The sequence below is a fragment of the Acanthochromis polyacanthus genome, chromosome 18, assembly GCF_021347895.1.
Source record: "Acanthochromis polyacanthus isolate Apoly-LR-REF ecotype Palm Island chromosome 18, KAUST_Apoly_ChrSc, whole genome shotgun sequence".
Taxonomy (NCBI): domain Eukaryota; kingdom Metazoa; phylum Chordata; class Actinopteri; family Pomacentridae; genus Acanthochromis; species Acanthochromis polyacanthus.
Window position 1 is genome coordinate 33,968,336 of NC_067130.1, and position 213,487 is coordinate 34,181,822.

Sequence of the window (213,487 nt, forward strand, 5' to 3'; positions counted from 1 at the left end):
TCTGGTGTTGTGTTGTGTTGTGTTGTGAGTCTGTGTGTATCTGTGTGAGTCTGTGTGTGTGTGTGTGTGTGTCTGTGTGTGTGCACGGCTGCATATATTCATGCAAATGTGAGTAAAGCATGAGATTACGGCAAAAAAGCAGCAGAAATGAAGCTATTTACTTAAATGAACTCGACTGAGCTCCAGCAGCAAAAAGACATGGAGGAGGATGGAAACACAAGACACAGGTGAGACACACAACAGACACACAACAGACACAACAGACACACAACAGATACAACAGACATACAACAGACACAAAACAGACACACACAGACACACAACAGACACAACAGACACACAACAGACACAACAGACATACAACAGACACACAACAGACACAACAGACACACAACAGACACAACAGACACACAACAGACACAACAAACACAACACACACAACAGACACGCAACAGACACACAAGAGACACAACAGACACACAACAGATACAACAGACATACAACAGACACAAAACAGACACACACAGACACACAACAGACACAACAGACACACAACAGACACACAACAGACACAACAAACACAACACACACACAACACACACAACAGACACACAACAGACACAACAAACACAACACACACACAACACACACAACAGACACACAACAGACACAACAAACACAACAGACACACAACAGACACACAACAAACACAACAGACACACAACAGACACAACAGACATACAACAGACACACAACACACACAACAGACACACAACAGACACAGAAGACACAACACACACACAACACACACAACAGACACAACAGACACACAACACACACAACAGACACACAACAGACACAACAAACACAACACACACACAACAAACACAACAGACACACAACAGACACACAACACACACAACAGACACACAACAGACACAACAAACACAACACACACACAACACACACAACAGACACACAACAGACACAACAAACACAACAGACACACAACAGACACACAACACACACAACAGACACACAACAGACACAGAAGACACAACACACACACAACACACACAACAGACACAACAGACACACAACACACACAACAGACACGCAACAGACACACAACAGACATACAACAGACACACAACAGACACAACAGACACACTACAGACACAACAGACACAGAACAGACACAACAGACACACACAACAGACACACAACACACACAACAGACACAGGAGACACAACACACACACACACACAACACACAACAGACACACAAAACACACAACAGACACACAACAGACACAACAGACACAACAGCCAGAAAACAGACACACAACAGACATACAACAGACACACAACAGACACAACAGACCCACAACAGACACACTACATACACAACAGAGACACAACAGACACAACAGACATACAACACACACAACAGACACACAAAAGACATACAACAGACACACAACAAACATACAACAGACACACAACAGACACAACAGACCCACAACAGACACACAACAGACTCACAACAGACACACACAGACACACAACGAAACACAACAGACATACAGACACAACAGACACACCAGACACGCAACAGACACACACAGACACACAACAGACAAAAAAACAGACACAAAACAGACACACACAGACACACAACGAAACACAACAGACACACAACAGACACACACAGACACACAACAAACACAACAGACATACAACAGACACACAAAAGACACACAACAGCCAGAAAAGACACAACAGCCAAAAAACAGACACACAACAGACATATAACAGACACACAACAGACACAAAAGAAAAGCCAAAGCCAGACAGCATAGGATGGTGGTGTGTAGGATGACCCTGGTGGTGAAGAAGATGAAGAGGGCAAAGGCAGAGCAGAGGACCAAATGGTGGAAGCTGAAAAGGAAGAGTGTTGTATGACTTTCAGGAAAGAGTTGAGACAGGCTTTGGATGGTCAGGAGGTGCTTCCAGATGACTGGACAACTACAGCAAATGTGATCAGGGAGACAGGTCGGAGAGTACTTGGTGTGTCATCTGGAAGGAAAGGAGATAAGGAGACTTGGTGGTGGAATGAGGAGGTGCAGGAGTGGATCCAGAGAAAGAAGTTAGCTAAGAAGAAGTGGGACACTGAGAGGACTGAAGAGAGTAGACAGGAGTACAGGGAGATGCAGCGTAAGGTGAAAGTAGAGGTGGCAAAGGCCAAACAAGGGGCTTACGATGACTTGTATGCTAGGTTGGACAGTAAGGAGGGAGAGACTGATCTGTACAGGTTGGCAAGACAGAGAGACAGAGATGGGAAGGACATGCAGCAGGTTAGGGTGATAAAGGATAAGGATGGAAGTGTGTTGACAGGTGCCAATAGTGTGATGGGAAGATGGAAAGAGTACTTTGAAGAGTTGATGAATGAGGAAAATGAGAGAGAACGAAGAGTAGAAGAGGTGACTGTTGTGGACCAGGAAGTAGCAAAGATTAGTAAGGATGAAGTGAGGAGGGCATTGAAGAGGATGAAGAGTGGAAAGGCACTTGGTCCTGATGACATACCTGTGGAGGTATGGAAGTGTCTCGGAGAGGTAGCAGTAGAGTTTCTGACTGGGTTGTTCAACAGGATCTTAGACAGTGAGAAGATGCCCGAAGAATGGAGGAGAAGTGTGCTGGTGCCCATCTTTAAGAACAAGGGAGATGTGCAGAGTTGTGGCAACTACAGAGGAATAAAGCTGATGAGCCACACGATGAAGCTATGGGAAAGAGTAGTTGAAGCTAGACTAAGGGCAGAGGTGAACATCTGTGAGCAGCAGTATGGTTTCATGCCAAGAAAGAGTACAACAGATGCAATATTTGCTTTGAGGATGTTGATAGAGAAGTACAGAGAAGGTCAGAAGGAGCTGCATTGTGTCTTTGTAGATCTGGAGAAAGCTTCTGACAGGGTGCCCAGAGAGGAACTGTGGTTTTGTATGAGGAAGTCTGGAGTGGCAGAGAAGTATGTTAGAGTGGTGCAGGACATGTATGAGGACTGTAAGACAGTGGTGAGGTGTGCTGTAGGAGTGACAGAGGAGTTCAAGGTGGAGGTGGGAGTACATCAGGGATCAGCTCTGAGCCCCTTCTTGTTTGCTATGGTGATGGACAGGATGACAGATGAGGTTAGACAGGAGTCTCCATGGACTATGATGTTTGCAGAGGACATTGTGATCTGTAGTGAGAGCAGGGAACAGGTGGAGGAGAAGCTAGAGGCGTGGAGGTTTGCCCTGGAAAGGAGAGGAATGAAGGTTAGCCGCAGCAAGACGGAGTATCTGTGTGTGAATGAGAGGGACCCAAGTGGAAGAGTGAGGTTACAGGGAGAAGAGATCAAGAAGGTGGAGGATTTTAAGTACTTAGGGTCAACAGTCCACAGCAATGGAGAGTGTGGAAAAGAGGTGAAGAAGCGTGTACAGGCAGGCTGGAACGGCTGGAGAAAAGTGTCAGGTGTGATGTGTGATAGAAGAGTTTCAGCTAAAATGAAAGGAAAGGTTTACAAAACTGTGGTGAGACCAGCCATGTTGTTTGGTCTGGAGACAGTGTCCCTGAGGAAAAGACAGGAGGCAGAGCTGGAGGTAGCAGAACTGAAGATGCTGAGGTTCTCTTTGGGAGTGAGCAGGATGGATAGGATCAGGAATGAGTACATCAGAGGGACAGCACATGTTAGAGGCTTTGGAGATAAAGTCAGAGACGCCAGACTGAGATGGTTCAGACATGTCCAGAGGAGAGAGAGTGAATATATTGGTAGAAGGATGCTGAGTTTCCCACTGCCAGGCAGGAGGCCTAGAGGAAGACCAAAGAGGAGGTTTATGGATGTGGTTAAAGAGGACATGAAGGTAGTTGGTGTGAGAGAAGAGGATGCAGAAGACAGGGTTAGATGGAGGCAACTGATCGCTGTGGCGACCCCTGAAGGGAAAAGCCGAAAGGAAAAGAAGAAGATGTGGGCGTTGTGACTCTTTTTGGTCATTTTGTGTGTCTTTGTGAGTCTGTCAGGTGTTCTGTGGTGCTGCAGCTCCTTCAGTCTGACTGCGTGTGTGTCTGTTTGCCTCTTTGTGTGTCTTTTGTGTAACTTGTTGTGTGTCTCTAACAGTCTCCCTTCAGCAGGTCCTCGGGTTCAGAGGCCTCACTAACCCTCCATCACCAGTTCAGACAGACACACAACACAGACAGACACACAACTCCACAGGACCCTGACTGCTCCACACCTTCACCCACAGGCCCTCCAGTGTTTCCTGATCATTACTGATGTAACTTCAGGCCTTATCCAGACACACAACAGACACACAACACTTTGTGTTCTTCTGCCTCAGTGTGTCGTTGTGTTTCTGCATGTGTGAGAACGCAACGTGATGAAAATGTGTGGCACCCAGGACAAGAACACAACACAACCAACAAGGCACAGAAAACAACAAGAAAATACAGCAGGATTAACACAGAGACACACAAAACAACTACAGAGACACACAAAACAATCACAGAGACACACAAAACAACCACAAAAAGAAACAACACAACCACAGAGACACACAAAACAACAGGAAAAATACAGCAGATCAACACAGAGAGACACAAAATGACAAAATACACACAAAACAACCACAGAGACACAAAACAACCACAAAGAGACACAAAATGACCACAGTCAAACACAAAATTACTATAAAGACACACTGTGTCCATAAAACCATAAAACCAACAATAAGAGACAAGTAAACAACTATGATGGGATGAAAGAACACAAAGATGCAAAACACCCAGAGCAGCCTGAGCTCCACCAGCACAACGAGACACACACACACACACACACACACACACACACACACACACACACACACACACACACACACACATCAAGGAAACACAGACTGAGCACGCTCAGTAGAGTCTAAGAGTCATTTTAGGGCAGAGAGAGTTTTACTGTCGGTGGTTTAGCTAAAAGACATGTCAGAACTCCTTTACCTCCTCTGATACCACACACACACACACACACACACACACACACCACACATACACACACACACACACACACACACACACACACACACACACACACACACGGACACACTCTCCGTCCAGCGTCGACCTCCAGGCTGTAATCAGGGAAACGTTTCGAGCAAATTTGTTGTGTAACGTCGCCCTGAGAGGAGGCTGAGTAATGAACAACAGACAACAACTGCTCATTGTGTCGTTGTGTGTTGTTGTTTACAGCTAGATTTAAGAAGACAAAGTGTGTCTCAGCGCCAGAAGTCGTGTTGATCTGCTGGTTCATGTGTCATGCGGTGTGCTTCTGCACACGTTAAAGTCTCACGTGTGAACTACACAACATGAGGACACAACAGCAGCACTTTGTGTTTGACCAACAACACAACACAACAGTGGAGGAAGCATTCAGACGCTTTACTTCAGTTAAAGGAATGACACAGCGAAGTAAAAATACTCCAACACGAGTACAAGTAAAAGTAAAAGTACAAAACAGAAAACTGCAGTTAAAGAGTAAAATCCTGGTTTAGTCCATGTGAAAAATACACAAAAAATATTAAAAAGAGACACACAATTATTCAAAAAGACCAAAACAACCATGAAGAGACACAAAATTTACCACAAAGAGACAAAAACTTAACTATAGAGACAGAAAATGATCATAAATATGCACAAAAAACACACAAAACAACAACAACATGAAAATCAGTAACTACAAAACAACACAAACGACAAAAAAGACACAAACAACCACAGAGAAACAATACAACCCAACGAGATGCAAAACGACCACAAAGACACAAAAAGACCACAAAGACACACAAAGTAGATGTGTAGCTGCAGAAACAACACAACAGGAACTGAAATACTCTGGTAAAGTACCTGCAGATAAACTCACAACTGACAGACACACAAACACTGAATCCTAACCTTTGGAGGCTATCACAGATCTACAACACAACACCCAGTAACACACACACAGACACACACTAACACAGTCCTGGATCTGATGAGAGCAGATCTCAGTTTCAGCTCTGTATTACTTTCTTGTCCTCAGGCCCAATCGGACACAAGCTGCTGATAAACTGGCTCTGATATCACACACCACACACACACCACACACACACAACACACACCACACACACACACACACACACACACACACACACACACACACACACACACACACACACACACTGAGCAGCCTCTTCTTAGAACTGATTTTGTGCTGCAGGATTTAAGAGGGGTTATAGTTACTGTTACATCCATCCACCATCCATCCAACATCCACCATCCATCCATCCATCCATCCATCCATCCATCTATCCATCATCCATCCATCCATCTATCCATCATCGACCATCCATCCACCATCCACCATCCATGCCATCATCATCCAACATCCATCCATCCATTCCACCATCCATCCATCCATCCATCCATCTATCCATCATCCATCCATCCATCTATCCATCATCGACCATCCATCCACCATCCACCATCCATCCATCCATCATCCAACATCCATCCATCCATCCATCATCCATCCATCCATCTATCCATTATCCATCCATCCATCCATCATCCATCCATCCATCCATCCATCCATCATCCATCATCCACCATCCACCATTCCATCCACCATTCATCCATCCATCCATCCATCCATCCATCCATCCATCATCCATCCATCCATCCATCATCTATCCATCCATCCATCCATCCATTCATCATCCATCCATCCATCCATCCATCCATCCATCATCCATCATCCACCATCCATCCACCATCATCCATCCATCCATCCATCCATCATCCATCCATCCATCCATCCATCATCTATCCATCCCATCCATCCATTCATCATCCATCCATCATCCATCCATCCATCCATCCATCCATCCATCCATCATCCATCATCCACCATCCATCCACCATCCATTCATCCACATCCATCCACCATCCATCCAACCATCCATCCATCCATCTATCATCCATCCATTCATCCATCCATCGGGTTGTGGAGGCAGCAGATGAAGCAGGTCATTCCAGATGTTCCTCCTCCCAGCAACACTTTCAGCTCTTCATGGGGGGAATCCTGAGGCATTCCCAGGCCAGATGAGATATATAATCCCTCCAGAGGGTTCTGGGTCTACCCTGGGGTCTCCTCCCAGAGAGGACGTGTTCAGAAAACCTCCAAAGGAATTCTCCCTGGAGGATCTGAATCAGATGTCCAAACCACTTCCACTGGTTCCTTCAGAGGTGAAGGATCAGCAGATCTACTCTGAGCGCCCCTCCAGATGTCTGATCTTCTCCTCTTATCTCTAAGGCTGAGCCCAGACATCCTCGGCGACCTCTACCACGGATATGGATGAGAGTCCCCGAGTCTTCAGGCTCTGCCTCCTCCACAGAGGACTTGTTTACTGGGTTCAGGAGTTCCTCAAAGTTCTCTTTCCATCGTCCAACAATGTCTCTAGTACGGGTCCAACAGTTCTCCTTCTGACTGTAAACAGCCTGAGCAAAGCCCTGCTTCCCTTCCTGAGGCATCGAACAGCTTGGTAGCCTCCTCCAGGATGCAGGAGAAACTCTCTTGGAGGTGGGAGTTGAAAACCTCACAGACAGGGTCCTCCACCAGATGTTCCCAGTTCACCCTCACTACAGGTTTGGATTTACCAGGTCTGTCCCTCAGATCCACCTCACCTCCAGGTGGTGATCAGCTGACATCTCTGCTCCTCTCTTTAACCGAGTGTCCGAGACAAACAGCTGCAGGTCTAATGAACGACTATGAAGTCCATCTTCGACCTTTGGTCTAAGGTGTTCTGGTACCAGGTAACCTTATGAGAACCTTCTGCTCCAACATGGTGTTTCTTATGACCAGTCTATGACTACCTTTTCTCTCTTTTTATTGAAATATTAACGAACAACTATAACTAGAATCAAGGGCGTCAGTTTGTTTTTAAAAGTGGGGGGGATGGAGACCACAGCACTTTGAGAAAATGTCGAAGAACGGCGGCAAAATGCCAGAAGCTGGGCTTGAACTCACAACCACCAAACCAAAGGCGGAGGCTCAACCTGTAGAGCTATCGGTACACATAGGTAGAGGGGTCTGTGGGCCGCTATAGTACTAATTCTCCCGGGCCGAAATTTTGCCCCTGCACGCCTCTGGTCGGAGCTTCCACTTGGCACGGGTGCAAATTTAGCATCTGCACGTTTTTTTTTACCCTCACGAAGGTGTGCTGCATGTCTGTGCAACTCTTGGCCGAGTGCGGATGGTGCGTTCAGGAGCGTCGGAATTTTCTATACTACTGAAAATAACTGGGTTTGCAACGGCTTACATGTGAAGAATTTGAATGTGTTGGAGACAAATGACCCCTGACAAAAAGTGGGGGGGACACGTCCCCACCGTCCCCCCCTAAACTGACGCCTATGACTAGAACAGAAGTCCAACAGCAAAACACCATTCAGGTTCGGATCAGGCTGTTCCTTCCAACCACCTCCTCCAGGTTTCTCCATCGTTGCTTATGTGAGCATTGAAGTCCTCCAGAAGAACTATGGAGTCTCCAGGTGGTCCTCTTCCAGGAACCACCCAGAGACTCCAAGAAGGCCGAATCCTCTGAGCTGCTGTTGGTGCAGAAGAACAGACAACAGTCAGAGTTTGTCCTCAGAGAGGAGACCCTTGCATTGTTACTGTTATAGTTACTGTTATTTATTATTTCTGTTACTGTCGTGACTGTGGTTACTGTTATTACTATTATAGTTACTGTTATTATTATTATTACTGCTGTTCTCTCTTCTTGTCTTGTTCTCATTTAAAGTTCTTTTTCATTCACTTCATTTTTATTTTGTGTCTAGTTTGTGGTTCTGTAATAGTTTTGTATCCAGCGGTTTTCCATTCTTGGTTTTTCCTCTTTGTGTGTATTGTTTTATATATAGTTTCATTTTTTAGAAGCAGTTGACATAGAAACAGAACAGACAGCTCATAGATCATCAGTGGAACAGCAGACAGGGTCCCTGTCCTGATATAATGTGTGAGTTTCTGCTGTTTCAGCGCTGTCGTCCTCAAACTATTTACAGTCGTGTTCGCTGTGGGGTCTCTGCAGGGAGCCGGAGATCCAGCAGGGAGTAAAACAAACTACCTGCAGACACATAAATGAGGTATCGAATGTGAGGACGGAGTCACCAGTCGGCCCTCAGAGAGCAGCAGCAGCCGAACAGCAGCCGAGCATCGTGGAGAGATGGAGGCTGCAGGAGGTAGTAATTGGACAACATGATAGAAAGCTGCTGGAGGTTCTGGATGATGGAGCACATGATGTCTGTTAGCTGTTCTAATGTCCTCACACAGAGCTTCATCACAGACCATCAGCTCACCACAGGGAACATTCAGTAAATACATCTCATCTGTGCTTAAAATCCAGCATGAAGACACAAACAGCATTCAGACGTCTGTGAACACCACTTATTGTTTCCTACCAGAGAGTTCAACATTCAGTCAATAAAACACCACCTGGAACTACAAAAATATAAACTAAACAAGAAAGTCAGACACAAAACCGAAGAAAGGAGCCAAACTTAACAGAGAGACCAACACGAATAAAAAGTAAAAAACACAAACGAGACGCAAAAATCAACAGAAAATGACCAAAACTAGATGTACAACAACAGAAAGTAGACACTAAACGTCACACAAAACAGCTGAAATGAGACATGAAATTACAAACACAAGATGGAAAACACAAGCAGAACAGAATCTGAAGATGTTCTAAAGTAAGGAGTCTATTTAAATGTTCTTCTAAAGGTGGATCTGTGAGGAACAGCTCAGTTATAATGAATGTGTCTGATGGTATAAAAAGGTTTTTTATTTGCTATTAGAGGATTCAGTCTGGTGATTTTAAAAGGAAACTGATGGGAAATGATTCCTCCGGAGACGGAAGAACAGGAACACTGTGTTCCACATTATTACGCGTGACATTTGAGTAAAACAAACATCCCATTTCTGGTGTTTCACTGAGTGTTTCTCAGATCGCTTATAGATCATCAGTCTCAGAGAGGAGGGCTGGTTCTTTCTGTGATTTTAATCAATGACAATCTCCACTAGAACCCCACAGAGCGACAGACGACTACCAGAACCCCCAGAACAGCCAGAACCCTAAGTGACAACTAGAACCACCTACAAAACAGTAGCGCCTTATTTTAGACCATATTAACGATCATTAGAACCTCCTAAAAAGCCTAAAAAGACTTATTTTTGGAACTTTATAATTTAATAAGGGACCTCTTGAACCCCTTTAAGGATATCTAGAACATATACTACTACTACTACATACACCACTTAAGCACTTCTTTTTCAAGAGAGAACAATTGAAGGGACCCGTACAACTTCTTCCAGGAGCACTAGAACCTCGTAAAGGACCTCAGCTGCCACTTAACCCCAATAGGGACCTCTAGAACCTCAAAATTACCAATAGAACCACTTAAAATACTTGTTTTGAACAGGGAACAATGTAAAGCACCTGCAGAACTTCAGCCAGGACCTCTAGAACCCTGTAAAGGGTCTCAGTTACCCCTCAACCAACAAACGGACCTCTAGAACCTCTTCATTACCAAGAGAGCCCCTTAAAATATGTCTGGAACAACTTAAAATACTTTATTTTCAACAGTGAACAATTCAAAGGACCCACAGAACTTCAACCGAGACTTCTAGAACCCAATAATGGACCAATTTTACCACTTGCCACCTTAAAAGACATGTAGAACATCTTCAAAGACCACTGGAACCTCCTGAACGTTTTCTTTATGAACTGTAAACAACCCCCCAAAAAGCTTTATAATTTCATATGTGACCTGTAGAACCTCTTAAATTACATCTAGAACATTTTCACTGATCACTGGAACCACTTAAATACTTTTTTTTAATCAGTCAGTCCTTCCAGGATTTCGTGGGCGTTTTTCGTGATTGTTGCGGCTGAAAATGCCTGAATTCGCGGAGTTTTCCTAAAAAAATTGCAATAAAAGTTGCGATGTTTTTTAGCTTATTTGTTGTGATGAAATTGCGGGAGACAGTGACAGTTGCTAAAACACTGCCTTTGTCCAGCTTCTAGAACATGTTTCAATGCTGTAATTGACAATATTTATTCTGAAATTGATTATTTTGCGTTCCAACCCATTTCCACAAAAGCTGACACACCACGGTGGGACATTAGCAGCAGCCAGAATACTGCGTTTAATATGACGTGGTTGGTAGATTTAAGGCACAAAATGATCATTTACTCTTGAATGAATCATATTCAGACATATCTGTCAGTGGCTTAAAAAGTTAATTTCACTTCCTGGCACACGTGTTCACACACACACGCTCACGGCTTGTCACGTCAACTAACAAGAACAGCACTGAGAGAGGCACAGTCCTCCACCACGACACGTTCTGCATGTTAAAGTACCAAATCACGTGATCTAAACATGTAGGGGGCGACGGGAATTGAAGGGACTCAGAAACACCCCCACAGTTTAATCAGTTGTTCCTTGTATCATTTCGATACGTCACAGTGGTAGATTTGTTTGTAGGATCACAGTCATGTGATCGTCAGCAGGGCCGCTGAGGTAGCGTTCACATTGTTGCCATGGTTACCGTGCTGCTATCAGACGCCGGCGCTACCTCAATGGGAAATCCTTAACAAATTCGTGGATCCAAACTTTGAGCCGTATCACTGCTGAAGTCTAATCATTTGGTCCTTGTGTCATTTCTGACCGACCCTGAAAACTTCATTTAAATCTCTGAGTCTGTTTTCTGAGTGATGTTAGTAACAGAGGAAGGATTCACAGGCGCTGATCGTCACATAACTCCACGTGTTCTTTGGTGGAATAAATAATATAATTTACCTCATTCTTTCAGTGCTCTAATGCAGTGGTCCCCAACCCCGGACCGTGGACCGGTACGGTTCGTGGGTCAATTGGTACCGGGCCGCACAGAAAAAATCCATACTTACAATATTTCCGTATTATTTATTATCTGATTCTGAACGATGTTTTATTTTTTTTAATTAAAATTAATTCTCTCCTCCACATCTGTCTGATGTACTGATGTACTTTTTTCACATTTCATCAGTGAAATGATATTTGCTTTCCTGCCTGTCAGCCTGCCAGTGAGTGAGTGAGTGAGCGTGGAGCGCCTCTGTACTGATTTGTGAATGAATGAATTCACGTTCCGGGGTTCGGCTCAAACTCCGCCTCTCAGAGCGTGTTTCCAAAGGAACCATTCAACGTGAATGATAAATACACTGGTCTGTGATGCGCTCAAGCTAGGCAAGATCAAAAACCCGGACATTTGAAGGACTTTATAAACGCCGACCGGACAGGCCGGACAGCGTCTCAAAAGAGGACATGTCCGGGCAAAAGAGGACGTATGGTCACCCGAGCCCAGGGGTCGGCAACCCGCGGCTCCGGAGCCGCAATGCGGCTCTTTCAGCCCTCTGTTGTGGCTCCCTGTAACTTTGAAAAAATACATTATTCTGCCTTTCAGGCGCGTTTCAATGCATTTTAATATAGAGAAATTTTATTGTGAAATTACCGCTCTTACTTTGACGTGTCACTCCACCGGATGTGCTGTGCCTGTGACATGAGAGCGCAAAGCTGATGCAGAGAGACAACACGGAGCTTCCAATTCCCACACGTTTCATGCCTTATTTTTGTTTTACTCCTGGAGAAGCAACACCTGTAGTTTCACATCGTTTTGTACTCAAGAATGGCAAGCCTGTATATTAAAGCTCCACTCCAAGAAAGACACGTCTGTCTTTGAGTCAAAAGTACTCATGATAGGGTAATACACGTTACTCACAAGAACACGGCTCGATGTCACATCCAGGCAGCAGGTCAGAGAGTCAGAGGAGTGTCGTCTTGGAAAATAGGTCAGCGACTTACCGGAGAAAAGTTATTAGATAAATAGATAAATAGATTTTACAAGTTAAATAGACATTCGCAAATATTGAGTTCCAGCTAACATTACGTAACATATGAGGTCCAGGAGCAAAAATGACATTAACCAAGTAAGATAAATATTAGTGGAAGGACACAATTAAAAAATGAATCTATCTAATTAGAGGCTTTGTAATTAATTAATCATGACTGATTAACAAGGGCATAGAGGTTAAAAAAAAAAGCGATAAATGCAGTGTTGTCTTCATTTTAAATGCCAAAAGGATTTTGCGGCTCCCGGTGTTTTCTTTTCTGTGTGAAACGGGTGGAAATGGCTCTTTGAGTGTTAAAGGTTGCCGACCCCTGCCCTAGCCGGTGGTATCATTTTATATTGCATTTATCCGCCACACCTTAAAAGCCGGTCTGTGAATATATTGTCTGACATTAAACCGGTCCGTGGCGCAAGAAAGGTTGGGGACCACTGCTCTCACGGATCTGGATGCAACAGTTTCCATCATGGTGATTTATGTGGTCTGTTGTCTGATCATTTCAGACATTCTAATATATTTCGTGTACCAATCGATGATTTTTCTTTTTTTGTATTCCACCACAATATTGCACGGGTGTAAAACAGTTTAGCTCCGCTTTGGTGAAGAACATCAGTGAATTAATTGTTTATCACGGTCTTCAGCAGTAATCTTTGTTGGTAAACGAGAGACATTAGTATCGCACATGTCTGCATCTTCAAACCATAAACAGGAAGTGAATTCGGTGACGTGCGTGCATTAGGTTTGCACTGGGAGCTGCTATGATTGGTGGAACTCATGGGAGGCGGGCCAAAATTGCGGGAAAGTTGCGGTGATTGGACAAAATTGCAAGGCTGCGCAAAATTTGCGGAGATTGGTTGATTTCGCGTGAATTGGCATGATCGCAAACATCGCGAATTCCTGGAGGGACTGAACAGTGAACAAATCAAAGGACCTGTAGAACTTCCTCTAAGAGCTTTACAACCCCATAAAGGACCTAAGTTATCATTTTTCCCTATAAGTGATATCTAAAACATCTTCAGTGACCACTAGAACCTCCTAAATGGCTACTATTTGAATACTTACCAAATTAAATAGAACCTTTAAAATTTCATAAAGGAATTTCTATTGGAACCTCCTCAGTTACCAGTAGAACCCCTTAAAACTCTCTAGAACTGTTCAAAATGCTTCTTTTTGAACAATGAACAATTGAAAGAATCTGCAAAACTTTAACCAAGAACTCTAGAACCCCATAAAGGACCTAAGTTACCACTTTCCCCCTTAAATTACATCTAAAACGTCTTCAATGAGGACTAGAACCTAGAACAGGACCTCTAGAACACCTTAAAAGGCACACAGTGTCCTCACTGACAGGGAGAACTTGTTTTACTCCAATTATTTTAATGTTGCAGTACAGTATGATGTCAGATGAAATGATTGTAAAACCAAATGTTTTCAGAGATAAGAGGAAACTGAGGTTCCACTGAGTTGGAACGTTTCTGAGCCGCTGCCAGGCCGGTTCCCTGAGCTTTCTGTTTGTCTGCCTGGTTTTCGTGTCATTTTAAAGCTCCCTCCTGTTCCGTCGTCCTGCCTCGTACCTTCGGATCTCTCTGAACTGAACTCGTGAAACATGCAGCAGCTTTGTTGAAGACAAACCAGACGACACTAAACGAGAACGTCTTAGAACAGAACAGCAGATCTTCCTCAGTAAACAATGATCCACCGACTGGAAACTGAAACGGTGTGAAAACTGTCACGGATGATGAAGCACAAACAGCGAGCTGTCAGCAGAACCTCAGGGAGGAAACTCTTCATACTGATGATGTGACGATAATAAATATTTATGCAGCTGTGGAAGGCTTCCTGTTCTCCTGAGAACACCATGTTTAGAAGAACCGATCTGTCATTTAACAAACGGAAGGCTCAGTTTGGACGGCTTGAGTCACGTCTTTGGAAGCAGAAAACAAACATTTAACAGACTGATCTGAGAAGAACAATAATAACATCAATGAATCGGAGTATTACCCTAAACTGGAACCTTTATTTTATATTTACAGTTCCACACATGCTGCAGGCCTCTGTAAGGGAGCTTTTACTTTCTTTCTGTTTAAAGAACATCCCGAAGAACCAATATAACCTCTGGAATGACTAGTAGAACCTCCTCAGTGAGCACTACAACACCTAGCAGAGCATTCATCATGAACTGGACATGAAGAACGTCATAAATCAATTCTGATCTATGAAACCATTTAAACCTCAGTAGAACCTCCCACATGACAGGTTAAATTTATTTATTTATTTATTTAGGATGGAACAGTGCATATTAATCAACATGAGTCCAACAAAGTCCACATGTAAATATGCCAGAGTTAGCCAGAGTGGCTAATTTTCATCTGTAGTCCCAGGGCAGGTTGATGTTACAAGATTAAAACAAGGCCACACAACATCTTCTTGGACAGCCAACATCATAGTGGAGTCTAGAAACCACTCGCTGTCCCCGAGAACCTCCTAACAGAAAGAGAACCTCCTCAGTGATCATTCTAGAGCTCTACAGAACATCTAGAACCTCCTTAATGACCAGTGGAACCATTTGGAAATGGCTACTTGAATATATTAAATATATGAAACAAGTTTAGGACCTCTCCACTGACCATTAGAACGTCTGCCTCTATAATCACTAGAACCTTTAGAACCATCGACAGCCTCCTCATTGAAAAACTGCCCCTCCTCAGTGACCTCTAGAACGTCCTGAAATGACCGATGGCTTCCTTTAACACCAGTGAGGAACAAAATCACCACAAGAACCTCCCTAGAGGGATAGAAGAGCCCTTGTTTCGAACATTAAACTTAATAAACAACTTCTACAACTTGATAAGGGACCTTGAGAACCCACTGAAGCACCTAAAACCCAGAACCTACCTCTTAAATGAAGAGTAGAACCTTCTTCATGACTAATAGCACCTCATCATAGAGCACTACAACACTGAACGTTCATAAATGACTTAGAACTTACTTAATGACCAACCGAACATATCAAAAACTCAAAAAAAGAACCCGTAGAACTTCATAAGAGTCCTCTAAAGCACAACTAGAACCTCTAAATCACCTCTACAATTGTCTAAAGGTGTTTTATACGACCTCTAGAACATCACAAGGTAGAAACAACTTACACTAGAACCTCCAAAGGATCTCCAAACTTCTCAATGACCTCTAAAGCTACTGACACACTTCTAGGACACCCTAAAGAACGTCTAAGATGTCCTAATTGACCAAGAATCTGATCAAATACCACTATAGCACTGAAACCTTCCAAAGGAAAGTAGAGGGTTAGTTTAGAACATTAAACATGTCAAAGGATCTTCTGCATGACCTTTAGAACGTGCTATAAGACCTAGAACTTAGAACTTCCCTCTTTCATGACCAGTAGAACCTCCTTTATTCCAAACAGCAGCTCCACAGTGAACATGAGAATCTCCTAATAGACCCTACAGCCTGTGTTTAAAACAATGAAGTCCATTAATGACCTAGAACCTCCTCAGTGACCGTTAGAACCTCCCAGGAACCAGCCGTTTAAGCTGTTCTTTATTAAACCCATTCGCTGTTCTTCTAGGTTTGTATAAGCAACCGTTGTTCTTTGTAAGTTTTAAACAGGTCACATCAGGATGTCCATGTTCTCGCCACAAGGGAACTAAATTAGTTTCTTGTTTGTTGTGTACCAAAGACAGTCTGGTTCTAAAGGGCCTGCAGAGTTCTGAGGTTTGTGATGTAGCCAGAAGCCTGCTGAGCCTCACATGTGACAAATGAATGTTAAAAATTCAGCCTGAAATAACTGAGAAGCAGGAGGCAGAACATAATTGGTTAGATGCCTTATTTTAGCGGTTCAGACTGAATAAGAATAATGCTTCTGCTGGCTCCTGACTGGGGTTTTAATTAGTTATGAGTCAGACATTAGGCTAATAAATTTAGTCCTGTCAGTCCTGGTTGATCCACCTGATCAGAGACCTTCAGGCTCAGAACCAGAATAAGAACCCAAATATAAAGCAGCTAATGAGGCCACTAATGCAGAGGAACTTTGAACTAAATCAGAGTAATTTGTCACGCTGGCAGCAACGTCCAAGGCTACATGCTAACATGCTAACAGGCTCAGCATGTATAATTACACCGTCTTAGCTCAGTGTGCTAGCATGCTAACACTTGCTAACGGCTGATGGATTGATTCAGTTTGGCTTCATTCTGTGATAAATAACAGTCACAGGTCACCATGTTCAACATGCTCATCATAAAAACCATCAATGAACCCAACAACCTTCAAAAACACAAGAACATCATCAGACCTCTCCAGTGAGTACAAAGACCTCCTGACAGGACCTAGAACCTCTTCAGTGACCAATAAAACCTCTTAAATTGCCCTTATAGCATCTCCAGTGAACCTAAAAACCTCTAGTATCACCTTGCACACTTTGAACCCTCAACAATGAACTGTAGAACCTCATAAAAGACCTTGAAACCTCATCAGTGCCCTCTAGAACCTTCACACCTACATAAACCTTTGAAAACTTTTCAAGGAGCACTAAAACCCCTACGACTCCTTGAGCTTCCAGACTGAGAACCCTTCTCAATAACCTCTAGAACTTCAGAAAGAAACGAAGACCCACTATGGTAGTTCCTAGATTTTCCCAACAGAACAGTCCTCAATAACCTTTACAACACTTAAAGGAACCTTGAACCCTCATCAGTGATCCCTAAAATGTTCGTTTGTGTCCAGAACTTTTTTTTAGACCTTTTGAGGGAGCACTAAAGCCCTTGAAGGACACCATAGAACCTCTTTCAGTGACCATTAAAACCTCTAGAATCACGTAACAAACTTAGAGCTCTCCTCTATGAGCTGTGAAACCTCTTAAAAGACCTTGAACCCTCGCCAATGACCCCTACAACCTTTATAAATACCTAGAACTTTTTCTGACCTTTATAGGGAGCACTGAACCCACCTGAAAGACCTCTAGGGCATCCCAAAGAACCTAGAATCCACTAAGATAACTTCCAGAACCTCAAGAAAACCTTGAACCCTCGTCAATGACCCCTACGACCTTTATAGGTATCTAGAACTATTTCAGACCTTTTCAGGGAGTACTGCCTCTGCCTGAAGGACCTCTAGGGCATTCCAAAGAACCTAGAACCCTCTACGATCACTTCTAGAACCTTATAAAAGACCTTGAACTGATCTGACTCTGAAGTAAACACCCTAAAAACACTCATTGTTTGGTCCTCGAACATCAGGCACTTTTGTAAACTTCCATAAATAACTCCGTCTCTGCGGTGCTCCAGGTTTAAATGTTCCTTTAGAACCGTTTGGTGGCAGCAGATGTAGCGTAACCATCAGATCTGCAGGTGTGGGAGGTAAAAGACCCCGAACTGTTAATGTGAGAGCAGAAATGTGGGCGGCATGAAGGTAAAACTGAGGTTCATCTGAATCGCCCCGACAGAGCACAGCTGGTTCTGTCGGTGGGCGGAAAACAAAACATAAAATCACAGAATAACGGGAGTTTTCTGCCTTTTAAACGTCAGTTCTCTCTTTTCAACTGTTCTATTTAAACAGCATTAATGGAATTATCCCTTTGATTAGTTTCCTGGTGAGGTCGGATCGAAAACTGGTAGACTTAATTTTAGATTGCAGCAGCTGAGGTGCTGAAATGATGTGATTAGCAGACAGTTTGAGCTTTATTTTGACGTGACGAGGCTTTTCTTTCCTCTGGAGGAGAGTTTGTGCTGCTTTTTTAAACGCTGCAGTCTTTTTTCAGTCTCTGCTGGAAGCTTCACGGAACAACAAGCTGCTTTAAAACACTCCAATGGACTTGATTCAGAAGCCAAAATGACCAGAACGGCCTCACCCCGCCAAAATAAATGACCTGGAGCCGCTGCAGAGTTCACCTGTTGAGCGTCAGTCTGACCAGGTGAGCTGCAGAATCACACCTGACGGGTCGGAGCCAAAGAAAAAACACAAAACAGAGCAGTATAAAATATAATAAAATATAAACGAGATAAAGTATTAAGAAAAATGAAAATACAAAAAATAACCGAGACAAATACCGATTTAAAAATAAATCATAAAAATGCATAAAATTGATCAAATTAAAACATTTAAATTAAATTTTAAAAATAAATACATTTTGATTCTTTCAAAAGTCATAAAAACACAAGAAAATAAAAGTAAATAAAATTACATTCAAATAAAATAATCAAAAATAGATAAAAATATTTAAAAACAATGCACAAAAATACAATAATAATAATCATAAACAAATTAAATTAGATTTTAAAAAATAAAGCAGAAATTAACAGAAAGTACATAAGATATTAAAATAAAATAATCAAATAAATAAAATTGTATTTATTAACAAAAGCATAAATAAAATGAAATAAAATATTGTGAATACATGATTCTTAAAAAGGCATGAAACAGAAAGTAGATAAAATTATACTAAAATAAAGTGATCTAAATAGATTTTTAAAAATCTAAAAAACTAATTTCAGACAATTTTGGGTCATTTGAAAGTCATTTTTAGACTCATATTGAATAATTCTTCACTAATTTTGGGTCTTCTTTGATAGTTTTTGTGTCTTTGTGGGTTTAAAATGTGCATTTTTAGTCATTTTATGGCTTCAAGGTCATTTTGTGTCTCTTTGTGGTCGTTTTGTGTCTCTTTGTGGTTATTCTGTGTCTCTGTGGTTGTTTTGTGACTCTGTAGTTGTTTTGTGTCTCTTTGTGGCTGTTTTGTGTCTCTTTGTGGCTGTTTTGTGTCTCTTTGTGGTCGTCTTGTGTCTCTTTGTGGTCGTTTTGTGTCTCTTTGTGGTTGTTTTGTGTCTCTTTGTGGTGGTTTTGTGTCTCTTTGTGGTCGTCTTGTGTCTCTTTGTGGTCGTCTTGTGTGTCTTTGTGGTCGTCTTGTGTCTCTTTGTGGTGGTTTTGTGTCTCTTTGTGGCTGTTTTGTGACTCTTTGTGGTGGTTTTGTGTCTCTGTGGTCTTTTTGTGTCTCTTTGTGGTTATTCTGTGTCTCTTTGTGGCTGTTTTGTGTCTCTTTGTGGTCGTCTTGTGTCTCTTTGTTGTTGTTTTGTGTCTCTTTGTGGTGGTTTTGTGTCTCTTTGTGGTCGTCTTGTGTCTCTTTGTGGTCGTTTTGTGTCTCTTTGTTGTTGTTTTGTGTCTCTTTGTGGTGGTTTTGTGTCTCTTTGTGGCTGTTTTGTGTCTCTTTGTGGTTGTTTTGTGTCTCTTTGTGGCTGTTTTGTGTCTCTTTGTGGTTATTTTGTGTCTCTTTGTGGTTGTTTTGTGACTCTTTGTGGTTGTTTTGTGTCTCTTTGTGGCTGTTTTGTGACTCTTTGTGGTGGTTTTGTGTCTCTTTGTGGTTATTTTGTGTCTCTTTGTGGTGGTTTTATGTCTCTTTGTGGCTGTTTTGTGACTCTTTGTGTTGGTTTTGTGTCTCTTTGTGGTTATTTTGTGTCTCTTTGTGGTGGTTTTATGTCTCTTTGTGGCTGTTTTGTGACTCTTTGTGGTAGTTTTGTGACTCTTTGTGGCTGTTTTGTGTCTCTTTGTGGTGGTTTTGTGTCTCTTTGTGGCTGTTTTGTGTCTCTTTGTGGTGGTTATGTGTCTCTTTGTGGCTGTTTTGTGTCTCTTTGTGGTGGTTTTGTGTCTCTTTGTGGCTGTTTTGTGTCTCTTTGTGGTGGTTATGTGTCTCTTTGTGGCTGTTTTGTGTCTCTTTGTGGCTGTTTTGTGTCTCTTTGTGGTGGTTATGTGTCTCTTTGTGGCTGTTTTGTGTCTCTTTGTGGTGGTTTTGTGTCTCTTTGTGGCTGTTTTGTGTCTCTTTGTGGTGGTTATGTGTCTCTTTGAGGCTGTTTTGTGTCTCTTTGTGGTGGTTTTGTGTCTCTTTGTGGCTGTTTTGTGTCTCTTTGTGGTTATTTTGTGTCTCTTTGTGGTTGTTTTGTGTCTCTTTGTGGTCGTCTTGTGTGTCTTTGTGGTTGTTCTTTTCTCTCATTTTCCATCTTTTTTCTGAGAACATCAGCAGCAGATCATTCTTCTGATCGATCGTCTCTCTGAACTTCAATCTTCTTCACCTGATGGAGAGTCCATGAAACACCTGAGACCTCCGAGACTCCGCCCCCTCCTCCTCTGCATCCAATCAGGACTCGGCCTCCTTCGTGTTTATTCTGCAGCGGCTTTCATCTTCATCCTTCATCATCTTCATCACATGAAGAAAAATACGGCGACTTTCATCTCTGAGCTTCATCTGCTGTCTGAGTCCAGTTTATTTATGAAACACACACACACACACACACACACACACACACACACACACACACACACACACACACACACACACACACACACACACACACACACAGGTGAAGATCATCATCTGTATTTGTAGCGTGACGTAAACACACTGTCAGGGTTTCTGTGTGTGTGTGTTGAACACTGATGCTCTGCTGCCCCCTGCAGGTCAACACCTGTCGCAGCTCAGCGTCTCCTTCAGACAAAAAAAAAGCAAAAATAATGAAAATTATCAAAATGAAAGTCAGAATTCTGACATAGAAATCAAAATTGAGATTTAAGAGTAAATATTATGGTGCACTGTCAAATTACGAAATAAAAAAATCTTAATTATGAGATCAGAAGTTGTAATTTACACAAAAATCTCAATTTTAAGATAAAAAGAATAAATATTCTGACATTAAACATCAAATTTTAGAGTTTAAAAGCTTTAAATAAACGATAATAAAATCTATTTTATGACATACAAGTCCAAATTACGACATAAAATATTTAAATTCTGAGACAAAAATTCACATTTATGAGACAGAAATCCAAGATTATGCTCATATTCCTCACAATAATTATAATAATGATTATTTTTACATTATTGAGTAAAAAGTCAGAACAACGAGATGAAATGAGTCTTAAGTATGAGACAAAAAGTTGGAACTGAGACAGAAATCTAAATTACGAGATAAAAAGAATAAATATTCAGACATAAAATGTCAAAATTAACAGATAAAACCTTTACAAAAGGAATAATAAATCCTATTTATGAGATAAAATATTTAAGTTATGAGATGAAAATTCACAGTTATGGGGCAGAAATCCAAGATTATGATCTGATTCCTCAAAATAATGAGATTAAAATGTTAAATTATTGAAAAACGTAATAAGACGGATAAATAATTTAGACGTTTTATCTCAAAATTTGGTCTTTTATCTGATAGATGTGATTTATTGTCCCTTATGCAGCGTTTTAACTCTTAGTTTTGCCATTTTAGGAAATATTTATTCTTTTTATCTTATAATTTAGATTTCTGCCTCAGTTCCAAGTTTTTATCTACTGATTAAGATTTTAATTAAGACCAAAATCAAAACTTTAAGATGGAATTTCATTTTGACAAAAAAATGCCAAAATTAGGAGATTAGGAAAAATCATAGCTATGAACTGAAAAATTGGAATTTTTAGACAGAAATTTGATATTAAAGGCAGAAATTATGAACCTCAAAACTATGTGATAATAACTTTATTTTTATTAAATAAAAATTCACAAGATAAAGTGAACAAAAACACTAAAAAGAGATTTTAAAAATACTGAATAGAAACACAGAACGACCACAAACACCTCAAACACACAAAAATGAAAATAAACTAACACAATATGACCACAAAGAGACACAAAACAACAACAAAAACACACAAAACGACCACAAAGACACGCAAAATGACCACAAACAGACTGTATGTCAACTGGTCCTGTTCCTGGTAGAACCATGACGTTCTCCTCAGATCAGTGGTTGTTTGCTGCCCTCTAGTGTCCACAGCAGGAAGTGCACCAGCTTCAGGAACAGGAAACATCCAGCTCTGTTCAGAACTTTACAGAACAAGTTCGAGTTAACAAGAGCACAGTTAGAAACAAGAACTAAAGGCAGCACAGAGAAATACTTAGATCTGTTTGTGGTTGTTTTGTGTCTTTTTTAGACATTTTGTGTTTTTTTGGTCTTTTTATGTCTGTTTTTGGGCATTTTGTATGTTTTCTTTAGTCGTTTGTGTCTTTTTTTAGTAACTTAGTGTCTTTTTAAAGTCATTTTGTGTCTTTTTAAAATAGTTTGGTGTCTTTTTTAGCTATTTTATGCCTGTTTCAGTCATTTTGTGTCTTTTAAAAATAGTTTTGTGTCTCTTTATGGTCAGATTGTGTTTCTCTGTGGTTGTTTCTGTCTAGTTGAGGTCATTCTGTGTCTCTTTTTTTAAAAAACACAAATGAAGGAATGAATAAATATGTAGATATAAAAACATAAAAACAAAAGAAAAGTGGAATTAAAGCAGCTGAGATTAGTTTGCAGTCACAGGATTTGGATGAAGGAACACACAGATATTTTCCTTTAAGGACGATCAAATTTGACCAAACTGTAGTTCTGATTAAACTCAGATCTCCCAAAACAAAACATTTAATAAGAACTATTTCTGAATGCAGTTATTGTTTAATTTAGACTCATTTAGTTTTGGTTTTAGGTGCAGAAAGAGAAACAGAAGTGGTGCTATTACATGGAATAAAGTAATGATAATAATAATAATAATAATAATAATAACAATAATTGTAGAAAATAAGCATTTTTGGACTGTGCTGAAGAAGAAATTCTATAATCTTAAATAATGTGCGTTTTTGTCGTGTTTTATTGTTGTATTGTTATAATGTTTTTTGTATTCTTATAGAATAGAATAGAATAGAATAGAATAGAATAGAATAGAATAGAATAGAATCACTTTATTCATCCCCAAAGGGAAATTCAGTTCTCAGGGTTCTTATCTGTTTAATTCTGAACTGAAGAGCCTGACTGCTGATGGCAAGAAAGATTTCCTGAATCTTTCAGTCCTGCAGCGCAGGGAAAACATTTCATACACACACACACACACACACACACACACACACACACACACACACACACACACACACACACATATATATATATATATATATATGTATATATAATTATAATGCTATTTTGTATATTTATGAAGTGTTCTTTATTTTTCTGTTGTGTTCCAGTCAGTCCTGTGCTGTTGTTGTTTTATATGGTTCTCATAATGTTGTGTTCTTTTTTAAATTATTTTATATTTTTATCATTATTTACATTTTTATTAGCGGCCCGGATGTCCCCTCCTGTCCTCACAGTGTTATATTTTATATAATTATATTGTATATTTATATAGTGTCTTATAAGGATGCATTACATTTTTTATTATTATATATTATTATATGAGTGTGTTGTATTGCTTTATAATGTTGTGTTATATTTTATTATTATTTTATATATTTTTTAATATTTTATTATTATTGTTATTGTCCTCTCCTGCCTTCCCAGTGTTATTTTTTATTACTATTTTATATTTTATTTATTATTATTATTGTGCCCTCGTGTCCTCCCAGTGTTTTATTTTTTGTTGTATATTTATATATGTTATTATTATTTTATATTTTATTATTGTTTTGTTTTCCCTCCTGCCCTCCCAGTGTTTTATCTTTATTATTATTTTATATTTTGTTATTTTTATATTATTTTATATTTTTCCCCTTGTCCTCCCAGTGTTTTATTTTTATTCTTATTTTATAGTTTATTTTTATTATTTTATATTTTATTATTATTATTATTATTATATATATATTTGTCCCCTCCTTCCCTCTGGGTGTTTCTTTTGTAATTATTATTTTATATTGTATTATTATTTTATGTTATTTTAATATTATTTTATCATCATCATCATCATCATTATTATTATTTTATATTTTTCCCCTCCTGCTGTCCCCTCGGTCTCCAGCGGCGGCGCTGTTCCTCCTCCATCCATAAGCGGGGGAGTGAGAGGTGCATGAAATGGAGAAAAATGGCGGATCATGTGCAGGTAAGCGGAGGTTTCATGTTTTTCTAGCCGACACTTCATCCCAGAGCCCGGCCGAGGGGCCCAACGCGGATTCTGGTGCTCTGTTCCGGTCAGGGATGCGGCGAGCGGCCGCTGGGTGCAGGCGGCGGCCGGGAGGCGGCTGTCCGTGGTAAAAGAAAGGATGTGGCCGCCTGTGTTGACTTGTGGCCTGCTGTCAGTGCTCGGCTCCGGGCTACAGTTAGCGGCGTTAGCTGCCCGGAGCCCCAGACTCCAAAACAAAGCCGCTGAACCGGGGCTCGGAGCCGGTCTGGACCCGGGTTTCCGTGCCGGCTGGAGGCTCGTCCCCACCGGGATAAAGGCGGGTTTATTTGGTGTGTTTTGATTGAGTAAACAATAAAACAGAAATGGTGTCCGCGACCCAATAGCTGTCAGGCTAACTGTCAGTTGGCGCCAGGCAGCTCCGGGTCCACACGGAGGTCCTCCCGGTGACCGAGAACCGGACTCGTGCTGCGGGGCTTTGTGTGCTCTCAGGCGGTGTTTGTTGTCCGCTGCCCGGCTGAGCAGCACGGAGCCGCCGTCGCTGGCAGGCTAGGCTAACGTTAGCCTCAGCCAGACTTCTCCCGCCCGAGTCCGTTTGAAAACATGACCGGGTCTGTTTAACTGTTTGTCGGTGAAATGGGCTCCGTGCCCACCGCGGCTAACTGCACGCCGCACAGCGGGAGCACCGGAGCCGGAACACCGGAGATTTTAACACCTGTGTCGGTGATGCGTGGAGCCGAGCGGCGCTGTTTTGTTTAGCTAGCTGCTAGCTTAGCCGCTCCGTGATGTGATCCGGACACATGCTGGACCCTCACAGAGGACGGGGTCCGGCTGAAACTGCGGGTTCTGTTGTGGTCCCCCCCTCTGGTCCTCCATCATGGTCTGAGGAGGACCGGGGTGGTTCCAGAACCGGTACCGGGGCTAGCAGTGGTTGTGTAGCCGGTAATGCGGCAGCTAGCAGGAAGCATTAGCATGACTTCATCCAGCAGAGCGGCGTGTTTTCACTGTTTTTCTCAGGTTCTCACCACGTTTTCAGCATCTTACAGGAATAAATACAAATATTGTCCATTTGAAGCTTCTCAGAATTAAACATTTATTACTTTTTATGATTTATCTCATTGTATAAACTGCTTATTTTTAAATTATTACTTAAAATCCTGCACAGATGCACTGATACTGGCTGTATCCCTGCTCTGTTTTTATCAGACCATTCTGCAGCAAAAGATTTTAGTTTATTTATGAAACATGAAAAGACATTAATAATTGACTTTCACTATGAGGGATCAGTAAGACTAGTGGCTTTATTCTAACCACAGCAGAGCAGATACCAGTGAGTTTTTACTAGTTTAATGTGTTTTCAAGCATGTTTTTAGTCTTTTTCTCGTTAAAAATGACAAATATTCTGCAATGGTAGCTTTGTAGAATTGAAGATTAATTTCTTTTATATAATTTATTTAGTTATATTTGTAAATCATTGCAAACATGTACTGCAACTGTGGTTTTAGTTCAGTTCTGGTCTTATGTAGTCAGATCATTCCGCACACAGTTTAATTTTAGTTATTAAAATAATAAAAACAACAACAATGGAGCATTTAAGATGTGTCACTTTATTCTAACGTCCCAACAAAAGCAGTACAGAGGCTCAAAGCTCCTTTTAAAATAGTATTTTTATTAAAATAATTTATTTTTGGTCCTGAACAAATTTTCGGTCTTCATCCAGTATAAATGTCAAATATTCTCTTGTTAAAGCGTCTCAAATTTGTGGATTTTCATTTTTCCCCCGACGTATTTAATCGTTTAAATGGAATATTTAAATATTTTTTTGGACAGTTTAGTGGACAAAACAAGACCTTTAAGGTCAAAAACAGCTGATATATCAGATATTTAACTAATATGTGTGCATATAAAACAGAACATAAAGGATGTTGGGGATCGTTTAGAAATCTGTTGTCACATCTGCAGTTTGTCCAGCAGAGCAGCTCCATTGTTTTCAGTCAGCTGACTGCAGCACATGCAGCAGAGCAGACGGTGGTTCGGAGTCAAACGGTGTCTTCAGTCGTAAAACTAGCTGTGAAATATATTCCTGGAAAGTTATTTCAGTTAATCTGACAGTTTTTCATAGTTTTTGGACAGTTTAAGATCTTGTCAGCGCATGCAGCAGAGCAGACGGTGGTTCGGAGTCGAACGGTGTCGGTCGGCTCCAATTTAAAGACATCATGTTGGACTCTTGGAAACTTTTTCATAGTTTTTCTGATCGTTAATGAGTTTAGTTTTAGTTATTGTTTTCTTTGTTTTTGTTGTTTTGAGTCTCGTTTGTGCTGTTTTCAGTCTCATTTTTGTTGTTTTGTGTCTCGTTTTTGTCAGTTTGCATCTTGATTTTGTTGTTTTCTTTGTCATTTTTGTTGTTTTCTTTGTCATTTTTGTTGTTTTGTGTCTCATTTTTGTCAGTTTGCATCTTGTTTTTGTTGTTTTCTTTGTCATTTTTGTTGTTTTGAATCTTGTTTTTGTTGTTTTGTGTCTCGTTTTTGTCGCTTTGTGTCTCGTTTTTGTCGCTTTGTGTCTCGTTTTTGTCGCTTTGTGTCTCGTTTTTGTCGCTTTGTGTCTCGTTTTTGTCGCTTTGTGTCTCGTTTTTGTCAGTTTGCATCTTGTTTTTGTTGTTTTCTTTGTCATTTTTGTTGTTTTGAATCTTTTTTTTGTTGTTTTGTGTCTCGTTTTTGTCAGTTTGCATCTTGTTTTTGTTGTTTTCTTTGTCATTTTTGTTGTTTTGAATCTCGTTTTTGTTGTTTTGTGTCTCGTTTTTGCTGCTTTGCATTTTGTTTTTGTTGTTTTGAGTCTCGTTTCCTGTCAGTTTGTGTCTCATTTTTCTGGTTTTGTGTCTAATGTTTGTCATTTTGTGTTTAATTACATGAGTCTAAGTTGTGGAACCAGTGAACCAGGGTCAGACAGAATCACATCCAGATATCTGATGTTCTCTAACATCTCAATATTAAAGGATCAGACTAATAAATTAATGCTGAAACCATCAGTCAGTGGATTTATGCTGGAAGATAATTCTGATTATTGGGAACATTTTCAGGTTCCAGCTTCATAAATGTGATGATTTTGGCTCCAAAGAGGAATAAAATCCCTGCAGGAAATGTTGTCCAGATGCCCGATAAGTAGAAACTCTACTTCTTATTTCAAATGTAATCCTTATTTTCTACCTTTTAAAAGCGTCCTGGAGGGTTTGTCTGTTTCTCTGTGGATGCTAGCAGGTTAGCCTGGATGCTAACGGCAGCGCTGAGCGTCGCTGACTTTGACTTTCTCTGGAACTCGTCCAAACGGCTTCATCATATCGCTCAGCTAGATCGTGATCTGATTGGAAAACACTCCTCAGTGAAGGTTTTTAAAATGTATTCCACTTTTAAACTCACGTCACACATCGAAGGACGTCTGCAGCTCAAAGACGAAACAGAAAAAACTTGCAGATCATCGCATCCAACCCAACATTAGTTCCTTATTTCAGCCTGAAATGTAAATAAAACCGCTCATAAATTATTAAAAGTTGTTCTGGGTCACATTTCTGTTCATTAATCGACAGTTTCTGCTCGACTTTTTAAATAACTGAACCTCATGTAAAGGACTATAACTGGCCTATCACATTTATCGCTGCATTTATTTCTACTATTTTCATTTATTAATGCACTAATCATTATTTGTATTTGTTCATTAATTCTTAAATTACAAAAATTGTGCATTTTTTTTGCATTGAGAACCTCCGACAACTCAAATATTTTCAGTTTAAAGTCAAACGACAGATTAACAAACAAGTTAAAACCACCACGTTTGTTATTTTAGCCTGAAAACAGCTAATTAATTATTAAGCTTCACGTTCAGACATTTGTCAGTCAACTCAATTAACTGTAACTAATCAGCTTTTTTCTAAATTAACTTGTATTAGTTTGAGCTCTGAAATGTCAGAAAATTTGGATTTTCAGTTTTTTAAACTAGGAAATATTCACATTTAAGAAGCAGTTTTTGTCGCTTTGCGTCTCGTTTTTGTCGCTTTACGTCTCGTTTTTGTGGCTCTGTGTCTCGTTTTTGTGGCTCTGTGTCTCGTTTTTGTGGCTCTGTCTCGATTTTGTGGCTTTGTGTCTCGTTTTTGTCGCTTTGCGTCTCGTTGGTGTCGCTTTGCGTCTCGTTTTTGTCGCTTTGCGTCTCGTTGGTGTCGCTTTGCGTCTCGTTGGTGTCGCTTTGCGTCTCGTTTTTGTCGCTTTGCGTCTCGTTTTTGTCGCTTTGCGTCTCGTTGGTGTCGCTGTGCGTCTCGTTTTTGTCGCTGTGCGTCTCGTTTTTGTCGCTTTGCGTCTCGTTTTTGTCGCTTTGCGTCTCGTTTTTGTCGCTTTGCGTCTTGTTTTTGTTTCTTTGCGTCTCGTTTTTGTGGTTTTGTGTCTCGTTGTCGCTTTGCATCTCGTTTTTGTCGCTTTGTCTCGTTTTTGTTTCTTTGCGTCTCGTTTTTGTTGTTTTGTGTCTCGTCTTTGTTGCTTTGTGTCTCGTTTTTGTTGTTTTGTGTCTCGTTTTTGTCGCTTTGTGTCTCGTTTTTGTCGCTTTGTGTCTCGTTTTTGTCGCTTTGTGTCTCGTTTTTGTGGTTTTGTGTCTCGTTTTTGTGGTTTTGTGTCTCGTTTTTGTCGCTTTGTGTCTCGTTTTTGTCGCTTTGTGTCTCGTTTTTGTCGCTTTGTGTCTCGTTTTTGTCGCTTTGTGTCTCGTTTTTGTCAGTTTGCATCTTGTTTTTGTTGTTTTCTTTGTCATTTTTGTTGTTTTGAATCTTTTTTTGTTGTTTTGTGTCTCGTTTTTGTCAGTTTGCATCTTGTTTTTGTTGTTTTCTTTGTCATTTTGTTGTTTTGAATCTCGTTTTGTTGTTTTGTGTCTCGTTTTTGCTGCTTTGCATTTTGTTTTTGTTGTTTTGAGTCTCGTTTCCTGTCAGTTTGTGTCTCATTTTTCTGGTTTTGTGTCTAATGTTTGTCATTTTGTGTTTAATTACATGAGTCTAAGTTGTGGAACCAGTGAACCAGGGTCAGACAGAATCACATCCAGATATCTGATGTTCTCTAACATCTCAATATTAAAGGATCAGACTAATAAATTAATGCTGAAACCATCAGTCAGTGGATTTATGCTGGAAGATAATTCTGATTATTGGGAACATTTTCAGGTTCCAGCTTCATAAATGTGATGATTTTGGCTCCAAAGAGGAATAAAATCCCTGCAGGAAATGTTGTCCAGATGCCCGATAAGTAGAAACTCTACTTCTTATTTCAAATGTAATCCTTATTTTCTACCTTTTAAAAGCGTCCTGGAGGGTTTGTCTGTTTCTCTGTGGATGCTAGCAGGTTAGCCTGGATGCTAACGGCAGCGCTGAGCGTCGCTGACTTTGACTTTCTCTGGAACTCGTCCAAACGGCTTCATCATATCGCTCAGCTAGATCGTGATCTGATTGGAAAACACTCCTCAGTGAAGGTTTTTAAAATGTATTCCACTTTTAAACTCACGTCACACATCGAAGGACGTCTGCAGCTCAAAGACGAAACAGAAAAAACTTGCAGATCATCGCATCCAACCCAACATTAGTTCCTTATTTCAGCCTGAAATGTAAATAAAACCGCTCATAAATTATTAAAAGTTGTTCTGGGTCACATTTCTGTTCATTAATCGACAGTTTCTGCTCGACTTTTTAAATAACTGAACCTCATGTAAAGGACTATAACTGGCCTATCACATTTATCGCTGCATTTATTTCTACTATTTTCATTTATTAATGCACTAATCATTATTTGTATTTGTTCATTAATTCTTAAATTACAAAAATTGTGCATTTTTTTTGCATTGAGAACCTCCGACAACTCAAATATTTTCAGTTTAAAGTCAAACGACAGATTAACAAACAAGTTAAAACCACCACGTTTGTTATTTTAGCCTGAAAACAGCTAATTAATTATTAAGCTTCACGTTCAGACATTTGTCAGTCAACTCAATTAACTGTAACTAATCAGCTTTTTTCTAAATTAACTTGTATTAGTTTGAGCTCTGAAATGTCAGAAAATTTGGATTTTCAGTTTTTAAACTAGGAAATATTCACATTTAAGAAGCAGTTTTTGTCGCTTTGCGTCTCGTTTTTGTCGCTTTACGTCTCGTTTTTGTGGCTCTGTGTCTCGTTTTTGTGGCTCTGTGTCTCGTTTTTGTGGCTCTGTCTCGATTTTGTGGCTTTGTGTCTCGTTTTTGTCGCTTTGCGTCTCGTTGGTGTCGCTTTGCGTCTCGTTTTTGTCGCTTTGCGTCTCGTTTTTGTCGCTTTGCGTCTCGTTTTTGTCGCTTTGCGTCTCGTTGGTGTCGCTGTGCGTCTCGTTTTTGTCGCTGTGCGTCTCGTTTTTGTCGCTGTGCGTCTCGTTTTTGTCGCTTTGCGTCTCGTTTTTGTCGCTTTGCGTCTTGTTTTTGTTTCTTTGCGTCTCGTTTTTGTGGTTTTGTGTCTCGTTGTCGCTTTGCATCTCGTTTTTGTCGCTTTGTCTCGTTTTTGTTTCTTTGCGTCTCGTTTTTGTTGTTTTGTGTCTCGTCTTTGTTGCTTTGTGTCTCGTTTTGTCGCTTTGTGTCTCGTTTTTGTCGCTTTGTGTCTCGTTTTTGTCGCTTTGTGTCTCGTTTTTGTCGTTTTGTGTCTCGTTTTTGTCGCTGTGCGTCTCGTTTTTGTCGCTGTGCGTCTCGTTTTTGTCGCTTTGCGTCTCGTTTTTGTCGCTTTGCGTCTTGTTTTTGTTTCTTTGCGTCTCGTTTTTGTGGTTTTGTGTCTCGTTGTCGCTTTGCATCTCGTTTTTGTCGCTTTGTCTCGTTTTTGTTTCTTTGCGTCTCGTTTTTGTTGTTTTCTTTGTCATTTTTGTTGTTTTGAATCTCGTTTTTGTTGTTTTGTGTCTCGTTTTTGTCGCTTTGTGTCTCGTTTTTGTCGCCTCGTTTTTGTCGTTTTGTGTCTCGTTTTTGTCGTTTTGTGTCTCGTTTTTGTCGTTTTGTGTCTCGTTTTTGTCGCTTTGTGTCTCGTTTTTGTCGCTTTGTGTCTCGTTTTTGTCGCTTTGTGTCTCGTTTTTGTCGCTTTGTGTCTCGTTTTTGTTGCTTTGTGTCTCGTTTTTGTCGCTTTGTCTCGTTTTGTTGCTTTGTGTCTCATTTTTGTTGCTTTGTGTCTTGTTTTTGTCGCTTTGTCTCGTTTTTGTTGCTTTGTGTCTCGTTTTTGTCGTTTTGTGTCTCGCTGTTGTCGCTTTGTCTCGTTGTTGTCGCTTTGTCTCGTTTTTGTTGTTTTGTGTCTCGTCTTTGTTGCTTTGTGTCTCGTTTTTGTCGCTTTGTCTCGTTTTTGTTGCTTTGTGTCTCGTTTTTGTCGCTTTGCGTCTCGTTTTTGTTTCTTTGCGTCTCGTTTTTGTGGTTTTGTGTCTCGTTGTCGCTTTGCATCTCGTTTTTGTCGCTTTGTCTCGTTTTTGTTTCTTTGCGTCTCGTTTTTGTTGTTTTGTGTCTCGTCTTTGTTGCTTTGTGTCTCGTTTTTGTTGTTTTGTGTCTCGTTTTTGTCGCTTTGTGTCTCGTTTTTGTCGCTTTGTGTCTCGTTTTTGTCGCTTTGTGTCTCGTTTTGTCGTTTTGTGTCTCGTTTTTGTCGCTTTGTGTCTCGTTTTTGTCGCTTTGTGTCTCGTTTTTGTCGCTTTGTGTCTCGTTTTTGTTGCTTTGTGTCTTGTTTTTGTCGCTTTGTCTCGTTTTTGTTGCTTTGTGTCTCATTTTTGTTGCTTTGTGTCTTGTTTTTGTCGCTTTGTCTCGTTTTTGTTGCTTTGTGTCTCATTTTTGTTGCTTTGTGTCTTGTTTTTGTCGCTTTGTCTCGTTTTTGTTGCTTTGTGTCTCGTTTTTGTCACTTTGTCTCGTTTTTGTTGCTTTGTGTCTCGTTGTTGTCGTTTTGTGTCTCGTTGTTGTCGCTTTGTGTCTCGTTTTTGTTGCTTTGCTTTGTTTTTGTTTTATCACCTGCAGAATCCAGATCAACCTGAATGAAATCAAACATCTGCGTGTTGTCTTCTGTCAGACTGATAAAAATAGAGGTGGTTGGATGTAAAATTAGAATCCAGCTGCTTCTCGTTGTCTCCGGACTTCGAGACATAAACATTTCCAGATAGGAGCAGCGGGTTTTAAATCTGTTCACAGAGCGTGGATTTAATCCCAGCACCACCGATAATCTGCAATAAAGTCAGGAAACAATCAGTAAAGATATTTGGTTATCGGGTAAAACCCAGGAAACGTTTTCATTTTGGAGGAGCTGGAACCAGAAAACTGTGATGTTTTCACTGAAGAAATTCTTAAAAAGACATCAGAATAGTAGTGGAATAATTCAATCTTATAGGAGTTTGTTTGTATTTCTGAGAATTATTCAATACAACAAAAACACCAAACTACCACAAAAAGACACAAAATAACCACTAAGAGATGCTAAATCGTTACATAAAGATGCAAAATCGCAACAAAAACACCAAATTACCATAAAAAAGATGAGAAATCACCGTAAAAGGCAGAAACTACCACATAAAAAGACAGGAAATTATTACAAAAAACTACAAAATCGGCTCAAAGAAAGGCAGAATTACCACATAAAGACACAAAATCCCCACAAAATTCGTCATTAATTGGGGCCAAATATCAGGAGCCCAAAAACTGTGATTCTGGCCAGCCCAAACTGCCACAAAAAGACGCTAAATCATCGTAAAAACACAAAACTACCACATAGAAATTACCACAAAAAGTTAAAAAATGACCACGAAAGATGCAAAATTCCTACAGAAGGGCATAAATCAAACCAAAGTCACATCAAAAACACAAAGTTACCACAAAAGGCTGCTAAACCGCCTCAAGCACCCAGAGATGAACCCGCTATTCTGATTAACTGGGACCGAAAATCAGAACCCAGAAAATGTTGTTGCTGATCTTCACCATAAAAACAACCAAATATAACCAGATAAAATAACACAGCTCTGCATAGTCACATTGTAATATACAGTATTTATCTCTGTAGATGTGTATAAATATACGAATGCATGTTGGTTTGTCTGTAAACTTTTGTTGTCCTCTGCAGTGGGGCTGTTTGAAGCTAACATTTCAGAGACGTCTGCTGTACTCTGTACAGTTAAAACAGTCATAATTCTAAATGCCTCTCATTGAGGATTCACCTTATTTTCTATTCATTCGTGTGTTTTTGGAGTTGTTTGTCATGTGTCAGTGCTTTTAATTAATTTCATATTTGGCTTTATAAACTACCTCCCCCTCTGACACTGAGGCTGTTTCTTTGTTACGCATAAAACACCAGAAGATAAACTCAGTTCTTTGCAGATAAACCAGCCATAGTTCTGCTAAACCTTTTCCTGAACGGTGCATTTATTGCTTTAGCTGTGATTTAACGTATCTGATCATGACAGTGGAATAGCCTCTGTAAACTATCACAGGAGAGTTTACTGTGATTTACTTTTGTTTGAGGAAATGCACCGTTTATTTCTACTAAAACTAAATGAACATTTAAAGTACTGTTGTTTGCTGTTCTAGTCAGCCAGAACTACTGAAATCTTAGTTTTTTTTCATCTCTGCAGATGTTTTTATTCTCCTGGCTGCACAAACTGCTGATTATCGTCAGATTATATTAAATATAAAAATATCGTGCGTCTCTACTGTAGTAGTTTTGAAACTTTTACATCATTTTGTGGTTGCATTGTTTGACGTTTATGCTTTTGTGGTTGTTTTTTATACCATTCTGATCGTTTCATGTTGTTTAGAGGCTGCTTCATGCAATATTTGGTCGTTGTATCCTTAAATGGTAGTTTTGTGTCTCATTTTATTGTTTTGCGTCATTTTGGGGTCTTTTTGTGTGACATTTTGGTCATTTTACGTGCTTTTGTGGTTGTTCTGCGTCCCATTTTGGTTGTTTTTAATCATTTTGTGTCATCTTGTGGTCGTTGTGACATTTTGGCTGTTTTACATCATTTTTGGAGTTGTATTATTTGATATTTTGGTCCTTGTATATCTTTTAATGGTGGTTTTCTGTCTCATTTTATTTATTTTACGTCATTTTGGGGTAGTTTTGCATCCCATTTTTGCTTGTTTACATGATTTTGGGTTTGTTTTGTTTGATATTTTGGTCATTTTATATCATTTTGTGGAGGTTCTGTGAAACATTCTGGTCGTTTTACGCCATTTTGTGGTTTTATTGTGTGAAATTCTTGTCATTGTGTATCCTTTTATGGGGGTTTTGTGTCTCATTTTATCAATTTTTCATGATTATAATGACATTTTGATCTTTTTGTGTGACATTTCAGTCGCTTTATATCCTTTTATGGTAGTTTTGTGTCTCATTTTATGAGTTTTACGTCATTTTGTGGTTGCGTTGTTGGACATTTTGGTCATTTTCCACCTTCTTGTGGTTGTTTTGCTGTTTTAGCTTCAAAGGCTAACCGTGCTAGCGTAGCGTCACTAACAGCAACCGTTGCCATGGTAAAATGTTCTGGGTGGAACCAGACGTGTCCATAAAGAGAACCGAGCAGAAGGGTTCCCTCCTCTGGGGGTTCTGAATGAGGACTTTCTGAAAGAACTCCCATGATGCACCGGGGGGTCGTACCTGCTGCAGACAGGTGTGAACAGTGAACGCAGAGCAGCTCTGACCTCGCTGTTCCTCCGTTTTATCTTTCTTCCGTCTCACTGTGACTGTGCATGACTCAGCAGTTCTGGAGCTGAGTCATGAATGGAGCCATGAAGTCGGTCAGAGAAGCGTCTGTCTGCTCTGGATCCGTCCTCATGATCACAAACTCAAACATCGGTTGTTCTTTAGGGCCTGAACGCTCCTGGTTCTGCTGATGGTTGTGTAGATGGTTGTGAGGGTTGTGTAGATGGTTGTGTAGATGGTTGTGAGGGTTGTGTAGATGGTTGTGAGGGTTGTGTAGATAGTTGTGAGGGTTGTGTAGGTTCTGTAGATGGTTGTGAGGGTTGTGTAGATGGTTGTGAGGGTTGTGTAGGTTCTGTAGATGGTTGTGAGGGTTGTGTAGATGGTTGTGTAAATGGTTGTGCTGGTCATTGTGCTGAGTGTCGTGTACGTTTTGTGTGTCTGCATGCTGCTGATAAGCCTCCCTGTGCTGCTATCTAGGGCCTTGCCCAGCTGGAGATCCTGTGTAAGCAGCTGTATGAGACCACCGACACCGCCGTCCGACACCAGGCCGAGAAAGCTCTGGTGGAGTTCACCAACAGCCCCGACTGCCTCAGCAAGTGTCAGCTGCTGCTGGAGAGAGGCAGCGTGAGTAACACCTGGACATATACCCTGATGTATACCTGTAAATACACCTGCAAATGTAACTGCAGTACACAGTCATTGCCATAAAGGACTTAAATAGTGTCCAAAAGGACTCAAAACTTGTCCAGAAATGTTTGGAATTTGTCCTTATGGCTCAAAATCTGTCAAAAAATTATGGGAAAATTGTTCCAAATCAGTCAGAACGTGTCCAAGATTCCTTGAAACAAGTCCAAGATTATCACAAATTTATCCAAAAAGGCTAGAAATGACTTGAATTTGTCCAAATGACCCAAAACTTGTCCAAGACTACTACAGATCTGTCCAAAATAACGCATCCAAGATGATCCAAAATGGCTTAAAACTCGTCCAACATGACTAAAAATGACTCGAAACATGTCCGAGATTACTACAGACTTGTCCAAAATGACTTGAATTTGTCAAACATGACTACAAATGACCTATAACTTGTCAAAAATTGTTCAGAAATTGTCCAAGTTACTAAAAATTTGATCTGAAACATACAGTACCTTCAGTACAACACCTGGAAACACCTTACAGTACAAAGTACTCAAATAGTGTCAAAAGACCTAAAATTTGTCCAAAATGACTCAAAATTTTCCAAAACTACTAAGAATGACTGAAAAATTGTCTAAATATAATTTGTATTTGTCCAAAAGGACTTGAAACCTTTCAAAAATTACTGGAAAATTATTCCAACTGACTCAAAGCTTGTCCAAGATTATCACATATTTGTCCAGAATGACTTTAACTCGTCCAATACGACCCAGAAAGACTTCAAACTTGTTAGAAATTACTAAAACTATCTGAACATGTGTCAGAAATCACTCAAAACTTGTCCTAAATTCCCTGAAACGTGTCTAGGTTTACTACAGATGGCCTATAAACTAAGCTGATGTGTTTTCTCTCCTCAGTCTTCGTATTCTCAGCTGCTTGCAGCCACATGTTTATCTAAACTGGTTTCTCGGACCAGCAACCCTCTGCCCCTGGAGCAACGCATCGACATCCGTGAGTAGACCTTCTGATTGATGGAAAATTAAAATCATCTTTTCTCTAGAAGCTTCAGGTCCATTATTTGGATTTTTTTATGCACAAATTGTCATCAGACCACTGATGAGGACCCAAAATGACGTGAACCTCATCCTCATGACCCAAAATGACGTGAACCTCATCCTCACGACCCAAAATGACGTGAACCTCATCCTCACGACCCAAAATGACGTGAACCTCATCCTCACGACCCAAAATGACGTGAACCTCATCCGTACGACCCAAAATGACGTGAACCTCATCCTCACGACCCAAAATGACGTGAACCTCATCCGTACGACCCAAAATGACGTGAACCTCATCCTCACGACCCAAAATGACGTGAACCTCATCCTCACGACCCAAAATGACGTGAACCTCATCCTCACGACCCAAAATGACGTGAACCTCATCCTCACGACCCAAAATGACGTGAACCTCATCCTCACGACCCAAAATGACGTGAACCTCATCCTCACGACCCAAAATGACGTAAACCTCATCCGTACGACCCAAAATGACGTGAACCTCATCCGTACGACCCAAAATGACGTGAACCTCATCCTCACGACCCAAAATGACGTGAACCTCATCCGTACGACCCAAAATGACGTGAACCTCATCCTCACGACCCAAAATGACGTGAACCTCATCCGTACGACCCAAAATGACGTGAACCTCATCCTCACGACCCAAAATGACGTGAACCTCATCCGTACGACCCAAAATGACGTGAACCTCATCCGTACGACCCAAAATGACGTGAACCTCATCCATACGACCCAAAATGACGTGAACCTCATCCTCACGACCCAAAATGACGTGAACCTCATCCGTACGACCCAAAATGACGTGAACCTCATCCGTACGATCCAAAATGACGCGAACCTCATCCGTACGACCCAAAATGACGCGAACCTCATCCGTACGACCCAAAATGACGTGAACCTCATCCGTACGATCCAAAATGACGCGAACCTCATCCGTACGACCCAAAATGACGCGAACCTCATCCGTACGACCCAAAATGACGCGAACCTCATCCGTACGACCCAAAATGACGCGAACCTCATCCTCACGACCCAAAATGACGCGAACCTCATCCTCACGACCCAAAATGACGCGAACCTCATCCTCACGACCCAAAATGACGCGATCCTCATCCTCACGACCCAAAATGACGCGAACCTCATCCTCACGACCCAAAATGACGCGAACCTCATCCTCACGACCCAAAATGACGCGAACCTCATCCTCACGACCCAAAATGACGCGAACCTCATCCTCACGACCCAAAATGACGCGAACCTCATCCTCACGACCCAAAATGACGCGAACCTCATCCTCACGACCCAAAATGACGCGAACCTCATCCTCACGACCCAAAATGACGTGAACCTCATCCGTACGACCCAAATGACGATCCAAGACCAAACAAAATGACTTCAAACTCGTCCGAGACGTCCCAGAATGACTCAAACCTCTCTCGTAACGTCTCCCGTCGGTGTTTTTGTCGGTCCAGGGAACTATGTGCTGAATTATTTGGCGACGCGGCCGAAGCTGGCGGCGTTCGTGACTCAGGCTCTGATCCAGCTCTACGCCAGAATCACCAAACTGGGCTGGTTCGACTGTCAGAAGGACGACTACGTCTTCAGAAACGTCATCGCAGACGTGACCAGATTTCTGCAGGTGAGTTCAGCCTCAGAGCAAACACCTGAATATGAGCTATCTGCTGGTCATGGAGAACATGCAGCTTACTGAAAAAGCATCAGGACTTGGAATAAAATCATCACATCTTAGTTTAGTTTAGTTAGAGCAGAAGGACACTGAACAACAAGGATCAGTCTGAAGGCTTTCCAGTGTGACCATTCAGTTGCCTCACATGTGCATTTCATTGGTCAGACTATATTTAAAAGTGAGTTCCTTTTTCTTTTTCAATCACAGAAATAGCACAATTTATCAAGCAGAGACTGCAATAAATAACAAACGTTTCTTGAACTAATCCAGATGTCCAAAATTAGGCCAAAATGGTTTCCTTTTTAAGACATCAGAATAAAAAGGAAGCTCGTCCAAAGGGAGTTAAAATTAGTACAAAAATGACTCAAAAACTGTCCAGTGTCTTGAAACTTCTCTAAAATGACTTCAGATTAATCCAGAATGCCTTAAAACTTGAATGTAACGACGTCACATTAGTCCAAAATGGAAAAATGTCCAGAAAGGATTGAAATCTGTCAAAAATGGCCCAAAACTGACTTAAAGCTTGCTTCAAAACTACTTGAAACTTCTGTAAAATGTCTGGAAACCTGTTCAGAATAACTCAGTTTGTGTCCAAAATGACCATATTTAGTTCTAAAAGACGAGAGCAAAATTGATGCCAAGTTAGTGCAAAGCAACTTGAAACTTGTCCAAAGTGATGCCATACTTGTCCAAAAATGATTTAAAGTCTGTCCAAGATTACTTCAGTTTTGTCCAAAATGACTTAAAACTCATCAAAGATGATTTAAAAGAACTAAAAATGGCATAAAGTGTGTCAGAAATGATTCAAAACTTGTCCATAAAGTCCAAAGCAGCTTGAACCATGTCCAAAATGATGCCATGCTTGTGCAAAAAGGATACTTCAGATTTGTCCAAAATGACTTAAAACACGTCCGTTGTGTCTCCAGGACAGCGTTGAGCATTGCATCATCGGAGTCACCATCCTGTCCCAGCTGACCAATGAGATCAACCAGGTGAGTCACATGACCTCCACCTGCAGAGACTGGATCTGGTTTCTGAAGGTTTGCTTTTTACCGAAGACCTGAACTTTCTGTTTCTGTTAATATCCAGACTTTTCTTCACTTTGGTAGATACATATAGACTTTTTTTAGGTTTTTACATTAATCCTCAGATCTTCTCTGTATTAATATTCTTTTTTTTTACACTCTGTTTCATTAATAGCTACATTTTTGGCTTTTTATTTGCAATAAAATCCAGATTTTTGACACTTTATTGTGTAAATATTCATTTTTTTCCCTCTCTATTTGTATTAAGTATAAAAGTTTTTGACACTTTTAGGTGTTTGTTTTGTACTTTTTTGTGTTCAGGTTTTTTACTCTTTGTTTACAATCATTTACAAACTTTTGAGGCTATACTTGTGTTAATGTTTTTAGGTTTTTGACAATTTCTTATTTGTACCCAGGATTTTTTTTTTTGCATTAATCTCCAAATTATTTTACACTTCTCTACATAAATATTCATTTCTTACACTCTGTTTGATTATTATCTAAAGTTTTGGCTTTTATTTGCACAAAAATCCATATTTTTGACACCTTTGGGTGTTAATATCTAGCTGCCTTCCTAGTTTAGTATTATCATTGTTATTATTATTATTATTTGTTTTGTTTTAGTTTTTGTGTTATCCAGGACTTTGACACATCTTTGCATTAATATCCTTTTTATTATTACTCTCTTTTATTAATATCCAGGTTTTGAACACTTGTTTTGCATTACACAGGTTTATGAAGCTTCTGATTTTTGAAATTATTTTTGTCTATTTTTTTTTACCTTTTATTATTGCAGTTATTTTAAACATCTGTGCTTTAGTATTTACATATTTTCCATTCAAACTTAAGTTTTCAACTCTGTATTTGCAATAATGTGCAGGTTTCTGACACTTTATTGTGTTTATATTCAGGTTTTTGGTCCAAGAAGTCAAAATGGAGCCCCTCTTCTCTATGTGTTGATTTAAAAGTGTTTAACGTCTTTTTTTTGTCTCCTCAGGCCGACACGACGCATCCTCTGACCAAACATAGGAAGATAGCTTCATCATTCAGAGATTCCTCCCTCTTCGACATCTTCACGCTTTCCTGCAACCTCCTCAAACAGGTTTGTTCCATCAGGACGCCCAGAAACATTCAGTCCTGAACTTTAACGATCTGTTTTTGTTCATTTTACTGGATTTACTGCACAGATTAAAGATAGAAGCTTCATCTCTGTAGGACGTGTAAATCAGCCTTCAGTCTGATACTCAGCCTCTAGAGTTCACTTCACATCATCTCACTTAATTTGAAATTAAAACTAGTTCTGCTTTCATCAAAAGCCATCAAAAAGGACTTCAAACATGTCCAGAACTATTTGAAACTTCTTTAGAACAGCTCTAGACCTGTTCAGAATAACCAAACATTTATTCAGAATGACTCAAAACTCGCCCAAAATGACGCAGTCAGTCCAAAACGACCTTAAAATCTGTCAAAAATGACAAACCTGTCCAAAAGTCATTCAAAATCTCCCCCCAAAATGACCCAAATTAGTCCAAAACAACCTTAAAAGGATCCAAAATGTCTTGAAAGTTTCCAGAAAAACCTTAAAATGAATCCAAAATGACTTTAAAATTGCTCAAAATGTCTTGAAACTTTCTGAAATTGGATCTATCTTTTCAAAAACTATTCAGAAACAATGTACTTATTAAAAATCACTTAAAACTTGTAGAACTACTTCAAATGTCTCCAAAAATGATTTCTAATCTGCCCAAAAAAAACTAAATTTGTCCAAATTTATTACGGTAAAGTGTTTTCCAAAAATGATCTGAAATCATCAGAATGACCCAAATTAGTCCAAAACGACTTTAAAATGACCCCAAATGTCTTGAAAGTTTCCAGAAAAACTAAAAATTCATGCAAAATTTGTCCAAAGCAGCCTGAAAATTAACTACAATGTCTTGAAAGTTTCCAGAAAAACTTCAAAATTAATCCAGAACGGCTTAAAAATTGCCCAGAATGATGCAAAATGTCTTAACTTTTCCAAAATTTCACCACCCTTGTCCAAAAACTGTCCAAAATGACCCACTCTGATCAAAAATGACTTTAAATTTGTAAAACTACCTCAAATGTCTTCAAAAGTTATTTCTAATCTGCCCAAAAAAAAAACAATTTGATCAAAATTTTGAAAATGTTTTCCAAAAATGAACTGAAATCTCATCAAAACTAGACAAGCCCTCAGTAGATGGCAGAACCACGCCATCTACTGGCTGCCACTGTGCAGCCCCTACCGTCACACATGTAGCTTTCAATTTTGATCATCCTACATATATCCCTTCCTACTTGATCTGCTGACCTCTAACTCCACAACTGAGCAGGGGACCTTAGACTGATCTTCAGTGCAGAGTTTGATTATCCTGACTTCAGCACTTGCAGAGATATCTGACCGGACACACACACACACACACACACACACACACACACACACACACACACACACACACACACACACACACACACACACACACACACACACACACCCACCCACATACATACTTACCCAGCCAGATACCGAAGCGAATGCAGTAACCCTGCTGACGTACATCAGGTGTGGTTAATGATCCAAATTTGTCCAAAACAACCTTAAAATTGTCCAGAATGTCTTGAAAGTTTCTAGAAAAACTCAAAATTCGATATTTGTCTTGCTAACAGAAGTTTAATATAACCAGTGTGTTGTTAAACTCATAATTAAGTGTCATGAACCTCGTGTTTAGATGCTAAAGATGGAGTTCTACCACCTATTCTATGTTCTCTTGTTTTCTTTCCAGGCTTCGGGGAAGAACCTGAACCTGAATGATGAGTCTCAGCATGGCCTCCTCATGCAGCTCCTCAAGCTCAGCTACAATTGCCTCAACTACGACTTTATAGGAACTTCCACAGACGAGTCGTCAGACGACCTCTGCACCGTACAGATCCCAACGTCATGGAGATCAGGTAGGACTTCAGGGAATGTTCTCAGTGAGACTAAACTCAAAGACTGGAAGCAGGAAAGGAGAACGCCCCCTGTAGAGAGTTCTAGAGGAGACCTACCGACAACTGGAGAAAGTTCTAGAGCAGACCTACCGACAACTGGAGAAAGTTCTAGATTAGACCTACCGACAACTGACGAAAGTTCTAGAGGAGACCTACCGACAACTGGAGAAAGTTCTAGAGTAGACCTACCGACAACTGGAGAAAGTTCTAGATTAGACCTACCGACAACTGGAGAAAGTTCTAGAGTAGACCTACCGACAACTGGAGAAAGTTCTAGATTAGACCTACCGACAACTGGAGAAAGTTCTAGAGTAGACCTACCGACAACTGGAGAAAGTTCTAGAGTAGACCTACCGACAACTGGAGAAAGTTCTAGAGCAGACCTACCGACAACTGGAGAAAGTTCTAGAGCAGACCTACCGACAACTGGAGAAAGTTCTAGAGCAGACCTACCGACAACTGGAGAAAGTTCTAGAGCAGACCTACCGACAACTGGAGAAAGTTCTAGATTAGACCTACCGACAACTGACGAAAGTTCTAGAGCAGACCTACCGACAACTGGAGAAAGTTCTAGAGTAGACCTACCGACAACTGGAGAAAGTTCTAGAGCAGACCTACCGACAACTAGAGAAAGTTCTAGAGTAGACCTACTGACAACTGGAGAAAGTTCTAGATTAGACCTACTGACAACTGGAGAAAGTTCTAGAGTAGACCTACCTACTACTCTAGAATTTTCTACAGGGTCGTTCTCCTCTATGGACTCAAGGAACTCTGGAAATATTCCCAGTATGAAAGTAGAACTCTGATCATTGATAAACGTACTGGAGATGAAGAACCAGATGTTCTGAGGAGGTCGTGAAGGAACTTTTTTGTGCTGAATTTGAGTTTTTGTTGCAATTTCACCTGTTTAATTGTAGTTTTGGTTCTTTTAGTGGTAATTTTGGTACTCTTAATGGTCGTTTTGGTACTCTCAGTTGTAGTTCTGACACTTTTAGTGGTGGTTTTGATACTTGTGGTGATTTTGAGTGTTTTCTCCTGGAATATTTGAACCTTCCAGGATAGTTTTGTGTCTTTTTGCGGTACCCTTGCTGCTTTTGCAGTGATTTTCCGTGCTTTTGCTGGCACATTTGAACGATTCGGGATAATTTTGACTCTTCTTGGGGTAATTTTACAAGTTTTTTGTTCCAAATTTGAGATTTTGTCACAATTCCACCTGTTTTATGATAGCTTTTGTACTTTTAGTGGTAGATTTGGTACTTTTTGTGGTGATTTTCATGTTTTTCCTGGCATATTTGAACCTTTCAAGGTAGTTTTGGCTGTTTTTGGAGTAATTTTGTGTCTTTTTGTGGTAATTCTGGCCGTTTTTTGTGGTGACTTTGTATATTTTTGTTTGCCAAATTTGAATTCTTGTCGCAATTTCACCTCTATGATGGTAGTTTTGGTCCTTTTCATGGTAAATTTGGCCGTTTTTGTGGTAATTTTCCAGCTTTTTTTAGTTACTGTAGTTGCAGTACTTTAAGTCTTTATTTTCTCTCCTGCAGCGTTCCTTGATTCCTCCACCCTGCAGCTGTTTTTCAATCTCTATCATTCCATCCCGCCGTCCCTCTCCCCCTTGGTAAGTCGCCGTAGATATGAGGAATAACCCCTGAAGGTGAACCCGTGGCTGTAGGTCTGACTGTTGCTCTACCTGTCCAGGTGTTGTCATGTCTAGTCCAGATCGCCTCCGTCAGAAGGTCTCTGTTCAACAACGCAGAGCGAGCAAAGTTCCTGTCTCACCTGGTGGACGGAGTCAAGAGGATACTAGCGAACCCTCAGGTAACCCATTATTCAGACAGGTTCACCTGGAAGTTTTACAGCATAAACTATAGATATTTATAAAGATATCAGTCACACCTGTACGTCACAGAACACCTGTATATCACAGACCATCTGCATATCACCTGCATAACACCTGTATCTTCCTGGTACATGCCAGAACACCTGTCTCTCACCTGTGTTCCTGCTGCGTTCGCGTCTCACTCTGAGCGTGGTATTTTCCAGTGTTTGCCGGATCCTAATAACTACCACGAGTTCTGCCGCCTGCTGGCGAGGCTGAAGAGTAACTACCAGCTGGGGGAGCTGGTGAAGGTGGAGAACTACCCCGAGGTCATCCGTCTCATAGCAAACTTCACCGTCACCAGTCTGCAGGTAGGGGGCGCCGAGCGTCACCCACCAAAACACCTGAGTCACATGATTAAAAACTGGAACAACTAGAAATGGTCCTAAAATCAGCCAGAAGTTCAGCATCTTTGATAAGTTAAATAAGAAGTTAAATCTCAGCGTTCAAGGTGAGATAAAGGTTCAACTTTAGTGTTTTACAGAAAATACTGTTAAATTAAAGCACCAAAAAACACAAAGCTGTCCACATAAAATAAAAATAATGAATAAAAACAAGGCTGACTCCGAGAAAATCATCGAACGTGTTGATTTTTCTGTAATTATTTCTAATTATTTGTAGATTATTTGTGACAATTTGATTAAATTAAAAATATATTTAGTTACATATTTCTGCATTTTTTATTTAAAAATATTTAAACAACTAGAATTAGTTATTTTCTGTAATTATTCACGCTGTAGGTTGGTAACCTTCATGTTTAATTAGTTAGGTTCTGTTATTATTTTTAGATTCTTTTTTACATTTAATTTGATTTAAAAGAGATGATTAATAAAATATTTATTACAGAAATACAATATTATGAATATTAAATTATTATTCCATGTTCCAGCACTGGGAGTTTGCCCCCAACAGCGTTCACTACCTGCTGAGTCTGTGGCAGCGTCTGGCGGCGTCGGTTCCCTACGTTAAAGCCACCGAGCCTCACCTGCTGGAGACCTACACACCTGAGGTGACCAAGGCCTACATCACGTCACGGCTGGAGTCGGTGCACGTCATCCTCAGGTGAAGAAACGCTAAAACTACCAGGCCGCTGCTCGCTGGGCGCTAATGCTCCGCTAAAGACTAAGCTGTGGTCCTCTTGATAAACCTGTTGTTGCTCCACAGAGACGGGTTAGAAGACCCACTGGACGATGCCGGCCTGGTGCAGCAGCAGCTGGACCAGCTGTCCACCATCGGCAGGTGTGAATACGAGAAGACGTGCGCTCTGCTGGTGCAGCTCTTCGACCAGGCGGCTCAAACCTACCAGGAGCTGCTGCAGTCGACCAACTCCAGCGCCGCCGACGTCACGGTGCAGGAAGGTAGGAAGCAGCGACACGCCGAGCGTCAGACCGATTCAGACCGCAGAGGTCCACAAAACAACCACAAAGAGACACAAAACAACCACAGAGGTCTAACTGTTCTCCCTGCAGGTCGGCTAACGTGGCTGGTCTACATCATCGGGGCTGTGATCGGGGGACGAGTGTCGTTCGCCAGCACAGACGAGCAGGACGCCATGGACGGAGAGTTAGTCTGTCGGTGAGAACGGATCTCAGAATGAAAAAACTCATTTAATGAACTTTAATAGAGGATTGATGAAGTTAAACATTCAGATATGGAGCTAAAATGTCACAAATGTCCTTTCAAATAATAATATTTGATGCTGGTTAACATGTTTATGATTCTAAAAAGTTTCAACCCAGTCAGAGCTGGTGGATTCACATCCTGCTGGTTGTTTTTGTTTTTGTTTACAGGGTGCTCCAGTTGATGAACCTGACCGACTCCCGGCTGGCCCAGGCCGGTAACGAGCGGCTGGAGCTGGCCATGCTCAGCTTCTTCGAGCAGTTCAGGAAGATCTACATCGGAGACCAGGTGCAGAAATCATCAAAGGTAAGGCTCACACCTGTAGGGACAGGCTCCGCCCCCCTGCAGGTTACTGGTTCCAGCAGGTTACTGGTCCGGTGTTTTACTGTTGTTGATTTTCTTCTCTTTGTTCATAAACTGCCAGACGTCCAGATAAGTGGTTTAGTTCCTCCTCCATCTGTAGTTACAGCGTCTAATCCAGGAAGTGTTGGTCTGTAGATAGAAGCAGAGCAGAAAGCATCCAGAAACCTTCCTACCGGAGTTCATGAAGACTAAATGTGTTACCAAAGAACCACAAAAACCATCCAAAACGACTACAGTGTGTCAAAAAATGACCAAAACAAGATCTGAAATGTGGCACAAAACAATTACAAGATGTAAAACAACCAAAATGTCAGCTCTACGGTGGTCTATCTACAGACCTCATATGGTCCATCAGATTTATGGTGGTCTATCTACAGACCTCCTATAGTCCATCAGATCTATGGTGGTCTAGCTACAGACCTCCTATAGTCCATCAAATCTATGGTGGTCTAGCTACAGACCTATAGTCCATCAGATCTATGGTGGTCTATCTACAGACCGCCTAGAGTCCATCAGATCTATGGTGGTCTAGCTACAGACCTCCTATAGTCCATCAGATCTATGGTGGTCTAGCTACAGACCTCCTATAGTCCATCAGATTTATGGTGGGCTATCTACAGACCTCCTATGCTCCATCAGATTTATGGTGGTCTAGCTACAGACCTCCTATGCTCCATCAGATCTATGGTGGTCTATCTACAGACCTCCTATAGTCCATCAGATCTATGGTGGTCTATCTACAGACCTCCTATAGTCCATCAGATCTATGGTGGTCTATCTACAGACCTCCTATAGTCCATCAGATCTATGGTGGTCTATCTACAGACCTCCTATGCTCCATCAGATCTATGGTGGTCTATCTACAGACCTCCTATAGTCCATCAGATCTATGGTGGTCTATCTACAGACCACCTATAGTCCATCAGATCTATGGTGGTCTATCTACAGACCTCCTATAGTCCATCAGATCTATGGTGGTCTATCTACAGACCACCTATAGTCCATCAGATCTATGGTGGTCTATCTACAGACCTCCTATGCTCCATCAGATCTATGGTGGTCTATCTACAGACCACCTATAGTCCATCAGATCTATGGTGGTCTATCTACAGACCACCTATAGTCCATCAGATCTATGGTGGTCTATCTACAGACCTCCTATGCTCCATCAGATCTATGGTGGTCTATCTACAGACCTCCTATAGTCCATCAGATCTATGGTGGGCTATCTACAGACCTCCTATAGTCCATCAGATCTACGGTGGTCTATCTACAGACCTCCTATAGTCCATCAGATCTGTGGTGGTCTATCTACAGACCTCCTATAGTCCATCAGATCTGTGGTGGTCTATCTACATACCTCCTATAGTCCATCAGATCTATGGTGGTCTATCTACAGACCGCCTAGAGTCCATCAGATCTACGGTGGTCTATCTACAGACCTCCTAAAGTCCATCAGATCTATGGTGGTCTATCTACAGACCTCCTAGAGTCCATCAGATCTATGGTGGTCTATCTACAGGCCTCCTAGAGTCCATCAGATCTATGGTGGTCTATCTACAGACCTCCTATGGTCCATCAGATCTGTGGTGGTCTATCTACAGACCTCATATGGTCCATCAGATCTGTGGTGGTCTATCTACAGACCTCATATGGTCCATCAGATCTATGGTGGTCTATCTACAGACCTCCTAGAGTCCATCAGATCTATGGTGGTCTATCTACAGACCTCCTATGGTCCATCAGATCTGTGGTGGTCTATCTACAGACCTCCTATAGTCCATCAGATTTATGGTGGTCTATCTACAGACCTCCTATGGTCCATCAGATCTATGGTGGTCTATCTACAGACCTCCTAGAGTCCATCAGATCTATGGTGGTCTATCTACAGACCTCCTATGGTCCATCAGATCTGTGGTGGTCTATCTACAGACCTCATATGGTCCATCAGATCTGTGGTGGTCTATCTACAGACCCCCATGGTTTCTGCTGGTGACCTCCTGACAGCAGAACAAGCTTTAGGTTTCCTGTTTGACTCAACAACATGAGAAAACCTCGTGGAAATGAAGAAACTATTGAATTTCTGTCACCTGCAGAAACCATGACTTTTTTACTTTTTAAGATCCGTGTTGCTGCAGAAGGTTTTCAAGTTTAGTGGTTTGGTTTGTTTCCCTTCTTAGAAATTTCCTTCATCTATCCATCCATCCATCCATCTTCTTCCGCTTCATCCGAGGTCGGGTCGCGGGGGCAGCTCTCTCAGCAGTGATGTCCAGACCTCCCGATCCACGCACACCTCCTCCAAACTGTCTGGGGGGATCCCGAGGCGTTCCCAGGCCAGCCGAGAGACATAGTCCCTCCAGCGTGTCCTAGGTCTTCCCCGGGGTCTCCTCCCAGTGGGACGTGCCTGGAACACCTCCCGAGGGAGGCGTCCAGGGGGCATCCGAAACAGATGCCCAAGCCACCTAAGCTGGCTCCTCTCAATGCGGAGTAGCAGCGGGTCTACTCCGAGCTCCTCCCGGGTGACCGAGCTCCTCACCCTATCTCTAAGGGAGCGCCCAGCCACCCTGCGGAGGAAACTCATTTCGGCCGCTTGTATCCGCGATCTTGTCCTTTCGGTCATGATCCAATTTTCATGACCATAGGTGAGGGTGGGAACGTAGATCGACCGGTAAATCGAGAGCTTTGCCTTCTGACTCAGCTCCTTCTTCCCCACAACAGTCCGATACAACGCCCGCATCACTGCAGACGCTGCACCGATCCGTCTGTCAATCTCTCGCTCCATCCGCCCCCCACTCGTGAACAAGACCCCGAGATACCTGAACTCCTCCACTTGGGGGAGGGACACCCCACCGACCTGAAGGGGGCAAAGTACCTTTTTCCGGTCGAGAACCATGGCCTCGGATTTGGAGGAGCTGATCCCCATCCCGGCCGCTTCACACTCGGCTGCGAACCGCCCCAGTGCGCACTGAAGGTCCTGATTCGATGAAGCCAACAGGACAACGTCATCTGCAAACAGCAGAGACGAGATCCTGTGGTTCCCGAACCGGACTCCTTCCGGCCCCTGACTGCGCCTAGAAATTCTGTCCATAAAGATAACGAACAGAACCGGAGACAAAGGGCAGCCCTGGCGGAGACCGACGCGCACCGGGAACAGGTCCGACTTACTGCCGGCTATACGGACCAAACTCCTACTGTGGTCATACAGGGATCGGACCGCCCTTAACAAAGGGCCCCGAACCCCATATTCCCCCAGAACCCTCCACAAGACACCCCGAGGGACACGGTCAAACGCCTTCTCCAAGTCCACAAAACACATGTGGACTGGTTGGGCGAACTCCCATGAACCCTCGAGGATCTGCTGGAGGGTATAGAGCTGGTCCAGTGTTCCGCGACCAGGACGAAAACCACACTGCTCCTCCTGGATCCGAGGTTCGACTATCGGCCGGATTCTCCTCTCCAGTACCCTGGAATAGACTTTACCAGGGAGGCTGAGAAGTGTGATTCCCCTATAGTTGGAACACACCCTCCGGTCCCCCTTCTTATACAGAGGGACCACCGCCCCGGTCTGCCAGTCCAGAGGTACCGTCCCCGACCGCCACGCGATGCTGCAGAGACGTGTCAACCAGGACAGTCCCACAACATCCAGAGACTTCAGATACTCAGGACGGATCTCATCCACCCCCGGAGCCTTGCCACCGGGTAGCTTGTGAACCACCTCAGTGACTTCAGCCTGGGTGATGGGCGAGTCTCCCCCGGCATCATCAGTCTCTGCTTCCTCTCCGGAAGACGTGACGGCGGGATTGAGGAGATCCTCGAAGTATTCCTTCCACCGTCCAACAACGTCCCCAGTCGAGGTCAACAGCTCCCCACCCGCACTGTAAACAGTACTGGTGAGGTACTGCTTCCCCCTCCTGAGGCGCCGGACGGTTTGCCAGAATTTCTTCGAGGCCGACCGATAGTCCTCCTCCATGGCCTCTCCGAACTCCTCCCAGACCCGAGTTTTTGCCTCTACGACCGCCCGGGCTGCAGCACGCTTAGCCTGCCGGTACCCTTCAGTTGCCTCAGGAGTCCTGCAGGCCAACATGGCCCGGTAGGATTCCTTCTTCAGCTTGACGGCATCCCTTACCTCCGATGTCCACCACCGGGTTCGGGGATTGCCGCCACGACAGGCACCAGAGACCTTGCGGCCACAGCTCCGAGCGGCCGCATCGACAATGGAGTAGGAGAACAAAGTCCACTCAGACTCTATATCTCCCACCTCCCTCGGGATCTGTGAGAAGCTCTCCCGGAGGTGGGAGTTAAAGTCACTCCTAACAGAGGGTTCCGCCAGCCGTTCCCAACAGACCCTCACGATACGCTTGGGCCTGCCAGGTCTAACCAGCTTCTTCCCCTGTAGGCGGATCCAGCTCACCACCAGGTAGTGATCGGTCGACAGCTCCGCCCCTCTCTTCACCCGAGTGTCCGAGACACGCGACCGGAGGTCAGAAGACACGACTACAAAGTCGATCATCGACCTCCGGCCTAGGGTGTCCTGGTGCCACGTGCACTTATGGACACCCCTGTGCTCGAACATGGTGTTCATGATGGACAAACTGTGACTCGCACAGAAGTCCAACAATTGAGCACCACTCGGGTTCAGATCGGGGGGGCCGTTCTTACCAATCACCCCCCTCCAGGTCTCACTGTCGTTGCCCACGTGGGCGTTGAAGTCCCCCAGCAGGACAATGGAGTCCCCGGTCGGAGCACTATCCAGCACCTTTCCCAGGGACTCCAAGAAGGCCGCATACCCCCCACTAGTGTTCGGGCCGTAGGCCACGACTACGGTGAGGAGCCTGTCCCCAACCCGAAGGCGTAGGGACGCGACCCTCTCGTCCACCGGGGTAAACTCCAACACGAGGCGACTAAGCTGGGGGGCAATAAGCAGTGCCACCCCAGCCTGCCGCCTCACCCCGCGGGGAACTCCAGAATAATGGAGCGCCCAACCCCTTTCCAGAGGGGCGGTTCCAGAGCCCAAGCCGTGCGTGGAGGTGAGGCCGACTATATCTAGTCGGTAGCGCTCAACCTCCCGCACCAGCTCAGGCTCCTTCCCCGCCAGTTTGGTGACGTTCCACGTCCCCACAGTAAGTGGTCGTGAACGCGGGCCGGGCCGCCGAGGCACCCCGCCTCGACCGCCGCCCTGTCCACTTTGCACCCGACCCCTACGGAACCCTCTGTGAGTGGTGAGCCCACAGGAGGGCGGACCCACGTCGTCCTTTCGGGCTAAGCCCGGCCGGGTCCCGTGAGCGGAGACCCGACCACCAGGCGCTTGCATACGAGCCCCAACCCCAGGCCTGGCTCCAGGGTGGGGCCCCGGCTGCGCCATACCGGGCGGCGTCACGGTCCTTATGTTTTTAACTGCCATACGGGTCATTAAGTTTTACGGGGGCTAAGCCCCCAACCCTCCTCCTTTATCCGGGCTTGGGACCGGCATCGGCAGGACACCTGCCGGTACCTGCCGGTGGCGGAGTTCCTTCATCTTCTTCCTTCATCTAAATCAGCAAAAACATCACAATGGCAAGCAGACATTTAACAATAAAGATCTCCACAACCTCAACATCACCAAGAACAGAGACAAATAAATGTGATTTGTCAAACCAGACAAAACAGAATGCACCTAAATTAACATTTTCCTTCACATTCTGGTTGTTTTTATCATTGTGTGATTGTTTCGTCATTTCAGGTCTTGTTTCAGTTGTTCTACTTCTTGTAGTTGTGTTTTGTCTTTTTGTGGTGTTTTTTTGACACCTTTTGGTCATTTGGATCGTTTCTGTGGTTCTTTTGGGTCATATTTAGTCTTCGTACGTGTTTTTGTGATCGTTTCATCACATTTTGGTGATTTTACATCTTGTAACTGTTTTGTGCCACATTTCAGATGTTGTTTTGGTTGTTTTACGTCTTTTGTGGTCGTTTTTTGGCACATTTAGTCGTTTTGGATGGTTTTTGTGGTTCTTTTGTGTCATATTTTGGGCATTTTGACGCATTTGGGTCGTTTCATGTCTTTTGGTAGTCATGGTTTTATGGGCATTTTGCGTCACATTTCGGTTGTTTTCGTCATTTTGTTGTCGTCACATTTGGTTGTTTTGGATGGTTTCTGTGTTTTCTTTTTGTCATATTTTGGTCTTCGTTTGTCTTTTGTGGTTGTTTTGTCTTTTGTTGTTTTGGTTGGTTTTTGTGGTTCTTTTGTGTTGTGGTCATTTTGCCATGTTTCAGTTGTTTTGTAGTTGTTTCTTCTTGAGGTTGCTTTGTGGTTGTTTGTGTTTTTTGTGGTCATTTTGCATGTTTTTGTGGACGTTTTGTGTCACATTTTTGGTTAAATCATTTTATGCCACTTGTTTTGGTCGATTTACGTCTTTTTGTGGTTGTCTTTTGTGGTGTTTTTTTTTTTTTTTTTTTACAATTTTGGTTGTTTTGGATAGTTTCTGTGGTTCTTTTGTGTCATATTTTGGTAATTTTGTCACATTTGGGTTGTCTTACATCTTTTTGTAGTTGCGTTTGATCTTTTTGTGATCATTTTGCGTGTTTTTATGGATGTTTTGTGTCACATTTTGGTCGTTTCACATGTTTGTGTGGCCATTTCATCTTAAGTTTCTTTGTTTTTGTCATATTTAATCTATTTTGCGTAGTTTTTTGGTTGCTTTGTCACATTTCGTTCTATGTTTTGTTTTGTGACACATTTTGATAATGTTTTACAGAATCTGATGCAAACACTTTCATTTAAATAAATTAATTTTATTATTAAATATCCAATTTTTAAGCTTAGGTTTAGTTAAATATTAATACTAAATATTAACGGTATGTCCAGAGACTGTCAGTTAGATGTAAATGTGCTGGTTTTTACAGTTTCTGGCTGATAATTGTGTTAAAATCTTGTTTTGAAATAAGGTTTTTTTTTTGTGCTTTAAACCCTAAATAAATGTCAAACGGCTTTAAGATTCTTTATTTTGTTTCTTGTCGCTCCAGAAGTGAAACATCGACGCTCTGACATGCAGCATCTGGAGATAAAAGCTCTGTGATTTGTGTGAATTCATGTCGTTTTTTGTGTGTTTTTTTTTTCTTCCAGCTTTATCGACGACTATCAGAAGTTCTGGGTTTGAATGACGAGACGATGGTACTGAGCGTCTTTATAGGGAAAATGTGAGTAAATTAAACCATTCATTCTTAAATGTTTGTTTTAAGTTTTACCCAACATTTAAATTATAATAATGTAAATGAACTCTTATGCTTCAGTCGTCGTGATAAATATGAAGTTAAACTGATCTTTTAAAGCTGATTAGTTTTTGTGTCATTTTTTTCTCTCATTTTGGAAAATTTTTGAGTCATTCTTGACAAATTTGGAATTATTTATAGCAGTTTAAAGTTTTAAGATGTTTGGACAAGTTTTGAGTTTGTGGTCAAGTTTGGACTCATTTTAGAATAATGTGGAAAATGGAAAAACTTTTTTTAACAATTTTGAATGCATTTGTTTGTTTTATATATTACACAATAAACTAAAAATACTTCTACAAGTTTGGTCTCATTTTAGACTAATTTTGAAAATGGAATTTTTTGGGGGGAAATTTCAAAAATTTATGTTCTATATATCTAATTGAATACAGAATTTTTTTAATATTATGCAATGAAATTAAAATAATTTGAAGATGTTTGGACAACTTTTGGACCCATTTAATATCATTTTATAGATGTTTAGAATTATTTAGAACATTTTAAAATCTTTTATTTATCATTTTCAATATTATTTTATATTTTTGTTTATACATTTAATAAACGTTTTTATATTATCATTTTATTATATAATACAATAAAAGTAATTCTACAAGTTTGGACTCATATCATTTCAGAGGCGTTTAGATTCATTTTAGACTCATTTTGAAAATTTTAAAATCCTTTTTGTACAATATTAAATATTGTTTTTGTTCTATATTTTGTTTATAAATTAATGCAGTTTTTTAAAAATGTATTATACAATTAAATTAACCCTTTACGCTTCAGTGCGTCGTAGGTGTACCGCCGGCGGTACACCTACTAATTTGCATAGGAATTTCAAGAATGTCCGACGGCTGCAAACGCGATTATACAAACACTATACGCCGATGGAAAGCTTAGATTCTCATGAATCCGCCGGTATAAACCACTTTCAGATGTGATTACCACAGCGGGTGAGAAAAACACATTTGTCCGACAAAAACGAATATCCATCCATCCGTTCTCTATACACGGCTTCAACGCACACAGCGCGACTCACATTTCCGGGTTCATTATTACACACAAAAAAAAGATTCCACAAAAAACGGCCATAATCCAACCTTTTACATCCAGATGACACAAGCCAGTAAACTATTTTGTCCAAAACATGTCCTGAAGTCGGTATAAAATCCACGAATCAGTCGTTTTCAAGGAAATGCACCTCGCGATGTGCGTCCAATATTCCCCGTATTTTTCGTAATTTTTTTTATTTAAAAATAGAATTTTAGCGATTTTTTTTGTACTGAAAACGGCTGGAATTGACTGAAGCTTAAAGGGTTAAAATAATTATATAAGTTTGGACTCATTTTACGTATTTTTTACAACACTTTGGACACATTTAGAACTGCCTAAAATATATTTTTATATTATACAAATTTTTGCTTTTCATTTTACTAAAAAAAAATTTCAATTAGAATTTTTTTCAAAATAAAATGTTCTGATGTGTATTTATTACATCATGATCTTTTGTTCACTGTATATTTTCCATTTTTGATGAACATTTTTTAAATAATATTTGTAAAATAATGTATTTATTTGTATGAAATATTTAATATGTTTAATTTAATATTAATTAGCTTTCAGTCTCTGGTCTTCATCAGTGGGCGGTGTTTGCCGTCACCATGGAGACTCCTCAGTCACAGGAACCAGTAGGGAACTCGTCGCCCATATTTGGGCATAAATGTGAAGTTCCTTACTGCAGTCGTGTGATGTGTTCCATCTCCATGGTGACAGACTCAGCTTCAGCTGTTATTTACCGAACAAAGTTTCAGGTGAATTTCAGTAAAATCTGAGAGAAAAAACGTCCTCAAACTCTTAATAAACGGTGGATGCAGCTCCAGAGCGCCACCATGTGTTGGTTTTAATCTCTTCTGTGTTTCAGCATCACAAACTTGAAGTACTGGGGCCAGTGTGAACCAATCACCTCGAAGACACTCCAGCTGCTCAACGATCTGTCGCTAGGATATCCTTTATTACCTACAGCTAGTTAAACCTCACTTAGATAAATCAGCTTAATGTTTAACTACAGTTAGATAAATCAGTCTAGCTACAGCTAGATAAACCTCTGGAACATTGAGTTAATGTTTATTTACAGTTATTCCAATTTTTTTAATGGAAAACAAGCACAATTCTAGACTGTTATTTGACACGGTTTCCAAACTCACCCAAGACCACCAAGTTACTAGCAGCTCTGATCTGTCTGCCCATGATTTTCTGTTGTACTTTAATGACAAGGTAGAGGACATCAGAACTAAAATTCCTCAGTCTGTAACTGACAAAGTTGAGGGCTTAGTTACTTTTCCTGTCTATGGTGGCATTGGTTTCCTGAATTTTGAGCCTGTTTCTTTAGAAAGCCTCACCAAGGTTGTCATGGCGGCTCTGTGTACAACCTGTTCTCTTGATCCTCTGCCAGCGTGGGTTATTAAAGAACTTTGGTCCACATTAGGCCCGTATGTGTTATATATCCTCAATATGTCGCTTTCCACTGGAGTTTCCCCAACTTGTTTTAAATGTGCAATTGTTAAACCCTTATTGAAGAAACCTGGCCTGGACGCTGACTCCCTGACTAATTATAGGCCTGTGTCAAACCTGTCCTTTTTGTCAAAAGTTTTTGAGAATGTGGTTTCAACTCAGCTATTGAAATATCTGTCATCAAATAATCTTTTTGAGCCTCTTCAGTCAGCTTTTAGGGCAAATCATTCCACAGAAACAGCGCTGACTAAAGTGGTGAATGATCTCCTTCTAGCTGCTGACTCAAAGGCATCATCTGATCTGTTGTTGTTGGATCTCAGCTCAGCTTTTGATACGGTGGATCACGGCATCTTACTGGACAGACTGGAGAATTATTTCGGCATCTCAGGCCAGGTGCTGAAATGGCTGAGGTCTTACCTGTCAGAGAGATCTCACAGTGTTTTCTTTAACAACGTGCTCTCTGAGTCCTGTGCTGTTAGGCATGGAGTACCGCAGGGGTCTGTACTAGGACCCCTGTTGTTTTCTCTTTATCTGACACCTTTGGGTCAAATTTTGCGCTCCTTTGGGATTTCCTTTTCATTGCTATGCAGATGACCTACAACTATGCATGTCCTTGGTCCCTCAAAGTGTTTTTGACACTGATAAACTCCAGGTCTGTCTCTCAGCTGTTAGGAGCTGGCTATCAATGAATTTCCTGCTCCTGAATTCTGCCAAGACTGAAATGATGGTGATTGGACCTGAAAGAGTTAATCCTCTGCTTGATGACTTTACTCTGTCTTTGGATGACTGTGCTATTCATTGTAAAGACAGAGTTAAGAATCTTGGTGTACTCTTTGATAAAACCCTCTCATTTAAATTCCATATTAAAGAGGTGACCAGCTTGGCCTTTTTCCACCTCAGAAATATCTCTAAAGTCAGACCAGTTCTGTCATTTCAGGATGCTGAGGTCCTAATTCATGCTTTTGTTTCCTCACGGTTGGACTATTGCAATGTCATTTTATCAGGTCTGCCAATGAAGAGCCTTCATGGTCTGCAGATGGTCCAGAACCAGCAGCTCGCGTTCTGACCAGAACGAGTAAATACGAGCATGTTGCTCTAGTGTTGGTCTCTCTGCACTGGCTACCTGTTCATGTTAGAGCAGACTTTAAGGTGCTGCTACTAACCTATAAAATTGTTAATGGAATTGCCCCATCTTATTTATCCAGCCCGCTCTATGTCTCCGCTCGGGTTCTCCGTTCTCAGGGGACTGGACTTTTGAATATCCCAAAAGTCTGTAAAAAGACGGTGGGGGAACGGGCTTTTTCTTTCCGGGCTCCTACATTGTGGAACAGTCTGCCTGCTGAAATCAGGCAGGCATCGTCCATTAATGTATTTAAAACTAAGCTGAACCTCTTTTCTTTTGTATATGAATCTTAAATTATTTGTTTTTATTGATGTCTTTTTTATTGTTCTGTTTTTATTGTTTTTATTTCTGTGTACAGCACTTTGACGGAAAGCGCTTTGTAAAGTTATTATTAGTTAGATAAATCAGCTTAACGTTTATTTAAAGTTAGATAAATCAGCTTAACGTTTTTGTTTATAGATGAAATTATTTTGAAGGTTCAGGTGTTTCCTCCTTGACTTCCTGTTTACGTACAGCAGTGTGAGGAAGCTGGTGAAGCTCAGCGCCGTTCAGTTCATGTTGAACAACCACACGGTGAGTTCATTCATATTATGGGATGTTAAACAGTGCAGGAAACAAGACGAACGCAAAACATATTTTGTGTTTATGTGGTCGTTTTGCATAAAATTATGGTCATTTAACTTTTCTTTTGAAGTTTTGCAGCAGAGCGCTACCAGGCCATTTTACGCCTTTTTGTGGTCATTTTATATAAAATTTTGGTCGTTTTATACCTTTTGTTTTCGTTTTATATAAAATTTTGGTCATTTTACACCTTTTCTGTAAGATTTTGGCCGTTTTACGCCTTTCTGTCATTTTGTGTAAAATTTGGTCATTTTACACCTTTTGTGGTCGTTTTATATAAAATTTTGTCATTTTAGGTCATTTTGTAGGCATGTTGGATAAAAATTTGGTAATTTTAATTTTTCACCTTTTTGTAGTCCTTTTTGCTTGAAATTTTGGTCGTATTGTGCTTTTTTTGTGGTTATTTTGCATAAAAATTTGGTGGTTTTATGCCTTTTTAGTGGTCATTTTTTGTAAAAACTTTAGTTTTGCACCTTTTTTATGGTAATTTTGTGTGACATTGTGGTTGTTTACCGTTTTTGCATCAGATTTCGGTCATTTTACACCTTTTTGTGGTTATTTTATGTAATATTTTGGTCGTTACGTATTTTTTGTGTTCGTTTTGAATCACGGTTTGTATCTTTATATTGATTTTTTTTAAATTTACCAGTAGTTAGAAACATTTTTTTTTAACATTTTGCTTGTTTTAACTCATTCTGTGACCGCAAACATCACAAAACGAGACAAATGTGATGACACACAGCAAATTTCTTGCGTTACTTCTGGCTGTTTAGAGACGTTTTATTTGTATTTTGATGTATGAACTGTGAGTTATTTACTTCCTGCTAACACATCGTACAAACATCTTCACAGCTTCACCTATGAAACGCAGTTTGTGTGTTAAATGTTGTCTAGAGTGGGTTTAGAACACAGTTAAGCATGTTGTGAGTCTTTTTGTTGCTGTTTTGAGAATAGAGCGAACACTTCTCCTTCCTGGGCATCAACAACCAGTCGAACCTCAGCGACATGAGGTGTCGGACCACCTTCTACACGGCTCTGGGGCGCCTCCTCATGGTGGACTTGGGTAAGGCTCCTCAGGTTCTGTTGCTTCTGAAGGTTCTCCGCCGAGTTCTGCAGGTTCTAACGAATGTTCTGTGTTCAGGCGAAGACGAGGACCAGTTTGAACAGTTTATGCTGCCGCTGACAGCGGCGTTTGAAGCCGTCGCTCAGATGTTGAGTACGAACACGTTCAACGAGCAGGAGGCCAAGGTGGGTCTGGATCCATTTAACAAACACGTAGAGGTCGTTTACGTGTTTTAACGAACACGTAGAGGTCGTTTACGTGTTTTAACGAACACGTAGAGGTCGTTTACGTGTTTTAACGAACTCGTAGAGGTCGTTTACGTGTTTTAACGAACTCGTAGAGGTCGTTTACGTGTTTTAAGGAACTCGTAGAGGTCGTTTACGTGTTTTAACGAACTCGTAGAGGTCGTTTACGTGTTTTAACGAACACGTAGAGGTCGTTTACGTGTTTTAACGAACTCGTAGAGGTCGTTTACGTGTTTTAACGAACACGTAGAGGTCGTTTACGTGTTTTAACGAACACGTAGAGGTCGTTTACGTGTTTTAACGAACTCGTAGAGGTCGTTTACGTGTTTTAAGGAACTCGTAGAGGTCGTTTACGTGTTTTAAGGAACTCGTAGAGGTCGTTTACGTGTTTTAACGAACTCGTAGAGGTCGTTTACGTGTTTTAACGAACACGTAGAGGTCGTTTACGTGTTTTAAGGAACTCGTAGAGGTCGTTTACGTGTTTTAAGGAACTCGTAGAGGTCGTTTACGTGTTTTAACGAACTCGTAGAGGTCGTTTACGTGTTTTAACGAACTCGTAGAGGTCGTTTACGTGTTTTAAGGAACTCGTAGAGGTCGTTTACGTGTTTTAAGGAACTCGTAGAGGTCGTTTACGTGTTTTAACGAACTCGTAGAGGTCGTTTACGTGTTTTAACGAACTCGTAGAGGTCGTTTACGTGTTTTAACGAACACGCAGGGATCAGTAATTTTTTTTGTGGTCATTTTTTTTATAAAATTGTGATTGAGGCTTTTTGTGGTTGTTTCGTGTAAAATTTTAATCATTTTACTCCTTTTTATGGTCGTTTTACTTAAGATTTAGTCTGTATATATATGTATATATGTGTGTGTGTGTTTATATATATTTATGTGTGTGTGTGTGTGTATATTTGTGTGTATGTGTTTCCTCAGTCAGCCAAAATGAATTCATAATAAAATATAACTGCCTTTATTAACAAATACTAATCATCAAAATGACTTGGAACTAAAACTGTCATTCTTTTTATTTTATTTAAAAACATATTTTTTAAGGTCATCTTGTGTTCCTTCAGGGTTTGTGTCCAACGTTTTTTACATTTAAATAATTCTGTAGACATTTCATTCTTCCTGCTTCTTTAATGAGCTCTGTGTAAACTTGTGAATTTATTTTGAAGGATTTCTGTCTAACTTCCTCTTCCTGTCTCTTGCAGAGGACTCTGGTGGGTCTGGTCCGGGACCTTCGAGGAATCGCGTTCGCCTTCAACGCCAAGACGAGCTTCATGATGCTGTTCGACTGGATGTATCCTGACGACCAATCAGATTGTCTGTTGAGTGACTGATTATTGATGATTGATTATCGGTCCTTAACCCGAACCCTACAGATATCCGGCCTACATGCCCATCCTGCAGCGGGCCATCGAGCTCTGGTACCACGACCCAGCATGCACCACGCCAGTCCTCAAGCTCATGGCCGAGCTCGTCCACAACAGGTAAGAAACACCTGAACAGGTGTTTCGGTCGTTTTTTGCTCTTTTATGGTCGTTTTGCATAAAATTTTGGTAATTTTACAATTTATTTATGGTAATTTTGTGTAAAATTTGGGTCATTGTCTCCCTTTTAGTGATCATTTCTTGTAAAATTTTGGTTGTTTTAAACCTTTTTATGGTAATTTTTCATAAATTGGAAAATTTTGGTCGTTCAATGCTTTTTTTTTTTGTGGTCATTTCTTGTAAAATTTAGTGTTTTTCACCTTTATGTGGTCATTTTGCGTAAAATTTTGGTCATTTAACATTTTTAATGTGGTTTTGTGTCACATTTGGGTCATTGTACACCTTTTTTTGTCATTTTAAATAAAATGTTTGTTTTTATGCCTTTTTGTGGTAATTTTAGGCCTTTTTGTGGTCGTTTTGAGTAAGATTTTGGTTGTTTTATACCTTTTTGTGGTCATTTCTTTCTAAAATTTGGGACATTTTTCACTTTTTTGTGGTCATGTGTAACATTTCGGACGTTCAGCATTTTTATGTGGTTTTGCGTCACATTTCGGTCATTTTGCACTTTTTTGTTGTAAATTTACATAAAATATTGGTCCTTTTATGCCTTTTGTGGTCGTTTCATGACTATTTGTGGTCATTTTGCATACAATTTTGGTAATTTTACAATTTCTTTATGGTAAATTTGCATAACATTTGGGTCGTTTTACACCTTTTTGTGGTAATTTTGCATAAAATTTTATGTTAGAGGCCTTTTTGTTTTTTTAAATTTTGTTGGTTTTCTGCCTTTCTGTGTTCATTTTTTATAAAAATTTTGGTTTCTTTATGTTTTTTTGTGTTAGCATAAAATTTTGGTTTGGCAGTTTTTTGTGTTTGCTTTAAATCACGTTTTATTTTTCATGTTTCTCCTTTTTTTTACCTCACTGTTGGTTCATTTTAGCTCACTTTTTTGTTTAACTTGTGTCTCTTCTGGGTTTTCTTTGGTGTTTCTTCAGATCTCAGAGGCTTCAGTTCGACGTTTCGTCACCAAACGGCATCCTGCTGTTCAGGGAAACCAGCAAGATGATCACCACCTACGGTACGTAAACACTGGACTTCTTCGTGAGTTTTATAGTCTTTGGATGCGGCGTTTAAACTCCCAGAATGCTGTAAACGGATTCTCTGGTGTCTCCAGGGAACCGGATCCTGACGCTGGGCGAGGTTCCTAAGGACCAGGTCTACGGGGTGAAGCTGAAGGGCGTCAGTGTCTGCTTTGCCATGCTGAAGGCGGTGCTCAGCGGAAACTACGTCAACTTCGGTGTCTTCCGTCTCTACGGAGATGATGCTCTGGACAACGCCCTGCAGACCTTCATCAAGCTGCTGCTGTCCATCCCCCACAGCGACCTGCTGGTAGGAACAGACAGGTTTACGTCAGGAGAAGGTTCTAGATGATTCAGTCAGCAGCTAACACTCTAGATCAGAATACTACAGGCATTTTACAGCTTTTTGAGGTTGTTTTCCGTCACATTTTTGTCATTTTACGTCTTTTTGTTTGCGTTTTTCATCAGATTTTGATCGTTTCACATCTTTTTGTGGTTGTTTAACGTCACATTGTAGTCATTTTGCTTCTCGTGGCTGTTTGCTTCACATTTTAGTCACTTTGTCTTTGTGGTTGTTTTCTGACAAATTTTTGTTGTTTTACATCTTTTTGTTTGTTTTGCGTCACGTTTTATCATTTTCCGTTTCACTTTTTATTATGTTTTGGCTGTTTAACAGATTTTTAGGGATTCATGCTATATTTTGGTAATTTTTATGGTAGTTTTTCCATCGTATTTTGTTTATGTATTTTTGTAGTTGTTTTGCATAAGATTTTGTTCATTTTTCACCTTTCTGTGGTCCTTGCTTCACGTTTTTGTTGTATGTGTTTTTGTGGTTGTTGGGTGCCCCATTTTGGACATTTTAAAGGTTTTTGTGGACTTTTGCTTCATTTTTTTTTTGCTTAGCAACATTTAGTGGTTGCCCATTGTCACATTTTGGTTGTTGTACAGATTTTTTTTTTGTTTTCTATGATATTTTGGTCAGTTTTTGTGGTCAGTTTGCATCACGTTTTCGTCCTTTTAAATCTTTTTGTGGCTGTTTTGATTCATATTTTTGTTGTTTTACTTGATTTTGTGGTTGTTTGGAACCCCATTTTGGTCATTTTACTATTTTTTCTAGTCTTTCGCTTCACATTTTTATCACTTAACTTTCTATGGTTGCTATTTTAGTCATGTTTTGGTTGTTTTACATCTTTTTATGGTTGTTTCACTTCACTTTTTGGCCATTTTACATCACAGTTTGGTCTACTGATTTTGTCGCTCTTCCCTTCACATCATCTCCAGACAGATGTGTCTTTCAGACTAGCTGGCAGGTTTTTGGGTTCAGAGGATTGGTCAGATGGTGTTTGGTCTGGATGGGGTTTTGGTGTTTTGAAGCAGTCGTAGATGAACTTACTGACCTCGTCGTTTCGTTTCTCCAGGACTATCCGAAGCTCAGCCAGTCGTTTTACTCATTGCTGGAGGTTCTGACGCAGGATCACATGAACTTCATTGCCAGTCTGGAGCCTCACGTCGTCATGTACATCCTGTCGTCGATATCAGAAGGGCTCACGGCGCTCGGTAGGGCTCCCAGTGGTCTGTGTTGAACATCAGTGTTTGTGTTGCTGCTGCCTCTTCATGTGTGTTTGTGTTGTAGATACGATGGTGTGCACCGGCTGCTGCTCCAGTTTGGACCACATCGTCACCTACCTGTTCAAGCAGCTGTCACGTTCCACCAAGAAACGTCCGACTCCGATGGCGACAGACGACCGGTTCCTGCACATCATGCAGCAGCATCCAGAGATGATCCAACAGGTCAGAGAGACGGTCAATAAAAACCTGCTGCAGGTTTACCTTTTACTGCTGTCTGACACTGAACCGTGGTCCATTTAACTGCAGACAGAAATGTACAACAAACAAACTGAAAACAGAAGTAATGTCAACTCATCATTCAGCATTCAGACAGTTGGTTCCAGAAGTCATTAATGGATGATCTGAGGTCAGTGATTGGAGGATAAAGATTCCTCTGGAAGGTCCAGTCTCTGGTGCATCAGAACTCCTGGATAGAACTACACCATGAAGACTGAAGAACCAAGAAACTCTGAAAAAAGGTTGTTGAAAAGCATCAGTCAGGACGATACAAGAACATTTCTGAGTTCCTGAAGATCTCCTGGAGTCCAGTTAAATCCATCATTAAGAAACGGAAGAAGATGGTACATGAATAAATCTGACTAGAACAAGATGTCCTCAAGACCTGAGAGACTAGAGAGGGAGGCCACCAAGACTCTGACTCCTCTGAAGAAGAGACTAGAGAGGGAGGCCACCAAGACTCTGACTCCTCTGAAGAAGAGACTAGAGAGGGAGGCCACCAAGACTCTGACTCCTCTGAAGGAGTTCCATCTTCAGACTGTTCATCCAACAACTGTTTTTTGTTCTTCACCAGTCAAAGCTTTATGGAGAGAAAGAGAAAGACTCTGATGGAAAAAGCTCCAATTAAATCTGGACTAGAGTTCACCAGAAGACATGTGGAGACTCTGAAGACACCTGGAAGAAGGTTCTTTGGTCTGAGGAGACCAGGATGTCCAGACTAGATGATATGTTTGGTGGACACCAAACACTGAATATCATCACAAACACACCATCCCCACTGTGAAGCACGGTGGTGGCAGCATCATGATGTTCCTCAGCTCCTGGACTCTTGTAGAGGCTGAGGGTATAAATGAAAGCAGTCAGCTGGAACACGGTTCCTCTGACGTTCTTCTTTTGTGGTTCTTCTCTGATATTCTCTAAACCTGTGGTTCTTCTCTGACGTTCTCTAAACCTGTGGTTCTTCTCCAGATGTTGTCCACCGTGTTGAACATCATCATCTTCGAGGACTGTCGGAACCAGTGGTCGATGTCTCGGCCTCTTCTAGGCCTCATCCTGCTCAATGAGAAGGTAAATGCTGATCGTAGACTGGCCTTACGTCGCCTTTAGAATCTCCGTGTGCATTCTAACACGTATGTTGGTTGTCTGCAGTATTTCGCTGATCTGAGGAACAGCATCGTCAACAGTCAGCCTCCAGAGAAGCAGCAAGCCATGCACTTATGTTTCGAGAACTTGATGGAGGGAATTGAAAGAAATCTACTAACTAAGAACCGGGACAGGTGGGTACCTCCTCGTTTTTATTGGTTTCTGTTTGTGGTTCTTTGGAAGGACTAGAAAACTGCTTCACAGGTGTTTATTTAGACATGAGACACAATAAATTACCATCAGATTACCTGAAACCGTGTCCAAAGTCACACGTTAAGTAAATCTGACATCAGAATCTCTTATCTGACTCTAACTAGTGTCTGGTCTCTGAGCTGTAACTGATGGAGACTAGAAGCTTCTCTGCAGTGACCAATCAGCATCTACTGGGTAGAAATCTGTAACCTGTAGTCTCTGAAATGATTCAAACATCGTGAAAAATGTCTTAGAAGTTCTCCAAACTATTGTCCATTAAACAGACAGGCTCAGACGGGTACTGCAGCTGATTTGTCGTCCACAGTGACTCCAACCTTTTCCAAAATCAGGAAAAAAGCACTTAAAACTTATTAAAAATGACTAAAACCATTCAGACTTTTTACATAACAATCTAAAAATTTTCTGAATGACCAAAACACTTCAGCTCCACCTGGTGGAAGAACCAGGTACTACAGCTGATCTACAATACATTTACTTTTCCCTCATCGTCCAAAATTACTCCGAACTTTTTAAAAATTAGGCAAATTGATAAAAATCTATGGAAAACTACTCAAACTTTTTACAGAATGACTTTAAAAGTTTTTCAAATGAGACAGACTTACTCATTTGAGGCTCCACCTGGTGGAACAACCAGGAACTACAGCTGATCTACAGTACATTTACTGACATGCACGACCTTCTTCTTTTTCCTTGCGGTCCAAAATGACTCCATGCTTTTCCAAAGTTAGGTAAAAACTACTTCAGACCTCTTCAAAATGATTCAAAGTTTTTACATGATTTAAAAGTTTTCCAAATGGCACAAACCAACCCAATAGGTCCACCTAGTGGAAGGACCAAGTACTACATCTCATCTACAATAGATTCACTGGCATGAACGACCTACATCTTTCCCTCATGATCCAGTTTCACCAAAGCTACCGAAACTTGTTTGGAACTATTAAAATACTCCACAAAACGTCTGAAACCTTTTTTTTAAATGACTGAAACATTCTCATTAAACAATAAGATACACCACCTGGCGGAACAAACAGGTACTACAACTGATCTGCAATAGGTTTACTGACATGAGCGACTTTCTTCTTCTCCCTCATGGTCCGAAATGACTCTAAACTTTTCTAAAATTAGACAAAATGTACCTCAGATTTCTTCAAAATGACAAAAACCTGTCCAAAATTATTCCAACATGATTTAAAAGTTTCCTAAATGACACAAACTCACCTACTTGAGCCTCCACCTGGTGGAAAAACCAGATATTACAGCCGATCTACAATAGATTTATTGGCCTGAACGACCTTCTTCTTTTAAAAATTCGCTAAAGTTACTAAAACGTCTCTGAGACGATGAAAATACTCCGAAATATATCTGGAAAGTTTTTTTGTTTTTTTTTAAATGACTCAAACATTCTCATTAAACATTAAGGTGCTCCACTTGGTGGAACAAACAGGTACTACAGCTGATCTACAATAGATTTTCTAAGATGCACGACCTCCTTCTTTTCCCTTGTGGTCCCAAATGATCTCTTCAAAGTATTCAAACTTTTTCCAACATGATTTAAAAGTTTCCCAAATGACACAAACGCGCAGTTAAGGCTCCACCTGGGGGAAGAACCAGGTACTACATCTGATCTATGACACATTTACTGACATGAACAACCTTCTTCATGTCCTGCCTTATTGGTTCATATATTTTTAATTTGTAAAGTTATTAATGGAAATGAATCATTAACGTGTCTCTGTGTGTTGTGCTGTGTGTCTGTATGTTGCGTGTCTGTATGTTGCGTGTCCAGGTTCACTCAGAACCTGTCCGTGTTCAGGCGTGAGGTCAACGACAGCATGAAGAACTCCACATACGGCGTCAACAGCAACGACATGATGAGCTGACATTCCACTGGGCAGAGCCCCGCCTCCCTTCCTCTCTCCCCCAGCCCCCTCCCCCTCCCCCCTCTGCATCCGCCTCCCCCCCTCCCCCTCGGGCCCGGATGCCCGGGGTCACGCCCCTCCGCCTGGCCCCGCCTCCTTTTTGATATGAGCATATATAAATATATACAGATCTATTTTAAAGCCTGGGGGGAGGGGTCGCATGGCTCCGCCCCCTGATGGGACGGAGGGAGGGAGGGATTGCCGTGACGACGGGATGAGCGCCGGTAACCGTAGTAACCCGCTTCTGCCTGCCTTGTATAGAAACACACAGAAAAACCCAAGTGTACATTTTTTTTGGTAACATTTTGAACAATGTTTATAACGATCGAATTTCAACACAACGGAGGAAAAAACAAACAAACAAACAAACAAAAAAGCGTGTGACTGAGCTTTTTACCGAGTAGTGAGTTAGTGCAGCTGTCTGTCTGAGAGACGATGGGGAGGACAGGGGACGTTTCCCTCCGCTTGAAGTGATGTAAATAAACCTGCAGGGGGCGGGGCCACACAGGGATGGAGCCAGAGAGGGGCGGGGCATCCGGCTGTCAGCTGACGAGTCGAGAAAAGAGACGAAACCACCGAGTGTCCTGAAGCAGCAGACCAGGACGACAATAACAATGATAACAACATTAATAATAATGGTAATAAAATAACAATATTATTAATTTGATAATAATTAGTGCTCTAGCGGTTAATTAACACAAAATTAGTATTTTATTAACAGTAATAATGTTGATTATTTTAATTAGAGCTCCAACAGTTTGTTCATTAATGGATCATTAAATTCATCTGCAACACATTTATTATTATTAATAGTAATAATAGTAACAATAATAATAATCAGAACTCCAACAGTTTTAGTTCATTTATTGTGAATTCAGTAAATCATTAAAATTGTTCAGTTGTTGTTGTTATTATTAAGCACATTATTATTTTTCTTTTAAAAATTGATTAAAACAATTATAAGCAATTTAATTTATTCATTTCTTTATTTTTGGAAAAAATTTATTTCATTAAATTATTTTCTGTTTTTTTTCAGGACACTAAACTAAAAACACTGAAAAATCTGATCAGTTCAAAGAATCTGCAGTTGCAGCTTTTATATAATAATGGTAATGATAGCAAAAAATAAATAATGGTAGTAATAAAATACTTTATTATTATTATTCAATAATAGTAATTATTGTTTTTCAATAATAATTATTATTATTTTATTTAATCATAATAATTTATCAGAATTTGTCATTATTATTATTTGATGAATTTCAATTCTTTTGTTTCCAGATTTTCTTTTTTGCTGCTTTTCTTTTTTGACACTAAATTAAAAATAAAAACACTGAATAGATCCGATTCAACAGAATGCTCAGCTGTAGCTCTGAATATTATGATCAATATTATTAATGATATCACGTTAGGTTTTTAGTTTATTTTCTACTTCGACACTGATCTGAACGTCACCGGGTTTTAAACTGTTAAATAAATTCATCATAAAACCAGTGAAACGATAAAAGTAAAGTTTTCTGATATTTAGACAAAAAAATTTCAAACAATCCTCAGTTACAGCCGTTATGATTATTACTTATTGTTGTTGTTATTGGAGCTGCAGCGGTTTTCAATCAGAATATTAATCATCATCATTTCAAACAAGCTCTTTTGTTATTTTTACGAAAAAATCTGAAATTATTTCATCAACACCTGAAGAAAACGAGCATTTTTCAGCTTTTCCCTGATTAGAGCATTTTTCTGCTTTTTTAACCTGAACGTCTGAAACCTTCTAAAGCCACGTTTGTCTGTTTCCCAGTTTGGAGTTTTGGACAGAAAATTTATCATTCAAATAATTATAACAGTCAAAAAAATCTGATGAATTTAATGAGTTCAGGATGAAACCAGCAGGAAACATAAACCTATTTCTGATTGGTCAAAGACTCTCAGATTTAACGTTTTTCTTCAGACTGAATGTGGATGGAAGGCGTTTGTCCTCAAACTTCATCCTTCAGACGGGTTTAAAGTGGCAGTCAGAGCTGTTACGGCAGAACAAACGGAAATATAGCAGAAGAAGCAGCTCCTCATTCTAAGCTCTCGTTCCACATGAAGTTCTGCTTCAGTTTATTAAAATAAAAGGGAAGCAGCGACGTGAAGCCGACAGGAAAACATCAGAAATATTTCATCTGCTGAAGCTTAAATCTGGAATCAGTAAATCTGAACTCTTTATTTTATCCTCTCAGGCTGAAACTTTATAACCAAATTATGAAAAACAACAACAAATGTTTGCAGATTGAAGCTTCTGAACAGAAAATTGACTGATTTTCTTCATGATTTTTTATTTTAAGCTGAATATTTGTTTTATTCAGTCGATCAAAACGCTTCTGCTCAACCGTGAATTTATTAACAGAGTAATAAAAAACTAATAAAAGTGTTCAGTACCAGATCTGCGGGGATTATTTACTGCTTATTGATCTGTTAATCAATCAATCAATTAGCTGTTTGGTCTGCAGACGTCACAAAACAAATTAAGAAATAATCAGCAGATTTTTAAAACAAACAAATAAAATAGTTTCATTAAAATCAGATTTAAACTAAAGATGCAATTAAGTTCTGATTTATCTTTTTCAATCAATAACCGGTTGTCTCATCATCTGCAGACGGTAATGAGACCAGTTTCATCTGCTGCTGAGGTTTTATTTTCTGACTCCGTTACGTTTCCATTGACTTCAGACAATCAAAAACTTCTGTTTGAGATGTTTTCAGTTTGTAGAAACTCCATGGAGAAGCTCTTGTCTGAATGTTTGACCTGCAGAGGAACTCAGATTTATCAGAAAAATATTTTTCAGGAGTTTCTCCTGTTGGAGCAACACTCTAAATGTCTGATCTACAGAGGAACGTAAGGTCCATCACAGAGGCTCTGGTTCCTCCTGAACAACCTGAAGTCTTTTTGATCATTTTGAAGTTCTTCTGCAGGTCAGCTATAAAGACTGTAGGATGTTTGAGGTGTTTCCCCTGAAGAACCTGTAGTCTTTATATTTGAGTTGCAGAGGAATTTAAAGTTTATCACAGAAACCTCAGGAGACTCTGTGTTCCTCCTGAAGAAGCTGCAGTCTGAATATGTGATCTGCAGAGGAACTTAGAGTTTATCATAAAGATTTCAGGAGGCTTGTGGTGTTTCCCTCGTAAGAGCTGTAGGCTTAACATTTGGCTTACAGAGGAACTTAGAGTGCATCAGAGACTTCACGGGGCTCTTCTTTGTCCAGCAGAAGCTGCAGTCTTTAGGATTAACTTAAAGTTCATCTGCAGATCTAATATAAAGACTTCTGGTATTTCTACTGAAAATGACAGTTTTAATTACAGACTAACTTAAAAATTATCATCAAAACTTAAGAAGGCACTCAGTGTTTGTCCTATAGGAGCTGTAGACTTTACATTTGAGCTGCAGAGGAAAAGTTTAGCATGTAAGCTTAAGGAGACTCAGTGTTTCTCCTGAACAAACTGTAGTTAGAATATTTGACTTCTAGAGGAATTTAAAGTCCATCACAAACGCTCTGGTTTGTCCTGTAGAAGCTGTAGTCTTCAGGATTAACTTTAAGTTCATCTGCAGATCAAATACAAAGACTTCCTGGGTTTCAGCTGTAATTAAAATTACATACTTTTAATTACAGATAAACTTAAAATTTATCATAAAAATTAAAAAAGTGTTTCTCCTACTTTCTATCTGAGCTGCAGAGGAACTTAAAGTCCATCTCAGAGGTTTCAGGAAGCTCGTGGTGTTTCTGATTTTGGAATCACCACAAACAGCGACGGGATTGAACGCCCCTCCAGAGCTCCGCCCACCTGCCCCAAAGCTCTGCCCCTCTCCTCGAAGTGAAACCCGACACCGCGGCGTCCTGCAGGCGTCGCCCGCTGCTTGTCGAACGTGTAAGCAACATGGTCGCGGCTACATTTTCCCCTCTGGTAGGCCGGGTGCAGTTTCCACCATTTTGTTTACACTGTGGACTCGCCGGAACCGGACTTTTCCCCGCCGGGTCCTGCGGCCGAGTCCGACTGGCGTGTGCGTTGTTGTTTGTTTGTGTGTGTTTGTGTGTTGCCTGGTGTGTGCGTATGTGGCGTCTCATGGTGCTGCGACGGCTTGAAACCGCGACGGAGCTCAAACGACCGACGAAACTTTAGCGCCGCTCAAGACATCGGAGCTCCTCTGAAGGATCCAGTTTAGTTTGAAGAACCGGGTAGAAGTCAGAACGGTGTAAAAAGAGAAGCGGGAGTGGATCAATTAGCAACTTGTGTTACTCTCTACGATGTTGCTGCTAACTGTTTGTGACAACTAGCTCATCTCTAACCATGTCAGCACTCACGGATGTTATTGAGTTCCTACTTTTGGTTTGTGTCCCTGATGTGAATGTGTTGGGTCCATAGAGTGAATAGCTGTTTGAGTTGTTTGGATGTCTGCTACATATAGTGTAAGCATTGTGACTGCAAATAAACCTCATTGATTTTTACCGCCATGCTTCAGCGCCTGTTTCTTACAGAGAATCTACAAAATAAGTCATTTACAGAGAATATTCAAAACAGAACTGAAGAGAAATAAGAATTAAAGGGTTATGAAATTTTGAGTGACGACAACGATATTATTGAAACTTAAATTTAAAAATGTTATACAACTTTACCAGACTAAATATTAAGGTTAAAATCCTCCAGAGGTATCGAAGTATTAATAATTACACACATTTACCTGATTAAACATTAAAGTTAAATTTAAAAGTTGAGTTCCTACAATGGACATTTTTCCACATTTACCTTCTTGATTTAAATATATTAATGTCGAAAATATTAATTATGCAAATTCACTTGACTAAATAGTAAGGTTGAAATTCTATAATATGATTTATCATATAAACTTTGACAATAAGTATAAATATGACTTGAATCCCTATAATGTTCATTCTTATCCTTGATTCCTATTGGCTAATAGTTTTAGCCAACCATTTATTTGCCACTCTCCATTAGCTATTTGTTAGTTTTAGCGCTGTTACCTCATTTATTGGTTTTAGCTAACCATTTATCCATTACTCACAGCGAGATACTATATTGCCAAAAGTATTGGCTCACCCATCCAAATAATCAGAATCAGGTGTTCCAATCACTTCCATGGCCACAGCTGTATAAAATCAATCACCTGTGCATGCAGACTGCTTTTACGAACATTATTCCAGCGTGGAACTGTGATAGGATGCCACCTGTGCTACAAGTCCAGTGGTGACATTTCCTCGCTCCTAAATATTCCACGGTCAACTGTCAGCTGTATTATAAGAAAGTGGAAGTGTGTAGGAACGACAGCAGCTCAGCCACCAAGTGGTCGACCACGTAAACCGATGGAGCGGGTCAGAGGATGCTGAGGCTCATAGTGCCAAGAGGTGGACAACTTTCTGCAGAGTCAGTGGATACAGACCTTCAAACTTGATGTGGTCTTCAGATTAGCTCAAGAACAGAGCTTCAGCAGAGAGCTTCATGGAATGGGTTTCCATGGCCGAGCAGCTGCATCCAAGCCGTACATCACCAAGTGCAATGCAAAGCCTGGGATGCAGTGGTGTAAAGCACACCGTCACTGGACTCTAGAGCAGTGGAGACGCCTTCTCTGGAGTGACCAATCACGCTTCTCCATCTGGCAATCTGATGGACCAGTCTGGGTTTGGCGGTTGCCAGGAGAACCATACTTGTCGGACTTCATTGTGCCAAGTGTAAAGTTTGGTGGAGGGGGGATCATGGTGTGGGCTTGTTCTTCAGGAGCTGGGCTTGGCCCCTTAGTTCCAGTGAAAGGAACTCTGAATGCTTCAGCATACCAAGACATTCTGGACAATTCCATGATCCCAACTTTGTGGGAACAGTTTGGAGCTGGCCCCTTCCTCTTCCAACATGACTGTGCACAAAGCAAGGTCCATAAAGACATGGATGACAGAGTCTGCTGTGGATGAACTGGACTGGCCTGCACAGAGTCCTGACCTCAGCCCGATAGAACACCTTTAGGATGAATTAGAGCAGAGACTGAGAGCCAGGCCTTCTGGTCCAACATCAGTGTGTGACCTCACAAATGAGCTTCGTGAAGGTCAAAAATCCCCATAAACACACTCCTAAACCTTGTGGACAGCCTTCCCAGAAGAGTTGAAGCTGTTCTGGCTGCAAAGGGTGGACCGACGTCATATTGAACCCTCTGGATTAGGAATGGGATGTCACTGACGTTCATATGCGAGTCAAGGCAGGTGAGTGAATACTTTTGGAAATGTAGTGTATTTATATTTCAGCTACACTCCTTTCATTAGCTGTTAGTTTTAGCTAATCATATTCCCATTATCCCCCATTAAATGTTAATTACTATCACCTAACCATTAAATATTTTTAGCTAACACTTAATCCATTAGCTATTGTTTGTTGTAGCAGTTATTTTCTGCTAACCACTTATCCATAACTTCTCATTAGGTAATGGTTTTAGCCAAGCTTTAAGTAATTTATGTTTTAGATACGTCCGTTTCATTAGCTGTTAGTTTTAGCTAACATAACGAAGAGTTATTGTTAATTACTGTCAGCTAACCATTAATACGTTAGCTAGCTTTCTGTTACTGTTGGCTGTTTTTAGTTTTAGCGGTTACTTCATTTATTGTTTTTAGCTGAACATTTATCCATTATTGACGTCAAGCTGTAAGTAATTCATATTTTTTACCCACATTCCTTCCATTAGCTGTTAATTAGTTTTAGGTAATCATTCATTTTTCTCCATTAGCAGTGTATTGGTTTTATCTGTCTACATTACTTACAGCAAGCTTTTTATACGTTCTAGGCTAGCCAATGTTTTAGCTACATTATTTTACTAGTTTAAGCTAGCTATGTATCAGTTGCGCTAAATTATCTTTTAGTTTCAGCTAACCATTAGTTCTAGCTTAATCGCTTAATCCTCTACTCTGTTAGCTTTTGTTGTTGTTGTAGCTGTTATTTTCTGTTAGCTATTTATTATAGTATCCACTAACCACTTGTCCATTACTTTACATTAGCTAATAATTTTAGCCAGCTATTTCTTTTCTAATCACCGTGCGCGATTTGTTAGTATTATCGCTGTTACTTCATTTATTGGTTTATGGTTAACCATTTATCCATTACAGCGAGCTATTTATACGTTTTAGCTACACTCCTTCCATTAGCTGTTAGTTTTAGCTATTCATTCTTCTCCATTTATTTATTGGTTTTAGCTAACCATTTATCCATTACAGCGAGCTATTTATACATTTTAGCTACACTCCTTCCATTAGCTGTTAGTTTTAACTAATCATATATCCATTACACTCCATTAAATGTTAATTACTGTCATCTAACCATTACATTTTGTTAGCTAGCACTTAGTTACTCTGCATTAGCTATTTTTCTTTTTGTTACTTTCTCAGCAGACCACATATCTATTAACTTCCATTAGCTAATAGTTTTAGTTTGTTAATTCTACGCTGTTAGCTATTTGTTAGGTTTAGCTAACCATTTATCCATTACTGACAGCTAGCTATTTATACATTTTAGCTACACTCCTTCCATTAGCTGTTAGTTTTAGCCAATCATTTATTCATTACGCTCCATTAAATATTAGTTTTAGCGACATTACTTCCTCTTAGCTACATTTAACTATTTAATAAGATCTTCAGTTTAAAGGACTTCCTGGAAGTCGTATCCATGAACTCAAAAGATTCTTCCCAGAAAGTTCCGGCTTCAGTTGGACAACTCGAATGTTCAGTCTTAAACTTTTGTCTTTTATTAGTTTCCTCATTACAGACGAACAAATGCAACGTCAGAAAACAAACGAGCGCTGACGATTGGCACCATAAAACTTTACAGTAAATAAAAAAGAAGCAAAGGCGGCATGAAGAGTCCAAACAAGGTTCTGAGCTTCAGGGAAGAACCGACACAAACACCGATGGAAGCTCCAAAACGTTTTCTACAGAGTTAAACCCTCAGGAGACTCTTGTGATGCTGGATGGTTCCTCACTGGTTCTCAGATGGTTCCTCAGCAGTTCTTAGTGGTCCTGGCTGGTTTCTGTGGAGACGAGCTCTTGGATCGGTTGGACATGTACACCGTGTTGTTGAGTCCTTCTCTGTTTCTGGCGATCTCGATGGCGAAGAACTGGATTCTGGTGGCTGAAGACAGAAACTGTTGATGATTTTTGGTTCTTGCTCTCTAAAAACGTGGAAACAACAGAAAAGAAACTCACCGAAGACGGTGTTGTCCTCCACGTAGTCTTTCTCACAGTCCAGACGCAGCAGAGTGCCGAAGTTGAAGTCCTCCACCAGGCCTTCGAACTGGTTGCAGAACGGACGCCACCTCTGACAACAGACAGGAGATGTTCAGAAACATGGACTGTAAACCGGGGTTTGTTCTGGTTCTGGTTCTAGATCTGGATCTAACCAACCTCTTTGGCTGTGTCGGACTTCAGTTGGTCGTGCGTCAGAACCTTCACGTCCAGATCTTCGAAAGACTCTCTGAAGGTCGAGTAGATTTTGTCGTCGAGTTTTGTCAGTTTCAGGAACTTCGGGTCGACGGAGGAGATGAGCTGAAACAGAACCGGGTCGAGTTTAAACGTTTTAACCAATCAGAACACAGCAAATCCAGATTATTAATCAGCAGTTTTAGAAACGTCTTCAGAAGCTTCAACATTTTTAGTTTACAGTGAAATCTGACAGAAAATCTCAATTGATCTGAAAAGAAAATCTGAAATATAAAGAAACCCTCTCTACTGTCACTAGTTCGTTTGTTTTTGTCAAATATTGGTTAAAAACAAACTGAGTCAGCTTTCATTATTTTTATGTCTTGGTTTCTAAATTTGACTTATTTTTACAAAAAATTTCATCTTCAGATTTTAACATTTGATCCCATAATTTAATTTTTTCCCTCATAGTTTGACTTTATCTCAAAAACATAATTAACTTTTTTCACATTAATTTTTATTTATTTATTTATATAATATCTCAATTTTAAACTCATCTTGAAATCTGACTATTTTGTCCCATGATGTTGGTTTTAAACAGAAAAGCTTTTTTAAATCTCTAAATTTAAACTTTTCTCTTCATTTATAAATAATAAAAACCTCACAGAGGTTCTGATCAAACTGCTGCTTTTGAGTCTCAAAATTCAGATCATTTTTTGTCATAATTTGAATCAAAAAACTAACTTTACTTTTTAAATTTTGACATTTTGTACAAAAATCATCTTGACATTTTCACATTTGATCCCATAATTTAATTTTTTTTCTCAAAAGTTTGGACTTTATCTCAAAATCATACTGTACATTTTTAAATGTACTGATTCTGTTTTATTTCTATAAAATCTCACTTTTAACTTTTCTCCCAGAATATTTAGCAGTTTTTACTTTTTTAATCTCAAAATCTAATTTTAATGTAACTTACTATTTAAATCATAATTGTTCTTTTTTTCATTTTTTAGACATTTGATCTGATATTAATACCAGTCAAAATAAAAATAGTTAATATACATATGAAAATAATAATAAAATATTATCACTTATTCAGACTTTCTGATCATTCAGATTTTTTGTCAGATTTTAATTAAGTTTAACTGATGCAGATTTCTATTAAATAATAATAAAGTAAATAAACATTCAGTGAAAGTAAAACTATAAGCAGCTGATTTACATGTGATTAATGATTGACATTCAGCTGAAATTAACGTTTAAACTTTAAATTATTGGTACTTAATGAAGCTGAATTTATAACAGGGCTGAAATAATTCATCAATCAGATTATTCAATTATTCTGATAATCAATAATCAGTTTGAGTCATTTTTAATAAAGACTCTGTCAGTTCTGATTTAAATGTGAAGATTTAATTCATAGATTTTCTGTTTCTTTCCTCCTTTATGACAGAAAACTCTTATTGTACACCAAACAGCTGATTGATTGATTGATTGATTGATTGACTGACATAGAAAGTGATCAGTACTGCAGATAATGGGTATGTAGACTCACGTTGAAGTAAACCTCAGCGTGGTTGTACGCCTTCATCGCCCACATCGCCTCCAGCCGCGGCTGAAACAAAAACACAACAGTCAGAATAAAACCTTTAAATACGGATCAATAATCTGCATATTCTGGTAGTGATCAGTGCTAAATTAATACTTACTGATAAATACTACAGACATGTTTTTATTAGTGTTCTAATTCTTAGAATTATTAATGTAGTTGTGTAGAAATTAGGGCTGCAGCGAACGAAGCCTCGACGAATCGTCTGAGAACTAAACGTCATCAAAAGCTGAAGTGAGCGCACAATGCGACAGGAATGAGCGGAGCGTGGAACACGGACGGACATCGCGCATGTATTATGTATGCACGATGCAGAATGACGTATCGTGATTTTATTTGAATGGGACAGTGCATATTAATGAACATCCAGTAATGTAAATACGCCAGATTTAGCTCAAGGCTAATTTCCATCTGTTGTCCCATATGTCGATTAGTCGACACGTCGTTAGTTGCAGCCCTACCAGAAATAAAATAAACTTACATCATTTCCGTACGCTTCAGCAGGAAGAGAGAGAGCGTTAGCAGCCGCCGCCGCTCCTTCAACGCCCTGACAACACAACACACACCATTACACAACTATACACACTAGTATATACACATAAACAACCATTACACAACTATACACACTAGTATATACACATAAACAACCATTACACAACTATACACACTAGTATATACACATAAACAACCATTACACAACTATACACACTAGTATATACACATAAACAACCATTACACAACTATACACACTAGTATATACACATAAACAACCATTACACAACTATACATGGGGCGGCATGGCTCAGTGGGTCGAGTGGCCGTCTTGTAACTGGAAGGTTTCTGGTTTGATCCTCGGCCCGTCGTGTTCATGTCGAGGTGTCCCTGAGTAAGACCCCTCACTGAATGTGACGTATCGTGTCGCTTTGGATAAAAGCGTTATATAAATACAACCATTTACACACTAATATAAATACAACCATAAATCTGTTTTCTTTCATTACACACACATATAAAATGTCATTTTGGGTTTTTTTTGGCAGAGTTGTCTTAAAATGAGTGTTTTCATTTTTTCTAAAATTGTTTCTCTCATAATTTTGACTTGAAGTCGACATCTGAACGTTTTATTTCCCTATTTTTTTATCTCGGTTTTTACTTTCTCTAAAATCTACATTTTTATTTTTCTGACTATTTTGTCACGATTGTTTTTGAAATATCAGAAATTTCACTTTATCTCTAAATTTTAGTTTTCTCTCTCACAAATCTCACGTTTAATCTCAGAAATCTGCATTTTTACTTTGATATTTTACTGAAATAAATCAGGAGGGCCGAGGAACCCGATGTCTGATAATCACTCAGGTCAGTGATGGAAATCTTCTTTCTTGTTTATTTCAGGTTTCCTCTGTTTGTTTATTTCGTTTTTTCCTGTTTATTTATTCTGACACCAGAAAGCTTCAGCTCTTCCAGTCAGAAACACATTTACTGAGGAAATCTGTCTTTTCAGGATCTATTTTTAATTTGAGAAACTAAATCAAACGTTTCTGAGACTCTGGATCTATTTTTTAGCAGATTTGTGTCTGTCAGCGTGTGAACAGAAGAAATTCAACATGTGACTGAATCCATCCGCAGCACTGAGCTAAAGGAGCTAACAGCGGCTAACAGCTACACCCAGAGATATTAGATTCTCTAAACTGACGGTTCATCCGCCTCTGATCTTCTCTGAACTCCTGAGACTCGGTTTAAAGACACAAACAGCTGATTTGTGCCTTAAACTGTTTCCGGTTCTACACGTGTTTTCCTCTCAGCTAGCCTTAGCATTAACACTGTTTGCTAACCGTGGAGCCGCTTCATTAAATCGTTTATTTTTCCGCTTCCTTTGTGTCTCGGGTTAATTGTAGCCTTTGAAGCGGCTCTCGGCGTAAACTCAGACACACGGTGAGTGAAAATAAACATGTTTGTAGCTTAATTCCTACCAGAGCAGCCAAAGCCTCTTCAGCCATTTTACCCTCAACAAAGATCGTCTATAAGTAAGACGTATCACTACAGCGGTGTGCGCATGCGTGATGTAGTCCTAGCTTTTTTTTATTTTTTTTGCGACAGAAATAATTCAATGAAGACTTTACAGATAATGTGGCCAAGCTAACGAGGAGCTAACAGAGAAAATAATAGTATTTGAAACTTCATTTGTCTTAAAATTTGAGAAATCAGAATAACCTAATTATCATAATTAATGTTTCGGAGTTGTTGTTTTTTTCATGCAGACAAACTGTAGATGAACTAAACTTATGTTAGCTCTTTTTAAAATGAGCTCAGAGTTTAAACAACGGCAGAATTTTAAAAGCTCTATCGGCAGTGATGTGATTTTATAAAAATATTTTCCACCGAGGAGTGAAGCATCTCACATTTTTAGATCTCTGTGCTCAACTTTGACTTCGCGTGACGTCGTGAATTTTAAAGGACCCTGTCAGTCTGATAGATCACATGAAATGATCAGAAATTCATTTTTATAGACCTTCAATCTGAGTTGATCTTACAGACGTTTTTAGCCTCTGTTTCTTTTTCTTCACTGTGGTTCGTTTTCCAATCTAAAGTCTTGTAGCTCTGAGGAATCAGAACAATATGAAAAAGGAGAGAGAAATAAAAGATGTGACTCAGAAGGATGGAAGCCAGAAAAACAAAATAGATATGTGAGTCAAGGCAGGTGAGCAAATACTTTTGGCAGTATAGCCTATCTTTGTGACTAAACTGAGAGAAAAAGTGAAAAACTGTCTGATTCCTGCATCATGAATGTAAATCTTTTTGGTTTTTATGACAGTAAACTGAATATATTTGGGTTTGACATTTTATAAACCAAAACAAGAAATGAATTAGTGGAGAAAACAATCAACAGATTAATGGACAAAGAAAATGTGTTTTCCATCATATATGACTGAATTCCTCCAACATTACAGGATACATACAGTTTAAATTCATTTTATTTATAGAACACTAATTACAGGTCAAACTGTCTCAAGACGATTTATTTTTATATTTTTATATTTTTGTCATTTAAAATATGACAAAGTAAGAAATTTAAACCTCTTGACTAATTTAATTTATTATTTGGTTTTTAACAGACTAATGGACAATTAAAATAACTTTCTGCACTAAAACTAATAACATGAGGTCAAATAGAAGGAACAGTTTTAAATCCTGCAGTCCCACGACGACAAGAATAAAGTTTGTGAACAAAAACTAAATCTGCTGCTGGATTCCATTAAAGTCCTAATAAATGATAGTAAAGTGTGATACTAAAGGTTTGTGGTGCTAAAAATGTCAAAGTAAAGATCTCAAGTTGAACATGTGGATGGAGGCTGATAAAAGTTGACCTTCCTTCATTTCTCTGGAGCTCCATGGATTTTAGGGATGCTGCTTAAAGACCTGGGGCCTCATTTATAAAGCTTGCTTATGCACAAAACAGGATAGAAAGTGGCGTAAATCACAACCTTTGCGTAGAAAGTGGCGTACGCTGTGTTCGTTGTGATTTCTGAAAACAAACTTGGCGTGAGAATGTACGCACCGGTGCACCAGCTTTGATGCTTGTTTAAGCACATTTTGGAGACAGAGGGAACGGCAGTGATGGAGGGTGAAGTGGTGAACTGAAACCAGATTGATCTCAAACCTTTATTGTTATCACATATTAGACTTGTAGAGCCTGATAATCATAAACCCTCATTGTTGTAGATGTTCATATAGTGCGTCATTCGGCCTACGACTGTATTTGCAGAACTATGTTCATATATCAACAGGAGCGGATTGAACGTTATTTCATTGGGTCATTTAACCGAAGGGCCGGTCCACATCTGGGCCGGTGCGGTGATCTTTATTAAATAGTTTTGTTTACTGATCACCTGGCGCCCGTACAGCTCATCGGGGAAAGCAGAAGACCCATTTACAGGCCTGGTCTCCGACGCAGCGGGCCGGGTTCGATTCCTGCCCGCGGTACTTTCATGCATGTCTTCCCCCTTCTCTTCTCCCCATTTCCTGTCACTCTTCACTGCAACTATCACAGTAAAAAGGCAAGAAAAAGTAAATTACTTTGTTTATTTATCCATATGCGGCCGAATGGGATGAGCGTCCAACCATTAATCAGCCCTGTACAGGCACACAGGCTTCACACCACAACCACGCTCAGTGTGGGGAAAAGACTGCAGGGGGCGCTGCGTGAAATGCCGTGGATCAGCAGCTTATTTATATACAGATACATTCATGAGTTACTTTGCATTGACCATTCATGGTAAAATGTGGGCGGAATGTGAGGTGGATCCACCTGTGCAATCTTCCAGCTGGTGTGTGATTATAAAGGGGAAATTGCATGCAGCTGTGCTTACGCACAGTTTTATAAATCGGGGCGAAGGGCATACGCCCATTTCGGATTGTCGGTGTACGCAAACTTTAGTATGGATCCTACACAATGTTTTATAAATGAGGCTCCTGCTCTTCCAGTCGTCTTCCTTCTAGTCGCTGTAAAAAGTCACTCCATCCTCGCCGACTTCAACACCTCTTCATGACAACATGTTCCTCTGACCTGGTGGAAACTCCAGAAACTCGGGAAAACCAGTCAAGACTCGGATTTTCGAAAACTGGTCAGGCGTGGGAAGGTGTGGTGGGCGGTGGGGGAGTAGAGGGGGGCAGTGGGGGGAGGTGATGGGGTAGAGGGGGGGGAGGGTGCCACCCACCTCCCCGCCTACTCTCCGCTCTGACTCTACCCATGTGGTCACTTTATTAGGAACAGAAACTACGATGTCAAAGGGATGATGAGTTTATTTCTTTTGTCTGATCTGTAGCTCAGTGAGTTCAGGGTTTGTCTATGGAGCTGAATGTTGCTGGTTCAAGACAAGGCTCTTCTTAAATTTTCTGAAAAACTGAGACAAACGGCAAAGAAGGAAAAACACCAGTGGTGGGTCTTGAACCTGGTACCTTCCACTTGGTAGTCTCTCTTCTTACCTCCTGAGCTACTCACTCAGATACTAATACTTCTTTTTTTTGCGCATTTATCATCGATTTTTTGTCGTTTTTCCAGTTTGTTTTAACTCGAGTCTTGACTCGACTATTTTTCTCAGGAGGTTGGACTTCAGCCTTTGTGCTGGAGGGTTGAACCCTCAGTTCCAAGACGTTCCAAAGCCTCCACACCTCCACACCTCCCGAGTCCTTTATCTGTTTTTGCTCTTTTTCATCGTTTTATCGTCTCTTCTGTTTAATTTGATCTTCTAAAGTCAAACTGGTGTCTTTTCAAATGTTCTAAGACATGTTTTAAGACGTGTTTTCAACATGTTGTAAAAACATGCCATATGATGAAATAATGTGAAGAAGGCCGTGAAAAACACTATAGAGCAGTTTTCTTTGAAATAAATCATCATGAATTTTGTCCAAAAAATCGCCATAGTATACGATGTCAAAAAAATGACATTTTTTCAACATGTCATAAAAACATGCCATATGATGAAATAATGTGAAGAAGGCCGTGAAAAATGCTATAGAGCAGTTTTCTTTGAAAAATAAATCATCATGAATTTTGTCCAAAAAAAAAACGCCATAGTATAGTATGTTGAAAAAAATGTGATTTTTTCAACATGTGGTAAAAACATGCCATATGATGAAAGAATGTAAAGAAGGCCGTGAAAAACACTATAGAGCAGTTTTCCTTAAAAAACAAAATCATTATGAATTTTGTCCAAAAACAACGCCATAGAATAGTATGTCGAAAAAAAATGCGATTTTTTCAACATGTCTTAAAAACATGCCATATGATGAAATAATGTAAAGCAGGCCATGAAAGGCGCCTGTATAGCTCAACAGGTTAAGCAGGTGACCCATGTACAAGAGCTAGTCTCCGTTGCAGTGGCCTAGGTTTGATTCCTGCTCGTGGCTGTTTGCTGCATGTCTTCCACACACTCTTCCTTCCCTCCGTTTCTTGTCTATCTTCACTGCCACTGTCTAATAAAGCCGGAAAAGGATAATAATAAAACATTTTTTTTCAAAGTAGGCTGTGAAAAAAGCTATAGAGCAGTTTTCTTTGAAAGAAATTATCATGAATTTTGTCCAAAAAAACGCCATAGTATACTATGACGTCATAATTGGGTCAAAAGTAATGCGCATGTAACTCTCTCTCTCGTGCGAAACACGTGCAATGTCTCCGTGCGTGCGGAGCCATTGCTACGCAGAGTGTTTTTTGCGCCTGTGGAGACTTTTTTCTGCTCGCGCGGGGTACGTGTTTCGCACGAGAGAGAGAGAGTTACATGGGCGTGACTTTTCACTCAATTATGACGTCATAGTATAGTATGTCGAAAAAAAATGCCATTTTTTCAACATGTTGTAAAAACATGCCATATGATGAAATAATGTAAAGTAGGCCCTGAAAAACACTATAGAGCAGTTTTGTTTTTGTTTTTTTAAATCATCCTGAATTTTGTCTGGATTGTCCTGGACAGCCAATAGGAACACAGCTTACTGGAAGTCCAGAGGGCTGGCTTAGTGAAGGACATTTAGTTTAAAGTTGAAGCAGAAAGTTAACAGAGAAAGTTGAAAACCACCTTCTGATCCCTGAAATCTCTGAGTTTTCACACAAAGAACACCTGAACATGTCAAATTGGTTCCATAGTAGAACCTTCACTGTAAAAACATCATAGTATGGTGTGTTGATCAAAAAACATTACAACCGGCTGTTTAGGAGCGACACAAAAACAGGACAAACGCTGGTTTTCAGGGGGTTGAAAGAGTAAGTTTAGAACAACACAACATGTGAGCAGAAAAATCACAAAGTCTGTCTTTAGTTCAGCTGAAAATATGAGTTTTTCTTTTTTACTGACCAAACTTTTCAGGAAGTAGATGAAGAATAACTAAAGCTCTCATGTAGAAGTCCAACTTCTTTTGGATCCTTGTAGAGTTTAATCTTAGAGTTTGTAAAGCTGTTCAGTTTTTAGACTCACATGGATTGTTTTGACATTTAATAACCGAGTCCTGAAGTAAAATGACAGCTGTGGATTTGAAGTTGGTGAAGATGGCTTTAAGCAGTACGATGTCATCACTGCTCTGGACATGGACCCATGATGAGGAGGATCTACGCGTGGCTGGAGAACCCGGTGAAGTTTGAGAAGTCTCATGGCGTTAATAACACCCTGGACACAGAGATGGTCCTGAAGGAGGAGGAGGAGACTCACATCCTCACTGTGGAGGTCTTCCTGCTTCACACCTACAGGCCTTTGATGGACGTGCTAAACCAGCGTTACTTTATTTCCATCCCATATGAAGAATGCAGAAAGAGGAGGAGCTCTAGGAAGTCCACGGTACCAGACCCCCCCGGCCTGTTCTATGTCCACGTCTGGACCATGGACCTGCAACACAGAACATCTGCTCACTGTGGAAGATTACTGAGAGCAGCTTTTAGTCATTTCTATGCAGAACACTATGATGTTTGCTGAGCTGTGAACTATTAAATGACTGAAGAATATGGAGTATTGTTCCTGTTTATTATTGTTCTCAGGTTTACTGTTAAATGTACAGAGTGCTGCTTAATGTATTTTATTGTATTTAAAATTACTGCACAGAACATTTCAGATTATTTTAGCACAGATAAAGGTACAGATTGTTGTTGTTCACTGTGTATTGGGTAGAACTCATTTTGATTCAGACTGATTAGCATACAGAACCCTGTGATGTTTATGGTTTACAGCTGAGAACTAGCTGCTAAAAGTACAGAATATTATTTCTTATTTTAGGTGTGATAATTGTCAGTAAACATTCTAAGAAGTGGAAACTAACAGGGTTGTATACAGAGCTGTTCTTGTTCAATATTTGTCTCTTAATTGCTCTCAGCATTCTGTGGTTGAGCTAACAGTTTTACATAACAGACAGATGCTGCAGCTGATGATGCTGGAATTCACAGAAACAAGGAAACAAGTCCATCAGAATTTAATGTTAACAGTCCAAAATCAAAAGCTCATTTACAGCTTTCCTACTGGGTTAAAGAGACAAAAACATGAAAATACTTTGGAAAAGCCAGAGCAGCTTTCATTTTTTATTACAAATTTTCGGTGCCCCCCCTCTAAAGTTAATCTGGATCCAGCCCTGTCTTTGGAGGACAACAAACTTCTGCACCCCCCCCCCCCCCCCCCCCCCCAATCATACATATATATGTGTGTGTGTGTGTTTTCTGCTGTACTTTATGTTTTTGCTGTATTTTACTGGAATATTTTTCATTTTCAGTGCCTTTTTTGGTATATTTTATGTTTTTGGGGTATTTTCCTGCTACATTTTCTATTTATATTATATTTTCTGCTGTCTTTTACATTTTAGTGTGTTTTTCTGCTATATTTTCTATTTTCAGTCTATTTTGCTGCTGTATTTTATGTTTTTAGTCTATTTTCTGCTGTATTTTATGTTTTCAGTGTATTTTTCTGCGATATTTTATGTTTTTACTGTATTTTTATGCTATATTTTCTATTTTTTGTGTATTTTTCTGCTGTATTTTCTATTTTCAGTCTATTTTGCTGCTATATTTTATGTTTTCAGCCTATTTTTCTGCTGTATTTTATGTTTTCAGTGTATTTTGCTGCTATATTTTATGTTTTTACTGTATTTTTATGCTATATTTTCTATTTTTTGTGTATTTTGCTGCTGTATTTTATGTTTTCAGTCTATTTTCTGCTGTATTTCCTCCTCCTGCAGCAGGACGCAGCTCTTTACGCGCAGCGGCGTCACGGTGTTTCCGTCCCGCCCAGTGGAGCTCCTCTCCTCGGGCCGCTGATCCTCCAGACCAGCCTCCTCCTCCTCCTCCTCCTCTTCCTCCTCCTCCTTGTCTTCCTCCTCTCCGTCCTCCTCCTGTCCGGGTCACAGCAGCCCTCGGCCGCGCTCGGAAGGCGGCTCCTCCTCTCTGGATGCTCCGGAGCTGCGGTTCGTCCTGCGCCGTTTGGAGGTAAGAATTTAATCCTGATGGAGGAAAATCCTCCGCCGTGTTTCCGCCGTGTCGCTGCAGACATCCTCCTCCTCCCTCATCCTCCTCTTCCTCATCCTCCTCTTCCTCATCCTCCTCTTCCTCATCCTCCTCATGACCGAAGCTCGGAGGCTCCAGAACCGTCGAAGAATCGGATAATTTGACAGATAAACGATCAGAGGAGCTCGTGGTTGTGGCTGTGGTTTGTGGGGGTTCAGAGCTGGTGTGGGGCCTCCTCAGCATCACTTCATCCTCATGATGCTCAACAACAACAACGTGTTTATCAGGAGACTCCATCCGGCTCTGAGATGACAGGAAAGATCAGGAAATAGAGAAAAGCCGCTCCAGGATTTAGTCTTTAAACGTGATGTGGTTCAGCTGTCTGTAGCAGCAGACAGGCTCATTTACTGCCTTTAAACACCGAGAAAAACGGCAAATATCCACATTTAAGGAGCACAAACCTGCAAATATCTGATGTTTTCCAGACTGCAGGTTCCAGATGTTTCCTCTGAGGGTCAGTTTGGTTCATATTTACTGGATTAAGTTCATTAAATAACAGAAAATAATGAATGTTTGTTACCGTTGGATGTTTTATTAACCACAAACCCTCAGAATATTCAGATTACCGTCAAGAATTACCAACAGAACCAGGAAATATTCAGTGTTTTAAAGGCTAATATGTGGATTTAAGCTGGAATTGTTTGGTTGACCGACTTCTAAATGACTCGCTGGAACAGACAAATGCATACATACATACATATTATATATAATATATTTTAAAGGCGACAGCTCAGAGATATTCTCGTCTTTGGCCAGTCTGATGATATTTCATTCATTAAATCGAGATTTGTAATTTTAGTTTCTCGGCTCCTTGAAGTTTTTATTTGCTGTTAATGACTGCAAATGTTTTTATGACTGAATCCTGTAACGTTTAAAAGAAGAATAGCTGCAAAGAGACACAAAGCTAACACAAAAAGACACAAAGCTAACACAAAAGACACAAAGCTAACACAAAAAGACACAAAACGACCACAGAAAGACACAAAACAACTACAAAGAGACGCAAAACGACCACAAAACGACACCAAACGTCCACATTACTTTGGCTGATGTCGTAGATTTCGTCTCCTCAGAATAAAATCACAGAAATGTTGGATTCTAGTTTTAGGTGAAGTGACGCTGCAGATTTGTTCCATCCGTTGGGAGGCGTCTGGATTTCAAACGTCCTGCAGCTGTCATGTTCCGGTAGAGACTTAAACCACAGACAGACGTGGGCTCATGAATATTTAGTCAATCTGATGAATGTTTACATCATTAATCTGTAAAACGTGAAATGATGTCAGAAACATGTTCAGGTTAGACACAGATAAAGGCTGGATCTATGGGATGAATGAAGCTGTGTGTGTGTGTGTGTGTGTGTGTGTGTGTGTGTGTGTGTGTGTGTGTGTGTGTGTGTGTGTGTGTGTGTGTGTGGTTCTTCGTCCAGCCGTCTGAAGTGTGTTTGGATGGATGTGGTTGGACTAATGGACACTGAGCTCAGCAGCTAAAAGCTCTCAGAGATAAGAGCGGCTCCACAGAGACTCTCACACAGTAATCGAGTACTTTTACTCACCAGCGTCATGTACTCAGTCAGAAATACTGCACTTTTTACTGCTGCTTCAAACCCGTGATGAGTTTAAACCAACAAATACGAACATAAAGACACACAACAACTACAGAGAGCCAGAAAACCACCAAAAAGACACAAAAACAGGCAACAAAAGACCACAAAGGCACACAAAACTAACCAGAAACACAGGACAGCTACAAAGAGACACAAAACGACCAAAACAACACAAGTCAGTACAAATTTATGTAAAATGACCACAAAAACACACAAAACAGCACAAAAGGCACAAATTAGCCTCAAAGACACATCAAATGACCACAAAATAATCACAAAAAGACAAAAACAATAGCAAAGAGATGGAAAATAATCACAAAATGACACAACGCAACTACAAGAACACAAAAAATGACAACAAAGGGATGAAAAAGACTCCATAAAGAAGTGAAAACTACCACAGATATACACAAAACAACCACAAAGAGACACAAAACAACCACTAAGAGGCACAAAACGACCACAAAGAGACACAAAACGACCACAAAGAGACACAAAACAACCACAAAGAGACACAAAACAACCACTAAGAGGCACAAAACGACCACAAAGAGACACAAAACAACCACTAAGAGGCACAAAACGACCACAAAGAGACACAAAACAACCACTAAGAGGCACAAAACAACCACTAAGAGGCACAAAACAACCACTAAGAGACACAAAACAACCACTAAGAGGCACAAAACAACCACTAAGAGGCACAAAACGACCACAAAGAGGCACAAAACAACCACTAAGAGGCACAAAACGACCACAAAGAGGCACAAAACAACCACTAAGAGGCACAAAACGACCACAAAGAGGCACAAAACAACCACAAAGAGGCACAAAACGACCACAAAGAGGCACAAAACGACCACTAAGAGGCACAAAACAACCACAAAGAGGCACAAAACGACCACTAAGAGGCACAAAACGACCACAAAGAGGCACAAAACGACCACAAAGAGGCACAAAACAACCACTAAGAGGCACAAAACGACCACTAAGAGGCACAAAACGACCACAAAGAGGCACAAAACGACCACTAAGAGGCACAAAACGACCACAAAGAGGCACAAAACGACCACTAAGAGGCACAAAACGACCACTAAGAGGCACAAAACGACCACAAAGAGACACAAAACGACCACAAAGAGACACAAAACGACCACAAAGAGACACAAAACGACCACTAAGAGGCACAAAACGACCACAAAGAGACACAAAACGACCACTAAGAGGCACAAAACGACCACTAAGAGGCACAAAACGACCACAAAGAGACACAAAACGACCACAAAGAGACACAAAACGACCACAAAGAGACACAAAACAACCACTAAGAGGCACAAAACGACCACAAAGAGGCACAAAACGACCACTAAGAGGCACAAACAACCACAAAGAGACACAAAACAACCACTAAGAGGCACAAAACAACCACTAAGAGGCACAAAACAACCACTAAGAGGCACAAAACAACCACAAAGAGACACAAACAACCACTAAGAGACACAAAACAACCACAAAGAGACACAAAACAACCACTAAGAGGCACAAAACGACCACAAAGAGACACAAAACAACCACTAAGAGGCACAAAACAACCACAAAGAGACACAAAACAACCACAAAGAGACACAAAACAACCACTAAGAGGCACAAAACGACCACTAAGAGGCACAAAACGACCACAAAGAGGCACAAAACGACCACAAAGAGACACAAAACAACCACAAAGAGACACAAAACGACCACAAAGAGACACAAAACAACCACAAAGAGACACAAAACAACCACTAAGAGGCACAAAACGACCACAAAGAGACACAAAACAACCACTAAGAGGCACAAAACAACCACTAAGAGGCACAAAACAACCACAAAGAGACACAAAACAACCACTAAGAGGCACAAAACAACCACTAAGAGGCACAAAACAACCACTAAGAGGCACAAAACAACCACTAAGAGGCACAAAACAACCACAAAGAGACACAAAACAACCACAAAGAGGCACAAAACGACCACAAAGAGACACAAAACAACCACTAAGAGGCACAAAACAACCACTAAGAGGCACAAAACAACCACAAAGAGACACAAAACAACCACTAAGAGGCACAAAACAACCACAAAGAGACACAAAACAACCACAGCATTTGTACTTTTACTGGAGGTTTTATGTGTTGAAGCTGCTCCTCAGTCATATTTGTACTTGTTCTTCACAGTACTTGTACTTGTTCTTCACAGTACTTGTACTTGTTCTTTACAGTACTTGTACTCGTACTGCAGGTTTTCTGTGGGTTCCGTTGAGGACAAACATCAGTAAAAGGCTCATTTCTGGACCAGATTTTTGAATTAATCCAGTTTCTTTAGTCAGTGTTTTTTATCCACATCAAACCAGATCCAGATGAAACCAGAGACCTGAGCCAGTTCTGGTCTGGACTAGATCATCATAACCACGGTTTTAAATGTGTTAAACCATTCATATCTCTGATGAAAGACAACAAATGATTGGGTTTAGTTTCAGTTTTAGCTGCAGCAGCAGGAGGAGGAGGAGCAGGTTACCACGGCAGCGGTTGAGGAGCGGCGGGGCGTCGCCTCGACTGCTGCAGCTGATAAACAGGAGGAGGATGGAGATGAAAGGCGTCCAGAGGATATCCTCCCCCAGCAGACGTGTTGTTCACTTCCAGCCTCCTTCAGGGACCAGCGGACCTCTGGATCGATGGTCTGAAAGCTGCTCCGAGTCACAGCGAGACGTTTGGACAGAGGCTGGAATTAACAGAGGAAAATAACTAGAGAACGAGTTAACGGGCTGAAAAACACAACAAACAACATCAGAAATACACAACAAAATGAGAATAAAATGACCAATAAAACACATACAACAACGAGAGACAAGAATAATCTAGAGACTAAAATAGCCTAAAAAAGAAAACTTCAAAGAGACTAAAACAACCAGTAACACACAGAAAACAACCAAGAGGACACACAAAACGAGTACAGAGAGACAAAAATGACCACAAACTTTAAAATACAATCACAATAAGACACAAAACAACCCCAAAGAGACACAAAACGACCACAAAGAGACACAAAACGAACACAAAGAAACACAAAATGACCACAAAGAGACACAAAATGACCACAAAGAGACACAAAACAACCACAAAGAGACACAAAACGAACACAAAGAAACACAAAATGACCACAAAGAGGCACAAAATGACCACAAAGAGACACAAAACGACCACAAAGACACATAAAACAACCACAGAGACACAAATGACCACAAAGAGACACAAAACAACCACAGACACACAAAATGACCACAAAGAGACACAAAACGACCACAAAGAGACACAAAACGACCACAAAGAGACACAAAACGTACACAAAGAAACACAAAATGACCACAAAGAGACACAAAATGACCACAAAGAGACACAAAACAACCACAAAGAGACACAAAACGACCACAAAGACACATAAAACAACCACAGAGACACAAATGACCACAAAGAGACACAAAACAACCACAGAGACACAAAATGACCACAAAGAGACACAAAGCGACCACAGACACACAAAATGACCACAAAGAGACACAAAATGACCACAAAGAGACACAAAACGACCACAAAGAGACACAAAACGAACACAAAGAAACACAAAATGACCACAAAGAGACACAAAATGACCACAAAGAGACACAAACAACCACAAAGAGACACAAAACGAACACAAAGAAACACAAAGCGACCACAGACACACAAAGTGACCACAAAGAAACACAAAGTGACCACAAAGAGACACAAAACAACCACAAAGAGACACAAAACAACTGCAAAGAGACACAAAACGAACACAAAGAAACACAAAGCGACCACAGACACACAAAGTGACCACAAAGAAACACAAAACAACCACAGACACACAAAACGAACACAAAGAAACACAAAGCGACCACAGACACACAAAGTGACCACAAAGAAACACAAAACGACCACAGAGAGACACAAACAACCACAGACACACAAAACGAACACAAAGAAACACAAAGCGACCACAGACACACAAAGTGACCACAAAGAAACACAAAGTGACCACAAAGAAACACAAAGTGACCACAAAGAACACAAAGTGACCACAAAGAGACACAAAGCGACCACAAACAGACACAAAACAACCACAGACACACAAAACAAACACAAAGAAACACAAAATGACCACAAAGAGACACAAAACCACCACAAAGAGACACAAAACGACCACAAAGAGACACAAAGCGACCACAAAGAGACACAAATGACCACAAGAAACACAAAACAACCACAGACACACAAAGTGACCACAAAGAAACACAAAATGACCACAAAGAGACAGCGGTGTAAAAACAGTCCTGCTTCTTTAAATGTCTGCTGCAGAAACATGGAGCTTCAGGGTTTTATTTCCTCTGATGAGTCATTCAGATCCAGATAACCGATAATACTGTATAACACAGAGTACTGTGTACTATATACTGCTGTGTACTAGTACGTGTACTGTGTACTATATACTGCTGTGTACTAGTACGTGTACTGTGCACTAATCGGTGTGTTCTGGTCTCTGCAGCTGGTTCTGAGCAGACAGGACGACAGGTTCTCTACAGACATGCAGAAGGTAATCATCCTGTTCTATAGATTTATAAGAGACTGATCAGTTCAACCTCATGGAATCGAGATTATACCAGAGTGTTTGTTCTAGTTATCACAGATCTATGGGATCCAGTTTAAAACAGAATAACAGCTGCAGATAATCAGACACTTAGAATCCAGTTTTAGTACTGAGGGGAGACATTTCAGCTTTAGTATCTGAGTTTCACTACACAATTAATATTACAGATATTAATAATCCTGTTCCACTGTGTCTTCTAGATCGTTATTCATCGTTTATGTGGTCGTTTTGTGTCTCTTTGTGGTCGTTTTGTGTCTCTATGGTTGTTTTGTGTTGTTTTGTGTCTCTATGGTTGTTTTGTGTCTCTATGGTTGTTTTGTGTTGTTTTGTGTCTCTTTGTGGTTGTTTTGTGTCTCTCTGGTTGTTTTGTGTTGTTTTGTGTCTCTTTGTGGCGGTTTTGTGTCTCTTTGTGGTTGTTTTGTGTCTCTGTGGTTGTTTTGTGTCTCTGTGGTTGTTTGTGTCTCTTTGTGGTTGTTTTGTGTCTCTATGGTTGTTTTGTGTCTCTTTGTGGTCGTTTTGTGTCTCTGTGGTCATTTTGTGTCTCTGTGGTTGTTTGTGTCTCTTTGTGGTTGTTTTGTGTTGTTTTGTGTCTCTTTGTGGTTGTTTTGTGTCTCTGTGGTTGTTTTGTGTTGTTTGTGTCTCTTTGTGGTTGTTTTGTGTCTCTTTGTGGTTGTTTTGTGTCTCTGTGGTTGTTTTGTGTTGTTTTGTGTCTCTTTGTGGTTGTTTTGTGTTGTTTTGTGTCTCTGTGGTTGTTTTGTGTCTCTATGGTTGTTTTGTGTTGTTTTGTGTCTCTTTGTGGTTGTTTTGTGTCTCTTTGTGGTTGTTTTGTGTCTCTATGGTTGTTTTGTGTTGTTTTGTGTCTCTGTGTGGTTGTTTTGTGTCTCTCTGGTTGTTTTGTGTCTCTGTGTGGTTGTTTTGTGTCTCTCTGGTTGTTTTGTGTCTCTTTGTGTTAGTAGTGTGTCTCTGTGTTGCTTCATGTGGTCAAATGTTCCAGAACTTCATCTTAATGCTGCTCTAAGATGTCAATCAGCTGCAGATTTCCACAGAGTTAATTACAGATGTCTATAATGAGAAACACATGAATGTTCAATCATTTGTCCTGAAGATCTGAGATGTTCAGTTTTAAGTTTGTAAATATCCAGTCTGAGTATTAAATACTAAAGCTCTTCCCTCACTAATATTTTAGACTTTATTCCGACTTGACACCATATTTACAGAAAGAGCTGCTATCATATATGACAGCCTGTGAGAGGCTTTAAATTAACTTAGATTTGTTTTGTGTTGGGGCTGCACAGTGACGTAGTGGTTAGCACTGTCACCTTGCAGCAAGAAGATCCCCGGTTCAAATCCCGGCCTGGGATCTTTCTGCATGGAGTTTGCATGTTCTCCCTGTGCATGCGTGGGTTTTCTCCGGGTACTCCGGCTTCCTCCCACAGTCCAAAACATGCTGAGGTTAACTGGTTACTCTAAATTGTCCGTAGGTGTGAATGTGAGTGTGATTGTGTGTCTGTATATGTAGCCCTGTGACAGACTGGTGACCTGTCCAGGGTGTCCCCTGCCTTCACCTGAGTCAGCTGGGATAGACTCCAGCACCCCCATGACCCTTGTGAGGATGAAGCGGTGTATAGAGGATGGATGGATGTTTTGTGTTTTGCGTGATACAGAAGTAATATTTGTTCCAAACTACAGAGACTGAAACCCTAAACTGATCCAGATGTTTGTTCTGTGGTCAGATGAATTTATTTTTAAAGAGTTAAATGAACACATTAGAGTTTATATTCTCCACATTAACCATTAAATCCCTCTCTGGGTGTTCAGGTGGAGGGTCGGCTCACTCCGGTCAACCTGCCCTCCTCCAGGGGTCCCAGCACCCCGGGGTCTCCAGCCACCGGCATCACGGTAAAATACTACAGCTACGTACATTTACTCTGAAATGTTAGTACTTCTACTCACTGGAGTGGTTCTGGTGTCCAGGCCCGGGTCAACGACCAGCTGGTGGGCTACAGGGACCTGGCAGCGCTGCCCCGAGATAAAGCCATCCTCCAGGTGGAGAGACCCGACCTGATGACCTACCAGCCTCACCTGAGCTTCTCCCCCTGGACCCGCCCCGCAGAGAGGTACATAAATAATAGACAAACACACATATACTGGTACACAAATACACAAACACAGATACACAGACACCGGTTCCAGGTACATCAACACAAACACGTGTTACAGCTATACAGGCTGTATGTACACAAACACACATTTGAATTATTCAAGTAGTATTTTATGTGAAGATGCTAACATTACACAGTTTCCCTTTAATATTTACAGTATTTTGGTTTAATTTTATGTAGTTTTAGGTTTGGACAAATACAAACCAAAAATCACCCCAAAAAAAATCAGCAAATTATTGACGAAAACTGTTTAATCTGGTTGCTGCGTTCTGCCCCAAAACAAGAGTTTCAGCTCGCTAACCAAAAAGCTACAGCTAGCTTTAGCTAAGCCAAAGCTAAAATGGAAAAGGGTTAGGGTTAAAACCGATTTTTCCCTTAAAAAAAACCTTTTATTTCAGCTCACGTAATGAGCCCTTATCTAGATTTAGTGACACTAGAGAAAAAATGATAACAGTTAAACTAGTTTTAATCAAAGCTAATGCTAAATTAGCAGAGTAGCAGTAACTGAGAGCTTCTGGCTCCAGTGAATCTCATTTAATTCATATGTTTAAATTACTAAATGATGGATTCATTTAGTTTTTAGACACAGAGCACCGTCTACCACAGAAACACAGACTAGTTTTACAAAAGTAACACAGCAGACAGTGAAGCTAGTGAAATAGCCACAGATAGCAGTTGTTCAGCTAAAGCTAAATGTGCTACCAGATACTCTGTAGATGCTGTCTATGACTAGTTTACTCAATTTTAAGAAAAATCTTTGTCATTCAGTTTTACATAACTAAATGAAGCATCAACTAAATCTCGTCATGATGGAAGAAAAATAAAACGAGCCACACTAGTCCTGCTCAGAGCTAATGCTAACTTATCTAAGCAGCAGCTTCAGACTCCAGAAAAAAATTAGCATTATTTGAGGTTTAATTAACCCTAAGTCACTTTATTTAAATATAGTAAACTAGGATTTCTTTTTTTATCCAGAGAGCAGCACTCTGTGTAGTCATGATGGAGGAAAATAAAAACAGCTAAATTAGCTCTGCTAATAGCTAACTAGCTTAGCAACTGACAACTTGTGACTTTGGCAGAATTCTTGTGATTTAATAAAGTTTAGTTAACCGAAAGTCACATATTAAAATATTTAACTGTGACTTTATTAAGTATAAACACTGAATGCATGACTGCATCACCAATAAACTGTAAAATACAATAAATAATCAAAATAAAGGGAATTTTCTCAAGTATACAAGTTAAAAATGATCAGAAAACTGATTTTACGCACAGTGTGTCTGCGTTTTTGAAGCAGATTACATAAAATGTTAGTTGTGTAATAATCAGGATCGGCCTCGTTGTGATGCAGAAGAATGATTTTTAGAGTTAATAATTGTGTTTCTCTGCAGCGTTCTCTGTCTCCTCCATCCACATCTCCAACCATGTCTCCTGAGGTAAGAACTGCATTAAAGGGCTTTAATGCCAAACCACTGAAGCTAATTGTTTTGTCTTGATGGTAATAGAAAGCGTGGATTTAGTGGTCAGTAGATGAACTCTGATGAACCGACAGAATCATGACCTGAAATTACTGAGGGTTCGGGCAGCAGTTTGACTCATGTTCTTCGGGTTCTAATGAAGTTCTTCGGTTTGAATCGCTGCTTTGTTTTGTCTCGGCATTAAAAATGTGACATTTCTCAGTTTGCCTGCAGCTTCAGAGAACAGAAGAGTCTCAGTTTAAAGCTCCAGCTGCTGTTCTGCTGCTGTGAAGGAAAAATAAAACAACTTTCATTCTGTCAGCACATGTTCTACCTTCATTCATCATTAAAACACTTTAAAAACACTTTTCACAGTAATAGATCTAACCTCTGTAAAACAGATACATGTAGAAATGCTGCACACTTTATGTCACCTGATAAATCCAGTTTAAGTCTCATTTCTTCTGGTTACTTTGCTAAAACAGAATCCAGGAGTTAAAAACCTGCAGCAGAGTTTTTAATCTGCTGCTTGTTGTGTCTGTTGTTGGTCAGTTTTCTTACTTCCTCCTCCACTACATTTAGATTTATTCTCTGATAGAAGAACCTTTAGACTACAGCTCATAGTTCCAGATCAAACCAGCAGTTTCCAACCTTCACGTCTTCGTCTGAACAGTTTACCTGCAGCTTGGCTTTATTTCCAGGTGAAGGGACGTCGAGCAGAAAGTGAGAGTGGATCTCCTGGAGGATCAACGCTGCAGCTCCACGCTGAACGCAAGATCAGCACCAGCCTGCAGCACTTCCACCGACCTGGTAGCCCTAAAGCTGACCTAACCTCACTTCACCTAAACCTGATCTAACCTACCGCAACTTAAACTAAAGCTGACCTAACCTAGTCTAACTTAACCTAAACCTAACCTGAATCTAACCTAAGCTAACTTTAATCAAACCTAGCATAACCTAACCGAACCTCCATTAAACCTAACCTAAGCTAACTTAACCTAACCTAACCTAACCTAACCCAAATGCAACATAATCCAAACCTAGAACTAATCTATCCTAACTTAAATTTAACCTAACCTATCCTATTCTGTGCTTTCTAACTTAAATCTGGCCTAACCTTAACATATCCTAATCTAACCCAACTTAAACGTCACTGAAGTATTTTTTCCTCTTACGGTAAAATGTTGAAACATCCAAATAATCAGTGAATTCTGAGTATTGAGTCGTAATCAGCTTATTTTATGGTTCTTGATGTTGATCTGCAGGAGATTTGAGGTTCTCTGACGATTGAAAACATCTGTGGATGTAAAATTCAGAAACAAATACATAAATACTGAGAAGAAAGTTGATTACTGTCAGAAATATCTCCAGATTTCAGAGGACTAATTAATAATCTAACTAAAGGTTTTTTGTGTTTCAGACAATGGGACCAACATCTACCGGAAACCTCCCATCTATAGACAGGGTGAGCTGCTGCTGGTCTGTTTAACCTTTAATTCTGGGTTTTATTCTGCTGCTGGTCTGTTTAATCTTTATTTCTGGGTTTTATTCTGCTGCTGGTCTGTTTAACCTTTAATTCTGGGTTTTATTCTGCTGCTGGTCTGTTTAACCTTTAATTCTGGGTTTTATTCTGCTGCTGGTCTGTTTAACCTTTAATTCTGGGTTTTATTCTGCTGCTGGTCTGTTTAACCTTTAATTCTGGGTTTTATTCTGCTGTTGGTCTGTTTTATCTTTAATTCTGGGTTTTATTCTGCTGCTGGTCTGTTTTATCTTTAATTCTGGGTTTTATTCTGCTGCTGGTCTGTTTAACCTTTAATTCTGGGTTTTATTCTGCTGCTGGTCTGTTTAATCTTTATTTCTGGGTTTTATTCGTGTCGTTTCCGTGGCTACAGATGTTGGGAAACACCTGGAGGGCAGTGGAGTCATTCGCTCGGCCAAGTTTCCAGCAGCTCAGCCTCCAGACCCAAACCAGCCCTCCAAGATCGAGACCGAGTACTGGCCCTGCCCGCCGTCGCTGGCCGCCATGGGTACGTCATGACGTCACAGCGTGATGTCACAGCGTGATGTCACACTTTAAACACTTCTCTGAGTGCAGGCGCTTTAACTGAAACAATGAAACTTCACAGAGATCGAATGGAGGAAGAAGAAGCTGCAGGAGGAAGACGAGTTCGAAGATCTGACAGAAGAAGCCAAAACACTGCAGGAGCAGGAGCTGGAGAAGGTTCATACTGGTTCATACTGGTTTATAGACTTTATACTGGTTCTAACATGGACTGGACTGGAGTGGACTGGTTTTGAACCTGGTTTCAGACTGGTTTCAGACTGGTTTCAGACTGGTTTTAGACTGGTTTCAGACTGGTTTCAGACTGGTTTCAGACTGGTTTCAGACTGGTTTCAGACTGGTTTTAGACTGGTTTCAGACTGGTTTCAGACTGGTTTCAGACTGGTTTCAGACTGGTTTTAGACTAGTTTCAGACTGGTTTCAGACTGGTTTCAGACTGGTTTTAGACTAGTTTCAGACTGGTTTCAGACTGGTTTCAGACTGGTTTTAGACTAGTTTCAGACTGGTTTCAGACTGGTTTTAGATTAGTTTCAGACTAGTTTCAGACTGGTTTCAGACTGGTTTTAGACTAGTTTCAGACTGGTTTCAGACTGGTTTCAGACTGGTTTTAGATTAGTTTCAGACTGGTTTCAGACTGGTTTTAGATTAGTTTCAGACTGGTTTTAGACTAGTTTCAGACTGGTTTTAGACTAGTTTCAGACTGGTTTTAGACTAGTTTCAGACTGGTTTCAGACTGGTTTTAGATTAGTTTCAGACTGGTTTCAGACTGGTTTCAGACTGGTTTTAGACTAGTTTCAGACTGGTTTCAGACTGGTTTCAGACTGGTTTTAGACTAGTTTCAGACTGGTTTCAGACTGGTTTCAGACTGGTTTTAGACTGGTTTTAGATTAGTTTCAGACTGGTTTCAGACTGGTTTTAGATTAGTTTCAGACTAGTTTTAGATTAGTTTCAGACTGGTTTCAGACTGGTTTCAGACTGGTTTTAGATTAGTTTCAGACTGGTTTTAGACTAGTTTCAGACTGGTTTTAGACTAGTTTCAGACTGGTTTCAGACTGGTTTTAGATTAGTTTCAGACTAGTTTCAGACTGGTTTCAGACTGGTTTTAGACTAGTTTCAGACTGGTTTCAGACTGGTTTCAGACTGGTTTTAGATTAGTTTCAGACTAGTTTCAGACTGGTTTCAGACTGGTTTTAGATTAGTTTCAGACTGGTTTTAGACTAGTTTCAGACTGGTTTTAGACTAGTTTCAGACTGGTTTCAGACTGGTTTTAGATTAGTTTCAGACTAGTTTCAGACTGGTTTCAGACTGGTTTTAGACTAGTTTCAGACTGGTTTCAGACTGGTTTCAGACTGGTTTTAGATTAGTTTCAGACTAGTTTCAGACTGGTTTCAGACTGGTTTCAGACTGGTTTTAGATTAGTTTCAGACTGGTTTTAGACTAGTTTCAGACTGGTTTTAGACTAGTTTCAGACTGGTTTCAGACTGGTTTTAGATTAGTTTCAGACTAGTTTCAGACTAGTTTCAGACTGGTTTCAGACTGGTTTTAGATTAGTTTCAGACTGGTTTTAGACTAGTTTCAGACTGGTTTTAGACTAGTTTCAGACTGGTTTCAGACTGGTTTTAGATTAGTTTCAGACTGGTTTCAGACTGGTTTCAGACTGGTTTTAGATTAGTTTCAGACTAGTTTTAGATTAGTTTCAGACTGGTTTCAGACTGGTTTCAGACTGGTTTTAGATTAGTTTCAGACTGGTTTTAGACTAGTTTCAGACTGGTTTTAGACTAGTTTCAGACTGGTTTCAGACTGGTTTTAGATTAGTTTCAGACTGGTTTCAGACTAGTTTCAGACTGGTTTTAGATTAGTTTCAGACTGGTTTCAGACTGGTTTTAGATTAGTTTCAGACTAGTTTCAGACTAGTTTCAGACTGGTTTCAGACTGGTTTTAGATTAGTTTCAGACTGGTTTTAGACTAGTTTCAGACTGGTTTTAGACTAGTTTCAGACTGGTTTCAGACTGGTTTTAGATTAGTTTCAGACTGGTTTCAGACTGGTTTCAGACTGGTTTTAGATTAGTTTCAGACTAGTTTTAGATTAGTTTCAGACTGGTTTCAGACTGGTTTCAGACTGGTTTTAGATTAGTTTCAGACTGGTTTTAGACTAGTTTCAGACTGGTTTTAGACTAGTTTCAGACTGGTTTTAGACTAGTTTCAGACTGGTTTCAGACTGGTTTTAGATTAGTTTCAGACTGGTTTCAGACTAGTTTCAGACTGGTTTTAGACTAGTTTCAGACTGGTTTTAGACTGGTTTTAGACTAGTTTCAGACTGGTTTTAGACTAGTTTCAGACTGGTTTTAGACTAGTTTCAGATTAGTTTTGAACCTTTTTCAGAGCTGTTTAAAGCAGCATGACGATGGACCTTTCCTACTTTTGGAGCTGGACTTAAACTGCTCCTCAGGTGTAAAACCGTCACCTGGTGTCTACATGTAAATAAAACCTTCCTGATGACATCACTGAGGCCGTGAAAGACGAGCTGTGATTGGTGGACGTTATTTCAGGTTTGTTCTCACCTGTGTTCTGTCTGATCCAGATCAAGTCCAACCTGGGCCGACTGATCCTGAAGGAGGAGAAGGAGAAAGGAGTCCAGTTCAGGAGGAAGACCCAGTCCCTGCCAGACAGAACGCACATGCACGGAAGTAAGCTCACCTGCTCACCTGTTTACCTGTTCACCTGTTTACCTGTACACCTGTTTACCTGTTTACCTGTTCACCTCCTCACCTGTTTACCTGTTTACCTGTTTACCTGTTCACCTCCTCACCTGTTTACCTGTTTACCTGTTTACCTGTTTACCTGTTTACCTGCTCACCTGTTTACCTGTTTACCTGTTCACCCCATAATGTTGCTGTAAATCGGTAAATGAGACGTTTTTCTGTCGTGTTTTTGGGTGACTTCAGCTCTGTTCCTTTACTTCAGTCTTTGATGAGCTTTTTTTTTTTCTTTCTGTCTTCTGATCTGGAGGTTTGTCGGCGAATGCGTCCAAATCTCCGTCACGCTCCGGTCTGACCAGAGTGAGTTCATGTCGGAGGAAACTCCCCTTTAAAGCTTCTTCAACCAGAACTGAGGCAGAAACAAGCAGCGACGACGTCTGAACTCACATTTGAACTAGATTCATGTAAACTGAGTCCAAATGAGCTGCCGAGCTGCCACTAAACTACTGTGTTGTTGTTTTGTGTTCAGATGCAGTCAGCAGAGTTTTCCACAGACAGAGAAAAAAACCAACCAGGTGAGATCCTCACTGTTTTACACTGAGGGGGTTTTCCACTGCAGGACTGAAGCTGAAAAGAGGCCGTTTGTGGTCATTCTCTGTGAGGTTCCAACATGAACAGTGGTTAAACATGACTGATCTTCTTCTTTTTGTTTTGCAGCTGCCCAGGTGAGTCTGTTTCTGTTTCTACCTCCAGTTTAACCTGAATCAGCTCCTTCATCCATCCTGGAAATGAAAAGAGCTGATTAAGGCTCCTAAACATGCTAACAGCCTTAGCTTTAGCTGTGATCCAGGAATAAACCAGCAGGAACTCCTGGACGGAACCTTCAAACCTTAAAGCAGCTTCAGAGACTTGATGTGTTTCTGTCCCCACTGACAGCGTCTGTCCTTACAGTAGTAGTAGGGTTCTTTCAGTACGACGGGGGAAAACGATGATTTATAGAAAATCAGTTTGTTTCCCTCAGTGTCTACCAGGTGGAGAGGTTAGTCTGAGCCGCTTTAAACTGGTCTGAACTCTGTTTTTAGACTCGTGTTCAACCTGGTTTTAGACCAATTTTCCATCTGGTTTCACACTGGTTTGGACTTGTTCTTAGACCTAGTTTTAGACTAGTATTGAGCTGGTCTTGGACTGGTCTTGGACATGACTTTGAACTTATTGTAGACGGTTTTAGGACTTGCTGTCAGACTGGTTCTGACCCTAGCTGCAGACCCGGGTTTGTCCTGGTTTTCAACTGCTTTTAGACAAGTTTTAGATTTGGTTTTAGATTGTAGACTGGTTTGGTTAGAGTTAGCCTGGTTTTGTCCTGCTTTAGACTGGATTTTGATTTTATATTTTGGATTCGGTTTTAGATTTGATTTTAAACTTATTGTAGACTGACTCTAGACCTGCTGTTAGACTGTTCTAAACTTAATTGGAGACCTGGGTTTGTCCTGGTTTCAGACATGTTTCAGACTGTTTTTAGACCTGCTTTTGTCCTGGTCTGTTGTGACTCTGGAGCTGAAGAATTTAAAGTTTCCTCAGAGACACTAATTAGAAACAGAATGAATCAGAACTATCCTTAAATAAATGTAATGTATTTTATATATATTTTATTAAATATGTGTAGGTCTTTATGCTCTTCATGTTCTCTGGTTCTTATTATCTTTATTATCTTTAGATCTGAGTGTTTTCCTGTGTTTCTGTAGAACGGAGAATCTCGACGGGAGCGAATGGATCGAGGAAACTCTCTGCCGAGTATTCTGGAGCAGAAGGTCAGAGAAGATTAACGATAAAACTACATTTAACTAATAAACAGAACTACATTTCGCTAACTAATTAATAAAACTGCATTTAACCAGCAGACCATATAAAACATTAAATTCCCCAACAGGACGTTTAATGATCACTTTTATTTCCTGATTCCAGCGTCTCAAACATCACGATCTGCTGCTTTAGTTGTTAATAATTAGCTTTATGAGAATATATGAGCAGCAGAGGACAGTTTACTGAGTACTTTAAGTACTTTTACTGCAGTAAAGTCCTGAATACACTGACTGAAGTGCTGTGTTTCCTCAGATTTATCCCTATGAAGCTCTGATAGTGACACACAGGGGGCGCTGCAAGCTGCCACCTGGAGTCGACCGAACCCGGCTAGAGGTTCGTAAAGATCAGCAGGTTTATCAGTTATTTAGTCTCGTTTAAAGGGTTTAGTCCAGGTATAAAGGTTTTACTCTAGTTTGAATGGTTTAGTCCAATGTAAAGGTTTTAGTCCGAGTTTAAAGGTTTTAGTCCGAGTTTAAAGGTTTTAGTCCGAGTTTAAAGGGTTTAGTCCGAGTTTAAAGGGTTTAGTTTAAATGTTTTAGTCCAGTTTAAATGTTTTAGTTTAAAGGATTAAGTCCAGTTTAAATGTTTTAGTTTAAAAGATTAAGTCCAGTTTAAAGGCTTTAATCCCAGTTTAAAGGGTTCTTGAGGTAAAACTGCTCTAAGTCTCAGTTTATCTTGTTTTTAGGTTGTTTAGTCCTAGTTTAGTTTTCTCTGAGGTAAAACTGGTTTTAGGTCCAGTTTAGCTTAGCTCAGGCTTAGCTAAACGTCTGGTTGACCTTCTTCTTCTTCGTTGGTCTCCTCAGAGGCACCTGTCTCCGGAGGACTTCCTGCAGGTGTTCGGGATGCCGATGGCCGAGTTCGACCGCCTGTCGCTATGGAGACGAAACGAGCTGAAGAAGAAGGCGTCGCTTTTCTAACGGGACCGAAGCTCGTCCTGAAAAATACTTGACGAAAGGAGCAAAGACAGGAAGTGACATCAGATATCATGTCATCCATCAACTAACCAATCACGGATCGGACGGAGCGTTTCCTGAAGGCGGGTCTTGATTAACCCTTTACTGACTAACCTGAGCGACGCACTGACACTCATAGCACCTGTGCCGCACTTATAACCACCACTGCTTGCTAATTAGCGTTAGCCTCCATCATCCTCATCTTCATCAGACATTTAGCTTTTAGTTTCAGTTAAACCTCCAGACGTGGCATCATGATGGGATCAGAAGGTTCCTCTGAGCTTAACTCAGGTTTTCTGAAGCTGGTTCACCTTTAGCCCGGTCGCCATGGTAACCGAGGCTACAACGCTAACCGACCACCAACATGTATGGGTAGTGATAATAGCTGAGTTTAGCCTGAAAGACGTTCTGCAGAACAAAGGTTTCAGTCTCCATAAGACCCAGAAGTTCCTTCAGTGGAAAACTCCAACAGATTCCTGAAGCTTCGATCAAAAAGTTCCAGGACTGAGGCTAAAAAATGTTAAATTTGTCCGTCAGAGTCTTTGTGCTGCTCTGCTCCCAGAGACAAGAACAAGACTATGGACACAACATCACAACTACAACACAATAAACAAGTACCAAGAAAAACATGGCTTCAAAGATGCAAAACACAACCACAAAGAGACACAAATGGTCACAAAGAGACACAAAAAAGACTCAAAGAGACAAAAATGAACACAAAGAGACACAAAACAGCCACAAAAAGACATAAAACAACCACAAATTCACCACAGGGACAGAGCTCCTGTTGAAGACACTCAGAGGAATTTCAGCTGGAAGAAGAACTTTTAGGAAGATAAATCAGGGAGGCAGGGCGACGGTTGAAAACTAAAAAACGAGGCGTTTGGTGAATCAGAGCAGCTGCATGTAGAGACGTTATTGATCAACTCTTAACTGATGAATTAGCTTATGAAATGGAAATATATTCACCAATCAGATGGAGGACGGTCGATGTACACGTCAGTAAACGTAGATCAGCTGTAGTTCCTGCTTGTTCCACCAGGGGGAGCTTTTAACCGTCTGTCAGCTGTTTAACCGTCAAACGGGCACCAAGACAAAGATTTCTGTTCCAGTTAATGACGTCAAACATCCACAGAATGGATTAAAACGTACAAAGCTCTCAGGGCGGATCGGACCAAAATAAATAAAAATAGACGGAGTTTTACTAACATGGAGAGGAAAGCTAAACGTAGAGTTAAAATAAATAGAATGAATTAAATAGAAGCATGATGGATGTATCTGAATGTAAATTAGGATTATTAGAGGAAAGTTGTTGTTTAGTCGAGCTAACGTGAATATTTAGTTTTTAGATTTTTATCGGCTTTGGAATGATTTTAATTATTTCAACGACTTGTAAAATCACATTTCAGAAAATAAGACTGAACTTTTTAGACATTTTCAGACTCTGATTATTAAATATTTAGAATAATTTAATTAAAATAATAATAATTCAATATTTTACCAAATAGTGTTTGATGTTTCCTTTTTAATTATTTACCTATTATTTTTAGACTTATTTTTTATTTAACATTTTTAGAATAATTATTAATACATTTAGAGTGATTTAATATTATAATAATAATAATAATTTCATAATAATTTACCAAATTGTCTTTGACACTTTCTTTTGAATAATTTCTCTATTATTTTTCTGACTTTTTTAATAATTATTTTCTGACTCTCTGCTAATTTATTTTGGTGTAGAATTTTTCTTAAATTTTCCTTGTAGTTTATTCATAATTTTTGGACATTTTATTATTATTTAATAATATTTTACCAAAGAGTTTTTGACGATTTCTTTTAGAATATTTCTCTGTTTTTTTTTTAACTTATTTACCTTATTTTTAATTTTTATGTTCAGCTTCTCTGTTGTTTATTTTGATATTTTATTTTTTTAAAGTTTATTAATAATTTTTTAGGACATATTAAAAATGTTTTATTAATACTTTTAGGATATTTACTTCATATTTTCCACACATTTGATTATTACCATTTATTTTTATGACATTACGTTTGTTTAATTAATCCTTTCAGGACATTTTTCTGATATTTTATTCATTTTTTTAAATGTTATTATTGTGTCGTTTTGTTTTACTTTTTATTGTCGTGACTAAAATAATTCAGAAAAATAAACTAATAAAAATACTTAAATATTTACATTCCAGTGACGTCAGGAGGGAAAAAAGTGACGTTTTCCTCCTGAAGTCTCAGAGTTTAGGAGATAAATTTCATAAAAATGCCAATAAAAATAAAGCAGAACTATGTAGACTTTTTATTGTTTTATTAGAAGAGAATAACTTTTCCTGCTGGTTGTAGTTCCCTCTGTGCTCCAGCAGAGGGCGCCGTCAGCTCCTCTATCAGCCGCAGATCAGAGAAAATGGAGGAATAAAGAGCAGAATTAAAGAGCAGAAGAAGAACGAAGCATCATGATGAAACTCTGATCCTCGTCTGGAGGTTTGAACTCCAACAGCTGATTGTAGTTTTCTATTTATCGTGCTTTTTTAGCTTTTATTTATGACGATTGTATTTTTACTGCCACAAGTGTCACATTTGTTGCTGTAATGTTTGGAAACCTTGTTTGTTGTAAAGTTTTTATTTATTTTAACGAGCACCGCTGCTGGTTTTCTGGCTTTTTAAAGGTTCTTCTGGAAACATCTTCATCCCTCCAGACATTAAAAGAATAAAACTCAGAAACTTCACGTCTGCTGAGCTTCATTCAATAAGTCTGATCGATTTCTGTTCATCAGCCGCAGGATTTTCACCAACAACAACCTGAGATCCAGCAAACAGAAAAAGACGAAACACGACTGAAAGTAACACAACTTAAAGAGACAAAAACAGGACAAACATGAAGACAAAAAGAAAGACAAAAAATGACAAAATAATTGAAAAACAAACACAAAGACTAAAGAGAGGCAAACAAAAATGACAACAAAAAGGGACAATAAATGACGATAGAGACAAAAACACAACTTCAGACAATAAAGAAATAAGGACAAAGGTAGTGTCTACAGATACGGACCCGTACCCGTAGCCTGTGGCCTACGGATACGGCACTTTCCCTTACCATAAATATTAATGAGACGGCTGATGAACGCGCTTTGTGATTGCCTGTAGCATCAACCAAGGACAAAAATGACCACAAACACAAAACAACCAGAGACACAAAACGACCACAAAGAGACACAAAACGACCACAAAGAGACACAAACAGCAAAAAGACACAAAACAACCACAAAGACACAAAACAACCACAAAGAGACACAAAATGACAACAGAGACACAAAACGACCACAAAGAGAAACAAACTGAATTTAAACAAAAATACGACTATTTCTGTCTCTAACTCTGTGGTTTGTTTTCGTTCTTCATCTAAAAGTTTTTATCTCCTGATATCTGTTCTGTTTAATCTCGTCTGTCTGGATCTTTACGTCTTTCTCAGTTTTCCTCTCTCTCTAGATCTCGTTTGAAACGTCTGTCTTCATTTTCCTGCCATCCTTCAATCTTTCATTTTAAAATGTAGATTTTAGAGCCCAGCTGTCCAACAAAGACGTCTACCCTCCAGTTCTACAGAACCTCTGAGCAGCAGGTGGATTCGGATGCTCCTGATTCTGTTTCCAGCTGCTGCTCTCAGGCTGAACGCCTCCGCCGTTAACCGCCGTTAACCTTTGCTGCTCCGTCCTCAGACGTTCAGGTGGAGATGTGGAGGTTTGTGTTGCTAGGAGACGTCAACGTTCAATGCCAGTCGCACAAAGATGCAGCTCCCACGCCGGCCTCTGATTGGCTGCCACCCGGCCACTCGTCCCTGAGCGCTGAAAGCAACCAGACACACAAACGCACCACGACCGACAACTACAGACACACAACCATCATAGGGAGACTAACACACGACTTTAAGGACAAAAACACAACGAAGAGACAAAAATCTGACAATGAAGGCAGAGACAACTATGAGGAAAAAAACACAACTACAAAGAGACACAAAACAACAAGAGATACACAAAAACAACCACCAAGACGCAGAGACACAAAACAACCACAGAGACATGAAACAGCCACAAAGAGACACAAAACAACAAAAGACACACAAAAACAACCAAGACACAAACACAAAGAGACATGAAAAAGTCAGACACAAAATGACAGACGCAAGAAACAACCACGAACAGACAAAAAAGAGACAAAATGACAGACACAAAACAATCACAAAGAGACAAAGAGATATAAAACAACAACAAAGAGACACAAAACAACAGAGACATACAACAGCCACAAAGAGACACAAAATGACAGACACAAAAAATCACAAAGACAAAACGACAAAGAGACACAAAAGAACAAGAGAGACACAAAACAACCAGAGACACAAAACCAGCACAAAGAGACACAAAACAACCACAGAGACACAAAACCAGCACAAAGAGACACAAAACCAGCACAAAGAGACACAAAACAACCACAAAGAGACACAAAACAACCACAGAGACGTGTCATTTTCCTGTTTTTTATTGAATGGAGTGAAACATCTACATAAATGAGGCCTCGCATTACATGAAACTCGACAAAAAAAGTTTTCTTCTCAGATTTTTAGCCGTTGAAGCAGAAAAACGTTGATTTGAATCCTCTTTAGACAGTCGCTGTACATTCTGTAGATATGTTCTGAGGAACGAGGCCCAGCACACTCCACCCGCCCAGCACCGCCCCGCACACAATCAAGCCCACCCAGGTCCTCACACACCTGGAACACACCTGGAGCTCCGCCCACAGGATTATTCCACTTTATTAAGACTTATTTTAACGTTTCAGTCAAACGAGGCGGCAAAATCGAACAAAAAACTCCAAAAAACAAGATTACCATCAGATTTTATTCTGAAATAACTTCCTGTTTTTCTCCTGAAATTTAAATGTGAAGCTTTGGATCTCAAAGTCAGAAATTATTTTCTGAGTTTAAATTATTGGTAATATTTTTAGAGATTTTCTTTCTTTTCATTTCCAGACATTTGTTGAGATTTTTTTTTGCGATTTTAAAAAATATTATTTTTCTCTGATTTTTTTTTGGACATTGGACACTTTTTTAAAAAGATCTTTCTCACATATTATTATTATTATTATTTTGCTTTTTAATTCTGGATTCTTATGAGATTTTATTAATATTTTCACACAATTACTTTATTATTTACAGACATGATATTTTTTGGACAGTTATTTGAGATTTCTCTGAGATTTTAGTAATATTTTGTCGGCATTAAAAGACTTCATTTCATTTATTATAATTTAATTTTAATATTCCAATGTGCTTTTCAGAGATTTTTTTGAGAATTTTCAGAGATTTAAAAAAAAATTCATTTTCTAAGTGATTTTTTGGACATTTTAAGATCCTCCTCAAATTGTATTTATTATTATTATTATTGTTATAGTTATTACCTTTTAATTCTCGATTTTTCAGAGATTTTAATAATATTTTGTCAACAAGAAGAAAAGATTTAACAGCCATATTTTGCAATATTTTTCAGATTTTAATCCCCAAAATTATTTTCAAAGCCTTTTCGTTTTAGACATTTTTTTGACATTTACTTGGATATTTTTTATTAATTTCATTTCTGAATTTCTATTTTTTAAATGAATTTTCTGGACATGTTTTAAAGACATTTTAAATGTCAGATTGTCCAGATGTTCCGTTGATTTTTATCAGCTTTATTCACATTTTTCACACATTTTAATCAGATTTTTCAGAAACTGTTTGAGGTTTTGTTGATGAATTTCACAAGGTTTCGCAAAAACTGAAATAATATGAAATAATTTTTCTCTGATGCTTTACTGTTTTTCAGACATTTTGTTCATATTTAGTTTTTTCTGAGATTTTATTTAGATTTTTCTGATATTTTCTTCATCTGTTGAATTATTTCACCGAGGAGAAGAAAAAAGTTTTTTTTTGCTGAACACAGAAGGTTTGATTAATTTATCTTTGATTTATGATTAATAATTAATAACAATAACACGATCGGTGACTTTCTTTGAATAATAAACGTCTTTAATTTCGTCTTTTTCCAGTTATTCTGCATTAAATCTGAACTCCGCTCCGTTTTAAAGCTCTTCTGGAGCTTTCAGGAGGAGCTTCTTCAGCGCACGAAGAGTCAAAGCATGAAACAGCTGATTTTAAACGCAATAACAACAACAACAGTAATAAAGAGTTAATAAAGCAGAATGAGCCTGTAGCTGGGCTGTTCCCGTCTCCCCCCTCCTCTGTCCCCGGCTGTTCCCCCCTCCTCCCCCCTCTGATTCTCCTCTAAAGCTAAAGATGTAAAAAAACAAAAATCACATGAAAAGAGGAACAATTAAAATATACAGTTATAGAAATTCAATACTTCGCTCAGCGGAGCTCAGTCACACTATTGTTGGCATAAGAAAGGATGTGTGTGTGTGTGTGTGTGTGTGTGTGTGTGTGTGTGTGTGTGTGTGTGTGTGTGTGTGTGTGTGTGTAGTATTGTGTGTATTTGTGCTAATGTGTGTGTGTGTGACCTGTAACACTTGTGTTACTGTGTGTTATTATGGGTGTTATGTGTGTAAATGTGTGTTTTTGTCTGTTATTGTGTTTGTTTGTGTGTAAATTTGTGTGTGTCTGCGGGCACGAACACAGCGTTTGAATGAGCGTCGCCTCCTCCCCCCGACCAAAACAAACAAACAAACAAACAAAGATGGCCGCCCGGAGGCCAGCAGCCTCCTGATTGGACGAGGACTCGGCGAGTCTGGAGCTTCCTGATTGGACGAGGACTCGGCTGTTCAGTCTCGTTGACGATGATGAAATAAATAAGCGATGAGAGCCGCTGGACTGAACCTCCCCTACGGGGGGAGGAGGAGGGGGAGGACGGCGAGGAGGCGGGGCTTAGGCCTGATTGGTTCCGTTCTTGTCGGGCGGCAGGTTGTTGATGGTCGGGGGCGGAGCCTCGTGCTGCTTGCTGTCGCGGCGTGGCGGCATCCTCTCGTTGATCCGGTCCAGACCTCGGGCCTCCTCAAAGCTCTGGATCTTATGCTGAGGGTTGAAGCCTTGGATCGCTGAAACCAGAACCAGAACCGGGTCAAGGACCAGAACCACAAACTAGAAGTGGGTCAGAACGTCTGGTTCTGGTTCTACAACATTCAAACTTAAGAGTCACTAAAAACTGTTTTATTGTTTTTTTGGGAATTTTTTTAAATCCAGAATAGTTTTTTTGCATTTTATTAATATGTAAATATTCCATTTTTTTTTTTTTTTACAAATTTTACATTTTATTGATAAACATTTTTTTTTGCAAATTTTACATTTTATTGATAGCTTTTTTGTTTTTACAAATTTATTTAACATTTTATTGATAACTATTATTTTATTGATCATTTTTCTACAAAACATTTATTTATTTTTAACATTTAAGTTTAATTTTTCAAAATTGTTTCTCACAATTTATTATTATTTTAAGGATATTTTATGATTATTTTTCTGACATTTTACTCACATTGTTATAATATTTCATGACAATTTTAATCAAAATTATATTTCTAACTTTCACAGACTGTATTCGTATTTCCTGACATTTATAAATTTTACACAGAATATCATAATACTAATTTAGTATACTGTTTTCTCACATTTTATTGACAACTTCTTGATATTTCTTGGCATTTGAATTTTTAGTTATTTTTAAACAGTATTTCTCTATATGAATCGCTTTCATTATTTTTATCTGATATTTTATTAATATTTTTCATAAATATCTTCATATAAATCTAACATAAATATCAATATTTTTAGTTTAATATTTGTCTAATTTCTGTAGTTTCAAACGTCTGTAAATGAATTCTGTTGTATTTTCTGACGTAAATCACAGCAAACACTGAATGTTGGACCAGAAGAGAAACTTACCGCCGACAGGACGAGGACAGCAGGAAGACAAAGAAACATTCATTACAGATTACCGTCCATTAAATATTTCATCTAATAACGCTTAAAAACCACAGAACATTAAATAAAATAACTCTGCTGCAACCTTAGAATCATCACAGCAGCAAAAAACTAAAATCTACGTTAAATTGAACCCTCTGAACCTCCTGATTCTCCACAACCGGGACTAAAACATTCAGAGTTCTAGGTTGAACTGCAGGCAGTGTTTCACAGAGACAGAGGAAAATAAAGGAAATAAATGCAGCAGAACAGAAAATCGTTGGAGAGCCATTCAGCATAGAGAAACATCTTTCAATAGATGATGAGCAGAGCAGAGAGAAAACATGGAGATAGAAAAGAAAATCTACAAGATGAGGAGACGAGACAGGAAGAGAAAATAGAGACAGAAAAAGAGGAAAATGAGAAACAAAACCAAAAAACAAGACAAAACAAAAATGAGACGCAAAAGACGAGGCTACAGTGGGTAAAAACGAGGCTACAGTGGGTAAAAACGAGGCTACAGTGAGTAAAAACGAGGCTACAGTGGGTAAAACAGTGAGTAAAAATTAGTTTACAGTGAGTAAAAACGAGGCTACAGTGGGTAAAAACGAGGCTACAGTGAGTAAAAATTAGTTTACAGTGAGTAAAAACGAGGCTACAGTGGGTAAAAACGAGGCTACAGTGGGTAAAAACGAGGCTACAGTGAGTAAAAACAGTGAGTAAAAATTAGTTTACAGTGAGTAAAAACGAGGCTACAGTGGGTAAAAACGAGGCTACAGTGAGTAAAAACAGTGAGTAAAAATTAGTTTACAGTGAGTAAAACGAGGCTACAGTGGGTAAAAACGAGGCTACAGTGAGTAAAAATTAGGTTACAGTGAGTAAAAACGAGGCTACAGTGGGTAAAAACGAGGCTACAGTGAGTAAAAACGAGGTTACAGTGAGTAAAAACGAGGCTACAGTGAGCAAAAACGAGGCTACAGTGAGTAAAAATTAGGTTACAGTGAGTAAAAACGAGGCTACAGTGGGTAAAAACGAGGCTACAGTGAGTAAAAACGAGGTTACAGTGAGTAAAAACGAGGCTACAGTGAGTAAAAACAGTGAGTAAAAATTAGGTTACAGTGAGTAAAAACGAGGTTACAGTGGGTAAAAACGAAGCTACAGGGAGTAAAAACGAGGCTACAGTGGGTAAAAATGAGGCTACAGTGAGTAAAAATATGACTACAGTGAGTAAAAATGAGGTTACAGTGAGTAAAAACGAGATTACAGTGGGTAAAAATGAGGCTACAGTGAGTAAAAATATGACTACAGTGAGTAAAAACGAGGTTACAGTGAGTAAAAACGAGATTACAGTGAGTAAAAACGAGATTACAGTGAGTAAAAATGAGGCTACAGTGAGTAAAAACAAGGTTACAGTGAGTAAAAATGAAGTTACAGTGAGTAAAAATGAAGTTACAGTGAGTAAAAATGAGGTTACAGTGGGTAGAAATGAGGCTACAGTGAGTAAAGATGAGGTTATAGTGAGTAAAAATGAGGCTGCAGTGAGTTAAAATGAGGCTACAGTGAGTAAACATGAGGTTACAGTGAGTAAAAACGAGGTTACAGTGGGTAAAAACGAGATTACAGTGGGTAAAAATGAGGCTACAGTGAGTAAAAACAGTGAGTAAAAATTAGTTTACAGTGAGTAAAAACGAGGCTACAGTGGGTAAAAACGAGGCTACAGTGAGTAAAAACAGTGAGTAAAAATTAGGTTACAGTGAGTAAAAACGAGGCTACAGTGGGTAAAAACGAGGCTACAGTGAGTAAAAACGAGGCTACAGTGAGTAAAAACGAGGTTACAGTGAGTAAAAACGAGGCTACAGTGAGTAAAAACAGTGAGTAAAAATTAGGTTACAGTGAGTAAAAACGAGGTTAGAGTGGGTAAAAACGAAGCTACAGGGAGTAAAAACGAGGCTACAGTGGGTAAAAATGAGGCTACAGTGAGTAAAATAAGGTTACAGTGAGTAAAAATGAGGCTACAGTGAGTAAAAACAAGGTTACAGTGAGTAAAAATGAAGTTACAGTGAGTAAAAATGAAGTTACAGTGAGTAAAAATGAGGTTACAGTGGGTAGAAATGAGGCTACAGTGAGTAAAGATGAGGTTATAGTGAGTAAAAATGAGGCTGCAGTGAGTTAAAATGAGGCTACAGTGAGTAAACATGAGGTTACAGTGAGTAAAAACGAGGTTACAGTGGGTAAAAACGAGGCTACAGTGAGTAAAAACGAGGCTACAGTGAGTAAAATCGAGGCTACAGTGAGTAAAAATGAAGCTACAATGGGTAAAATGAGATTACAGTGGATAAAAAGGAAGTTAGTGAGTAAAAACGAGGCTACAGTGGGTAAAAATGAGGCTACAGTGAGTAAAAATGAGGCTAGAGAGTAAAAATGAGGCTAGAGAGTAAAAATGAGGCTACAGTGAGTAAAAATGTGACTACAGTGAGTAAAAACGAGGTTACAGTGAGTAAAAATGAGATTACAGTGAGTAAAAATAAGGTTACAGTGAGTAAAAATGAGGCTACAGTGAGTAAAAACGAGGTTACAGTGAGTAAAAATGAGGTTACAGTGGGTAGAAATGAGGATACAGTGAGTAAAGATGAGGTTACAGTGAGTAAAATGAGGCTGCAGAGAGCAAAAACGAGGCTACAGTGAGTAGAAATGAGGCTACAGTGAGTAAAAATGAGGTAACTGAGTAAATATGAGGTTACAGTGAGTAAAAATGAGGCTACAGTGAGTAAAAATGCGACAGGAGAAGCTTGCGGGTTCAGAGGGTTACAGTGTTTCAGGTTAAAGACAAACAGAGAAGATGAATCGTTACCTCGTGCTTCTTCTGCCTCTACGGTGGCTGTGTAAGCGTGAGTAGCAGTGGCATGCCCAGAACAATGGAGAGAGAGTGGCGTTATTGATCATTCAGTTATTATCAATCAGTCTGTTAACATCCCCCACAACCACCCAGAACCCCCTCCAGAACCTCCTCCAGAACCCCCCACCCTCCATCTGAGCTCAGGTTAGAAAACGATTCACATCAACATCCACAGGTTCATGTTAGAAACCAGGAGAGACCACTGCTGCCCCAAAAACACAGAGTACTGCAGAGAAAACACAAGAGTACTGCAGAAAACACACAGTACTGCAGAGAAAACAGTATTGCTGAGGAATCTTAAAAAATTAAAGGTTTAATTCCTTCTAAATCCTGCTAAGAAAACAGGGTTAAATGCACTGAGGACTATTTAAGAGTAAAAATATGTAAACTGTCAGAAATTTATATATAGATATATCCTTATATTAAAGTAAGAAATCCCAGTTACAACATAAAGCCATCCACCATTCACTTTCTGAAGATGAAGCAGATCATTCCAGATGTTCCTCCCACCAACACTTCCAGCTCTTCCTGGGGGATCCCAAGGTGTTCCCAGGCCAGATGAGATGCATAATCCCTCCAGAGGGTTCTGGTTCTACCCCGGGGTCTCCTCCCTGGAGGACATGTTCAGAAAACTGGGTCGTCCAATGATCAAAGGGTCGGCGGTTCGATTCCCTAGTCATGTGCTGTTGTGTCCTTGGGCAAGACACTTTACCCGCCTTGCCTCCAGTGCTGCTCTCACACTGGTGTGTGAATGTGTATGAATGTTGGTGGTGGTCAGAGGGGCCGTAGGCGTGGATTGGCAGCCACGCTTCCATCAGTCTGCCCCAGGGCAGCTGTGGCTACAAATGTAGCTTACCACCACCAGAGTGAGAATATGTGAATGAATGAATAATGGATCCATTGTGAAGCGCTTTGAGTGCCTAGAAAAGCGCTATATAAATCTAATCCATTATTATTATTATTATGTCCAAACCATCTCCACTGGTTCCTTCAGAGGTAAAGGATCAGCAGCTCTACTCTGAGCTCCCTCCATCCCTCCCTCATGCTCCATTTTCCATCACTTATGAACAAGATCCTGAGATGAACTCCTTCACTTGGAGAAGCAACTCTCTCCAACCCAGAGGAACCAATCCACTGTTTCCATCAGAGAACCATGACCTCAGACTTGGAGGTTCTGATCTTCATCTCCACCACTTCACACTCGGCTTCAAACCGCTCCAGTGTTGCTGAAGGTCTGAGGAACCAACAGAACCACATCATCTGCAAAAAGCAGAGATCCTGAGGTCCCCAAACCAGACGCCCTCCTCACCCCGGCTGATCCTTGAGATCCATGAAGACCACAACCAGGATCATAGACCAGGAACAGCCCTGGAGGAGTCCAACACCCACTGGAAACCAGTCTGACTTTGTGCTGAGTATGAGGACACTGCTCTCACTTTGGTTCCGCAGGGACTGAACGGGTCATATCAGTGATCCTGGTACCCCATAATCCCTCAGTACCCCTCAGAGGTCCTCAGAGGTCACAGTCGTAGACCTTCTCCAGATCCACAAAGAACATGTAGACCGGCAGGTCCAACTCCCATGACCCCCTCAGCAGCTCCACCAGAGTAAAGATCTGATCCACCGTTCCACGACCAGGACAGAATCCTCATTGTTCCTCCTGAATCTGAGGTTCTACAATCAGTCAGAGCCTTCCTTCCAGCACCCAGAGGAAACTTTGCTGAGGAGGCTGAGAAGTGTGATACCCTGATAGCTGGAACTCACTCTTAAAGATGAGAACCACCACCCCGGTCTGCTGCTCCACAGGTACTGATGTCCATCTGACATTGTAGAGACGTGTCAGCCAAGACAGTCCAACAATGTCCAGAGCCTTCAGCATCTCAGGGAGGATCTCATCCACACCTGGCGCCACCAAGGAGCTTCTTAACTACTTCAGCAACCTCTGCCACGGATATGGATGAAGGTTCCCTGAGTCTTCAGACTCTGCCTCCTCCACAGAGGACGTGTTCACCGGGATCAGGAGTTCGTCAAAGTTCTCTTTCCACCGTCCAACAATGTCCACAGTATGGGTCAACAGTTCTCCACCTGACTGTAAACAGCCTGAGCAAATCCCTGCCTCCCCTTCCTGAGGCGTCAAACGGTTTGCCAGATCTTCCTTGAGGTCAACCAAAAGTCCTTCTCCATAGCCTCTACGAACTCCTCCCACACCTGAATTTTTGCTTCCATGACTGCCACAGCTGCTGCTCTTTTGGCCAACCGGTACCTGTCAGGTAGACCCCCGAGGCAGCCAGGCCCTAAAGTCCTCCTCCTTCAGCCTGACAGCTTCCCTCACTGCTGGTATAAACTAGCAGGATTTTGAGTTTCCACCATGACAGACACCAGCGACCTTCAGACCACAGCTCCTAACAGCTGCTTCTACAATGGAGGCTTTGAACATGGACCACTCAGACTCCATGTCTTCAACCTCCCCCAGGGTGCAGGAGAAACTGTTCTGGAGGTGGGAGTTGAAAACCTCGCAGACAGTGTCCTCCACTAGATGTTCCCAGTTCACCCTCACTACAGGTTTGGGTTTACCAGGTCTGTCCATCAGTCTGCATCGTTACCCATGTGAGCGTTGAAGTCCTCCAGTAGAACTATGGAGTCTCCAGGTGGTCCTCCTTCCAGGAACCACCCAGAGACTCCAAGAAGGCCGAATGCTCTGAACTGCTGTTGGTGCAGAAGAACAGACAACAGTCAGAGTTTATCCTCAGAGAGGAGACCCTCTGGTTCTCCAGGAGAACTCCAACAAAGCAGCGCTCACCCAGGGCAACTCCAGAAAAGGAGAGTCCAAACCCTCTCCAGGATTCTGGTTCCAGAACCCTTGCTGTGGGTGGAGGTGAGCCCAACTATATCCAGCCGGGATCGCTCCACCTCCACCAGCTCAGGCTCCTTTCGTTCCAGTGAGGTGATGTTCCACCAGAGTTGGTCTATGCCACCAGGGGGCGGTGCGTCTAGACGCCTGCTCCTGTCCACTGCCCGGTGAGTACAGCACCTGACCCCGGTTTCCGGCCCTCTAGGTGGTAGACCCACCGTGCAGAGACCCCGTGTTTCTGTATCTGACCCCACAGGACTCCAAGGCTGGGCCACCAGGAGCTCTCTGGTGAACTCCTCCAATACCTGGCTCCAGGAAGAGGCCCTGGTTTCCCTGATCCGGGCGAGGTGGCAGCTTTCCTTGTTTTTGTTGTCATCAGGGTTTTCTGAATCTTTGTCCGGTCTCTCCCCTAGGACCAATCTGCCTTAGGAGACCTACCAGGATCATAAGGACACTCAAACTCCTCCACCGCGGTAAGGAGGCGATTCATCGATAAAGCTTCTGTTTATTTTTATCTTTCTGAGAAAGTAATGTGTTTCTGCAACTTGTTCTTCAGAATAAAACCTGCAGATAAAAGTCGCTGCAGATGTTTAATAAACGATTACATTTGGTGACTGCAGATGTTTTGGGGCAGCAGGTCGTCTCTGTGGTTAACCTCCTCCTGACTGGTTAGTGCAGGTTAGTCAGTGACTAGTTAGAGACTAGTAAGCCGTTAACTCACCGCTCTGAAGAGTCTGACGGCCTCCAGATAAAACTCCCAGAGGAAGAGTTCCAGTCGGGGTGAGACCTTTCAGCTGCAGCACGCTCTCATTCTCCTCCCTGGACAGACAAACAAACAAAGAAACAAAGAAACAAACAAAGGTCATTTAGAGCATATAAACTGCATTCTAAAACAACCAAACTCCCAGTAAAGGCGTTTCTGCTGTCAGATGAAAATATTTTAAAGCATATATATTTTAAAAAGTTTGATTTTTCATAAAGTTAGAAAAATATCTGAAAAAGTATAATATAACAAACTACAACATGAAATGAGAGAAAATCTCTAGAAATTCGGAATAAAATGTTAAAACAATAATGAAGTATTTAAAAAAAAAGCAAATTTAAAAAACTGTCAGAAAAGTAATAAAATAAAAACTAATAAAAATTTTATTCAAAAATAACAGAAAAAGGTTAATGCCAAAACTGTCATAAAATATCTTTAAAAATATGAATAAAATCTAGGAACATAGGAAAAAAATGAAATGACAAAATTAATCAAATTTCCAGACATTCTAAATAAAACGTCAAAATAATTATTTAATGTTTTTTAAAAATTAGCTAAATTAAAAAACAGCAAAGAACAATTTTTAAAAATCTAAAATTTTAAATATGAAAAATATTAAATTTCATAACTTTAATAAAACTTCTGAAAATAATAATAATTGTAAGAATACAGGAAAAATTAAGAAAATTATAATCATATTTTCTGACATTATCAATGAAATGTAAAAACAAGAATGAAATATTTAAAAATATTTGTGAATAGTTTTTAAAAAATAGTTGAAAAGTGTAATGACAAACTATAATAAATAACCATTTACAAAAAATAGAAAAATATTAAATGCCAAAATTATAAAAAAAGTGTCTTTAAAATATTAATAAAATGTAAGAATATAGGAAAAAATTAATATGACAAAATTATGATAAAATGTCCATAAATTATTCATAAAATTTTAAAATAACAATGGAATGGTTGAAAAATATCAGCAAATTTGAAAATAAAATGTCTGAAAAGTGGAATGGCAAAAAAAAAAAAAGAAAGAAGCATTTTAAAAAATAACAGAAAAGTATTAAATGCAAACTATTAATAAAATATAAGAAAAAAGGAAAAAAAGAAAATGACTCAATTATAATCACATTTCCTGAAATTACTAATAAAATATCAGAATAATGAAATGTTTTAAAATATTTGCACATTAAATAATGTCTGTAATGTGAAATGACAAATAAAATGTCTTCAAAATAATAACAAAAATTTAAATTAAAAAAGTTCAGAAATTAAGAAAATGCCAAAAATAATAAGTGTATTAAAATATTAGCAAAACATTTAACAAATACATAGATAAAAACGATATGAAAAAATAGAATATAAAAAGGTCAAAACTAGAATAAATATTGTCTTTTTAAATGTCAAAATGATAATAAAATATCTTTTAATACAAATAAAATAGAAATAAAAAGTGAAATATCTAAAAATAATAATAAAATGCCAAAATTATAATAAAATGTCTCACAAATGAAATGTAAAGAAATCTTTAAAATTTAAAATTCTGATTAAATGGTAAAAATGCCAGTAAAATAATAATTTCTCTGAAACACACCAAAATTCATGTCCTGCAGCTAAAATACTGATTTTGAAAACATCATCTGACAGCAAATTAATCACTTTTTGGATCCAGAATTAGTATTTCGTTTGTAAAACTGACTGAACAGTGAAATAATTAAATTTAGAGAGGACAGAAACGTGTTCCTGCTGGACTTTATTAAATCTAAAAAAAAAAATCACATGAAACTCTTCAGACATTGTGGAAATACTCCGGATATTTCTGGCTGTTTGGATTCTGTTTATTCTGCTGCTTCTTATTTATTCTAATAAATAAGAGACGTGTGATGAAACAGGAACTAAATCGACCAATCAGACGCCCCGCTGAGACGGAGATAACGAGATTGTAATGAGCCCTAAAATAACTCAGGAACATTCCCCGTTTCAGGACAAATTATTGTGACACACTTCCTCTGGATTAAAGGAGGACAAATGGAAAGAAAGGAAAAGTCATTAGCCTTAAAGAAAAGTGGAGCAAAGAAGTCGAACAGAACTCTTCCTGTCCAATAACCTCGTTAATCACACGTCTGTCTGCAGCCAATTCAAACCAAAAAGCCTGAAAATACGCAGAAATCACACAGAAAAGATTTAAAACAGATTTAATTTAACGTCCTCTTCATGTCCCAGTAATAAACTGATGATTGGATATGAAGGAAATGTTCCAAATTATTACTAAAATATTCAGAAATGTCTCAGAAATATTCAGAAAAAATATTATCTAAAAAATAATTCTAAAATTAATCAAAATATTTGGAATAAAAAATATAATAAAATGTAAGCAAAATCAGCAAATTGTCAGTAAACTACTAAAATATAAAAATGTCTAATATAATGACAAAAAATCTAACAACATGAATAAAATATACATTTAAAATAATAATAATAAAATATTCACAAATTACAAAATGTAATCAAGATCAGTAAATTGTCAGGAAAGTAATAATAAAATACAGAGTTATAATGTAAACACAACTCTAAAAATAGCAATTAAAAAATAATAAAATGTTTAAAAAATTACAAATAATGTTTTTAAAGATCAGTATAAATTGTCAGTAAACTAATAAAAAAATTTAAAAAAATAAAATAAAATGTAAATTTAAAAAAGTCAAAAATAACTAAATGTCTTAAAATGATCAATAAAATATCAGCAAGACCAGTACATTGTCAGTAAAGTACTAAAAAATAATACAGAAAATGTAGAACAATTTAATGTGACACCAAACTGAGGAATATTTTAAAATTTGAAATAAATAAAATAAACAAATTACATCCAAAAATGATGAATAAAATGTGATCATGACCAGTAAATGTTCAGTAAAACTACAAAAAACATCAAAATTGTTTATTGTAACACAGCCCTTAAAATAATAATAAAATGTAAATTTAAAAAAAAATAACAGGAATAATTAAAAGTCCAAAAATGATGAATAAAATGACAACGTAATAATAATATGCCTAGAAATATTATTATGAAAGAAAAGATAAAAACATAAATAATATTGGTACAATGTGAAAAAAATGAAAATGAAATGCCAAAATATTAATAACATGTCTGAAACTTTTAATAAGTGAAATGGGCCCACCTCAGCACAGAGAAGACTCGAGCCATCTTTCCAATCGCTCTGATCTTATTTCTGATCACCTCCTTCCTGACGGCCGGAGCTCCACCTGGAAAACCAACAAAACACACAGAAAGATGAATACACTGAGCAGAAATAAACAACAAACACACATATCAACTGTTGTGTGTAAAAATCAACAAGTCATTAAATTTTGTCAACGAGTTGTGTTAAAAATGCAAACAAATTAAATAGTAATTTTCAAACGATCATTTGAGCTTCAGTTATAAACTGATGAATATTCATCAGAATGTTGTGTACAGATTGTGTTTGCCAATAAGTTTGTTTACAAATAAGCATAAAACAAACAAATAGAAAGACAAACTGTGGAAAGTCAATAATAAAAGCACACAAATAAAGAAATTATATTTACAGATTAATAATACATGGCAAATATTACTTCATAACATATAACCAGCATTAACTAGTATATAACAGCAATAACTAGTATATAACAGCAATAACTAGTATATAACAGCAATAACTAGTATATAACCAGCATTAACTAGTATATAACAGCAATAACTAGTATATAACAGCATTAACTAGTATATAACAGCAATAACTAGTATATAACAGCAATAACTAGTATATAACAGCAATAACTAGTATATAACCAGCATTAACTAGTATATAACCAGCATTAACTAGTATATAACAGCATTAACTAGTATATAACCAGCATTAACTAGTATATAACCAGCATTAACTAGTATATAACCAGCATTAACTAGTATATAACCAGCATTAACTAGTATATAACCAGCATTAACTAGTATATAACAGCAATAACTAGTATATAACCAGCAGTAACTAGTATATAACCAGCATTATCTAGTACATAACCAGCATTAACTAGTATATAACCAGCAGTATCTAGTATATAATCAGCATTAACTAGTCTATAACCAGCATTAACTAGTATATAACCAGCATATGACAGATACATAACTAGTATTAAAAAATTAACTAGTACATAACCAGTATATAACCAGTTCTAACTAGAAGATAACCAGCATTAACTAGTAGATCGCCAGCATTATATAGTATATAACCAGCAGTATCTATTAGATAACCAGTATAAACTAGTATATAACCAGCATTAACAGCATATGACAGATACATAACTAGTATTAAAAAATTAACTAGTACATAATCAGTATATAACCAGTAGAAACTAGTAGATAACAGTATTAACTAGTATATAACCAGTTGTAACTAGTAGATAACAGTATTAACTAGTATATAACAGCATTAACTAGTATATAACAGCATTAACTAGTCTATAACCAGCATTAACTAGTATATAACCAGCATTAACCAGCATATGACAGATACATAACTAGTAATAAAAAATTAACTACTATATAACCAGTAGCTCTGTGTTTAACCGTCTGTGACTCGCTTTAACACTTTGAAGGTTTCACTTCTTCAGGCTTGAAATCATCATCTATACAGGGGGCGGAGCCTATCCCAACTGATTGTTCACCTGGACAGGTAACAGCCTATCAGGTTCACCTGGACAGGTAACAGCTTATCACAGGGCTACACCTACAGAAAATTTAGAATCGCCAGTTAACCTCAGCATGTTTCTGGACTGTGGGAGGAAGCAGGAGAACCTGGAGAACCCAGCAGGGAGAACATGGAGCCTCCATACAGAAAGACCAGAACCAGAACCGGTGATCTTCCATCTGTGAGGCGACAGAACTAAACACCATGCCACTGAGACTGTAAAAGTAGTTTATATATTCAGTTCTCTGCTGTCAAATATTAAACTATAAATTAAATTGTGATCATAAATTGCGATGAGTGTTTCTTCCTGTTTGGTTTCTCCTCGTCACACGAACATTATTATTAGTAGTAGTATTTATTTATTTATTTATTTATGTATTTTATTAAACCAGCTGCTGACTGAAGCTCCTTCCAGATGTTGGGGACTACTTTCAGCAGCGGATGGATCTACATGTGTATGTTTGTGTTTCTGCTGTTTAAAACCCTTCTGAAAACCTGGTGCATTGATACCTGGTGTGTTACCATGGCAACCTGCTGCAGGTGAATGGAATGAATGAAGAGAAACCTTGAGAGAAGTGGAAGAGAGTCAGAGATGCATATGGTTATATACTGCTAAATACTGTTATATACGGTTTATACTGGTTACATACTGTTTATGTTTACACTGGTTACATACTGTTGCATACTGTTATACACTGGGTATAGTGGTTTACATTGTTCATATATTTTTTATTACCAGTTATATATTAGCTAACACAATTTTTTACACGTAAAATTCAGATTGTGTAAAAAACATTTCCGAGCTCAAAAGATTAAATTCTTTTCTACTTTTTAACGAATAATCTTTATATCGATATTCAGAATTTTAAGAAGTTTAGCAATCAAACACTGAACTGTAAACACGGCTAAAACTCTAATTCGCTCAAATAAACTGTAGAAAATGTAATTATTTTAGACTAAAAGTCATTAACTTGGGTGCAGTTTGGTTATTGTGAGCTTTTAATGTTCCCCTATTTTATAAAATGAAGGCATTTACAAATAGAATAGTAATTTGTGAACAAGCATTTATAATTTTCTAGCCTTAAATGATTAAATCTTGTGTATGAATTACAAATATACGTACATGAGTTCATAATTTGCGTCCTCACTTTAGAGTTTTATGCAATTGCATCATTTGTACTCACAATTTATTAATTTTCTTCCATATTTAACACATTTGCGTACAAATATGAGCTTAAATGATTAAATCTTATGTATAAATTATTAATATATACACACATTGGTTATTAGTTTCTCTCTAAACATTTAATGTCAGACCGTCAGAGATGTGAACAGGTTGTTTTTTACCTGCTGAGAGGAATTCTGTGGATTTCTACAAACTTATGAGGCATCAAAAAGCTCCACACTTTTATTATCAGTAAAAGCTGTGACCTTAACTCCTCTGACGGTTCCTGCGTGGGTTTGCTTTCATTCTGCGAAATAAAACAGCTTTTATCGCCACCAACCTGCTCAAGGACCTTGATTCTGAGAATAAAAACCACTCAGAGACAGAATGTGTGAAGTTTCATGAGTCCAACAACAGGAAGAGCTTCAGAGATCAGAGGAACCGCGTGATGAAACCTCAGGCGTCAAACGGACGACTTTCACAGCTCAGACAGGACGCTAACACTAACGCTAACAGGTCTGCTCACCTTCACAGGTGTCGTCGCCTTCAGACATCAGCTCGTCATCAGAGCAGATGTTCAGCACGTTCACCAGCATCTCCGTCACTATGGAAACAGCAGCAGGTTACACAGGTGGAAACTAACAGGTAAACTCAGTCTGAAGGAGAGACAAGAGAGTCGTCAGCGTATCGCAGAACATCTGCAGCAATTAACTCACGGAGAGGATTTACCAAAGCTCTCCTCGAGGAAGTTTGGACTTTTTTAACTCATTTTAGACAAATTTCAAACCGTTTTGACAAATTTGGTTCGATTTCTAATAAAGTTTGAGTAATTTTGGACAAATTTTGAGCGATTTGGGCCAAATTTTAAGTAATTTTACTCAACTTCTAAATATTTGGGACAAATTTGGAACAAATTTTGAAGAAATTGGGACATTTTGATCAATATTTGAGAAATTCTGGACAAATTTCAGGTGATTTGGGGCAAATTTTAAGCAACTTTGCAAAACTTCTAAATCATTACAGATAAATTTAGAATACATTTGGACATTTTGATCAATTTTTGCGAACTTCTGAGCAATTTTGGACAACTTTGAAAAACGTCTGGACAAATCGTGAGTCATACAGGATAAAAATTCAGCAATCTTAGGCATATTTTTAAATTTTTGGGACAAATGTTGGCAGATTTTTGAGAAATTTTGAAAACTTTTGAGTGATTGTGGACAAATTTTAAGCAATTTTGTGTAACTTCTAAATAATTTTTTTAGAAGTTTTGAGTTGTTTTGAACAACTTTGAAACACTTTTGGAAAAATCCTGAGTCATTTCAGGGTTTTTTTTGCCATTTTAGACATTTTTGATTAATTCTGAACTAATTTCTAATAATTTTGAGTCATTTTTTGAGAAATTTTGGACAACTCTGAAATATTTTTGGACAAATCTTGAGTATTTAGGACACATTTTTAGGATTTTAGACATTCTGATGAATTCTGAACAAATTTTCAATCATTTTGAACAAACTGAGTCATTTTTGGGAAATTTTAGTGATTTTGGACAAATTCTGAACAATTTTGGACAACTTTTGAGTCACTTTGGAAAAACTTTGACAGATTTTGGCTGAATTTCAATTTATTTGGGAGAACATCTGAATACTTCTGGACAAGTCGTGGAGCTCTTTTCTATCATCTGCATCCGTGGTGTGGAGGCTGAAGTTAAACACAAGTTCTCAGGTATCTCCACTGAAACTTTACGTTTATGTTTTCATCCACAGACATCTAAATAGAGGATTTATTGATATTAATCCCCTTTAATCGCCTTTCTCGCCTACGAAGGGCAGCGACCAGATGAACATGTCTGATCTAACCATCTAAACAGAGGATTTAACAACATTTATCTCCAGTCCAGGTGCGTCTGTCCTCACCTTTCTCGCCTACGAAGGGCAGCGACCAGGTGAAGACGTCCATGAAGTTGGGCAGCCAGTAGGGATGGGGGGAACAGTTGAACTGCCGGATGTTCATCACATTATTCTCGTATTTCAGCACCGCCGCTGACGACAGAACAAACACACATTATCATCTTCTGCCTCCTGTTGCCACGGCGCCCGGCCGTCCTACCTGTTGCCATGGTTTCCCTCTTCCCCCGTCCTACCTTTGTTGTTGTACACGTCCAGGTAGTTGGGGGCAGAGAAGATGGTGATTAGAGAGGGGAAGCCTGTCGTCTGACTTTTCCTGTACATTCGATACCTGACGGAGACACACGATCAGCTATTGGTTATTGATTACTGACTATCGGTTATTGAACACATTTAACGTCTAACAGCATCATCTCTGAGCAGCTCCAGGACTTTAAATGTAAATATCACAGAACTACGCTTTTATAAAACACAGATTTATGGAATATTTGAACTAGAAACAGAAATTAAAGCTCAGGGAGTTTTTCTAGAGAACAGCAGAGATGAGAGAATCTGGAGCATCACCAGTAATCAGATTACTTAAATTATTAAACAGTTTCACTACATGAGAAATACAGGAAACGCAAAGATTTCAGACCATTTTAAACTCATATCAATGATATTTTTGAAACATTCTGCAAATCTTAGGTCATTTTAAATACATTTTAGCTCTTGCTAGAAATATTTGGAGTCATTTCGGGCAATTTTTAACTTTTGCTAATGTTTTGTCCACATGTGATGTAGTTTTGGACAAATCTGGAGTTGTGGTGGACAATTTAAACTCCTACTGGAAATATTCTGAGTTGTTTTGGGCAAACTTTAGGTCATTTTAGACAATTTTTAAGTACTTTTGGAAAGTTTGTCACTCATGTTAGAAATATTTTTTGGACAATTTGACCTTGTTTTGGCCAAATTTCAATAATTTTGGGCACATTCTTGAGTTATTGGAACAATTAACTTGTTTTGGACAAATCTCAGGTCATTTAAAACACATTCCCAATCTTGTTGGAAATAAGAGACTACGTCATTATGGACAAATTTTAATTCACATTAAAATTATTTTGAACTGTTTTGGACAAATTTCTGAGTCATACTGGAGAATTTCATCTTGTTCTGGAGGACTTTAGGTCATTTTGGACCATTTTGATCTTTCTTTTATTCATACGATGCTTTGGTTCAGTCTGAATGACATTTTAAATCTCTGGTCTAGAACCTTCAGGTCCTGAGAATCAGTGATGTGATTATTATTGTCTGTTTCTCCTCTGAGGTGTGATTTTGTGTTCATCAGTGAAGCTCTTCTACTCTGTTGACATTTGGGCGAGATTTCAGAGCTGCTCTCATTTTAGTCTGAGTTTAAACACCAGATTGACCAGTTTGGATGGATTTACTGCAGAACCTCATTTCTTCTGCTGCATTTCCTCTAGAACCTCATATTTCCTGTAATATTCTCCTAGAACCTCATATTTTCTTTAAAATCCCTCTAGAACTTCATATTTTCTCCTATATTTCCTTTAAACCAGAGTGTCCAACATGAGGCCCGTGGTCCAAAAGTGGTCCTCCAGAGGGTCCAATCCGGTCCTCAAAGTGGAAAAATTACAGAGAAGACATTAACTGCAGATTGTAAATTAGTAAAAGTATAAATTTAAAATCATTTCTAGACCATGACAAGTTGTTTGGATCAGAAATTAAAATACTAGATGGTTCTTTGTTCTTTTGTCATTTTGTGTCTTATTTTTGTTGGTTTTTTATCGTTTTTTGTCTGATTTTCATCTCATGTTGTTGCTTTGTTTTCTTTTTGTCTCACTTCTGTTTTTTGTCTTATTTCTGTCACTTTGTGTTTTGTGTGCTGTTCTTGTTTTTTGTCATTTGTCAATTTTTTTCGTCTCTATTTTGCTTTGTTTCGTGTTCAAGGTTTTTATCGTTTTGTGTCTCATTTGTGCAATATTTTGTCTTTTTTGCCCGACTCATCGTTTGTCTCATGTTTGTGTTTCCTTTTAGTCTCGCTTGTGTTTTTGTCTTATTTTTTTCATTTTGTTTTGCTTTGTTGTTTTGTGTGCTGTTTTTACATTTTTTGTCTCATTTTTTCCGTTTATCCATTTTTTGTTGCTTTGTAACTTGTTTGTCTAGTTTTTTGTCTCTTTTTGTGTTTGTCTCATTTTTTCAACGTTTTGTGTCTCATTTTCTCAATTTTTGTCTTGTTTTTGTTGGCTTGTTGTCCTTTTTTATCTGACTTTTGTTGTTTTGATCATACAGTAAAAGCTGGTCCGGTCCACTGGAGATCAAACTGGGCTGAATGTGGAACCTGGACTAAAATGAGTTCGACACCCCTGCTCTGGAATCACATATTTCCTGGAAAATTCCTTCTAGAACCTCATGTTCTGCTATATTTTCTCTAGGACCTCCTGTTTACTGTTCTATTCCCTCTAGAACCTCCTGTTTTTGGTTCTATCCCTCTAGAACCTCCTGTTTCCTGCTATATTTACTGTTCTATCCCCTCTAGAACCTCCTGTTTCCTGTTCTATTCCCTCTAGAACCTCCTGTTTCTGGTTCTATCCACTCTAGAACCTCCTGTTTCCTGCTATATTTACTGTTCTATCCCCTCTAGAACCTCCTGTTTTTGGTTCTATCCCTCTAGAACCTCCTGTTTCCTACTCTATCCCCTCTAGAACCTCCTGTTTCCTGCTATATTTACTGTTCTATTCCCTCTAGAACCTTCTGTTTTTGGTTCTATCCCTCTAGAATCTCCTGTTTCATGCTCTATCCCCTCTAGAACCTCCTGTTTCCTGCAATATTTACTGTTTTATTCCCTCTAGAACCTCCTGTTTCCTGCTCTATTCCCTCTAGAACCTCCTGTTTCCTGCTATATTTACTGTTCTATCCCCTCTAGAACCTCCTGTTTTTGGTTCTATCCCTCTAGAACCTCCTGTTTCCTGCTCTGTCCCCTCTAGAACCTCCTGTTTCTGGTTCTATCCCATCTAGAACCTCCTGTTTCCTGCTCTATCCCATCTAGAACCTCCTGTTTCATGCTCTATCCCCTCTAGAACCTCCTGTTTCATGCTCTATCCCCTCTAGAACCTCCTGTTTCTGGTGCTATCCCCTCTAGAACCTCCTGTTTCTGGTCCTGTCCCCTCTAGAACCTCCTGTTTCTGGTTCTATCCCCTCTAGAACCTCCTGTTTCATGCTCTATCCCCTCTAGAACCTCCTGTTTCATGCTCTATCCCCTCTAGAACCTCCTGTTTCTGGTCCTACCCCCTCTAGAACCTCCTGTTTCTGGTTCTATCCCCTCTAGAACCTCCTGTTTCTGGTCCTGTCCCCTCTAGAACCTCCTGTTTCTGGTTCTATCCCCTCTAGAACCTCCTGTTTCATGCTCTATCCCCTCTAGAACCTCCTGTTTCATGCTCTATCCCCTCTAGAACCTCCTGTTTCTGGTCCTGTCCCCTCTAGAACCTCCTGTTTCTGGTTCTATCCCCTCTAGAACCTCCTGTTTCTGGTTCTATCCCCTCTAGAACCTCCTGTTTCATGCTCTATCCCCTCTAGAACCTCCTGTTTCATGCTCTATCCCCTCTAGAACCTCCTGTTTCATGCTCTATCCCCTCTAGAACCTCCTGTTTCTGGTCCTATCCCCTCTAGAACCTCCTGTTTCTGGTTCTATCCCCTCTAGAACCTCCTGTTCCAGACTCACCCTGCGTCCTGGGCTTCGTGGGCTCGTATTACCGACAGCAGGTTGTTGTTCATCAGGAAGTCGCAGACCGCCGGATAGCTGGAAGAAAAAAACAACATGTGGGTTACCACGGCGACCCGCCTCATCAGAACCGGATCCAGTCGGACCGCCGTCCTCCCACCGCTCGGCTGTCGCTGCGCCGCCTCCTCCTGGGTCGCCATGGCAACCAAGGAGGCAGCTGAAGCTCAAGTATGACAGGAGATGCTAACGGCGCTAAAATTAGGGATTAATTACGGTCGGAGAACTAACGAGGAGGAGGATCTGTCTGAAACACCGACTCCGTTCACTGAACCAGAACACCAAACCCATCTACTGGAAGACCTGATGTCAACCAGAACCGCTGGACTAAAACTACAAGACTTCATCTGTGGAAACATTGAACCTCCAACTGCCAGTTTATCCTGGAGACAAAAACTAAGAACCAAAAAACATGAAAAACTAAAATAACTGAAATAAATTCACGGTTTTCTCCGCTTTGTGTCAGAGTTTGGACATTTTTTAGTTTAGATTTTAGCAAAACAAATTAAAAACTAAGTTTATCAGAAGTTGAGGACTTGTTTTCATTAGTTTTTGTCACGAATTATATAAATGATTTTTTTGTGGGAAATAGAGCAGAAATGACCTTTACTGTCAGAAAATTCTGCATAAAAGCACCATAAATCTGAATAAACTCAACTTCTTCCACTGTTTATGTCAGAGTTTGGACATCTTTTGGTTTAGATTTTAGCAAAAACAAACTTTCATTTGTAGAAATTTAACACATTTTTCACCATTTACTGTCATTTTATACTGCAGATAAAAATGCAAACATATGATCAGTTCTTCATAAAGTCATGAACACCAACGACTGTATGAATCATTTTAGAACGTTCTACCTGTAGAACCTTCCTACCTGTAGAAGTAGGAGCATCCTCGGACGCTGTTGTGGCAAAAATGTTCCTGGGTCTTCTCAGAGCCGTAGTCTTCTCCTGGATCCGACCACAGCAGGTCACACATCGGACCGAAGGCTGGAGGTTCTTTGAACCGGTCCAGCTGCAGGAGAACACCGACAGAATGTTTAGAACATGATAAAGAACTATAAAAACCCAGGTAGAACCGTTAGAACATGATAAAGAACTATAAAAACACAGGTTAGTTATAGAGCTGTTCAGAGAGGCATGTTGAAAACATGTTTATGCGTGTTAAAGGCGTGTTTAAGGTGTGTTTAAGGCATGTTCCAGGCTTGCGTATGGCATGACACATGTTTTAGGCGTGTTTTAGGCATGTTTAAGGCGTGTCTGAGGCGTTACCTTGCGGATGTCGTCCAGGCAGGTGACCTCAGGGCTCAGGCCTCCATGAACACAGAGGAACTGCTGGTTGAGGAGAGCAGCCAGAGGAAGGCAGTCAAAGGCCTCCATACAGGCATCATAGACCCGCTCAGAGTACTTTATTTTACCTGGAACAACAATGATACACCGTCTGTAGTACTAATACACAGTTTGTAGTACTGATACACAGCCTGTAGTACTGATACACAGTCTGTAGTACTGATACACAGCCTGTAGTACTGATACACAGCCTGTAGTGCTGATACACAGTCTGTAGTGCTGACACACAGCCTGTAGTGCTAATACTCAGCCTGCAGCGCTAATACTCAGCCTGCAGCGCTAATACTCAGCCTGCAGCGCTAATACTCAGCCTGTAGCGCTAACACACCCTGCAGCGCTAACACTCAGCCTTTAGCGCTACACAGCCTGCAGCGCTAACACTCAGCCTGCAGCGCTAACACTCAGCCTGCAGCGCTAACACTCAGCCTGCAGCGCTAACACTCAGCCTGTAGTGCTAATACTCAGTCTGTAGTACTAATACACAGCCTGCAGCGCTAACACTCAGCCTGCAGCGCTAATACTCAGCCTGCAGCGCTAATACTCAGCCTGCAGCGCTAACACACAGCCTGCAGCGCTAACACTCAGCCTGTAGCGCTAACACTCAGCCTGTAGCGCTAACACTCAGCCTGTAGTACTAATACACAGCCTGCAGCGCAAACACTCAGCCTGTAGTACTAATACACAGCCTGTAGCGCTAACACTCAGCCTGCAGCGCTAATACTCAGCCTGCAGCGCTAACACTCAGCCTGCAGCGCTAACACTCAGCCTGCAGCGCTAACACTCAGCCTGCAGCGCTAACACTCAGCCTGCAGCGCTAACACTCAGCCTGCAGCGCTAATACACAGCCTGTAGCGCTAATACTCAGCCTGCAGTGCTAACACACAGTCTGTAGTGCTAACACTCAGCCTGCAGCGCTAATACTCAGCCTGCAGTGCTAATACTCAGCCTGCAGCGCTAATACACAGCCTGCAGCGCTAATACTCAGCCTGCAGTGCTAATACTCAGCCTGCAGCGCTAATACTCAGCCTGCAGCGCTAATACTCAGCCTGCAGCGCTAATACACAGCCTGTAGCGCTAACACTCAGCCTGCAGCGCTAACACTCAGCCTGCAGCGCTAACACTCAGCCTGCAGCGCTAATACACAGCCTACAGCGCTAATACACAGCCTGCAGCGCTAATACTCAGCCTGCAGCGCTAATACTCAGCCTGCAGCGCTAATATTCAGCCTGCAGCGCTAATACACAGCCTGTAGCACTAACACTCAGCCTGCAGCGCTAACACTCAGCCTGCAGCGCTAACACTCAGCCTGCAGCGCTAATACTCAGCCTGCAGCGCTAATATTCAGCCTGCAGCGCTAATACACAGCCTGTAGCACTAACACTCAGCCTGCAGCGCTAACACTCAGCCTGCAGCGCTAACACTCAGCCTGCAGCGCTAACACTCAGCCTGCAGCGCTAACACTCAGCCTGCAGCGCTAACACTCAGCCTGCAGCGCTAACACTCAGCCTGCAGCGCTAACACTCAGCCTGCAGCGCTAACACTCAGCCTGCAGCGCTAACACTCAGCCTGCAGCGCTAATACTCAGCCTGCAGCGCTAATACTCAGCCTGCAGCGCTAATACACAGCCTGTAGCGCTAACACTCAGCCTGCAGCGCTAACACTCAGCCTGCAGCGCTAATACACAGCCTGCAGCGCTAATACACAGCCTGCAGCGCTAATACTCAGCCTGCAGCGCTAATACTCAGCCTGCAGTGCTAACACTCAGCCTGCAGCGCTAACACTCAGCCTGTAGTACTAATACACAGCCCTGCAGCGCTAACACTCAGCCTGTAGTACTAATACACAGCCTGTAGCGCTAACACTCAGCCTGCAGTGCTAATACTCAGCCTGCAGCGCTAATACACAGCCTGTAGCGCTAACACTCAGCCTGCAGCGCTAACACTCAGCCTGCAGCGCTAACACTCAGCCTGCAGCGCTAACATTCAGCCTGCAGCGCTAACACTCAGCCTGCAGCGCTAATACTCAGCCTACAGCGCTAATACACAGCCTGCAGCGCTAATACTCAGCCTGCAGCGCTAATACTCAGCCTGCAGCGCTAATATTCAGCCTGCAGCGCTAATACACAGCCTGTAGCGCTAACACTCAGCCTGTAGCGCTAACACTCAGCCTGCAGCGCTAACACTCAGCCTGCAGCGCTAATACTCAGCCTGCAGCGCTAAAACACAGCCTGCAGCGCTAACACTCAGCCTGTAGCGCTAACACTCAGCCTGTAGTACTAATACACAGCCTGCAGCGCTAACACTCAGCCTGTAGTACTAATACACAGCCTGTAGCGCTAACACTCAGCCTGCAGTACTAATACACAGCCTGCAGTGCTAATACTCAGCCTGCAGCGCTAATACTCAGCCTGCAGCGCTAATACTCAGCCTGTAGCGCTAATACTCAGTCTGTAGTGCTAACACTCAGCCTGCAGCGCTAACACTCAGCCTGCAGCGCTAACACTCAGCCTGCAGCGCTAATACACAGCCTGCAGCGCTAATACTCAGCCTGCAGTGCTAATACTCAGCCTGCAGTGCTAATACTCAGCCTGCAGTGCTAATACTCAGCCTGCAGCGCTAATACACAGCCTGTAGCGCTAACACTCAGCCTGCAGCGCTAACACTCAGCCTGCAGCGCTAATACTCAGCCTACAGCGCTAATACACAGCCTGCAGCGCTAATACTCAGCCTGCAGCGCTAATACTCAGCCTGCAGCGCTAATACTCAGCCTGCAGTGCTAACACTCAGCCTGTAGCGCTAACACTCAGCCTGTAGTACTAATACACAGCCTGCAGCGCTAACACTCAGCCTGTAGTACTAATACACAGCCTGTAGCGCTAACACTCAGCCTGCAGTGCTAATACTCAGCCTGCAGCGCTAATACACAGCCTGCAGCGCTAACACTCAGCCTGCAGCGCTAACACTCAGCCTGCAGCGCTAACACTCAGCCTGCAGCGCTAATACACAGCCTGCAGCGCTAATACTCAGCCTGCAGCGCTAATACTCAGCCTGCAGCGCTAATACTCAGCCTGCAGTGCTAATACTCAGCCTGCAGCGCTAATACACAGCCTGTAGTGCTAACACTCAGCCTGTAGCGCTAACACTCAGCCTGCAGCGCTAATACTCAGCCTGCAGTGCTAATACTCAGCCTGCAGCGCTAATACACAGCCTGCAGCGCTAATACACAGCCTGCAGTGCTAATACTCAGCCTGCAGTGCTAATACTCAGCCTGCAGCGCTAATACACAGCCTGTAGTGCTAACACTCAGCTTGTAGTGCTAACACTCAGCCTGTAGTGCTAACACTCAGCCTGCAGCGCTAACACTCAGCCTGTAGTGCTAATACTCAGCCTGTAGTGCTAACACACAGCCTGCAGCGCTAACACACAGCCTGCAGCGCTAACACACAGCCTGCAGCGCTAATACTCAGCCTGCAGCGCTAATACTCAGCCTGCAGCGCTAATACTCAGCCTGCAGCGCTAATACACAGCCTGTAGTGCTAACACTCAGCCTGTAGTGCTAACACTCAGCCTGCAGCGCTAACACTCAGCCTGTAGTACTAATACACAGCCTGTAGTGCTAACACTCAGCCTGTAGTGCTAACACTCAGCCTGCAGCGCTAACACTCAGCCTGTAGTACTAATACACAGCCTGCAGCGCTAACACTCAGCCTGCAGCGCTAATACTCAGCCTGCAGCGCTAATACTCAGCCTGCAGCGCTAATACTCAGCCTGCAGTACTAATACACAGCCTGCAGTACTAATACTCAGCCTGCAGTACTAATACACAGCCTGTAGTACTAATACACAGCCTGTAGTGCTAACACACAGCCTGCAGCGCTAACACTCAGCCTGCAGCGCTAATACTCAGCCTGCAGCGCTAATACTCAGCCTGCAGCGCTAATACTCAGCCTGCAGTACTAATACACAGCCTGCAGTACTAATACTCAGCCTGCAGTACTAATACACAGCCTGTAGTACTAATACACAGCCTGTAGTGCTAACACTCAGCCTGCAGCGCTAACACTCAGCGGTCAGGGTTAGCTTACACTCCTGTTTGAAGGTGAAGTACTCTGTGAGATGTCGGCACTCGTGGTTGCCTCTGAGCAGGAACAAGGTGTTGGGATGGTTGATCTTCAGTGCCCACAGGTAGAGTACACACTGTACAACACAACACAGGAACAATGTTAGAAATACACAGAAAATACACAGTTTATCTGAGGGTACTTCCTGACTAAATTCAGTTCAGTGTTGGCTCTTTTAGCTTCACTTTTGGTCTCCTCCACCTCCTTTTGGAAAAGTTTTGAGTCATTTATGATAAATTTTAAGACGCTTTGGACCATTTTTTGAGTCATAATGGACTTTTTTCCCCACAGTTCAGATGGTAACAGTTAGAATATTTACTCTTGTTGCTGTTTTGACACAACAGAATTATTCATTTAGAGTTTGCTCCTTTTAGCTCCGTTTTTGGTCTCCACCTAATTTCGGACACATCTGGAGACATCTTGACCAAATTGTAGGTCACTTTTGACATCTTTTATTGGTCATTTTTGAACATTTTCTGACAGTGACAGCAGAAACTACTAATATTTCACGCTGTTATACAACAACATCAGTGTTTATGTGGAGTCGTGTTCATTTCCCAGTGATTCTAAGTCCACTGTTTGCTCCATTTCTGGTCTCCTCCACCTCACTGTGGAAAAGTCTGACTCATTTTGAATACATTTAAAGACATTTTGGACCATTTTGTGAGTCAACGTGGACATTTTTTCACAGTACAGACAATAACAGCTGAAACTACTTGCTCTCTTTTCGCTCCACTTTTGGTCTCCTCCAATGTTTCAGGTAATTTTTAGACATTTTTCTGGTAGTTTTGAGTTCTTTTGAACCAAATTTGAGTAATCTTGGACAAGTTCTGAATAATTTGTACAACTGTCGAGTGATGCTGGACAGGTTTTAAGACATTTGGATGAATTGTGAGTCACAAATATGGAAACAAATGAAAAAACTGTAAATAGATGAATATCGATGGTATCTGTGGACACTTGAAAACATGTTGGACGTGTTGATTCCAGCTTCTGTGGGTCATTTTAGACTAATCAGAGTCATCTTTTACAGGTTGTAGGTCAGTTTGGAGATATTTAGAGTTCTTTTGAACAGATTTTGAGCAATCTTGGATCCATATTTGGGAGAATTTTCAAGTCTTTGCATAATTGTTGAGTCATTTTTGACAAGTTTGAAGTCTTTTGGAAGGATTTTGAGTCATCTTGAACAGGGTCTAATTAATTTTAGACAAATGTTCAGACATTTTTAACAAATTCTGAGTCACTTTTGGACAAGTTTTGAATTCTTTTGAACAGATTTTGAGTAATCTTGGACACGTTGGGTAGATTTGGAGTCATTTGGGACAAATTTTCAAGTCATTTTGTCTAATGTTGAGTCATTTTAGACACGTTTTAAGCTATTTGGACAGATTTTGAGTCATCTTGAACAGGTTCGAGGTAAATCTGGATACATTTTGAGACATTTTAGCAAATTTCTGGTCATTCTGAAAAAAGTTTTGAATTCTTTTGAACCATTTTGAGTAAATACTGGACAAGTTCTGAGTCAATTTGGGAGAATTGTCAAATAATTTGCACAACTTGCTGAGTCATCCTGGACAGGTTTTAAGACATTTGGACGAATTCTGAGTCACAAATATGGAAACAAATAAACATCGATAGTATCTGTGGGACACTTGAAAACCTGTTGATTCCAGCTTTTGTGGCTCATTTTAGACAAATCTGAGTCATCTTCTATAGGTTGCAGGTCACTTTGGGTACATTTTGAGTTCTTTTGAACAGATTTTGAGCAATATTGGACACGGATTTGGGAGAATTTTCAGGTCTTTGCATAATTGTTGAGTCATACTGGATAAATTCTGATTTTAGTTGCTCTTTGTTGCCTCATGTTTCATCAGTGTGAGCTGTGAAGGGTCCAGAGCCACGTTTGCTCCCTCAGTTTTGTCCTGAAGGCTGAAGCTGCGGCCTGTCAGACTAAACTGAGGGCATTCACTTCCTAAACCAGTAAGCAGCACAGATTACATTGGAAGCTGCTGCTCTCATATCTGTTTTCAGGTCAGCGTACACGGGCAGGTCTGACAGATTAATTATTTAATCACGCAGGGATTTAGTCGATGTGATTATTGATCGCAGCGAGCCGAAGCCTGCAGCCCTGAAAGCTCTGCAGCGTCAGAATGAGAGAAAAGGATCGGAGCAAACAGCAAACGGCGGCTTTTACTTCTAAACACACCTGCTGTTGCTTTCAGCTGCCAGTCAGCCTCTCAGACCACCTGGTTCATCTGATTCTGCTCTTTTCTGAAGGCGCCCACTAAGATCAGACCAGCTGTTCACCAACTGATCACACAGAACAACGGCCTGAGCGCTGTGTGTTCTGCAGGCAGGGTTGTGTAACGCTGCTGCTGTTTGTCGAGCTGATAGAGTGAAGCTTTGTGTCACTCAGATGTCTCATGATCATCACAGAGAGACGTTTGGTATCAGAGATGTGACTCCAGATCAGTTAGAAAACACAGAAACAACCGCAAACAGACAAAAAAACCAACACAAAGAGACAAAACAACCACAAAGAGACACAAAATCAACACAAAGAGAAACTAAATTACCATAAAGAGACACAAAATCAACACAAAGAGACTCAAAAAACCTAAGAGACACAAACAACCTCAAAAAGACACAAAATAACCACAAAGAGACACAAACCAAAAACAAAGAGACACAAAACAACCACAAAGAGATACAAAAAACCCAAGAGACACAAACAACCGCAAAAAAGACACAAAACTACCACAAAGAGACGCAAAACGACCACAAAGAGACAACAAAACAACCACAAAGAGATGCAAAATCACCACAAAGAGACACAAAACAACCTCAAAGAGACACAAAACAACCTCAAAGAGACACAAAACAATCACAAAGAGACACAAAACGACCACAAAGAGAACTTCTGAGTCTGAAACTGGACCAAAGATCTCTGATGGAGCTTCAACATGTTCAGTAATTCATAGAAACGTCCACTGACCACAGCAGCAGCCAATAGAAACGTCCCACTGACCACAGCAGCAGCCAATAGAAACGTTCGCAGCAGCAGAGACTTCCTGCCAGTCGTCCGTCACATTGTTTGTAAATGGGACACAGCTAGAGGCAACAACGAGGAGCGTGCACGTATGTTACCACGTCTAATGTATGTGTGTGTGTGTGTGTGTGCGTGAGAGCGTGCACGTGGAACCAGCAGCGTGCACGTGGAGCCAGCAGCGTGCTTCTCATTTCCTACGACTATTTAAAGATGCTGGACTGTGAAGCTCCAAATGTCAAATCAGTGTTTTTACAGGTCAACAAGTTTCTGAGGAGCGACAACCAGACACACAGCAGACACAAGACAGACACACAACAGACACCAGCGCTCGATTTAGACGGTCGCCAGGTCGCCGCGAGCGCTGGGAATGATAGGAGGTTGATGACATCACACAAAGTGGCTGCCTCCATGAAGAAAACATGATAGTCGGTTCAGCTCGATCGAGCGCTCGATTTGGACGGTCACCAGGTCGCCATTTGGGACTAAAAATGTCGGCAAATGGCGACCTGGCGACCGTCCAAATCTGTGGTCGCCAGGTCGCCATTTGCGACGTTTTTAGTCCCAAATGGTGACAGTCTAAATCGAACGCTGGACACACACAGTTCATCTGCACCCGACTGCTGTGATATAACTCAGTTTATAGACCCACATCATGGTTTTAACTGCACAGACCTGCAGAGTTACTGGTTAAAAGACAAAAAAAGCCCCAAAAACACACAAAATCATTTTAAAAATACATAAAACAACACAGTGGACATCCTCAGAGACACTAAATTACGAAAAAAAAGACACTGAATTACTCTACAATGACCACAGAGACACAAAAATACATGCAAAATGTCCACAACCACACATTAAATGAACAAAAACACAGAAAACGACAAGAAATTACCATAAAAAGTGACAAAATTAAGAACAGAGACACAAAACAACCACAGAGAAACACAACCACAAAGAGACGCAAAACAACAACAGAGAAACACAAAAAAAACACAAAGAGACACAAAACAACCAGAAAGAGACATAAAACAACCACAGAGAGACACAACAACCACAAAGAGACGCAAAACAACAACAGAGAAACACAAAAAAACCACAAAGACACAAAACAACCAGAAAGAGACACAAACACAACAGAGAACACAAAACAATCAGAAAGAGACACAAAACAACAGAGAAACACAAAACAACCACAAAGACGCAAAATAACCACAGAAACACAAAACAACCACAAAGAGACACAAAACGACCACAAAGAGACACAAACAACCACAAAGAGACACACAACAACCACAAAGAGACGCAAAATAACAACAGAGAACACAAAAAAAAACACAAAGAGACACAAAACAACCAGAAAGAGACACAAAACGACCACAAAGAGACACAAAACGACCACAAAGAGACACAAAACAACCACAAAGAGACACAAAACAACCACAAAGAGACACAAAACAACCACAAAGAGACACACAACAACAACAGAGAAACACAAAAAAAACACAAAGAGACACAAAACAACCAGAAAGAGACACAAAACGACCACAAAGAGACACAAAACGACCACAAGAGACACAAAACGACCACAAAGAGACACACAACAACCACAAAGAGACGCAAAACACAACAGAGAAACACAAAAAAAAACACAAAGAGACACAAAACAACCAGAAAGAGACACAAAACAAACCACAAGACACACAACAACCACAACGAGACGCCAAAACAACAACAGAGAAACACAAAAAACCACAAAGACACAAAACAACCAGAAAGAGACACAAAACAACAACAGAGAAACACAAAACACCACAAAGACGCAAAATAACCACAGAAACACAAAACAACCACAAGAGACACAAAACGACCACAAAGAGAACACAATGACCACAAAGAGACACAAAACAACCAGAAAGAGACGCAAAACAACACAAGAGACACAAAACACCACAAAGAGACACAAACAAACCAGAAGAGACGCAAAACAACCACAAAGAGACACAAAACGACCACAAAGAGACACAAAACAATCACAAAGAGACACAAAACGACCACAAAAGACACAAAACGACCACAAAGAGACACAAAAGGACCACAAAGAGACACAAACAACCAAAAGCAAAAGAGACGAAACACAAAACAACCACAAAGAGACACAAAACGACCACAAAGAGACACAAAAGGACCACAAAGAGACGCAAAACAACCACAAAGAGAGACACTAAACGACCACAAAGAGACACAAAACGACACAAAGAGACACAAAACAATCACAAAGAGACACAAACGACCACAAAGAGACACAAAACGACCACAAAGAGACACAAAAAAAAAAAAAAAAAAAAACAAAAAAAAAAAAAAAAAAAAAAAAAAAAAAAAAAAAAAAAAAAAAAAAAAAAAAAAAAAAAAAAAAAAAAAAAAAAAAAAAAAAAAAAAAAAAAAAAAAAAAAAAAAAAAAAAAAAAAAAAAAAAAAAAAAAAAAAAAAAAAAAAAAAAAAAAAAAAAAAAAAAAAAAAAAAAAAAAAAAAAAAAAAAAAAAAAAAAAAAAAAAAAAAAAAAATAAAAAAAAAAAAACAAAAAAAAAAAAACCAAAGAGACACAAAACGACCACAAAGAGACACAAAAGGACCACAAAGAGACGCAAAACAACCACAAAGAGACACAAAAGGACCACAAAGAGACGCAAAACAACCACAAAGAGACACAAAAGGACCACAAAGAGACGCAAAACAACCACAAAGAGACACTAAACGACCACAAAGAGACACAAAACGACCACAAAGAGACACAAAACAACCAGAAAGAGACGCAAAACAACAAACAGAGAAACACAAAATTACCACAAAGAGACACAAAACGATCACAAAGAGACACAAAACAACCACAAAGAGACACAAAAGGACCACAAAGAGACACAAAAGGACCACAAAGAGACACAAAAGGACCACAAAGAGACACACAACAAACCAGAAAGAGATGCAAAACAACAACAGAGAAATACAAAACAACCACAAAGAGACACAAAACAACAAAATGCTTGAATTTCTTCCCCCGTCTCCACCAGGTTAACAATGATGACAGACTACTATTATTGTGTTGATTTTTTTCACAGGACCAGCTGGTTGTAGTGGGTCGGTGTTGTTCAGATCGTAACCCCGGCAGACACACAACCCCCCCGGCAGACACACACAGACCCACCTCGATGCTGAAGTAGCCTCGGTCACGTAGTCGCCCCAGGAACAGATACCTGGTGGAGCTGGAGAACCTCCAACCTCAAACAGCTTCATCAGGTCGAAGAACTGACCGTGGACGTCACCACACACTGCAGACACACACACACACACAGATCAGCTGGAAAACGATGACAAGTTGAGGATGTCAGAACTGAAGCTGAAGGGAAACGGATCTGATCAGATTATTATTATTAATTAGTAACAGAGAAAAGAGATCAACTGTGTCAACAAGCAAACTACTCCAAGATGGAAAAGAACTGACACTTGTTTTACAGATAAACAATCATTTTGGAATAATCACCAAAGGAAATTAATTACACGTCAACTCCACAAAAAGAAACAAAAATAATAAATTAAAATGTAAAAAAATCTGAACAATGTCAAGTTAATAATTTACTGTATTAACTGTGTTTAAAACTGAAAAAATCCCCACTGTTTCACAGATATTAGCCTTTTTAACAGAAGAACTACAGAAGAATACTGGTTTAACCCTCCTGTTGTCCTCATTTACAGGCCTCAAAAAAATATTGTCTCCTTGTATGAAAAAAAAAAATCAGAAAAAATTCCCCAAATTTGTGAAATTTGCAAACCTTCAGGAAGAAAATTCCAATAATTCCATCGGTTTCTTTTAAAGGTTTTATTTAAAAATAAATCCCCCAAATTTGGCAAAAAAAATTCTTGTAAATATTTTCAAAAAATGAGGAAAATCTTCCAAAAAAATCCTAAAATATCTAAAGTGATTCCATTTATATCAGTAAAAGTTCTAATATTTTCTTTAAGAACATTTACAAATGTTCTGGATTTTGGTGATTTTATTCTGAATGTTCTTAAAAAAAACTAACATTTTTTGCACTAAAAAATGTTTCAAAGATTCCCAAAAATGTTGAAAACGTGGACATCAGAAGTTTCACTGTTGAAATCTATTTTTTCCCACATTTTCAAACTTTAAAACGGGTCACTTTGACCTACAAGACGTTCAGCCAGTGTTAATATCAGACTGGAGCACATTTTACAGATATTGTGGTTAGTTCAAAGATTTTTACATTTTTAAACGTTCTTTTTGGCATCTCCACTTCAGATTTTAACTGATTTATTCATTTATTTACAGTTGTAACGAGCAGACAAGGAGGGAACAATTTAATCTGTTTTACTTCCACCTCTATCAGCGCAGCGATGAATGAATATTTCATCTTTTTGTGGTTCTATCCTGTAAAGTGTGGATGAATCTGAGCCCAGGTTTGTTCTTCACTGTACATTAAAACTACTTCTGTTTTCATGACTAGTTCACCTGTGGGTGAGTTTTTCATTAACCTGAAAACCATCCGAGCTGATGAGGTCAGGTCAGAGCCAATCACTGCCTCCAGGTGTGGGAGCCTCCAGGTGTGTTCCTACCTGTGATGGGAGCCTCCACCTCCAGCATACACTTCTCCTGCCTCAGGATTCCAGCTCCCTCGTTGATGATCCTCAGAGCCGCCTCCTCCTCCAGACGCCCCTCCTTCACCAGGTGGGCCTTCAGGACCTCCACGCTGGGCCTCCCGTCCACGTACAGGTCCTTCACCGAGAGCCGAGTCCCAGGAGGTAGGGCACCGCTGAGGAGGACGAGGATCCCGGTTAGATACCCACAAACCACTGATAAGCTCTGATGAACTGATGAACTCTGACCCACTCAATGATGAACCCTCTGATAAACGCAGATCTCAGGATGATGAAACTGTTCATCACAGAGACAAAGATGACGTCTTTAAAAACACTTTAGTATTCACCCACCAGTCAGAGATAAATTCAACTATTATCATCATTCATCAGTTTGAAAACCGGATAAACTGGAGTCATTTAGCCGTCAACAGTTTAGATGGTTTGATCAGTTCAGAATCTATAAACCTGAACAATACTAACGAACATCTTAGGTCTGACTTTCAGCTTCTTCCATCAGCGTCGTTTCTTTCTACCACCATCGACCTGCTGAGTGACGATGGAAACCAGCAGGAACCACAACTGTGACTAGTGCTTACATCTGCTGGTCTATCTCCTCAGACTTTAAGTGAACAGTTTTCACATCTCTCAAGCATCAAGGTGAAGGCTTTTTAGTTTTTCTGAGCTGTGATGTTTCCATGGTTACTGAGGTTTGGTTTGAAGGACAGAATTATTAGAAACGCTTTGAAACAGAAAACGTCCTCAGCGAGGACACAAAAAACTGATCCTAGTTCAGATTCTGCAGACGAACGGATTCAGAGAAAGGTTGTTTGACATATTTTTGTGGTGGTTTGTGTCATTTTGTGTCTATTTTTGGTCATTTAGCATATTTTGTGTTGTTTTGTGTACATTTTCTATTGTTTTCTATCTTCTTTGGTCATTTAGCATACTTTTGTGGTTGTTCTGTGTATCTTTTTTATGTTTTGTGTCTCCTTTTGGTGGTTTTGTGGTTGTTTGTGTCATACTGTAGTCCTTTTGCGTCTCTTTTTGGTGTTTTGTGTCTCTTTTTTGGTGGTTTTGCATATTTTGTGGTTGTTTGTGTATCTTTTTATTGTTTGTGTCTCCTTTTGGTGGTTTGTGTCTTTTTGGTGGTTTTGTGGTGTTTTTTGTCATACTGTAGTCCTTTGTGTCTCTTTTTGGTGGTTTTGCATATTTTGTGTTGTTTTGTGTATCTTTTTTATTGTTTGTGTCTCCTTTTGGTGGTTTTGTGTCTTTTTGGTGGTTTTGTGGTGTTTTGTGTCATACTGTAGTCCTTTTGTGTCTCTTTTTGGTGGCTTTGTGTCTCTTTTTGGTGGTTTGCATATTTTGTGGTAGTTTTGTGTCTGTAACCCCACAAAGTGAACATACTCTGAGATCTACTGCAGGTATCATCACAAAGCTCTCTGTAAAGTACTAAACTGCAGAAAAACGAGCCCTGTGAACTGAAGCTTCCCTAAAACCAAGTCTCTGCAGCTCAAACTGATCATTTCATCTCTAACTTAAATCTGCAGCTGTAATTTACGTGTTGACTGAATGTTGGATAAGTCTAACGTGTAAATCATTTCAGGTTGACTTCCTTCAGGGTGTTTCTCAGTGATTTACAGGAGAAATTCAGCTGCTGGCGGCGTGTCTAGGCTTGACCCGAACACAAAGACCGACTGTTTGGCCTCCGGAGGAAACTCAGCCGAGGCTCAGATTCACCAGAAGTCGATTAAAACGCTGCCGAATCCACGACACGCCCTGTGTTCAACCAGACGCTCTGATCAGGACGAATGTGACCTGCAGGAAACGTTTCAGAGCGAAGCTTCTTTACCTGAATAGTTTCAGGTTTAAAGTTAGAATTAGAGTCGATACTGAAAGACACAAGGAATTCTAAAACCTCAGCTCTAATCAACACTGATCAATAAAATACGTCCAAGTATTGATTCAGGATCCACAGATATACAGGAATCATTATAGAGTCACAGAAACAAGCCTGGAGGTGTTTTCTGATGCAGTAAAAACAAAGATAGAGACAACACAACAAGATGAAGAATCACACTAAATCACTACAAAAAGACACAAATCACCAGAAAAAGGACCAATTCACCCAAAAAAGAAGAAAAATCTCAACAAAAAGCACAAAATTACTACAAAGAGACGGATTTACCGCTAATAAGGCAGAAACTCACCATAAAGACAAAGTAACCATAAAAAGATCCAAACTCTACCACAAAAGACGCAACATTAGCATGACACAAAATCACCATTTAAAGATATAAAAATCACCAGTTAGACGTAGAATCACCATTTAAAGACGTATAATCACAATTAAAGATATAAAATCACTATTTAAAGATGTACATCACCATTTAAAGACATAAAATCATCACTAAAGAACTGTGAGTTCAGAGGAATGAGTAAACACCAGATCCTGAATCCAGTGACTTGATGAGAAATGACAGAAACTTTCTGTTTCTATCTTTCAGATTGGAAGTCAGTCTCTGTGTTTCTGTCTCTGGTCTACTTTAACCAAACCAGGTCGCTCCATCCGGCCAATCACAGCGCCTCTTACTGAACTGGTTCATCGGCTCACTAACCACAGGAAGTGGGTATTTAAATAGAGATGAGGTTTGTCCCTGCAGGCCACCGTACAGCTGCCAGACAGGCAAATGGAAGACAAGGGGTTCTGGTGGCAGCAGAAACAAACATCTGGTCCAACGCCTTTGAATACTCTAGCTATTATAGAGAGTAAACCTCATTAAATATTAGAGATAAACCTCACTAAATATTAGAGAATAAACCTCATTAAATATTAGAGAATGAACCTCATTAAATATTAGAGAATGAACCTCATTAAATATTAGAGAATGAACCCTCATTATATACTCTAGTTATTATAGAGAGTAAACCTCATTAAATATTAGAGAAATAAACCTCATTAAATATTAGAGAATAAACCTCATTAAATATTAGAGAATAAACCTCATTAAATATTAGAGAATAAACCTCATTAAATATTAGAGAATGAACCTCATTAAATATTAGAGAATGAACCTCATTAATATTAGAGAATGAACCTCATTATATACTCTAGTTATTATAGAGAGTAAACCTCATTAAATAGAGAGTAAACCTCATTAAATAGAGAGTAAACCTCATTAAATAGAGAATAAACCTCATTAAATACTCTCTTATCAGAGGATAAGAAGAAATGTGTCCTCCAAAGTGACTAAATAATACAAATTAATCAACAGTTCTTCAAAATAAGAGCTTTTCTGTGTTTTGTGGTTGTTTTCTGTCTTCTAGCTGTAATTTGTTGTCCCTGTGTTCATTTGTGTCTTTTTTTGTGGTTTTGCGTCACTTCCTGGTCATTTTGTGTCTTTTTTTGTGGTTTTGCGTCACTTCCTGGTCATTTTGGTCTTTTTTTGTGGTTTTGCGTCACTTCCTGGTCCTTTTGTGTCTTTTTTGTGGTTTTGCGTCACTTCCTGGTCATTTTGGTTCTTTTTGTGGTTTTGCGTCACTTCCTGGTCCTTTTGTGTCTTTTTGTGGTTTTGCGTCACTTCCTGGTCATTTTGGTTCTTTTTGTGGTTTTGCGTCACTTCCTGTCCTTTTGTGTCTTTTTTGTGGTTTGCGTCACTTCCTGGTTATTTTGGTTCTTTTTGTGGTTTTGCGTCACTTCCTGGTCATTTTGGTTCTTTTTGTGGTTTTGCGTCACTTCCTGGTCCTTTTGTGTCTTTTTTTGTGGTTTTGCGTCACTTCCTGGTCATTTTGGGTCTTTTACTTGTGGTTTTGCGTCACTTCCTGGTCATTTTGGGTCTTTTACTTGTGGTTTTGCGTCACTTCCTGGTCATTTGGTTCTTTTTGTGGTTTTGCGTCACTTCCTGGTCATTTGTGTCTTTTTTGTGGTTTTGCATCACTTCTTGGTCGTTTTGGGTTTTTTGTGGTTTTTGCATCACTTCCTGGTCCTTTTGTGTCTTTTTTGTGGTTTTGCATCACTTCCTGGTCCTTTTGTGTCTTTTTTTGTGGTTTTGCGTCACTTCCTGGTCATTTGGGTCTTTTTTTGTGGTTTTGCGTCACTTCCTGGTCCTTTTGTGTCTTTTTTTGTGGTTTTGCATCACTTCCTGGTCATTCTGGTTCTTTTTGTGGTTTGCGTCACTTCCTGGTCCTTTTGTGTCTTTTTTGTGGTTTTGCGTCACTTCCTGGTCATTTTGTGTCTTTTTTTGTGGTTTTGCGTCACTTCCTGGTCATTTGGGTCTTTTTGTGGTTTTGCGTCACTTCCTGGTCCTTTTGTGTCTTTTTTGTGGTTTTGCGTCACTTCCTGGTCATTTTGGTTCTTTTTGTGGTTTTGCGTCACTTCCTGGTCCTTTGTGTCTTTTTTTGTGGTTTTGCGTCACTTCCTGGTCATTTTGGTTCTTTTTGTGGTTTTGCGTCACTTCCTGGTCTTTGTGTCTTTTTTTGTGGTTTTGCGTCACTTCCTGGTCATTTTGGTTCTTTTTGTGGTTTTGCGTCACTTCCTGGTCATTTTGGTTCTTTTTGTGGTTTTGCGTCACTTCCTGGTCCTTTTGTGTCTTTTTGTGGTTTTGCGTCACTTCCTGGTCATTTGTGTCTTTTTGTGGTTTGCGTCACTTCCTGGTCCTTTTGTGTCTTTTTTTGTGGTTTTGCGTCACTTCCTGGTCATTTTGTGTCTTTTTTTGTGGTTTTGCGTCACTTCCTGGTCCTTTTGTGTCTTTTTTGTGGTTTGCGTCACTTCCTGGTCATTTTGGTTCTTTTGTGGTTTTGCGTCACTTCCTGGTCCTTTTGTGTCTTTTTTTGTGGTTTTGCGTCACTTCCTGGTCATTTTGGGTCTTTACTTGTGGTTTTGCGTCACTTCCTGGTCCTTTTGTGTCTTTTTTGTGTTTTGCGTCACTTCCTGGTCATTTTGGTTCTTTTTGTGGTTTTGCGTCACTTCCTGGTCCTTTTGTGTCTTTTTTGTGGTTTTGCGTCACTTCCTGGTCATTTTGGGTCTTTTTACTTGTGGTTTTGCGTCACTTCCTGGTCATTTTGGGTCTTTTACTTGTGGTTTTGCGTCACTTCCTGGTCCTTTTGTGTCTTTTTTTGTGGTTTTGCGTCACTTCCTGGTCATTTTGGTTCTTTTTGTGGTTTTGCGTCACTTCCTGGTCATTTTGTGTCTTTTTTTGTGGTCTGCCTTCACTTCACTGGTCCTGGTTGGGTCTTTTACTGGTGGTATTTGCGTCACCTTCCTGGTCCTTTGTGTTCTTTTTTTTTGTGGTTTGCGTCACTTCCTGGTCATTGGGTCTTGGTTGTGGTTTTGCGTCACTTCCTGGTCATTTTGGTTCTTTTTGTGGTTTGCGTCACTTCCTGGTCATTTTGGTTCTTTTGTGGTTTTGCGTCACTTCCTGGTCCTTTGTGTCTTTTTTGTGGTTTTGCGTCACTTCCTGGTCATTTTGGTTCTTTTTGTGGTTTTGCGTCACTTCCTGGTCCTTTTGTGCCTTTTTTTGTGGTTTTGCGTCACTTCCTGGTCATTTTGTGTCTTTTTTGTGGTTTGCGTCACTTCCTGGTCATTTGGTTCTTTTGGGTTTTGCGTCACTTCCTGTCCTTGTGTGTCTTTTTTTGTGGTTTTGCGTCCACTTCCTGGTCATTTGTGTCTTTTTTGTGGGTTTGCCGTCACTTCCTGGTCCTTTGTGTCTTTTTTTGTGGTTTTTGCGTCACTTCCTGGTCATTTTGGTTCTTTTTGTGTTTTGCGTCACTTCCTGGTCCTTTTGTGTCTTTTTTTGTGTTTGCGTCACTTCCTGGTCATTTGGTTCTTTTTGTGGTTTTGCGTCCTTCCTGGTCCTTTGTGTCTTTTTTGTGGTTTTGCGTCACTTCCTGGTCATTTTGGGTCTTTACTTGTGGTTTTGCGTCACTTCCTGGTCCTTTGTGTCTTTTTTTGTGTGTTTGCGTCACTCCTGGTCATTTTGGTTCTTTTTGTGTTTTGCATCACTTCCTGGTCCTTTGTGTCTTTTTTGTGGTTTTGCGTCACTTCCTGGTCCTTTTGTGTCTTTTTTGTGGTTTTGCGTCACTCCTGGTCATTTGGGTCTTTACTTGTGGTTTTGCGTCACTTCCTGGTCCTTTGTGTCTTTTTTTGGTTTTGCGTCACTTCCTGGTCATTTTGGTTCTTTTGTGGTTTTGCGTCACTTCCTGGTCCTTTTGTGTTCTTTTTTTGTGGTTTTTGCGTCACTTCCTGGTCATTTGTCTTTTACTTGTGGTTTGCGTCACTTCCTGGTCCTTTGTGTCTTTTTTGTGGTTTGCGTCACTTCCTGGTCATTTTGGTTCTTTTTGTGGTTTTGCGTCACTTCCTGGTCCCTTTTGTGTCTTTATTTTGTGGTTTTGCGTCACTTCCTGGTCATTTGGGTCTTTTTGACTTGTGGTTTTGCCGTCACTTCCTGGTCCTTTGTGTCTGTTTTTGTGGTTTTGCGTCACTTCCTGGTCATTTTGGTCTTTTTGTGGTTTTGCGTCACTTCCTGTCCTTTTGTGTCTTTTTTGTGGTTTGCGTCACTTCCTGGTCATTTTGTGTCTTTTACTTGTGGTTTTGCGTCACTTCCTGGTCATTTTGGGTCTTTTACTTGTGGTTTTGCGTTCACTTCCTGGTCATTTTGGGTCTTTTTCTGTGGTTTTGCCATCACTTCTTGGTTGTTTTGGGGTCTTTTTTGTGGTTTTTGCATCACTTCCTGGTCATTTTGTGTCTTTTTTGTGGTTTTGCATCACTTCCTGGTCATTTTGGTTCTTTTTTGTGGTTTTGCGTCACTTCCTGGTCATTTTGGTGTCTTTTTTGTGTTTTGCATCACTCTTGGTCGTTTGGGTCTTTTTTGTGGTTTTGCATCACTTCCTGGTCCTTTGTGTCTTTTTTTGTGGTTTTGCATCACTTCCTGGTCATTCTGGTTCTTTTTGTGGTTTTGCGTCACGTCCTGTTCATTTTGTGTCTTTTTTTCTGTGGTTTTGCGTCACTTCCTGGTCATTTTGGGTCTTTTACTTGTGGTTTTGCGTCACTTCCTGTTCATTTTGTGTCTTTTTTTCCTGTGGTTTTGCATCACTTCAATCTTTGTATTTCTGCCATAATTTTTTGTGTTCTGTGGAAATTCTGCATTTCTTTAAGGTTGCATTTAGTCTTTTTCAGGTTTTTTGTCTCTTCAAAGTTGCTTTGTGTCTTTTGCTGTACGTGTTTGTCCCTGTGCTCATTCTGCATCTCTCTCAGGTCATTTTGCGTCTGTTTTTGGTGGTTTTGTGGTCATGTTTTGTCTTTTGTAGAATTTTTGTATCTCTCTGTGATCATTTTGCATCCTATTGCGCAAATATTTCATCTCTCTGTGGCTGTTTTGTGTCATTTTAGTCGATTTTCTGTCTCTTTAAGGTTGTTTTGTGTATTTTTGCTGTAACTTTTTGTCCCTGTGGTGATTCTGAATTTCTCTGGGGTCATTTTGCATCTCTTTTTAGTGGTTTTGTGTTTCTTTGTGACCATTTCTTGTCTTCCTGTCAATCATTTCTGTGTCTTTGTGATAATTTTGCATCTCTGACATCTTTTTGTGTCTGTGTAACATAAGTTTGTGTCCCCTTCAGGTCATTTTTCGTTTCTCTGCAGTCAATTTGTGTCTCTGTGATAATTTTGTGTCTCTTTGTCGTTGTTCTGTGTGTTTTTTCTCTTGGCAGCCATTTTTGCGTTTTTTAAACCTAAATGTTGTATTTTTGATGACAATGAGCCGAACAGCTGGAAACCATCAGAAACCATCCATTTATCGCTGCAGGTCTGTTTAAAGCACAAATATGGACTCATTCCACGTTTTATCTCTCTGGAAGCCTCCAACTACACTTCACCTTCATTATTGATCAGTTCCTGCACTAATCGATCAGAAAATGATAAAAATGTGGATCAGAGTTTCCTCCAACGTCTCATTTAGTCCAAAGATCTTCAGTTTAGAAGAAGGAAACCAGAAAATACTCACATTGAAGATGCTCAAATCACACAATTTGAACAAATTTAGTTGAAAAATGACTCAAATATTAAAATAGTTTGTGATGATGGGTTAGCTAAAATCAGGACTTTTGGTTGATTTTTATCTGAGTTTGAGCAAAACAACAAAAACAAAATCACAACCAAAAGACGCAAAACTACCAGAAAAAGATGAAAAGTGGCAGCACAAGCAAACTAAATGACTCCAAAAATGGTACAAATCCCCACAACACACAACTACTATAAAACAAGGAAATTTACCACAAAGAGATGCAAAATCACCAAAAAAAACACAACTGAAAGAATTTGACTGGATCTGTAACCGATAGGTAATTGCAATGTATCCATTTATTTTCTCAATATTTCAAAATAAATTTGTCAAAAAAAAGAAAGAATTTGAAAATCCCAACAGAAACACAAAATTACTATGAAAAGAGGCAAATTAACCACAAAAGAAATCAAATTAAAAACTGTAAAATCTAAAAAAAATATATATATTTTTTTCAATTTAAATAAGCTAAAGCGCATAATTTCTACAGTTAAACTCGATAAAAGATTGAAGCACTGTTTATAAAAATACTGATTTCTGATGTCAGTGTTACTGCAAATTTTAAAAAAGGCAAATTAATATTTTAAAAAATAAGTTTTTACTGGATATTATCTGGAATTTAACAAAACTGGAAAAATCGGTAAAATATTAAAAATATTAAATTTTTTAAAAATATTTAACATTTTTCAATAATTAATCCAGATAATTTTTCTTTCTGTCAAATATCTGATTGAAATATAATAAAAATGGTGAATTTCACTGTAAAATATTGTAAAGGATGAAAACTATTTGAAAAAAGTACAGATTTTAACCACTTTTTAAACCTTTTTTGGTGATTAACGTGTAAATTTACATGTTTCTGTCCTGTATTTGATATTTTATGTAATTTAATAAAACAGAGAAAAATGTGTTAAATAATAGGATTTTTTTTTTAAATACTGTAAAAGAAACTGCAAATTTTTTTTTTTTTTTAATATTTTTGGTCCAGTGGAGGACACAGCTCCACCGTGGGGCCCACACAGGGTCCCAGCACGGAGCTCCACCGTGGGCCCACAGCAGGACACTGAAGCTGCTCCTTTAATCATGAATGAGGACAGAATCATTACACAAAACCGGCCCAACGATTCCATTACATCTGTAACTAAGCTAAGAGGACACACACACACGGACACACACACACGGACACACAGACACACACTGAGCGGTTCTACAGGATGCTGCAGCTCTAAATCAAACTGACTGAACTCTACAACTTGTGAGTGTAATTTAAAACTAAATCAGTTTGTTTCAGTTAAAAGCAACTAAAAGCCACATTCTAACAGCTGGAATCTGTTTTTTGCTTTAAACGGATGAAATAACGAATCAGTTTTCAGCATAAACAATATTTAGTTGCTGCTCTAGCTTCTGCTCCAATCTAAAATTATTTAAATAGAAATGGGACCAAGGCGGTGATCTGAAGTGTTTCTGTGTCATGTGGTTCAGAAAGGTCAAAAACAGTCTGATAAATAAAAACTGACCTCAAAAGACAAAAAAACAACAAGAAAGAGATGAAAACAAGCAAAAAATAACACAAATAACCAGAGAGACACAAAACCACCACAAAGAGACACAAAACAACCACAAAGAGACACAAACAACCACAAAGAGACACAAAACAACCACAACAGAAACAAATCACCAAAAGCTAAACAACCACAAGCAGACGCACAATGACAACAAAGAGACACAAACAGACTGGACTGATAGTAACGATAAACTGATAGCAGCTGCAGCGTTAATGTGAGTTAATCCTGATTTATTTAGTATTTATTATTCTTAAACTGTCACTAACATTAATAAACTAACTAAACATTATTTATTACTAATTAAACGTGTGTTAGGGGCTGCACAGTGGTCTAGTGGTTAGCATTTGGCCTTGCAGCTAGAAGATCCCGGTTCGAATCCTGGCCTGGGCCTGGATCTTTCTGCATGGAGTTTGCATGTTCTCCCTGAGCATGCGTGGGTTTTCTCCAGGTACTTCCGGCTTCCTCCCACAGTCCAAAAATAATGCTGAGGTTAATTGGTTACTCTAAATTGTCTGTAGGTGTGAATGTGAGTGTGATTTGTGTCTGTATATGTAGCCCTGTGACAGACTGGTGACCTGTCCAGGGTGTCCCTGCCTTCACCCGAGTCAGCTGGGATAGACTCCAGCACCCCCCCATGACCCTAGTGAGGATAAAGAGGTGGATAGAGAATGGATGGATGGAATGATGCATGGATGGATGGATGGATGGGATGGATGGATGGATGCATGGAATGGGATGCATGAGTGGATGGATGGGATGCATGATGGATGGATGGATGGATGGGCATGATGCATGATGGATTGGATGGATGCATGGATGGATGCTGATGGATGGATGGAATGGATGCAGTGGATTGATGGATGGATGGATGGGATGGATGGATGATGGATGGATGGATTGATGGATGGATGGATAAACATGTGTTAAAGGATATGTGTGTGTCTAACAGGAAGCTCTGGATCAGATCAATCAGATCATTGATCAGTTAATTGATCAGAGGATCACAAATAACGGCTCAAACTGATCCAACAGGCAGATTTAACAGCCAATCAGCTTTAAGCCCTAATCCTGCCTAATGCTGTCAGCCATCAGACGCCTCCGACACTGACAGACAACCTGAAGACACACAACCCGCCGCAGACACACAACCTGCCGCAGACAACACACCTGCTGCAGACACACAACCTGCAGCTAAAACTTCCACAGAAAATTTAGACCCTCCAGAAAAACGTGGACAAAAATCCTTGATTATGCAAATAAATACGCGGGGGTTTTATGCCGTTTATGTGGGAAATTGTGGAAAGTTGCAAAGTATGCAAATAGTTGTGAAATATGCAAAAAATATGCGCGATCACCTGCTTGCCTGGCCACGGAGTGATGTGTCCTCCTAATCAGACACTGGGACTGCTGTGGGGGTTACTGGACTGACAGCCTGTGCTCTGGGAGGGGGAGAAGCTCACAGCAGCACCTGCTGCTTGTTGAAACAGTAACTGGCAGAATGATCTGAGTTTTTCTATCAGAGTCTCCAAAACGGCAAGAAAAAGTCGCTAGATTTTGTCGCCAGTCGCTTTCAACAAAAAAAGTTGCTAGGACGCTTTAGAAAGTCGCTAGATTTTAGCGAGAAAAGTCGCTAAGTTGGCAACACTGGCGCCGCGCTCCACATCAGCTCGTGCTTCTAGTGTGTGTGTGAATGAAACTGATGACGTCAGGCCCGGGCGTCACATAAAAACTCACAACTCCATTTATATCGGTTATAGTTTTCCTCATTTATGCGGGGAATTGTGAAATCAAGCGGGACCCACATATTTTCTGTTTTTTTCGTGGAAATGTGAGATTCTTGTGGGAATTATGCGCTGTTTTGCGGTGATTTATGGCGGCCTTTTGGGGAAAAATTGACCCCGCATAATCAGCGGCATATTTTGGTGATTAATGCGGGAATTCATGCGATCGGATAATCGCGTTTTTCTGGAGGGTCTAAAAATTGAGCCTCCAGCAGCTTGAATGTGAGAATTTTCAGATTTTTCTACTAAACAGGAAGTGTGTTGGTTTTCTGTCAGACCTTCTGAAGGTTCTTCTGGACCTCAGATCATTTCCGTTTCAATAAACCTTTATTCTGTGACTCCAGAGTCGGTTCCCTCTGGTTCATTCTGACTGATCATTAAAGCACAAACATTTCTGTTCCTGCTGCTGTCAGACCTGACTTCTACAGCAGATTAGTACAATCAATAATCAATCAATCAACAGAGGTCAATTATTACATTAGAAAGGAATTTAAAGTCTAAACTCGGACTGCAGCGCCATTAAATGAGAACATTTTCTGGTTTAATATCTATAGATTTACTCTAAAAAAAATACCAGAAATTTCCCCCGTTTTACTGCAGAACGACTGTAAATGAGCACAAATATTATTTACAGCATTAACAGAAACATTATGACTGTGAAGGACTGAAAATGATAAATTTATACCAAGTTAGTTTATGCAACTACCACAAAAAGATGCAAAACTACTACAGAAAGACACAAAACAACCACAAACTAAATACAAAATGCAGACATCACAAAAAATCTATAAAAACTACTTCAAGAAGACACAAAGTACAACAAAGAGACACCAAGTATCACAGGAAATTAAACTAGTGAAAAAGACACAAAACTACCACTTCAGTGTTCGGTAGGATATGTAATAAAGTCACAGAAAGATAAATATTAATTTCACACAATGACAGTAAACACATGAACCAAAACTGGAAATAAAGTCCAAAAATCTTTAATATCAGACTGTAAAATGATTGAAATCCACTAAAAGTAGAATTATTTTGTTGTTATTTTCACTGTTTCCTAATATTTGAACGTTATTTTCATCCTTCTTTTCCCCAGAATGCTTTATTTAGTGTCTGACTGAATATTTATTGATCATATTTGGGACTTTTCCACACCTTTTGTGGCCTTTTAGACCCAAACATGTGACTGATTGGAGCAGATCACAGTGATTCTCTGGACCTTCTGAGGGCTTTTATTTGAGCTGAAGGAAAGCAGATGTGATTCTCCACACGCTAATAACGAACTCATTTCTTCTTGATTTTACATCCATTAAACCAGCTAAAACCTGACAAACATCCCATATACATCTGGATCGATTTTACTGTTATTTTCTGATTCGTCCAGTTCTGATTTCACACATTTGATGTTTTACAGCCTCACTGTAAAAATATTGAACATGAAATGAAACACTAATGTTCAATAAGATTGGATAAAAACGGAGCAGTTTACCGTCACACACTGAAAAACTAAAACGTTACTAAACAGGTCTGGTTCATTTGGACCATATTCACAGTTTACATTTATTTTTGTTAATTTTTTATTTATTTCATTTCCATGATTTACTGGACGTTGTGAGTAATTTTACAAATAAGAGATATCTGTGAAATAACGGTAAAAGTCATTATTTACCATTTTTCAATCCTTAACACTCATATTAATAATATACAAACTATATAACAGCAATATTTGGATTTTTTGGGTGGTGGTTTTTTGCTGATTTTCAAACAGTATATATTTTTTAATTTTATGGCCAGTTTTATAAAAAAAATTCTCTATTATTTTACTAGACGTCAGTCTGTAAAATAACAATTAATTAGTTATGATTTTTAGATTTTTTTAAAATATAAAATTCAAATAAAAGCAATATTGATATAATTTGTTTTTTATGTTCTGTAATTTACATTCAAATGTCGTGGAAAAAACACAAACAATTTTATTTATTTAGATTTTTATTTGTTCAATTATTTTTCTTAAAGTCAATTTCTTCTGTTAGTTTACAGGATGTCATTTATAATTTAATAAAACTGGAAAATTCTGTAAAATTCTAATAATTATTTCCCATTTAAAATTAATAATAAATAAAATACACATTATAAATAAAGCAGTATTTATATATTTTTATAGTTGTTTGCTGATTTAAATACAGTAAACTGCAAATTTTAAAATGTGAAAACAATTTCCATTTATTAAAATACAACTTTTTACTGTTATTTCAGTTTTGTCCTTTTTTTCCATTTCTTTTATTTTTTTATTTCTATATTATTTTAATTTAACAAAGGCTGAAACAATCTGTAAAATAATTAAAATAATGATTTACCATTTTTTAAATCTGTAATATCATTTTTCTTTTAAATAACAGCAAATCATAGAAAATCTTTTTTTAAATAAAGCTGTGATTTTGAAGTAAAAAATTAATGATCATTTATTAAATACCGATTTATGAATGTATACACTGCGTTTTGTTTTACAATGTAAATTAATATTTTTGCTGTTATTTTACTAGATATTGTCAGAAAAATAACAGAAAAATAGTAATATTTTCTAAAAACTCTGTCGGCTTAATAGTGTAACGGTGAGCTGCCAGTCGCTGGATTAGTTCTCTTCTGATGTTTAACAGCAGCAGAATGCTCTAATTATGAATATTATCTACTGTTCTGCGTTAGATTAAATCTGTGGAGCCGTTTAAAGGCTCAGCCACACAAATTGGGATTAAAGGAAACCTAAAAAACATGTTTTCACATGATTCCATCTGGAAATAACTCCTTAAATCTGAAGAAATTGTCGGTTAGAGCCGAACAGAGAACAACAGAATCACATTTCAGATCCAGCAAAGTGGACATGGAGCAAAACATGAAGAGTTCTGGGTTTTTTAAGATCCAACATGAGAAATAATAAACTTCCTGATGAAGATTTTCACATCAGATGATCTAACTGTGCAGTTAATTCTGACATTCAGGAATATTCTGCTTCTAAACCGTTTGAAATCAGATTAATGGAGTTTATTTATTGCATTCATCTGTAAATGTGAATTATTATCCATATTTACAGATATTTCCTCCTGAAAGAGCTTTGTCTCCAATCTGCCCTTCAGCTTCTCTTACAAACGTTTTATACCCAAACAGAATCCGAAGGTTTTTTATCATTCAGTCTGATTTATCCCTCAAACATGAGGAAATAGAGTTTTATCCAGCTGTTAACGACATCTTTCTGCTCTGTCACAGCGGATGAACAGAGAAACCATCGACTCCGATGAATCAGGGACAAAAATCTGAATTTCTGAGGCTGGATTTGATGTTTCTGTTTTCATAAATGAATACAAACGACAACATTTTAGAAGCTTTTCACAAAACTAACAATATAAAACTGTCAGTAAACAGCTGGAGAGGTTTAATGCTGATATCTGCTGGTTAGAATAATGTTCCCATTTAAATACACTCATTTATTTTACATTTTTCCTTCTCTCATACATAATCTGACAAACTGTCCTGTTTTATTCTACAATTGCAGGTTTTTCTTCATTTATTAGCCTCATTTATACACATTTAATCCCTAAAACAAACAGAAAGTTGCTGTTTTTTATGGCTGCTGACAGAGTTTAGTGATAAATGGAGCAATAAGAATCTTTACTGTGTTCCTGAAGGAAAATAAAATTAATAAGAGCTTTAAAAGAAATTATTCCTAATTAGCAGATTTTAAGTTAAACTGTCATAAAACTGTTAATGAATACAATGGTGTAGAGGAGGGTGAGGTCTAACGGTGGTAATAACTAACTACAGGACTCTATTACTCTGTTTAGTAACTTTACTCTAGTATTCCATCTCCGCTCTCCGCGGGTTGAGCAGTACTTTGTGTCCGGAGCAGCAGCCCTCTGTCCGGGCGTCGCGCTGCTCCATAGCCGTTAGTCTCAGCGGACCTCCGGCTGTCCGGACAGCTGAGCTAAGGGCCAACTGATTAGCTTATTGATTATTAGCTGATTGATTATCTTCTGATTGATCCCCGCTCAGCCACAGACAGCCGGACTAAACGACCTGTTAGCGGGGCTCGACACCCAGCCGCTCCGCTACAGCCGTTAGCCGCCGTCAGGACTTCCTGAGCGGGCAGCTCGGAAGACGGAGCCGCTACGTACCTTTGACGGGTCGTTCCACGGTGGAGAGTTTGTTCTGCTCTTTGGCCGACATCCTCCGTCCGTCCGTCTGGCTGCGGGCCGCGAAACGAGCTAAAATCCGAACTAAACCGCCACTAATTCCGGACCCGCTAGCTAGCTAGCTGCTAGCCGCGCTAGCAGTGGAGCGTCTCGGAGCGGCAGCGCTTCAGTCCGCGGACGGAGCGACCGAGCCGGGCCGGGCTGGGAGCAGCCTGCCGGGGGAGGAGCAGGGAGGGAGGGGGTCTTCACCGAGGATCCGGGCTGTTCCTCCCCGCTCCGCTCCGCGGTGCCCTGAAGCCGAGCCGCCGTCACCGAGGGTCGGAGGTCCAGGAAGCGGCCCGGGCAGCGCCGATGTGAGGCTTCAGCAGCAACAGCGAGCAGCGCCGCAGATCATATCCGACTTTATCCCCTTATTCTCGGACGCCCTGCATCGGTTACAGGCCGCTGCGCTCCGCTTTCCTCTGTCGTGATCCGATGAGTCTCCAGACCGCTGTCGGATTACAATAATCCGCCGCAAGCGGATTTCCTACAAACATGGCTCAGCGCAGGGGGCTGCTGGGTAACGTAGTCCTGGATAGGAGGGGAGGAGGGGGCGGAGCCTGGGAGACACGATGGACACACGAGTACACAATATACACACAATATACACAATATATACACAATATATACATACTATGTACATACAATATACACAATATATACACAATATATACACACTATATACACAAGTATACACAATATAGACACTATGTACACACTAGTACACGCCCCATCCTCTGTTAAAAACTGTATTTGTGTGTTTTTAACTTTCAGGAAGTTAAAGTTTGAATCTCTAAACGAGGCTTCTTGTTTCTATAAATCTTAATCAGAATAAATGTCCAGAACAGATTAAAATAATAAAAATTAAAATCACAGAAACAGAACCGACCCAGAGCCAGTCTGGACCTGAAACCTACTGATATCTGTGTACTTTATATTTACTATAATACAGAGTTGTACTGCCTTGTATTCAAAGGACGGGTACTGGAATCCTGTTCTGTAAATAGCAGTAAGTGTTTTCTATGATCAGCTTTGTAGAGAGGAAAATAAAGAAACATGTGACAGCACAACAACAACAACAACAATAATAATAATCATAATAGTATAATGAACCTCAGAGGGAGACTTTAGTTGGATTCTTCTGATGATGAACTTGTTTGGTTCTGAGTTTAAACTTTTTTCTGATTCAGAATAAATCTGCAGCAGATCCTGAAAGCACATGGAGGCAGTCTGCAGCGCCACCATGTGGACCCACACTGAACTACAATTCATAAACTTTATCCATGTTCCTCTGGAGAAACTTCACAGAAACATCAGATCTGTTTCATCCTCAGTGTCTGATGAAGATCTGAACATCTGGACTCAACACTTCCATCAGTTTTCTTCATTATGTGGCCATTTTCTGTCCATTTCCAGTAATTTAATCTCTGCTTCTGGTCATTTAATGTCTTATAAAGAGATTTTTTGTCTTTTCGGTCTTTGTAAAGTCGTTCATCTTCATTCAGTCACTTCTGGACTCAGTTTAATAAAGATTTAAGTCATTTAATTAAAGAAAAAACACAAAAAATAAAAGTCTGAATTCTCAGGTGGGACAGTTTGAAGTAAAACAAAACAAGATTCAACATTTCACAGATGATTCATTAATTCTTGCAAAATATCTAATATAATATAATATAATATAATAATATAATAATTAGAATAAAACCATCATTGACAATCATAGAATTGGTTCACATATTTTCTGGTTTTGGTTCCAGATTCTGTGGTTTGATCTTTGTGGTTGTTTGTGTCTCTTTGTGGTTTTTGTCTTGTTAGTAGAATATTCTTACTGATGGTGTGGTTCTAAATGAAGCATGTCATTTTTCTATCTGCTGTGTGAATAAACAGAATAAAGTTCTACTGAGGTTCAGTTTAAAAAGTGATTTCAGTGAAACATTAAACTAACAATAAACCATTAAACCAATGCTAAACCATTTAACCAACATTTCACCAACATTAAACCATTTAAGCAACGTTAAACCAACGTTAAACCACTAAACCAACAGTAAACCAGCGTTAACCCAACATGTGACCTGGAGGTGAACTCTGACTCCAGCCTCATCTGTCTGGCATTAAACTGAAATAGAAACTCTGATCTGATCCCAGCAGCAGTTGTTCCTCCAGAGAACCACACTTTAACCACCATGTTGTCCATGTAAGGGGAACTGGAGGCTCCTACTCAGGCCCCTGGAGGCCCCTGGAGAACCCTGGAGACCCCTCCTGGTTCATCATCATCAGACAGCTGCTGTATTTAAAGAGTCAGACCAAACCTGCAGAGCTTCAGGAGGAACCAGAAGCTCAGATGGTAGGTTCTATAAGTTTTAGAAGTTTGTGTCTCTTTCAGGTTGATTTTATTCTTTTCTTGGCTTATTTGAGATCTTTTCATATTTATTTCATGTTTTATTAACTGACGTTAGTTTCTGATAAAACATGAACCCGATGATAAAATAACTGGAGAGTTTTTGTCTTCAGGCGAGCAGGAAGACCAAGAAGAAGGAGGGAGGAGCTAAACGAGCTCAGAGAGCTTCATCCAACGTCTTCTCCATGGTTTGAGCAAACGCAGATCCAAGAATTCAAAGAGGTAAAAAAAAACTGAATCTGAAAACTAAATCTGGAGATTTATCCAAGAAAAATGGACCAGAACCTCCTCAGAACATCTGGTTCTTCATCTCCAGTAACTTCATCAATGATCAGAGTTCTACCTTCATACTGGGAAAATTTCCAGAGTTCCAGGTCCTTGAAGTCCAGAGAGGAGAACGTCTCCTGGAGAAAGTTCTAGAGTAGACCTACCGACAGCTGGACAGGTGTCAGTAGGTCTGCTCTAGAACTTTCTCCAGTTGTCAGTAGGTCTACTCTAGAACTTTCTCCAGTTGTCGGTAGGTCTGCTCTAGAACTTTCTCCAGTTGTCGGTAGGTCTACTCTAGAACTTTCTCCAGTTGTCGGTAGGTCTACTCTAGAACTTTCTCCAGTTGTCGGTAGGTCTACTCTAGAACTTTCTCCAGTTGTCGGTAGGTCTGCTCTAGAACTTTCTCCAGTTGTCGGTAGGTCTACTCTAGAACTTTCTCCAGTTGTCGGTAGGTCTGCTCTAGAACTTTCTCCAGTTGTCGGTAGGTCTGCTCTAGAACTTTCTCCAGGAGACAGGGACTTCAAGGACAAGATGTTCTGAGGAGGTTCTGGAGGAGGTTCTTCAGGTTTAGTTGGTTCCATATTAACCGCCTGGTTGTTTCTTCAGGCCTTCACTCTGATCGATCAGAACCGTGATGGATTCATTGACCAGGAGGACCTGAAGGACACGTACGCCCTCTCTGGGTCTGTAGATGAACCTGGTCTGAGAGCAGCTGGACCTTCTGACCTCCATGTTCTGCTCTAAAGTCCTGTTCTGTTGGTTCAGGGAAGCTGAACGTGAAGGACAGAGAGCTGGAGGAGATGCTGAAGGAAGCCAGTGGACCCATCAACTTCACCATGTTCCTCAACCTGTTTGGAGAGAAGCTTCACGGTGAGGATTTAGATGAACGGTGTAGAACTTCAGAGAGCTTCAGCAGAGGTTCAGAACGTCAACCTGCTGAACGTGTTCTAAATGTTTACGGTAAAAACATCAGATCTTCAGGTCTCTGCTTCTCATCTCCAGAGATCTATAGACATGTTTTCTGTCACGTTTTGTTGTTTGTGTCTAGTTTTTGGCCATTTTGAGTTGATTTTTTTTGTTTTGTGTCTCGCTTTCATCGTTTGTGTTTCATTTCTGTCATTTGAAATCAATTTTTTGTCATTCTGTGTCTTGTTTTGTAATTTTACGTTTCTCTGAAATGTTTGTGTGTGATTTTTGTCACTTTATGTCTTCTTGTTGTTTTGTGTCTCATTTCTGTCCACTTGTGTCATATTTTTGTCATGTGGGGTCTAGGTTTTGTGGTTTTGTGCCTCTGTGCTTTGTTTATGTTGCTTTGTAAACTTTTATATTTCTTGTTTTGTGTCACATTTGTGTCCATTAGTGTCTTGTTTTTGTTGTTTGGGGTTTAGTTTTGTCATTTTGTGCTTCATTTATGTTGCCTTGTGTCTTGTTTTGTCATAATTTATGTCATTGTGTATATGTATGCTGTTTCATCTTGTCTTTGTCATTCTCGGTTTAGTTTTGTGGTTTGTATCTCATGTATCTCATTTTGTGTTTTGTTTCTGTAGTTTTGTCTCATTTTGTTGTTTTGTGTCGCTTCCATACTTGGACTGTCAGAAAGTTAAAACCTCCCTGATTCTGTTTTATTGTTTTCTGTCTGATATATGAATCTTTCTAACAAACCCTTTAACTCCACCGGCTGGTTTTTCTGTCCAGAGTTTAAGGAGTCAGAGCGACGGACGTTTAAAACCTGCTCTGCTGTTTTCTTCTCTGCAGGAACCGACCCAGAGGAAACCATCCTGAACGCCTTCAAGATGTTCGACCCTGAAGCTAAAGGCTCCATCCACAAAGACGAGTGAGTCTTTAACAAAACAGAACGTCTTTATTGCAGCTGTTATTAAATATTAAAGCTGCTGTTTTCAGGTTACAGAATCTACTGATGACTCAAGCCGACAAGTTCACAGCCGAGGAGGTAAAAACGAGTTCACTTTAAAACCCGCTTCAGCTAACTCAGCTCTGGTTCCAGTTTAACTGCTAGAAGTTAAAAAAAAAAGTCCAAAACAGAGAATAAAATCAGTTTAATGAGATTATTTCTAATTCAGATCAGCTGTTTGGAGGATTTATTAGAGTCAAAGAGTTTTTCCTGAATCTGACTCAGTGTTTGAGCTTTGTTCTCATTTTGCAGTTTAATGTCTCATTTGTGTAGTTTTGTGTTGTGCTGTTGTCTTTTTCTGTTGTGTTTGTTGCTTTGTGTTTTATTGATGTTGTTTCTCCCGTCCAGTTCTTTTCCTCGTTAATTCACTTTGTCCGGCTGCAGGTGAAGCAGATGTTTGCGTCGTCCAACATCGACGCTGCAGGAAACCTGGACTATAAATCTCTGTGCTACATCATCACACATGGAGAGGAGGAGTAGGGTTTACTGCAGGCAGTGTGCTGCAGTTTATTTAGAGGGAAATAAAGAACTCCTCTGCTCTGTCTGCTTTTATTACAGCTGTCGGCCTGGAAATGCAATAAAAAAAAATACAAATCACTGCAGGATTTGTGTGTAAAACATTTATTATTTAGGAGGATTTCTGTCAAAACATTTCAAATATTTCTTCATTTTCAGGGAAACTTTTATTCTTTAACAAAGTTCTGGTGTCAAAAAGGAAAATCTGTTTTCTGATGTTCTGAGCTCAAAGCAACCAAATTAAACTGAGAGTAATGAACCTTTAAAACTAGAAATACTTGGAAAATGTAGTGTTTGGGTGTAATAAACCTTTAAAATTGCAAACACATGAACACAAAATTGTATTTTTTGAGTAAACTAAACCTTTAAAATTACAAATATGTGGACAGGAAGCAGTATTTGTGTTTAATAACCCTCATAACTATAAGTACCTGATAGAAATGAGTATTTTGGGTAGAATAATCCTTAAAACTAGAAATACTTGGAAGACGTAGCATTTGGGTGAAAAAACTTTTATAACTTCAAATACATGGACTTAAAGGAGTATTTTGGGTGGAATGAACCCTTGAAACTGTACATACTTGGACAGGAAGTAGTATTTCAGCTGGAATAAACCTTTAAAACCGTAAGTAGTTGGACATTAAACTAGTATTTTGGTCAGACTAAACCTATAAAACTGTAAACTGTAGACGTTCATCTTCTCCAGCAGGCGGCGCTGTTGTAGAACTTAAAGATCCTGAAGCTGCTGCAGAACCAGAACACTGGTTTGTTGTCATGGTAACAGAACTTCTGTCCATCAGTCTGATCGTTTTAAACCAGAACCAGAACCAGAACATCCGTTGAATTCTGACGATATGAAAACATTAAACAGACATCTGGAAACCTTCAGGCAGCAGCAAGAAGTTCAAAAACTGATCCAGAAACTCTTCAGAACCGGAACTAGCACCAGGACCAGAATCTGAACCAGGACCAGAACCACTCGGTCGGGTCTGAAGTCTGAAGTGTTCCAGGTTTAGGTTTAACTTTATTTCTAGTTTTGCTGCACAGACGACTGTAGAACCAGAATTTATCTCAAATATTCCAGATTTTGGACTTCAGTTTATTTAGTCCTCGTGTTGCTGAACAGATATTTATAGAACCAGACTGCATTTAAAATATTCCAGATTTTAGACTGTAATTTACTCAGTTCTCATGGGTCTGTACAGATATTTACAGCATAAAATTTAATTCTAAATAGTTTGAAATATGCAATTTAAGACTTGATTTTATTTCATCCTAGTGTCGCAGACTTCTATAGAACCAGACTGCATTCAATATATTTCAGATTTTAGAATTGGTTTTATTCAGCTAGTGTCGCTACAGACTTCAAAAGACCAGAATCATTAAAAATATTCCAGATTTTAGATGTTATTTTATTCCATTTTCATGTGGTTGCACAAACTTCTAAAGTACCAGACTTCATTCAAAATATCCTCAATTTTAGACTTGATTTTATTTAGTTCTTGCAGGATTGCACAGACGCTTATAGAACCAGACTTCATTCAGAATATTCTTAATTTTAGGTTTGATTTTATTTAATTATTGTGAGTCTGCACAGGCCTCTATGGAGCCAGAATGTATTTAAAACACTCCAGATTTCAGACTTTACTTTGTGTTTCTGTACTTATCTCCAGAGCACCAGACTCCATTTAAAACATCCTTAATTCTAAGTTGTTTCTAACATATTTTAAGCTTAAATCGACCTGAGTGTTGTTGAATCCAGAACGTTTCCTGGAAATAAAACATACATGAACCTGAGGACCAACCAGCAGCTCGTCTCCACCTGCAGGATGTCAGAGACACGTCAGAGACACGTCGGGGACACGTCAGAGACACGTCAGAGACACGTCGGGGACACGTCAGAGACACGTCAGAGACACGTCAGAGACACGTCGGGGACACGTCAGAGACACGTCAGAGACACGCCGCCGCCTGGACGTCCAGAAAGACGAAGAAGTTCAGAGAGAATCCTGGAAGCTGCAGGTGATCAGAGGGAGGAAGACGAGTTCCTCTGAGGTCTGGGAGGGTTTCATCATCCAACATCTGGAGGAGACGACCGTTGAGCTTCACAGACCTGGAGATAAACAGAAAGACAGACACTAGTAGAGGAGCACAGATAGACATTAGAGCACAGATAAACAGTCAGACATTAACAGAGGAGCAAAGATAAACAGTCAGACAGCAGTAGAAGAACACAGATCCACGGCACTATCAGCAGATCTGTTGATTATTATCTGTTGGTTAAATGTCTGAAAAATGCCCAAAACATGGAACACTCCTTGGTGCAAATGTGATGCTCAAAATGTAAAAAAAATACTGAAAAAAATAAACTCATCTATAAATATTCACAAAATGTGTCATTAAATGTTTAAAAAATCTTAACGTAATAATAATAAAGTTAGCAAAATAAATTCTTTCCGAGATTTTAACAAACCAGAAGAAGACGTGAATTGAAGTCGGTTTAATTTCACTTCTGGACGTTAATTTATCAGATGAAATAAATTATGGAGTTTAAGCTGCAGATTATTTAAAGAGAAATAATCTTTATTCATAAAATTATAATTTCAGACAAACACAACGAGCCTCAGAGTGTCCTGGTCAACAGATTAATGGATTATTTTAATCTGTTCTGCTTCAAATAAAGTTTAGTTTGAGTTACATTTAGGGATCCTTTCACAATAAAAGCTGCTTGTGATTCTGGTCACAGAGAATTTAATAAACTCTTCCTGCTGATCTGAGGTTCTGAGGAGAACCAGGAGCTGATCTGATCTGAGGTTCTGAGGAGAACCAGGAGCTGATCTGAGGTTCTGAGGAGAACCAGGAGCTGATCTGAGGTTCTGAGGAGAACCAGGAGCTGCTCTGAGGTTCTGAGGAGGACCAGGAGCTGATCTGAGGTTCTGAGGAGAACCAGGAGCTGCTCTGAGGTTCTGAGGAGAACCAGGAGCTGATCTGAGGTTCTGAGGAGAACCAGGAGCTGCTCTGAGGTTCTGAGGAGGACCAGGAGCTGATCTGAGGTTCTGAGGAGAACCAGGAGCTGATCTGAGGTTCTGAGGAGAACCAGGAGCTGATCTGAGGTTCTGAGGAGAACCAGGAGCTGATCTGAGGTTCTGAGGAGAACCAGTAGCTGCTCTGAGGTTCTGAGGAGGACCAGGATTCATCACCTGGAGTTGAGCTGGTCGGACTGCAGGATGAAAGCGTCCAGAGAGGAGCTGCTGAGGAGCGACGGGACGGAAATCCTGAATGAGTTCTGGTTCAGGTTCATGGAGATCAGAGTGACGGATCCACGGCTGTAGCTGCACACAGGAAGTACAACCACAGTATTTATTTAAACTTTTAAACTTTATTTAAACTTATTGAGTCATTTTTGAGTCTCAATGTGGTAATTCTGCTTTTACTGTGGTGATGTCAACTCGTATTAAATTTATGTTTCTGTTGTGATGCTTCATATTTTTATAGTAATTTCACCTCACTTTGTCATGACTTTGTGTTTTTCTGGGAATTTATTAGCTTTTGTGGTAATTTTGTGTGTTTTTGTGATAATTATTGTTTATTACTTGATGGATGGATGGATGGATGGATGGATGGATGGATGGATGAAGGATGGATGGATGATGGATGGATGGATGATGGATGGATGGATGGATAGATGGATGGATGGATGGATGATGAATGGATGGATGAAATGACTAGTGTTTTCATGGTTCTAGAGGGTTGATAGTTCTGCTGGTTCTGTGGTTCTGGATGGGTTCTGCTGGGGTTCTTACCTCTTCTCGTTGCTGCAGTGCAGATACGTTCTCACTCTTTTGCTCTGAGCAGAACTAGAACGCTTCCGGACCTTCAGAACCTCTGGACCGACCAGCCTCTTGTAGAGCAGCGACAGCCAGTAGTCCTGGAAGAACAGAAGGTTCTGGTCAGGGTTCTGCTCAGGGTTCTGCTCAGTCAGACGCTCTCCTGGAGGTCAACTCTTACAGGTAGAGGGTCCAGGTTCTCGTCCAGCAGGTGGTAGCTCCCAGAACCCACCAGAACCTGCCTCATCACCACATCCAGACCCAGAGTGGCTCCCAGACCCAGTTTATCCAACCACCTGCAGCAGGAGAACATCTGCTAGGTTCTAGAGAGAATGTCCACCAGGTTATTTAGACTAAACACAGAACATCTGTCAGGTTCTGGAGGTCCACCAGGTCAGACAGTTATTTAAACTGAAAACATTAAAATCAGTCAATCTGGTTTTCTGTGGTTCTTTTATAAGTAAAACTTCCAGATGTCACAAACATGTTTAATAAAAATAGGTTAAACATTTATGTGGTGACGCCTGGAGTCTCTATGAAATGGATGTTTTGCATCTTTTTGCAGCAATTTCATGGTTTTTTTTGCAGTTTTGTGTCTTTTTGTGGTGATTTTCCAGCCCTTTTAGTTATTTTAGTGTCAGTTTTGATCAGAATTCAGATGTTCCTCCTCCTAAATGTCCTGGTTCCGTCTGCTGGACTGATGAAGTTCTGAGGCTCAGAAATGATGGGAAAAGTCCATTAAAAAGTGATAAATCTGGACCCACCTCTATGGATTTCAAGGACCTGGAATGTTCTCAGTGAGACTAAACTTAAAGACTGGAAGCAGGAAAGGAGAACATCCCCTGGAGAAAGTTCTAGAGTAGACCTACCGACAACTGGAGTAAGTTCTAGAGCAGACCTAGACCTACTCTAGAACTTTCTCCAGTTGTCGGTAGGTCTACTCTAGAACTTTCTCCAGGAGACGTTCTCCTCTCTGGACTTCAAGGACCTGGAACTCTGGAAATATTCCCAGTATGAAGGTAGAACTTTGATCATTGATAAAGTTACTGGAGATGAAGAACCAGACGGTCTGAGGAGGTCAGGAAGGAACTTTAGTCCTATTTAGTGGATCGTTTTGTGCTGAATTTGAGTTTTTGTTGAATTTCACCTGTATTATAATAGTTTTGGTCCTTTTCATGGTAAATTTGGTTGTTTTTGTGATGATTTTCCATGTTTTTTTCTGGCATATTTGAACCTTTCAGGATAATTTTGGCCCAGTTTGGGTTGATTTTGTGTCTTTTTTTGGTAATTGTGGCCATTGTAAAGTTACTGGAGATGAAGAATCAGGAGGTTCCAACAGATTTAAATACTGAAGTATCTCAGTGTCATTTCATTCTGACTCACATGAATCCGGCTACGAAGGTGTCCGACAGCCCTACAGCTCCTCCTCCGTACGCTGAACTCGTCTCTCCGAGCCAAACCGGCTTCGTCGGAGATAAAAGCTTCACTTTCTGGAGCAGAGAAACAAACAGGAGGCTGCTGAGAAACCTGAACTCATTACATAAAATCCTGAAGGTCCAGCGTGGTGTTACCTCCATCACTTCGTTGGTCTTTAAGGTTAGAGTGTCCAGAACCTCCGGATCCAGGAAGTCCTCCAGAGACGTGGCTCTGCCATTCACATAGTAACTAAAAACAGGGTCAGGGTTCATGAGTTCATCTAGAAAAGTTCACATAGTAACTAAAAACAGGGTCAGGGTTCATGAGTTCATCTAGAAAAGTTCACATAGTAACTAAAAACAGGGTCAGGGTTCATGAGTTTATCTAGAAATGTTCACATAACTAAAAACAGGGTCAGGGTTCATGAGTTTATCTAGAAATGTTCACATAATAACTAAAAACAGGGTCAGGGTTCATAAGTTTATCTAGAAAAGTTCACAGCGATGCTTTAATAAAAGATAAAGTCTCTAGTAGAAACTGAACCAGGTGTTCCTCAGGGCTCTGCTGTTGATCCTCCTGACTTTACATACATTTACTTAATAAACCAACAGCTGATACTTTATTTGCAGATGATCTAAGTATTTATATGGATAAATTAAGAAGTAATTTAACTGACATCTTGGGTTCTAAACTAAATCACATGTCAAAGATAAAGAATATACTGAAAATATGGACCAGCGTTGCAGCTGACGGGGAATAATTTGGCTTTAAAAAGAATCAAACAATGAGTCACTTCTTAAAATAATTCTTTCATAAACTCATCTTTTCAGGTTTTTAACGTCATTTGTTGGTGCGGAAAGTAAAAATGAAACCAGTTTGAAACTGAAAAACTAAATGATTTTGTGAACATCAGACTTCCTCTGTTTTCTAAACAAATATTATCAAATAAAATCACAGGAATACGTATTAATTCACATGTTAACTGTAAAAAAAACGACAAGATAAAACTCTAAATAATGTCCACATTTAAAATCTGTAGTTTTACAAAAAATGTTATTTTATAACATGTGATTGTAAATTAAATCATTTTTATGGTATCAAATTCAGAAAAAATTGAATATTTACTGTTATTTGAAAGAAAAATAATGTAAATAAATAATTAAAAAATGGTAAATACGTTCTATTAAAACTGTTTTAGATGTTTTCCTTGTTTTGTTAAATTACAGATAATAAGAAATGAAAATCACAGAAAAATTTAAATTTAGAGTTTAAGGGTAAGAAAAATTAAAATAGAAAAGAATTCAAATTAAAATAAATACAAAAAACAGGCTAAAATTTGTAAAAAATAAAATAAAATAAAATAAAAAGTCCACATTAAAAATCTGTATTTTCACAAAAAACATTTATTTTAAAATGTGTGACTGTATACTGCTGTTATTTTTATTGTATTTAAATCGGCAAAAATATTGAATTATTTTAATTATTTCAAAGAAAAACTACGCATATTAAGGATTTAAAAATGGTAAAGGATTTTTTTTGTAAACGGTTGTTTTACAGTAAGTAAGTTTAAGTTTTAATTTATCAGTAAAATAAAAAAACTGGTAAAAAAAAAATAAAGTTCACATCAAGAATCTGCATTTTAATAAATGTGAGCATAAAGTTACACTTTTACTGGATTTAAATCAGTTTATAATCTGATTGTTTAGCAGATATTTTCACCGTTTTTCTGTTTTGAACACAACAGTATTTGATTATTTTTAATATTTTTGCAATCAGATTTTTACAGTTTTTTAAAAAATCATTGTTTTTACACTTCAGGTTTTAAATAGTTTAAAATGTCTCCCTAAAAATATTTTTAAAAATCTAATAAAATGTTTAGATTTTTTTCTCTCATAGCATCAGATAAAAAAAATAATTGAAAATAACAAAAAAATATAAAATGATTGAAAAGATAAAATATAAGATGGCATATAGAATATCATTTAATCACTTTAGAATCTGGTTTAACAATATAATATTTTTTCCATTCTTTCTCAGATTTTTAATTGTTTTTCCAGTGCAGAGTTTCTGAAAATTTGTAAACGAATCCTCAATTTCTAAGAAAATAAATGTTCATAAAATCCTCTTTTAGTTCATTTATGGTTGTGATTTGAACAGAAACTTTTCTCCTGTATGTCTGTGTGAATATTCTGTCATGTATGAAGCGTGTGGATTTGAACACGTGATGCGTGTTAATGAACTCACTGGTGCCAGGTGACGGCGTCCACGGCTTCGGCTCCGGTCTGCAGGAAGCTTCAGGAGGAAATAATCAGAAACATCAGGTCTCCATTAGCGCCGTTAGCTTAGCATCATGAGACTCTAAGTGAGTTATGGAACATCAGCTGATCCTCATCAGAAGCTCTAAGCAGCTCTCACCCCTCCAGGATGTCGGTCCGGTGGTCCCTCGGCTGGCCCACGTCGGGTCCAAACAGCCCGGCGTCCCGGTAGAACCCGGACCGGGACATCAGCTCCCTCAGATGGAGGAAGTCCAGACCCAGCTGGTGTCCGTCCACTCGGATCCCGGCCTTCTTCTCAAAGCTGTTCGGCTCTGGAGACACAAAAACTCTGTTTCAGTCTGAGTCAGCAGAGCAGAGGAAGCAGACAGGAAGTAGAAACCAGAAACCAGAAACCACGACGTTCAGACTGAAGCTCCACTGAAACCAGAACCAGAAGATCCTCCATGACTTTCAGAAGCTCTGACGTCCGTGAAACACACAAAGTTCCTCAAACTCACTTTAGTTCCACATTCAGCAGCAAAACCAGAACAGAAAAACCTCTAAAGAACCTTTAAATCCTGAACAGGTCCAGCAATAAAACCTTAAAAGAACCTTTAAATCACAAAATAAAAACAGACCAAAAAAAAACAAGACAGAAAATGACCAAAAAAAGGAATCAAACTTTAGTCTCAGCTCTCTGGAACTGATCAAAACAACGTCTGGATATTAAGAAAAAAAAAGTTTTTACTCTTTTATTTGTAGACATTTTCTTTCTTTTTTTATAATTGATTCACATTTTAACTGAATTATTAAAATATGTATAAAGATAAATTATCCACATTTTATTCTTTCTGATCATTATCAGGTTATTTTATGTTTTCACACGTTTCTGAATATTTTACAGCTACTGACATTTAAAAACACTCCTGTGATGTTTTATTGATGAATCTGTTTCCTGTCGACAGATTCTTTATTAATAACATCTTTAATTATAATTATTATTAACAGACATAATTCTAAAGCTGCTCAAAGGTCAGAAACAGAAAACGCTGTTTCAGGAAACTCATTTTCTGTCCACACTGAGTTCTGCTTCTGTGTTTGTGGTTCTGTGTTTGTGGTTCTACTGGTACCGTTCCCGAGCTCCCAGTTCATCTGGTACCGTCTGGACCGACAGTACTCGATGAGGGTTTCTGCGTTGCTGCTGTTCCAGACGTTCTCAGAAGTTCTGAGCAAAGCGTTCAAACCGAAGATCAGATCGAAGCCGCAGCAGCTGCTGAAGGAGTTCAGGAGGTCCACCGTCACCTCTGGAAGGAGAAGCAGCTTCTGGAAGTAAACCTGGTAGGACACACCTGGAATACACCTGTGATCTCCCTGTGATCCACCTGTGATCTACCTGTGATCTACCTGTCATCGACCTGTGATTTACCTGTGATTTACCTGTGATCTGCCTGTGATCTGCCTGTGATCTGCCTGTGATCTGCCTGTGATTTAAATGTGATCTACCTGTAATCTACCTGTAATCTACCTGTAATCTACCTGTAATCTACCTGTGATTTACCTGTGATCTGCCTGTGATCTGCCTGTGATTTAAATGTGATCTACCTGTAATCTACCTGTGATTTACCTGTGATCTGCCTGTGATTGACCTGTGATTTAAATGTGATCTACCTGTGATCTACCTGTGATCTACCTGTAGTCTACCTGTGATCTACCTGTGATCTGCCTGTGATCTGCCTGTGATCTGCCTGTGATTTACCTGTGATCTACCTGTGATCTGCCTGTGATCTACCTGTGATCTAAATGTGATCTACCTGTGATCTGCCTGTGATCTACCTGTGATTTAAATGTGATCTACCTGTGATCTACCTGTAGTCTACCTGTGATCTGCCTGTGATCTACCTGTAATCTACCTGTGATCTACCTGTGATCTGCCTGTGATCTACCTGTGATCTAAATGTGATCTGCCTGTGATCTACCTGTGATCTACCTGTGATCTACCTGTAGTCTACCTGTGATCTGCCTGTGATCTACCTGTAGTCTACCTGTGATCTACCTGTGATCTGCCTGTAATCTACCTGTAATCTACCTGTGATCTACCTGTGATCTGCCTGTGATCTACCTGTGATCTAAATGTGATCTACCTGTGATCTACCTGTGATCTGCCTGTGATCTACCTGTGATCTAAATGTGATCTACCTGTAATCTACCTGTAGTCTACCTGTAGTCTACCTGTGATCTACCTGTGATCTGCCTGTGATCTACCTGTGATCTGCCTGTGATCTACCTGTGATCTAAATGTGATCTGCCTGTGATCTACCTGTGATCTGCCTGTGATCTACCTGTGATCTAAATGTGATCTACCTGTGATCTACCTGTGATCTGCCTGTGATCTACCTGTGATCTAAATGTGATCTACCTGTGATCTACCTGTGATCTGCCTGTGATCTACCTGTGATCTAAATGTGATCTACCTGTGATCTACCTGTGATCTGCCTGTGATCTACCTGTGATCTAAATGTGATCTACCTGTAATCTACCTGTAGTCTACCTGTAGTCTACCTGTGATCTACCTGTGATCTGCCTGTGATCTACCTGTGATCTACCTGTGATCTGCCTGTGATCTACCTGTGAGCTACCTGTGATCTGCCTGTGATCTACCTGTGATCTGCCTGTGATCTACCTGTGATCTACCTGTGATCTGCCTGTGATCTACCTGTGATCTAAATGTGATCTACCTGTAATCTACCTGTAGTCTACCTGTAGTCTACCTGTGATCTACCTGTGATCTGCCTGTGATCTACCTGTGATCTACCTGTGATCTGCCTGTGATCTACCTGTGATCTGCCTGTGATCTACCTGTGATCTACCTGTGATCTACCTGTGATCTACCTGTGATCTGCCTGTGATCTACCTGTGATCTGCCTGTGATCTACCTGTGATCTGCCTGTGATCCTCCACCTGTAACTCACCTGTGAAGCTGGTCTTCTTGAACTTCCTCTTCAGGTCTTCTTTGATCAGAATCTGCTGCTGCAGCGTCCAGTTCTTCTTCAGCTGATCTTCAACCCACCAGGGAAGCAGCTGCTGACAGGACTCACCTGGAGGACAGATATTAATATTAGTAACTAATAAATATTAATAATATACAGGACTCACCTGGAGGACGAATATTATTAATATTAACATTAATATTAATATGCTCACTTGTACCTTAAAAATAATCAAGTAGTTGACAGAATAATAAAATGCTACAAAATATATTTAAAAACATCATCAAAACAATCTGAAAAATATTTTAAAACGCCGAATTAAAGTCAGAAAATTATTTTTAAAAGTCCAAAAAATATGAATAATATTTTCCCATAAAAATATAATAATAATAATAATTTAAAAAATATTAGATTTTTTTAATGTCTGAAAAAAGAATACCACACCAGTAGAAACATGTCCCAAAAGTTTTAATAAAATTTCCACCAAAATTCACAAAAGAATCAATAAAAATCTGAAAATGTGGAAAAATTCAATAAAAACTAGAAAAAAGTCAGAAATTCCTGGATCAGTGTCAGTACTAGTACGACTACCTGGGTTCTCAGTATTACTCCTAGTATTACTAGTACTACTCCTAGTACTACTCCTACCTGTGTTCTTTGTGTTCTTCAGGTTCCGTTTCCTCCTGTGAGGTTTAAACTTCATAAAATCTTGTCTGGTTCCACCGAAGCGAAGAAACGAAGGACTGAGAGCTGAAGACAAAGTTCTGACCTTAGAGGAGCTGCAAGGAGAACAAGAAAGAAAAATGCACTTTAAAACAATATTAATAAACACATTTAATACATTACTGTTAATATTAATAAATATGTTAATACATTATTATTATTATTAATGTTAATAAACACATTTAATATGTTACTGTTAATATTAATAAATATGTTAATACATTAATAATAATAAAAACATTAAATAAATCTACAGATTAATAAACATTCAGAATAAAAAATCTGCACTCAGACACATAATTATAATAATAACAGTTATTGATATTATCATCATCATTATTATGATCAGATATATTTAATAATAACAATCATTATTATCATTATTATTGATAACAATAATGATGTGAAATCTTCTCCGTGTTTCTGCAGATAAATCATCTGGATCAGATTTTATTTTCTCAGATCTTTGATTTTTATTTTCATAGTTTTGTATTTTCATTTTGTAAATTAATTAAAAAATAAATAAGGAATGCAACTTTCAGCTCATATTTGTCACATTTTCAATCATCACCAAATCAAAATTCTGATTTTATTTTACTCACATTTCTAATTAATTAATCTGACTGTAGATTAACATCAGAAGTTAAACTTTAATCAGATCTTCTGTCTTTCAGTTTCAGTTCTTAATGAACCTTCGAACATTTTGAAGTTTTATTTCACAGTTTTGACTCCAAAGTTCAGTTTTCAGGTTCACATTTTAGTCTGAACTCAGACTCCGGTTCTAGATCATCATCGGGTCTCACATGGTTTAAATGTTGACTGAATGAGACTCTGGATGAGACTTTAATCCGACCAGAACCAGAACCCTGTCCAGGACCGGGTCCGGGTCCTGGTTCCGACCCACCTGAGCAGCGCCATGAAGCTCTCCTCTGCCGCCAGACTGGCATCGATGGTGACGGACAGGAAGCGAGGATCCACCCGGCGGAGCACCGCGGACAGATCCGGCTCCAGGACCAGGTCCGGGTCCGTGACCTGGTCCTGGACAAGGTTCTGGTCCGGCTCCAGCGCCCAGCCTCCATCCGGGCCGGTTCTGGTTCCGTGAGTCCGCAGAGAGATCAGAGAGAGAAGCAGCAGAAAGTTCATGTCGGCAGAGAGACAGGAAACGACCTGGAACCGCCCCGTCCCTCCCCGGTCCTGATCCGGGACCGCCCCGTCCCTCCCCGGTACATTGGACCCGATCCAGGACCGCCCAGTCCGGGACCAGACCAGACTACCAGACCAGGACCGAACCAGGACCCTCAAAGACCCGGATCCTCTAGAACCCTCCTAAGATTTTAGTTTCATTTTGTTCAGAAAATAAAAATAATCAAACTCAGTGACAGCAGGATGATCAGGAACAGGAAGGATCAATAAATAGAGTTATTATTATTATTAATAATAATACCACCACAGGAAAATAATAAAATATTATTGAATTATTACAAGAAAAATAAAATGTCACACAAAATATTGTTATAATGTCACAGAAATTATTAATAAAATGTTCTAGAATATATTAAATATCCTGGAAATTATGGTCAAAATATCTAAAAACATATTATTAAAATCTCTCTAAAATATTATAAAATAATTCTAGAATATAATATAAAAAATGTCCAAAATAATTATTCAAATGTCTTCAAAATATTGTTCATGTTCATCAACGATTTCAACAGAAATAAAATGTTCATAAAAATATTCCAACATGCATCTGAGAAATATATTAATAAAATATTTAAGCTAACATAATAAATGTCTCATAATTAGTCCAATAATAAAATGTTCCTAAAAAATCAATAATTCTAAAATATTGATAATAATCCAAAATGTCTCACAAAATATTTATAAAATGTTCCATCAATGAATAAATGCCCTAAAACTGTGAATCTTAGTCCAAGAGATTCTACAGTTTGTGAATATTAAAAAAATATTCACAAACTGTCCCTAATAAATCTGTTCTAAAACAATTATTTAACTCTCCTGGAATATAATAACGTCCCACGTTTCACCAAACCGTTATTAAAATAGGACCAGTCATTAAAATGTCAGAAATAATACCACAAATATTTAATAAATGATCCAAATATGAATAATTAAACACCACGGAAAATTTTAATGCCAAACAAAATAATAATAAAATATTTCTGAAATATAAATGGTCCTAAAAAGTATTAAACTAAGTTATAAAATAGATGAAAAATAATAAATAAAACGCCTTCAGAATATTAAAATTTCACAGAAATTTTAAAATAAAATGTTCAAAATATATTAAAATTTTACCAGAAGATATGAATTTAATATTACTATTATATTAATAATATTAATAATTAAACACCTCAGAAAATATTATCCTTAAAATGAGAAAATATATGCAAATGTTTTACAAGAAAATATTATAGCAATTAAAAGAATATTAAAACGAATCATAACAATTTAAGAAAAAATAATCAATAAAATATTCTAAATAATTTCCCAGAAGATATGAAGTAAATAAATCTATAATAATAATATACCTCAGTAAAAAAAAAATATTCCCCAAATAATAAAAAAGACAAATTAACATTATCAAGAAAATGTTATATTAATAAAACATTGTGAGAACATTAAAAATAAATAAAAATGCAAGAAAAGTATTAAAATGTTCTTTTTAAAAAGTATAATTGAGAATTATTAATAAAATGTCCCAGAAGCATTAATGTGTCGCCCATAAATGAATAAAACAAACATTTAAACAGTTTAAATATCTACAAAATAAATCAAATGACACATAATAATATTTAAAAATATTTAATAAAGTATCAACAAAATGTTCATAAAATGTCCTCTAAAAATATTCATATTTAAAATGTTTTTTTTAGGGTCCGAGCACCGAGGGTGCGAAGGACAGGCGGTGCCAGGGCACCGACTGTCCAAGGCACCAGCGGTGCCAAGGACCCTATTGAAACCCTAGGGTTTATTATTATTATTATTATTATTATTATTATTATTATTATTTTTTTTTTCTCCCGTAAAGTAAATTGGCTTTTTGGCGGCCTTATCATACTCCAAAACGCGTGAAATTTGGCATGCACATCAGGACTGGCGAAAAATTTGATATTTTATGGGAGTTGCGCATGTGCGTGGCAAAATGGCTCTATAGCGCCACCTGCAAACTTGAAAAAGTAGTCATTAGGCCAACTGCCACAATGTTTCATGTACAGCTACAATATTTGGTGGGCATATGCAGAACATCTGGACACACCAAAAAGTCAATTACAGCCACGCCCTAAACCCAACAGGAAGTCGGCCACCTTCAATTTGCTGTAAATTTTTCAAACTTAATCGCTCCTCGGGAAATGACTTGCCTTTTTGGCGGCCTTATCATGAACCAAAACGCGTGAAATTTGGCGTGCACATCAGGACTGGCGAAAAATTTGATATTTTATGGGAGTTGCGCATATGTGTGAAAAAATGGCTCTATAGCGCCACCTGCAAAATTGAAACAGTGGTCATTAGGCCAACTTCCACAATGTTTTATTTACAGCTACAATATTTGGTGGGCATATGCACCACATCAGGACATACCAAAAAGTCAATCACAGCCACACCCTAAACCCAACAGGAAGTCGGCCATCTTGAATTTGCTGTACATTTGTCAAAATTTATAGCTCCTAGTGGATAAGTCTGAGAGAACTGAAATTTGGCCAGTACATGCACCAGACCTTTCTGATGAAAAGTTATCAAAAACTCAACCAGAAGCCAAAAGGTGTGGCCATGGCGGAGCCTCAAACAACTGATCGTTCGCCATGAAACAGGAAGTGGTGTCTAATTCTTCTCAACATGCTCCAATCTGCCTGAAACTTTACATGTATGATGACAGTCCTGTCCTGATGTCATCCACATAGGGATATTCATTGACAGTCATAGCGCCACCTTGTGGTTTCAGGAAATAGACATCTTTTACACTTTCATGCCCTATTGTTACCCAGTTGATCATATTCACTTCAAATGCAGTGACAACAGCCTAAACACATTGATGATGCATCCCAGTGAAAATGGTGACTTGTCATCAAAGGGCGTGTCTGTGGCGGCCAAACCAATTTCGATGTTTCGCCATGAAAATTTAACGATTCATATCTCAGCTGAACAACATCCTATCTGCCTCAGACTTCACATGCTGGATACCAGGTCCAGTCTGAACACATCCACACTCGTAAATTTTGAAAAAGTCATAGCGCCACCTGTTGGTAATAGTAAGTTTAAGGCCTTATATTTTCAGGTACAATGGCCCCAAACTTGGTGATATCATGCTGGAAATTGGTCAGTCGAGTCTTCACCTCTTGACAATCACACACTGTGAAGGGTGTGACATTTCATGTAACGCTGTTGCCGTAGCAACCAAATATCGCCATGAAAAACAAAGCCCTTTCTGATAGGTTAGGAATACTCCAATGCTCACAAAAATTACCACACACATCACCATTGACCCAAGGAACAACACTGTATGCATCTCGGCACTGCACATGCTATAGCGCCCCCTACAGTATTTTTAACAAACAGCCCCCCCAGCACGTTTCACCTACATCCATGAAATTTGGGAGGCTTATAGAGCACATCAGGACGCACAAAAAAGCCTCTTGGAGCCATGTCCTAAACCCAACAGGAAGTCGGCCATCTTGGATTAATTGTGAGATTTTTGATGATTTTTCTCATTTTTGAGAGTTAATACCTCCTAGGGGATAATTCCAGGAGACCTGAAATTTTGTCAGTCCACACAGCAGGACTTGGTTTGGAAAAGTTATCAAAAGTTTAACCAGAAGCCAAATGGCGTGGCCATGGCGACCATCAGCGTTTTGATGCTTCGCCATGAAACATCAACTGCTGTATAACTCTCCTCTGCATGCTCCAATCTGCCTCAAACTTTCCATGTGTGATCACAATCCAATCCTGATCACATCTACAGGCCAACAGACACTCTCAGTCGCAGCGCCACCTGATGGAGGGACAGTAAATGCTGTATAACTGGCCTCTACATGATCAAATCAGCCTGAAACTTTTCATGAGTGATCAGAGTCCAACCCTCATCACATCCACTGTGTGAAATACACTCTGAGTTACAGCGCCACCTGGTGGTGGATGGGCAGGAAATGCTGTATAACTGCTCTGAACATGCTACAGTCTGGCTGAAATTTTAAATGTATGATTGGACTCTGGTCCAGATGCGATTCAGAGGCCGACATACACTCTCAGTCACAGCGCCACCTGGTGGACGTGCGTGGATTCACGACCAGCGTGGATGCGAGGACCCGTCCATCGCTGCTTGCAGCTTTAATATTTATCTTAAAATGTCTGAGGAAATATTGAATAAAATATTCAGCAAATATGTTTAAAAAAATATGAATTAAATGCCAAAGAAATCATAAAAATGTCCCAAAAAATGAAACAAATGAAACCAAAGACTGTGAATCTGAGCCCTTTGTGTGCTTGTTGTGAGTCTTTGTTGTGTTTTCTAACTGCAGTGTTCCATCAGTGTGAATAAAAACCTGCAGGAAAACAAACGTTCTGACATTTAATCATAAAAAGACGTTCCTTTAATGAGTCATACTTCAGCAGACGTTCTTCTACATTATTTAATGAGGACCAGAGGAATAAAAGCAGCAGAAGAAGAAAACCTCTGAGGGGTTTAGACATGAGGAAGGTCTGAAGGTTTGCTCAGGAGCTCGTCCACCTCCTCCTGGAGAGCTGCAGCTTTTTCATTCAGCAGCATCTGGACACAAAACACACAACCTGATCAACACAACTCACACATAAATACACAAACACAAAGCAGCAGCACTGTTCACCTTCAGATAGAGACACAACGTGATTAAATAGACACAAAACAGACACAAAGAGACACAAAACGACGACAAAGAGACACAAAACAGACACAAAGAGACACAAAAGAGACACAAAGAGACACAAAACAGACACAAAGAGACACAAAACGACGACAGAGACACAAAACACCCACAAAGAGACACAAAACAGACACAAAGAGACACAAAACAGACACAAAGAGACACAAAACGACGACAAAGAGACACAAAACAGACACAAAGAGACACAAAACGACGACAAAGAGACACAAAACACCCACAAAGAGACACAAAACAGACACAAAGAGACACAAAACAGACACAAAGAGACACAAAACGACGACAAAGAGACACAAAACAGACACAAAGAGACACAAAACAGACACAAAGAGACACAAAACAGACACAAAGAGACACAAAACGATGACAAAGAGACACAAAACACCCACAAAGAGACACAAAACAGACACAAAGAGACACAAAACAGACACAAAGAGACACAAAACAGACACAAAGAGACACAAAACGACGACAAAGAGACACAAAACAGACACAAAGAGACACAAAACGACGACAAAGAGACACAAAACAGACACAAAGAGACACAAAACAGACACAAAGAGACACAAAACGACGACAAAGAGACACAAAACACCCACAAAGAGACACAAAACAGACACAAAGAGACACAAAACAGACACAAAGAGACACAAAACGACGACAAAGAGACACAAAACAGACACAAAGAGACACAAAACGACGACAAAGAGACACAAAACACCCACAAAGAGACACAAAACAGACACAAAGAGACACAAAACAGACACAAAGAGACACAAAACGACGACAAAGAGACACAAAACAGACACAAAGAGACACAAAACGACGACAAAGAGACACAAAACAGACACAAAGAGAGACAAAACGACCACAGAGACACAAAATGTCCCCAAAACAGGAGGAGGCCATGATACTACCACCACCATGCTTCACCGATGACTCGCCTTAGCAGAAGCTACAATCTGATTGGCCTGTTTCCTGGACAGGTGTTCTATGGTTCTGGTTAGAACTGAAACGTCAGCGTTGGCCAGGTGGGTCAGAGTCCTGTAGCCGGCGTTATACAGCTGCTTCGCCCTGGACTGGAAACAGGCGGGAAATAAAGGGAAAACAGGCGGGAAATAAAGGGAAAACAGGCGGGAAAGTGAGTGAAACCTTTATCAAGATGTATAGAAAAAAAAACAAGAATTAACAACTTTTCTTTCTTTTTCTTCTTTTCATCAGTGATGGGTTCATTTTTAGTAAAATATTACACATTAGGTGACAAATTTAAGAATTATGGCCAACTTTAAAGGGATTGTTGACAATCTTTGTCTTATTTCAGACAGATTTGGAGCAACTTCTGACATTTTAAAGTCATTTAGGATGAGGGTTAACTAATGTTTGCCAATATCATATTTTGGAACAATTTCAAGTAATTCTGGACAATCCTTTTAAACAGGTTTGAGGTGAAAACATCTAAAAACTGGAACCTTGTCTGGTCCACCTTTAACCCATCAGGTTCTACTGATGTTAGAGCCTCAACAGGTGGAGAAATGTGGACCAGAGGCTGGATTTTAGTAGAAACATGAATGTTTTTCTGTGGAAATAATCAGCAGAAAAAAGTCAATATTCTCTGACAAAGATCAGCGACACAGAACAGATTTATTTAAACCAAAAACACTTGAGAAAAAAATGTCCTTTTAGACTAAAACAAAGCAGTAACTCATTAATAATTCAAATCAAATGATGTGAAAACAGACGTCAGAGGATTAAATAAATCACATTATCTGTTCTCCAGAATTAATTCAGCTGTTTGACTGATAAACACCATCCTGTATTTAATTATTTGTTATTTGGGACCAAAAACTACATTTTGTAAAATATTCTGGATGAATTATGAGAATTTTATGTTTTCAGACCTAGAAAAAAAACAACCTGTGAAGCTATTTTAAAGGTTTATTATCTCCATAAATAAAACTAGCAGTAATAAATTAGAACAGACAGAAGAGTTTCATCAGAACAGAATCCCTGGATGGATCCAACAGAGGACAGTTTAATTATTAGACTTTAAAATGGAACAAAGGAGCAAAACATCCAGGCTGGTCCAGCGTCTCCATAAAGTTCCTGTCAGTGTTTATCTATGGATGGATCCATGTTTCTACTAAAATCCAGCCTCTGGTCCACATTTCTCTAACATCAGTAGAACCTGATGGATTCTGTCTAAACTGACCCACTAGCGACTGAAGGACCTATCTGTGGGTTCCAGAGGTTCCATCACTGACCTCCATGACTCCAGCCACCTCCATCAGAGGAATAAGTTCAGCCTTCACACAGTAACTGAGCCTCCTGGTCAGCTCCGTCAGCAGAGCTCTGAACGGCCACAGCTCCTCCAGCTCCTAAAGAGAACCAACAGAGAACCAACATTTAGATCAGGAGAGTCAAACTCATCTTTGTTCAGGTTCCACATCCAGTCCAGTCTGATCTCCAGTAGAACCAGTAGAACCACAGCATGATAACCTGTGAATAACCACAACTCCCAATGGTTGCTTTGTTTTAGTGCACAAATGTTCACATTTAAGGAATTATCTGAACAACCTGGAATTTATGAAGGAAAATAAATTGATCCTCAGTTTATCATTTCCACATTACAACTTTCAGATCAGAGTGTCTACAAAGAAACACAACATTTAGTCACCTGGAACTTTAGGATCTGGAAATGAATCATATGGTATTTTACTTTAAAAATGTCAAAAAAACAACAAAAACAAGGCAAAATGTTAAAAAAATGAGACACAAAACGACAAAAGCGAGATCAAAATGACAAAAATGAGACAAAAGGCACGAAACAAAACAAAAAAGAGACAAAAAATTAGACAAACAAGTTACAAAGCAACAAAAAAATAGAAAGACAAAAATGACAAGAACGTAAAACCAAATGACAAAAACGACACAAAACAATAAACAAAGCAAAACACAAAATGACAAAAATGAGAAAAAAATGACAAAATCCCAAAAAAATAGACAAACGGCACAAGCAAGACCAAAAAATACAAAACAACAATGAGAACCAAAAGACAAAAACATGAGACAAACGATAAAAGTCAGACAAAAAAGACAATTAACAAAAACAAGAGAGAATATCACAAAAATGACAGAAGAACAAAGAACAGTCTAGTATTTTACTTTCTGATCAAACAACTTGTCATGGTCTAGAAATGATTTTAAATTCATAGTTTTACTAATTTACAATCTGCAGTTAATGTCTTCTCTGGAGTTTTTACACTTTGAGGGCCGGATTGGACCCTCTGGAGGACCGCTTTTGGTCCACGGGCCTCATGTTGGACCCTCTGGAGGACCGCTTTTGGACCACGGGCCTCATGTTGGATCCTCTGGAGGACCGCTTTTGGTCCACGGGCCTCATGTTGGACCCTCTGGAGGACCGCTTTTGGTCCACGGGCCTCATGTTGGACCCTCTGGAGGACCGCTTTTGGACCACGGGCCTCATGTTGGACCCTCTGGAGGACCGCTTTTGGACCACGGGCCTCATGTTGACCCTCTGGAGGACCGCTTTTGGTCCACGGGCCTCATGTTGGATCCTCTGGAGGACCGCTTTTGGTCCACGGGCCTCATGTTGGACCCTCTGGAGGACCGCTTTTGGACCACGGGCCTCATGTTGGACCCTCTGGAGGACCACTTTTGGTCCACGGGCCTCATGTTGGACCCTCTGGAGGACCGCTTTTGGTCCACAGGCCTCATGTTGGACCCTCTAGTTCAGACCTTCACACTGTGGATTCCTGGAGACGTTTTTCAAACTAAAACACATGAAGTCGACTGAACAAAGCATGACAGAGTTCAGCTTCCTTCCCTGCAGCAGAAACGTTGAACATCTGTCACAGTTCCAGATGTTTTTTTGCCCTTACAGCTGATTCATCACGTTCCTGGTCTCCACTAGAACCTGCTGAGCTGCTTTAAGGAACACAAACATGTTATTTATGACTGCAGCTCCTCCCCAGGCTGCTCTGACTGGTCGACCACAGCCAGGTAACCAGGTCAGGAGGAAGCTAGCAGGTAGGTATGCTGACGTGATGCTGTAGATGATTAACAGAAGAAAGCTTTCAGCAGGTGGAGTTCCTCTGAAGTCTGCAGACCTGTGAGGATCTAAAAGAGCAGCTGTAAACCACAGAGCAGGAGAGGAGGAAGTGAAAAGCAGAAGCAGCTCAGATTCCTTCCTTTATGATGTGTCTGCGGCTAACGCTAACTCTGAACTCCACCACAGACTACAGAGAGCTCCAGGACCTGACAGCCGGCCACAATCACTGAGAAATGATCAGAAAAAGGCAGAAATGGAGGAAAACACACTCAGAATGTTTACTAAATGACTCTAAACCTGCTCAGAATGATTTAAACATTCTCCAAAATGACTCAAGCTGATCTTTGCAGATGTTTTATGTGAACAAACAGCAGCTTTATGAAACACTGAAGTAAAGGAGGAACCAGAAAGGAGAATATGCAGTAATTCATGTGGTTATTGAGCCTTAATGGGTCGTATAAGTGAAGCCTCTGACCCAAAACCACCCAAAGTAACAGAAACAGAACTCCAGACTCATTTAAATCTGTCCAGAATGATTCAAACATCGTCCACAATAACGAAGAAACGTCTAAAATGATTTCAAATCTGTCCAAAAACAATTTAATATTTGTCTACAATCACTCAAAATGTGCCCAAAATGACTCGTAATCATGATTTAGAGCAAATACAGCAAGACAAGGTCCAAGCTTTTACATATCTGGACTTAAAATTTGTCCAAAATTAGTCAAAATTTACCAAAACAGGATAAAGATTGTTCAGAATCTCTCAAATTCATTCAAAATTCACATAAATTGCAGATTAAAATGACTCAAAAGTGATCTAAAATGACAATAATGAATAATTTTACATATATTGTAGTCCAAAATAACAACAAAATGTCCAGAATTCTTTAAAACTTGTAAAAAAAACACCTTGAAATTTGTCTACATTAACTGAAAAAAATGTCCACATTTGTCCAAAATTAGATAAAGATTGTTCAGATCCCCACAAATTAAAATGAATCTAAAATGCCAACAATGAATAATTCTATCAATCCTTCAGACTGACTTCAGAGATGCAGCAGATCTTCTAGAAACTGAAGGAGGAACTTCAGATTAGACTCTGTTTCCATTCAGGGATCAATAACCCGATCAGTACCTGTGTGATGATCAATAACCTGATTGATTGGATCAGTACCAGTGTGATGATCAATAACCTGATTGATTGGATCAGTACCAGTGTGATGATCAATAACCTGATTGATTGGATCAGTACCTGGGTGATGATCAATAACCTGATTGATTGGATCAGTACCTGTGTGATGATCAATAACCTGATTGATTGGATCAGTACCTGGGTGAAGAGCAGCACGGTGCTGCAGAACGCTGATGAGGAGCTGAGCAGCGTCTGAACGAAGCCTCGGTTCAGACGGAACCTTTCAGAGACGCTCCACAGGTCGGCCTCCTTCAGAACCCAGAACAGAACCAGAGCCAGGTACATGCGGGTCACCACGGTCTGGTCTACGCTCTGGAACACAACCAGGATTTATTAGAACCAGAACAGAACCAGAGCCAGGTACATGCGGGTCACCACGGTCTGGTCTACGCTCTGGAACACAACCAGGATTTATTAGAACCAGAACAGAACCAGAGCCAGGTACATGCGGGTCACCACGGTCTGGTCTACGCTCTGGAACACAACCAGGATTTATTAGAACCAGAACAGAACCAGAGCCAGGTACATGCGGGTCACCACGGTCTGGTCTACGCTCTGGAACACAACCAGGATTTATTAGAACCAGAACAGAACCAGAGCCAGGTACATGCGGGTCACCACGGTCTGGTCTACGCTCTGGAGCACAACCAGGATTTATTAGAACCAGAACAGAACCAGAGCCAGGTACATGCGGGTCACCACGGTCTGGTCTACGCTCTGGAGCACAACCAGGATTTATTAGAACCAGAACAGAACCAGAGCCAGGTACATGCGGGTCACCACGGTCTGGTCTACGCTCTGGAACACAACCAGGATTTATTAGAACCAGAACAGAACCAGAGCCAGGTACATGCGGGTCACCACGGTCTGGTCTACGCTCTGGAGCACAACCAGGATTTATTAGAACCAGAACAGAACCAGAGCCAGGTACATGCGGGTCACCACGGTCTGGTCTACGCTCTGGAACACAACCAGGATTTATTAGAACCAGAACAGAACCAGAGCCAGGTACATGCGGGTCACCACGGTCTGGTCTACGCTCTGGAACACAACCAGGATTTATTAGAACCAGAACAGAACCAGAGCCAGGTACATGCGGGTCACCACGGTCTGGTCTACGCTCTGGAACACAACCAGGATTTATTAGAACCAGAACAGAACCAGAGCCAGGTACATGCGGGTCACCACGGTCTGGTCTACGCTCTGGAACACAACCAGACTCTGTTAATATTAATGAATGTCAATGAATCCACAGAGGAATAAACCAGAACAAACTAGTGCTGCTGATTGTCCTGAATGTAAAACTACTGATTATTCACTGAGGTCTGCAGCTTTGTGTCTCATTTTTGTATTTTCCGTCTTGTTTTCCTCATTTTGTGTCTCATATTTCTTGTTTTGCGTCACTTGGCATCTCATTTTTGTTATTTTCAGTCTCATTTTTGTTGTTTTTTTCTGGTTTTGTGTCATTTTGTGTCTCATATTTCTTGTTTTTTGTGACTTTGCATCTTGTTTTTATTGTCTTGTGCCTCATTTATCCCACTTTGTGTCTCAGTTTTGTATTTTTATCCTTTGTTATCATGATTTACTGATTTTGTGACTCACATTTCTTGTTTTGCATCACGGTGTTTCATTTATCTTGTTTTGTGTCATTTTGTGCCTTATTTTGGTTGTTTTATCTTGTTTTTGTGTATTGATTTTCTCATTGTGTGTCTCATATTTCTTGCTTCGTGTGACTTTGTGTCTTGTGTTCAGTCTCGTTTTTGTCGTTTTGTATTGTTTTTATTGATGTGTCTCATTTAGGTTATCTTGTGCCTCACTTATCTTGTTTTGTCTCATTCGCTGTCTTGTGTTTCTAATTTTTTGTGTCTCCTGTTTCTGGTGTCGTGTGTCTTTGTGTCCTGTTTTTATCATTTTCAGTCTCGTTTTTTTGTCATTTTGTGTCTCATATTAGTCGCTTTGTATTGTTTTTGTTGATTTTTGAATTGATTTTTTCATTTTGTGTCCTTTTGTCTTGTTTCTGTCTCATTTTTGTATTTTCAAGTGTTTTCTTGGGACGTTTTTCTCATTTTCTGCCTCATATTTCAGTTTTCTGTGCCTCTGCGTCTCGTTTTTGTCTTGTTTTGTGTCATTTTGTGTCTCCTACTTTCTGCTTCTGTGTGCCTCTGCGTCTCGTTTCAGTCGTTTTGTGTCCAGGTGATGTTCCTGCAGGTGTTTCTCTGCAGCTCTTTACCTTTTTCACCGTCTGTCCTGCAGCTTTTCTCGCCACGAAGCTCTCTGGGACTCCGACTGCGGCCGACATCTTCTGCTCTGCAGCCGACAGCAGCGTGAACTGCATCAGAAACACACCTGGTCAGAACACACCTGGGGGGCGGGGCTAGGGGCGGCGGCAGCTCGTACCTGTCTGAAGTAAACCATCCAGTCGGGTCTGCACTGAGGAACCAGGTCGTACGGAGTGACCAGGTAGACCAGGTGGAGGAAGCTGTTCAGCAGGAGACCCTCCAGACCTTCGGACAGATCTTTGTAGAGAACGTTGCTGAGGGTCAGATCCACCGAGCCTGAAGACACACGGACACGTCCTCCGTTAGTTAGTGAGGATGAAACTCATCCTGCAGCGCCCCCTGCTGGGTCACAACCACAACTGAACTCTAGCACAGGAGAATCTAACAGACCTCCAAAATCACCCTTAAATTTATCAAATTACCACAAAACAGGTGAAATTGTAACAAAAACTCAAATTCGGCACAAAAACATGCAAAATAAGCACATAAACGGCCAAAATTAAAACAAAAACACCCGACCGCTACTCCTCATCGGCTCTGATATGCCTCACCTTCTTACTCCAACACAGCCAGTGAAAGTAGGCCCAGCTGGTGGTCCCATGGCCATATGCACGAGGCTAGGTTGGTCCCTGCAAGGCCCTTCTGACATCATGCCAATCCCTTCCCACCAGACATCCTGTCTGCGCATTGCCACTGAGGCATCATATACTGAGCTTCTCAGGAATGTGGAACGTCTTTGGCACATTGACACGCTGCCATATGTCAGTGAGAAAGCTGCATCGCGTTCTAAGCAAGACCAGCAAGCACTCACTCTCCTGCAGACAACATCTGAACGTGTTACTGTCGACGGTATCCAGCGCTACGCGACCCCTCTGTTGCGGCGTCAACCAGCTGTCACCCTCTGTACTTCGTCAGATGCTGTGATGCCTAACCTACGCAGTACTGAACGCAGGTTGGACAGAGACACTGTTCGGGCTGCATCATATTGCAAAGAGATGGATACGCTTGTCCAGTCTGGCTATGTTGCAGAGATTTCTCCAGCGGAAGCAGCGAAGTCCACCGAGTCGTGGTATGTACCCCATCATATGGTGCACCACAATGGAAAGGACAGAGTAGTCTTCAACTGCTCCTTCTCATTCAACGGCCAGTCCCTGAATGGCCAACTCCTGCCGGGCCCTACATTAGGTCCAACCATGATAGGAGTCCTGATGCGGTTCAGATGTCACGCTGTGGCCATCAGTGGGGATATTAAGTCGATGTTCCACCAGATCCGCTTACTGCCCAGCGACAAACCCCTTCTACGGTTCCTGTGGCGGGACATGCAGAAGACGTCTGTACCACGCATCTTCCAATGGGAGGTCTTACCATTCGGTACTAAGTGCAGCCCCTGCTGCGCAGTCTACGCCCTGCAGCAGCATGTCCGGGACCATGAACCACCAGACTCACCGCTGATGCAAGTGATCGAGCACTCGTTTTGCCTCCATAGTGTGAACAACGTCCAGGATGCTAAAGCCCTGATCAACAATCTGCGACTACTTCTAAGCAAGGGAGGTTTCGAGATCCGGCAATGGGCTAGTAACATGCCTGCAGTAGTCGCACACCTACCTCCTGAAGCACAGTCATCTAGCAGTGAGCTGTGGCTATCCAAAGCCAGTGACAACCTCAATGAGTCCACACTTGGACTATGCTGGGATTGTTTGACCGACACCCTCAGTTACAAGCACCGCTATGCTGAATCTTTAGTTGCCACGCTTCGTAATGTCTACAGTGTTCTTGCCAAGCTCTACGACCCTTTGGGCTACATTGTGCCATTCACCACAAGATGTAAAGTGCTCATCCAAGACATGTGGAAGTCCAACATTGGCTGGGATGACAAGATCCATCCTGCAGATCTGTTGGACAAATGGTTAGACTGGGTGCAAGAGATTCCCAATCTGCAACATCTCAAACTGCCACGTCCCTATGCACCAGCCACAGTCGACCCTACCAAAGCCATCCGTCGTATTCATATCTTCTGTGACGCCTCAGAGCGCGCCTACGGGTCAGTCGCTTACATGCAGATGACAGATGACAGTCAACACGTCTTTGTGTCCTTCGTGTTTGCCAGATCAAGAGTCGCTCCCCGTAAGCAGCTGTCCATCCCACGTCTCGAGCTCAGTGCTGCTTTTACAGGAGCACAGCTGGCTAGAGTAATCGAGACGGAGCTTGCCGTACCACCAGAGCACATAACTCTTTGGTCAGACTCCACAACCGTGCTTCACTGGATTAAGTCAGAATCTTGTCGATACAAGGTATTCGTGGGGACACGTGTAGCAGAAATCCAGAATCTGACGAATCCTGATCAATGGCGGTATGTCGACTCCCTGAGTAATCCAGCTGATGATATTACCCGCGGACTCACTCTGCAGGAGATAATACAGAATCATCGCTGGAACAAAGGTCCACATTTCCTCTACCTGTCTGAGAATGAGTGGCCCACCATGCCTTCGTCTGCCATCGAACCTGACACCACAGAGTTGAAGAAATCTGCTTTTGTGGGAGCAGTTGCTAGCACCTCTCCTTCACCATTTCCTGATCCTACCAAGTTTTCGACCTGGAAAGAGCTTCTTCAAGAGACAGCTGGCTCCCTTCACGGGGCGGCCGGTGCCGATATTACTACAGCCAATGATTTCCTGCAAGCAGAAAAGCTTATGTTACAAAAGGCTCAAGAGGACTGCTTTGCAAAGGAATTGAGAGCTCTCAAGGCCGGACGTGTTCTACCACCAGACAGTCGAATTACATCATTGTCTCCTGCATATGAAGAATCCACAGGTCTCCTCAGAGTTGGTGGCAGGTTGCGGCATGCAGAAGGCCTGGACCTTGATACAATCCACCCTGTTATTCTCGACCCAAGCCACCCTGTGACGAAGCTCATCATTGGAGACATTGATGAGTTACTACTGCACCCTGGGCCAGAACGAGTTCTTGCTGAGCTGAGACGCAGGTTTTGGATCATCAGAGGTAGAGAAGCTATTCGGAAGCATCAGCATTCATGTCTGGAGTGTCGACGATGGAGAGCGAAACCCGACATACCTAAAATGGCTGATTATCCACCGTCTCGCCTACGACTCCATAAGCCACCGTTTTATTCAACCGGAGTTGATTGCTTTGGGCCCTTTCAAGTGAGGATTGGTCGCCGCACTGAAAAACGATGGGGCATCGTCTACAAATGCATGACAACTCGCTCGGTGCACCTGGAGCTGCTAGAAAGCCTTGACACGGATGCTTTCCTGCTGTCACTGAGGAGGTTCATGTCTCGGCGTGGCAAACCCTTTGAACTCCTCATGGACAATGGTACCAACTTTGTCGGTGGAGAGAGGGAGCTACGGGAAGCATTCGCTGCGATGGCACCTGAGTTGAGGGAACAACTTGCTGAACACCAGATCTCCTTCCGTTTCAATCCTCCGAGTGCCCCACACTTTGGAGGGACATGGGAAAGGGAGGTGAAATCGATCAAATCAGCTCTTCGCGTCGTCCTCAAAGACCAAACTGTTCCTGAGCCTGTTCTGATGACGACCCTGGTGGAAGTTGAAGGAATAATAAATGCGAAACCACTAGGCTACTTGTCTTCAGATGCTTCTGATCCAGATCCGGTTACGCCGAACCTCCTCCTTATGGGCCGACGTGACTCATCGCTTCCCCAAGCGATCTACAACCCCAGTGACCTTGGACGTAGGCGTTGGAGGCACAGCCAGGCCATTGCTGATCGGTTCTGGTCATCCTTCATCCGTCACTATCTACCAGGCCTGCAAGAGGTGCAGCAAATGGAGGAAGGATGGTAAAGCATTAGCCCTTGGTGACGTTGTTTTAGTCGTGGATCCCCAACTTCCCCGAGCGTCATGGCCTGTAGGACGAATCATAGCAACTCATCCTGGAGCAGATGGACGCGTTCGAACCGCCAGCGTCCAAGTGAAGAATCGCACTTATGTTCGTCCAGTTGCCCGACTCATCCTGCTCCCAGCCCTTGAGGACAAGGACGAGGAAGAGGCCACCAAATAGACTTTCTTCATTCTTTCAACTGCCATAAGGACAGTTGGGGGCGGCCTTGTCTGAAAGACTATTTAGTAGAGTGCTGAAAGTTACGAGGTGAGCTTGAACGCATCATCACGTGAACGGCACAGGGGCAGGATCCAGCGTGCTGCTCAGTGACTGACGCGAGGAGGAAAGCAGACACGGATGACAGGCCAAAGGGACTTCTTTTTTCATTGTTTCCTTGCTTTGTGTGCGTTCATGATACCCAAGTAAGTTTTGTATTGCTTCTACGTGTTTTCAAGTTGTATTGGTATCAGACAGTTTGTTAACTTGAGTTAAGTTTCTGTTTTGACCATGTGACCAATTAAGCAATTCCAATGCTCTAGACTCCATTTGTGTGCCATTTTAACCATGTGGATGCATAGTTGTGCACTATTTTATGTTGTTAATAGGTTGTCTGCACTATTAATATGCTACAGCCTTATGTGCACATATTGGAGCAGGATATTAAAGGGTAACTACTGTAGGTAGATTTATTGCATTAATATTGATACATCTAGATGGCTTCTGAGGTGTCATTGTGTATAATGAACATAGACATAACATTTTTGTTTATTACTTTAATTGTTATTCTACATCATGCTAATTATACATATATTTGTTTTTCTCTGTTTTAGACCACACCCACACACATACACTACTACACACATGACTGTAAGGTGCCTGATGATTACCTGCTGCCCCAAATAAAGTGTTGGAAGGATTCTCTGGCCGGAATCTTCTGTAGTGCTTCTACCCCATACGAACCACTAATCCATACTTTACAATCACCCCAAAAACAGCAAAAACTACAGCGAAAGGTTCAAATATGCCAGAACAACGCCCAAAACCACCACTAAAAGGACCAAAATGACCATAAACAGGGGAAAATGTGGTAAAAACTCAAATTCGGCCCCAAAACAAATAAACCAAATAGGACTGAAGTACCTTCCTGACCTCCTCAGAACATCTGGGTCTTCATCTCCAGTAACTTCACAGGTGTCGGTAAGTGTACTCTAGAACTTTGTCCCAGAATTATTTAAATTTGCCCAAAGATCTTCTCAAAAATTACTCAGTATTTCCCCAAATCATTCAAAAAATGTTCAAGTGGACCTGAAATTTTGTCCAGAATGATTGAATTCAGATGATCTTCAGACTGAGACACCTGGATGGATTTAAACTGATCTGGTGTCAGTTTCTACCAGAACTCAGATGTTTCTCCTCCTAAATGTCCTGGTTCTATCTGCTGGACTGATGAAGTTCTGAAAAAGTGATAAATCTGGACCAACCTCTATGGACTTCAAGGACCTGGAATGTTCTCAGTGAGACTAAACTTAAAGACTGGAAGCAGGAAAGGAGCACGTCTCCTGGAGAAAGTTCTACAGTAGACCTGCTGACTACTGTCCAGTTGTCAGTGGGTCTACTCTAGAACTTTCTCCAGGAGACGTTCTCCTCTATGGACTTCAAGGACCTGGATCTCTGGAAATATTCCCAGTATGAAGGTAGAACTCTGACCATTGATAAAATTACTGGAGATGAAGAACCAGATGTTGTGAGGAGGTTCTGACCTTTGTAGGTGGCCTTCCCCAGCCTGGTGACCTTCAGATTGGACCCATCAGGTTCTGCTGTGATCAGATCTTCGTCCTTCAGGAAGTCCAGGCTCTGCTGCAGAACCTCCGTCAGACTCTTGTGGACACACAGATGTTGCTGCTGAACAAACAGCAGCGTCCAGCGCAGGAAGTCCTGCAGCTGCTGCAGCGACGAGGCCATCTGCAGAAACACCAAGAATCAGTGACCAGAGACCAGAGGTGGTCCAGGACCTGGTTCTGAGACATTAGAGGAAAAACAGTCAGTACCAATAATCAATAATCAGGGACCAGAGGTGGTCCAGGACCTGGTTCTGAGACATTAGAGGAAAAACAGTCAGTACCAATAATCAATAATCAGGGACCAGAGGTGGTCCAGGACCTGGTTCTGAGACGTTAGAGCAAAAACAGTCAGTACCAATAATCAATAATCAGAGACCAGAGGTGGTCCAGGACCTGGTTCTGAGACATTAGAGCAAAAACAGTCAGTACCAATAATCAATAATCAGAGACCAGAGGTGGTCCAGGACCTGGTTCTGAGACGTTAGAGCAAAAACAGTCAGTACCAATAATCAATAATCAGAGACCAGAGGTGGTCCAGGACCTGGTTCTGAGACGTTAGAGCAAAAACAGTCAGTACCAATAATCAATAATCAGAGACCAGAGGTGGTCCAGGACCTGGTTCTGAGACATTAGAGGAAAAACAGTCAGTACCAATAATCAATAATCAGAGACCAGAGGTGGTCCAGGACCTGGTTCTGAGACGTTAGAGCAAAAACAGTCAGTACCAATAATCAATAATCAGGGACCAGAGGTGGTCCAGGACCTGGTTCTGAGACATTAGAGGAAAAACAGTCAGTACCAATAATCAATAATCAGAGACCAGAGGTGGTCCAGGACCTGGTTCTGAGACGTTAGAGCAAAAACAGTCAGTACCAATAATCAATAATCAGAGACCAGAGGTGGTCCAGGACCTGGTTCTGAGACATTAGAGGAAAAACAGTCAGTACCAATAATCAATAATCAGGGACCAGAGGTGGTCCAGGACCTGGTTCTGAGACATTAGAGGAAAAACAGTCAGTACCAATAATCAATAATCAGAGACCAGAGGTGGTCCAGGACCTGGTTCTGAGACGTTAGAGCAAAAACAGTCAGTACCAATAATCAATAATCAGAGACCAGAGGTGGTCCAGGACCTGGTTCTGAGACGTTAGAGCAAAAACAGTCAGTACCAATAATCAATAATCAGGGACCAGAGGTGGTCCAGGACCTGGTTCTGAGACATTAGAGGAAAAACAGTCAGTACCAATAATCAATAATCAGGGACCAGAGGTGGTCCAGGACCTGGTTCTGAGACGTTAGAGCAAAAACAGTCAGTACCAATAATCAATAATCAGAGACCAGAGGTGGTCCAGGACCTGGTTCTGAGACATTAGAGGAAAAACAGTCAGTACCAATAATCAATAATCAGGGACCAGAGGTGGTCCAGGACCTGGTTCTGAGACATTAGAGGAAAAACAGTCAGTACCAATAATCAATAATCAGGGACCAGAGGTGGTCCAGGACCTGGTTCTGAGACGTTAGAGCAAAAACAGTCAGTACCAATAATCAATAATCAGGGACCAGAGGTGGTCCAGGACCTGGTTCTGAGACGGTAGAGCAAAAACAGTCAGTACCAATAATCAATAATCAGGGACCAGAGGTGGTCCAGGACCTGGTTCTGAGACGGTAGAGCAAAAACATCTGGAGATAAAACATCTGCTGCTGTTACCCGTCACACACCACTGTTGTTTTCTGTCTCATAGTTCCTGTTCAGGGTTATTTTGTGTAAAATTTGTTTGGTTTTGTTGCTTTGTGTCTTTTTGTGTCTCGTTCTTTCAGTTGTTTGTTGTTACATCGTCTTTATATTTTGTTTTCTTTCATTTTGTGTCTCTAGTTTTTGTCATCTTGTGTTAATTTATCTCCATTTGTGTCTCATTTTTGTCATTTTATCTTGTTTGTCATTTTCTGCATTGCATTTCTTCTTTAGGGTTATTTTGTGTCCAGTTTATTTTGTTTTGGGCTTACTTTTTGCTGTTTGTGTCTCGTTTTGTCTCATTCTTGTTGTTCTGTCCTCGTTTCTTGTTTTTCTTATTTTGTGGGTTGATGCTAGAGGTACGGACCCGTACCTGTAGCATCTGTACTAGAGGTACGGACCCGTTAAGGTCACTGAAGAGCTGGCGCCGGTTAACTACTATTTGCTGCACATTACAGGCAGTTTATATGAATGACTTTGACGGCGAACATTGTATAATTTAACCAAAAATACACCGTCTCCTCTCACCCTTTAGACATTGCAGTTTTTACGCTTTTAGACGCCGTGTCTAAATTGTTTGAAGTCCAGTTCCTATTAATTAGTTTACCGCGTTCTGTGGTGGAAGCGGCTGACGAACTCCATTGCAAATGTTCCCATTTAATTTCGGACGCTAATTTACAAGATAAAGTTAAGGATGTCGAATATGAAACAAACACTCGTGAATGGTGAGGAGCAGCTCTTTAATTCGGCATGAATTTAAAAAACCACAAACTCGATTTACTGTGATATTGTGAGATTTGTTTGTGGTGATGTAACTTAGCCATTCAACAGAGTCCGCTAACATTAAAGTGACTGTGACAGGGTCTGTGTTGACAGACGCAGAAAATACGTCAGGGTTTTGTTTAGGTTGTTAATATGTAATAGTCTGTCGCTACTTTTGAAGGTAAAAAAATACTTGTAGTTTGCTGGCTGTTAGTTCCGCCATTTGTTTTGTTTGCTGTTTGTGCTTTATTAGAACAGGGTCACGTGAATAAAAAGTTTTGCTATTTTTAATAGTAGTGCTGATTTCAACCCCCAAATCGCTGTCCGTGAAAAAGTCCGATAATGATATTTATAAGACATTATGCATGATAGAAAAGAGAACAGCAGATGACTGACATGACAGACTCGGCACGCAGATTCACCTCGAATCACGGAAGCGCCTTCATCACTCGGATTACCAAGACGGCTCATTAATATTTATGTACGTCGGATTACCAGCCAATCACAAAGCGCGTTCATCAGCCGGCTCATTAATATTCATGTCCGTTTCATTAATATTTATGATAAGGGAAAGTGCCGTATCCGTAGGCCACAGGCTGCGGGTACGGTCCGTATCTGTAGACACTACCTATTTTGTGTCTCGTATTTCTTCGTTGCCCCCTGGTGGTGTAGACTAGTTCTGAACATTTGTTCCATCATTTGTCAAAAAAAGCTAAACACTGCATCTGAAAACCAAATGTTTGCTGCTTCTCTGTCCTTCATGATCACACATCGGTTATTTGGGAGTTTTGGGATTTTTGCTGAAATAAAATGAGACATTTAAACACAGACTTTTACATTTTACAAACTAACAAATGAATCAGTTAATAAAACAACACCATTGAACTGAGACTGTAGAGCCAAACAAACACAGCTCCAGAGTAATAAACTATAATCCGATCAATAAATCAGGTTTACGTTTAATCCGACCAGCGACAGGATCAGACTCAGGATTCCTTTTCCATCGTCCATCATCAGGTTGCTGAAACAGTTTTCCATCGGAGCGCAGACCAGAGATTTAGCCTGAAACCAAAAATAAAAACACATCTGCATATCACATCTGAAGGACTTCTGTATTCTCTAACTGAGGCAGCAGTTATTGATTATTTTCTGGATGAATTGATCAGCTGTTTGGTCTGAAACATCAGAACCATGTGGATCAGAGTTTCCTCTGATGTCCGTTTCTTTAGTTTACGGTTTTTATTTATTCTACCCGTGTTCCTGTCCGTGCTGTTGTTGTTTAGTGTCCTGTTGTTGTTGTTTACTCTCCATGTCCCTGTCCTTGTTGTTTTGTTGTTGTTGTTTACTCTCCATGTCCCTGTCCTTGTTGTTTTTTTGTTGTTGTGTACTCACCATGTCCCTGTCCTTGTTGTTGTTGTTTACTCACCATGTCCCTGTCCTTGTTGTTGTTGTTTACTCACCATGTCCCTGTCCTTGTTGTTTTTTTGTTGTGTACTCACCATGTCCCTGTCCTTGTTGTTGTTGTTTACTCACCATGTCCCTGTCCTTGTTGTTTTTTTGTTGTTGTGTACTCACCATGTCCCTGTCATTGTTGTTTTGTTGTTTACTCACCATGTCCCTGTCCTTGTTGTTTACTCACCATGTCCCTGTCCTTGTTGTTTTTTTGTTGTTGTGTACTCACCATGTCCCTGTCCTTGTTGTTTTTTTGTTGTTGTGTACTCATCATGTCCCTGTCCTTGTTGTTGTTGTTTACTCACCATGTCCCTGTCCTTGTTGTTTTTTTGTTGTTGTGTACTCATCATGTCCCTGTCCTTGTTGTTGTTGTTTACTCACCATGTCCCTGTCCTTGTTGTTTTTTTGTTGTTGTTTACCCACCATGTCCCTGTCCTTGTTGTTTTGTTGTTGTTGTTTACTCACCATATCCCTGTCCTTGTTGTTGTTTACTCACCATGTCCCTGTCCTTGTTGTTTTGTTGTTGTTTACTCAACATGTCCCTGTCCTTGTTTTTTTGTTGTTGTGTACTCACCATGTCCCTGTCCTTGTTGTTGTTTACTCACCATGTCCCTGTCCTTGTTTTGTTGTTGTTTACTCACCATGTCCCTGTCCTTGTTGTTGTTTACTCACCATGTCCCTGTCCTTGTTGTTTTGTTGTTGTTGTTTACTCACCATGTCCCTGTCCTTGTTGTTTTGTTGTTGTTGTGTACTCACCATGTCCCTGTCATTGTTGTTTTGTTGTTGTTGTTTACTCACCATGTCCCTGTCCTTGTTGTTGTTTACTCACCATGTCCCTGTCCTTTTTGTTGTTGTGTACTCACCATGTCCCTGTCATTGTTGTTTTGTTGTTGTTGTTTACTCACCATGTCCCTGTCCTTGTTGTTGTTTACTCACCATGTCCCTGTCCTTGTTGTTGTTTACTCACCATGTCCCTGTCCTTGTTGTTGTTTACTCACCATGTCCCTGTCCTTGTTGTTGTTTACTCACCATGTCCCTGTCCTTGTTGTTGTTGACTCACCATGTCCCTGTCCTTGTTGTTGTTTACTCAACATGTCCCTGTCCTTGTTTTGTTGTTGTTTACTCAACATGTCCCTGTCCTTGTTTTGTTGTTGTTGTTTACTCACCATGTCCCTGTCCTTGTTTTGTTGTTGTTGTTTACTCACCATGTCCCTGTCCTTGTTGTTGTTTACTCACCATGTCCCTGTCCTTGTTGTTGTTTACTCACCATGTCCCTGTCCTTGTTGTTGTTGACTCACCATGTCCCTGTCCTTGTTGTTTTGTTGTTGTTGTTTACTCACCATGTCCCTGTCCTTGTTGTTGTTTACTCACCATGTCCCTGTCCTTGTTTTGTTGTTGTTGTTTACTCACCATCTCCCTGTCCTCGTTGTTGTTGTTTACTCACCATGTCCCTGTCCTTGTTGTTGTTTACTCACCATGTCCCTGTCCTTGTTGTTGTTGTGTTGTTTACCCACCATGTCCCTGTCCTTGTTGTTTTTTTGTTGTTGTGTACTCACCATGTCCCTGTCATTGTTGTTTTGTTGTTGTTGTTTACTCACCATGTCCCTGTCCTTGTTGTTTTGTTGCTGTTGTTTACTCACCATGTCCCTGTCCTTGTTTTGTTGTTGTTGTTTACTCACCATGTCCCTGTCCTTGTTGTTGTTTACTAACCATGTCCCTGTCCTTGTTGTTGTTGTTTACTCTCCATGTCCCTGTTATTGTTGTTTTGTTGTTGTTGTTTACTCACCATGTCCCTGTCCTTGTTGTTGTTTTGTTGTTGTTTACTCACCATGTCCCTGTCCTTGTTGTTTTGTTGTTGTTTACTCTCCATGTCCCTGTCTTTGTTGTTTTGTTGTTGTTGTTTACTCACCATGTCCCTGTCCTTGTTGTTTTTTTGTTGTTTACTCACCATGTCCCTGTCCTTGTTGTTGTTTTGTTGTTGTTTACTCACCATGTCCCTGTCCTTGTCCTGCAGGATCAGGATACTCTCCCCTACAGAGTCGATTCCAGCTCTTCCAGCTCTTCCAACCATCTGCTTGTACTGACTCCTCTTCAGGAAGTCTGAGGCCACGTATGGAGACCTGAGGATCACCCTGGAGGACCACCACGGACCAGAAGACCAGAGGACCATGAGAGACCAGAGGAGGTTGGGTGAGAAGGATTATATGGACGTGTGAGGTCAGAGCAGCAGCTTTTACTGAGGTAAAGTCAAATGTTCTGAACGAGGAAGAACTGGACCAAAGTCTCCATGGAGACAGGAAAGCTTTAGAGCAGGACTATGTCCTTCAGTTGGACTCCAAACCAGCTGAGTTAGTGTGTTCTAAGTTCTGTCGGTTCTCCCCTCGTTTGTCCTCTTTTAGGGACAAGTATTTATTGTTTTGCATCTCGTTTATGTTGATTGTGTTTCATTTCTATCATTTTGTGCCTCGTTTTTGTCGTTATGTCTTTTTCTTGTCCTTTTGTGTCTTTATCGTTGTTTTGTCTTTTTGTCATTTGTCTCATTTCTGTCATTTTGTGTACAGTTTTTTTGGTGGTTTTATCTCCTCCTGCTGTAGATGTTTTTGTATCTCCATGTTTCCTCTCTACTCTGCTCATCATCACTAGAAGACGTTCCACCATGATGGATGGATCTCCAACTACTAGGAGACGTTCCACCATGACGGAAGGATCTCCAACTACTAGAAGACGTTCCACCATGATGGATGGATCTCCAGCAGCCTGTATTTACTGATAAAAATTTACTAACTCAGAGCTGGTCTCACCTGCGTGCCGGTAGGTTGATTCCTGCTGCCAGGGTGGAGGTACAGGTGAGCAGACAGAGGGTTCCTCTGGAGTAGGCCTCCTCCACCAGCCTCCTCTCCTCAGAGGTCAGTCCACTGTGGTGGTAGGCCACTCCATATGGAACCGTCCTGCTGAGAACCGGACACACCGACCCATTACCGCTGTCCTTCAGGTCCTGGAGCAGCACCGCCTTATCAGCCTCCTGGTGCTGCAGGAACTCCCTGAAAGAACCAGGAGAACATCTATAAACACTGAGGAGAACACAGCAGGAGAACATCTATAAACACTGAGGAGAACACAGCAGGAGAACATCTATAAACACTGAGGAGAACACAGCAGGAGAACCAGGAGAACCCACACTCACTCCTTCAGGTATCTGCAGATCATCTGGGCCACGTTCTCACAGTTCTTCTTGGTGGGACAGAACACCAGACAGGAGTGGGTGGGAATCACCTCGGTTACCAGGGCGATGATGTGGTCCGGGTCCATCTTCTGCATGGAGCTGGAATACTGCAGAATCGAACCAGAAGAACCAGAACCCAGATTATTGTACACACAGCAGATGTTCCTCCAGAACCCAACCAACCCACAGCAGAGGCTTCATCAGGGAGGAGGACCAACTCAGACCTCTTCCTGGTTCTTACTTTGAAGCTGAGCAGACGTGAGAACCTGAAGCAGTTCTCCTCCTTTGGGTCCACCTCGTAGATGGTGTCGTTCACTTTAACGAATTCTTTCAGCTCCACCTGAAACCAGCAGAACAACCGTTGGATGTAGGAAAAAATACGAACATTTAAAGCTAAAAAGATTTTAAAAAACAGAGATGACGATAAAATCCAGTCGTTCTGGATGACTGAGTAACGCTGGACACATTTTTATTGTTTTCATCAAAGTTTTAGGCCGTTTTTTCACATTATGAGTCATTTTGTAGCATTCTGTGACCATTAAATGTCAATCTGGACAGTTATTTTGTCATTTTGAATCATTTTTTTGTCAATTTCCACAATTTTTGACCACAGTCTGATTCATTTTGGGGGGGATTTCCACAGTTTATGTTATTTTATAGCATCATTTTGTAATTTTTGAACATTTTGAATGATTGTAAACAATGATGTGTAATGTTAGGCAAGTTTTTACTTATTTTAAACACATTTTGAGTCACTTTGGACAGGTCTTTGTCATTCTAACAGCAGCTCGTCGGCGTATAGCGGAGTCACCTACAGGCCTGAAGTCACTGCTGTAGTTTTCTGCCCTCAGGAACGTCTGCAGGTCTCTGATGTTTCCCAGGGTGGCGCTCATCCCAATGATCTGAGTCGTTCCTGTGAAGCAACACAGTGGATTCTTGTAATTCTCTGCAGGTTTACAGGTTTAAAGAGACTCTCAAAGGAACTTACTGCTCATGAACTGAACCTTGGCCAAAGTCATTTCAATCACAGCTCCTCTGCTGCCGTCGCCCAGCATGTGAAGCTGCAGACAGAAGAAGAATAAACCTGTTAACCTGCTGCTCTCATCCACAGCAGACTTACTTCCAGATCAGAGTGTCTGCAAAGAACACATTTAGTCACAGGAATCTGGAACTGAGTCAAACAGGAGTTCACTTTATGATCAAAACCACAAAAATCAGAAAAAAAAGAAAAAAACAAGAAAAAATATTAAAAAACAAGACACAAAATGAAACGGAAAAAAGCGAGAAACAAAATGACAAACAAATGGACAAAAAAACACAAATGAGACAAAAAAACACAAAATGACAAAAACAACAAAAAGTGAAACAAACGACACAACAAAAGAAGAGACAAAAATATTCAACAAAAAAGTTACAAAATGGTAAAAAAAAAGGACAAACACAAGCGAGACAAAAAAAACAAAATGACAAAAACAAGACACAAAACAACAAATAAAGTCAAACAAAGATGACAAAAAAGGCAAAAAAACCCACAAGCGAGACAAAAAGGAAAAACAATACGGCAAAAATGAGAAAAAAAGTCAGAAAAAAGACAAAAAACAACACGAAATACTACAAAAATGAGACAAAAATTACACAAAAGGACAAAAAAATTAGACAAATGATACAAAAAATGGTCAAACGACAAAAAAAATGACAAAAACAAGAAATTAAACAAAAATAGACAACACAAGCAAGTCAAAAAAACTAACAAAATGACAAAAATGTGAGACAAACGACACAAAAAGAGAGACAAAAAACAGGACAAACATTACAAAGTGACAAAAAACACAAAACAACAAACAAAACAACAAAAACATGTGACAAACAACAAAACTCAGACAAAAAAAGACAGAAACAACAAAAAAAAGACAAAATAATCAAAAAATTAGACACTAAAAGATAAAAGAACAAAGAACAGTCTATTATTTTACTTTCTGATCCAAACAACTTGTCATGGTCTAGAAATGATTTTAAATGTATAGTTTTACTAGCTTACAATCTGCAGTTAATGTCTTCTCTGGAATTTTTACACTCTGAGAACCACTTTTGGACCCTCTGGAGGACCACTTTTGGCCCACGGGCCTCATGTTGGACACCTCTGATCTCCAGGTTCCTCCAGAAGGTTCCTACCTCGTCCACCACCAGCAGCCCCAGGTCCTCCAGCCGGCCACCTTCTATCAGAGAGTTCACCAGGCTGTGGGCCTTCTCGATGGTCGCCACGTAGACAGACTTCTTGTTGCGTCTCTTCACTGGAGGAAACCTTCCCTTACTGCCGGCGTACTCCTCCACCATGAAGTCCAGCTCCAGGCCAAAGCTGGCCAGCCCTCGGACCTGGAACCAACCAAGAACCACAATTTACATTATTTTATTTAAGTTAGAATGAAGTGCAGTGATGCTTGATAACGGTGTCCCACAGGGCTCTATACTGGGTCCTCTTTAATTCCTATAAATATAACAAACATCATGTAAAACACAGATTCATGTATCTTATAGTCTGTTCTTCTACACACTGACAGACCTTCTACAGATAGAAAAAACTCAAACTGAAGGACAAAGAAATGTTGATTCTACACAGTGACGCGTTTTCTGTTAGTGGAATTACTGCTATAGAGATTTAACCCTTTAGGGGGTTAAAAGCTTGTTGTTTTACAGCCTCAACAAACTTTGTTTTTTTACAGCCTCAACAAACTTTGTTTTATGGGGTTTTTTTTGTCTAGTTTGAATCATTTTGTGTCTTTTGGGGACCTGTCTGGACTCCTTTATCTCTTTTTTTGACTTGTACTTCTTGTTTTGTGTCAAAAACAAAACACAAAGCAACAAAAACGAGGCATAAAGTCTCATTTTTGTTGCTGTGTGAGACACCATCATGCTGAGGGTGCCTCCAGGGATGTGTCCTCATCCCCTTCTGGTCACATTGTTCACCCATGGCTGTGCTGCCAAGACAGACTCCAACGTCATCATCAAGTTTGTCAATGACACCACAGTGCTGGACCCCATCAGCAACGACCTACAGAGCAGGGGTGGAAGTTCTGGTAGGATGGTGCAGCAACAACAACCTGACCCTGAATGTGGACAAAACTAGAGAGGTGGTGGGCTTCAGGAGGCCACCGGCAGACCACCGTCCACTAAACATCAACGGCTCCACGGTAGAGAGGGTCAACAGCAAAAAACTCCTGGGGGTGAACGTCACCGATGACCTCAGCTGGTCTCTCCACACCAACTCCACAGTGAAGAAAGCACAACAACGTCTGAACTTCCTGAGGAGACTGAACAGAGCCAGCCTTCCTACTCCCATCCTGACCACCTTCTACAGGGCCACTGTGGAAATGGTCCTGACTGGTTTGGAAGCTGCACAGAAGTGGATCGTAGATCTCTGCAACGTGTGGTCAATACTGAGGAGAGGATCATCAGTGCCTCCTTTTTTAATTTAGTTTAGTGTTTTTAATTTATCGTCTATTTGTACATTACTTTATATTTATTCTAAACTTTTAATGTATTACCTTTATCTCTGCATGGTGAATGGATGTGAGGAACATCACCTCATTTAACTGTGTACTACGTACATTGCTGAATGACAATAAAACTGAAGTTTAAAGTTTGTGTCTTGTTTCTGCTGTGACTTTTGTCTATCTCCATGTTTCCTCTCTACTCCGCTCCTCATCAGTAGGAAGGTGTTTCTCCATGCTGGATGGATCTCCAACTACTAGCTCCTCTGTTCTCTGTTTCTGAGCCATGCTGCATTTATTCTACTGATCTTCCTCTGAGCCTCACCTTCTCCTGGACCAGCGATATGTACGGCAGGACGAACAAACAGTCTTTCTTCCTGCACAGCAGCTCTCTGAGGATCAGGATCTCTGCCACCAGAGTTTTACCTCCACTGGTCGGTAACGAGTAGATCAGGTTCTTCCTCTGCTGGACACAGTCCAGGTTCAGACACGTCTGCTGCCAGTCTGCAGGGACACACACAAGAAACACTAAGGGTCACTAAACAGACACAAAAAGAACCCAAAGAGACACATAATGACCATAAAAAGACACAAAACAACCACAGATAGATGTAGCTGATTCTCTTCCAGATTTAACCGTATTCTAGTTTCTCTCACCATACAGGCTGCTGATTCCTCTCAGGTCCATCATCAGGTCCTTGACTCTGGTCGGGAGTCCGTAGAAGGGTCCCAGGTCGGGGGTCTCGGCCGACACCGCCTCCATGGCCTGCATGGCGACGCTCATCTCCTCGGAAACCACCGCCTCCTTCAGCGCTGCCGTCCGAGAGACGCCAGCCGGAGCGACAGCGTTCCCGATCATCGTCCTCTTCAGCTGGTCGGCGACACTCCTCCTCCTCCTGGTTCCGTCCTCCGTCTTTGTCTCCGGTCCCGCCTCCTTCCTGACGGACGGCGTGGAGGTTTGATGTCCGTCCTGCAGTCGACTCCTCTTCGCCTGGTCCCTGACTTCCTGCTGGAACTGCAGCTGGCTGGATGGTAAGGTCTCCAGAGGTTCCTCGTCCCCGATGGCGTCCAGGATGGAGTCTGTTAGGACGTCGTCACGTTTCCCGTTCAGCTGATCAACAGCTCGCCGTCTTTCGTTCTGTTCGGCATCGTCCAGCTTCGCCAGCAGTGAACTGTCCTCCAGGAAGCTGTCATAGTCGGCGAATAAATCCTCGCTGTCGCTGCAGAACTGGAGACGAAACACAAGAGTCAACATCACAACGAGACGATTAATCAGTTAAACAAAACGACGCAAAACAACCACAAAGACACAGAAAATGATCACAAAGAGACACAAAAGACCCACACAGAGACACAAAACGACCACACAGACACAAAATGACCAAAAGGAGACATAGAACAACCACAAAGAGACAGAAAATGATCACAAAGAGATGCAAAACGACCACACAGAGACACAAAACGACCAAAAGGAGACATAAAACAACCACAAAGAGACACAAAACGACCACAGAGTGACACTAAACAGTAACTGACCTCCGGAGCTGCTGCTTCTTCAGCCATGGTACTGACGGTTCTCCTGACGGTGGAACATCTCGGTAAGCCGCCTCCACCTGCCTTCCTCCCGGCGGGTGTCAGCTCTGTCTCCGGGCCGGAGCTCCACCTCCTCCCAGCGGGTGCCGGCTGGGCCTTCAGCCCGTCTATGGACCTCTTTCTCGGACAGACTCGTTTGATTTTGACCTGCAGCCTACCAGAATTCATCCCTGGAGCTACATGTCAGACACCGAGCTGGTGAACAAACACAGCTAACAAACACTCTAAACCACTTAATTTAATAAATCTGCTGTCAGCACAGACTCCTGCTTATCACTAACTAGTTCTGCTTCACCAACCTGCTAGTTAGAATCCGGTAGAAACTCGTTAGTGTCGTAATAAAACCTTTAAAGTTCAAGTTTAGCTTTCAGCTATCAGCTAGCTCCTCGGTTTGTTCCCTCCGCTGGTCCCTGATCGGCTACACGATACGACAACTGATCAAAAACGTCCCTAAACTGTTTAAATGTTTAACTAATTCAACAAAAACCTGTTTAAATCATTTAAAACTTAATAATGAATCTACAACATCCAAAGAGTCTGCAGCTCAGCGCGCATCACATTCAAATAGCCGGAAAGGGTAAGCAGCGACAGAGAAATCTTACCGTCATTTCCGGCTTCGTTAGCTAACTAGCTAGTAGGTAGAGAGTAGCTTAGAACACAAAACATCCTCAAATAGACACAAAACAACTACAACATTTGTCTAATGTGGGTTAAAGTTGGTGTAACTTCTGATGAACAGACACAGATGTAACCTAATGAGACTTTAAATGTCCTGTAAACTGTCAGTGTTACTATTTATCTCATCCGGGATGATTTCTATCTTGTCCTGTTTTAACTTTGACGAAAGTGACGTATAACCGCATCCTGAAAACATCAGTAAATGTGATCGATTAAATCTTACTATCATTGTGAACTTACAACATGTGATGTTTTATAAAATCACGCATTAAATGTATTTTTGCTTCATATTTAAAACGGTTTATCTGCAATAACAACCCGTCATTTTCAGAAGCGGTCGGAACTAAACATTAGAAATCCGGGTGAGTCTTTAGGTTGTCTTTGTAGTGTGCGTGTAGGTGTGTGTTTGTAGATATGACAGTTTGAACTCGGTCGGGAAAAGGAAAGTCTGTAAGTCTCCTGTCTGGTCCACACTCCGGAACAGAAGGTGGCGGTAATGCACCAAGAAGTTGGATGCCAACCAACGTAAAACAAGAAGAAGAAGAAGAGTCTTTAGGTTCCGGCTCCATTTCCGGTCCGCTGTCAGGTCAAAATGTCTCTGAAATGTTTCCAGCGGTTAAAGAGTGTGTTTTGTGTCCAGGTGAACTCGGGTGAGTCCTGTTGTGACGCTGTTTTATTGGTTTCAGTCAGTTTGAGGTTAAATTAGATTTTAATGTGATGCTAACGCTGCTAATGCTAAGGCTAACGGTAGCTGTGTTCACGTTCAGGAGTCCGGAGGATCTCAGCAGCTTCAGTTTCAGTCCAGCAGAAAGACTCGGTGCGTGTCAAACACGGTACAAACTGATTATTAGAGGTTATTCCTGAGGTTTAAGGTTAATAATTTTTTAATCTATTTTCAGCTCGTAAAGATGGAGAATCCGTATAAAGAGGCTCAGAAAGGCTGCATCCTCTGCAACATCACGGTGGATTATAAAAACATCCAGGTGGGAGAGGATCACTATACTCATTTGAAAGATTAATATGCCACATATTTTATGTTTATTTCACATAGAGACACAAAACCACCACAAAGAGACACAAAGTCATTTTCTGACTGAAAGCTGAATATGTTTTTGGGACCATTTGTTGAGTAAAACACGACATTTAAAGGCAGAGCTCTAATTAGTAAAACTGGAGCTGAATATTCAGAGCAGCATTACTTAAACCATCTTTAAATACTTCTGTCGACTGAAACTGCCCCTATAACAGCATGAAGATGGCATTAATGTGTTTGTTGGTCCTGCAGCTGCTGTCTCAGTTTATTTCTCCGCACACCGGCAGGATCTACGGCCGACACATCACAGGTAACCCCTGAACCAGCGCCCAGAATAACAGAACTAACTGACCTCAGATCTGCTCACAGAGTCGTTTTGTTCCTCAGGTTTATGTGGAAGGAAGCAGAAGGAAGTGAGCAAAGCCATAAAGAAAGCTCATTCTATGGGTGAGTTCTACTGCAGCAGCTTAATAGAAGAAAAATAACAAAAAATGAAGCTTTTAGGTCATCAGAAGCTCATTTCTGACCGTAAACAAACAAACAAACACATTGAACTCCTTATTGTTGACTTTTATCCATAAATATTGTTATTTAATATTTCAGGATTTTAGAATTTGACCTGAATCTCAGATTTTTATGAGATTTCTGAGTTAATAAGTTCTGATAGAGCCTTGAAATGTTGTTTTCATCATTTATTATTATCATCATCATTAATTATAATGTAGATTTTAGGTTAAAATTTGATGTTTTTCTTTCAAATTTAGTAATTTTTTAACTTTATAATTTATCTCATTATTTTTTCATTTATGAATTAAAGATTTCAAGTTTGTTTGTTACAAATAAAAACCATAGTAAATAAAATAAAAACACAGAAAATAGAATAAAGAAACAAAATCTATTAAAAAAGCACCGAAAATACAATAAAAATACAAAATATACAATAGAAAACACAGAAAATATATTACAAAGGACAGAGAAAACAGTAAAAACAAAAAATACAATAAAAACAGAAAATATAAAAAATTAAAAATGAAAATATAAGAAAAACTAAAATATAATAAATACAGAAAATACTATTAAACCCAACAAATAAAATAAACACAAAAATTAATTAAAAATTGTTAAAATACAATTAAAACAGACTTTATATCTATAATATTTGTTTTTCGTATTTCTGAGTCTCTTATTTTGACATTTTGTCTCAAACTTTTCCTTCAGTGAAGAACTGAACTTTAACATCATTAATTTGTTTTATTAAATCTGATTTTCTACGTTAGTGCAGAATATTTTTCATTATTATCTGAACTTTTCCACATTTCCTCCGCTTACGTTTATAAATTTAAACATTTTCTTCATTTTATTCCAGTGACAGAAATGAGCTTCTACATGTTTGTAAAAATAATACTTTTCCCCTGAATAAAATCAACATGAATCTTTTTTGTGCCTCCAGGTTTCATGTCTGTGACCCACAAACATCCTCAGTTCATGAAGGATCCCAACATCTGTGGAATCAAACAGCTGGATTAGTCATCAGTTTATGTTTTAATGTTTCATAACATATGTGGAACATCTGGATTAATGATCATAAAAGCTTCTGCTTCTGTATTTAATGTTTGTTATTAAAGTTTCTCTGCTGCCGGTTTGTGAAGTGAAAGTTTCTGAATTGATCACATCAGGCTCTGAAACCTCAAATAAAATCAGACTTTCTGCAGATAATTTATCAATTAACCGAGATAATAAACTGCTTACTAACTGGAATATTAATAAAATGTTGAAAATATTTTTTAAAAAAGCATGTTGGATTAAATGAAAATATTAATGAAATGTCTGAAAAATAAAGTGTCCAAATGTCTTAATGTAACGTCAAAAATATATATTAAAATGTCCTAAAATATTATTGAAGCTTTGGAAAATATGAACTTGGAAACAAATAAATTGGGGGAAAAACCTAAAATATTAGCAAAACATCTGAAAAATATTAATAAAATGTCTAAAAATATTACTGTCCAAAATGTTGAAAAAAACATTGGCATAAATTTAAATATTACAAAAAGATATAATAATGAAGTGATGAAAAAATGTCCCAAAAATATGAATAAATTCTTGGAAAATATAATTTTGTGAGAAAATATGAATTAAATGGAAAAGAAATATTAATCAAATGTCTAGATGTATTAATATAAATGAGATTAAAATGTCCTAAAATATTCATATACTTTGAAAATGTGAATAAAATTGCAGAAAAAAATGGAAGAAAAGGCAACAAAAATATTATGTAAATGTTTTTTAAAATGCCCTAAAAATATTATTAAAGCTTTGGAAAATATTAATTTGTCTGGAAATGTGAAAAAAATGAGAAAAAGTTACAAAGAAAATGATAGAATAGAATAGAAGCCATCTAGTAGTTGGAGATCCATGCAGCATGGTGGAACGTCTTCCTACAGCTGATGAGCAAACATGGAGATATTCATGTTCAAAGTGACTAAAAATTTACCTGAAATGACACAAATGTGACTGAACAGGAAAAAAGATGTCCAAAATGATTTCATTTTCCAAAAATGACAAATATGTCCAAAAGTTACTGGGACAGAAAAGTTGCTCCCCCTGCTGTTGAAAACTGAGAACACATTACAGAACTGGGCTAAGTGAGGTCTGTCCTTTTGGGTAGGATAAATCTCCTGAAAATGATAATTATTCCTCAAATTAACTATATTTTACATTTAGTACCCATAAACCTCCCTCCCCCTCTACTTAAAACATTCAATGCTGCAGTTCATTTGTTCTTATGGGATGGTAAAAGGCCCGTTTAAATAGAATTAAGATGAGGGCTGCGATTGCAGACGGAGGTCTTCTACCCACTGTGGATTGGTATCATTTAGCCTTTTCTCTTAACCAGCTTACCACAGTAGATGGTGCAGAGAACCAAGCTCCAGGCTGGGTTTTGGTTGAAAAGGACCTTCCAGAGCCGTCCCATTGCAGGCTTTTATGTCAGACTGGAGGTGAAATCCCTTACAGAAATCCACTGTTCTCATTTGTTAGAGAAACTTGGCAAAGGGCTCATGGTATTAGTGTCCTTCACCCTTTCTTTACTGAACAATCACCTCTTTGGCATAATAAACAGTTAAAGGTAGGGAAAAACTCCTGGGTTATGGCAGGGATTATCGATGTTGGAGATGTTTTTAGAACGACAACTTAATGTCCTTTCAGCAGCTGGAAACTAAATATAAACTTCCTAAACAAGATTATTGGAAATATTTGCAGTTAAGAAGTTGTTTACTGCAACAAAAGCAAAAATATCCCCTGCCTTTACAATCTGAGCTACAAAGGCTAGTGCAGGGTAATCGGGGGGGCTAAAGGTGGGGCATCTACATTTTATAGCTTTATGAGAAACTCTAACGCTCCTAAACTAGCAGCTCTTAAGAGAGCATGGGAGAGAGATTTAGGGAGTGAGATGTTATGGAGAAGTGGGAGGAAATTACTCAGTCCTGGTATAAGATATCAAGAGAGACACAGACTGGATTAGTCAAATATAAAATTATACACAGAATGTATTGGACCCCCAGTAAGATGGCAGATTAAAGCTCTGTGATTCAGAGTGGTGCTGGAGATGTGAGAAGTTTGAGGGAACACTTTTACACAGGCTATATGAGTATGAAATGACACAGAACCTTTGGAAAAAGATCATTTTATTTGTTAACAAAGTACTTGAGATTGATGTAGACCAGAGCCCAGCCTTGTGCATTCTGGGTTTGATGACAGATGGAATGGGGATGTCCTACCAACAGATAATATGGTGTAAGACGGCCCTCACAGTAGGGTGCAGGATTGTTCTGAGACACTGGAAATCCAAAAATGTCATCACATTTAATGAATGGCTGGAGGAAATGACTAAAACAGCCAACTATGAACGGTTGACCTTCAGGTTGAATAACTGAGAGGTGTTTCTGAAATGATGGGGTCCCTGTTTGAACTACTTGGAGACATGTGATGGGAGAAACATGGCAGACTGATTTTAAGATGAATAACGAATTATTTTAAGGAAATAAGGAATTAATTGTGAAGTAAAATAAAATGGGATGGGGACTGTGAGAGTAGATGATTTGGAAAATCTAGACCCTGGACATGAGGTATATATTTATTCTGTATATTATTATTTCTGTCCTCCCCCTTTTTACAATTATGATTATTATTCATTCAGTTTATTTTATTGTCTTTTTATTGTGGAATTTTATTTTGTTATTATAAGGGAATAGTTTTGAAGTCCAATTAATGTGTTTGTTCTACTGTTCTATTGTTTTTATGGTCTAAAAAGCAATAAAAAGTGAATTACAAAAGTTACTGAAAAGAGAGACTTGGTCCCACCTTTCCTTCAGCGGTGTACCACAGGGCTGCATGCTGGGTCCCCTCCTGTTCTGTCTCCACACCTGTGACTGCAGAAACATCATCAGATCTGCTGACGACACCACAGTGGTTGGTCTGATCTCAGAGGGAGACGAGTCAGCCTACAGAGAGGAGGTCCAGAGACTCAGAAAACAACCTGAAACTAAACACCTCAAAGACAAAGGAGATCAACATGGACTTCAGGAGGAACAGAACCGACCCACCGCTCCTCTACATCAACAACAACAGCACAGAAAAGTTGTGATCTTCACTCGCTCCGTTCACCAGATCATCTGTTGCTTTCAGTTCCATATGTTCGTACTGAGCTGGGATAAAAGGCTTTCACTTATTCTGCACCTTCTGCCTGGAATATGTTACAAAAAAACCCTCAAATTAACCGAGTTCATCTCATTGAGTGCCTTTAAATCAAAACCTGTGAGTTCTTGAGGCCATTTCCACAACTTGCACTTGTTTTTTAGAACTTGCTTGTAAACTTAATTATTTTTATTTCTTTATTTTTATTTGTATTTTAATCATGTCGTAACTGTGTAATTTTATAACTGTATTGTATGTGCTGCTGCCTATCTTGACCAGGACTCACTTGAAAAATAGATTCTTAATCTCTTCCTGGTTAAATCAATTAAAAAAAAAAAAAAGAAAAAAACGAGTGTGTGGAGAGAGTCCACACATTCAGGTTCCTGGGAGTCCAGATCTCTGATGTCCTCTCCTGGACAGACAACATCACGGCTGTCATAAAGAAGGAGAGTCCGCAGGAAGAACAACCTGGACAGGAAGCTGCTGCCGGCCTTCTACCGCTCATCCATAGAGATCCTGCTGACGTTCTGTGTTTCCACCTGGAGCTGACCTGAGGCAGACAGAGCGAGG

The 213,487-nt window shown here is 40.1% G+C and overlaps 8 protein-coding genes and 4 long non-coding RNA genes across 36 annotated transcripts; 7 read left to right on the top strand and 5 right to left on the bottom strand.

Annotated features, from left to right (window-relative positions):
* The first annotated feature begins 24,779 nt into the window (after positions 1-24,779).
* On the top strand, positions 24,780-71,855 carry xpo7 (exportin 7). The gene is made up of 28 exons (XM_022220755.2): positions 24,780-24,892; positions 36,066-36,212; positions 37,142-37,235; positions 38,779-38,945; positions 39,920-39,985; positions 41,016-41,120; positions 42,820-42,985; positions 44,566-44,639; positions 44,720-44,839; positions 45,065-45,211; positions 45,790-45,962; positions 46,065-46,258; positions 46,370-46,475; positions 46,691-46,826; positions 53,983-54,056; positions 56,047-56,127; positions 58,269-58,332; positions 59,335-59,443; positions 59,522-59,628; positions 60,894-60,982; positions 61,065-61,172; positions 62,168-62,250; positions 62,347-62,561; positions 63,670-63,808; positions 63,885-64,042; positions 65,066-65,164; positions 65,246-65,373; positions 67,239-71,855. The coding sequence occupies exons 1-28, from the start codon at positions 24,860-24,862 to the stop codon at positions 67,330-67,332; spliced, it is 3,276 nt and encodes a 1,091-aa protein (XP_022076447.2). The 5' UTR covers positions 24,780-24,859; the 3' UTR covers positions 67,333-71,855.
* Positions 37,499-38,225, bottom strand: LOC127530844 (uncharacterized). Of its 2 annotated transcripts, none has more exons than XR_007937548.1 (4): positions 38,175-38,225; positions 37,965-38,024; positions 37,755-37,934; positions 37,499-37,574 (listed from the first exon to the last, which is right to left on the bottom strand). It is a non-coding gene; the product is annotated as an uncharacterized LOC127530844 (long non-coding RNA). The 2 variants fall into 2 exon arrangements; XR_007937547.1 differs by lacking the exon at positions 38,175-38,225 and adding an exon at positions 38,085-38,135.
* Positions 71,856-75,119: 3,264 nt separating the features above from the next.
* On the bottom strand, positions 75,120-79,474 carry pbdc1 (polysaccharide biosynthesis domain containing 1). Its single transcript, XM_051938575.1, has 6 exons — positions 79,395-79,474; positions 77,906-77,971; positions 77,371-77,430; positions 75,798-75,938; positions 75,600-75,711; positions 75,120-75,525 (listed from the first exon to the last, which is right to left on the bottom strand). Exons 1-6 carry the CDS (start codon positions 79,419-79,421, stop codon positions 75,395-75,397), a joined length of 537 nt encoding a protein of 178 aa, XP_051794535.1. The 5' UTR covers positions 79,422-79,474; the 3' UTR covers positions 75,120-75,394.
* Positions 79,475-86,144: 6,670 nt separating this feature from the next.
* dmtn (dematin actin binding protein) lies at positions 86,145-106,690 on the top strand. The gene is given in 17 exon segments (XM_022221750.2): positions 86,145-86,374; positions 92,658-92,705; positions 94,578-94,658; positions 94,734-94,848; positions 94,851-94,876; positions 96,313-96,357; positions 97,080-97,188; positions 97,799-97,843; positions 98,271-98,405; positions 98,505-98,599; positions 101,022-101,127; positions 101,450-101,499; positions 101,669-101,714; positions 101,857-101,864; positions 102,882-102,947; positions 103,252-103,332; positions 103,803-106,690. Coding segments are annotated over 16 exon segments (1,131 nt in total). The 5' UTR covers positions 86,145-86,374; positions 92,658-92,696; the 3' UTR covers positions 103,917-106,690.
* A 1,791-nt stretch (positions 106,691-108,481) lies between these two features.
* On the bottom strand, positions 108,482-159,305 carry ppp3ccb (protein phosphatase 3, catalytic subunit, gamma isozyme, b). Its single transcript, XM_022219948.2, is given in 15 exon segments — positions 108,482-111,044; positions 114,758-114,784; positions 118,375-118,472; positions 121,599-121,683; positions 124,838-124,915; positions 126,228-126,353; positions 126,455-126,549; positions 129,940-130,017; positions 130,871-131,010; positions 131,268-131,413; positions 135,430-135,541; positions 141,713-141,768; positions 141,771-141,836; positions 143,140-143,336; positions 158,727-159,305. Coding segments are annotated over 14 exon segments (1,305 nt in total). The 5' UTR covers positions 143,168-143,336; positions 158,727-159,305; the 3' UTR covers positions 108,482-110,874.
* On the top strand, positions 113,204-114,751 carry LOC127530840 (uncharacterized). Of its 3 annotated transcripts, XR_007937540.1 has the most exons (4): positions 113,269-113,312; positions 113,897-114,043; positions 114,436-114,477; positions 114,582-114,751. It is a non-coding gene; the product is annotated as an uncharacterized LOC127530840 (long non-coding RNA). The 3 variants fall into 3 exon arrangements; XR_007937542.1 differs by lacking the exon at positions 114,436-114,477 and having other exon boundaries at positions 113,204-113,312; positions 113,918-114,043; positions 114,541-114,751; XR_007937541.1 differs by lacking the exon at positions 114,436-114,477 and having other exon boundaries at positions 114,541-114,751.
* Positions 159,279-163,958, top strand: LOC110969789 (myosin light chain 5). The gene is given in 9 exon segments (XM_051938970.1): positions 159,279-159,367; positions 160,983-161,127; positions 161,295-161,369; positions 161,371-161,403; positions 162,055-162,135; positions 162,219-162,318; positions 163,204-163,282; positions 163,351-163,399; positions 163,745-163,958. Coding segments are annotated over 9 exon segments (747 nt in total). The 3' UTR covers positions 163,841-163,958.
* Positions 163,959-163,965: 7 nt separating this feature from the next.
* hpse (heparanase) lies at positions 163,966-176,235 on the bottom strand. Its single transcript, XM_051938517.1, has 12 exons — positions 175,989-176,235; positions 175,010-175,140; positions 174,344-174,469; positions 172,505-172,678; positions 171,535-171,706; positions 171,364-171,411; positions 169,275-169,368; positions 169,087-169,193; positions 167,885-167,999; positions 167,680-167,804; positions 167,077-167,208; positions 163,966-165,989 (listed from the first exon to the last, which is right to left on the bottom strand). The coding sequence occupies exons 1-12, from the start codon at positions 176,225-176,227 to the stop codon at positions 165,830-165,832; spliced, it is 1,623 nt and encodes a 540-aa protein (XP_051794477.1). The 5' UTR covers positions 176,228-176,235; the 3' UTR covers positions 163,966-165,829.
* Positions 176,236-177,894: 1,659 nt separating this feature from the next.
* On the bottom strand, positions 177,895-207,104 carry helq (helicase, POLQ like). 2 transcript variants are annotated; one of them, XM_051938516.1, is made up of 19 exons: positions 206,811-207,104; positions 206,455-206,687; positions 205,576-206,146; positions 205,244-205,422; positions 203,603-203,803; positions 202,419-202,491; positions 202,246-202,343; positions 201,672-201,770; positions 201,392-201,537; positions 201,009-201,248; positions 200,198-200,339; positions 197,713-197,817; positions 194,181-194,382; positions 188,681-188,838; positions 188,514-188,612; positions 186,422-186,595; positions 183,282-183,395; positions 181,965-182,099; positions 177,895-180,869 (listed from the first exon to the last, which is right to left on the bottom strand). In XM_051938516.1, the coding sequence occupies exons 2-19, from the start codon at positions 206,677-206,679 to the stop codon at positions 180,786-180,788; spliced, it is 3,045 nt and encodes a 1,014-aa protein (XP_051794476.1). In that variant the 5' UTR covers positions 206,680-206,687; positions 206,811-207,104; the 3' UTR covers positions 177,895-180,785. The 2 variants fall into 2 exon arrangements, with proteins under 2 accessions (XP_051794476.1, XP_051794475.1); XM_051938515.1 differs by having other exon boundaries at positions 206,455-207,104.
* On the top strand, positions 186,527-187,333 carry LOC127530841 (uncharacterized). 3 transcript variants are annotated; one of them, XR_007937543.1, is made up of 3 exons: positions 186,527-186,643; positions 186,968-187,129; positions 187,211-187,333. It is a non-coding gene; the product is annotated as an uncharacterized LOC127530841 (long non-coding RNA). The 3 variants fall into 3 exon arrangements; XR_007937545.1 differs by having other exon boundaries at positions 186,620-186,724; XR_007937544.1 differs by lacking the exon at positions 186,527-186,643 and adding an exon at positions 186,701-186,805.
* LOC127530838 (uncharacterized) lies at positions 194,378-195,925 on the top strand. 18 transcript variants are annotated; one of them, XR_007937537.1, is made up of 7 exons: positions 194,378-194,494; positions 194,717-194,864; positions 194,939-195,012; positions 195,087-195,160; positions 195,235-195,382; positions 195,457-195,604; positions 195,753-195,852. It is a non-coding gene; the product is annotated as an uncharacterized LOC127530838 (long non-coding RNA). The 18 variants fall into 18 exon arrangements; XR_007937534.1 differs by lacking the exon at positions 194,939-195,012 and adding an exon at positions 195,605-195,752 and having other exon boundaries at positions 194,390-194,568; positions 194,643-194,790; positions 195,013-195,160; positions 195,457-195,530; positions 195,827-195,925; XR_007937532.1 differs by lacking the exons at positions 194,717-194,864; positions 194,939-195,012 and adding exons at positions 194,643-194,716; positions 194,865-194,938 and having other exon boundaries at positions 194,390-194,568; positions 195,013-195,160.
* A 570-nt stretch (positions 207,105-207,674) lies between the features above and the next one.
* Positions 207,675-209,864, top strand: mrps18c (mitochondrial ribosomal protein S18C). 2 transcript variants are annotated; one of them, XM_022219951.2, is made up of 6 exons: positions 207,675-207,839; positions 207,957-208,006; positions 208,089-208,172; positions 208,475-208,532; positions 208,610-208,669; positions 209,673-209,864. In XM_022219951.2, the coding sequence occupies exons 1-6, from the start codon at positions 207,782-207,784 to the stop codon at positions 209,747-209,749; spliced, it is 387 nt and encodes a 128-aa protein (XP_022075643.2). In that variant the 5' UTR covers positions 207,675-207,781; the 3' UTR covers positions 209,750-209,864. The 2 variants fall into 2 exon arrangements, with proteins under 2 accessions (XP_022075643.2, XP_051794536.1); XM_051938576.1 differs by lacking the exon at positions 207,957-208,006 and having other exon boundaries at positions 207,713-207,839.
* Positions 209,865-213,487: the final 3,623 nt, after the last annotated feature.

Excerpts from the sequence above, each read along its gene's own strand:
- xpo7 (XM_022220755.2), top strand. The coding sequence starts at position 24,860 with ATGAAATGGAGAAAAATGGCGGATCATGTGCAG. Across the intron at positions 59,629-60,893 it reads TCAACGAGCAGGAGGCCAAG|AGGACTCTGGTGGGTCTGGT; the intron begins GTGGGTCTGGAT and ends TGTCTCTTGCAG. Across the intron at positions 62,562-63,669 it reads TCCCCCACAGCGACCTGCTG|GACTATCCGAAGCTCAGCCA; the intron begins GTAGGAACAGAC and ends TCGTTTCTCCAG.
- pbdc1 (XM_051938575.1), bottom strand. The coding sequence starts at position 79,421 with ATGGCTGAAGAGGCTTTGGCTGCTCTG. Across the intron at positions 77,972-79,394 it reads AAGAGGCTTTGGCTGCTCTG|GGCGTTGAAGGAGCGGCGGC; the intron begins GTAGGAATTAAG and ends TTGTGTTGTCAG. Across the intron at positions 77,431-77,905 it reads CTGAAGCGTACGGAAATGAT|CCGCGGCTGGAGGCGATGTG; the intron begins GTAAGTTTATTT and ends TTTTTGTTTCAG.
- hpse (XM_051938517.1), bottom strand. The coding sequence starts at position 176,227 with ATGAACTTTCTGCTGCTTCTCTCTCTGATCTCTCTGCGGACTCACGGA. Across the intron at positions 167,805-167,884 it reads AGAACCTGGACCCTCTACCT|GACTACTGGCTGTCGCTGCT; the intron begins GTAAGAGTTGAC and ends CTGTTCTTCCAG. Across the intron at positions 165,990-167,076 it reads TCCGACCAGCTCAACTCCAG|GTCTGTGAAGCTCAACGGTC; the intron begins GTGATGAATCCT and ends GTTTATCTCCAG.
- helq (XM_051938516.1), bottom strand. The coding sequence starts at position 206,679 with ATGAATTCTGGTAGGCTGCAGGTCAAAATCAAACGAGTCTGTCCGAGA. Across the intron at positions 206,147-206,454 it reads AAGAAGCAGCAGCTCCGGAG|TTCTGCAGCGACAGCGAGGA; the intron begins GTCAGTTACTGT and ends TTTCGTCTCCAG. Across the intron at positions 201,771-202,245 it reads ACAGCAGTGACTTCAGGCCT|GTGGAGCTGAAAGAATTCGT; the intron begins GTAGGTGACTCC and ends TGCTGGTTTCAG.
- mrps18c (XM_022219951.2), top strand. The coding sequence starts at position 207,782 with ATGTCTCTGAAATGTTTCCAGCGGTTAAAGAGTGTGTTTTGTGTCCAG. Across the intron at positions 207,840-207,956 it reads TTGTGTCCAGGTGAACTCGG|GAGTCCGGAGGATCTCAGCA; the intron begins GTGAGTCCTGTT and ends GTTCACGTTCAG. Across the intron at positions 208,007-208,088 it reads CAGTCCAGCAGAAAGACTCG|CTCGTAAAGATGGAGAATCC; the intron begins GTGCGTGTCAAA and ends ATCTATTTTCAG.